Here is a 288358-nt window from a genome sequence, read left to right as displayed (position 1 = left end):
ATTAGACACTTAATTCTGAATATTAATTTAACACTCAGTTGCAGAGTCCAGGTTTCCATATGAGCCAGGCTAACATTAGTATAGTCTATACTGTAAGGACGACATTCCCAGGTTTCCTTCATTTTCTTACTCGTAATATCTGCCTCCTAACGATGAACAATCATCAGACCATGATTTTCTTATTTTCTGTTTTAAGTCTTGTCGTCAAAATTGCTAGTTTCTTCAAGGGTGAAGAGACGTGTGCATAACCTGGTGCTTTGTTTCTCATGTAGTGTTTTGTTTTTTGTGGACACGATGAACTAGCCCAACGTTTGTTAGTACGAGTGTGGAGGAAACCATGTATAACTCACAAGCTCTCCAGTACCAGACCAATCGACGATTTTGATCGCGTATTGTATCAGCCCCTTTTTTAGTGTCATGTTTCTCATGGTATCACGTTGGGCATTAAATTATTATGCGTACTAGCAGGTCACGAAGATGACATTATCTCTTTATTTCAAAACTTTTTCATGGTAAACAGTCAATTCCTCGAACGTCGCTACCATTCGTGCAGTCAGTTTTCTTTGTTTTTCCATTTATGAGTGTGATCACCCACAAACTTTTCCAGAATAATTAAGAGCGGCTGATAAACATAATTAGCCCCAAGCGCCATGTTTTTTCGTCCGCATCTGCTATCTCGCTCCAGTTCCGAGCTTCGGGATAAGAACCTGTAAATTTTGTCTAACGGTCCTCGTTTTACATTAGCTGCCCAGTTTCCTTATCGTGCCATTCTAATGTTGCTCGAACCGCTGCGCCTTGTTAGAGCCGGTAACCACACGGTAAGGACTACGATACGGTGATTACACTTGTCACGCTGCCCAAGAAAAATGAGGAAACGACTGTCAGAAAATATGTAACTCGATAGTACCGGTGGTGTTTTCCACTGTCTGCCCATTGTCTGTAGATTTATAGCGACAGAGAAACCGAACTTCGTGCTCATTGTCTTCAAGTAAACAGCGTTTCGTGGCTTCCAGCAAAAACGCAGTAGCCTATTGAAACTGCCTACCTACAAACTACATCACAGTGCAATTTTTTTTTACGTAAAAGCAATCCACAATTAAAATGCTTTTAGTAAAAAAGATAGAATTTCAGTTTCACTGTAAAAATATAGCTTATTCCGTGTTCCTAGCCAATGCGTGGCTCTTGACTATAGAGTCCCTGATTTGAATCCTAGTGGTGGGAGAAACTATCACCGCCAATATTTAGCGGAAAAAGGAGAATAGGTGGTGATGTTGAGATCTGGACCTCGTCTCTCCACACTCAGTTTAGAATGCATGTCATGCTACCGGTAAGGACCACTCAATCAAGCTAGGCGCACTCTTTCTCTTGTGCCCATCGATCGTCACCTTCTCTGTCTCATTATCATCATTACAAACAAAAAAGGCCTTAGCGTCACACCTACTGATCAGTGACGGATACTCGCCCCGCACAGAAGAAGTGCTTAATCGATGAGGAAGGGAAAGGGCTTTCCGACTCACGCCGCTTTGTTAGGCTCACAATGTAAAAAAGCCAGACAGTTCTTTTTCCTGAACTTTTACCATATCTTCGAGAAGCCGGGGTGTTAATTTTGATTCGGCAGTAATAGGTGCTCTTCCAATCGCCACATCTTCGACCCCTCACCCCCCCCCCCTTTCCCCACTCCTCGCCACCATCCCCTCCTGGGACGGTATTTTGTGCATCACCTCTGTCTAGTGTTTTCCTGTGCGAAAGTGTCAGAACGTTTTTCCAAATGTTTGTGAATCGTGTAAACGGGCTGAAGGGTTGGTGTTCACCTAGTCGGATGTGGGAAACCGCCTGAAGATCACATCTAGGAACGTCAGCGCGCCGATTCTCGTAGTTGATCCGCCTGGTATATTGAATTCGGGGCCGGCGGGCCTCCCCGAATCACAGAAGCGGCATGTTAACGTCCTCGGCTATCCGAACGCGTCAGGAAAAGGACAGGCTGTTAAAAACGACACATTTGTGAATGCAGAACATTCTGAGATTATACATTAAAGCGTTTTGAACATGCCGTATTCAAATAATAGGAATAAGAAGCAGCGAATCCTATTGACACGACCCATTACAGTCCGCGGCCATGGTGTTTGACAGGAAAGTTTTCGGTTTCATTCCTGCCTCTTCTCGCAAATACATCCTAGAATTTGTGGGAGGCTGCAGATAATCACATGCTGTACCTGTGTCCACTATCGCCCAGTACCCACCTACAGCGTTTAATGTACTTTGAAAGTGCCTGTGTGTACAAGAGCAAACGTTAACTACAACACTAACTTTCACTACTCTTACAGTACCAGGCCGGCCTCCAGCAGATGAAGTACCAGTTGAGGCAAAGACACAGTGTCCGTATCGATATTTCTGATGCAGGAAACTCTTTAAACTCTATAAACACGTGCGTCTTTTTTTTGGTAGGTAACACCGACTTTCGGTTGCACGTAACGCAAGAGTCGACTTTGGTATGAATAAGCACTTTCTCAGTGACCTCGAGACAGAGGACCTACTGTGAAACGCGTATGTATTTAGTACAGCGATGGCGAGGCATGACAGAATCTCTGACCAGAGAGTTATTTATCGTTGCTAGTCTGCGCTTGACCGCGCGAGAGTTCAGTTGCTTGTAGGGAGTCGGTAGTTGCAGTTGCTAGTTGCACTCAGTCAGTGCTAGTAGAGCGCGAGAGACAGTCGGAGTTGTGTGTGAGGAGTCGGCGGGCGTCGACATGGCCCTCTGGTCAAGATTCAGGACGAGGTATATTTTTTAAATAAGGTAATGAAGCAGCATTGCGCTCATATGATAATGTAATGTATATTAATATATTAACTGTAAATAATTTGTTCAAGAATCGCCCCAATAATAATTTTGTTCTCAAAGCAATTTTTTAAGAAAACAATCATTTGAATTGAAAGAAAGTTTCCCATGCATTTCCTTAAAGAGAAAAATTTACTTAAGTTCAAAGAATTTTTGCGATGCATTTCCTCCAAGCTATGGCGAAAAATAAGAGCAGATGCAGTTTTACTGAGGTAAGAATTTGAGTTTAATTAGGGCCTAAGATCGACATTTCGGTCTATTTGCGTTTTCATTGTCACTGATACTTCATTTTTATTGAATTCTCTTTCATTTTTTTGTGGGGAGCTTACACTTGGTTCAGATTGCTATTTCTCATTTATTGCCATTGTCCATAAAGTATTCAAAATTCTCTGGGGAGGTTACACATGGTTCTATTCTCATTAACATTTAAATATTGTCATTCGAAATTTTGTGGGGAGGTTACACATGGCGACACCCGGTCCAGGATCGTATTTCGTAGAGAATCTTCTGTAAAGTAGTCAGATATTTGCTCTTATTTACTTAATATAATTAGCATTTGGCGCAACGCTTTTACTAATTTTGTGACTTTCTTTGCTCAGGTCATCGGCAATTCGTTGCTTTGTTGTATCTGTGTGTTGCTTTTGCATTGTGCTTATTTCTTTTGTGAATAATTGTGACTATTGTAAAAATGCCGCGAAAGACTGTGAATAGTGTATCGCGAGGTATAATAAATGGAATTACCGATTTAAACAACTTTACTGATAGTACTTGTGACACGCAGTGTAATGATGACAATCCTGCGTTCACTGACAATCAGTGCGTTCCAACCACTAATGATGATTTTTGTCTTAATGATGAACAAACGAACTCGGTTATGTCCTCTGTTGATTTGACGACAATCGATGACGCGGGGAGCCCTATTGTAATGAGCGCTGCCCAGCTTAACACACCCGGTTTGAAAAATTCAAATAACGTACAGACAAATTTTTCTAACGAAAATGGACAGTGTATTGAAAGTACGAAGGATACATTTAATTCCGAAATAGCGACGCACAGTGGAGATTCGATAAGTAGACCTTTTTGTGAGTCACAGAATATCCAAATGGATACACAAAACGTGACAATTGCAGATACACCATCAAACAGCACAGATAATAGAAATGCTAATTTTGGCTTGGATCCAATTATGGCAATGTTGCTACAATTTAGTGAAAATTTCAAACAGCCTAATGAAAATTTCAAACAACAGAATGAAAAACTAGACAATAATAATGAAGATCTCAGACAACTTAGAGAACAGAACAAACAAGACAACGAAAATCTCAAACAACACTTAAATGAAAAATTAGACAACAATTCCAAACAGTTAAATGAAAAATTAGACAACAATTCCAAACAGTTAAATGAAAAATTAGACAACAATTCCAGGCAGCTTAGTGAACAAATTAGAGCCGTTGCCGCACAGTGTCATGACACCGAGGAACAGTTATGCGAGGAAATAGAGGCTTGTTCAAGAAAAAGTAGCGAAGAAATCAGGTCTGTTGCTCAGAAATTAAGGGAAATGCAAACAGCTGCAACAGAAACACTTAGAGACGAAATTAGCGGAGTCGCTAAACAATGCTCTGAAAAAGCTACACAATTACGCGACGAGTTTAAAGCAATGACGGTAGAACTTTCGCGTACAATGGATGCTAAGATAGACGCGAAATTCGACCAACAGAACACTCAGATTGACGAACGTTTTAATCACCACATATAAAACAGTGATACGCGTTTCCACAAATTTATTCAGGATCAAAATAAAGTAAAACGTCAAGTAATGGAAACAATCACTCCACAGAGACAAGAAAACAAACGTAAAATATTTGCGAAAGCAAAAACATACGTAGACAACAATATTGCTACAGTGTCCGACAAAATTAATACCGTCGAACAGTTGAACGCGGAATTACGTGATGAAATTTATGATCTTAAATCAAAAACAGATACACACACAGCAGATATTCAGACAGTGACCGACAGACTCGAACAATTGGAACTAACACAGGAATCTGATGTCGTCAAAGCTGACGTTAAAAAACTGAACGAAACTACACGTAAGTTGCAAAAACAGATTAATGCCACTGACACTTAAACCGATGATCAGGTAAAAATACTGACTGAAAAATATGATGAATTGGCCAGTCGTATTGATGTTATCGAAAGTACTAATGACAATAAATCAGACGATACTGCACCAGTTTCATTTAATCAAACACCAGAATTCCAAAATTTACAGCAGACAATTAATGAGATAGATTCATCTAATAACACGTTGCGTAGAAAATTGTCAAATTTACAGCAAGAGGTAACACAGATAAAAAATGTTTCAGCGTTTAACACATCACAACAGACGCCACTTTGTGAACATTTGTTAGACTCACGCAGTGCGTATAATTTAGGTAATCAACAGAGAGTACATGACTTAGATTCCGAACAGACACAGACAAATAGATTCTCTTACAACCATGAACCTGTTCCAACATAGAGAGACGATAATTTTGATTACAAACATTTTCTATCAGTGAGAAAATTTAAAGTGTTTAAAAATGACAGAACACAGATTCACCCACTGGACTGGATACAACAGTTTAGCTTTGCTTTTCCACCAACTTGGCCTGTAACGCATAAACTTGAATTTATTTGCAGTTTTTTGGAAGGCGAACCGGCAACTCGTATGAGACCGATCGCGAGACAATGTTATTCAGTAGAAGAATTTCAGAATGCTTTTCTGTCAGCGTATTGGTCGAAGACGACACAGCGCGGAATTAAAGATCAGTTAATTAGCTTACCAAATTATGAGAACTCAAATTTTACCAGTGTGATGCAATTTTTTGAGCACATGGTGCAACAAAACCAGTATTTAAGTGAACCTTATAGCTAATCTGCACTCATACAATTATGCATTTCTAAATTACCAAGGTCATTAAGAGTGTCACTTCTAACGGGTAAGCAGCAGGAAAACATTTCAGCATTCAGAGATCTGTTGCAGCTTTTAGAAGTGCAGCAATCAGATTATTCGTTCGTAAACAAAAAATTTTCGTATAACAACCAAGGCCAACAAACATACAGCAATTACGATCAGCCACGTAATTTCAATAGTAAAAGTAACAGACGGTTTAGGAATGACAACCACCAAAACTTTAATCACAGACAAAATTCCAATTATCAATACCGTCAAAATTATCGGCAGCAGGAACCATATTTTAGTAACAATAGAGGTTTTCACAACAACAGCAAAAAAACCAGCCGGTTAGCATACCTGACCAACAATGTAATGCACAAGGTCAACCTAACTTTAATGTTTCGCCGCGTGGACGTATAGTCCCTGGTACAACAAATAGTAACGCACGGCAGCAAAGAAACAACTACGTACAGAAAACACAGTATTTCAATTCCTATCGCAATGCACCGTATAGGAATGACTATTACGACAGACGTAAAAATAATGAGCAAAATTATCAGCGTACGTATAATAACAGTCGGTCTTACCAGCAACAAAATGATCAACAACAACATATTCTTGTGAATGAACCCGACAGTAGGTATCATCCAGAGCGTAATACGTCTGGAAGAAGTAATAGAACAGTTCAAATAGTAGAAATGCCACAACATCCTCCAGATAATAACAACACGTCAGATAGAATCTGACTAGATACTGTACAGGTTGCATCTTCCAGCAACGTAAGCAATACTTCAGGTACACAGAATGTTATTCACGAAAATGTTATTACTTTCGACGACATCCGAGACACCCTTCTACAGGAAAGACCAGTTGTTCAAAAAACCATTTCACATCCTGTCATCGAAATTAAAATTGGTTCGTAGAAATTTTCAGCAGTAATCGATTCTGGATCACCTATGTCAGTTTTAAATGAGGAGACTTTCAACGAGTGTAACAAAGAGAATACCTATCTTACATTACCATTAGGCAAAACGAAAGTAAAAGGAGCAGTATCGAGTAAAGGAGTAGACGTTAAATTACGGACGCATTTGTCATTTTGCATTGCAGGTCACACATTTCACGCAAATTTTTGGATTATTCCGTTATTGACGACCGACATTATTTTAGGTACGAATTTTCTGGTACAACACGACGCAGTTATTGATTTTCAAAATTCCTATTTAATGTTGAAGGATGAAAATGTGCAATTGGCTTTACAATTTCAGCACTCACTCCAGACGAAGCTGACTACGACGTAATACAGATGATTTCTGATAAAGTTAAACAGAGCAGTGCAAATACAGACGACGAACGCACGCAACTACGCAAAATTCTTTTACAGCAAGCTCCAGTTTTTGACAACATTCCTGGTACTATGTCCGGATTTATGTATGAATTTCAAGTCAAACAGCACGACACATTTAAAGCAAAACATTATCCCATTCCATATATCCACAGAGAACAAGTTAAAAAAGAATTGCAAGATATGCTCGACCAAGGAATTATTGAACCAGCAGCTAGTCCGTACATAAACCCGCTACATATTGTTAAGAAAAAAGATGGCTCACTTCGCCTCGTACTTGATTCACGTCACATTAAGACATAATTATTAATGAAACAGATCGACCACAGACATTAGAGGAACTACTACAGAAATTTCATGGTACGGCTGTTTATTCCACACTAGATTTGAAATCGGGATTTTGGCAAATTCAACTTCATCCGAATTGCAGAAAGTATACAGCTTTTCTCTGTTTTGGCGACTGTTATCAATTTTGCAAACTACCAGTCGGCTCAACTATTTCTTCTGCAGCTTTTATTCTCGGTTTGAATACAATACTTCCGACAGAACTTAAAGACAGAATCACGACGTACGTAGATGATATTCTTATTGCAGAAGCTAACTGGTCTGAACACAATCTGATTTTAGAACGTCTGTTACAAACTTTTCATGCACAGGGACTCACAGTTAATCTCAGTAAATCGCATTTTGGCAAAACTTCTATAAAATTTCTTGGACATGTAATTTCAGCAGAAGGCATTGCGCCTGATCCGGAAAAACTTCAAGCTCTACGTGACATTACTGTTCCTACGACGAAGAAGCAACTACGCAGTTTTTTGGGCTTAATTAACTTTTTCCGTAAATTTATTCATCACTCTGCTTTAGACACACCTAGATTATGCCAATTGACAGGTAAAAATGCTATTTGGTCCCGGGATAAGCAAGCACATTCTGAATTCATGAACCTGAAAGAAGCCTTGTTGAATGCTCCACTTTTATCGCACCCACATCTTACCAGAAATTTTTCCATTCCCACCGACAGTTCTAACACCGCTTTAGGCGTACATATTTTTCAGGAAATTGAAGAAGATGGCTCTACAGTAATTAAAAACATCGCCTTTGCAAGTCGCATTCTCTCACCTGCTGGACGAAATTATTCCGTTACTGAACTTGAAACATTATGTGTTGTATGGGCTTTTACGAGATTTCGGCACTTTCTTTATGGCAGACATACCACCGTCTACACAGACCATAGAGCTATACAATTCTTACTTTCGGCTAAATTCACTCATGACAGATTAAGCAGATGGAAACTTTATTTACAGGAATTTAATTTTACGATTGTTCACATTCCCGGCACACAAAATGTTATAGCAGACGCACTATCGCGTTCTCTCAGCAACAATCAGCAAGACGTAGCAACCAACTTCTGCAAAGCAAATTTCAGCGTCATGTACATTCAGCAAGTTGCATTTTAAAATTTTATTTCATCGTCATTACAGGACATAGCACAAGAGCAAAGTAAAGACAATGTGTGGAAAGAAATTAAACACCTTTGACAAAATAAGAATAATGTTACGATTAGAAACCATTACACTGTACGCAATGACATTCTGTTTCGCCGCTCTCATCCTGACAGCAACAAATGGTTATTATGCATTCCTGACGAACTGGTTAACAAATTAATATGGTATACTCATTCAAGTTATGCACATTACGGAGCCAGAAAACGTTTTCTTATACTGAGACAGAACTGTTATTTTGCCAACATGGAGAAACGTATACGACGAGTTTTAGCGTCATGTAACATTTGCCAGAAAGCTAAGTCAGACACAACTTCACATATTCCTCCATTATATCCCATTATACCTGTTAAATTAAGACATATGGCCGCAATTCCGAGAACTAATAGAGGTTTTTGCTACATCTTTGTCGCTGTTGAACTCACTTCAAAATTTGTTACTTTCACTCCGTTACGCAAAGCTACTGCTAAAACTGTTTCGAAAGCATTTGTAAAACATTTTCTATTTCATGTAGGGCATGTGATGAGAGTAATTTCCGATTATGGATCACAATTTCGTTCTGCTATATGGACACGCATGTTACGAGCTAGAAACATTTCTCCGATCTATATATCCAGGTACCATGCTTCTTCGAACCCTTGTGAACGATTAATGAAAGAAATTGGTAAACTGTGTAGAATATACTGCCACAAAAGACATATTGATTGGGATACACACATATTCTTCTTCCAAGATGTAATTAATTCCATACCAAATGAATCCACTATGCTATCTCCGTCTGTTATACTGAAAAATGCTGAACCACCTAACAAAATTAAAGAATTAGCACACTTTCCTACATCTCGTCGATTACGACGCCATGAAATAATTAACATTGCGCTAAACTACATCAAACGTGCCGCAGAGCGCCGAAGAAGACAGCAAAAACAGATTTGTACACGCCGTGACTTTCACATTGGACAGAAGATATTAGTACGTACACACTATTTATCCAGCAGAATGAAAGGTAAGTGCAGTAAATTTGAACTTCTATACGCAGGTCCATATCGGATTCGCAGCATTCCTCACCCCAATGTTGTACACGTCGAAACTTTGAGAACCAGGAAAAGTAAGGGCAACCACCATGTGTCGAACATTAAACCCTTTATTGAATGAAACCACTTTATGATTAAACGTGCTATGATGCCATTTATGACCACTGATACAATTATATTCACGTGACTAATTATTGATGACTATTGTATTTTTTCTTCGCAAGTACCCGGCAATGTAAGGTTAGCAGGTCGCTCTTCTTGTCGTTACACATCAGACCGTGCATATTTTTCCCGACAAACTTACGTATTTTATGAATAATTATGCAATTCTATGTAGTGACGTATTAATTTTATCAAATTCTCTCTCCATTAAAGTCTTTAATTCTCGCCTCTATTAACTACACTACATACAAGCTGAACACAACGAACGACACATTTTGTCTTTCTTATGTATGTACGATTGTTTTCATGTTTTGTTTGTATGCACTGTGAAATGGTTAACACATAGCAAACACCAGTTGACTTTGACATTTTTTGCCCTATGATATCTCAACATCGTGACTCTTTTACATTTTTTTTTTTTTTTTTTTTTTTTTTTTTTTTTTTTTTTTTGCTGCTGCATTGTGATATTCTCTGTACATTTTTGCCTTTGAACACTGTCTATGCTTTTGACATATTACGTTTTCTGTCATGTTATGCTGTATGCTTAATTATGTCACCATAAACCAGTCATTATTTAGTGAGTATATGGTGCAAATGCAAGACATTAATCTTTGTTCATCATTTTCAGAAAGAAATAACGTGTAAAGGAAATAAATTAAACAGAAATGGGAATTTCAACTGCGGAATGATCGAAAGAAGATGCAAACCTCGTGAGGAAGAGTAAATGGATCAGAATTAACAAGCATTAACAAGAATATACTATACATCGTAGAATAGCAGTCTTAACTAATTTTTTCTTTCAGAATACAGGCGATTGATGCAGGCTGTCAGACAGAACTACACATCTTAGTTTTAGTGATGAAATATGATAGAGATAAGGAATAGTTGTGTAATGAGTAATGAAGTGATTTTTTTGCAGATGATAATGAATGCTGATGAATAATGATGAAGAATATGCTACTATGAATAATGAAGTTTTTCTTTACAGGTGATGATAATAATGAAGTTATGATAATATGGATAATGAAGTGATGGATAATGAAGTTTTTTCTTTACAGATGAGGATGATGTTGAAGTTTATGTATTTATGCTATGTAGTTATTTAAGTATTTGTTGCAGTTTGTTTTGACAGTATGTTTTATATCGTATGGTATGATGACTGAAAGTTTTGGAAAGGACAGCTATGGAACACATTTTTATACACATTTCACTACCTGTTAATTCGAAGTTCACTACTTTTCAGCATAGTATGCGTTTCTTCTTTCAGCTCAATAATCCATTTTGTATTTTTTTTTTTTCAGGAGAAGCTTTTCATGATACTTACTAAACCTGTTACTTATTAAACCTGTACTAGTACTTGCATTTTTTTTACCCAGTTGTGTCTATCATTTATAAATGTGATCACATATACTTCCTTGTTTCATAACCTTGCTACAGCTGACTCATGGCGAATGACGTTACACATTTTTCATTTACAGGAACAACCCAGAAGCAATTTTTTTTCTTTTTCTCTTCTTGCTTTCCCTTATAATTACCCAAAGCAATGCATTGCTAACAAAAAAAAAATGTATCACCAGTTCCAAATAATGCTACCCATTTAAGAGAGTTCTGAATAATCCTGAATGATGAACAATGTGTGCCAATAACTAGTATAACTAAATGAATTACGTTAATACTACACCATTCATTAGCTCCTGTTTTCAATGATGAGTTTTGATGCTTTGTAACAGGCCAATGACTGCCAATAATTAAAAATGTTGTACTATTCAATACTTGCTGGCCAATGAGTGCCAATAATTAGTATTACTCAATGAATTATGTTAATGCTATTAATTTTATGAACATTATTCTGTCATACTAAATATGCTTTGTAACTGGCCAAGGATTGCCACTGTCTATTGTAATACGATTACCCATGATGCCAATAATTGCTATAATCAGTTAATTTTATGAACATTATTCTGTAATACTAAATACATTGTACAGAGATGTTCAATAACTGGGCTATGAATGCCGCAAACTACTACTGTAATTCTCAATGAAGACTACTATGTGACTTAATGTCCTTCACCTTCTGAGCTAACTACCCCGAATTACTGCAATATCCATTTGTCCTGTCCATCCTCATGATCATGGAGCACTATATTTGGTTTTTACACTAATTCTACGTTGGTGTGCCCTGTAAGAGCGTGGTGTTGACACGACATGCTGTCCACCACCGTGAGAGATGAAGACGTTATTATGGTCCCACTGTTTGGTGTACCTGATGTACTGCCAAAATGATAACAGGGAATATTACTACGACATTTCAGTGGCTTGGATACGCTGATAAATACTTCTGGGAAAAGAACTGCAAATTGTCTCACTTGGTGTTGTATTTCTGTGGAAAGATATGGACTTTCAGTGCAGCTGCGTGCAACCTAAGTGCTACAACCATGATGCAATCCTTCCTATTCCTTCCCTAATTCTTGTAAAATGAAAAAGTCATATACAGTGCTTGTGCACTTCCTTTCATTTGTTAATAAGATCAGTTATCCTGAAATTACTAAAGACTTCTATAGTGCATGTGCACTTTATTACACTCCTTCATTTGTTTCTTTGTTGTAGAAAAATACTAGAGAGCACTACAGTGCGTGTGCACTTTTGTCATTTGTCAATATGATTTGTACTCATTAGGTTTATTTGTCGTAAAGAAATATTAGAGAGTTTTTCAGTGCGTGTGCACTTTATGCCATTTGTACTCATTACGTATATATTTTGTGGTTTTCTGATATGTTCTGTACTACAGTGCGTGTGCACGTTTGCTATTTATTAATACATTTTGTGATTTGCTGATATATTCTCAACTGCAGTGCATGTGCACTTATGTCACATGTCAACATGATTTTTTACCATTGCGTTTATTTGTTATGAAAATGCTAAAGAGTTTTTCAGTGCATGTACACTTATGTGTTAATATGTTTTGTGCTGAACGTCAGTAACTGTGCACTTATGTCATATGTTCTGTACTCATTGTCATTGTCTGAAATGTTTTGTACTCGGTGCATGTGCACCACATTTAATTCATGTACTACATCTGAATATTCTGTAAATTGTAATAGTTAATTAATGAAGAAAAAATTTGTTGCTCATGGCAAGTCCAAATGACTCACCATCGCTGCCAAATTTTTGCCCCCCCCCCCCCCCCCCCCCAGTGGAGGGTTATGAAACGCGTATGTATTTAGTACAGCGATGGCGAGGCATGACAGAATCTCTGACCAGAGAGTTATTTATCGTTGCTAGTCTGCGCTTGACCGCGCGAGAGTTCAGTTGCTTGTAGGGAGTCGGTAGTTGCAGTTGCTAGTTGCACTCAGTCAGTGCTAGTAGAGCGCGAGAGACAGTCGGAGTTGTGTGTGAGGAGTCGGCGGGCGTCGACATGGCCCTCTGGTCAAGATGATAATGTAATGTATATTAATATATTAACTGTAAATAATTTGTTCAAGAATCGCCCCAATAATAATTTTGTTCTCAAAGCAATTTTTTAAGAAAACAATCATTTGAATTGAAAGAAAGTTTCCCATGCATTTCCTTAAAGAAAAAAAATTACTTAAGTTCAAAGAATTTTTGCGATGCATTTCCTCCAAGCTATGGCGAAAAATAAGAGCAGATGCAGTTTTACTGAGGTAAGAATTTGAGTTTAATTAGGGCCTAAGATCGACATTTCGGTCTATTTGCGTTTTCATTGTCACTGATACTTCATTTTTATTGAATTCTCTTTCATTTTTTTGTGGGGAGCTTACACTTGGTTCAGATTGCTATTTCTCATTTATTGTCATTGTCCATAGAGTATTCAAAATTCTCTGGGGAGGTTACACATGGTTCTATTCTCATTAACATTTAAATATTGTCATTAGAAATTTTGCGGGGAGGTTACAACTGCTAACGAGCTGCGCTGCACGCTTTGGTTACAAAATTTCCATTATACACTCCTGGAAATGGAAAAAAGAACACACTGACACCGGTGTGTCAGACCCACCATACTTGCTCCGGACACTGCGAGAGGGCTGTACAAGCAATGATCACACGCACGGCACAGCGGACACACCAGGAACCGCGGTGTTGGCCGTCGAATGGCGCTAGCTGCGCAGCCGTCAGTGTCAGCCAGTTTGCCGTGGCATACGGAGCTCCATCGCAGTCTTTAACACTGGTAGCATGCCGCGACAGCGTGGACGTGAACCGTATGTGAAGTTGACGGACTTTGAGCGAGGGCGTATAGTGGGCATGCGGGAGGCCGGGTGGACGTACCGCCGAATTGCTCAACACGTGGGGCGTGAGGTCTCCACAGTACATCGATGTTGTCGCCAGTGGTCGGCGGAAGGTGCACGTGCCCGTCGACCTGGGACCGGACCGCAGCGACGCACGGATGCACGCCAAGACCGTAGGATCCTACGCAGTGCCGTAGGGGACCGCACCGCCACTTCCCAGCAAATTAGGGACACTGTTGCTCCTGGGGTATCGGCGAGGACCATTCGCAACCGTCTCCATGAAGCTGGGCTACGGTCCCGCACACCGTTAGGCCGTCTTCCGCTCACGCCCCAACATCGTGCAGCCCGCCTCCAGTAATGTCGCGACAGGCGTGAATGGAGGGACGAATGGAGACGTGTCGTCTTCAGCGATGAGAGTCGCTTCTGCCTTGGTGCCAATGATGGTCGTATGTGTGATTGGCGCCGTGCAGGTGAGCGCCACAATCAGGACTGCATACGACCGAGGCACACAGGGCCAACACCCGGCATCATGGTGTGGGGAGCGATCTCCTACACTGGCCGTACACCACTGGTGATCGTCGAGGGGACACTGAATAGTGCACGGTACATCCAAACCGTCATCGAGCCCATCGTTCTACCATTCCTAGACCGGCAAGGGAACTTGCTGTTCCAACAGGACAATGCACGTCCGCATGTATCCCGTGCCACCCAACGTGCTCTAGAAGGTGTAAGTCAACTACCATGGCCAGCAAGATCTCCGGATCTGTCCCCCATTGAGCATGTTTGGGACTGGATGAAGCGTCGTCTCACGCGGTCTGCACGTCCAGCACGAACGCTGGTCCAACTGAGGCGCCAGGTGGAAATGGCATGGCAAGCCGTTCCACAGGACTACATCCAGCATCTCTACGATCGTCTCCAAGGGAGAATAGCAGCCTGCATTGCTGCGAAAGGTGGATATACACTGTACTAGTGCCGACATTGTGCATGCTCTGTTGCCTGTGTCTATGTGCCTGTGGTTCTGTCAGTGTGATCATGTGATGTATCTGACCCCAGGAATGTGTCAATAAAGTTTCCCCTTCCTGGGACAATAAATTCACGGTGTTCTTATTTCAATTTCCAGGAGTGTATATACTTACTCCCTTCTATAAGTCCTAGAGGTTTGTAAAGAGAATTTCCGAAAAACATTGTATACTTGTTTTTGTCTACTGTATCATCCACGTTAATTTGGTCACTGATTTTTGAATGCCCTGTAGATGTGTGTGTGTGTCTTTTCCTTTCGTTGCCTATTTATGTAATGGCAAATAGGGTTTAAAAAGTCAAAACGGAAGACTTGAGGTACTGTCCTCAATAACAGGAGAATACGAAGGGTCGTTGCCACGGGAGGGGGAGAGGGGCACAAGAGAAAGTACAGGGTACGCTTGCTACTAGTCAGCATCCATCACATGACGTGTTTCATTCCAATAAAAAGGTATATAAATACACCGAAGTAGATTAATGCCGTGTGCACATCAGTTCACCTAATTTCATGATTTAAATAATAAAAACTGGACCAGTTACTTATTTTTTGATGCTTAGCACAACGCGTTTCGAGAATTTATTCCCTACTTCAAGAGCATTTGTGCATTTGTTTAGATAGATATGTTTGATATGAAACTGACGATTTACGTGTGTATGATAATCTGTGTAATGGATGATGCACAATACCTTCTGACTTCAAAAAGACGCAAGAGAGTCACAATATCACACAGCAAACATCAACAAACATTCGTGTAACCAAACGCACAAATGCAGCAAGTTCTCGAAACGCGTTGTGCTAACCATCAAAGTAACTAACTGATGCCGCTTTCATTACTTAATTCGTGAATGACACAGCTTCAGGCTTCCCTGAAACATCTAATATGATGAACGAAATCACTTAATTTCATTTTAAAATTATATTATTGACTAACTCGGGGAAAACATATAACAAAAATTTAAAGTTTATCGTTGATAAGTATTACACTGGAAATCGTGAGCACTTTGTTTCCAAAAAGATGCACTAGCATTTCAAAAGACGGTTTCCAGGGAACTGGGAAGTCCCATCTTAATTTTTATTTATAGTGATAACGAAATTGTTATATACCGGTCATGAGCCGTAAATGGCGTGCGCAAAGAAGTGGAGAAACTCGAGGTAGTGATTTCGACAAGGATGTGAAATTGAACAAGAACAACCTAATATAGTGAACGAACGAGAAGGCGGTACTGAACTAAGAACGGTTTGAAATGGAACGAGTGACCGTCCTAAAATGAACGAGAGCGACCGAACGAGACAAAGGTGGGAACGTCGGCGACCTGAAGGGAATGCTGAACGACAGTTTCTTAGAAGTTGTTCCTTGACCCTTCGGATCAGCTTAATGAACAGTTCCTATTTGGACACTTTCCTTAATAGATAGCGTATACGGCCAGTTCTCCGCAGAATCGGAGAGAAACAGAATATATGGAAACCACTGACAAGAAGAAGGGGCAGGACGATGGATATCTGAGGTGCTAGAGGGTGCTGTACCGGCTAAAAACTGTAGAGGAATATAGAGATTGCAATGCATCCAGCATATAATTGAGGAGATAGGTCGCAAGTGCTACTCTGTGATGAAGAGGTTCGCATGGGAAAGGAATTCGTGGCGGGCCGCATCAGATGTGTCTGAAGACTGATGACTCATACACACGAACGTGTTACCAGTAAGCACTTAAAAGTTGCAGACATTTGAAATCTGCTGACAGTAATCGTAATACAGCCGAGGACGAAACTGGAATTATTCTTTTATAAATCTGTTGCTATGGCGCCCGATATGAAAAGATTTGTTACACCTATCTTGGGCGCCCCAATGGTGCCATCAACTCAACCGTCCCATATGACGGATGAAATACTGTTAATACGAGGGCTGACTGAAAAGTAATGCCTCCGCTTTCGTAACTCTTCAACAGTTGGCAGCTTTGGTATGCGGCAGGTACTTGTTCAGTAGTCTCTTCTCTACAGCTCCAGTTGGCAGGAAGCCTTAGCATTGAACGGTTGTGTTGTTACAGTGTGAAGTATGGAACCCTGCGCAGACAGTCTGTCAGTGCGATTTAAGCAATGTTCAGTCATTGAATTCTTGACAGCAGAAGGTGTCACCCCAAAGAAGATTCATCAGAGAATGAAAGCAGTTTATGGTGATTGTGTTGAGGCGTGCGTCGTTCGGCGAGTAAGTTTAAAGATATTGAGGCGGGAACATCTGACCTGCATGACAAACAAAGAGCTGGACGTTCTGTGACAGCAACCATTGAGTTTCACAAGCAAAATGTTGACTGATTCAGGACGATCGTCGTATCACTCAGAGAGAAATTGAAAGCACAACCGGCATTTCACATAACGTATGGGACACATTATTACTTTGCTTGGCTATCGGAAGATCTGTGCACGATTGGTACCCCGGATGCTGACTCCTGAAATGAAAGCGCACAGACTGCAAATTTGCCAGGAACTCCTCTCGCGTTACGAGAATGAAGGTGACGCCTGTCTCCATTCAATTCTGACAGGAGAGGAAACATGGGTACTCCATTATGACCCGGAGACGAAACGTCTGTCTATGGAATATCGACACAAAGACTCGACCCAGAAATAGAAATTCAAGACGCAGCCCTCAGCTGGAAAAATCATGGCCAGAGTGTTCTGGGACGCAGATGGTGTAATCCATGTTGATTTCCTTGATCGTGGAACAACAGTAAATTCACAGCGCTACATCACAACGCTGGGAACTCTGAAACGACGGCTAACAAGGGTCCGAAATGAAACGGGAAATGTTTTCCTGCAGCATGACAATGCCAAACCATACACTTCACGTTCCACCACAGCAGAATTTCAGAGGTTGAATCTCACCACCGTACGGCATTCTCCATACAGTCCAGATTTAGCACCGTCTGACCTCCATGTGTTCCCGATAATGAAACACGATCTGCGGGGACGCCATTGTGGTGTCACCGCCAGACACCACACTTGCTAGGTGATAGCTTTTAAATCGGCCGCGGTCCGGTAGTATACGTCGGACCCGCGTGTCGCCACTGTCAGTGTTTGCAGACCGAGCGCCACCACACGGCAGGTCTAGAGAGACGTACTAGCACTCGCCCCAGTTGTACAGCCGACTTTGCTAGCGATGCTACACTGACAAATTACGCTCTCATTTGCCGAGACGATAGTTAGCATAGCCTTCAGCTACGTCATTTGCTACGACCTAGCAAGGCGCCATTACCAGTTTATATTTAACTTGTGATGCCTGTACCGTCAGACCGATGTACACCACTTATGGATTAAAGTTAAGTATTACATCAACTACGTACTTTATTTGCTACTATTAATTCCCTTAACTGTTCCAGACCTCGCGCCAGCCTGCGTGAGCTTAAGCGCGTGCCTTTCGGCTTCCTCTCATACTGACTTGGCTGTCTTGTCAAGTCACAACAGCCATTATGCTTCTGACGAAGACGTTGAGAGAACTGTGAGACTGTGGTTGCGGAAAGAGAGTGTCGACTTCAGAAATATTGCTCATCGTTGGCAGAAATGTATCGAATTGGCTGATGATTATGTGGAAAAGTGAATATTGGTAATTAAAGATCACATTCTAAGCATTATTTCTGCGTTTGATTTATTAAAATATTCCCATCCAAACCCAATTAACTAAGGTGGAGGCATTACCTTGCGTTCAACCCACGTAGGCTGAAACTTCGGTTCTTTTGTTTGCTTAATGAAACTTTCTTATTGTTATTGAAAATCGACACCATCTCTACTATTAAAAAAAACTGTTCTTATAGCCCTGAAATCATGTTCATAAAATGAATGAACAGTTATGTTACGCACCTCACCGACTCATGCTGTGAAAAACTCATCTCTTATGCTGAAAGTAAAACAACTATGTACCCGCTGTACGCAGTCATGCATACCCGTAGTTGAGTCTACTACGAAGAAGCGAAGTCGTGACAGTAGGGGAAGATAGTGTGATGATGACGAAATGGTGAAGTGGGTGTGCGTAAGCAGTAACCACCATTTCAGATTAATCAACACTGTGCGGATCATAAACGCATAGTAAGTTCCAGTTGCAAGTTAATCTTGCAGGTGGCCGAAAATTGAACGTACAGTCTGCGTGACCATGTGTTACTAAAATGGAAATCTCACCAACTGTTACGATGATTATAGTTACAAAAAGGCATTGAAAGAAACTGAGAATGCATATCAGAAAACATAAAGAACGAATAGCGGAAGGAAGAACGCCAATGTGCTGCTGAATGTGTGTCGAAGTAGCGACTGGTATTAAGAACACTACAATTCGCGAAAACCTGCTGATCTGAATTCTGCGACTATAATACGTCCAAAATGTAGCTTCCATCTTAACACAGGTAGTATGAATGATGAAAAGTCTTTCGCGAAACGTGTGTAATTACACTCCTGGAAATTGAAATAAGAACACCGTGAATTCATTGTCCCAGGAAGGGGAAACTTTATTGACACATTCCTGGGGTCAGATACATCACATGATCACACTGACAGAACCACAGGCACATAGACACAGGCAACAGAGCATGCACAATGTCGGCACTAGTACAGTGTATATCCACCTTTTGCAGCAATGCAGGCTGCTATTCTCCCATGGAGACGATCGTAGAGATGCTGCGCAGCTAGCGCCATTCGACGGCCAACACCGCGGTTCCTGGTGTGTCCGCTGTGCCGTGCGTGTGATCAGTGCTTGTACAGCCCTCTCGCAGTGTCCGGAGCAAGTATGGTGGGTCTGACACACCGGTGTCAATGTGTTCTTTTTTCCATTTCCAGGAGTGTATTTTGAAATGGAGTCCGTGTCCGTAAACGTACCGTTTCTGTGGTATAATCATTTGAAAACATGTTGTTAACGCAACAACTTTTACAAGTAGTTGATTAGGCGTGATTCAGTACATCACTTGTTTTACAGCTCCACTCACAAAGAGCCAAAGGAATTTCTCGTGTACTCGCTGACGGGTTCTCTTCAACGTGATGCATTATGGCCTCTTCCAGTTCTGGTGTGCGGTGTCTTCTTGGAGCACCATACTCACGCAGGCTGACAGTGAAGGTACCTTTCTCGAAGCCGTTGCGCAATTGTGGCGAAGGGGATATGTGACGGAGTTGGACGTTGCGGAGAACGATGTTGATAAAAGCGATGAGTAGCTGTTCCATTACCGTTTACTTTGCCATTCAGAAGGATGAAGTCGGTTTATTGTTCAAACGTGTACTCAACCAAGTTGCTCTAAAACTCACAGAGACATGAATGAGGTTTGAACCAGTTAAGAGAGGTAGGATAGACGTCAAATGACATTGTATATATTGCACGTTAACCGGGGACCTAGAAACTACGGAGAGGCTCCGCCCCCGCCGCAGTCTCAGTGGTCCACGACCCCACGACGACTACCGCAGTGCCGGTCAGGGTGGCCGAGCGGTTCTAGGCGCTACACTCTGGAACCGCGCAACCGCTACGGTCGCAGGTTCGAATCCTGCCTCGGGCATGGATGTGTGTGATGTCCTTAGGTTAGTTGGGTTCAAGTAATTCTAAGTTATAGGGGACTGATGACCTTAGAGGTTAAGTCCCATTGTGTTCAGAGCCATTTGAACCAGCCACTACCGAAGTCCACCTCTCCGCCGCCCCACACCGAACCCAGGGTTATTGTGCGGTTCGGTCCCCGGTGGACCTCCCAGGGAACGTCTCACACCAGACGAGTGTGGCCCTATGTTTCCGTGGTAGAGTAATGGTGGTGTACGCGTACAAGGAGAACTTGTATGCGTAGCAACCGCCGACATAGTGTAACTGAGGTGGAATAAGGGGAACCAGCCCGCATTCGTCGAGGCTGATGAAAAACCGCTTAAAAACCATCCACAGATTGGCCGGTTCACCGGACCTCGACACAAATCCGCCGGGCGGATTCGTACCGCACGGCCAACCGGGCAGGCTCAAATGACATTATTCGCACCGACGTTACCACCCCCACCGTGACTTCCCTGTTACCTATCTAGCAAACATGTTTTCAAGGGGCCGTAGTACGGAAAATGTACGTTTCCGGACATGAGATCAAAATATTATGTACTCACTCCCCTCCACAAGTCCTAGAATTTTGTAACGGGGATTTCGGAACACTCTGTATTTCGTAAAGCAACCACGTATCGGAAACCAACGGAAACCCATATTGCGTGATCACTCCGTATGCGTAGATCACACGCGAGTGGAGCAGATAAAAGTCGTTGTGCCAAACGTTGTTACAAAAACGTTCGTTTGTGATACGCAGTATTCTGTGAGGTTATACTCTCCGACACCGAGTCATTGAACAGCGGGTAGCAACAGTGTCTGTATGCCACGTCGTTGCTTTTGTCTCCTGTAACATCCCTGTTAGTTTGGGCTCTGAATTTTTGAACACCCTGTATATCGACACTGCATCCTGATGCGTGTGGCAGACGAAGACGGTACTTCTGGTATCACTACCTGATCTCGCCATCCCCAAAAAATGTTCAAATGTGTGTGAAATCTTATGGGACTTAACTGCTAAGGTCATCAGTCCCTAAGCTTACACACTACTTAACCTAAATTATCCTAAGGACAAACACACACACCCATGCCCGAGGGTGGACTCGAACCTCCGCCGGGACCAGCCGCACAGTCCATGACTGCAGCGCCAAAGACCGTTCGGCTAATCCCACCCAGCTCGCCCCCCCCCCCTCCCAGCCCCACCACCTCTCCCCTTTTTCAGTTTCATTCGTGAATGCCGTGTGGGGAAAATGATTGCCCGTAAATCACCGTATTAGCTCTGGTATCTCGAGTTTTCTCGTTGCGATTAATTCGTGAGACATATGTGCCAGGAAGTAATATGTTGTCTGACTCTTCCCTAAACACACTCTCTCAGAATTTTATTAGTAAACCATCCAGTGATGCGCACCGTCTCTCTTGTAGCGTCTGCCGCTGGAGTTCGGTGAGCACCTCAGGAAAACTCTCGCGCCGACTAAAGGATCCCGTGACGAGCGTACGCTGCTCGTTGCATCTGGTGTGTGTCTTCTACTAATCCGTCATGGTACAGTTAACACCGCCTTGTGCGGAAATGCACTACAGCAGAGCGGCTTGGCGTGGCGCAACGAAATATTGTATTAAGACGGAACGCTCTACGCGGCAGCGGAAATGCGCCGCGCAGGACTGGCAGGCAAAGTTGACCAACCGGGCGACTATGGCGCGTCTTGCGACGTCGCGTAGTTCTGTTGTCACTAGTACGGTGTAGCAAGTGTCACTACACTGTCCACCACTCAGACCTTAGCTCTTTTGGCGGGTGAAACGAAGTTTGTTTACGAAAATAGTGTTAGGCGAGGACAAATTAATTGTATGTTGCTCGGTATCGCGGATTATATGACCTCCAAAATGAACATTATTTGAATAGCGACAGAAAAAGAAGCTTTTGGAAAGAACCTGACAAGGACATAACGTAAGAATACCAACAAATTATATACACAGGGTGTTTCAGATGTGATGCTCAATAATTCCTACATGGAAAGTACAGGCCAAAAGTAGCTAAAAAGCTCCAATAAACGTGCATCCGCAAATAAACCGCTGCCGAGGTATCGCTTTAATTCGAGTTGGGTACCAACTGTAAATGCCTGTGGATACCGTGGCATTTACGTTGTTGTCTCAAGGTTTGGGATCAACTATCCGTTTGATGTAAAATTTAAAATTTTCCCGGCGAATCAACTGTTCAAAGAGATTTCGGGATTGCAGCCGATCGTCGTAAACTTCATTCCACGATATTTCGGCTGGACAAATGCCAGCCCCGGCCGAAGTGGCCGAGCGGTTCTAGGCACTTCAGTCTGGAACCGCTCGACCGCTACGGTCGCAGGTTCGAATCCTGCCTCGGGCATGGATGTGTGTGATGTCCTTAGGTTAGTTAGGTTTAAGTAGTTGTAAGTTCAAGGGGACTGATGACCTCAGATGTTAAGTCCCATAGTGCTTTTGGTTCGAGCTCTCTCTCGGGCATGTGTGTGTGTGTGTTTTTGTCCTTAGGGTAATTTATGTTAAGTAGTGTGTAAGCTTAGGGACTGATGACTTTAGCAGTTGAGTCCCCTAGAATTTCACACACATCCCACAGTGGTCAGAGCCATTTCAACCATTTTTTAACTGCCAGCCATCTTCAAATGGGCCGAACAAGGAGTGACGAAGACGTTCTCCGCTCCGTCTTATATAGCGCGCTGATGGTACTACCGGGCATACGGAGACAGAAGGACCACACCGTCCAGCGGCAGCGCCCTCGCTGGTGGAACCGCAAGACTCAGCTGCGTCAGTATTGTCGCTGGCTGCAGCTATCTAAGTCTTCTGGCGTCTTCGTCTCGATCAAATTTCGAAGATGACGGGATTCCACGCGTTATTCAGTAGGTAACGACTGTCACGGTTCATTAGATTTTCCACAATGCCTATTTCAACGGATTCTTTGATAATGGAATCATATAAGGTTGTTGCTGTGGCCAAAATCGAAGTTTTACCATACTCCATTGAATGTCCGTTAGAAATACAATGTTCCGGAACTGCAGACTTAATTGGGTTGAAGTAGGCGAGTGCAACGTTGATGTTCCGTACAACGCTCTTCCACTGTACGCCGTGTCTGTCCTATATAGGCCATACCACATTGTCGCGGTATTTTGTAAATTCCCGCCTTCCGCAGTAACAAACCATCCTTCATCGATCCCAATCCTGCCAGCTACGTTCTTCGGCGATGCAACAGGTGTTTCATACACAAGGCCCCCACAGGAAATATCTGTTTGGGGATAGATCGGGTGATCGTGGTGGTCATACCATCAATCCAGTGGCCGGAAAAAGTTACCCTCACTTGCGCGGGAGAAGTACGTCCTGCTGAAATCGAATAGGCATGGGAACATTATTCAGGATGTTTAGTAGAACCACCCTCAGTAATGAGATATGGGATATGTGCGACTATCAAGTCGGTTTGGAAGAATATACGGCCCAATTAAACAAGCTACGACGATGTCAGCCCACATGGGACATTAGCGCCCTCTCGTGGCGTTTGCGACCCCTGTTCCTAGGATGTTGCTGATCTGTGTGTAAGATGGCAAGAACTATGTCCCTTACACGAAGTCATTAAAGATCACCTAACTCACGTTGAGCGAACAGTAGGGCTGAACAAAAATGACTGACAAGGCACCATGTATCTTGTAGAGGGTATAGTATGGACGTATTGGAATAATTAATGTCGGGTGATGGTTTTAAAGTAATTCACACGACACGAAAACTTTGTGGAAATACGTCGATTTACTGGAGGCTAGATTACCACAGGGAAGTATTCGTGTTGACCACGGCGCGCGGCTAGTGGGCGGCGAAGGGAAGCGCCAATAGGCAGCTTAGGGCGGCTCAAACTCTTGAGAAAGCGGTAACGGGGCACGGCCTCCAGCTGCCTTAAGATGAGTGACAGTGAGAGGGGGTGGTTGACCCCATGCTGGTGTACCGGGAAGCAGAAGGAGAACTTGTATGCCTGTTGATAAATGTCCGTCGTCCTGTTTTCAGTGAAACATGCGAGAAAGCCGCGCAAAGCTACAGTGGAGCGGTCAACAGAGGTCAAAATATGTGTGTTCGTGACTATAGCAACTCCACACTGAATTCACGGTCCACAGAGTCTGAAGTAAATCAGGTGAAGAGTGACAGAATGAAATACATGGGCCTCCAATGGGAACGTAGGACCAAGGAATTTGAAGTACTCTCCTGGGAGTCAGAATTCCGGAAAAATTGGTGTTTTGTGCAGACGCTAACCTTGATGGGTGGCCTGGGAGGAGCTAAATAGCAGAAGTTGAGAGGAAGAGAAATTTTGTGGGAATTTGTTCACTTCCCAGAGCAGGCATTGGTCGGCGCTGGGAAATGACGTATAATTAATGCGACTTGCGTTGCAATTGGCGTAAGTGATTTTGCTGGAGGGGAAACCAAGGTGAAGAACGGACTGGGAGAAGTCTCCATAGTGGTCCTCCATTCCGAGCTTGCCTAGAGTGTGGACGTGGCGTTCTTTACTCAGCTTGCCTGGGAAAGAGTGAGCATCTCTGCAGTTTAGGACTTAGCAAATGGAACGATTGAGCTTGGAGATAGGAAGTTTTGGTTCAGCTATGTACTGAGCAAGATAGCTAGGAGTGAACAGACGAGTGCAGCCTTGCAGCACCACGATGTCGGCTGACGTCCGCATAATGACACCACTCCGGCACACTGTATTCAGTGATATTGCGCCCGGCCCAGCCACTGATTAATTTGTTGGATCACGTCGGCAAGGTTTCCTCGAGGGTTTCATGGGTCGTGTATTGTAGAATTCTTCTCGCACTTCGCATTACGCCTGGGTCAGTCGATAGGAATTACTTTCGATTTATCGTGCTTTACTCCACGCAAACGCAACTTATTACCACTGACTGATAGGAGAGTCTTGTGATGATTGAAGGTCGGGAGTTAAAATAAATTTGTGCTAATCGACTGCATTTGTTTTCAATTAAGTAGTTGAAATCCCAAGTCACTTTCTTAATTAATTTTATGTTCAACATTTGCATCTGGTGTTCAATAGCTGAATATAACATCAATGTGCACCCCTTTTTAATTAAAGTGATCAATTCTGAATCAATTAATGTCAACACTGCCACCGCAGTTCAATCAGGAGTCACAGGGCCTTATTACTTTTTTTTGCGTTATCCGATATTGTGGCAGTTTTGCACTCTCTGTTGATCTGTTAGTCAATTAGCTGGGGCGAGCACACGACAAAACCAGATAAGTGACAGGTGGGGTGTTACATATATTGTGTGCCCGATGTGCCATGTCAGTTGGTAAGCGTTTTTACTTAAACAACCTGTATATTCCACTGAGACTCGTCTTGTGATATTGGGATGAAACAAGACTTTTCATTGCGTTCCGAATCCTACTCATAATACTATAGCACAAACTGCTACGTAGCGTAGCAGGCGAGCAAGATTACTTTAGCGTGCTTGGGTTGGCCTGGATGGGAATAAAACAACCTGCCCGTTCTGTTGATTACTTGCGGCGGCTTGCCCGCCTGGATAGCAGGCAAGCATGGTGAGGTTAAAAGCGGAATACGTACACCTCTGACAAATAGAAACAACCCAGCGGGCATGCTGTGGATGCCAGCACACACCGGCGTAAGATCGGCCAGGGCACGCGACGGTCGGTGACAGTGGCTGGCGGGCGACCGAGTAATCCGAGCTGGTTGCCCATGGCGGTCTTTACGACAGCATCGAGCGCCGCGCCGCCGGGCATAAAGCGGGTGAAATACCGACGGCCGCGGGCGTCGCCGGCGCCCCGATGCAGCGAGGGCGGCGCGCCGTAAAGGCACCTCACCTCCGCCCCCGCAGCCGCCTCTCACGCACCTCGATCAGAATCGAAGAAAGGGGACAGCCGAGGAGGAAATGGGAACGGACAGGGAAGCAAGAGAAATGCAGCTCGGAGCGTTTCGCCCTCTCCCCGCCTACACTCACTGCTTCCCGCCGGGCATCGTATAGCGACGTAAAATAAAAACGCGCTGTCCTAAATTTTGAATTAGCCCGCTGCGGGAAGCCATCGCGGACGGAAAGGCCTTACTGCCCGCCTGTCGAGAGCAGGCGCCGGTAACAGAGTGATACAAAATTCACCGGCGTGTGTGGGTATCAGCTGCGATGAAGATACGTTCTCTTCAAAATTGTGCTCCTTGCGCTCGGCGTGAATTGGCTGTTCTCTGCGCGTAGCACTGTAGAAGAATTGTAACGACCAATTTCACACACTGTAGTAGGTTTTGGACCAGTAAATGGTTCAAATGGCTCTGAGCACTATGGGACTTAACATCTGAGATCATCAGTCCTCTAGACTTACAACTACCTAAACCTAACTAACCTAAGGACATCACACACATCCATGCCCGAGGCAGGATTCGAACCTGCAACCGTAGCAGCAGCGCGGTTCCGGACTGAAGCGCCTAGAACCGCTCGGCCAACCAGTAAATGGATCGAAACTACACGGAACACTGTTTCGTGGTCATCTGCACCGAAACTCACACATATGCCGTATAACTCAGAAAAGTTGAACGCCTGTGACGAATTTAGTGGTTCCACTTGCCGTTGAAAGATGCGACTCATATCGTCTCTCTCCAGTGGCGCTTATCTTCATGAGTTCCATAAGAGTGTGACTCTGATGTGTTATTGTGTTCGTCAGCTGCTTGAATTTCTGAACTTGAATGCTGTAACTAAAATTGTAAAGAAGGTAATAGTTGGAGTTCCTGACTGGACACTGCATCATATTTTGGTTATGGAGAGACTTGACGTCACTATAAGTTGCATATTTAATCAGTAGGATTAATTCTCTCCAATATTAAGCTACTACGAAATCAAAGACAGATTCGCTGCAAATTTAAGGGTAGCCATGGCGTCAAAACAAAATTAGCGTAAGGAGAGCCACACGCGATGCTTTAAATCAATTCGAATGTGATCATACAGAAAAATGATAAAAAGTTTTAGTCTGATGTTAAATCAGTAAACGGATCGAAACCATTCGTCCGGACGCTCTCTGACCATAACAATATCGAAACAGAAAGAAGACCTAAACAACAAGCGTCGTTTTCCAGAACTGTATTACTGAGGAGGATCGCACTATAGTTCCTTCTATTAATCACCACCCCAGCGTCAGAATGACACATAATAAAATAAGTGACCACGGAACAGAAAAGTGATTGAAACCGCCTTACTGAGGAAAAGCTATTGGATCTGACTGGATACAAATACGATTCTGCATAGAGTATGCGAAAGAACTTGATCCTCTTCTAGCAGCAGTTTACCGTAGGTCGCTGGAGGAACCTAAAGTTCTTAATGACTGGAAAAATGTACAGATCATTCGTGTTCTCGAGAAGAGTCATCGAACAGACACGAGAAACCATATATATCTGATGTCGGTCACTGGTAGAATTGTGAACCATGTTTTATGCTCACGTATTAGGACGTTTTTGGAGATCTAAAATCTCCTCTGTAGGAATCAATATGTGTTCTGAAAACAGTGATCATATGAAACCCAATTCGTTCTCTTCGTCCACGAAATCAAAAGCAGTAGATAACGGCGCACAAATTGATGCAGTGTTCCTGAGTGCCGGAAAGGGTTCGATGCAGTTTCGTACTGCCCCGTAAATAACAGGAAACGAACGTACTGAATATATGAAAGACTGAAGAGTTCCTACCACACATCCAAACATAACACCGCACGTCGTTCTCAACAGAGGGATTTCTTCAGACGTAACTTCGAGCGTACCTCTAGTGATATTTCACAATATACAGGGTGGAGAAAAATTGTGTCACGAAATTTTAACCCTGGATAGCTGATGCTAGTACGAATAAAAATTATTAATGTTGTATAGGTCGAACACGTACCATTTTTAAACTACGGAAACTTGGCGCCACGTGCTCCAATTGGCTGTGACATTGCTCTGTTGCCGTTCGTCGGTTGACGAGCAGCGCTATGGTTGTCGGTTCACACATACAAAAATCCCTCGTCCCGTCACTGCTCCAACGTGATACGCACACGCGTCGAATAAATCTTGCTTTCTGTGTCCACCTCATGTCAGAGACATTCGCATGTAAGCTTCGCTTCGGAGCACACACACACACACACACACACACACACACACACACACACACACACACACACACACACACACACACATCACCTGCGATTTAGTCACACAGTAAGCAAGGCGCCACAATATTTGTTTGAAGAACAACGAGATATGGTTTTTGTTTATGGACTAGCCGACGGTAATGCACATGAAGCTCGACGGTTATATGAGGAACGATACCCAGCAAGGCGCCATCCACAGCCGCAAACGTTTACAGGAATTCACCGGCGACTTCGCGAAACAGGCTCGTTAGCGGGGTATCATGGTAATGCTGGAAGACTCGAACACGACGGGCTGCAGTATTCGAGGAGACCACGAGCGCTTCGAGAAAGCACCTACGAGACAAGTACTCGAGCGACTGGACACGACATGGGGGTCACTCATCGGTTAGTCAGGTAGGTTTTGAGGGATGACTGCCAGCATCCACCCTCTCCAAATCCTAAATCCTGTGGCGGTCTATGAACACAGGCTAGGGTTTTGCCGGTGGTTTCTGCGACATGTTGCACGAGATCCAGACTTCCCCGCTACTGTTTCGTTTACCGATGAGTGCACCTATGGCCTTTACGACACTCGAAGTGTTCATTACTGGGTAAGAGGAAACCCTCACGTCAAGTACGTCCACGGACACCAGGAACGATTTTCGTTCAACATTTGGGCAGGCACTGTGGGTGACCATCTGACTGGGCCGGTCCGTCTACCCCCTCGAATTACTGGGGCAAATTACCTTCACTTTTTGCCAGAGACTCTACCCTGCCTGCTGAAAGATGTTCCCCTGGACATGTGGTTACAGCATGATGGAGCGCCCGCACATAACAGCCGTGCTATGCGCGGATATTTAAATGAACTCTTCGACGGCCGGGTAATTGGCAGAGGTGCTCGTAGGACATGGCCCCCGCCATCACCAGACCTCACGCCACCGGACTTTTTCCTGTGGGAATTCTTCGATATTCTATTTCACCACCCGAACGTGAACCACCTAGATACGAAGAGGAATTAATGCATCGCATTCAACATGCCACCAATCATGTCAGGAACCTTTGATAAAGTTCGGTAAAACTCCGTTCGACGTTACTAAGCTTGTGTCGCGTCAGAGGGTCGCCAGTTCGAGCACCTGCTTTAAGTAAATAATGTCCTAGTTACAAAACAGGCTATTTTCAAGGCCTATACAATTTGTAAAAGACTTTCTGTACGCGAACTAACAGCTGTTTACGGGTTTGTTCCTGGTGTATCTTATCATGAAACTACAGTAGATGCGTCGGAGACCCGGCGGATTCGCCCCCAGGCCGCCAGAGTGAAAGGCTGGCGTTTAAGACGCCTAGGTCAAACCAAATGAAATATATGGGCAGAAGGTACTGGCCGATAAACAGGGAAGAAGGAAGACTTTTGAAAGACGAGTTAAGTGTTCATCACAGCAGGAATAATGTGTTACATCTGACCAATGACACGAGAGTGGATAAAAACTTGAGTCCTAGAGGGTACAGTGGAGGGGAGACTGAACCATTAAAAACGGCTGCACCTGCAAGTAATATTTTCTGCGACGTTCTGCTCGACTGTTGAACGAAGATTTGTAAATTATATTAAAAAACCAGAAACGCGCCTCGATTGCGAAAAATGCACCTAGTGTTAACCTAGGTTTCGGCTTAGATAACTACACCTTCTTCAGAACAATAAAACCCACAAGTGCCTAAGAAGACCTTTGTCAATGATTAAAAGAACACCATGGCTATACATTTATAAACGAAAAAAGGAAAACAGAAACAGTACATATGTATAAAGTCTAAACCGTTACTTAACTTAATGGTGTAACCTCCACCTCACACCGGCCTAACTGCCAGTTATGGCGGGTTATGGCGGGTCATGGCCCATCGAACATAGATCTGTTAGCACTGACAATCTAGGCGAACGCCGCTGCTCTCGGTCATTAAGCGAAGGCCGTCGACCAGTGCAGTGTGTATGGTGAGAGGTAAAGCCTAAAATTTGGTACTGTGGGCACATTCTTGACGTTTTGAACCTCTGAATATTGAATTCCTGAACGATTTCGGAAACAGAATATCCTATGTGTCTAGCTCCGAAACTACCATTCCGTTTTCAAAGGCTGTTAATTCCCATCTTGAGGACATAATCGTGTCGGAAATCTCTCCACACGAATCACCTGAGAACGAATGACAACTTCGCCAACGCACTGTTCCATTACAATTTGTGTATGCGATGCTACCGCTATCTGTACATGTGCATATCGCTGTCCTACGAGTTTTTTCACCTCAGCGCAATACATTCGAAGTGTCTGTTGTTATAAATGGAAACTCACAAAATATGATTTGCAAGTGAAAGATTTTCATTCTTACCGGCCCTGGTGCTGGCGAGCATCTACCACTTGCGAACTCCTAGTGAGCGGCAGCAAATTCAAAGAAAAAGAAGGGGAAGACAGGACAAGACAGATGCCACGTTCGCCGGTTAGAGCGAGGTACGTGTACGGAGGAGTGGCTCCGGAAAGTTACGAGCTCCCCGTCGCCTGTGGAGGCCCCTTTACTGTCCGAAACGCATTATGCGGCGACCGCAGCGTGTAAAGGGCGGGCGCCGTCCATTAGGTGGAGCGGCGGACAAGGCGCTAATGAAATATCGATAGGACGCGGTATAATTAGCGCTGCACGGGAACCCCGCCCAGCGCCCGGCGCGTCTTCCGGAGGCGGCCACGGCCGCGCCAGCAGCTTCCGCCGCTTCTGCAGTGATAAATGCCACGCCGACCGGCGTCTTCCACTTAATGAGTACACATGGCGCGCAGGATGTTCGCCGGTGACCTCTGCCTTCCAAACTGGTAGCGTCTTCCTGGTGCCCCTTGAGCAGTGCTTCCCACCACGCTGGTAATAACCGCATAACGGGCAAACTGCAAGTTTTGGACAAACCGTAATTTCCTTAATGGCAAAAACAAAAGTGGTCAAATGTGTTTCAGTCCGGGTACTAAGTTATTCTGAAAAGATCATTGTTGCTGTTGTTGTTGTGGTCTTCAGTCCTGAGACTGGTTTGATGCAGCTCTCCATGCTACTCTATCCTGTGCAAGCTTCTTCATCTCCCAGTACCTACTGCAACCTACATCCTTCTGAATCTGTTTAGTGTATTCATCTCTTGGTCTCCCTCTACGATTTTTACCCTCCACGCTGCCCTCCAATGCTAAATTTGTGATCCCTTGATGCCTCAGAACATGTCCTACCGATCCCTTCTTCTAGTTAAGTTGTGCCACAAACTTCTCTTCTCCCCAATCCTATACAATACCTCCTCATTAGTTATATGATCTACCCATCTAATCTTCAGCATTCTTCTGTAGCACCCCATTTCGAAAGCTTCTATTCTCTTCTTGTCCAAACTATTTATCGTCCATGTTTCACTTCCATACATGGCTACGCTCCATACAAATACTTTCAGAAACGACTTCCTGACACTTAAATCAATACTCTATGTTAACAAATTTCTCTTCTTCAGAAACGCTTTCCTTGCCATTACCAGTCTACATTTGATATCCTCTCTACTTCGACCATCATCAATTATTTTGCTCCCCAAAAAGCAAAACTCCTTGACTACTTTAAGTGTCTCATTTCCTAATCTAATACCCTCAGCATCACCCAACTTAATTCGACTACATTCCATTATCCTCGTTTTGCTTTTGTTGATGTTCATCTTATACCCTCCTTTCATGACACTGCCCGTTCCGTTCAACTGCTCTTCCAAGTCATTTGCTGTCTCCGACAGAATTACAATGTCATCGGCGAACCTCAAAGTTTTTATTTCTTCTCCATGGATTTTAATACCTACTCCGAATTTTTCTTTCGTTTCCTTCACTGCTTGCTCAATATACAGATTGAATAACATCGGGTATAGGCTACAACCCTGTCTCACTCCCTTCCCAACCACTGATTCCCTTTCGTGCCCCTCGACTCTCATAACTGCCATCTGGTTTCTGTACAAATCGTAAATAGCCCTTCGCTCCCTGTATTTTACCTCTGCCACCTTCAGAATTTGAAAGAGAGTATTCCAGTCAACATGTCAAATGCCAGAAACGGAAAGATCATTAACATTATCAATATTTCGTAAGATTGTAGTACCATTACATAAGTTACCAATAATTATTTTCTTTCAACTACTATTGGGTTGGTGCATAATTTCGTACTGTTTTCTCATAAATTTAATACAACCAACAGAAACACATAACAGAGGCGTTACATATCAACAATACATTCTCCTTCACTGCTAGTATGTATGTATGTATTGAACTGGGGACCTACAAACGATGGAGAGGTTTCGTCCCCGCCGTAGCCCTCAGTGATACACAACCCCACAACAGGTGACAGCAGTTCACTCACCCCACCGCCGCCCCACACCGAACCTGGGTTATTGTGCTGTTCGGCCTCCAGTGGACCCCCCCCCCTCCCCCATCCCCCTCCGGGAGGGAACGTCTCATTCTAGACGAGTGTAGCCCCAATGTTTGCGTGGTAGAGTAATTATGGTCTATGCGTGCGTAGATACAGTGTTTGCTCAGCAGTCGCCGACATAGTGTAACTGAGGAAGAATAAGGGGACCCAGCCAGCATTCGCCGAGGCAGATGCAAAACCTCCTTAAAGACCATCCACAGGCTGGCCGGCACACCGGAGCTCAACACTAATCCGTCTGGCGGATTCGTGCCGGGGACAGGGACGCCTTCCCGCTCGGGAAGCAGTGCGTCAGACCGTACGGCTAGCCGGGCGCGGTCCTTCACTATTTACAATAATCTGGCGACTCTGGGGCGACTTTTCGACTCGGCGACTGTAGACATCACGTGGTTTTGTGACGAAGAATTCGTCCAGCCATGTTCGGAGTTGATTTTCATCCGGAAAGGAAGTTCCTTGAAGGTTGTTCGATAGAGAGCGGAAAAAAGATCACAAGATCAGGGGAGTAATGTGGGTGCAGAATGACTTCCCAATCCAACTCTGGTGTAGCTTTTTATGTCAGTCTCGCACAATGCGGGTGACCATCTGGTCTGCCGAGCTCTGTTGGCAAGAGGGGTGCACTCAGCCCTTGCGAGACAAACTGAAGAGCTACTTGTTTGAGAAGAAGCGGCTCCGGTCTAGGAAACTGACGTACGGCCGGGAGAGCAGTGTGCTGACCACATGCCCCTTCATATCCGCATCCAGTGACGCCTGTGGGCTGAGGATGACACGGCGGCCGATCAGTACCGTTGGGCCTTCATGGCCTGTTCCGGAGAGGTTTAATTTTAGCAGAATGCGGGCGGGCTTTAAGTGGAGTAGCATCGCTTCACGCCGTCTTTCTCGTTGTTGTTCTTACGTTACGGCTGCAAGACGTCTCAGTTGTTGACAATATATGTCAGGAGTGATGGCTGCATCTTGTGGAAGCAATTCTAGCACACCACATGTATTCCCACAGATGTGTAACATTACCTTTTGTGGATGCGCACAGGTCTTTGTACGGGGAGCTGCTACTTGTTTGGGCTCAGCCGTTCCCTTCTTTTCCTTACTTTTCCTTACGTTAGCATAAAGACACCACTCCTCGTCGCCAGTAAAGATACAGGATAGGAATGGTCTGTGTTGCTTAGAGACAACTGATGACAAGTAAGCAGAGATGCACATTGGCCACCTGCTGATTTATGTGATTTTAGCTTAGAGCATGCGGTACGCATACACCAGATTATTGAACCTTCCCCACTGCATGGAAATGTCGCAGGACGGTAGAATGACGACAGTTCATCTCATTTGCCACTTCTCGAGTACAGTGGCGTGGACCACTGCATATTAATGCGTTTAAACGATAATCAAACCCAGAAGGTCTCCCTGAACGTGGAGAGTCACTAATGACAAAACGATCCTCCTTAACATGAGAAAACGATTTTTTTCGGTGCTCAGTCCAATGGTATTATTTCGATACAGGGCGAAACTGTTTCTGGCTGGCTCCGCTGTTGTCATCTCTCGAATGAAATCAAACAGGAGAAGCTGTCGTAATGTTCCGATTTCCCCACTTCGCACTCCGTTTCCTAGCGTCAACAGCTCCAGTCAGTATTTCGAAATGAAAAAATGACAATATATAAACTCAAATAGCAACAGTGAACTACAAATAAGAAAAAAACAATAGATGAATAAGGCCGTAGCAACCGGAATAACAACCACCAAGTAAAACAAAAAAGCTACAAACTTATGTACCAACTTAATAACATTAGCCAGTGACAGAACTTGTGATACGAATGCGGCAACACGTGTTCCTCAGATGGTCCACCCATTAGAAATATATTGTACTATCTACTCGTATATCAGTAAAACTGAGACATATACGACGGCGTGCTCAAAATTAACCCCTTCGAATTTTGTGTGATAACTATTAAGGCTCCTTAAGCAAAAAAACATTATTAATTGTCTACATCTTTACTCTTCGTATCTACATATTTATTTCATAAAATAGTCATGCCGGAAACGAGCACATTTATCCAAACGAGAGACCAGTTTTCAGTTACCGTCACTGTAGAATGTTTGACTTTGTTGTCGGAGGCAGAACCTCACCTCTGCGTGCACCGCTTCTTCACTATCGAAATGAAATCCTCGAAGGCATTCTATAATTTTTGGAGCAATCGGTATGGAGGATCATCGATGAAAGTGAACCAAGGAGTCGGATTGTTGCAGATGTCGCAGCGCTAGTGTGCGGTCTGCCATTGTTTGTCATTTGTTATCATTTGTTTGTCATTTGTTATGAGCAGACGTATCAGTTTGAAATTTTCGTCACATACTGGGTGATCAAAAAGTCAGTATAAATTTGAAAACTAAATAAATCACGGAATAATGTAGATAGAGAGGTACAAATTAACACACATGCTTAGAATGACATGGGGTTTTATTAGAACCAAGAAAATACAAACGTTCAAAAAATGTCCGACAGATGGCGCTTCATCTGATCAGACGAAAGTGGAGGCTGAGCACACGATCATCACCAAACGACGCTCGCAAGAGATCTTTCACGCGTCTAGCAAAACTTTGTTTTTTTTTTTTGTTCTAATAAAACCCCATGTCATTCCAAGCATGTGTGTCAATTTTTACCTCTCTATCTACATTATTCCGTGGTTTATTAAGTTTTCAAATTTATACTGGCGTTTTGATCACCCGGTATCGAGGTCTGCGGGACCTTGTCGATGTAAAAAAGTAAAGCATCTTAGCGAATGCAATTAAATGGTACAAACGTTCGTGTCACATGTTTTGATACCCGCAAACTCACACATTAAATACTTATGGGTACTTGCCCATGACGTAGAATCACGAAATTTTCCAAGAAGAAAATTTTTCATAGTAAAAGCAAATGAAAAAAAAAAACTGAAAATTATCAAACTGTAATTATATCATAAGAAAAAATATTTGTTTGTCATTTGTTTTCCGACTTCAGACTTGAAATTAAAACGTTCTCGAATGTCTTGGAATCCCAGGGATCGATATTTTGTCAGTATCAATGTCGGTAACAGGCAAAAATCGTCGAGATTCTCAATTGCCGTAGTGTATGGATTTGTGCACATACATCATTAAGTTTGTATCCAGCTCTCAGTGCTCTACTCGCACCTGGTTAATTTTGTTTTTCGTCAGTCTTCTGACTAGTACCGTGTCGTTTGCGCGAATTCATCTTTTGCGCTAATCTCTTCATGACAAAGTAGCATTCTATCCTAACGATATTTCCTATTGGGAGAGATTGCAGAAAAAGAATGACACAAACAAAAAAGAGTGATTCCACAGTGCCAAACAGAATGAAGTCATACTAGAATGTAGGACGGGAAGATGATTCACAGACGTGGCACCCATCAACTGAGTAGTATTTTAAACGCTCATAATTCGTGGAAGCCATGTTCAGTTACGGCTTCCGCAGCCCGTACACGAACGACGTTTGTTTTAATGGCACAACTGGAGAGAAGCCATTTCTCATTCTGCTATCTTGTTAATCCTTGCGAATGCTACTTACGACACAAACGAAGTCTAGATTTATTGGCACAAATGCCGCCAGTGCGCGTGTCCGCAGGCTTGCAAGCGAACATTCTCTAATGAAGGAATTCTAGTACGCCGCCGCGGCGCTGTCGATTTTATCGCGACCCGGCGAACGAATATAAATGTATCAGCTAATGTTCTCTACAAGTCATCCAATTACTTTCCAAGAGCTATAAAAAGGCTCTCTCTGTAGCCGCACTCACATAATGGGACATAAAACCGGGCCCAGAAACCCATTTTATAGCGGCGATTAAAATGGCGCGCGCCGGCTCGCATTTCGTAAGAATCCATTCATCGCCGATGCCGCTAATAACCCGGAATGGCCTCTGCTTTACGACCTTTGTCGAACGCATGAGTCAAATGCTGGCCGTAAAGGCCGCCTGAAGGTCGCTCGCTTTCCCCTTCCCGACTCCTTCGCAGGCCTAACCTCCCCACCCCGGCATCCTACACATGGCGTGCCCGGGGCTGTTGACACCGATCGCTGAAGCAGTTGGCTTCTCTCATCCTGGAACCAACATCATATTAACATTGGCTCCGAAGAAAGAAACGACGACGAAATGATTGATCGGTTCTCTAAGTTTGCCTTCCTCCGGCGAATAGATTAATGCGCTGAATTACTTTTTTTTATTATTATTATTCAGTCGCTACATTAAGCACACATTAAGGAAAACCAAGGAGAAATCTGGAAAGTGAATCGAAGTTTACGGAAAAGAAATAAAAACTTCTAAGTATCCCTATAACTTCATAACTCTACGGCAAAAACCTCGGAATACAGTTCAACGAATAGATATCATGTTGAACATAACTTATAGTTTTATGAGAATATCGACAAAAGTAAAATAACAGTTATGGAATGTCGTCGAATTAACTAAGGTAATGCTGTGGTAATTAGAAAATGTGACACTGGAAATAGTAGATGAGTCTTCGTGTTTGGGCAGCAAAGTAACTGACGAGGCGAAAAACAGAAAAAATCCCTGTCATCTGTAACCGTGAATGGCATAGATATGAGCTTCTCTCCCTCAGCAAAGAGTCTAGGAGTAATAATAGATGAAAATCGAACCTGAACTGAGCACGCAACTACAAGAAAGCATCAGCATCTCGCCGTGCACTACAAAAATACAAATAGCTTTTTCCTCTTGATCCGAAAAAGAATGTTGTACAAACAACTATACTTCCAATTATTGATTACAGCCATTTTATAGTGTGAGATCTTTCTCAGGTAGGCTCACCGTTCCTGGATCTGGTTACGAATGCCTACGGTCATCGTATCTGTGATGTTCGACTCTTTCATAATATTTCACCATCATATGCACAGCTATTATGGCTGCGTGCAGACAAGAGGAGAGATTTCCATACCCTCTGTCTTCTCTACGGTCTTATCAATTGTCACTGTCCCTCATATCACCCCTCAACTTTACGCTCCTGTTTGAACAACACTGTAGAAATACTCGCTCCCATCAGAACAAAACCGTATCTGTTCCACTCCATCGTTCAGCCACTTTGTGAAAGTCCTTCTCAGTAGTCGGAACCCGACTCCGGAATTACCTCCCGCATTATATTAAAGAATTGAATAACATCTCCAGGTTCAGAAAACAGTTAATGACATAGCTACTAAAGAAAAAATAGTAATTACCTTTGTTCCTGTACGTTCTCTCTACACCCTGCACATTATTCTTTCCAACTAGATCTTCCTTGTTTCCCAGTATTCTAAGCTGTTACAGTCTCCTTAAATTTCCTTTTCGCAGAACTAACTATATCAGAAAAAATCTGTTTTGTACACCTATAAATCCTTCTTATATCTGCCCCTACCTTTGTTATTATTCCTGTCATTATTATTATTATTATTATTATTATTATTGTTATTATTATTAGTGGCAGGGGCAGTAGTAATAGAAATATTGTCAGTATTAACTTTATGAGTTTGTAACACCATAACTTTAATGCCCTAGTGATTTATTTTGCTTTTGTTTCATTTAATGTTACATCGTGAGCTTCTTTAAGTGTTGTTTGATCGAATCGATAACACAAAATTGTATGCTCCTTTCTTTGTAAAAACTTGGAGTCATGATTTGATTCTATGCAATGTAGTGTATCTGTCATTTAAATTCTTTGTCTCATTTGGAGAGAGACAAAACTTACTGTATATAATTGTAATTTTGTTTAAATAATTTTTTTAGAAATGTTAATATGTGCAAAGTTTCTGTTTTGTTTAAAATGTTTGTTTCTTGTTATGTAAACTGCTGACCTTCACTTAGGATTCTTAATTATGTAAAAGGTGTTGTCGCTCCCCTCGGGAACGGAACTGTATAGCGCTCGCCAATTGTGGTTGGCATAGGTAGAAAAGGTGGAACAAAGAGTCAGACGGGAACGAGCTACCAAACTGTGCACTGCCCATGTAAAAGTTGTATATTGTGCTGGTTCCGAGAGAGGCTTTTCCTGCCGCTTTCCAATGCCTCGGATGGCTGGATAAAGAACTGGAACTATTCTGGAATTGATGTCTATCATCGCCACTGAGAAATGACAAGAGTCCAGCAATTCTACCTGCAAATCCACCTACCAACATGCAGTTGCCAGCACATTGCGCAATCACTGTCATGGAGCACTATAGTAATGTACAGTGAAGGATCAGCTCACTGGATGTTTTAGTGTGCACAAATATAAGTTAACTTATAACTGAATTTATGTATCTACCTTGATTTTTTCCCCATCACAACGCCTCTCAGGTTCCTCTCCATTTGAACTATGATTACCGAGTGTCCTAGTATGTGGAAAAATGAAAGTCTCAAGGCCAAATAGTTAATTAAATAACGTTGTTTGATTTTTGGTAAGAAGGGAGTATTCAGATTTCTTGTGGATTTAGTGAAATTGTGGGAGGTAGTAAATCTAGTTTTGTGAAAGCCTCCCAGTGATGGAAACAGTCCAGTTTAAAGTTTTGTGGAGTTTCAAAGTCACCTATTTAATCATTTACTTGAAAGTAGAAGACTGTGGTAATAAAGACAATTTGCAGTTTCTTTTAAAGATTAAAAGTTCTTAAAACTGAGGCTTATAAAGTTTTGCTTAATTAATGATCATAGTGCTGCCTGTAGTAAATTTTAGAAGGTGAGTCAGTTTCTTGCAAATTTGTCAACATTGTGTCTCACTGTAGTAAAAGTGGAAAACTGCAATAGTGGAAAGTTATATACTCATGCTTGCTAAGTACTTGTTTCTTTTGGGTAATGAAAGTGCATATTAATAGTGTAATAGGATCCACAGGTTCTCCTTTATGCTCATGTTAAATAACAATTAAATAGAAAGACCACTATTTATGAAAACAATAATTTCTTTATTCAAAAGACAGTGAGAAGTAACCTGTTAGTGAATTCCAATCAACTTTCATTCTAAATAAAATAGTATTCAGCTAAGAGAGACTTAACCTGTGATCAATTCATAATTTTGCAGTGAACTACATCTACGATTTTATGTCAGCTAGGAAAATGTGTGAAAAGTAATAGCGTGCATTATTATCTGTTATATTTATGCAAATAATCTGTTCTGCTCTGTCAGCTTCCAATCTTAACCGTGTGGCAAAATATAGGTTGTGTTTGTCCGTTAAAGTTACTCATACCCACTTTCTTAAACAAAAACGTTAATCTTTCTCTTGCCTAACTATTCTGGCGACCGTTTTCCTTATTCTTTAAACAGTGTAACTAGGTAAAACATTATTTGTTGCTGTTTGAATATTTACGTAATCCTGACTTTCACTTCTGATAAGCCACCTCCGTTAGGTACAACGCGGTCAGTGCAACAAAATTCCTCTCAGAGGGTAACACTGCTCTGTTGCGTTATACCATAATTGCTTTAACAAGATAGTTTTATTTCACAACCTGCCTCCAACTTTAAGGTTGTGGTACAGCAGTAGCAGACGGTAGTGTTATAAGTTCCTAATCAATATTACTTACAATGTAACTATAGACACTCAAATAACCTTAATAATGTTTGATTATATTAAAACTATTATTTCTTAGGAAACTATGACGTATGAACGATATTGTATGTATGAAACCCAGGTTCGATGTAACAGAGGACCTGATGACCCTAATCAGACGAAGTTAAATAAATAAATGAAGAAAATAAAATAAATAAATAAATAGAGTGTAGTATTGTACAGAAAGGAAACGTGCACGCTTTTGAAAGGTGGTACTACATGACAAAGCTGAAGATTAGACGGCTAGATAGGATAACTAATGATGAGCTACTGAAATCAATTGGCAAAAATGATTTTCATGTATCTACTTCACAAATTCTGAAGGTGGCAGGGGTAAAATACATGAGCGAAAAGCTATTTACAATTTGTACAGAAACCAGACAGCAGTTATAAGAGTCGGGGGGCATGAAAGGGAAGCAGTGGTTGGGAAGGGAGTGAGACAAGGTTGTAGCCTCTCCCCGACGTTATTCAATCTGTATATTGAGCAAGCAGTGAAGGAAACGAAAGAAAAATTTGGAGTAGGTATTAAAATCCATGGAGAAGAAATAAAAACGTTGAGGTTCGCCGACGACATTGTAATTCTGTCAGAGACAGCAAAGGACTTGGAAGAGCAGTTGAACGGAATGGACAGTGTCTTGAAAGGAGGATATAAGATGAACATCAACAAAAGCAAAACGAGGATAATGGACTGTAGTCGAATTAAGTCGGGTGATGCTGAGGGAATTAGATTAGGAAATGAGACACTTAAAGTAGTAAAGGAGTTTTGCTTTTTGGGGAGCAAAATAACTGATGACGGTCGAAGTAGAGAAGATATAAAATGTAGACTGGCAATGGCAAGGAAAGAGTTTCTGAAGAAGAGACATTGGTTAACATCGAGTATAGATTTAAGTGTTAGGAAGTCGTTTCTGAAAGTATTTGTATGGAGTGTAGCCATGTATTAAAGTGAAACATGGACGATAAATAGTTTGGACAAGAAGAGAATAGAAGTTTTCGAAATTTGGTGCTACAGAAGAATGCTGTAGATTAGATGGGTAGATCATATAACTAATGGGGAGGTACTGAATAGTATTGGGGAGAAGAGGAGTTTGTGGCACAACTTGACAAGAAGAAGTGACCGGTTGGTAGGACATGTTCTGAGGCATCAAGGGATCACAAATATAGCATTGGAGGGCAGCGTGGAGGGTAAAAACCGTAGAGGGAGACCAAGAGATGAATACACTAAACAGATTCAGAAGGATGTAGGTTGCAGTAGGTACTGGGAGATGAAGAAGCTTGCACAGGATAGAGTAGCATGGAGAGCTGCATCAAACCAGTCTCAGGACTGAAGACCACGACAACAACAACAACAACAACAACAACGTCACAAAAAAAGGTATCAGTTGATAGGATATATCGTAAGACACCAAGGAATCGCCAATCTGGAATTGGATGAAAGTGTGGGGGGTAAAAATTGTACAGGGAGACGAAGGTTTAAATAAGTATGCAAGTCCAAGTGGTTTTAGACTGTAGCAGTTATACTGTTGTTGTGGCCTTCAGTCCAAACACTGGTTCGATGCAGTTCACCTCGACAAGGCTCTACATCTCCGAATAACTATTGAAACCTGCTACCTGTAATCATCTCTTGGCCTTTACAATTTCTACGACCGTCCCCTCGCCCCCGCCCCCCCCCCCCCCCCCCCCCCGCTACATACGCTTCTCTCCAATACCAAAGTGACAATTCTTTGATGTCTCAGAATGTGCCCTGTCAACAGAATCCTTTTAGTCACGTTGTGCCATAAATTTCTTTCCTGCCCAATTCGACCCAGAACCTCCTCATTAGTTACACGTTCTACCCACCTAATCTTCTTCTGTGGCATACATTTCAAAAGTTTCTATTCTCTTCTTATCTGAACAACTTGTCGTTCATGTCTCACTTCTGCGCAAGACTACGCTCCAGACAAATACCATCAGATAAGAGTTCCTAACAAATAAATTTATGGTCGACGATAACAAATTCATCTTTTTTCACAAATGATTTCCGTGCGAGAGCCATTTTGGATTTTATAGGCTCTATAATTCGGCATTATCAGTTATTTTGCTGACCAAATAGCAAAATTCATCTTTTTTTAGCAGCTGGTTTCCTAATCTAATTCCTTCAACAACAAGTGATTTAGTTCGACTACATTCCATCACTCTTGCTTTAATTTTTATGATAGTCATCTTATAAGCTATTTTCAAGGTACTATCCATTCCGTTCAACTACTTTTCCAAGTTCCTTTTTTTTTTTGTAATAGACTTAAGATGTCATCGGCAAACCTCAAAGTTTTTATATCTTATCCTCCAAATTTAATTCCTTCTGCAAATTACTCTTTGGGTTCCTTTACCGCTCGCTCAGTGTACAGAATGAATAACATCGAGTATAGGCTACAACCCTGCCTCACTTCCTTTGCAACCAACTTTTCGTTTTCACATCCTTCGACCCTTACAGCTGCAAGCTGTATTTAACCCTTGGATCCCGTATTTTATCCACACTACCATCACAATTTCAACCAATATATTTCAGTTTACATTATCAGAAACTTTCTCTGAGACTATTGGTGCTTATTCTAAGATACGTCATAGGGTACTGTCGCCTCGATTGTTGCTGCATTGCTCTAAAACCCAATCTGAAGCTTCTACCAGTCCTTACCTTCTTCTGTTAATAATTCGTGTCAGTATTTTGGGACCATTGATTAAAGAACTGATTATTCGGTGATATTCACACCTGTCAGCATCTACTTTCTTTGGAACTGAAATTACAATTAGTATTATCGTTATTGAAATACCTTACGGGTTTGCTGCCGGGTGACGTCGTCGAACACCGCCGATATTTCGACAGGAGCACACCCTGCCATTCTCAAGGCCTCTCAATGGCAGGGTGTGCTCCTGTCGAAATATCGGCGGTGTTCGACGACGTCACCCGGCAGCAAACCCGTAAGCTATTTGAACATTCGATTCGCCGGGAAAAGTTAAGGTCTCACAGTATTATTGTTATTGAAATATATTACAATATTTTGAATGTAAAAAAGTATATAGCCAACCAGCCGTTTTCATATTTTCTACTGTTTGACTTTAGCTCCCTAGCTCCTCCTGTATGTTTACAATTGTAATGTCATGTTATTTATGTAAGTACCAGTTTAATTCTGTGTGCTCTCTTTCAGTGCCTGTGAAGTATTAAGTACTTTAGAAGTTTGTATGTCTAAAACATTGTAGGGAACTTTCCTTGTGGAGATCATACCCTTAGTGGTACTGAAACCTGATCTAGGTTCTTACAATAAACTATGCAACCGCTTGGCTGTACACTTTATACACTGAAAATTTATTTATGGTTGCTGCTGCCAATCATGTTTAAAATTATATTATTACAAATTTTCAAAATTTCGTCTGGCAGACAGAGAAACTACTGTGCGTATGTTCAGTAGTCTCAGTAGATACCGCGACACAATTCGGAGCAGTGATAAAGAAACTTGTACAAAGTGGACGGGTGAAACCACAAACGGTTTTATCCTATATGTGGTTACAGTTTCGTGGAAACGTTCTGCATTTCAAATGCGACAGTGAACAGCAATATCGACAGTGTAAATATTGATTTACATACAGAGAAGCGTTTCAAGATAAATTTCGTCGATTTTGCCGCCTTGGCGCTAGCTGATAGGGCACACTCGGCGAAGAGAGGGCGTTTCCAATGCCAGTTAGACGCGCTGGTAGCCGGCCGGGCCTCTGAATATTTATGAGGGCCCGCAGCGATAGAAACGGCGCCTCCTGGTGCGGTTTGTCGTCCAAAAACGCTGTTACGCGGAACTGCGACGTGCGCGGGGTCCCTATTGCCAGCCGGGGGAGCGCCCGTGCATGCCAATGCTGCGAAGAGTGTCACCTGCTTTGGGGCAGCACGGTCTCCGGCACAGCTACTTGCTACGCAAAGCGTTCTCTCTAGTTCGTGAATGGGCATTTGGATGAAGTATTACACATCAGATTGTACAGCTTGGGAATTCGCAAAATTAATATATTACAATACTGGCCATTAAAATTGCTACACCACGAAGATGACGTGCTTGCGACGCCAAATTTAACCGACAGGAAGAAGATGCTGTGATATGCAAATGATTAGCTTTTCAGAGCATTCACACAAGATTGGCGCCGGTGGCGACACATACAACGTGCTGACATGAGGAAAGTTTCCAACCGATTTCTCATACACAAACAGCACTTGACCGGCGTTGCCTGGTGAAAAGTTGTTGTGATGCCTCGTGTAAGGAGGAGAAATGCGTACCATCACGTTTCCGACTTTGTTAAAGGTCGGATTCTAGCCTATCGCGATTGCAGTTTATCGTATCGCGACATTGCTGCTCGCGTTGGTCGAGATCCAATGACTGTTAGCAGAATATGGAATCGGTGGGTTCAGGAGGGTAATACGGAACGCCGTGCTGGATCCCAACGGCCTCGTATCACTAGCAGTCGAGATGACAGACATCTTATCCGCATGGCTGTAACGGTTCGTGCAGCCATGTCTCGATGCCTGAGTCAACAGATGGGGACGTTTGCAAAACAACCACCATCTGCACGAACAGTTCGACGACTTTAGTAGCAGCACGGAGTATCAGCTCAGAGTGCATGGCTTTTGGCCATTAAATACCACTCAGTTTTACCAATCTAGGTATCTGCTCGCTGTTTCTGATAAACTGTGGATGTGTACATTTTATTAAGGCTTCGACCATAGAAACTACGTTACCTTTTCTGGGGAGCACCTTTTTCGCTTTATTGCTTGCAATAATCTCTGACCTTCGATGCGCTGTTCGACGTTATTCATCGTCTTTAATTCCAATACGCAAAAAGTACTAGTTGTTATTTCATTTTATCTTGTGCGCAAACCGTTTCCACAAAGTTTTGCTGTACTGATAATTCAGTAACAATCACTTCTTCCTCGCAACAAAAAGTAATGAACTTCCACCCTTTGCACAACACATGTGGTTTTAACCCAGTATCTATTTCCAGTACAAAGAACACACTGTTACATACTTCTCTAAGCCGATTTTTGATTAAACAATTACATCATTCAATTCCAAGTCTTCTCTTATTACAGACTGTGCTAAATAAACAAAGATATCTCTGTGACTGCTATTTCCTTCTTAACACACGTATCCGTCTCTCTCGTGACGTCTTTGGCATCGGACACACCTCAACTGTCTCTCCCTCGATTCCGCATTCATCTCAGATATTATATACAACAAATTTAATTTCTATACAAGTTAACATGTTGAATACAATACGAAGAACTCGTAAATATGATTTACTTAAGTATTCAGACGCGGGAAAATTACATGAATGTCGTTACGACTTCTGGTATTTAACAACTCATTAATATGTACCCATTAGTGCCGCTAACTTTTTGGTAAAACACAGAACAACATTGGAGAAAAACTTTGGTAGCGAAGTAGGTTCAAATGGCTCTGAGCACTATGGGACTCAACTGCTAAGGTCATTAGTCCCCTAGAACTTAGAACTAGTTAAACCTAACTAACCTAAGGACATCACAAACATCCATGCCCGAGGCAGGATTCGAACCTGCGACCGTAGCGGTCTTGCGGTTCCTGACTGTAGCAAAGTAGGAACACTGAAAAACCCGCTAACAGATTCCAAGTATACGGCCGCTCGGAAGAGGAGGCAACGCGTTATATTCGACTTTCGTGCGGAGTACCCATGTATTCGCTCTTCTAACAAACTTAGACCGTTGGTAAGTGTATAGTCTTCCTCCTAGGAGCGTCAGTTCAGTAAGGTGCGATGGAGACCAGTTTGGAGAAACAGCGGAGACATTCTGCAGACTGGAGTTATTCTATTAGCCGAGTGAAGTGCTCGGATAAGTCTATTAATGGGCCATTTCCCACATAGTTGGGATTCGTAGACCGAACACACTACACAACCATTACGTTTTAGGATGTATTTTGGTGGAGAATGAATCCTACGTTCCAGAAACTTAATGTTCAGTATTATACCATCAAGAGCATTGTCGCCGCATTGGCTTGGTAAAGGATAAATAGACAGTTCAGGTACGATTTATGTCAAGATGACTTCAATAGCGCGGTAATTTCTATATAAACGTCCACAGAGTAAAAGTGCTTTTCTACGATCTTTCTTAATACTAACAACTTTAAGCGCTGCGCCAGAATGTATTGAACGTCTGCTATGCTCGCAATTGCTACCACGATTTGATACAACGGTAAGTAACACTAGCCGTGTGAAGTGCTCGGATAAGTCTATTAATGGAGCATTCCCCACGATGTTCGGATTCGTACTCCGACACGCTACACAATCATTACGTTTTAAGATGTATTTTGGTGGAGAATGAATCCTACATTCCGAAAACTCAATGTTCAGTAATGTAATAACAAGAGCACTGTCGTCGCATTGTCCTGGGAAAGGATGAATCGACAAGTCAGGTACGATTTATGTCAAGATCACTTCAATAGCTCGGTAATTTATACATAAACGTTCAACGAGTAAAAGTGCTTTTCTACGATCTTTCTTAATACCAATAACTTTAAGCGTATCGTCAGATTTTATTGAACGTCTGCCACGCACGCAATTGCTACCACGTTTTGATACAACGGTGAGTATCACTGACTCGATGTACCACTCACTACCTTGATGTTCTTTGATGGTGCTGCAGTGTGATGTTTGTAAGATATAAAAGCTAATAATTATATTTTACCTACGTAGTGATGCAGGTATCACGCTAATGTCCTCTTACAAATTTGGCTATAGGCTAACAGACATTTCAATCAGTAGTTGCGAAGCGTGTCTAAGTGCTTGGAGGAAAGACAGAGCACATAAGCCATCTCCATAATTTTATCACCCAGTGCGTAGATTACATTCCTTAGGTGTCACCTACGCTAGTAACTAGTCCATCCACAATTAGAAATAATAAAGCACCAGGACATACGCACTATGTGATCAAAAGTATCCGGTCACCCCCAAAAACAAACGTTTTTCTTATTAGGAGCATTGTGCTGCCACCTACTGCCAGGTAATCCATATCACCGACTTCAGTAGTCATTAGACATCGTGAGAGAGCAGAATGGAGCGCTCCGCAGAACTCACGGACTTCTAACGTGGTCATGTGATTTGGTGTCACTTGCGTCAGACGTCTGTAAGCGAGATTTCCATACTCCTAAACATCCCTAGGTCCACTGTTTCCGATGTGATAGTGAAGTGGAAACATGAAGGGACACGTACAGCACAAAAGCGTACAGAGCGACCTCTGTTCACTGATAGAGACCGCCGACAGTTGAAGAGGGCCGGCCGCTGTGGCCGAGCGGGTATAGGCACTTCAGTCCAGAACCGAGCTGCTGCTACGGTTGCAGGTTCGAATCCTGCCTCAGGCATGGATGTGTGTGATGTGATGTCCTTAGGTTAGTTAGGCTTAAGTAGTTCTACGTCTAGGGGACTGAGGTTATCAGATGTTAAGTCCCATAGAGCTTAAAAAAAAAAAAAAAAAAAAAAAAAAAAAAAAAGTTGAAGAGGGTTGCAATGTGTAACAGGCAGACATCTATCCAGACCATCACACAGGAGTTCCAGACTGCATCAGGAACCACTGCAAGTGTTATTGTTATGTCAGTTAGGCGGACGATGAGAAAACTTTGATTTCATGGCCGAGCGACTATTCAAAAGCTACACATGACGCCGGTAAATGCCAAACGACGCGTCGCTTGGTGTAAGGAGTGTAAACGTTGGACGACTGGACAGTGTAAAAACGTTGTGTGAAGTGACGAACCACGGTACACAATGTGGCGATCCGATGGCAGGGTGTGGGTATGGCGAATGCCCGATGAACGTCCTCTCGCAGCATGTGTCGTGCCAACAGTAAAATTCGGAGGCGCCGGTCTTATGATGATCCTGCTTTTCATGGAGGGGGCTTGCACTCCTTGTTGTTTTGCGTGGCACTATCACAGCACAAGCCTACATTGATGTTTTAAGCACCTTCTTGCTTCCCGCAGTTGAAGAACAATTCGTGGATGGTCATTGCATCTTTCAACACAATCGAGTACTTGTTCATAAAGCACGGCCTGTGGCGGAGTGGTTACACGGCAATAATATTCCTGTAATGAACTGGCCTGCAGAGAGTCCTGACCTGAATCCTGTAGAACCGCTTTGGGATGTTTTGGAACGCCGACTTCGTGCCAGGCCTCACCGACCGATATCGATACTTCTCAGGGCAGCATTTCGTGAAGAATGGCCTGCCATTCCCCAAGAAACCTTTCAGCATCTGACTGAATGTATGCCTGCAAGAGTGGAAGCTGCCATCAAGGCTAAGAGTGGGCCAATACCATACTGAATTCCAGCATTAGAGATGGAGGGCGCCGCGAGCTTGTAAGTCATTTTCATCCAGGTGTCCGGATACTTTTGATCACATAGTGCACATTCTACTACACGATGTTAATACTTTTAGCCAGAGCATCCAAGTACAGTGCAAGCCGTTTTCTATTTATTCTTGTTAACCGGTAACTGTTGAATAACAATCGTCAGACTAACAAAACTGCTAAAAAAAGGCGTCAATTATGATCTTCAGTGCAAACCCTCAACGCCATGGTGCGTATTGTGGTTGGTGAGGGAGCTCCTGGACTGAACCTGAATCAATGGTCAATGGTATGTGATATTCTTTACTGAGGAATACAGTATAGGGAAATGATTGTCCATTATACTATACAGCTCTATAGTCCGTAATCGGCGAACGGTTCACGAAAATGTGCGAGCACATGATTCAGCAACAATCTATCGACCACATTGTGGACGGTCTATCAAGGAGTATCACATTGTGGAAAGCATGCCAAGAACGATCCAAGACTGTTACTGCGCTTGGGATGGAACAACGTGGTACTGAATGTTATCCACTTGCAGATTTTCATTTCTAAGTTTTGGAAAGTTGTGCATTCATGCTAGTCATTCTTACTATTTCATTTTGAAGTTTTATTTTTAATTTCATGCGCATTATTATAAGGGCTTATTGTTATAGGAGACTGAACTACAAATTCAAGTACTTTCTTTAAGGCTTTAGTGAAAACTATGATTTGTTATAAACATTTTCATGACCCAGTAAACAAACCCGTAAGGAAATCTGAATTTGGAAAGTAATGGGAAATTAAATAAGTAACTCGCACTTACGAAAATCGGGCAGCTGATGAAAACCAGGTATGGCTGAACTTAAATTTGTAAAACAAACATTAACTGCTGTGACAGATGTCATGAGACCGTATTACAAGAATGTAAATGTGACCAATTTCTAGCTGAGACAGTGAGCCATGGAGATCTTAGCTGCGGTTTGTAATCACTGTACTTGATATATATGGTTGCCTAATGTTCTCTCCGCAGTGGAATTCTCAAACGTGCAAATGATTAAGATGACCCTGCCACTGACAACCTGCGACTAGGGATTTCCATAAAGCGAAGTATCATCTTGTGGTTTTGCTTCATTTCAGTTGAGTCCTTTTCTAACATGCTCAAATCATAAAATTTAATATTTTCCAAATTCAACTGTGACAGTTTAATAGCCTCAGTTTTCCTGTTCCCGAAAGTGTATACGCGTACTAATAAAACATGTTATATAACAAAATATTCAGATAAAATACTTTAAGCTTCCAGAAAATTGTTGGCAGTTTTTTGTGGATCCAGATGAGCGCCAAAGCTTCCGCCACATGACATACACAATTTATAACAATTTAAGATGTTTAAGTCCACGGCTGAACAAATTTACTTCACTGACTAACGTGTTCTTTTTCCTACTTTTCCTTTCTACGTGAATTCTTAAGCAGAAAATCTATCTGACTGAATGTAGCTGCACACCTATTAATTGGCATTAATATAGAATGTGTGAATACTTCGCCTTCATATCTGCTTGAACTCTCCTGGGGACACTTTGAGTGACGTGTCTGAATGTCTGTGGAGGAATGGCAACCCATTTTTCCTCAAGAGCCGAAAGCACAGAAGGTTGTGAGGTTGGGCGTTAGGATCTGTAGGGAAGTCGACGTTCTAACCCTATCCAAAGCTGTTCCACTGAGTTCAGGCCGGCCATTCCTTACAGGAATGCTAGTGTTGACAAACCATTTGCCTCACAGATGATGCTTTGTGGCAGGGTGCATTGTCACGCTGATACAATCGTCACCTCCGGACTGTTCGCCTACTGTACATAGTACACAATGCTGCAAACGCGTTTTCTCAAGGGCAATAAGGCGATAACACCACAACCATGAAAAATAGCCCTCTACTTCACTGCTGGCACTACGCTCGATGACAAGTACCATTCTACACTGAAGAGCCAAAGAAACTAGTACACCTGCCTAACATCGTGTAGGGCTCCCGCGAGTACGCTAAAGTGCCGCAACACGACGTGGTATGGACTCGACTAATGTCTGACGTAGCGGTGGAGGGAACTGAAACGATGATACTGCAGGTCTGTCCATAAATCCGTAAGAGTTTGAGGGGGTGGCCATCTCTTCTGAACAACACGTTGCAAGGCACCCCAGATATGCTCAATAAAGTTCATGTTTGGGGAGCTTGCTGGCCAAAGAAAGTGTTTAAACTCAAAAGAGTGTTCGTGGAGCCACTCTGTAGCAATTCTGGATGTGTGGGTTGCCGCATTGTCCTTCTGGAATTGCTCAGGTCCGTCGGAATGTACACTGGACATGAATGGATGCAGGTGATCAGATAGGATGCTTACGTACGTGTCATCTATCAGAGTCGTATCTAGATCTATCACGGGTCTCGTATCACTTCAACTGCAAACGTCCACACCATTACAGAGCCTCCACCAACTTGAACAGTCCCCTGATGACGTACATTGTATATGGGTTCATGAGGTTGTCTCCATATCCGTGCACGTCCATCTGCTCGATACAATTTGAAACGAGGCTCGTCCTACCAGGCAACACGTTTCAATGACGGTGTTGGCGGGCTCAGGCGAGGCGTAAAGCTTTGTGTCGTGAAGTCACCAAGCGTACACGAGAGGGCCTTCGACTCCAAAAGCCCATATCGACGATGTTTCGAGGAATGGTTCGCACGCTGACACTTGTTGATGGCCCAGCGTTGAAATCTGCAGCAATTTGCGGAAGGGTTGCACTTCTGTCGCGTTGAACAATTCTCTTCAGTCGTCGTTGGTACTGTTCTTGCGGGATCTTTTTGCGGACGCAGAAATGTCAGAGATTTGATGTTTTACCGGATTTCTGATAATCACGGTAGACTCGTAAATTGGTGGTATGGGAAAATCCCCACTTCATCGCTACCTCGGAGATGCTGCGTCCCATCGCTTGTATGACGACTGTAACACCACGTTCAAACTCACTTAAATCTTAATAACCTGCCATTGTAGCAGCAGTAACCAATCTAACAACTGCACCCAACACTTGTTGTCTTATATAGGCGTTGCCGACCGCATCTCCGTATTCTTCCTGTTCACAGATCTCTCTATTTGAATATGAATATCTATACCAGTTTCTTTGGCGCTTCAATACGTGTGTAGTCGCCAAACCAAAAACCTTCCTTCGGATTGCCACAGAGTACAGCGTGATTCCTGACTCCAAATCACCTGTTTCCAGTTACCTGCTGTCCAGTGGCATCGGTCTTTACCTCAGCTCAACCGTTCTTAGCACTGATTGCAGTAATTAGCGTGACAGATCACGGTTTACGTTGATTACACTGCATGGACAGGGCTGGCGAGAGGTTGGTCTCGGGTGGGATGGAAAAAATTTCAGAATAGCATATCCAGAGAAAGAGCGTCGAGGGTGGAAGAAGGTGAAAGTGCATCCTTTTAATGTGAAAGAATCCGCGGGGTCACAAACGATGGCCGCAAGCTGACCTCTCAGGAATCTTCTCACGAGAAGCGCCGCTGCACGTTTTCTGCCAAGAAAGCAGGATACGTTTTTGATTGGGGAGTGCTAAGGATGCAGGAGAGGAAATGAAACTTTTCAGAAAATCTTCTGAAAAGATTACGAGCTTCAGGTGATTGGTACATTCATGATCCACGTAGTGGGAGGCAGGTAACTCCCCTGTAACGGCCGCTGAGATACGTCGCCTGAGCGAAGCGTAGACGCTCTGTGTCTAGGAGGGAGCATAGTTTGACGTGAGAAAGGACTTCCCGTGAGCAAGGGATTCCTGTGAGCAAGGGTTTCCCGTGAGCAAGGGATTCCCGTGAGCAAGGTATTCCCGTGAGCAAGGGCTTCCCCTGAGTAATGGATTCCCATGAGCAAGGGCTTCCCGTGAGCAAGGGATTCCCGTGAGCAAGGGATTCCCGTGAGCAAGGGATTCCCGTGAGCAAGGGATTCCCGTGAGCAAGGGATTCCCGTGAGCGAGGGATTCCCATGAGCAAGGGCTTACCTCTGGGGGTCGCTCGAGAACACATTTCTGCTGAGATGGATCACAGACTGTGCACTCCAGAGATCGAAGAGACTTTGTTGGCTAGACTCACAATGGAGAATTTGGCGTCTATGTTTTGAGAAGTGCTTCTTTCGACACAAGGAGCACATGAAGTCGTTTCTCCTTGAGGGAATTGTTACTCTGCTTAGTCGTGTGGCTATTTTTTAGCTCCCTGTGGAATCAGACACACTGAAGTGCTTCATGATGGGAGGATACTTGAGTCGAATTTCTGTTTCTGGCTAGTGAGCAAACAGGATTCTTGAGTCATCTTCTGTCGTACTGAAGAAATTTCAGCCCTAAAAGTTTTCGGACGCCATATTTCGTCCACTTTGTATGCAGAGAATTGGAGGTATGCCACGTCTGTCATCTTCACAGCGCCCATCGCCCCAGCAAGCTGATCATCGGTGCAGTACACTTGTCGTCTGTATTTCAATAGGTCTTATGCGGATAGGGAAACAATCACAGTAAACGTGTTGAGTTCCATTTGCTCCCCACTCAGCGTTTTCCGAAAGAGCCAGTCAGGTTGAAGGTCTTCTGTTTCTCTGTTAATAAGTGGCAGCCAATTTTGTATCCGTTTACAACGGGGTGGCGCGGTGTAAAGAAAGTGAAACATACGTTCTGCCAGTCTCGAAATTACATGTAAGGTAGAATCCGATATTGTGTACTTCATATTTATAACTTCATATTTATAGAATATTTTGCACTTTAGATGGTTTTTTTGAGAATAAGTAATTTACCGTAACCATGATGTGATTCGTTGTAGTAGCATCCGGATAAGAATGACTGGTTCGATGTAAAGATAATATGTTGTTCAGAAAGACGAGATCGGGGGCTTTTGAACAAGGTATGGCAGGCCTAAAATTAAAAAAAAAACTATTAGCGGCTTCGAATTTTAAAGTGCTGATGGTTTTAGTGAGTCACAAATTTAGAATAATTCATTAAAGGAAATAGCTGGGGTATTCCACCTTGCTACGATTCACAGCATTCCCTTACTCTCTCTCTCTCTCTCTTCCTCTATGTTACGTAAGACTCATCTCCCTTCTCTTTGCCATTTTCCTTCTCTTTTGTATAAGACCCAGTTCCCTTCTCAATATCCAGTAATGAAGCAGCAGAAATGCAGACGTTTCCAAGGCAGACGCCGCAATATTTCTCGAGTTGGAGCATTAAATTTTGCCATTTCAGCGGTGTCGCAGTGAATGGTCTCTCTACGCGTTCGTAAAACTGTAGCTGGTGGATGACATACTTGCCCTCGGTTTCCACACAGCAGCAATCGCGAAGGACGCGAATCTCAGCCTTCTGGGATTGAACTTCACATGTCCCTTTTACTTGAAAGGCAACATTTTATGTTTTTCTTTCAGTGTGAGCAGTTCAATGAAATGCGAATAAGTCTGAGGAATGCATGTAGCCAAATTGTAACAGAAGGATTTTGTAGGTTCTGATTTACAAAAACCCGCCATAAATTTTTTGTGAAGTTAAATTTCTAATTTGAATATTTCATTAGTTAAAATGTTACTTTAGTGAGAGTGTACACTTCCCGAGACAGAGAAATTGGGGCTACAAAACTATAAGACTGGACTTTTCGAAGTGTTACATTTTAACATCCCAGAATACTACAGTTTTGAATAAGAGTAACGTCACAAATGCTGTGACAGTCACACCTCTATCTAAAAGTCTTCACTTACGAATTCGTTTTCTCATTCTGAGTAAAGTGCTTTTGTCGATATACAAGGTGAACCAGAACTTCACTGACAAACACATTGTAGAAAACTATAAAACCTGTGATTTGGTCATCTATTTTATTTCACAACCATATCAAGCGAGTCATACTAATTGCCAGTAAATTGTCGTATTACACAAATGTTCTCGCATTTATATTTGTCAAAATTGGTTTATATAACTGAAGACACATGTTTTTCATCAAATCTAATAATTTAAAATACTTGTAACACTTGATAATTCCTAAGGCCGAAATCTAGATTGTGGAATAAAACTTGTTGTACAATCAAATGACGGTTATATCTTTCAGAAATGTTCAGAGATTGTTCCGAGTAGTTTGGTATAAAAGCCCACGGTCTCCGGTGGTTCGTTTCAGAGTTATTGTATTTCGTTTGTTTTCTTACCTCAATTACTTTCGTACGTGTATTGCACTGAATAGTGAACAACAGTGCAAATTCGACCGCATGTGCTGCGTGTCTCGTTTGGAAACAAACTTGTTCCATCCAAATACTTGCAAGACTGTGATCGATACTCACATGGACCTGGTTGCTATGATTATCGAAGTGGTACGCCAAACTCCTGAAATTCTTGAGCGTGTAAGATGGCTGATGGTGCGTCATTGTACACACTGCTGTGATCATGGTGGTCGAAATTTAGGACAATGCCTGTAAGCGAACAGTGCTGTATTTGTTACGTGCTGTACAGTACACAGATTGAATACATAGAGACAAAAATGTACCTGTTTCGAACTGAAGGAACGCATTACTCTTCATTGTGTGTTGTATTTCTGATTAAAGCGTATTAAGTGATTCCTCGCTGTTGTGAAGGCACATTCACAGAAACTAGAGTGACTGTGGCAACCAGCCGGGGAATTGCAATTAAATCATTATTTTCTAACGAGCCACCAGAGATCGTAGGTCTCTTATGACAAAATACTCAGTAGGTACCCTAGACAACCTCTGAAAATTTATCAGTGGAGTCCTGGTTCACTCTGTATAATACCTGAATACCTGGTGCGGCATAATACTCCCTGTTACCACAGAGCCGGAGGAAGAGACGCGGGTCCAACCCAGAAAATGTAAAGCAATTACAAATTTTTTAAATGCCACTCAGTTTTGCCTCTTTGGATGTCTACCATCAGTACCGCGCATGCCCGCTTTGGAGACACAAGCAAATTTCATCTGTGTAACGTTACAGTTGAAAACACTCAAACAAGATTTTTAATTACAAGGTTCTTTCTCATATAAACGTGTTGACATAAGGCAAATTACTTATCCTAGCAGAGCGCTAGCGTTAATTAGAAAGAAATAAAAAGAAAAGCGGATTTCTCACGGTCTACCTCATTACGGATCTAGATAGCAGTTTTTTTAATGAGCTACCATTTCGTTTGTTAAGTTGAAGCTCACCTTATCACTGCTATTACAAAGGAGCATGAAAGCAAGCAAATAATCTTCAGATTTTTAAGAAATAATATATACAACAAGAGTCATTTGTTACTAATATTTTACTTGTACTACGCATTTCGGCAGCATGCTGCCATCATCAGGTGGATTTACAGTTACTTTTACATTGTAATTAATATGAAATGAGGCTAGTTTCCTTTACTGTGTGTGGCTGTGAGGTAATGTGTCGGAAAATCAGCTTCCTCAGGAACATGAATATTTTATAGTGTGTACTCTATGTGATGAACATGATTAGTCATTATATTAGTGCATTTACTTACATTTTTGCTGGCACACAGAACACAGTAATAAATACATCACAACCTAACAAGTATGTGTTACCATCAATCCAAAGAATCTTAAAGGCAAAAGATCAAGTAGTTTCTACTGCTAACGCACGCAGTAATATTCAGTGATGGTGAAACATTTATATCTGTATGTATTCCGCCGTGGCTAATAATACAGATTTTTTTTTAACGAATTAGGCATTCAACGTTGAAGAAGTTTTTAAAGAGCTTAATATTGTTACGTTCAAGTTCATCATTTAGTACATGTCGCCATGTGCTGTACCATGAATGAATATTTCCAATTCTTTATATAAGGGGAAAAAATTCTTTACCAGCTGCTCACCTAATATTTTCCATGACATAAATACGCCTAGATACGAATATTTCATCTTCACTGTATACTATTGTTTTAACAACAGAAACTAGTTTATCTTAGCTTCCAAGACTCTTTGGAATTATCATTATTTACCTTCCTAAACAAGCGTCTTTTCCGACACGTAACCTTATTGGCACACGCAGCAAGGAAAACTTAAGCTGAATCTCTTAAAAACATCTGAAAATATGTAATGTAAAACGACGTTTTTGTTTTTATTGTAACGTTCGATGACTAGAATTGATTTAATATTCCCATAATAAGTAAAACAAAACGTATGTAATACTAGGTACAAATTCAGATCAACTTTTCGATTAGAGGCGAAATATTTTGCCACATAACGTAACCAGGAACGACGCCGTGCAACAAAGAACTGCCTGTCTCAGAGTGTAGTTTGTCGACAACGTATGGGCAGCTGAAAACGGAAGCGTGCTGTCGTAACATATCAATGCAGCTCAGTTTTGAGAAGAAAATGTGTATGCAGCACTGTGTGGCAGTTTGTAAGTAGGAAAACACTGTTGACTTCAGCCCGCCGCGGTGGCTGAGCGGTTCTAGGCGCTTTACTCCGGAACCGCGCGACTGCTACGCTGGCTGGTTCGAATCCTGCCTCGGGCATGGATGTGTGTGATGTCCTTAGGTTAGTTAGGTTTAAGTAGTTCTAAGTTCTAGGGGACTGATGACCTCAGATGTTTAAGTCCCATAGAGCTCAGAGCCATTTGAACCATTTTGAACTGTTGACTTCAGCTCGAAAAATAAAGCGTAAACCAGTACTGAACGCCCCTCGGGCATAGATCTTCGGAAGAAGAAGGCAGTAGAAACATCCAAGCACAGCAAAAAGTGATGACTGGTTGCACGCTCATATTTTGTGTGGAAAGTGGGACAAGACTTTTGCTTCTCTGGCAACAGGCACAGAATTCGACGTCGTCGTAGCAATGGACGACTGACCGCCGCGACAACGCACGAACTCGAAATTTGATTTCGTTTCGGATTTCCCAATTTCCTGTCACAAAAAAAAAAAAAAAATGTCATTAGGGAGAGCGGCGCGGCCCGCGGTGGCTGGTTGACGCGCTATCTACATTCGGCGGCCGTCGCTCAGCCGGCTTTCATTGGCGATGCAGCGGGCGTGCCTGCGCTGCGCCCGCCGCCCCGCAGCTGTTTTAAATATGCGAGCGGGCGCGCCGCAGGGCACATGGCCGCTCTCACGCACGTTATCGACGCAGCGGCGGCGCGCACGCAGCACGCGTGATCGGCGGGCGCAGACAGCCGTGCGGGCGGCGGAAGCTGGTGCGTGCTTGTCTGCCGGCCTCGCGCGAGGTAGCCTACAGCCCGTCTCTTCCTCGCAGGGTCCGGATTATTCCAGCACCTGTTAAGCCGCCCTACTGTTTCACGATGCACAATTCGCGAGATGTGAAACTTAAAAAGTTTGCTATCCCGTCCCCCTCGGCATTTTCGTGGAGAGGATTGACGGACACCGACTCTGCAATTCCAAAAATGTCGAGGAAGGTTGTAAGAGGTCCAAATGTGTGTGAAATATTATGGGACTTTACTGCTAAGGTCGTCAGTCCCTAAGCTTACACACTACTTAACCTAAATTACCCTAAGGACAGACACACACCCATCCCAAGGGAGGACTCGAACCTCCGCCGGGACCAGCCGCACAGTAAGGTTGGTTCAAATGGCTCTGAGCACTATGCGACTTAACTTCTGAGGTCATCAGTCGCCTACAACTTAGAACTAATTAAACCTAACTAACCTAAGGACTTTACACACATCCATGCCCGAGGCAGGATTCGAACCTGCGACCGTAGCGGTCGCTCGGCTCCAGACTGTAGCGCCTAGAACCGCACGGCCACTCCGGCCGGCCGCACAGTAAGATGTCCATGACTAAGGAATTTATTGCTAGCGCACTGGAGCAGATGTAAATTCGATGGGTTGCTCACGCGCTGCCTCCGATATGTAACCTATAAGAGAATCTCAGACCAAAGAGCAGTGTTGGCTGCAGTAGGAACTGTGTGGTAGTAGGAGTAATCAGTAGCTAGGACTCTGGTGTATGGAGTTCGCTGGGCCGGTCGTGGGGAGCGATGGCGGTGTCTGAGCGATGTAGTTTAAGGTAAAAGCAGCCTCGCGCATATGTACTATTGTTATATCAAGTCCCATGTAAATGTGTTTAAAAAAGTCTCTTAATAATAATATTTCTTATAAAAAGTAACTTTTGACAATCATTCATAACAATTTAAAGAATTTACTAATTTCTCCAATCCATGGTCATCCCAATTATTGTAAAGAAAAACACCTGTTTTTTTATTATACATGCCAAATCTATCGGCCAACATTGCACTGGGCTGTGCCAGAAAAATGTCTTATAGGAGCAGATATATATGCGTTATCCGGCGACCTTATTGAGGTAAAAATTTTCAATTTATTCAGAATGCATTGTCAGGTCCATGACGCAGCAGTGCTGACGTCCAAATTTACCAGTTTAGATTCACAGTCAGTTAATTATTGAAAAGTTATAAGTGAGCCGCAATTTTATTGAGAGGTTAGTCACATTGTATTATTGGTAGGTTATGGAATTTATCTGTTGGGAGGTAACAATAAATGTGAATGCTATATAATTATTTTTTATTGGAAGGTTACGGTAAATGTGAACGTTATATATATTTTATCTTTGGGAAGATTACAAGGTCCACTAATCCTCATACCCGAAATCGTAATTTGCCCTTTGGGTAGAAGAGTGCTTACGTATAGCACTTCGGCAGACGAGTCCAATTTCGTGTGAAATTTAACCGAATTAGGAGTCGTATCGTATTGATTGCCTATATCAGTGGTGAGCAAACTCATTACTCAGCAGAGCTAATTATCAACGCTACAACACATTAAATTCGTTTTGAGGGCCAAATATATAAAACTATGTAGGTAGGATCATCGTCATCACCTTAATTAGGATGCTCCTAAGCCGTCCTTTGCTGAAAACGTACTCAGCCTGATTGACGGACGTTCGCCGGTCGGCGTGGCCGAGCGGTTCTAGGCGCTTCAGTCTGCAACCGCACGACCGCTACGGTCGCAGGTTCGAATCCTGCCTCGGGCATGGATGTGTGTGATGTCCTTAGGTTAGTTATGTTTAAGTAGTTCTAAGTTCTAGGGGACTTATGACCACAGCAGTTGAGTCCCATAGTGCTCATGCGGTAGCGTTCTCGCTTCCCACGCCCGGGTTCCCGGGTTCGATTCCCGGCGGGGTCAGGGATTTTCTCTGCCTCGTGATGGCTGGGTGTTGTGTGCTGTCCTTAGGTTAGTTAGGTTTAAGTAGTTCTAAGTTCTAGGGGACTGATGACCATAGATGTTAAGTCCCATAGTGCTCAGAGCCATTTGAACCATTTTGAACCCATAGTGCTCAGAGCCATTTGAACCATTTTTTGACTGATGCTCTCAGACGTTAAGTCCCATAGTGCTCAGAACCATTTGAACCGTATTTTTTGTGACGGACGTTCGGTGGGTTCGACACCTCCCAATCCACTCACACTGGTTTTGTTTACTTGTTTCGTCTGTCTATTTTCGTTCATTGCCGCTACGCAGGGTGTCCCAGTAGGAATAGTCAGTATTCCTGGAGACGATAGGAACGAAGCAAAAACGCGTAGTAAACATAGCCACAAAAATGCATCCATTAAGAGGTAAGTGCGCTTGCTCGACAGGTGTTTCATCGTAGCAAGGTTAAACAAATGCTCATGCGTTGTTCTTAAAGCATAGACTTTAAAGCTCGTACTTACTGGATGTTTTTGCTTCGGGTGATCGTTCCTGTCATATTGCTGAAAACTGACCATTCCTCCCGCGACACGTCGTGATTGGGGAGGAAAGAAAAAAGATAAACGAAGTAAGTAAATAAGACACCTTTTATGTCTAAACCATTTCAACTTACCATTCTCAATACTGAACACTACATCTTGTTTCACCCCAGAACGCTCCCTATAACAACTTAATAAACTGCACTTAAAGTTTTAAGTCTTAGTTAAATGGTTCAAATGGCTCTGAGCACTATGGGACTTAACATCTATGGTCATCAGTCCCCTAGGACTTAGAACTACTTAAACCTAACTAACCTAAGGACGTCACACAACACCCAGTCATCACGAGGCAGAGAAAATCCCTGACCCCGTCGGGAATCGAACCCAGGAACCCGGACGTGGGAAGCGAGAACGCTACCGTACGACCACGAGCTGCGGACTAGTCTTAGTTAAACTTCAGGTATGTTGAATAAAACTTGATATCATACTTAATAATGACATTACTTATTGACAGAATTCGGTTGCATGGCATTGATAAAATTAAATCGTCGCAGTGATTTCACTAACGTGAACAATGGCCTTGGAGTTCCATGAAAAGTATGGGTAAATCAAGTTTCTATGGTTTTTTTTTTCAATTTTAGATACGATCCCTGGTTTCCATAATAAGACGGCTTCTCAATTTACTGTTGATGATGTTCACATTTAAAATTTTTTGTTAGCATGAATATGTTGACCCGAATAAGGAAAGAAAGGCAAGTGCACTTTCTTCGGCGGATTACATGTCTGGAATACTTTTACAGATATTAAAACTCAACGTATCTTTCCTTCTGTACGTCTTCCAACGCAAGCCACTTGTGCTGTGAACTAACATTTGTTTTTTTCGAATGTTTCTAAATCAGTACAAAGAGGTCCAAATTACGAGCTCCATAGGTCATGTTTTTTAAATGGAGCAGTTGCGTAACAAAGCTGTTTATGTCAGTTTTGCAGGAAGAATTAACTCTGTTATAGTAACATTAACAGGCTTTTCTTAATAAAGCCCAACGTCACTTTGCCGCTTCAAAATTCCTGAAACCTTTCGAGAAAAGCATCTGTCATGAAGTGTTGTGTTCAAACCGAAAATGTCAATATCAGAATTATTATTAACATCTTAGCGATGTTTGAGCATGCTACGAAAGTCATCGTTCCTTTCTTCTGGATACTGAAAACACTTACAAGGAGACATGATGTAATTTATGTTAATAAGGCAGCGACGTCCGCCCCTGGTAGCTGAGTGGTCAGCGCGACATAATGTCAATCCTAAGGGCCCGGGTTCGATTCCCTGCTGGGTCGGGGATTTTCTCCGCTCAGGGACTGGTTGTCGCGGTATCCTAATCATCATCATTTCATCCCCATCGACGTGCAAGTCGCCGAAGTGGCGTCAAATCGAAAGGCTTGCACCCGGCGAACGGTCTACCCGACGGAAGGGCCTAGTCACACGACATTTACGATTTAGAAAGCGACACGTTTCAAAACGTTTCCTCCTGACGACAAATGTATCTCATTACGCAGCGGAATATATGCGTACTCACTCTCCATTTGAAGAAAAAATTATTGAAATTGGCGATGATCGAGATCTATGGCTCTGTACGTAGGCGCCCGCACGTAGTATTTTCTGGAAGCGCCTCACAACTGGCACCGAAGAGACGTATGTGGCTCGCGAGCTGTGGCCTGCCGGCCACTGGGCTATACAATTGAGCCAGCGCGCCAAATCCCACGATTCTATTTACTAATGTTTGTTTAAGTATAAATCACAGAAGATATCCTCTCAATAGTACATAAGCCGCCCTGAACTCAGTTCAACTTTCATTTCAATAGCCACTTTTAATAACGTTAGAGTAACGAGATGCAGACGAATCAGTTACTGTGTCTTCTTTCCCGCCGAACGCTCGCCGAACGAAATAATTTTGATGCGCGCTTCAGTTCTAGTAGAGGGGCTGTACTGCACAGTTCTACCAGTTTTCTGTGTGAGTAAGAAATGGTGACGGCCAGCAATGTACAGAAGGATAGTCTATATGAGGTGTATGTGTAGTCTGCAAAATGCCGAATAGGTCGCTGAGGGGAAGAGACGTTGATTGGATGCAAAATGACTTTATTACTCAAATATTACCTACCTCGGCATTTGCCATCATCAGATATCTGTCAGATATCAGATATCAGTGGAAATTTACCATTACAGTATGTAACTATCATTTCCACTTGAAGTTGCAGGATATCTGATGACGGCAAACGCCGAAATGCATAAAACTGGAATAATCAAGTCATTCTGCATTTGGTCGATGACTTTTCCATTTTTCATACTACTAATATTTTTCAACTTGGTCGCATATCACCTTCGTGATTTTATGCCACGGCTATGCTGTATTATGTGTAATTTGATTTGTGGCCTTTTTTTTCTACAACGTATGTGATCTACAATGTATGTTGTACCAGGATTATTACTGAAAAAAATGTTTCATTTAATTCACGTCTGACTTGGTAGGAGAATGTTTGTTACAACTTTTGCGCCGGCCGGGGTGGCCGAGCGGTTCTAGGCGCTACAGTCTGGAACCGCGCGACCGCTACGGTCGCAGGTTCGAATCCTGCCTCGGGCATGGATGTGTGTGATGTCCTCAGGTTAGTTAGGTTTAATTAGTTCTAAGTTCTAGGGGACTGATGACCTCAGAAGTTAAGTCCCATAGTGCTCAGAGCCATTTGAACCATTTGAACAACTTTTGCGATCATTTTATTGCTATATCTTATGAATGTGTTATTTTAAATCCCTGTGAAATTGGGAATTTAATGCAGTAGCGTAGATCAAGTGCGTAGATCACCCTCAGCCACATCCCTAATGACTTTTTTTTTTTTTTAGCCTCACATCAAGAATACCGAATCCACGACCTGAGTGCTTTTCCTGCGCAAGGACGAGGACATCATTTGAAGACTCCAAGTGTCACATTTTGAGAATTTCAGTGTTCTGCTCTGACGCAGAACAGCCCAAATAGGCTTCTCCTGCGTCATGCTACTCTAGTACGAACGGAGACAGTTATATGCGATCTGTGGTAGCACAGAGCCGGTATTCGCAAATTCCGTTTGCACTGATTTGCGTTTTGTAGAGAATTTATCACCATAGATGTAACAGAAAAATGTTGAGAATTAGACGAGTAGATCGAATATTGAGGAGAAAGGAAATTTATGGTACAACCTGATTAGTAGAAGAAATCGACTAAAATGACTGAGCCGTGGGGTGGCTCGTGTTCGTGCCATTTCTTATGTTACATCTTATTTTTACCGTACTGCCACCTCGTTATGTTAATTTTCAATTACTGGTGTCACTGAGTTGCCGCCTTGCCTGCCCGTGAGCGGCAGTAGCAGCGCTTATCGATATAGGCCCTGCCGTATTATCTTGGCTGAACTGCTGTTACTTCCCGGTCGTCGTGTGTTGCGAGTTGGGACCTGGCAGTGTTTGAGTTGGCACGCGGTACCAGTTCAGTCGGGGCGCGGCAGCAGTGAAGTCTGACCGCCATGACTCGCCGAAAGGTTGCCGACACACATGATTGGAGTGGGGAAGACTTTGGCTGGTTGTCGGTCGGTCGTCTTGCAGGACGACGTGTATTTGGTTGGCGATCGCTTATGGGTTGGCTGTGTGTGCCGGCTCGTGATTAGTCCCTGTTATTGTACAGTCACTGCCGTTAGCATGGTCTAGTTCTCCGTGCAAGTGTTCGTGAAACTCTGTGTAGTTTGTGTGATTTTGACTGACAAGTTATTTTAAATGTTGTCGGCGTACTGGCTCTGAGGAGTCGATCGGTTGGCGTGGAGCAGTGAGGAATTCTCGGCGGGGCGTGGTTTGGCCGGGGCCCGCTGCCGATCTACACGGTGTCGGGGAGTGTGGCGCTGTTCCCATTGCTACGAGGTCCGTGGCTCACCGACCCTAGACACGAGTTGAGTTTTGATTTAACCTACCAGCAAGTCAAGACTGTTCACATTGTGTGATTTGGTGTTCGTTGTTGGCTTTTGGGATATTCCCACGAGCAACAACTTGGTTTTCAAGTCGGAAAATTCTAGCCACTCTCCGGTGGAGTTTCACTGTATTTGGTTATTTGAATTGAAGTGCACCAGCGGAATCTTCTGCCTTGTGGCCGTTAACGTTCCGGTTACCTGCTCTGGACGTTGACGTAAATTTCAGGCAGTGTAGTTTCCTCATCGTGTGGCTGCTGTCCAGCACGGTGTGTGGTTTGAAAGCTTCGTTTATGATTGGTTGTGGGAGCCACTATCTTCTACGTTGTTCCGTGGAACTCCCTGTTGTGGCCTGGTCGGGTGAAGTGGAAGTTGTCTTGTCGGTGGGTCCGCCGACTGTCGGTCGGTTGGGTTGTCGTCGGATCGTGAATGGTTGGCCCGACTGCCTGTCTCGCCTAAGAGAGCGTTAGTGTTTGAATTGCAGGCCGACCCTCGAGCATCTTATTTTTTAAGTTTGTTCTTGTTGTTGGTACTTGAATGACTTCTAGCCTGTTTTGTGTTTTAAATTAGAGTTGTTTTAATCTTACGACCTTCAGCCTAGTTAAAGTACTGTTTCACGTAAGCCCTTTGGCATTTAAAAAAATTGAATTTTTAAGTCTTTGGCCTTCAGCCGATTTGAATTTAACATGCTTACCTCCACCTATTTAATTTTTAAGTCTTCGGCATTCAGCCGCTTTGAGTTTCAGTTTCCAGAATGAGATTTTCACTCTGCAGCCGAGTGCGCGCTGATATGAAACTTCCTGGCAGATTAAAACTGTGTGTCGGACCGAGACTCGAACTCGGGACCTTTGCCTTTCGCGGGCAAGTGCTCTACCGTGTTTTTTTTATCTCATTTTGTTCTAGATTGTTCGTTGAATTTGTTCGTGGCGGACGTTCGATGACGCCTGTTCAGGTTGATCGTTGATTCGTTCACTCAGTTGTTTTGTTACAGAGGGTAGCTAAGCCCTCTGACCGAACACGCTGAACTACCGTGCCCGCTTGTTACTTCTGCCAGTATCTCGTCTCCTACCTTCCAAACTTCACAGAAGCTCTTCTGCGAACCTTGCAGAACTAGCATTCCTGGAAGAAAGGCCTTCAGCCTAAATTAAAGAACTATTTCAGGTAAGGACTTTAAAAAAAAATGTTTTGGAGTTTTAAGTGTTCGCCTTCAGCTGATTTGAATTTGACTTATTTACTTCAGCCTAACTAAAGAACTGTTATAAGTTAAGGCTTGCCTTTTAAATTTCTGATTATGCTTCCGTTTTAAGTTATTGGTCTTCAGCCATTTTTAAATTAAAGTGGCTTTCAGCCGGTAATTAAGTCCCAAAGATTAAAATTGTGTGTTTAAATAAATTTGTTTGGGCTCTTGTAATGCTTGATCAAATAATAAAGTTGTACGTTCGAGTGTAACTGACAGCCCCTTATTCTGGCCCCTTTCCACAATTTATTCTATCTGTCCTGTCCTGCGGATTTAGCAGGGCGTATCAATGACACCCTAAGGCTTCAAGGTATCGTCGGTTTGGTAAGGAAGGGTATGTGTGTGTTTGGAAGGGGGGGGGGGGGGAGCGAGGGCAGGGAGATAGGAGGAGGGATAAGAATTATGAAGTAAACCAACGCAAGAATACCGTGTGAAGGCACTATTATAACCAGTGAGAATAGACACACAATAATGACACATATCAGGATATCGCCAATGACCTCCGTGTGAGGAGGCAGCGACGCACTCCTGAGACTACGTGAAACTGGCGCTGGCACTCTGGAAGGCAACTCGTTGTAGCTCTTGACAAACAGTCCACGGTAGCGGCGTGTTCGACGGGCAGTTCTCAGAGTGGACGCTCCGAAAGTGTGTTTTATTGCGGCGTTCGGCGGCATCCGGCGATGACGCAGCAGCAGGCTTTCCCTAGAGAGCCGGCCGGGCACGTATCGCGGCCGGATGCCTGCGCGGAGCGTCGCGACGGAGCGCGTCTCCTGCGAGGCCGGGCGCTCGATAAATAACTCGGCCGCGTGACCGGACTGGGAATTCATCAGCCGGGTTAATAGGCGCGACCCGCCGGACGCCTACTGGGACGCCGGCGCCGCCGCGGAATCTCAAACGCGTCGCAGGCGGGACTTCCACTGCGACGTGTGGCGTCATCCGCCACTAGACGAGCGCTCGCGGCGAGACGGGTGGCTGCATTACGCAGTGCCGGTATGCTAATATGACAGAGAAACTTGTTTCACAGGCAGCTTCTATTATCCTCTGCAGGTCTTAAGATCATAAGCCCCGACGTGTTAAGTAGTCCACCGACTGGTGTCCCGTTGTAAGGGGGACCGGATGCCCTTCCTGCCGCCATCCCATACCCCCTGGACGGAATTAGTGTACCCGGCTGTCTGCGTCTAGTGTAAATCGCGAAATAGTGTGAATGTGTTGCAAATGGCTGCGAGTAGTGTAACTGAGGCGGGACGTGGGGACCAGCCCGGTATTCACCTAGTAGGATGTGGAAAACAGCCTAAAAACTACATCCAGGCTGGGCGGCACACCGGCCGACGTCGTTAATCCGCCGGGCGGATTCGATCCGGGCCGGCGCGTACTGGCGTCCCATCTAAGTACTGGTTAACGCTGTGTCCGTGAGTGCTATTGTACCCGCAGGCTAATGATTTTGCAGTGTCAGCATGTACCGGATGAACAAAAATTATTTGATAATAAGAGCATAGCAGGGATGTAGAAATCAAATTGAGCCAAATTTTCCATATAACCAGATATCGGGAAGGCGCCGTTGTAGAGCTTGTAACTGAACTATTTTGGTTATATATTTCACTTGTCGATATATTAAAAGAAATGGATAATTTGATACAATCCATACACTTTGCTATACGATACAGCCAATTCTGAAACTAATTTCGTATTCCGTATAGTTTTAACGACACAAATGAAATAGTTTTGCATACCTGTGCACTTGTGTATTCAAACATGGACCTAACATAATACTATCAATTTTACTATTTTTCGATAAAGTTAATTATATCTCATATATTGAATTTATTTCGAAATTCGCATAAGCAATTTTATTTCCATTTGAAGTCATCTACATTAAATATAAACGTATGCTTCCGCGGCCATTGTCATAGTTAATAAAACTTTTCTGTGTTTGTGACCGCCTTGTCAATATGCAAAACAAGAACGTTACTTGCAACAGGGACCGAAACGTCGGTAGTTTTACATGTTGACAATGCGGTCACAACCCCATAAAAATTTATTGACTCATCTACAGTAAAATCGTTAACTACAAACTTTTAAAAATAATCAGTAATCGGTTTTATTTCCACTTGAAGTAATCCACATTAAAATAGTTAATTATTAACTTTTAAAAATAACTTCAAAGAAAAATAATTGACAAGACCCTCATGTACACTGCTGGCCACCGTAAATGCAACACCCTGAAGGAAGCATCCGAATCGAGTGAAATTTACACCATGAGTTTGCAGCGATGAGATATGCAACTGATTAGAATTTCAGCGCAGACGCACATCACGCGCGCCTGTGGCGCCACCTCATAGCGCCATTTAAAGCTTGGCGATTTCGACGAGTGTACGTTCGGCACGTGTGTTTACCTTGTGGTTGTTTCACAAGACGATCAGTTATGCCTCGTAGACAACAGCGAACATCTTTTGATCAAGTATCCGAGTTCGACAAAGGAAGGATAGTGGCTTACCGAGAATGTGGATTATCATACAGAGAAATCGCTAGTCGTGTTGGACAAAACCAAACAACTGTAATGCGGATATGTGACCGTTGGATGCAGGAGAGTAAGACGGACCGACGTGGTCGATCGCATTCACCTCGGTGCACCACTGCACGTGCTGATAGGCAAATTGTGCGCATGGCACTGACGGATCGCTCAGTGACATTCCGAACCATAGCACAGCACATTGCGTCTGTAACGCATCATCCAGTGTCTGCGCGTACCATTCGACGCCGTTTAGAGCAGAGTGGTCTGTCCGCAAGACGTCCATTGCTTCGTCTACCATTGACGCAGAACCACAGACGTCTCCGTCGCCAATGGTGTGATGACAGACGGATGTGGACGGCAGAATGGAATGACGTTGTCTTTACTGACGAGGCACGCTTCTGTCTGCAGCACCACGATGGTCGGATTCGAGTGTGGAGACACCGTGGAGAGAGGATGCTGGACAGCCGCATTATGCACCGCCACACTGGTCTTGCACCGAGTATTATGGTATAGGGCGGTATTGGATATTACTCTCGCACGCCTCTAGTACGCATTGCCGGTACTTTAAATAGCCGGCGCTACATATCCCTGGTGCTGGAGCCAGTTGTCCTTCCTTACCTTCAGGGCTCGGCCACAGCCATATTTCAACAGGATAATGCGCGACCACACGTGGCACACATTGTCCAAAGGTTCTTCGTCAATAACCAGATTGAATTGCTTCCCTGGCCGGCTCGCTCTCTGGATCTTTCGCCGATAGAAAACATGTGGTCCATGGTTGCTCAACGAGTGACCCAGATTACATCCCCAGCTGCCACACCAGATGATCTTTGGCAACGTGTGGAAGCTGCTTGGGCTGCTGTACCCCAGGAACACATCCAACGTCTCTTTGACTCAATGCCGAGACGTGTGGCAGCGGTGATCTCCAATAATGGCGGCTACTCTGCCTACTGATTCTGGCAGGAACCACATGTCACAGACGTCTGTAAACGTAATCATTTGATACTTGGTCAACATGTTATTTACAAAATAAATTTTGTTGTGCTACCTCTTGTCTTTCTTGGTGTTGCATTTACGGTGGCCAGCAGTGTATTATGTAAATTAATTTCATATTCTTCTAAGTTAGCTGTGAGAAGTTGCTATTGCACTTTGCGGGAAGTGAAATGTGAAAATTGACTGTTTTACGCTCATTTTGTATTGTGTCTGTAATTGCCTATTTGAAGCTGAATCGTTTGGCAAGTATGGAACAAATACGTTAACAATGAATATGAACACCTACGACTTCTATTCCTGGTATTAAAATTCAACAGTAGATGAAGTCAATATCTTTCTGCGGTCCATCAGGAATCAAGTGCTTCAAGACTCCTATGCCGACAATATGAAGAAAATGCATTCATTATCAAGAAATAAAATAAGTAAAAATAATTATTTTCAGTGTTCACGCTGGGAAGGATAAAGTATTTCTAATCTGAGATCTCTCTACTTCATTTTTTTAAGAGCCCGAAGAGAACTGACCCGAACCAGTTAATTGTGAAGGAACGAGGTTTGGGACGACATTTTCAATTTTTGGTGATATTAGTATATTGTGAGCTGGCGGGCATTAGAAGCTACAGCCGTAAAACGACAGACATTCAAGCAAGACTGCACGGAAGTGTTCGCACTGAAACTAACTTGCTCCAGACAATACTGTACCCGTTCCTTACGATGAAGTCGACAGTTACTAATCACATTAGCTGAAGATAATGATTTTAGCTTTATCTGTGTGCGTTGGTAGGTTAGTTTCTTGAGTTTCTGCGTGTTAATTTAATACTGAATAGACACAGTTCTCAAGCTTTCATTTCACTCGGAGAGTAAACCGATTTTGTGACATATTAAAAATTCCTAATCAGGAGCGAATTATTTACTCTCACCTGACTGTTTTGGTACATCAGTTTTTGAATCTCTGCATCTTAATCTAATATGAGAGACACGGTACTTGCGTTTTCTTCCGTACCTATAGTAGAGTTCCATTACTCGTATCAGTTGTCCTTGTTTGTCTATGTAACGTACGTAGGTTACTTCGGTCATAATAATCGATAGGGACTATGACTGCTGTGTGCGGATGCGAGCCGAGTTAGTGACACTTTGTTCTCAGCTCCAGGATGTGATGGCTTCTGTTACACAGCTTGAAGCTCCAGTGGATTGGCATCATTGTTGTGGGTCGGCTGTGGGGATCCAACAGACGTCCAGCACGTCTGAGACCGCCGGTCGTTCCGCAACAGTGGCCAGCCCAGTTACCGCTCGCAATGAGGTTGACTCCTTAGCCGTGGTCGAGTGGAAGGTCGCACGTGAGCCCTCCCCGGTTGGTTTGACAAACAGGTTCCCAGTGCTGCATCACGCTGATGCAGTCGTTCTGTTGCAGAGGAAACCTCTCAGCCTTCAAGGTCTAGGAAATAACAGAGGGTCAGGTTATTGGTCGCTGGGAGCTCCTATGCTGGGCGCGGTGTGGGGCCACTTAGGGTCATGGCTGCCAAGGACGGGAACAAAGCCAGTGCGCACTACCTGTGCGTACTGGGTGGAGCCATTCCAGACGGGGAAAGGGTCCTTCCGCATAACACGAAGAGCATACGTCGGTAGCAGCGATCGGAAGAGATTCTCTCTGGTTTCGAGCGGCTGACAGAAGTGGTAAAAACTGACAGTCCTGCTTGCGATGTGAAAGAAAAGTTCACCATTTGCAACATAGTCAACAGGACCGATTGCGGATCTTTGATACAAAGCCGAGTGGAGGGTCTAGATCAGAGGCTCAGACCGTGCGGAATGTAGATTCCTCGACTAGCGCCACTGGGTAGTGGATTTTGGGTTCTCCCAAATAGGTCAGCAGTCCAATAAACACAGGAGGCGGCTACAGGGGTAGCAGGGGCTCTGCGGCGTTGATTGGGCGGTTTCTTAGGGGACTCGGGGAAACACAAAAAGGGCTTCAGTCTCAAAGGGCGCATGTCAAACACAGGAAGTACGTAGATCCAGGAACCACCGGTACAACGGTTGTAAATTTTCGTAGCTGTGTTGGCAAAGTACCAGAGCCCCAAGCACTAATAGAAAGCACTGATGCTCAAATCGTTATAGGCACGGAAAGATAAGTTCAGCCGAAATTTTGCGAAGAACCTAACGGTGTTCAGTGCGGATAAGCTAAACACAGTGGGCGGTGGCATGTTTGTTGCTGTCAGAAGTAGTTTATCCTGCTGCGAAATTGAAGTACATCAAATGAACGCGCAATTGCGAATAAGGACTACCATCAGCTGGAGAATGGTATGACGTCAATTAAAATTTGTGCCGGACTGGATCCCGAATTTGCCGCTTTTCACTAGCGGTCACTCTACCATTTGGCTGCCCGTGTTCGACTCACGGTCAGACCTAACCTGCCATATGTCGTCAATCATGCGTCTACGACCTGAAATGGTACATCCATTATGCATGCATGTCCAAAGGAACTTTGCATCGTTATTAGAATAGCACAGGCACTGCAATACCGAAGTTGAAGTGGATAGTTCTTGTGATTTGGTATGGGCAGAGATCATTCTTCGAACCGGAAGAAAATGTTAATTGGTTTCTTTTTCCGACCTCCCAACTCAGATGCTATAAATGCTGAAAGATTCAAAGGAGACATGAGTTAAATTTCAAACATGTACCCGACTCGTACAATTATGGTAGGTGGTGACTTTAATTTACCCTCGACATGTTAGCGAAAACAAATGTTTAAATCGGGGGTACGAATAAAACATCATGCGAAATTATGCTAAACGGATACTCTGAAAATTACTTCGAGCAGTTAGTTCATGTGCCCACGCAAATATTAAACGGTTGTGAAAATACATTTGACCTCTTACTAACGAATAATCCTGAGCTAATAACTAGCATCAAAACGGGTACAGGGATTAGTGAACACAGGATTGTCGTAGATAGACTGAATATTGTAGCCTCCAAACGCTCCAAAAATAAACCAAAAATATAGCTATTCAAAAAAAGCACATAAAATTCACTTACCCCTTTCCTGAGAGACAATGTAATTGTAGACCAGGTGTGGGTTGAATTCAAGGAAATTGTGTCGACAACAACTGAGAGATTTATACCAAAGAAACTGACAAACGACGGAGCGGTTCCTCCATGGTACACAAAACGTATCGGTACACTGTTACAGAAACAACGATATAAGCGTGCCAGTTTAAACGAAAGCAAAATCTCCAACATTGGCATTCTTTTACAGAGGCTCGAAATTTAGTGCGGACGTCAATGCGTGATGCTTATAATAGTTTCCACAACGAAACTTTGTCTCGAAACCTGGCAGAAAATCCAAAGAGATTCTGGTCGTTCATGAAGTATGCTAGCTGCAGATCAATCAGTGTCTTCCCCGCGTGATAGCATTGGAAATACTATCGACGACAGTGCTGCCAAAGCAGACTTACAAAACACAGCCTTCCTAAACTCCTTCACCAAAAAGGACGACATAAATATTCCATAATTCGAATCAAGAACAGCTGCCAACGTGAATAACTTAGAAGTTGATATCCTCGGGCTAGTCAAGGAACTTAAATCATTTAATATAAGCAAGTCTACCGGTCCAGAGCGTAAACCAATTAGGATCCTTTCGGAGTATGCTGATGCAATAGCTTGATACTTAACAGTGATATACAACCGATCGCTCAACGGAAGATCCGCACCCAAAGACTGGAAAGTTGCACAGGTCACACACATATTCAAGAAAGGCACTAGCAGTAAATCAGTAAATTACAGGCGCATATCATTAACACCGAAATACAGCAGGATCTTAGAACATATATTGTGCTCGAATACTATGAATTACCTAGATGAGAACGGTCTATTGACAGTCGGTCAACACGGATTTGGAAAATATCGTTCTTCTGAAATACAACTAGCTCTTTACTCACACGAAGTGTTGAGTGGTATTGACAAGGGATTTCAAACTGATATCGTATCTCTAGATTTCAAGAAGGTTTTCGACACTGTACCACACAAGCGGCTTGTAGTGAAATTGCGTGCTTATGGAATATCGTCTGAGTTATGTGACTGGATTCCTGTCAGAGAGATCACTGTTTGTAGTATATGGCGGAAAGTGATCCAGTAAAACAGAAGCGATTTCTGGCGTTCCCAAGGTAGTGTTATAGACCCTGTGTTGTTCCTTATGTATACGAACGATTTAGGAGGCAATCTGAGTAGTCGTCTTAGGTTGTTTGCAGATGATGCTGTCGTCTATCGTGTAGTAAAGTCATAAGAAGATCAAAACAAATTGCAAAACGATTTAGGAAAGGTACTTGTGTGATGCAAATATTGGTAATTGATCCTAAATAATGAAAAATGTGAGGTTATCCATATGAATGCTAAAAATAATCAGTCAAACTTCGGTTAAACTATAAATCAGACAAATCTAAAAGACGCAAATTCAGCTAAATACCTGGGAATTACAATTACGAACAACTTAAATTGGAAAGAACGCATAGAAAATGTTATGGGGAAGGCAAACTAAACACCGTTTTTTTTGTTTTTTGTTTTTTTCTGAACACTTAGAAAATGAAGCAGATCTACTAAAGAGAATGTGTACACAACGCTTGCCTGTCCTCTTTTGGAGTACTGCTGAGCGGTCTGAGATCGTTGCCAGACAGGATTGACGGAGTACACAGATAAAGTTCGAAGAAGGGCAGCACGTTTTGTATTATCGCGAAATAGGGGACAGTGTCACTGAAATGATACAGAAATTGCCGTGGACATCATTAAAACAAAGGCGTTTTTCGTTGCAGCGAAACCTTCTCACGAAATTATCACCAGTTTTCTCCTCCGAATGCGAAAATACACTCCTGGAAATTGAAATAAGAACACCGTGAATTCATTGTCCCAGGAAGGGGAAACTTTATTGACACATTCCTGGGGTCAGATACATCACATGATCACACTGACAGAACCACAGGCACATAGACACAGGCAACAGAACATGCACAATGTCGGCACTAGTACAGTGTATATCCACCTTTCGCAGCAATGCAGGCTGCTATTCTCCCATGGAGACGATCGTAGAGATGCTGCATGTAGTCCTGTGGAACGGCTTGCCATGCCATTTCCACCTGGCGCCTCAGTTGGACCAGCGTTCGTGCTGGACGTGCAGACCGCTTGAGACGACGCTTCATCCAGTCCCAAACATGCTCAATGGGGGACAGATCCGGAGATCTTGCTGGCCAGGGTAGTTGACTTACACCTTCTAGAGCACGTTGGGTGGCACGGGATACATGCGGACGTGCATTGTCCTGTTGGAACAGCAAGTTCCCTTGCCGGTCTAGGAGTGGTAGAACGATGGGTTCGATGACGGTTTGGATGTACCGTGCACTATTCAGTGTCCCCTCGACGATCACCAGTGGTGTACGGCCAGTGTAGGAGATCGCTCCCCACACCATGATGCCGGGTGTTGGCCCTGTGTGCCTCGGTCGTATGCTGTCCTGATTGTGGCGCTCACCTGCACGGCGCCAAACACGCATACGACCATCATTGGCACCAAGGCAGAAGCGACTCTCATCGCTGAAGACGACACGTCTCCATTCGTCCCTCCATTCACGCCTGTCGCGACACCACTGGAGGCGGGCTGCACGATGTTGGGGCGTGAGCGGAAGACGGCCTAACGGTGTGCGGGATCGTAGCCCAGCTTCATGGAGACGGTTGCGAATGGTCCTCGCCGATACCCCAGGAGCAACAGTGTCCCTAATTTGCTGGGAAGTGGCGGTGCGGACCCCTACGGCACTGCGTAGGATCCTACGGTCTTGGCGTGCATCCGTGCGTCGCTGCGGTCCGGTCCCAGGTCGACGGGCACGTGCACCTTCCGCCGACCACTGGCGACAACATCGATGTACTGTGGAGACCTCACGCCCCACGTGTTGAGCAATTCGGCGGTACGTCCACCCGGCCTCCCGCATGCCCACTATACGCCCTCGCTCAAAGTCCGTCAACTGCACATACGGTTCACGTCCACGCTGTCGCGGCATGCTACCAGTGTTAAAGACTGCGATGGAGCTCCGTATGCCACGGCAAACTGGCTGACACTGACGGCGGCGGTGCACAAATGCTGCGCAGCTAGCGCCATTCGACGGCCAACACCGCGGTTCCTGGTGTGTCCGCTGTGCCGTGCGTGTGATCATTGCTTGTACAGCCCTCTCGCAGTGTCCGGAGCAAGTATGGTGGGTCTGACACACCGGTGTCAATGTGTTCTTTTTTCCATTTCCAGGAGTGTATTTTGTTGACGCCGACCTACATAGGGAGAAACCATCATCATAATAAAATAAGGGAAATCAGAGCACGCACGGAAAGATATCGCTGTTCGTTTATTCCGCCCGCTGTTCGAAATTGGAATAATAGAGAATTATTCTGAAACTGTCCGCCCCGTTAGCTGAGTGGTCAGTGTGACGGATTGCCGCTCTACGAGCCTGGGTTCGATTCCCGGGCGGGTTGGAGATTTCCTCCGGTCAGGGACTGTGTGTTGTGCTGTCTTCATCATCATTTCATCCCCATTCGGCGCGCAGATCGCCCAATGTGGCGTCGAATGTAATAAGACCTGCACCAAGGCTGCCGGACCTCCCCCGTAAGGGGCCTCTTGGCCAATCAGGCCAAACGCTCATTTCATTTCCATTGTGAAGGTGGTTCGATAACCCTCTGCCAGGCGCTTAAGTGAGATTTGCAGAGTATCCATGTATGTATGGATGTAGATGGGTAGTACAAGCTAGATAAACTTAAAATTTCTAGTCTATACTGGTTAGGCGCGAACTTTTTGTGAAATTTACTTGGTAAAGCTTGACTGGCTAATTAACGACTCTAATAGTACCGAAATTTCGTTAATTTCTTAAGATAGTAACCTTTACTGCAGGGACAGCACTTGGGTAATGTACAGTAGTTGACATTTAAAGGTGCAATGCTATTAACAGTGAAATCTAAAGGTAACATGTTTTAATTCCCGTTAATGAGCTTTTATCCTAAGAACTGCAGTGGTCAGAAAGCGTGAACTAAAGCTTATAGTAAAACAGGGTTCCTTTCTTTTCTCAGACACTATTTTTACTGCAAGTGCTCGATAGTCCTGCCTCCAACATCACTACAGAGTTGACACTTTCGAAGAAATGATTAGCGCACCCTCTCGAAAACTCTTGGCATGTTGTGAAACCAAACTTTCTGCGCTCGTCCGTGATTGTCTACTGTGTTTGTTTAGAAAATTTTGCTGGATTCGATTGCTCCTACCTTGCTCTGACATTATCAGGATGTTTCCCTCCACCCTGTGCGCAGGGTGTTAAGAAAAGATGTTACATATTTTTAGAAGTTGTAGTATGGGCCAAAACAAGACAAAAATACCGATTTTGTCACAAATCGCAAAGTAACAACATGTCTATATAAAGTGTTCAAGACACTGTCCAGACGCGCACGACCAACTCATATGTTTCGCGACGTTGGTAAGCCGGCCTTGGTGGCCGAGCGGTTCTAGGCCCTACAGTCTGGAACCGCGCGACCGCTACGGTCGCAGGTTCGAATCCTGCCTCGGGCATGGATGTGTGTGATGTCCTTAGGTTAGTTAGGTTTAAGTAGTTCTAAGTTCCAGGGGACTGATGACGTCAGGAATTAAGTCCCATAGTGTCAGAGCCATTTGAACCATTTTTGACGTTGGTAATTTGCTGTGTTCCGCTTACCTTACTCCAGTGGCGTCGGTTTTCCTCAGTAACGAACCACTCGTAGCCTAAACGTTTCAGGTTAAATAATTGAATCCATAAGCACTAGGTCAATACAACCGATACCCATAACATCGCAATCTGTATGTCCTTAGATGCGTAAGCTGACGTCTTACAGTGGACGTTCTTTTCTTTGTCCAGAAAGTCTATCTTTCCCACAATCATCCCAGCAAGGATAGTAGCGTAAGATAATGGCTGACAGGCCGCTGTCTTTGAGTGAGACGGAGGGAAGGGGGTAAGTGTATGGGTCTGGTATTTGCGGGGGAGGGTGGGAAGTTGGGGGGGGGGGGGGGAGGAACGTAGGACCATTGTCTGTTGGGCCGCCGCATGTGCGGCCTTTGTGGCGCTGCTTCCGGAGTCGGTCTGCGACCGCCACGCGGTAATTCGGCGGCGCAGCCAGTAAACAGGAGGGAGAGGGGTGCGGCGCCTCTGCGGGGTGAACACACCCCGAGGCGTGGGCGGCGGCTCCTGGCTGCACCCATTCACGCACCCAACTGATTGAAACAACAATGGGCGCGCGCGCACAATGACTGCGCCCCGGTATCTGTGACGTCAGCGCGGCGCGCCAGACGCGCCGGTTTATCTGGCGCCGGCAGCCCACGGCGTGGCGTGGCCCGGCGCCCAGCAGGCAGCGTGGGGACTGCTCTGTGGAAATCGCGCCGTCTGCAGCGTCTGTTTCCGGGAGCACCGTACCCCGTGTCCTCCAAGCTCAGCCTCGTCATCCTGGGCACCTAAACTGGACGACAAACGGTGCTGGAAGAAATCGGAAACAAGTGACTTCACTGCCAAGTAGTAGGGAGGGAGGGGGGAGTCCCCTCTGAACGGCCACCGTCCGAAGGAGAGGTGCAAAAATATCTCGTAAGCTACAAGTAGTTAGTTCATATTAGCAGTTTGCGCCTGTATAATAATAACGCAACAAATATAAGCGTTCAGAGTCAATACTTTTTCACTAGAGTACCATAAAATAAATAATTTGCATAAACAAGGAAAGCGTTTCTGAAGGTGAGAAATTTGTTAACATCGAGTATAGATTTAAGTGTCAGGAAGTCGTTTCTGAAAGTATTTATATGGAGTGAAGCCATGTATGGAAGTGAAACATGGACGATAAATAGTTTGGACAAGAAGAGAATAGAAGCTTTCGAGATGTGGTGCCACAGAAGAATGCTGAAGTGTAGATGGGTAGATCACATAACTAATGAGGAGGTATTGAACAGAATTGGGGAGGAGTTTGTGGCACAGCTTGACTAGAAGAAGGGATCGGTTGATAGGACATGTTCTGAGGCAATATGAGATCATCAATTTTATATTGGAGGGCAGCGTGGAGGGTAAAAATCGTAGAGGGAGACCAAGAGATGAATACACTAAGCAGATTCAGAAGGATATAGGTTGCAGTAGGTACTGGGAGATGAAGAAGCTTGCACGGGATAGAGTAGCATGGAGAGCTGCATCAAACCAGTCTCAAGACTGAAGACCACAACAACAACAACAACAAACAGAGCATCAATGTGTGCACCGCAAGTCCGACCTCATGCTGTCACACAGAAAACTCGTGAAACAAATAAGGTATAAAATGTAGTGCAATGGACAAAATCGCTTACTACAATACTGAATAGTAATATAATCTGTCTCGTGGAAATTATGTCACTCCCCTGAAATCCTGTTCGTCAGTATTAATTAAGTATAAAAATTTTCTTCTTTTGCTGTTGTATCTTTCCTCAAGCAGTGAAGCCTTGGGAGGCACTTGTAACGTTGTTTTCCCTCTCCTGCTTTTTCTCTTTTACTTCTGCCACTGGAAAAGCTAGCGATTGCTCCAGACTTCTCAAGCACACTTTTAGTTCTTAGTTCGTCTGTTCTTACATAAATCTAATGGCATTGCATATAATGAGACATGCTTTAACTTTCTCTGCACCTCCGGTGAACTAAGACTGGCGCTGTACTATGTAACAAAGACGTAGCAACAACAAGGCTCTTTAAGTGAAGAGCTCGGAAGGGCAACAACTGAAGCGGCCGTCCCTTCGGATCATACGGGTAAATTCGCCCAGCAATAGTGTCGAGAATGGGTTTCTGCGCTGGGGCGATGTTATTTTCCACGAGTTCTACATCGGTAGGCATATCAGACAGTGAACGCTACTCTTTTATTAGCAACACATGATTTTGTAATTATCTCATCATGCTTTCACGATTAAGGGCTGATCATGTATCAACATACACTCTAAGACAAAAAAAAAGAGGGAAAAACGCACCTCGAAGGAATTATCCGAATGGGACGGGAATCGGTAGAAGTCATGTTCTCGTACAGACAAACAAATGCTGAAAAAATGAGTGATTTATTCCAGTGAACGAGCCATCTCTGGCCCTTATGCAGACAATTATTCGGCTTGGCATTGATTGATGGAGTTGTTGAATGTCCTCCTCAGGGATGTGGTGCCAAATTCTGTCCGATTGGCGCGTTAGATCGGCAAAATCCCGAGCTGGTTGGAAGATCTAGTCCCATAGAGCTCTAAACGTTCTCAATTGGGGAGGGAAACGACAACCTTGCTGGCCAAGACAGGGTAAGCAAGCACAAAGACAAGCAGTATAAACGCTCGCTGTGTGCGCACGGGAGTTATCTTGCTGAAATATAAGCCCTGGATGCATTGCCATGACGGGTATCAAAACTGGATGTTTTAATTGTACCGCGGATAACAAACAAAGGGGTCCTGCTATGCAATTAAATGGCACCACAGACAATACTCTGGTTGTTGGGCCATATGGCGAGCGACAGTCAGTTTACCAAATATAACTTTACATTGAGTTCAGGAGCGTGGGACGGTGGCTGGTCGGTAAAATGTAATAACACTGTGCCAACAGCCTTTATTTTGATATTGTTTTATTAGGACGCCACTGTCGACGTAGCAATCACGTCATTTTCAGGACTGTAGCATGAATAGCATCAAGTACCACTTGTGCATGTATATAACAAGGCACTCATATTCGTATTTGGTCCCGTAGTTACCCGAATTTTATGACCACGTGTGCTCTTCACGTATGTGACAGCAGTTACCATCCGAGCAGGCAAAGATTATATCTTGTGATGTCATCTTCGACTATTCGGATGACAGTTGCTGTTACCTATCTGAAGAGTGTGTGTGTGGTTTGGAGCTTACGGGCGCCCAAAGACGAGGTAAACAGCGCCATTACACTCATCAAAACAAACTAATGAATCTAAAAACTCGAAAATTGTTACACTCCTATGCACTCGAATCAACGATAAACTCACTCGGTCTTAAATGCGCTAAAACAACGGAGGAAAAGTAGAAGTATCCATACATGAGATTAAAGCAAAAGTACATGTGTGAAGAGCACACTTGGTCATGAAGTTAGGATATCTACGGAACCAAATACGAATTTTGGTGCCCTGTCTTACACTTGCACAAGTGGTACTTGGTGTCATTCATGCGACGGGCCTGAAATGATACAATAGCAGCGTCCAAACTGGTTGCCTAATAAAACAATATCAAAATAACAGCTGTTGGTACGATATTATTACATTTACTCAGGTTGATATCCCATCACAGTCCGGCGATTCTCCACACACGTCTTCGCTGTTAATCGAGGCTCAGATCGAAGCGGGACTCATCAATAATTCTACTATAGTCAATAAGATTCCAGACCTAATATGCCCGACACCAATACAAAAGGGGTTTGTTGGTGCCACGAGATTAGCCATCTTTTTGTGAGTCACCTATTAATGTTTCTTGTAATCACTGAAGCACCAGTTGCACGTCCGATAGACGATAATAATGAGTCAAGGGCTCTGAGTGCTTCTCCGATGACTACTTGGTCCTCAAGTTCTATCGTTTGTCTAGGTCGACTGCTTCCTGTGTTCGATCTTTCCTGTCAAAATCGTCGAATAGTGGCACCGCCCCTATTCAATTGTCGAGCGATTCGCAGATTACTCCGACTGGCTTGTTTGAGCCCTACTAAATGTTCTCTCTCAAATGCTGGAATCTGTATTGTGTATTGTCTACGCGCCTGTCTGCAAGACATAGTTACTGTCCAGCTGCGTACAAGGAATGAAATTCGTAAAGACTTTATGACCTTGCATCGATCTGTCCCCTGTGCAATATCCCTGGCAGCTTCTAGGTCAAACTGCGCTGCAGCGTCATCCATTCATCTCATCGGTCGGCGAAGTTTACAGTTTCAAATTTTCCATAGATATCTGTAGCCCCCACAACCGCTTCAGAACTAGGCTTGTAGGAATATGTGTGACCTTATATTTCGAAATGTACACTCAAATCCATGTATTGCCTGGAATGGATTCAAGAAATTTTCAGAGTAATGAGTGAACACTAAAGTCAGACACAGGACAATGTATTTAAAGATAACTGATAGAGAGATATATGACAGAACCATCAAACAAAGATTGAATGTACAAATAAATACCTATGCTATAGAAAAGTGGAACATAATTTTGTAAAACAACATGTGTGCTATTTCACGCCCTCGCACAGGTCACAACATCCATAATATTTCGCTGTCTGTAAACAAATATTCCGTTGTATCAATCCTTTTCACAACACGGAACTTAAACACATAAGCAATGCCACACACTAACCTGAAGTTCGCAACTTCCTTATAAACAGTCACCGCTTAAGAGCAAAGTCCACTATAATTCGCAAGTTCTCCTCGTAGCAGTCCGCCTACCTCTCCTAAAGTTGTACCTTATGTACGTCATGCCCGTGCGACAACAAACAATGATGGTGATTGTTCCAACTTCCGCCTAGATTGCGCCTCCTGATGTATCGCATATTTGTGACACGTGTGGTACTGTTTAGCCATAGTGTATTCCACATTGTCTTGAATCTACTGTAAATCTGATGATGACTATTTGCCGGAAGATTCATAGTTGGAACTAAATAAGTAATTTGCGTATTGTAGACGGAAACCGGGATAAAGAAGGGAAACAATACACACCATTGGTTTCTCAAATAATGTCTATAGGGGGATTTCGTAACCGGGTAGCAGAGAGGAAACGCAGAGACATATTATCTTCACTTGCTGCAATAAACAAAAGTTCTCTTCAAGATTTGGATGAACGGAAGATAATTTCCACAACGAGAAAAATGGATCCAGTAGTACCTAGTCAAGCAATTTCAGGCGAACTAATAGAGAACGTCATATGGTTTAAATATTTAGAGGTAAAACTAACAATATCTATGAAATATAGTGACCGCAAACAATCAGTGATACGTGACTTTATGGAAGGATTCTGGGAACGTCTAGTGTATCTGTAAAGCAAGCTGCGTTCAGGAAGATGATATGAACAATTCCGGAATATTTATTAAATGGGAATCACAGCACTACGAAAAGATTTCAAAACGCTGTGGCAGGATCGTAACAGGTCGGCATGGCATATACTAAATACTCTGGGGACTTCGGTGGAGGTGTTTGGAAGAAAAGCGACACTGTAACCTTTTGGATAACTTTAGAGAGCCGACTGTAAATGCGACGATTCTACTACTACCGCGGTACTTGTGGGGTAGGTTTCGTAAGACTGAGTTAAAAAAGATTTGATCAATGCGTGTAAACTGTCATATTTTCCTTCCTTTAATAAGCGAATTTAATAGAAAAGAAAATCGCTAATAGTGGTGCAGAGTAACCTTCACTATACACTGTATCGTATATTGTACAGTATGTATAGGTAGATATGCATGCACTATATAAACAGAGGTATGCCGGCCGGAGTGGACGAGCGGTTCTAGGCGCTACAATCTGGATCCGCGCGACCGTTACGGTCGCAGGTTCGAATCCTGCCTCGGGCATGGATGTGTGTGGTGTCCTTAGGTTAGTTAGGTTTAAGTAGTTCAAAGTTCTAGGGGACTGATGACCTCAGAAGTTAAGTCCCATAGTGCTCAGAGCCATTTGAACCATAAACAAGGTACCCGCATATGTAATGCGGATTTGTCCACTAAATGTCACTAAACGTGGACGGACTGGTATTAGGGATTCCTGTCCGTAGAGGACCAGTAATATCAGAAAAGGTCGTGCAGGACAGCTCAGTGATTTCGAAAGTGATCATTGGATGTTACATGACTAAGAAATCCATCATGGACGTTTCAGTCTTTCTAAAGCTGCACAAGTCCACTGTTAGCGATGTGACTGTGAAGCGGAAACGCGAAGGTATAACCACAGCCAAATCAAGACTAGACAGTGACCGTCGGTAACTGCCAAGGGTGGATGTAAAATCCCGCTAGAGATCGGCGGAATATCACATTCATTGGTAGGCAGATAAAATGAATGGGGTGCAGTTAAGGGTGACGCCGCTTGACCGGAACGAGTGGCCTGGAGTGATGAATCACGCTATACTCTGTAGCAATCCAACGGAAAGGTTTGGGTTTGGCGAGTCCCTGGAAAACGTTTCCTTCCATCACGTGTAGTGCCAACATTGAAGAGCAGAAATGGTGCTATGGTATGAGGGTGATTTTTGTGGTTACTGTGTGGGCTCCTCATGGCGCTTAAGTAGACACTAAAGTTTGACGGACACGGATATATTTTACAGCACTGCGTACAGTAGAGAATCTGAGACAATCATTGTATGAGCAGGGCAACGTCATCTATGAAAACCAGAATCTGTTTGTAGACAATAATGTTCCTGAAACTGACTGGGATGACCAGAGTCCGGACCTGAACCGATTGCAACACCTTTCCAATGAGTTAAAACGTCAAATTCGCTTCAGGACCCAGCATCCAATATCACTACTTTGGTTTCTGCTCTTGAGGAAGAATGGGCTGCCATTCCCCCACAGACGTTCATACACCTCACTGAAGGCGTCCCCAGAAGAATTCAAGCTATCAGAAAGGCGAACGGTGGACACTAATAGATGTCCGGATAGTTTTGATCAGGTAGTGTAAGTGGAGTACTCCCTTCATTGATTAGACAACAGCAAAAGCATTTGTCAAAGTGCGACTTCGGCGAATGTTGCATTGCTTGCAGTTCGTTTGTGTCTTGTCCCTGTTGAAGCAATCGATTCGCCATTTTCGATTTGTTTGCGACTCCCTAGCGTAGTACATCTCACACGTAGATGGCGTGTTAAGCGACAAATTCCTCCTTCGAAATGCACTCCGCACAGACATCAAACACACCAACCAAATATTCGATGTTCCCGGTAAACTCACATTCACGGACGCCAATTACGCAGCAAGTAACAGTACAAAGACTGTTTCATGAGGAAACTGACCTACGTAAGCTGTGGTGCACGAACCTAAGCGGAAAAACGTTGACTTCCTCGCTGACACAGAGAATACATTACCACAGCGCCACCCTGCTCTCTGACTGAGGCCCCTCTGCATTTCACCTGTTTTCTTCTGTCAGTTAGCATGCACAGTACACTCAATTTCTGTTACTTCAGAACTCCTTCATTGATTTACAAGCTATTCGCTGAACGTAAGTGCTTTCAGCAGTGCAACGCAGTCGACTCATTGGGGGAACGAGGGGGGGGGGGATTTCATTTCAGGACCTCTGCGTTGTTAACCCCACGGTTTTTGTGGGGTTATTTGTAGGAATATGAGAAGTCTGGGAAAACAGTATTGACTAAATGATTGTAGGAAACAGGTTTACAAAAATTCTGTTTACTGACACTTTTATATCGTCAGCTGTTCTGAAATCTCTCGATTTACAACGAAGTTAAATCCAGTAGCCTGGTGACACGATTTCGCGAGTAACTAGCAATTTACTGCAGTCCCACAAATGTAGCAGCATTTCTCCAGAATGGACAGGTGCTTCGGTAGGGATGACAATCAGCGGACCTTTATGGTTGTTTATAGTGGTCTTGCGTCTACCGTTAAAACTGTCCCTGTGGGAGCACCACCGGTAGTGGGTGGTGCGGCGGATGTTTGCGGCTTATCACTTAGGGTTTGTCTACTAGAAACAAAAAATTATTAATACTTTTGAGAAAGAAAACGCCATTGTCAAGCTCCATTAAATTTACATGTGACACAAACTGGGAAAAAAGGAACCTGAAATATATTTTTTCTGTCATGTTGGCGTGTTAGCTCTCAAACGATCTTGCTAGCCGTATCAGATATCTGCTTTCAGAACATCATCTGTTCCAAAACAACGGCGACTGCAAATCAGCTTTTTCAGTTTGCTCAGCACAGTAAAGTTACGTTTCGTAATTTCTAAGAAAAAGAAAGTTGAGTTCGTTATGACTATCTCAGAACTTATACGGAATAAAAGTATGAGTCTGTACAAGAAGTGATGTTTAAAAAAATTATCCAAGAGAATTAATGCGTGCGAAATTATGTTATTACGCCTACCTAGACCACGAACATTGTGTGGTGCAGTTTAAAGTGATGAGCGCTGGAACATTTTGGAGAAGATGAATGTCTATAAACCTTATAACGTGTAATGAACTTCCGAATAAGAAAATACATACACGCATTCCTACACACATAATGACCGAAAATTCATCACTAGCCGCTGACTGTGTATCAGCCTTTGCCAATAAAATAGTATTACCAATTATCTAATACGTAGGATACTATGTTGTTATAAAATAATTAGATTTTCATTTATGTATGTATTTCCAACTACACAGTAAAGTTAAATATGCTTATCTTCGATTAGAGGAAATGAACCACTTCCTACTGAGTCCAATAATTATTATTTTCTGTCACTTTACATAAAATCACTTCAGCCAACTAATCGACATTTCAAAAAGCAATATAAAAGAAACTAAAACTCCCCCCGAACAGGCCATGAAGGTCCAACGGTACCGACCGGCCGCCGTGTCATCCTCACGCGTCACTAGATGCGGATACGGAGAGGCATTGTGATCAGCACACCGAGACCGCAACTGCTACTTCTCAATCATGTAGCCCCTTAGTTTGCCTCACAAGGGCTGAGTGCACCCCGACTGGTGAACAGCGCTCGGCAGTCCTGATGGTCACCATCCAAGTGTTAGCCCGGCCGGATTAATAAGCAAACAGCTTTCTTATAACTTAGTCACGACTGAAATACGGTACTGTGTTTACAAATGGCGAAAAATGATTGTGGGAACTGAGATCCAGCAGATGGAACTTTCTATATTGGAGGGTTAACATGACCAACTAGAGGAGATATTCGGAAATTGGTTTGTGGAATATCGGGTTTGAGTGTTCTTGTAATTAAATTCTGAAGGCAGCAGAGATAAAATTAGGGAACTGAAAGGTTATCTGCAAGTTAGACAGAAACCAGACTGCAGCGTCGAAAGATACGAAAGGAAGTGAGCAAGCTTGTAGCTAGCTCCGCACGCTATTTAAACTGTTAACCGACGTAGTTGTAAAAGAAAGAAAAGAGAAATCCGAAAGAAAGTCAAAATTCAGATTTTCAACGACATTGTAATTCTGTCAGGGGCGGCAAATGACTTGGAAGATCAGTTGAACGGAATGTATAATGCCTCGAAAAGAGGTTACAAGGCGAACTTCACAAAAAGTGAAACAACACCAATGAAATGTCGAAATAAATCAGATAAAGCCGACGGAATCAGACCGAGAAATGAGTCACTAAAATAAGTAGAAGAGTTTCGTTATTTGGGCAGCAAAACAACTGATGACCGAAGTAGCGAGGGTATGAGATGCAGACTGGCGATAGCGTGAAAAATATTTCAGAAAAGGAAGACTCTCTTAACACCTGGTATAAAATTAAGTTATAGGAGTTGCTTTCTGAGGGTAATTGTCTGGAGGGAAACCTTGTACATAAGTAAAACGTGAAGGATGAGCAGTTCAGACAAGAATATAAGCTTTTGAAATGTGGTACTACAGGAGAAAGATGAAGATTAGTTAGACGTAATAACGATCGAAGAGTTATCGAGGGGGGAGGGGGTAGGTACGAAATTTATGGTAAAAATTGACCAAATGAGGGTTCAAAATGGCTCTGAGCACTATGGGACTTAACTTCTTAGGTCATCAGTCCCCTAGATCTTAGAACTACTTAAACCTAAATAACCTAAAGACATCACACGCATCCATGCCCGAGGCAGAATTCGAACCTGCGACCGTAGCAGTCGCGCGGTTCCAGACTGTAGCGCCTAGAACCGCTCGGCCACATCGGCCGGCCCAAATGAGGGGATTACTTGAAGGACAAGTACCGCTGAATCATTTGGTAATGAAGGGAAGTGTTGAGTATAAAAATTGTAGAGGGAGACCAGGGCTCTGCTACAGCAAGTAGATCCAAACGGAAGTAGGTTGCAGTAGCAACACAGAGATCAGGAGAGATTTGCAGGATAGACTAGGGCACAGAGTGCATCAAATCTTCTGTCGCAGAAACAACAACTTGAGCGTAGTGAGTGCGACTGAAATGTACCGTAAAGCTGTCACCATGAACGAAATTTAACATCGTCAAATTCGGGCATGTGATCTGTTTTGAAAAAGTACTTTTTTATTCACAGCTGTCTTGATCGCATTTCGAGTTCGAATATGTTAAACTTTCTTGAGACTAAGAAGCTTATGTCCACGAATCAGTATGGTTTTCGAAAGCATTGCTCGTCCGAAACTCAGCTTGCCCTTTCCTCGCAGGATACACTGCGAACTATGAATGAAGGGCACCAGGCACGATCCATATTTCTGGATTTCCGGAGAGTATTTGACTTGTAAAGTCATAGAAGCCAGTATGTTGTCGTCGACGGTAAGTGTTCATCAGAGACATGGGTATCGTCAGGAGAGACCCCGGTAAGTGTGATAGGAGCGTTGTTCTCTGTATACGTAAATGATTTGGCGGACAGGGTGGGCATCAATCTGCGGTTATTTGCTGATGATGCTGTGGTGTACGGTAAGGTGTCGACGGTGAGTGACTGTAGGAAGATGCAGCATTACATTTGTAGTTGGTGTGATGAATGTCTAAATGTGGAAAAATGTACGTTAATGGGGATAAGTAAGAAGGACAAACCTACAATGTTCGGATAAAGTATTACTAGTGTCCTGCGTGACACAGTCAAGTCGTTTAAATAACGGCGTGTAACATTGCAGAGCGATATGGAATGGAACGAGCATGTGGCAGGGAAGGCGAATTGGTCGACTTCGGTTTATTGGGGAGAATTTTAGGAAAGAGTGTTTCATCTGTAAAGGAGACCGCGTGTAGGTCGCTGATGTGACCTGTTCTTGAGTACTGTTCGAGTGTTTGGGATTTGTACCAGGTCGGATCGAAGGAAAACATCGAAGCAGTTCAGGGGAGGTCTGCTAGATTTGTTACCGGTAGGTTCGAACCCAATGTAAGTGTTAGGGAGATGCTTCGAGAACTCAATTGGGAATCCATCTAGGAAAGGCGACGTTCTTTTTTAGAAACGCTATTGAGAAAATTTTAGAGAACCGATAGCTGAAGCTGATGCCACACGATTCCATTACCGCCAACGTACACTGCGCGTAAGGACCACGAAGATAAGGTAAGAGAAATTAGGACTTATACGGAGGTATATAGACAGTCTTTTCCCCTCGCTCTGTTTGCGAGTGGAACAGGAAAGGAAATAGCTACCAGTGTCAACAGGGTACCCTCCACCACGCGCCATATGAGGGTTTGCGGAGTACCTATGTAGATGTAGATATAGATGTACACTTCTGTGCAACAGTTTCAGCGGTTTTCACTTGTAACACTCCCAATTGATTCTCGTGCACTGTTAATTAAAGTAAAGGAAGCAGCCTAATTATAATTCATGGCTAGTGGTTGATGAAAGTCAATGTGTAGGAAAGGGAGATTTTACAACGGTATTATGGTTCTAAATGCTAATATTAACGTGAATTTAGATTCGATTGTATCAAAGTTACTGTTTAATTTTAACATAGGCAATGGTATTCATTAGATCAAGCTTATCCAAATGGTTCAAATGGCTCTGAGCACTATGGGACTTAACATCTGTGGTCATCAGTCCCCTAGAACTTAGAACTACTTAAACCTAACTAACCTAAGAACAACACACACATCCATGCCCGAGGCAGGATTCGAACCTGCGACCGTAGCGGTCGCTCGGTTCCAGACTGTAGCGCCTAGAACCGCACGGCCACTCAGGTCGGCCAAGCTTATCCATTAGAGATGTTTAAAAACCTATGTTTGTTTATTCAATATAAATACATAAAACGGCAACCTGTCACTTTTTCGAAGTAATTTAATTCCCTGAATCGGTTTCCGAACTTTTTGAGGTTCATCTTCAGGTGGGCGCACCGGAAGTTACACAGCTATTTCAAAGCGTAATGCTGGGTGCTAGCTTGTGACAGTATGAGTGGCTTTGTTGTTAACACCCTTCTTTACTACGGTGTATATACAGACATACGCTGTGACGTGTTACTAACTGTCCATCAAAATGGAAGTAGATAGATGAATATTAACAACAAAGCCACCCATACTGTCGCTAGCCAGCACGCAGCATTACTCTTCGAAATGGGTATGTAACCTGTGCAGCATGAAGAGATCCGGATACCGGTTCACGGAATAAATAATTGCTACAGAAAAGTGACTGGTTGCAGTTTATTGCATTTATTTTATAGTAAATGTATTCTTTTTAAACATAAATACGAGACAGTCATCCCTTCGTACCACAAACTAATTTTAATTTCGACACAGTTCGAAAATTAAATATTGATGGTGACACGACACTCTTGACAATGCACATAAATCCAACACTGCTATGTAACATACCCAGCAATCCAAGGTACACTGCAGTCCAGAAACGACCGTCGCGGTAGTCGCGAGCACTGCCGTGATATGCACTCATATAGTGTTGAGACAGTTCTGCTTCACATCTACTCTTACAAACCACTGTAATTATGGGTACTATTGAAAGTCTCACGCGGCGAGGGCGACACTTTCAACCGTTGTCTTTCGACCACCGCCACTGACAGCACACCACTACTTTGCGGCAGCTATAAGACTAACATCACTGACGCACCTACTCTCGGCACTTCGGCCTCGATAATCGATAGCTACATACATTCCTGACCTGTGTGGATAAAGAAGCTGCATCACTAAAGGATCGCGGATTTCTTACATACTGTTATGAGTCAGTATCAGAACTAAAAATTCAGAAAGGATAAAGAAAACTACTGCTAAATGTCTCACCAGCTGCGACATAGTCGTGTATATGAACAGTGATCCAATACTGTCAAATGTTCTTTTATTCCAGTCTTTGATCACAATATCAATTCTTTTGACGATGACCGGTTTCAGTCAGAAATGACCATCCTCAGATCTACAATATAAAAGCATATACACCTAGTGAACAGTGTGTCTGTCAACACAATACAGCATTACGTATCACAATATACTTCTTCAACTGTTATATAGACATTTTGTCTTTCATAGGTAATTTATAGGTTGCTACAGGCAATGTATTACGTATATTAATTTTTGACCGTAAATTCACCATAAAAATGCCAGGCCTATTATCTTTATAGATTCCTTTTAATAATTTTATATGGGTACCTGTATTCGTTCTTTACTGTATCATAATTGGTTTCTGTAATAGTTATCAATATTTAAAAGTCTGCTAAATGTATTTGACCTAATGTGTTTATATCAGATTATGTTTTTTACGTAAATGATGACTACATCTAAGCCCACAGTAGCGACATATATGTAGGATCTAGGCAAACATATTTCTGGTAGCTACTGTACTTCAGTAGCCAGTTGCAAAAATGACTGTATGGACGATGTGGCCTATTCTACACCTTATTTTAGATCTACGTGACGATGCTGTGCTGAGTATATTTATATGTTTTGACGATGCCATTACGGTCTTATCACTTTAGGACATGGTGTATAAAAGATACGTTTTACCGGATTTTATCTGTACATTTACCTGGTTGTACGATAGTATATTGTGATACAGAATGCAGTATTGTGTTGACAGACACACTGCTCACTAGGTGTATACATTTTTATATTGTAGATCTGAGGATGGTCATGACTGACTGAAACCGGCCATCGTAAAAGAATTGATACTGTGATCAAAGACTGGAATAAAGAAACATTTGACTGCTAAATGTAAAAGTTATAAAAAAACACAAAGTTTAAGATAAGAATAAAAATATGAAAATATATCCAATATTTTGTTGCGAAAGTAACATATGAAGTAGTCATCTAGCGGTGATCACTAAAAATAATTTGCTGCACCTGTTCGACCGTAGTACTTACAAAACGGAACGGTTATATTCCTATATGGCACGAGAGCGCGCTTCGCTTACGTGTACGAGAAGTACAATTCTGAATTATTGTCTTTTCTAGAGTTTTACTTCTGGTGATAGTTCACAAGAGTCGAAACCGGTAACCTGTCATAAGCGATCACTCTTCGTGAATTCGTTCTGGCGTAACGTGAAGCTGGTTCGGCAAAGATCGACAACAGGCTGAAGGCGATCCGAGCAGCGTATTCCGTGCAGAGGATCTCAATCAGACGAAACACCGGCAGCTGCGTTGCTGTTTTGCAAGTGTTATTTCCGGCTTGTGCCGTCTTCCGTGCCTGTAGAGTAGGCGGCAGATGGTGGGTTAAGCAGGGTTGCGGTGGTAGGGGGGCGGGAGGAAGGCGAATTTACAATGCAGCCGCCTGTCTGCCTTAATGCGGATATTGGTGCGAGCTGCGGGCCGTTGGATCGACCCGGGCGGCAGGCAGGATGTGGCGCAACGGAACGGACGGATGCTGACGTGGCTTTGGCGGGGGGTAGGGGGGAGGGCAGCGGTGGAGGTTACTGTAAGGGCGGGGGAGAGGATAACGGAAAACGGCCTTGCCAAGGCCCATCCGTAGGATACAGACACCACGACTCGAACCTCGTCTGTGAAATGCAAAATCAGAGCGAAATGAGAACATTTTTTCACTGGTAGACAATGCCTAAAAGAGTTTAGTGATGGATGGTCGTTAATATGCGACAGAATCCACTCCCTATCATTGCGGAGGATATATTATGACATCTGATTTGGATTTCCAGATACACATATTTCTTACAACCTGTTTTCCTGTTCTTAAAGTGAATTTCAGGATGATTCGATGTGATGATGACGGCATTATTTGGGGGAAGATGTCGAGGTTTTAGCATCCCTACTTAAGTATGATGAGACAGTGAAATAGGAAATAAAATACTTTCGTTAAAGTTCATTTGTGCAGATTTTCAAGCCAAAACACTCACACATACACACATATACAAGCGAGCGCTTGCGCTCGCACAGATAGATCCCATAAAGAAATGACTAAGGGACTGCATGAGAGTAAGTGACTGAGTACGAGAAGAAAAAAATCGGTTTATCCGGGCGTATACAAAGTTCAAATAACTTACGTGAATGCAGCCAGGTGGCGTCATGGACAACCGCCGGTATTCCGACAGGAGAACACCCTTCCATTTTCAAGCCAAAGCTTCAGCAAGTAAGCGCTGTGCAAGGAAGTTTAAAACGTAGGTTTACAGAGAAACTCCGGAAAGATAAAACACACACACAACAAACACAGTTTGAAAATACTACAAACCAACGATGACCGGTTTCAGAAGCTTTCGACAGTGAAATTGATAATCAAGGGATGAAATAGCATAAGCTCTGTCCCCCTGTTTTTTGACAAGATTTTAAAGGCTTTGTGACACTCTTCTCAATTTTAACTCAAAGCGCAGGTCACTAACCGTCTGGAACTGCTTCTACGTTTTCCAAACAGAATTTATGGTCTGCCCTTAAATCGTCGCCATCGTGACAAAAACTACAATCATCCAGATAATGCATGACAAATGATACATATTCATATCAAAAGAAATCACAGATTGCATGTATCCGTTTTATGAGCAATCGCAGCCGTGTAACAGGCAAAATGATATGTATCTACTTCATCCAGGTGTTTGCATAAGTTTGAGAACTGTCTTTATTGAAAGAATAACTATAATTTATGTGCGCAACAGTATTACTGTAAAAGAAAAGCTTCATTTTGAAACTGGTATTACTTTGAATTTACTAATATTTTCCTTCACACTTAGAAATTTAGTACTTCATTTTGAACTGCATGTCACAGATAAGAGTTACGTTCCTTTCTGTCTGAAAGATAATATAATGTCGCATCGATAGGCGACACTGGAATTTCGAATTACATGTTAAACATTCAGTGTGGATATGTTAACTTTTCAGTTAACGTTTCTCACAAATAGCTGTTTATTGTAGCTAGGGAGCAAGGGACACACAGAATCACTGCAGATAATGATTTTCACAGCATCTCTAGCAAAAAATGAACAATTATGCGCATAAATATTGATGCTTCTAATTAACAAATTAAAATTATTTTAATGTAAAGTAACCAACTGATTTACATCTCCATGTGAAAATACAAGCTACTACAGACCATGTGGCAACGTATGTACAGAGGTTTAGCCACTTTTTCGCCTGAGATAATTGCTGATAATGTAGCTCAACCGCGACGAATAGTCATAAAGATATCATAAAACAATGATTAGTGAATTTTCCTTATTTGTTAACTACCGAGGTACACTAATCGACAATATTTTCTCAACAAGAACTGTCCTACTTTTTATTCTAGAATAGTAAATTTAATCAGACAGATTCAGTGATAAATCTATTTCCTACGCTTAGAAAGAACTTCCAGAGTATAAACAAGTTTAAAATTGAGTTTTCGTTTTGTCGTCGCGGTGGACTGAATGGCACTCCAGCAGGATGTGGGCATTTTACTCTTAATGGTGAGAACGTCAAGAAAAATACTTGAACAGAAGTGTATTAGCTTTCGGAGTACGTGTATGAAGTGCGGTGGAGTCACTGACGTCGAGCAGGATAACTAGGAGCGACTGTAAAAGTAGTTAGTAAAGCATCTACAATGTCGACGCACTATTGACACGTAAATTAATTTCAAGTAGACAATGATGTTACTAGGATGATTTTGATCATTTGGTACTAACATATCGAGAAATATCACCAAAGTGAGTGCAACTAACAACTTATTTTTCAGTGCTGTCAAAGAATTTTGCGTGATAGAAAGGTGGTACCAATCAAGCAATGTATGGAGCAATGTCAGGTTTGACAAAGAGGATTTCTTTCGATTTCCTTCTGCTAAAAGGGAAACTTCTCTCAGGGATCCTTGAAATAAATTCCATCTTTGGGTAAGGCTTTCAAAAATTGTTTCATTGGCCCCATCTTCATATGCAGAGGTGCAAATTGTTTTTCAAATTCACAACAATTCTGGACTACATGAAGAAAAGCGACATAGCTTGTTATAGTAATTACAATGTAGCCAAAGCAATTGTTAATGTCTGGTTTAGGACTGAAACGAGAGGAATTGTTTCAGTAAAGTTCGAAGTAAAATTATTTACCTTACATAAAATATGCTGTTGTTCTTGTTGTGGTTTTCAGTTCAAAGACTGTTTTGTTGCATCTCTCCACGCAACTTACATCTTTCTGAATTTGCTTTCTGTATTCATATCTTGGTCTCTCTCTATGAATTATATTCCCTCCCCCTTCCCCGCCCTCCCCCCCCCCCCCCACACACACACACTTCTCCATTCTATTCTGTACCTCGTCGCTAGTTACGTGATCTACCCATCCGACCTTCAGCATTGTTCTGTAGCACCACATTTCAAAAGCTTCTGTTCTCTTCTTGTATAAACTGTTTATCGTCCACGATGTTTCATTTCCATATATGACTATACCTCATACAAATATTTCAGAAAAGACTTCCTAACACTTAAATCTGTATTCGATGTTAACAAAGTTCTCTTCTACATAAATGCTTTTCTTGCCATTGCCAGCGTACATTTTACATCCTTTCTACTCCGCACATTAAATAATGAACTACATGACAAATTACAAGAATTGTTCTGAGGAAAAAAATGTGTCATATTTTAATCTATGTTTTACATCGCATTTGACAGAAATAATTCCCATCGTTTTAGTCCTAAATCAAACAACTATCATCTCTAAAACCTAAAAGAGATACGCTTTAGACACACGTAGGTTAAAATCATTGATCACTCAAAAAATTTTCACAGATACACATATTGATCTTTGTACGAGACTATACCAGCGTCTTTTGTTTCTTTCATTGATAAAGTGTGATGTATTCTACCGAGGACCAACGGAACAGTTACCGTATTTTACGAACTACAAGACACTACGGACTACAATACGCACTTTGATTTGTAAGTAGTTTTTTCTTAAAAAATTACATTTTTATCATTTTATTGTTAGATCGCAAAGCTAGACTAAAAAAAATTCTTAGTTTATAAAACGGGACTGACTTTTAAAATATCTGAAAATCGTCACCTTCTAGCTTTGACTACCTTGCTTTCAGTATTCTATCTGCACATCTCATTTTCTTCATTTTTTTTCGGATCTTCTTTACTAGCCCGCCGATCGCGAATTTGTTTTTTCTGCTCGTTTAGCGCCGAAATGCCGCTCAGCTCCTCTGTTTCCTTGTTCTTCTGCATACGCTATTCCTTTCAACTTGTAGCCCGCATCACATGAATGCCTTTTTTTTTTTTCATTATGAAACTAGCTACTTACAAAAATATTGCACAGTTACAAAGTAAATCACTTTCAATTCAAGTTCACTGGCACCGTAGACTGCAGCGACGCTTCATAGGCTAGACACCGTTCTGGGTTTCTGATGACGGGAGGGAGGCGGTGTTAAGTAAGCTTCTTAATCCGCTCAACTCATGTTCGGTACATCGGCACACTGCTGCTGCCAATTGAATCCTATGTTGCCACACAGATATAGGGTTCCAGCGACATCTAATATATATTTTGACTGGCGGGAATTTGAAATCAGACAGCGGGCATTTTTACATTAATTTCGAGTATAAGACGCATCAGAATTTTGGAGGCAATTACTCGAAGAAAAATTGCTTCCGTAAAATACGGTAATTAATAAAAAAACTGATTTCTTTTACTTTGTTCTTTACCCAGACATGTTTTAACAAGGGGATTTCATTTCTGAAACTAGATTTAGTGGGCTGACTTGCTCTCACGCCTTTTTATGGTTTAACAGGATGCAATAACTTGCGTCGCACTGTACACCTTTGGGGCTTTTTATTCTTGATTGTAATTATTTATGATATTTTTTGCACAGTTTTCATTTCAGTGTCATCTGTTATCGGCCTTTTTCGCACACATAAACAAGATTTAGGAAAACTTTATGCATCCACACTCTCCTCAGCATAAGGATTTTTCTAAATGTTGTTTTTGTATATGAAAATGTGTGATACCAGATGGGAATTAAGATGTGAAAAAGAGTCTACATAATAACAAACAACACAGAAACCACACGAAAGATGTACAATAACTAGGAACAGTAAAAAAATGGTTTAATTTTGTGGATAAACTCAGTTGTATTTTGCAATTTCGGTGCCATTTTTTTCCAATAATGGTTCTACTTTTTGTTAATAGCCGTCCTGTTTTTTGCCAAATTCGGTGCTATTTTTAGATAAACCTGCTGCTTCAGTTAAGAGAAACCAATGTTACTTTTTGCCTGATTCGGTGTTTTCTTGCCAAATTTGATGTTTTTTCGCCAATTTTGGTGTTCCTTTTTATCGTGATTCAACATTTTTTTCCAGAGTACGTGTTTTGCATAGTTCTGTTCATTTTTTTGTGAATTTCACTGTTACTTTTTTGCCAAATTCGGTGTTATATATCAGCAACTTCGATGTTATTTGTTCCCAATTCAGTGTATTTTTTTCAATTTCAGAATTATTTGTTCCAGTTTCAGTGTTTTTTTTTTCTTTCCAGTTTCATTGTTTTTTGTGCTATTTTTTCGCCACTTCAGGTGCTTTTCTTGATGCAATGCAGGAAATGAACTCCATTTAAGGCTGTAAGTGAACCTCAGCCTTTAGAAAATAAGAAGTTTCAGTAGTGAACAAGTGTCATTTACGAATATTTACACAGTGTGCTGCCGTTCTCAGTCGAAGACGCTTCTTTATTTTTTTTGGACGCAAAAATGTAAAATTTCGTGATACTTCGGCATGCTTGCTTTCCGCGATATTTCGTAATAATCGTCGAATTATTTCGCTAAAAGTACTTTCAATTTCGCATTATTTCTCGCATTACGTTTTCGCCAAATTTTCCTGTTCCTAACAATACGAGGTAAAACATGACGTCCTGTGAAGCTGTAGTATCATTGCCACAGACATTACTACAACGCCGCTCCAACACAAGGTTGGCAGCCCGTCGTCTGCCGGGCACAGCGCACTCTAGCGGGCTGTGCAGCTCGACGGAACTGGAGTGTGCCTCGTTCACTTCTTGGCTAGGTTTCAACCTAGGCAGACGCACTTTCATAATCGGCCCTCAGCCAGTTCTGTAATGTTTGCATTGATTCTCTGAGGAGGGACCATCAGGCTTAGTCCCTGAGAATATGTTGTATTATTTATAGCCGTAGCTGCAGTCCTACAAACTACTGAAGATAAATAATGTTCATTGTACTGTGTTTCTTGAATAATAATCGTTTTCTCTAACAGTGTGCCGTGTTGTTGTTGTTGTGGACTTCAGTCCTGAGACTGGTTTGATGCAGCTCTCCATGCTACTCTATCCTGTGCAAGCTTCTTCATCTCCTAGTACCTACTGCAGCCTAAATCCTTCTGAATCTGCTTAGTGTATTCATCTCTTGGTCTCCCTCTACGATTTTTACCCTCCACGCTACTCTCCAATACTAAACTGGTGATCCCTCGATGTCTCAGAACATGTCCTACCAACCGATCCCTTCTTCTAGTCAAGTTGTGCCACAAGCTCCTCTTCTCCCCAATTCTTATCAATACCTCCTCATTAGTTCTACCCATCTAACCTTCAGCATTCTTCTGTAGCACCACATTTCGAAAGCTTCTATTCTCTTCTTCTCTAAACTATTTATCGTCCACGTTTCACTTCTATACATGGCTACACTCCACACAAATACTTTCAGAAACGACTTCCTGACATTTAAATCTATACTCGATGTTAACAAATTTTTCTTATTCAGAAACGGTTTCCTCGCCTACCGTATATTATTGCTACCTGGACTCCCTCAGCTCCTATCAACTCGGCCTCCTACTTATTTGCATTTAGTAACGAGCTGAAAACAACCACGCGTTTTGTGCCTCCAAACAGTGAGACACAATAGGAGCCAAAAAAACCCATAAAAGCAAGCCAACCTAGACCATATCCACAATTAACGCACGTTCTGAAATAAGAGCTCTGAAGACGACGCTTAAGTGTCGAAACGTTAACACAGTTAAAGAAATAGATTGTGTGTTACAAACGGCGGAGGTTTAAAAACCCAAATGTAACGTTTCACTGGTGGGTGTCTGGATGTGTTACGACACGGATCGGCGCCGCCCTTCGCTATTCATATAATCGCTAGCGCGCGCCCGGCAAGACGGATGCGCGTTCGCATTGCATGCACGGAGTGCACATAAAACGGCAGAGGCGGAGGATTCATAGCGGGGCCGGGCGCGCCTGACGACCGCCATGCGTCTGCGTCCGGCCCGCGTTATGCAACGTGCCGCCGGGGGATCGGCGCGCTCTCCACCGCCCCGGCGCGTGTCGCAGCATTAACGCTTTACGGCCGCTGTAAATCTGATAAGCTACGAGGACCGGCCCGAGTAAATTCGGGTCTGATGTGACGCGATAGCGCGCGTCTGCTGGGCGTTCCCCGCTACCCTGACGGCCGGGGCGTGGGGTAGGTGATCCGTCCGGGCACGCCCTGTGCGTGTGCGTAAGCGAGTGCGTCGGCAGATAGAGACGTGGGCGGCATTGATGCATTCCGGGGAGACCCACTACTCCCGTCCGTCCCCCTGGCCCCCCAAGGTCCTCGCCGGCGTCTCGACAGATGGCAGGATCGCTTTTGGCCCGCTGCCAGCACACGTTAATTCCGACGTAGTATTCCGTAATGCGGGCGCGCGTGCGTCACGGTGTTATCTGCTCCCCATCTCCGAACGCGCTACACGGGTCTGACTTTTAAGAGACGACGTACTGGGGTTTAAGGCAATCTGTTGCCGTGTCAGCGGAGTACGTATAAGAATCGGATAATTTACGAGCGCCTTTCCTTCTGGAAGTATTACAGATGATTTTCTCTCAAGCAAGATATACTTGCCTGCAGTCAACAAATAGAGATGCGGTTCGTGCAGTAATGTAAAGACCAACGACTAGCACAGAGTAAGCTAAAAAAAAAAAAGCCCGCTTTGTTACCCGTGCGGTCTAACGCACGGCTTTCCCGGCGGGAAGGAGCGCCTGGCCCCCGGCACGAATCCGCCTGGCGGACTTGGGTCGAGGTCCGGTAAGCCGGCCAGTCTGTGGACGGTTTTTAGGCGGTTTTCCATGTGCATCGGCGAATGCGGGCTGGTTCCCCTTAATCCACGCCGGCCGAGGTCGCCGAGCGGTTCTAGGCGCTACAGTCTGGAACTGCGCGACAGCTACGGTCGCAGGTTCGAATCCTGCCTCGGGCATGGATGTGTGTGATGTCCTTAGTTTAGTTAGGTTTAAGTAGTTCTATGTTCTAGGGGACTGACGACCTCAGCAGTTAAGTCGCATAGTGCTCAGAGCCATTTGAACTATTTGAACCCTTAATCCGCCTCAGCTACACTATGTCGGCGATTGCTGCGCAAACAAGTTCTCCACGTACGCGTACACCACCATTACTCCACCACGCAAACATAGGGGTTACAGAAGTTAAAATCTGGGTTGTCAGGCCGCGTCATGTTTCTTCTAAAATGTTCGACGTTTAGACCCCTCTGCTGGGTTCTTCCTCAGGGTCTTCTGGTGTCCACTACTGCTAGGACACTCGTCTGGTGTGAGACGTTCCCTGGGGGGTTTCACGGGGAGCCGAACCGCACAATAACCCTGAAAGAGTGGTTCAGTGTGGGTCGGCGGAGGCGTGAAGTGGACTGTGGTAGTCGTCGTGGGGTTGTGGACCACTGCGTTGCGGCGGGGACGAAGCGTGTCCTTCGTTTCTAGGCCGCAGGTTAACATATAATACAATACAATACAAGCTAAAAAAAGGATTAGAAAAACGGGACAGCTTCCCGGCAGAGCCACGTACTAAAGAAACCAGCCATACAACATGGGCGATATCCCTGTCTTTACACACTATCTGATAAAAATATGCAGAGCGGAACTGATCAGACAAATCTCGAGAGGCCAATTCGGTGAGATAAAAAATAGGAGTATCGCGTTATACGAGGGTGGTTTGAAAAGCTCTCGGAATCACCACGAGAGGTCAGCGCTGGACTGTTGCCTGTAAACACGTGCCACGTCAGCGGTCTTGGAAGAGAGTTGTGGCGGTGACGTGGCTCTGTTGTTGTTCCCTGGTTGTGATTTGCGAAGATGGAAAAAATCGAGATTCGAGGAGTGATTAAATAATTTGTGAGCAAAGGTATGAAAGCAAAGGACATTTATGCTGATTTCCAGAATAAATGGTTCAAATGGCTCTGAGCACTATGGGACTCAACTTCTGAGGTCATCAGTCCCCTAGAACTTAGAACTACTTAAACCTAACCAACCTAAGGACATCATACACATCCATGCCCGAGGCAGGATTCGAACCTACGACCGTAGCGGTCGCGTGGTTCCAAACGGTAGCGCCTAGAACCGCAAGACCACTCAGGCCTGCCGATTTCCAGAATACACTGGGGGACTCTGCCTCTTCATATTACACCGTTGCCAAGTGGACTAAAGAATTTAAATTTGGTCATGTGAGCTTAGATGATGATCCGCGCAGTGGTCGAACGAGATGTGCCATTACTCCAGAAATTATTGCAAAAGGTCACAAAATGGTCAAGGAAGATCGCCGATTGAGAGTGCGTGAAATTGTTCAAATTTGCCAGATGTCATCTGAAGAATGTGCGCCCCTATTAGCTGAGTGGACAGGGCGACGGACTATCAATCCTAAGGGCCCGGTTCGATTCCCGGCTGGGTCGGAGATTTTCTCCGCTCAGGGACTGGGTGTTGTGTTGTCCTAATCATCATCATTTCATCCCCACCGACGCACAAGTCGCCGAAGTGGCGTCAACTCGAAAGACTTGCAGCCGGTGAATGGTCTACCCGATGGGAGGCCCTAGTCACACGACACATTCATTCATCTGAAGAATTAGAAATGAAAAAATTGTATGCAACATGGTTCCCGCGACTCTTGACGCTGGATCCAAAAAACGCTTGAGAATAGACATATCGGAACAATGTTTGGCGCGTTTTAGGAGAAACGAATAATATTTTTTTGCTGTTTTGTGAGCACACCTGAAACTCGGATGCACTACTATACCGCAGAGACAAAACAACAGTCAAAGCAGTGAAAACACACTGATCGTCCGCCGCCCAAGAAAGCGGGAGAGGTCACATCAGTATTCTAGGATTCGAAGAGGATTCTGTTTGTAGATTATCTGCCTACTGGGCCAACAATTACTGGAGAATACTATGCTAACCTCCTGGACAATTTGCAAAAAAAGATACACGAAAAAAGGCCAGATTTAGCAAGGAAGAAAGTCATCTTCCATCAGGCCAAGGCGCCCCCTCCGCAGATGTGCCGTCGTCATGGCAAAATTACACGAATTAACGTATGAATTGTTGACACACCCGCCTTATTCGCGTGGTACGTCTCCGCCAGACTTCCATCTCTTTCCAAAACCGATAATTTTTCTTGGTGGGAGAAGATCACTTCAAGCGAAGAATTGATAGCCTGAGTTGACAACTATTTTCCAGGCTAGGAGGAAACTCATTTTCGAGATGGGATCAAGACACTGGAACATCGTAGGACCAAGTGCATTAATCTACAAGGAGGCTACATTGAAAAACAAAAAAAGTTTCAGTGATGTTTTTCTATTCTGTTCCGAGAACTTTTCAAACCAGCCTCATAAATAGAGAAGCAGTAGCAGCAGAATGGGTAGGTCAGGAGAGTTCAGTGACCTTGAACTTGGAACAAATCCATCTGCGATATTCAACGCTTGTAAGGCTGTCCTGTGCGACTGCTGGCGTTGTGACTGCTGACTGGAAACGGGAAGGAACGACCACAAGCTAAACCTAGGTCTGGCGGACCTCATGTACTAGCGGACACGGACTGTCGGGCATTGAGGAGGGTCGCTGTAAAAATTCGTACGAAATCAGTGGAAGGAATTATTCCTAAGTTTCAAAGAGCTGAATCGGGCGTGGCCGGCACTTGGATGATTGACCATCCGGGCCGCCATGCGCTGTTGCCATTTTTCGGGGTGCACTCAGCCTCGTGATGCCAATTGAGGAGCTACTCGACCGAACAGTAGCGGCTCCGGTCAAAGTAAACCATCGTATCGACCGGGAGAGCGGTGTTTTGACCACACGCCCCTCCTATCCGTATCCTCATCTGAGGATGACACAGCCGTCGGATGGTCCCGATGGGCAACTTGTAGCCTGAAGACGCAGTGCTTTTCAAAGAGCTGAAAGTAGTCCGGCAGGAACAATGACTGTGCATAAGGAGTTACAGACAGTTGCTTACAGTGAGCTCCTCATAAGCGACATATTTCTGTAGTCGGTGCTAATCGACGCTTGAGGTGTGTAAACAGCGACCGCCACTGGACAGCTGGCGCCTGCAAACGAGTGGTTTGGAGTGATGAACCACTCTGTAAGCCGTGGCAAACCAAATCAACGGTTTGGGCTTGGCGAATGTCTGGAGAACGCTACCTGCCGTCATTTGTTTTGCCAGCAGTGAGGTGCAGAGGAGCTGGCGTTACGGTAAGTAAGTGTTTTTTCTGATTAAGATGTGATCTCCTTATTATGCTCAAGAAAACAATGCGTAAGGACATGAACACATATTACAACATTGTGTAGTACATAGTGCAGAGGAACTGTTCGGAGACGATGATTGCCTGTATCAGCTTGACGATGAACTCTTACAAAACAGCGTCTGTAAGACAGTGGTTTTTGTACCACTGACGAGCGAGAAGAGGTAGAATGGTGACTTGGCTTCCCACCTCAAGAATGTGTTGCCAATCCTCCACAGACATTCACACACGTCACTCAAAGGGCCAGCAATATAAAGGCGGACCGAGCGAGGTGGCGCAGTGGTTAGGAGAGTGGTCTCGCATTCGGGAGGACGACGGTTCAAACTCGTCTCCGGCCATCCTGATTTAGGTTTTCCATGATTTCCCTAAATCGTTTCAGGCAAATACCCGGATGGTTCCTTGGAAATGGCACGGCTGGTTTCCTTCCCCATCCATCCCTAATCCGAGCTTGTGCTCCGTCTCTAATGACCTCGTTGTCGACGGGACGTTAAACACTAATCTCCTCCTCCTCCATAGAGGCGAAGAGTGAACACACCTCATACTAACATCCACCAACAAGTGTTCTGATAATGTCGATCGGATAGTGTACTTTGTGCCATTAGTCTTTCGAAGACTTGGTACCGTCGTCCATCTTATTTCAAAAATTTAGAGCTTATGAACGAGACACCTTAACACTCCTATGAAATATCCTAAAATTTTGCTCAACGATGTGGGATCAGCATCAGAAAGTACTAATGGAGGTGAAAGGGTCCTGTAGCCACCTTTCATTGCCAACTCTCGTAGTGGTCAAGTCGGCAAAGAGATTTCCGCTACTTGTGAGAAATCCACCTGCGTTAGGTTGGTGGCGGAAATGGTACCCTGGGGTTTTCCGGTCCACGCGGAGCGTGGAAGAGGCTGGAGAAGCGGGAGGCAGTCTGCCGCCGGTACGGGAAGCGTACACAGCTGTGCTCCAGTCGAAGAAGGGTGAGTTGGACTGACCGCGTTGCGCGTTGTCATATAGAGAGGGGAGCTTTTAGCTTTTGGTCTCGAATTTCGTCTTATAAAGATTTACTTTCTGGGTTGCAGCAGGGAATGCAAGGCTTTTGTAGACTTTCAGTTTGATTCCCAATGCAGTCTTGACTTTGATCCGTGAGAGGAACGCAGCACAAAGGAGTTGCATATGTTGAAGTGCCCTCGGTTCAGTGTGAATGTTTATGTGCCTACAACTGTGTGTGTATGCTTCTAATCTTTTCCGGATCTTGGTAAATTTTGTGTATTTGTGGATTTTCTTTGTCTCATGTGATTAAAATTCGGCCACGGTCCATAGAAGTTGTCTCCGCGGACCGAGTGGGCACGCGAGTCTGTTATGAAACGTATAGTATTTCACAAGCAATTGTACATAGTTAGCATGCAACAGCAGTCTATAGATGCACTACATAAATGTTTTAAGGAATAAATAATTTTGCCTTCAATCTTATCTTGTGTACCGATGTTACGTCGCCGTTACCTTCGCCATTTACCTTGTAGTTTTCCTTGTTGGCCCACCTATAGCGTTTCCATGTGCACAGGTGTAGTGATTAGTGTCCCTTTTTTTATCTGAAACAAATGCTCTGGAATAGATCGTGTTTTCACGAATCTTGCTGCAGGCTGCACTTACGCATGGTGTTCACGACCTATTTACTTTACTCAATATTTGAAGAATGCCTGGATCATATTAATAACTACATCCCATTCTTTATCAATGACTTTACAATGAATGTTCTTTTGTGAGTTTTTCTTATTAATAAATTAAGTAATTTTCCGACTCAGTGCTACCTCTTCTTTGTCGTGTGGCTAGAGTTGGTGGCGACCCTATCTTTTATATTGATTTCAGTGGCAAATAGCATTTTCTTATTCAGAGTGCGCGTGGGTCTTTTAGCTATCAGGATACATTCAAAGGGCGCTTCATGCTTCTTGCACATAGCGTCCTTTTATTCACGCTACTTACAGAGGATATTAAATATGTACAATTTTTCACAGGTTTGTTTGACTTGTAAGATGGCAAGAACTAAGCCCCTTACATGAAGTCATTAAAGATCACCTAACTCGCGTTGAGCGAACAGTAGGGATGAACAAAATGACTGACAAGGCACAATGCATCTTGTAGAGGGTATAGTATGGACGTAGTGGAATAATTAATGTCAGGTGATGGTTTTAAAGTAAGTCACACTACATGAAAACTTTGTGGAAACGAGTTGCTGTACTGGACGCTAGTTTACCCCAGGGAAGTATTTGCCGTGGCCGGCTGGGAGAGCGGCTAAGGGAAGCGACAATAGGCAGCTTAGGGCAGCTCAAGCTCTGAGAAAGCGGTAACGCGGCACGGCCTCCAGCCGCCTTAAGATGAGTGACAGTGAGTGGGTTGTTGACCCCGACTCCATGCTGGTGTACTGGGAAGCAGACGGAGAACTTGTACGCCTGTTGATAAATGTCCGTCGTCCCATTTTCTGTGAAACATGCGACAAAGCCGCGCAAGCTACGGTGGAGCGGTCAACAGAGGCCAAAATATGCGTGTTTGTGACTATAGCAACTTCACGATAAATTCACGATCCACAGAGCCTGAAGTAAATCAGGTGAAGAGCGACAGCATGAAATACGCTGGCCTCCGATGGGAACGTAGGACCAAAGAATTTGAAGTACTCTCCTGGGAGTCAGAATTCCGGAAAACTTGGTGTTTGTGCAGATGGTAAACTTGATGGGTGGCCAGGGGGGAGCTAAATAGAAGAAGTTGAGAGGAAGGGAAATTTTGTGGGAATTTGTTCACTTCCCAGAGCAGGCATTGGTCAGCGCTGGGAAGCGACGCATAATTAACGTGACTTGCGCTGCAATTGGCGTAAGTGATTTTGCTGGAGGGGAAACCAAGGTGAAGAGCGGACTGGCAGAAGTCTCAGTAGAGGTCTTCCATTCCCAGCTTGCCTAGAGTGCGGACGTGGCGTTCTTTACTCAGCCAACTGGTACAGCATTGCTGGGACAATAAAGCACCCATTACCATGCGGTATGGCCTATTAGACAGTACAGGTGTATGTGCTGTGTGTAAGACTTGCCCATCTGGTATGTATGATAGCTTCTCGCTCCTGTCGTCGGATATCGGTTGTTTACCACAACCACGCCATTCCCAGTGAGAAAGTACTTTACGAAGTGCGATGCCATTGAAGTACAACGCTCCATTTGCTTGAAAATACTGAAACGGGAGTAGCCAAAACAGACTTGCGGCATCATATAAGGACATAACTTAAAACTTACCAATTCTTTGTTAGTTTAAAATAAAAATAGAAAGCAGCTGATCGGCTGTGTCTACATTAAATGCCTTTATCTGGTTTCAACCACTGAAAACGAATAAATCAACACGAAAAATAGATGTTCAAATAACTTACGGGTTTGCTGCCGGGAGACGTTGGGCAGTGTTCGACGACGTCACCCGGCGGCAAACCCGTAAGTTATTTGAACATTCAATTCGCCGGGAAAAGTTAAGGTCCCACGAAAAATAGAGTTTTTCAGCCTCACTTTTTATCTTTTTTAGCTATGACTATTCGCAATGCCCAAATAGTGATATGATCCTGGATTAAAACATGATTTTTCAGCAGAAAAATGGCTCAAATGGCTCTAAGCACTAAGGGACTTAACATGTGAGGTCATCTGTCCCCTAGACTTAAAACTACTTAAACCTAACTAACCTAAGGACATCACACACATCCATGCCTGAGGCAGGATTGGAACCTGTGACCGTAGCAGCAGCGCGGTTCCGGACTGAAGTGCCTAGAACCGATCGGCCACAGCGGCCGGCTTTGAGCAGAGTTTGGAAATGTTAGAATCAGTAGGAGCGTTCTGGCAATTTTTTCAAGCACTTATCACTTATTGAGAAAAGCAGCGAACAGTGGACGGAGTAAGTTTTATTTGCACATTTTGTAAGTAGGCTGTTTAGGTTTTTATGTTGGTAACGCCACGTAGCGCTCTGTATGAAAATCACTGACTGTGCTGTGTGCAGTCTGTGGCTGGTTGGCCTTGTTGCAATATTTGCTGTTGTATTGTTGGGCAGTTGGATGTGAACAGCGCGTAGCGTTGCGCAGTTGGAGGTGAGCCGCCAGCAATGGCGGATGTGGGGAGAGAGATGGCGGAGTTTTGAGAGCGGATGATCTGGACGTGTGTCCATCAGAGACTAAATTTGTAAGACTGGATGTCATGAACTGAGATATATATATATATATCTATATATATATATATATATATATATATATATGTATATATATATGGCTTTTGAACACTATTGAGGTAAATATATTGTTTGTTCTCTATCAAAATCTTTGATTTGCTAAATATGCCTATCAGTAGTTAATGCCTTCAGTAGTAGTTAGAATCTTTTATTTAGATGGCAGTATTGGCGCTCGCTGATTGCAGTAGTTCGAGTAACGAAAACTTTTATGAAGTAAGTGATTCATGAAAGGTATAGGTTATTGTTAGTCAGGGCCATTCTTTTGTAGGAATTATTGAAGGTCAGATTGCGCTGCGCTAAAAATATTGTGTGTCAGTTTAGTGATGATCAGAATAAGTAAAGAGAGAAATGTCTGAGTACGTTCAGTTTTGCTCAGCTGTTTGAAAATCAAATAACGTAAGGGGTTTATCAGCAGAATCATTCATAAATTTTTCTAAGGGGACGTTTCAATTTAATTTGATATTTTTATTCTATGTATCTTGGAAGTGAGGGAGTACCATTTTATCACTCTTTGTTCGCTTTCAAAGCGAAATTATAGGAATGAAAACTTGAAAATCGGTTATTTCGGGATCCGATTATTTTGAGCTGTTTTAACAGTCAGGTGAAAGTGGCGTTGGGAAAAAAAGCGACATAACCGAAAACCGGTTGTTTCAGCTACAATCGCCATCCCTAATTGCGTACCTGCCTCGAGATGACTGGGTGTTTGTGTTGTCCTCATCATTTCATCATCATCCAGGAAAGTGGCGAAATTGGAGTGTGTAAAAAACTGGGACTTTGTACGGGCGCTGATAACCACGCAGTTGAGCGCCCCACAAACCAAACATCATCATCATCATCACCTAATTGCGTCACCCCACTTACAGCGTCACGTGGGCGGGCACTCTGCCTTGACGACGGCCTAGTTTCCAGAAATCAGCTGCCACCAGCAATAGCTATTCGGTCGCTTACGAATATCGCGCCCTCGGTCTGCGCCTCCAGTTTAGCGCGCGTAGCCCCCGGGGCGAGGTAACGAGCTCCTTTTACGGAAGAGAGTGCACCCCGCGGTATAAATAAAGTTCTTTCAGGGCGCGATCAAAGAGGCCTCCCGGAACGGGCGTGAGGCGGTCCACGTGAGCGCCACGACTGCGTAACGCTGCCGGCGGCGCCGTGTAATGCCTTATTGACGGCCTCATCAATAATCGTCGGGCCGCTCGTCCGCCGGTCACGAACGGACTGGGAAATGCGGGGAGCGCATCCTGTTTTAAAGGCCCCACGGAAATGAGCGCCGGGCGCTGCGGCAGCGGCCTGTTACTGCGTTTACGCGCTATTATCCGCTGGAAACGGGCCGTCCGCCACAACGACAGGGGACGACGGGCAGCCGTACGGCGGCATCACGCACGAGGCAGCGCCGCGGCGCGATGAATAACCGGAACCGCCGAGGACGACTGCGAGGAGCCGCCGGGCCGCCATTAAGCATTGACGGGAGTGTCTCACCCGCACACTGCGGCTGGGTTCACCTATTCATACGGGCAGCCTTGTTGCTCCCGCTACCCTCACCGCATCCATGCCTGTGATTACCGAAATGCCTCCTCATTTATACTGTCACCTTCCTACACATACAGAAGTTGACCAAAAGATCATGAAAATTGTCGCGTCCCGGCACAGCCTCACTATACCAGAAGTAAGTGCGCACTGCGTAGCGCAATCCAGACATTAACGACAATTGGTTAGACTGCTGTCAACCTTTATATAGGTGATGAGATGGAGAGAATCTCCTTCGTTTGAAGCTAATAAGTTTCCTGAAAATAGGTTACAGAATTGCTATAGGCAGAAAAGATTGGTTAGTTTCTATCAAGTTTATTCTCACATATACTTATGTGAGGTGTTGGACCATAAACCTCTTAGTAAGATTCAGTCTGTTTATTCGGTCTTGCTACTTCAAAGCTAATTGCCGGTACATATAAGAAACAAGTACAAAGCAATCACTTGTTCTTGGTTAGCACTGAAATCTCTCTAAGTAATTGAGACAAAGCCTGACAGCCTCTGTTCAACACTATTCCAATGAAACTATAAAAGTCCTACTTCACCTGCAGTTCCTGAGTGTCCACCAGAGTCTATCACCGTCTTCTCGTAGTTGAAGTTTTTTTTTATCAGCTGTACCGGCTGCTACGGGCCTACTCGGCCCCGCTGGCGTCTCGCTGCGGAATCTCCAAACTGCCGGCACTGGCTCTGAATCTGCATCTGAATCTCTGCCTCTAGCTATTCCGCTGCCTGACCTTTTATTTCGTTTCTCATGTACTTGGGTGCACACGAGTTAACTTGTTTCACTCGACCCTTTCATTTCTAAGTGATCGGATTCCACAAGAATGCCTATGGTTCCACATGACACTCTCGTTTCTAAATGGTCGGCTTGCGCAAGAATGCCTTCGGTTCCACACGATGCTTTCGTTTCTAGCTGCACACAACTTAATTTGGTTCCACAAGAGTTTCTTCCGCACATGTCTGACACTCTCTCTTGCTGTATTATCACCCTGGTGTTTGCGTCTTCCATTGCGCAAGTTTGATTCATGCTGCTTCCTCTGGCAGGAAGTCGAACACTAAGTTATTTGATCAACAAGCCATACTTGGCAGCTTCCGACGCTTATCTTGTCCCTACGTCCTGATGGACTATTTCTTAATGTCAGCTGGCTGTTTGCCTATGGAGCCTGGACTCTTATTATGGTCACAAAAACAAGATAAAAATTAAAATCTTTTACTGTCAGAACAACATCTGCCCTGTTTACTTTGGCAACCATCTTCTTTTTCTTCTTCCTCTTCTTCACTTCAGGAACTGGATCCTCGCCTGTTGTAAGGAGAGGTCCCCAGCTGTGGGATCGAGTATCTGAAACCATCTGTACGGTGATGTAGGTTAAGGTCCCGGATATAGCTCCCTGCAGCCATTCACCCTGGTGGGCCCTTGTTTGCGAGTAATCGACTGAAAAACATACAGAAATTCAAGTCATGTTCTACAACTTTAAAAAACAAATGTTATAGAGATTGATCGCGTAGCATAATGGTTATACACTGAAGAGCCAAAGAAACAGGTACACCTGCCTAACATCGTGTAGGGCCCCCGCGAGCACGCAGAAGTGCCGCACCACGACATGGCGCGCACTCGACTAATGAAGTAGTGCTGGGAGGAATAGACACCATGAAATCCTGCAGGCCTGTCCATAAATCCGTAAGAGTACCAGGGGGTGGAGATCTCTTCTGAACAGCACCTTGCACGACGTCCCAGATATGCTGTCTATAAGCTGGTTGTAGGTTGTGTTCCAAAACAGAACGGCATAGAGACAGAAGTGCTGACACTTTCTGCAGGACCTGACCATCATTTTGCAGGACAATGCTCAAGCACGTACAGTGCAAGCTGTTACTGATTTGTTTGACTGATGGGGCTGCTAAGTGCTATACCACCTACTGCCTTCCCCTGACTTAATCCCTCGAGAGTTCAACTCGATTTCTAAACTGAAGTAAACACTTCACGGCGTCCGCTTCAGAACTGGCTGGCTCTGAGCACTATGGGACTTAACATCTTAGGTCATCAGTCCCCTAGAACTTAGAACTACTTAAACCTAACTAACCCAAGGACATCACACAAATCCATGCCCGAGGCAGGATTAGAACCTGCGACTTAGCGGTCGCGCGGTTCCAGACTGAAGCGCCTAGAACCGCTCGGCCATTTCGGCCGGCTGCTTCAGAACTGCTACAAACTTGTTGGGCAATAGACCGCGCCGCTCGAACTGTTAACACAACTGGCACTGCTAAGAGTGAGCTAAGACTTCCACATCGCTGGCAGCGGTTTATACACAATGCTGGTGACTACTTTGAAGGTCAGTAGAACTTCGAAACACGTATCTACTCTGTACGAGCTGTAAATAAATAGTTGCCACTATTAAAGTTCCAACCCTCGTAAATAAGCTAGAAGCATTAGTAGGAAAAACCTTTTATTAACCTCCACATGACCTGGAATCTTTCTACTTGTTCCATTAACACAGATATTTTCAAGAAACGAACCCTGTGACAGGAGCCTGTCAAATATGAACAGGAAGCATTCAGTGGAGCTAGGTTGGGACCTGTGTGTCGTGCGCGAAGCCACTCCAGAATAGACCGCTCATCGGGCCTACACCTTACACGTACGTCCATCACTCGCGTGACAGAAGCTACTCTCAACACTGAAGACAACGTAACGCCATTCCACTGCCCCGTCGACTCTTCCACGACACCATAGCAGCGGTACTTGACGATGTCGTGGTGCCTGGCCAGAGGCAGACGTGAACTTCGTTCTGCTGCAAGCAAAAGCTTCCTAGGGGGCTTTGGTGACGCAGCGGGTGAATGATGTTCGGTCGACAACTGCTGCTCCCATAACGTGTCTTTGCTGTCTTGTATCTGTACTAAGCGGACGTTCAGAACCTGATCAACGGCTGTGGAAATGTTTTACAGCCCACTGCTGACAGCATAGCCACGCCACCGATACACTGTGTGCAACATGTGCAGCAGTCTACTCAGTTCCCCGCAGGCCCACAATACGGCCCCATTCATATAGGTGAAGTTGTTCAACAGAAGTACATGCTCGTGGGCGAGGCATGATTGTACCCTAGCATAAAGGTGCCGAATGGCATCTTTCGATAGATGTTGCAAATACTTTCACCTCTAAACTCAGCACAGTTACTGCCTGCAGAGTCAAAACAGAGGGTGCACAGAGTGGACCCCTGTGTGCCATCTGATCTCCGATGACCACGACAAATGAACCACTGCGACTACTCAGTATGCACATGTTATATCCTCCTGCCTGTGAACATACTTATCTGATTAAATTCCCATTTCGGCTCTGAGGTCTTCATTTCTTATCTGATCACTAATACAGCAATCTTTCTTACGTCTCATAAATTTCAGTTCAGTGGCGTGTACACACATTTTGTCTTGTTTTATTATTGTCCACGACTCTCAGTTCTGTGTCAAAAGTAGTGTGGTAACGCTTGGTGCATTTAAAAGTGCTTAACATAGTGTGTGTTTACAAACTGCTTATCAACTGATAAAAGGTACGTTTCTTTGAATAACATGTGACGAGTGTAAATCTTAACCTGGCTACTAGAAAGCGACACACCACACCACACACACACACACACACACACACACACACACACACACACACACAGAGAGAGAGAGAGAGAGAGAGAGAGAGAGAGAGAGAGAGTCGCAAGTGTGAAAGATATGGCACCAGTTCCGATTGTTTTGGTACTTCCATTTCTGGAAATGTGTGCTACAGCAGACTTGCTAACAGACGTACATGTACAGTACAGCACAGTTATTTCCTTCAAGGCTTTTTTTTTTTAATTTAGTAGTTACAGTTAAGCTAATAGAAATGACTCTCTTTACAGTGAGGAGACAGCTTATCCCACGCAGCCTGTTGACACCTGTAACATAGCCTGTTTTATTTTTATTTTTAAGTTTTGATTTTATTTTTTTTCCCCACAACTTATCTCAGTTGAGAAACATTCTACGTTGCTTTAGTGCGGTCCGTGCTGCTGAAGAGCTTACCGAGGCCAATAAGTTCGATATTGCTCGAACAGTCCACGGGTATACAGTGTATCGTTGCCCGTTGGACACTATGAACCGAGAGTATACCCGTGGACTATTCGAGCAACAAATACGCCGGGAGAAACTAAAGAATAACAAGTTCGATATTAGCCGCACTGTTTTCCAGACAAATATATTTTAGTTGCTTTTATTTTTTTAGGTTGACACTTTCTTTTACTGTGTAAACAACCTCCTTCCTTTGATTGCAATTGCCATAAAAATTCTTGTTTCTGGATTTAGAAAAATCAGTTGTTTTACAGTGTTCTTTAAGGCGGATTTTCCGACCTGTGTGTTACAGTGGTCTACACGCCAGACCCTTGTGTTCGGAAAGAACATTTTCACAATCTCAGTAACCAATTCTAAGCGAATGTTTGCAATATTTCCCCAAGTACGTCTATTGTGAATTACCTATCTTACTTGTGCTCAACTACATGTGCTCTCCGTCTCTAACCACCACGCCGTCGATGGAACTACACTCCTGGAAATTGAAATAAGAACACCGTGAATTCATTGTCCCAGGGAGGGGAAACTTTATTGACACATTCCTGGGGTCAGACACATCACATGATCACACTGACAGAACCACAGGCACATAGACACAGGCAACAGAGCATGCACAATGTCGGCACTAGTACAGTGTATATCCACCTTTCGCAGCAATGCAGGCTGCTATTCTCCCATGGAGACGATCGTAGAATGCTGGATGTAGTCCTGTGGAACGGCTTGCCATGCCATTTCCACCTGGCGCCTCAGTTGGACCAGCGTTCGTGCTGGACGTGCAGACCGCGTGAGACGACGCTTCATCCAGTCCCAAACATGCTCAATGGGGGACAGATCCGGAGATCTTGTTGGCCAGGGTAGTTGACTTACACCTTCTAGAGCACGTTGGGTGGCACGGGATACATGCGGACGTGCATTGTCCTGTTGGAACAGCAAGTTCCCTTGCCGGTCTAGGAATGGTAGAACGATGGGTTTCGAAGACGGTTTGGATGTACCGTGCACTATTCAGTGTCCCCTCGACGATCACCAGTGGTGTACGGCCAGTGTAGGAGATCGCTCCCCACACCATGATGCCGGGTGTTGGCCCTGTGTGTCTCGGTCGTATGCAGTCCTGATTGTGGCGCTCACCTGCACGGCGCCAAACACGCATACGACCATCATTGGCACCAAGGCAGAAGCGACTCTCATCGCTGAAGACGACACGTCTCCATTCGTCCCTCCATTCACGCGTGTCGCGACACCACTGGAGGCGGGCTGCACGATGTTGGGGCGTGAGCGGAAGACGGCCTAACGGTGTGCGGGACCGTAGCCCAGCTTCATGGAGACGGTTGCGAATGGTCCTCGCCGATACCCCAGAAGCAACAGTGTCCCTAATTTGCTGGGAAGTGGCGGTGCGGTCCCCTACGGTACTGTGTAGGATCCTACGGTCTTGGCGTGCATCCGTGCGTCGCTGCGGTCCGGTCCCAGGTCGACGGGCACGTGCACCTTCCGCCGACCACTGGCGACAACATCGATGTACTGTGGAGACCTCACGCCCCACGTGTTGAGCAATTCGGCGGTACGTCCACCCGGCCTCCCGCATGCCCACTATACGCCCTCGCTCAAAGTCCGTCAACTGCACATACGGTTCACGTCCACGCTGTCGCGGCATGCTACCAGTGTTAAAGACTGCGATGGAGCTCCGTATGCCACGGCAAACTGGCTGACACTGACGGCGGCGGTGCACAAATGCTGCGCAGCTAGCGCCATTCGCCGGCCAACACCGCGGTTCCTGGTGTGTCCGCTGTGCCGTGCGTGTGATCATTGCTTGTACAGCCCTCTCGCAGTGTCCGGAGCAAGTATGGTGGGTCTGACACACCGGTGTCAATATGTTCTTTTTTCCATTTCCAGGAGTGTATAAGCTAAAGCCTACTGTATTTATTTAGCCTCAGTTTCAGTTTTTATGCTTCCTGCAATTTTTGTACTCCTTTTCTCCAGGCTAATTCTCCGGTAAGTAGACTGCCATCATCACTCATCTTTATTTGGAGCTTAACAGATTTTTTAAAAAATATATAGACAATTTCGTCCACAACCTTATATCTTATATTATTAATTCGATCCTCTTAAGAGGTTACATTTCGTTTTCTTCATTACCCTCAAATGAAACAGTGGGAGATTACTTACTCGGGTTCTACACGAGTTCCTCGACGGTGAATTTTTACTTTTATTACTGCAGAACATTCTGTTTAAGGTCCCGTTTACAACAGCTTTTCTCCGCAAGGGAAACGATCTCCGATTAAGCATTTCTTAATCCACTTCCGCCGAAACTCTGTAGTGGAAGGAGGAGCAGAGGTTAGCGCAGTAACGAGGCTGCAGCAGCGGGCATTGCGAGAGCACTCGCGACCGGAACGCGGAATTCTGCCGGAGTGCCGGACGCGCCCCGGGAGGCAGATAAATGTGAAACGAGAGTGTATCGGACGGCTACTGCCTCTAACAGGCCCTCGTCCGCTTCGAGGAGGCGGTGTAATGGAGCCTGGAAATCCGACCTCCCGCCCTCTCGCCGGTTCAGGAGCAGCAACGGAGAACTGTCCCCTCCGATTCATCTCGCGATAACAATGCCACTAGCGGCGGAGGAGGAGCGCCCGCCAGCTAGCAAACAAGGTTTCTGCGTAGTTCGCCGGCGAAATAGAAGACGGTATCAAAGAGACAGGCAGCACGGCGCAGGGCCGAGCGCTGCGCGGTGTAAGGGCTCGGGGAACGTCGGAAGGGAAGGAAACACCGCAGGGCGCGTGGCGCGGCGGAGCTGCAAGAACAAGGGCCGGCCCGGATGAAAGGCCCGCTGCGTTGCCTCATTACTTAGGTAGCATTACAAAGCAACATGCAGCGGCGGCTGGGAGGCGAGGAACAGATTAGTCCTGAAGGCGGGCCGGTGAAGGCACCCACCCTAATGGTAACGAGCTCGCCCGCTCGCGGCTCATTTGCCCGGTCGCCGTACCTCCGCCGCTGCCCATCAGCTCTTAATGACCCGGCGGGCCGCGCCGATCGTCTCGCAGGCAGGGCCAGATAGGCAGCAGGAAGGACGCGGCACAAAAGGAGGACCACGCGGGCCTCAGCGGCGTCAGCTGTGGTGGCGGGGCGGGGCAACATCACGTTGTTTGCTCGTTATGGTCCCGAGGAACGCGGCGTTTGCTTATCGTTGTGTCTACTCCTACAAACACACTCCCACTCTTCACCCCTTCCGTTCCTCACATAAATCATAACCTACCAACAACAACAGTTTAATAAGTCACGGATGCAAAATACTTACGCGAGTTCTTTACATACGAATGGTAAAACTGGTAGATGCCGACCTCGGGGATGATCAGTTTGGTTTCCGTAGAAACGTGAGGCAAAACTGACCCTACGACTTCTAAGATAAGCTAGATTAAGGAAAGGCAAACCTACATATCTAGCGTTTGTAGACTTAGAGAAAGCTTTTGACGATGTTGACTGGAATAATCTCTTTCAAATTCTGAAGGTGGCAGGGGTAAAACACAGGGAGCGTAAGGCTATTTACAATTTGTACAGAAACCAGATGGCAGTTATAAGAGTCGAGGGACATGAAAGGGAAGCAGTGGCTGGGAAGGGAGTGAGACAGGGTTGTAACCTCTCCCCGATGTTATTCAATCTGTATATTGAGCAAGCAGTGAAGGAAACGAAAGAAAAATTCGGAGTAGGTATTAAAATCCATGGAGAAGAAATAAAAAATTTGAGGTTCGCCGATGACATTGTAATTCTGTCAGAGACAACAAAGGACTTGGAAGAACAGTTGAACGGAGTGGATAGTGTCTTGAAAGGAGGATAGAAGATGAACATCAACAAAAGCAAAACGAGGATAATGGAATGTAGTCGAATTAAGTCGGGTGATGCTGAGGGAATTAGGTTAGGAAATGAGACGCTTAAAGTAGTAAAGGAGTTTTGCTATTTGGGGAGCAAAATAACTGATGATGGTCAGAGTAGAGAGGATATAAAATGTAGACTGGCAGTGGCAAGGAAAGCGTTTCTGAAGAAGAGAAATTTGTTAACATCGAGTATAGATTTAAGTGTCAGGAAGACGTTTCTGAAAGTATTTGTATGGAGTGTAGCCATGTATGAAAGTGAAACATGGACGATAATACAAGAGAATAGAAGATTTCGAAATGTGGTGCTACATAAGAATGCTGAAGATTAGATGGGTAGATCATATAACTAATGAGGAGGTATTGAATAGGATTGGGGAGAAGAAAAGTTTGTGATACATCTTGACTAGAAGAAGGGATCGGTTGGTAGGACTTGTTCTGAGGCATAAAGCGATCACCAATTTAGTATTGGAGGGCAGCGTGGAGGGTAAAAATCGTAGAGGGAGACCAAGAGATGAATGCACTAAGCAGATTCAGAAGAATATAGGTTGCAGTAGGTACTGGGAGATGAAGAAGCTTGCACAGGATAGAGTAGCATGGAGAGCTGCATCAAACCAGTCTCAGGACTGAAGACCACAACAACAACAACCAACATCTGTAACAACTTGCATAAAAAGTTCTCGATTTACTTGCCGCTTCAAAAGGGGATAAAATCCCGAGCTTTCGATGACTACCTCCGTCATCCAGAATGAGATTTTCACTCTGCAGTGGAGTGTGCGCTGATATGAAACTTCCTGGCAGATTAAAACTGTGTGCCGGACCGAGACTCGAACTCGGGACCTCCGTCATTTTTGTCAGGGGTAAAACAGTCAGTTAGCTTCCGAGGAGGACAACGACCAGCGCATATCGCACAGCAGCAGTCAATGCTCCAGGAACTGTCGGCATGCTGAACTAACGTGCATGACGTACCTGGCGATGCGGAGGAGGGCGACAGGGCAATGCTCGGCCACGCCAGCGTAGAGGTAAAACAAGGAAAGCCGGCACGTGTGTCGGCATTGGTCACACTTCTGTCCAACGTGAGAAGCATAGACGAACGACCGGAGAGTCTGTCGCAAGATCGTCAAAATGCTTCGCTGGTCATAACGCTCCGAACAATCCCAATTGCTGGGAGGTACAGTGACCTTGCTGGCCAAGCACAAAGAGACGCAGTAGAAACTCTCACCTTGTGCGGGCGGGCATTATCTTGTTGAAATGTAGTCCCACGAAGGGCAAATATCCTCAGCGTACCGCTGTACTGCTTTGGTGCCACGGATGGCAGCCCAAGGCGACCTCCTATGAAAAGAAGTGGCTCTCCAAAAAAATGGTTCAAATGGCTCTGACCGCTATTGGACTTAACTTCTGAGGTCATCAGTACCCTAGAACTTAGAACTACTTAAACCTTGCTAACCCAAGGACATGACACACATGAATGCCCGAGACAGGATTCGAACCTGCGACCGTAGCGGCCACGTGGTTCCAAACTGTAGCGCCTAGAACCGCTCGGCCACCCCGGCCGGCAGTGGCTCTGCAGACCATAGCTCCTGCTTGTCGGGCAGTACGGTGGGCGACAGTCAGATCGGTAATCCTCCGCTGTTCTGGGCGTCTCCAGAAACGTCTTCAGTTTGGAATCTCATTGACTTAAGTAAATTTGTCTTCAGTGATGAGTCCCTCTTCGAACTTGCCCCGATGACCGGCACGACCGCTTTAGAACTCTTAGTAACACCTCATCCGATGTTCTGAACCAATTATACAGTAACTCACGAACTGAGTAGGCCAAGGTACGCCAATTTGTTAGTATGTCCAATTGAAGATTTACTGTGTAACGGTATCATAACACTGGATGAAGTTTTACTAAGAAGTCGAAATCATTTATGATGCTGTTTGTGGGACGCGAGGCTGAGCAATGCATCAGAAAATTCCATACACTGCGTTTCTGCTGGGCAGCATGCCTTGTCCACATTTAAAATGATCATCCGAAACCAATCATTTTATAAAGTTTACTGTTATAGTGAGATGTGAAATTCATTATTATGTGGTGTAACTTAACAGACGTAATTTGCTACCCCCATGACCAGCGTTCTTAATTTTCTGTTATTCTTGTGTGAATAACTGCGCTTGGTGAAAATTTGCATTCAGAAGCTGCAGCTTTGCGGTATTGCCACTCCGCCTACAATCACCCCTTTGTCAGTGGGAAATTCCAACCACTCTTGCAAAAGCTTTATAGTGACAATGGTACGCATCGATTTAATCACGGGAGATTCCGGCAGTATCGCTACCGCCTCAACACGACCCTTTCTTTTTCGTGTGAACGCGGCTTTGACAGAGAATAAAAACAAAGCACAAGACTGTTGCAGCATATGATGTGCACCACCAAGTAACATTCAACCTCTCTCAGCGACAGAAGACCTAAAAATGTATGAACTCGTAATATTTTTATTGGATGTACAAATAAGGACACAGAAAAAGCGTTTCTTATTATAAAATAGTAAATGAAAAAGTATGCTTTGTCTTTACGAGGCTTCTTCTGTATTATTTTAATTTCAGTTACAATTAATGTAATTGTTATGTGTTGTTATAATGGCACCTGTATCACATGTTCCTTTCAACGATTTCAGACTATCAAAACTTAAATGTTAAAAGTAATTCTGAGGCTATCTGCACGTTAAAATTGTCTACATCTCGACAAGTAACCTCTGCGTCGTTCTGAAGGCAAAAACTACCTGCAGGATGACAGACTGCCCTTTTTTAATTACTTTTTAATTTTTTACTTTCCTGCATTCCACCGAACTACTCGAACTGACATCGACACCGCAGTTTTTCCATAATATTGTACTCTGGATATCATTTTGTTAATATTCACTGGTGTTTAACGTAACTCGTCCAGTAAAGAAACCCGGCCGGTGTGGCTGAGAGGTTCTAGGCGCTTCAGTCCGGAACCGCGCGACTGCTACGGTCGCAGGTTCGAATCCTGCCTCGGGCATGGATGTGTGTGATGTCCTTAGGTTAGTTAGGCTTAAGTAGTTCTAAGTTCTAGGGGACTGATGACCTCATATGTTAAGTCCCATAGTGCTCAGAACCATTTGAACCAGTAAAGAAATACACATTTTTTTACAAACATCTAAGCAATAAGGAGGCTACGCTTAACTTGTGCTGTAATTACCAAAAACAGATAATACTAAAAGCATTATATACATCATAAAACTAGTTATTTTCTTTCATTTTAAAATTCAATTCATGGAATGCAGCAGCCAACACTCGGAGTTATTAAATGTGTGCAGCACTTAATGTAATGAAGCGAACGGGATCCAAGGGTATACGTCTTTAATTCGCGCGATACATTTACAGTAAATAAGTAAATTCCACTTAATATGACATCTTTACTTTAGTGCTGTTGGAAGGTGTGAAATTCCCGATACTGTTTAGTTGTGACGAGTAGTTCAAAATGGTTCAAATGGCTCTGAGCACTATGGGACTTAACTGCTGTGGTCATCAGTCCCCTAGAACTTAGAACTACTTTCACCTAACTAACCTAAGGACATCACACACAGGCATGCCCGAGGCAGGATTCGAACGTGCGACCGCAGCGGTCACGCGGTTCCAGACTGTAGCGCCTAGAACCGCTCGGTCACCAAAGCCGACTGACGAGTGGTAGTCGTAGACTTTATCACGAAAGTCTTTTTACTTGCAGAGCACGACAGCTCGGTGGTTTAAAAGGAAGGAAGAAAAGTTGAAGTCTAATGTCCTGTCCGTGAACTTAGTCATTATCGCCGGAACAGACATCCTGATTGGATAACGAAAGGGAAGTAAAATGTCTTACTCTTCAGAGAAACAACACATGAGTCAAATCTGAATTGCCGGAAGGAAGTATGAATCCCTCCTATCCTATATATGAGACCAGGTCGTTACGGTGGTTTAAGCACTAGATTTGTTTCCAAGTAGAGGCAAACCACCAGGACATTGTCCACGAAAACAACGCAATGTTTCCCAGTTGTATCCTGGACTTACCATCTGACAATGGGATTGCACTGCTTTGAAATATAAGGCGTGTCAAAGTTTGACCAACACGTTTAACCAGAAACGAGAAACATCTGCCATCGATTTAGTCCTTCGCATATTAGTTACGAGCAGCCAGCTACAGCTTGTATATAAAGACTCGAAACCGTTTTCTAGTGGGTAAGAAAACAGTTGTAGCCATTCAGTCGGTGTCAGTACTGCAGTCCCCGCCCAGCAGAAAGCCGGTCTCCAGATAGACCGTTGCTAGAGAGGGTGCTGACGTGAACACAGGACCCCAGGGAAATGGGAGGGTGAGAATGAGATGGATTGCGGGATATTTGTATAGGGAATAATAGTCCTGTTTTCAATCAATTTGCATAGACTTCTCATCCAGCCGTTCCCCTACAGACAACGAGAAAGAATAGGCCGAGGGTTCTCCTAGGGAGACCACAATGGCACGAGTGAGTGGGGAGTGAGTCAACACGAGTGTGGGTGAGGGAAGACAGGAGCTAGAGAAGAGGAAAAAGCCCTTTTTAATTGTGCGGGCATGCGGAATATCTCCTTTTATAAATCCGAAGGAGGACCGGCCTATCTTAATTGCATCACTTTAGATTCCTCGGAGGTCGGACGCCAGGGGAATACGTGCGGCAGTGGAGGGGAGCGGACGGGGCACGGGGCTTTGCCCCTCCATTCTAATCATCCTGTGACCACGACTGCTAGACCCACGTCTACGGATATTGTCGCCATGGACGGGGGAATTTCTGAAACATCGTAAAGCGGTTATTTCGCATTTACTGTATGGCAGCGAAACTAGGTAGGTACTCTAATGCATTACTGCAGAGCCGAAGTGCGCTGGGCAAAACGTGCTTTAGTTTTGGCCACCAGGTACAAATCTTGAGCCGAGAATGTGAGAAAAACGTATAGAAAAGTTTCCATTTGTAATGGATTAGGAACGGGGCATGGGCATGGGCAGAAAAGATCACACAAATGAGAAAGATATAACGTTGATTCTACCATTATCAGACAGTTACTGAGTTTGAACACATGAGCTGTCGAGGAGATGCTGTAAGGCGTTTTTAGTTCAGCGTAAATCGGTTCCGCACTAACCAAGTGTCGCTGCCATCCAATGATTCCAGTCCATACTGGATCCCCCGTGAGTAACTGCACTTTAATTGTAACCACCCGGTATGTTTAGGACTACTATGGTAAACAGTGAAGATAAAAAGGTGTCTCCGGGATCGGGTCCAGAGGACCACCGTGAAGCCGACCGACTGCCGTGTCGTCCTCTGCATATGACGTCATATGGATGCGGCGTGGCGATAGGAGCAGGGCATGGGATCAGCAAACAGCTCTCCCGACCGTTGTCAGCTTCAAGACCTCTTTCTCATTTATGTGGCTCCTCAGTTTGCATTCCGACGCTGGGCGCACCCGATTTCAGTCCGTAAAAATAATGGAAATGTCGTGTGGCTACGGCCTCCCGTCGAGTAGACCGTTCGCCTGGTGCAGGTCTTTCGATTTGACGCCACTTCGGCGACCTGCGCGTCGATCAGTCCGTGATAGTACCGGATCCTCTGCAAGGCAGTAACATAAGGTGTGACCACTCACCTGTGTAGGTCGACAAACTGTAATCATACTAGGTCTACAACTTTGCTTCCACCGGATTTTCTCAAAGTTCGGGGCTTTATTGTGAAAAACTTACTAAAAAATTATGATTCATAGTATTGCCCATCGCTGGCCACTACATTCTCCCATCTTTCGGATAGCATACGAATTCCGTGGCGGAAGAACTGTGCGTCTTTTGTGGGGATCCATAAATCGATTCAATTTTGCACTTGTTCATATGATCGGAAGTGCTGGTCATCCAGACTCTATGCCACTGATCGAAAAAGGTGGTAGTCAGAGAGAACAACGTATGGAGAATACCGCGGGAGGGATAGGACTTCTCATTTCAACGTTTTCATGTATATTTTGACGGGTTATGCGACATGGGATCGAGCACTGAACTGCTACAAAATTACCTTGTCTTGTCTATCTGTATATTGTGGCCGTTTGTGTTTAAGCGCTGGGCTCGAACGCATCAATGGCTTTCGATAATTATGTCCTGCGACTGTCATTAGCTACCACCATGCCGGTCTTCGACAACAAAATCACGGTTCTCTGCACGTTCTTCCACTAATAGTTCCATCACCATTGGTCTTACCCAGCATTTTAAGAGCCACAGCCGCAGATTTGTTCATGTTAAAGCAGAAAATTAAAACTTCCCGCAAATGACGAGAAAAACCTTATGATGCAATCACAAATCGACTAATATTTTTATGGCATTATGTTTCCTGATGCCTAAGCTTGTATTATTACACCTATGACCAACCACCCGAACCCCACTTGCTGCTACTGCGGTCTATTGAAAAGCGGCGGAAGCAAAGATGTAGACCTAATAGCCAGAGGAATTTTGAAAGCTCTAGTGGAAAGAATATTAATATTATGCGAAAAAATACATAACACAAAGACGGGAAGTAAAATAAGGATCTAAAGTCCTACCGATGACGAGGTAATTACGGATGGAGCACAGGTCTACAGTGGCCAAAACCATCGGCCCTTGACTTAACCGATTCAGGGAAACCTCGGAAAACCTACAATGGATTTAGAAAAATCCTTACTAGTCAGGATAGCAAATATAATTTTATTCATTACTAGTTTCGGCTTATCCACAGGCCCCATCTTCAGATCATAATAGAATACACTGATTAGTGTAGAAATGCCAGACGGCGGGACAAGTGGTCACTGGTCGTGTAAACAGGATCGTTTGTTACGCAATGTTATACAACAATGACGTAAACCACCCCAGAATAAAATGTCGACATATGCGATGCACACTGACAGATGAGACAGTTTACATACTATGCTGTTTCCACATTTGTATACTGTCTGATTCTGTCAGTGCAAAACACATATCACGACCTTCTATTCCGGCATAATTTACATGATTGTTCCATTGGACTGTATCCCAAACGATCCTGCTCAAATTATTACGATGATCCGTCTCACTCGTTTAGTTGTTGTACACTAATCAAAGTATTTTGTTATGATCTGGTGATGGATTAAGGAAACAGTAAACAAATATAAAAGGAAGGAAGTAAGAAATCATGAAAATCGTAAATCAGATGATAACTAGTAATTTTGGCGAAAGTGTGTACAAACAATTACTGTAGCAAATGTTGGCAATGAGCGCCAATGTATACTTTTCTTTAAAAGTAACAGAGAAAATATTTCACTCTAAGTTTAAAAGACTGTATGGATGCGTACAATGAATCAATAAGAAGAGGAAATATAGGAAGTGTTGTGAATGAAGCAGTTCTGTGTTCTTTTTCTTCAGTCTGATGCTGACACGGAAGACAACAAGAGGTATCTGAGATCTCGTACGTAATCGTTAGCAGCTCATTTATGCAGAAATACTTTACAATCCTACGGAATTGCTACCGAACAATCTCTCATATGAATAATTTACTTTCATGAACGCATGGTGTTGAACAGCTCACGTACGAATTCGTGTCAGGTTTTACATTTAGTGCACCGAGAGTCTCTCTGCAGCAGACTGTCTCCAATAATTCGGGGACAGCACTTGTCGCTCTCACACATGACAAGATATCTACCGAATTACACAGCATGACCATACCGTCGGTCTGCTGTTACAGCATGAAACTTATTCTAAGATCACACGCACGGATCTTCCTCTTTGAGCAAGACAGCTTGGCGTCTTTATATATAGCAAAGAAGCAATTTCGACTTCCTTAATATCAGATGGTAAATCTAAACAGTACCACACAATTGACAAGTAATTAAGGAACCATAATGTGGTCCATGATCCAAGGTAGGAGACACAAATATTTGATGGATTAATTAGTACTGTGAGTCGTTGTCGAAACTCACCGTTACAGGGTCGAGCGTGACAGGTTTGCTTATGTCCTCAACCCATGTAACTGGTTAAACAAAGACATCGAAAACAAAAGAGTGCAGGAACCGAGTATCTGTTACGGAAATCCAAAAGACTATCTACTTGGTATAGTGGATGAACGTTAACTTAAATATGGTGAAATACACGGCAGTTAGTACCACGTAGCACGCATTTAATTCACTACTGAAATGCGTTTACAGAATACCTTACGAGCTCTGTGTGTCTATTTCTCTTGGAATTTGACACTTATCAGTAATCAGTATTCCCAGAAATGAGATTTTATGAACACAGTCTTTGCAGAAGTTACGCTCTGTACTTCATACCTGTTTGAGGCTGGTAAGAACGAACAGTAATGCACAACATAAAATTTGGTAACGGATCAGGTTTTTCTGTTAAAAGTGTAGCTTACTAAGAAAAACAGTTACCCACTACCTCACACATCAAAACACAGTCATATTTTTCATCAGCTAGTAAAGCCGCAGAAATACCAGAACCTCTAGTGTATGGCGTAGGGTACTTTTTATTGCATCCTATACTCACGAGAAAACAGTTCTTTCGCAGGAAACCCAAACGGTGGTAATTACGTGATCTGCAAGCACGGGAATAAATGAATTAATTTTTCCGTACCTAAAGAAGAGGTTTTGCAAAAATAAATAATTTCCATTTGGCATTAACAGGAAATTAGAAACCGCAGCGTTTGGCGAGGCACAACGGAACAACGATTACTCTGTCACTGTCGAAATTGCACTTTAATTTTTAAGGAAGCCGCTGGCGTTGATTACTACAGAAAGGACGGAAAATAGGCTTCACTGCGACGGAGATAAAAAAAAGGAACGAGTAATAAGAGTGGAAACTTGTAGTTACTTTGGCGAAAGTTGCCAGAGTCACGAACTCCATTATGCAAACGATGTTTTGATAAAAGTGTCCGAAGCGGGTAAAATTTTATGATAATATCGTACGCATGTACTTTTATAACCCATTCTGCGAGAAGTTCGGCGCAGCTTAACAGCGCTTTATAAAACTGTGCCGTATATGTGTGTGTGTAGCGGTGTAACGAGATAATTCCAAAGCAGCAGAATTCACGCTTTGGAGGCGGAACCAAAAGGCTTCTCACGATTGCTCGTGGTGGTCGTAATGCCCGGTACTGTACTATCTTAGATAGCATCGCGCTTAAGCTTTTGGGAGCACCAATGGTACTTGGCTGAATGTTAGATGTTATCTTCGTCTATCTCTCAAGTTTCATAGCACCTTCAAAGCCATCACACAGTACTCAAATTTCGTACGTGGCACAAAAGCTTCCGAAATGCCCACCAAGAGAAGGTAAAAAGACGTACCTAATGTCTTAACTGCCCTACTGATAAACGCATGCTTCAGAGAGTTTTTGCAAAATGATTTGTGGGATTGACTTCTGTTCCGTGGGAGATTAGAGCAAAAGGAGATGCTTATATGCTCGCCACGTTTTCTTTGTGTAGACAAAAGTTTAGCCGAGTGGAAGCGTCTCCCGAGAAAACGGACTTATGAACGAACCGTCTTTGCAACTAAACGGAAGGCAGTTTGTTTTTTGCCATACGCGTATCGCATATATAACTAGTGAAGCACCTTTAGTGACCTGTAGCACATATTTATTTTTATTTCTATATTAAGGTCATTATGCAGCAGTTACAGATATGCTGTTATGTTACGCTTTATCATCTTATTCTCTTGTTTTTCAGGTTAGAAATAAATTTTGTACCACAAGTTTCGTGAGGTTAAATTATAGTTTGGTGTTACTTACGATTTCCAATGTTGCTAGTCCATGTGCGTGGTTTTGAAGCTGCGTTCATTCGCTCCTCATACTCCAGATGGCCGATTTCCGGCGTTTTTTAACCCACATTTATTACGACACTTCACTTGCACTTTTCACTGCATGTTGAACGTGTGCGTGTTTTCAGTGCGTAATTTTGCAAACTGTCTCTGTGTGTTTTTTGTTTGAGGTGTGCTGTTCATTTGTTTTGAGGGTGAGTGTGTGTGCTTCGTTATGTATGAATGTATTGTTTATGTGAATGGACTTTCTTTCCTGCGTGTGTGTGTGTGTGTGTGTGTGTGTGTGTGTGTGTGTGTGTGTGTGCGAGAGAGAGAGAGAGAGAAATGGTTCAAATGGCTTTAAGCACTATGGGACTTAACATCTGAGGGCATCAGTCCCCTACACTTAGAACTACTTGTGAAAGGGTACAGTACCGCCCGACATTGAAAATAGGTACAACATACTTCATTATTCTTGTCAGAACAACATATTTTTTGTAAAAATAACTCAATTTCAGTTAATACAGCGAAGCCGGATACCAGTGTGGGAAAGAATGACAATTTATTTATTTAATTGATCACATGTGCACTCCCACAAAATAAATCCCTACATCCAATTTGGTGAGATCTGTGAAATGAATGAATGTATGGTCGTCTGCTAACCGCAGATAGTGAATGTGAATATATGATCATCTTTGAGATGGTACTTGGGTCACCTTTGATGGGACCAAAGAGATGAAATTTACCTGAGCTTTGAGCACCCGAAATGTGGCTGACCAATACGGTAGCAAGGTGCTCTCCCACTTCGGCAGAGGTGCGAGAGGACCTGAAGAACGGCCATGTTTCAGCACTCTGCCTCTGGATCTAGTGTTGGTAAGACCTGTCTTAGGTGTGCTCCGTAAAGACAAAAGAGTGGAGACATGGTATGCATGTGAAATATTTAAGAGTAGTTTAGAATAATAATTTCTCTATTTCAGGGTCTTTTGGGGGGAGAATTAAATGTCAGGCAGGTAATATTAAGGGGATCGTAGTAATCTTCGGAAGTTACCAACGGTCACAATGAAACCACGTGTAGCAATAAGTTGAAATACTTCCGAGTGCTTACGTTTAGCTGAATTACTAGCATGTGTACTATAAGTTGAAATATTTAAGAAATGGCGTGTGCAGGACTTGAAATTAGAGACGAGTACTTCCACGTGGTCAGTACTGTGTGAGTCTCAATCTGTGTATGAGACAAAGGATAAAGAGAAGTACTCGTCCATGTTATCAGTTGAGGAATCGTGTGTGTGTGATGAATATGTTCTTAATATTACTTTGCGTGATATGTTTCCGTGTGACGCTGGATTCGAACTATAATACTCTGAGAGAGAAGCAAGGTGAGTCAGCCGTCTATCCAGCAATGCCACTTGGCTTGCATTGCACAGGAAGACGTGCATATATCTCCAGAGTTCATAGTAGGAAAGTAGAATTACGAAGTGGGGCAGTGTCGTGTGAAACTGGGATAAATATTAATTGAAGTGGGAAAGCTGAAAGTGATAATGTTGTGACTATTCCCTGTGTTGTATTTCATGTTGTAGTGTGGTGTATGTCATGTAATTTAAATGTGTGTGGTTTGCATAGGAGAGTAGCAAGGTAGTTTCAGAGGTAGAGGGTAATGCGTGTTCCTTTTGTACCGCTCGGTCTGGAGGAAAGTTTCGTGATGATGGTTGTGAGAGTCTAAGTGTGAGATATAGAAAAAGATCCACCATCCTATCCAGAAAGTGCACTGTAACGTTAAATAATTACGAGACCATAAGATAGAGACTCACCAATGTAAAGCCATGCCCTCTGGGCGGAATTTCTCATGTGTTATTGTTGTAGGTTATAGAATTTGTGTGTTTAGGTTATAGAATTTATCGGAATAAATAAGAAAGTGAAAAGAAAAATATTGGTGGCCTTTTCCTTCGAATAGTGTGTTGCCATGATACCCAGAATTTATAATGTGTGCGCCATTCATATGCTGTGCGATGGCCACGTGTTGATCAAAGCCGTTGAATAGGAACGAAAATGTGGTATTGCCAGTGAGTAGTGAACAGTCAGAGTTGTGTAAATTACTAATAGATGTGCATTTCCGTTGCGCAATATCCAAGCAGGAGAATAACTTTTAACTTAATTGTGAGTATTAGAGTTCATGTTACTTGATAACTAAAAAATGAATCCACTCGCTTGGCAGACCACTCATCTTGCAGCCTGACTGCTTGGTGCCACAGTATGAGCAAGGCATGCGGGTGCCTCTCACTTGAACCTAACTAACCTAATTACAATTATGTATCAATACCTTTATATGCTGACGGGCGTTGATATATATCCACGGGGACAGGTGAAAATGTATGCCCCGACCGGGACTCGACACCGGGATCTCCTACTTACATGGCAGATTGTTTCGATTGTTTATTTGATTCCACAAGAGTCGCTTACTTAAAAATACGTACATGGGCTTGAAATGGTCTTCCTAAGCGCCTTCTGATACTTTGCTTCAATTTCGAACGATCTACAGAATGTAGTACACAAATGAATAAACAAAGGAAAACACATTATACTGTTACTTCGAAACAGCAGAACTTCATACGTAATCTGTTTAATATTACGTAGGACCTGCAGGTGTACGCCAACGCTAAAGAAGGCGGTCAGTATGGTATCCATTCATGCCTGCCATTTCCCGTGTGGAGTAATAGGCTTCCATTGTGCTGTTAAGTGCAAAGATAAAATTACAATATAAAGACTTTTCACAAACTTATCGAACCGCAGACTGGTTCCATTAGAACTAAAGTATGCGCTCCACGCACACAGAACTCCGAATTACGGTTTACAGTAACAACACCGATGTTCACCGCTTGCTGTGTGCTTGGGCGATAACAGAAGAATGTGTTCTCATTTGTTTACTACATTCTGTAATGTATTTTGCAGCACATGTTTTCTGGAAACTTTTGTCTTGTTTTCGTCCATACAAGCACCTCTGAAAATATGGAATACTTTTCTTAACATTCTGTATACCGTCCTATTTAACAAAAATATTTGTTTCAATAAATCGGTTGATAAAAGAAAAGAGTTAAGAATATTAACCACATAACAAAACTACTTAGTATCATTTTCCGAAAACCTCGTTTCGCTATCTAACACTGTTCACGAAATGAGACTGATGATCTTTGAAAATTGTGGATAAACTGCCTCTAGGTGTACCACGGCCATACGATACATCGCTGTGTAGCAAGCATTATTGTATCCTCATGTGACGAAGGCACTGTGATCAGTGACCTTGATTATCTTACGCAATGATCTGAAGTTGTAAAAAAGTAAATCTAAGAAAATCGACAACTGTCGACAGTATTTAAAAGATGAAGAAGCGTGAAGATTATTATACAGAAGGTCCAGAATAGCTGCTGTGTAATCATCAGAATTTATTTCACGACATATCTGTTTCGGTTCCCATTGCCATTTTCAGGTAGTCTGCAAATATGAGATTGGTCGGGTATTTTACGTAATAACAAGCCTTGCATATTTGATTGAATACATATTGGTAAATATTTCTAATTGAACTTAACGTCCATATTGCATAGATAACAAACTGCCACGTAACTGTCCGTGCTCAGTTGTTTGTAACATTACGTGACTATAATTTCTGCTGTATACTGAATATATTTTGACAGTAATTTGACAGCTCTTTTACTATGATGTGATATTTTTACAAGTTACAGGCAACCAGACGGTGGTGGTGTTATTTGTCACTAGTAGGATTTCAACGTAGGCTGTCTTTGGTTGTTGTGTCTTATTTGTTTTTAATTTTATCTCTTTTTGTGTTCCAGGATATCGCTAAAGTTTTTCTTAGATAGAATTTGTGTTTCAACTCTGTATCTTCGTTTAATATTTTTCGTGGATTGCTTCTTATGTCTGTACAAATTACTAATACTTCAAAAATGTTCGTAGTGGGACCTTAGCGTATTCTGTGCAGTATATTCAATGCCGTTTCGGTTTAATACACTGTGTGTTCATTTGTCAGATGGAGAAAGGTCAGCTGGCTATTGTCGTTCTTTCTGATGTGCTCTTTCGATATAAAGTTGAAATTTCGTCCTGTCTGGCTGATGTTACAACTCCAATAAGTTTTACATCGACCAACAAAAGGAAGAAATTTCAAGGTCAGATTTCAAGAGCACGTTAGAAATATCGACAATAACCAGTTGAACTTCTTTTTTACCTAAGCAAAATGCACTGTTAAGATTGTATAGAAGACACGAAGATCTCACTTTATCATTCGTGAAGAATCAGAAATTTATATACACATAAGAAACCATCCACAAAACTACTAAACCAACATATAGATTTTAAACTAAATTTCTACCTAAAATCTTCGTTGAAATACGTGAACACAAAAAGCGATAAAATTAAAAACAGCTAACACACAGCAACCAAAGGTCGCCTATGTCGAAATCCAACCAGTTGGGGGTAACATCATCGCCGTCTGTTTGCATATACAATGTGAATATATGAGATCATAGCAAGATAACTGTCCGGTTACTGTCAAACCATATCCAACGTATAGAAAATATTATATTTACCTAATTTTACCAACAACTAAGTACTGATATTTACCTGACAGTTTACTATCGGTGTAATATGGTCGGCAAGATCACCTAGACGTAAGTACCTGTATCTATTCAATGAAATAGACAACCAACAATGTATTCACAGGTGACTTGAACGTGGCAGGGTGTGGTGATGCGTACTGTAAGACCTTCAGTACACACACCATCAGATTATTTGACTTGTCGCTCTAACGAAGTAGGCGAGTGTTAGCAATATGTCTCGTGGTCTTATTGTGGCGTGTTTATCTTCTGCCGTTAGGTCAGACGATAGAAATGCCACTTGCAAGCTCAGAGTAGCAGATTGACGGTGACCAACTTTAAACAGAACCTGATTAATTTTCACACACATTTATTAAAATAATAAAAAGCATAGACATTACGTAACTTGATTCTGGATGCTGTTTACAATTGACAATCTGAAGTTCCTTTGGTCTTGGTACGTTAATCTTATTCTCACATATCTCTGATACTTGACAAAGTGTCTATACATTTCTCTTCATGGCTATGTACAGGAATATGATAATCTGATTAGGCGCAGATTGAAACATGACCATAGACTGGTGCAGACAAATGCAGACTGGTACAGACAAATGCAGAGTGGGTAATCAGAGGTCTGTACACTCGTTATAATACCTCGCGCGTTCAGGTATCACTGCGCGAGTGTGATCCGCGAGGAGAAAAGGTTCTATGTTAGCAGCAATCTTATTGGCTGCGTTACATATTAATACGCGGATCGGCGGAAGCAGAATTTGGTCCGTCTCTAAGGCAGCTCCATCTCGTAGTGCGGAGACGGACGAGCAATAAACAACCTGCGCTGTTGTGCTTAGTGGGGCGCGCTCTAGTGGGAAAGTTGTGTACGCGCTGACTATGCGGAACTATGTACACAACACACAACACAGAGAAAGCCGATACAGAGTTGTCGTGAGATAAAGAGTGATAATTACGCAGGAACTGTTCTGGACCTTCTTGGTAATAATGTCATTGTCTGACTTATACTAAGCTATAGGTCAAAATAAACAAAAAAATACATTATGATACTTCTGAAAGGTATCGGGTGATTGTAATTGAAGTGCAGCTACTAATGCATGCCCGTTGTGGGCTGTGACAGTTGTATGGCAGCGGAACTTGGTGCATACGCTAATGCGTTAATGCGGAACCGATTTACTCTAGAAAAAAACTACGTCCAATTTTGCCCACTAGGTGCAAATCAGGCGCTGTAGAGCATCTCGTTGACGTCTCCAGTGCTCACATTGAAAGAAATTTGTAAGCGGCTGATAATAATAATAAAGTCTACATTACGTCTATCACTTGTTTGATCTTTTTTGCCCACCTCCCGTTCCTAATCCATTACACGTGTAAACACTTCCTTCCGTTCACAGCGCTAGATTTGCACCTTGTGGTCAAAATAATAACTAAATTTTATCCTGCGTAAAGAGGTTCCGCATTAACGCATTAGAATATCCACCAAAGTTTTCTGCCGTACGGTAATTAAAGCCCACAGTGGATCCCTATGGACAGCTAAACTTTAATTATACCCACGCTGTACGTAATTTTAAAATGAACTTCCCAGTGACACGCCTCTTTTTTTACTTCAAGTATGATATTGGCGCACGCATCATAGCAACGCTAACAGTAGGTAATTCGTGTAAGGTAAACAACGTGGCAGTGGGAGGCACGAGGTCCGTGGCAGGTGGCGTGCAGCGGTAGCCGTGCGGCAGGTAGCAGCTGAGAGCACGGCATCAGCTGACGCGGAGCTGGGTGAGTCACAAGTGCTGGCTGGCTGGCTGGCTGGCGTGGCGTCACTCCGTCTGGCCCAGCCCACACCCGCCGCTAGTGAGAGTATCGACCGCCCGCCCGCCTCCGCCGCCGCCGCCGCCGGTATCAGCTGAGCGCGCCGAGTACTCCGGACTGGCACACGGCGCCTCGCCAGCTACACCGCCACACCGTGCTCCGCAAGTTGCTCCACCACGCCCAACCCTACCGCGCTTAAGTCCGTGCCGGTCAGTCATATACGTTTGTCTACCACATATACTGTGTTACAACAAACCGTCTGTTAGTCAACACAATTCGACAAAAATTTTAAATTATGTACCGTACCTCGCGTAGTGTAATATACCGATTCGGTACTGGTTACATAATAACTTTTCCAAGAACCGGACGAATGTTGTTATTCCGCATCGAGTTGCGCTGGATTGTGTATTCACTTTACTAAAATATAGTTTTTACTTAGCTCATTCTGTTGTAGTTGTCCTCTTTGTCTTTTACAGAGCAGGGGTGTTCAATCCACTGGCCGCTTACTGCTCAAAGCCGAGTATCAATGCAGCCCAAGAATGATCAATAAAAAAAAGGCTGTTTATGTAAAGTTATGAGAAAACAATATTTTCAGTTTGAAATTCCCGTCCCCCGATGCTATTCCCCCACTGGATTGATCCATCTCAGTCTTAACATTGCCACCCGTGCTATTCTCTCATTGGCCCATCCCATTCGTAGCATTGCCTCCCCTGCTATACGCGAACCCCTAGAGTCTCGATCTTGTATTTTGCCAATAAGTCAAAAGCGCTGGTCTGTTATTTTAAGGCTATTTCAGGTACACTTGCAAAACTGCAGATTTAGAGACGTACAATGAAATTTATATTAAAAATGAAGTTATTCCTACAGTTTTACTTAAGGTGTCGATTTCATTTTGGCAACTAGTTTCAACGTTGTAACAAAGTCATCTTCAGGCCCATACACTTGTTGACGTCAACTGCATGCAGCTGATATTAGAAGTCAGTGGTGGGATACGGACGTGCTCCGTGTGGAAGGTGCCCACTAACCAGTACGAAGTTACTAACCACCTTCCACACGAAGCACGTCCGTATCTCACCACTGACATCTAGCATCAGCCGTACGCAGTTGACGTCAACAACTGTATGGGCCTGAAGATGACGTTGTTACATTGTTGAAACTAGTTGCCAAAATAAAATCGACATCTTACATACAGCTGGAGGAATTACTTCATTTTTAATATAAATTTATAACAGCTGACGTCCCACTGTCCCCCATTTCAACTACGAATGTACGAAGATACATGAAATTAATTTATAGAAATACAAAGAAATTTAGTGTTATTTCCGTATACTTGCCGAATTGAATCATCGCCATTTCCAGGATTTCCTCAGAAATGTGGATGCTGAGTATGCATATACTGTACATTTTACAGAAGTATGGCTGCTCAGTCCAGGCCAGATGGCAAAAAGATTTTATAAGATAATCAATGAATTCAAATAGTGTAAGATTTCAAAAGCACAATCTGTGCCAGAACGTGACTATACCATCTTAGTGGCAGGTTTGGCATTTCTGGTAAATTTGAGTGCTCATTTAGCTGACTTCAACAGGCGTCTTCAAGGTAGATATCTATTTATCAGTACAATGTATCAACAATAAATGCGTTCCAAATGTGAAATTATCGCTAGTACAAATAAATATTAATATTTTTTTTCATTTCAACGCGTTGGCTGGACATAATCCTAAAAACGGGATGAAATACGCAGACATACGTTTCCGAAAATCGATTTCAGGAATTTCGGAAAAATAATCAAAATTTTTGTATATATGCGACAGCTATTAAAATAATATACAAACATTGCCAGAAGATTTTCGGATGGAATGCATAGAGTTGCGGTCTGACATACAACTTAAAGAAATATTTCATCATATATCTTTGTTGGACTTTTGGACATCACACCTGCCCAGCGACTCCTTGCTGCACAGTCATGCGTTACATTTATCTTCATTTGGAAACACGGTCGTTTGTGAACCGATTTTCTCAAGAGGAGAGCGGACAAAAAGTAACAATAAAACGAAACTCTTAGACGAACACCTTGAGAATACCCCGAGAACTGCAACCACTTCCATCGTGCCTGATACTGATACACTAGTTTCCCAAACTCAAAGTCAAATATTACATTACTTCTACGATATGTAATTACTTATATATAAAAATTAATAAAATCTAATATATATTACGTCGAATTAATTCCATCTGGCTTTTTTAGAGTAAAGGATCATAAATTAATGAATTCTAGGTCGGCCGTTGCGGCCGAGCGGTTCTAGGCGCTTCAGTCCGGAACCGCGCTGCTGCTGCGGTCGCAGGTTCGAATCCGGCCTCGCGCATGGACGTGTGTGATGTCCTTAGGTTAGTTATGTTTAAAGTAGTTTTAAGTCTAGAGGACTCATGAGCTCAGATGTTAAGTCCCACAGTGCTTAGAGCCATTTGAACCAGTTTTTAATGAATTCTAAGTTATTTAAATGTATTAACTATGTACCTTCGACCGCCATTTTTTTTCTCATCTGTTATTGCTGGTGTTTGGCGTATTATGTGCAGCCCAAAAATTCTCACCTTCGTCCAATGTGGCCCAAGTAAGGTAAAAAGTTTGTCATTCCTATTGCAGAAGTATGGTAATTCCACTCGTCTGCTTTGTACAAAGGACGTACACTGATGCCAGGGTTTTCAAAGTCAACTGAATCACTACGAAATAAAAACATTAACTGATAAGTACTTAGAAAAACTAGCTAAATATAAATGTACGCATTTTACATTACTTCTACAAAATTTATTGTAAACTTGTAAGATATAAATAATTATATATGAAGAAGTGAATTTTTGTGGGTATAGTAGACCTATTATACGAGCGCGTAAATTTGTAAAATGAAGTTATCGACAATTGACTGTACCAAAGAATTCTGAATATGACTCAGGTTTGGGTATATTACACAGAAACATCGTTGCGCTTTGCATCGCTTTGAACTGCAGCATTTACTTAAATAAAATTTAAAAAAAACTCTGTTGGTTTCTATTTCTCTCTGCTGTACTTTCGAATATTGACATTGCAGCACGTGACAGCATCAGTTCAAGTAATTTTGAAGGGTACATCTATTTAGGTTCGTGAACAAAATCCTTTTTCACACACTCTTTTTCTTTGCCTATTACTGTAGGCTTCGTTGCGTTCATCTGTAAGTCACGTTTCCGCCACAAGCGATACAGTGAACTAAGAAGCAAATGGGATTTAAATTTCAATTTCAGTCATTCTCGTAACTGCTCTCATAGAAGTTTCTACGCGCACTTTTGCTACAGACGTTTGTTGTAAATACTGCACGTCACGATTTTATCTGCACAACATTTATCGCCATTGCAAAAACGACTATATTTGATTCACGTGTATATTGCCCGTCAGCCTGGGACGCATAGCACGGAGGACTGATAGTGAAAAGAGAGAAATCCAAAGAAGAGCAGCACATTTCTTTGCAGGTTCACTTAACAAGCGCGAAAGCGTCATAGAGATGCTCAGTCAATTCCAATGGCAGACGCTGCAAGAGAGATGTGGTTTACTGTCAGAAGTTCCGATAGCGCGCGTTGGTGTAAGAGTACGAGTATAGTGCTTCGTCCTACGTACACATTGCGAAAGGACCATGAAGATAAAATTAGAGACATTCGGGTCCACATGGAGGCTTACCAGCAATCGTTCTCCCCGTGAACTATTCACGACTGGAACGGGAAAAGACAGCAGTGACAATGGTACGCAAAGTACCCTCCGCCGCACACGGTGAAATGGCCTGCAGACTATAAATGTAAATGTAGACGTCGATTTCTACCGTTTGTCCGTTTGCTGCGTTTGTGCTAAGGTTTTTTGTTTATAGCACTTCAATCTTCCTCTGCTTAGAAACTACTGTTAATCCTTTATACAGCCAGGTGCTCTCACTCTCACCTCAGTCGTTAATTATCATAATGATTGAAAAGTCATATATCTGTCCATGAATCGTGTAAAATTCCTGTGTGTCCTCGTATCTGATGCTTTTGGATTTGACATGTGGAATCATAACAGTATACTCTTTGAAACGTACGGAAGACCACGCCCACACAACACAGAAGTGGTTTTCTTTGCAGTGATCGGAGAGCATCGGGGTGTAGCAATGAACGGGTCTGGAATGACTTTAGTACGGCTGCAGTTTCCCGCTCAAGTAGCTGCTACAAGCAAATTTGGGTTGAAATGTTGTAAAAGTAAATTTTAATTCTCTTGACCGTTACCAGTCATATGAGTTGGTTTGTTTGGTTTGTCATATCCAAACGCTTAACATTTTCAGATCTCGCGAGCTTACCTTCAGGCAGTGCACATTCCTGTACGGCAAAAATTAAAAGTGATGCATGACATAATTCGTACAACATCGTACAAAAAAAAGAATGTTATTTTGTCCATACTGCATTTTGCTGAACTCCGCGGCCGTTAAGATTGTTGGTGAAGAACGCAACCACTTACAAATACTTTTACTTTATTTTAATGCTGTCCCGGTTTTACCTTCAGGTAGTGCATACTCCTGTAGAGCAAAAATTAAAATGATGCATAACATAACTCGTACAACATCGCACATAAAAAATTAATATTATTTTGTCCATCCTGCATTTTGTTGAACTGCGCAGCTGTTAAGATTGTTGGTGGAGAACGCAAGCACTCACAAATACTTTTAATTTATTTGAATGCTGTTCCGGTTTCGGGCTATCATGCCCATCTCCAGATGGTTAACTTCTCCAGTTAAATTACTAACCATGCTAATATTCGTTAAGTTAGGAAGGGAAATAGTTATATACATTTTCGTATGTTCCAGTGGATGGCATTTTGTCATGCTTTGATCCTTAGGCCTTTTCAGGACCATGTTGCAGTGCAAAAGCACACATTTCCTAAACAAACCACTGTGGCTCGCAAACATTTCATAACATACCCTACGTCAGTTGTAGCCTCACACGTGTGCTTTACTTCGATGTTTTTGTTTACAGCGCAAAGACCCCTAAGTGAAGATATCACTCATTTCTCAATAAGCAAGGGACTCCACTTCCTTACGTTAAGTAAATTGGAAATTTGTGATAAGGTCTTATGGGACCAAACTGCTGAGGTCATCGGTCTCTAAGCTTACGCACTACTTAATGTAACTTAAACTAACTTACTCTAAGAACAACACACACACCCATGCCCGAGGGAGGACTCGAATCTCCGACGGGGCGAGCCCCGTGGGCCGTGACAAGACGCCTGAGACCACGCGGCTACCCCACACGGCTTATACTGAGCAAATAATATTTATGAGAGGTGGACAGCTGTAGTAACAGAATAAATGTTAATGTTTAGGGGCTGCGTTTGGATCTGGGTGCTTGAAATTGACCTGCCAACAGCTCTACATTCGTAAGTAAGCCATTTATATGACGGGTAGCTGTGAAGTAAATTAAAATTTAGCTTGACAACGCTTACGGAGACAGTCAAGGTAGATTAAAGGAACAAACAGAGTAATGTTTTTACAGACCGACGCCGTCAATGATTTTCAAGACACATTTTACAACATGACGCTATAAACTGTGTCAGAGAGGGACCTCTCAACACCGCAAAATACGTGCGCTATACCTCACTGCACATACCAGTTCATAAAAAAGGCAAAATATTGTTTCTTGTATGGTCGTTGATTTACTGCGTGTATAACCACTGTCATTCTGTTTTTGAAACCTGGAATGTAAGGAAAATCCGTCTAGTGGACGTCACGAAACACCTTACGCCTATAGTATGTTCGTCATTTGTCGCTCGACTTCGATTTTAAGGCATTCTCAAAAGTTTTGTAATTACCGGACCGATATCTTGCCATGCCAGTATCGATGTCGATAACAGGCAAGAATGGTCGAGGTTCTCCTTTCCATAACGAGACTTTCACTCTGCAGTGGAGTGTGCGCTGATATGAAACTTCCTGGCAGATTAAAACTGTCTGGCGGACCGAGACTCGAACTCGGGACCTTTGCCTTTGGCGGGCAAGTGCTCTACCATCTGAGCTACTCAAGCACGACTCACGCCCCGTCCTCATAGCTCTACTTCTCCCAGTACCTCGCCTCCTACCTTCCAAACTTTACAGAAGCTCTCCTGCGAACCTTGCAGGACTAGCACTCCTAAAAGAAAGGATAATGCGGAGACATGGCTTAGCCACAACCTGGGGGATGTTTCCAGAATGAGATTTTCACTCTGCAGTGGAGTGTGAGCTGGTATGAAACTTCCTGGCAGATTAAAACTGTGTGCCGGACCGAGACTCGAACTCGGCAAGCACTTGCCCGCGAAGGGCATGTTTGGATGAACTGTCTATATATGTACATAAATGAGCTTGTGAGGAAATCTCGCTAATGCTACTCGCGCTTGGCCAACTTTTATTTTTTCTAAAGGTGAAGGAGACATGGTGGTAGGTATTAGACAGTTTTATAACCTTGATCGCGATCCACAGCAGGACGCTTTGGCAATTCGCTTCCCGGAACGAATCCTCCAGGTGCCCAGATGGATTAATGACGAGGGCGGCTGTGCTGGCCAGCCTGTTTGTGGTTGCTAGGAGCTTTCCCACATCCGACATGGTGAATACCGGGTTGGTACCCACGTCACACATCGGTTACACAATTCACAGACATCAGGAGAACTTTCGTAGACATTGATGGCAGACACACTACACGCAGGCAGTAGGGGTACACGATTTCGGGCGTGTGTGCGTGTCTGTGTGTGTAGGGGGGGGGGGGGGGGGGGGCGGGGGTGGAGGGCGACAGGTCTGAGGTCGTCAGGTCACCCTTTTTCACTAACACTGCCAAAGTCAATAATTAATTCCATTAATCATCGCAGTACAAGGGGAAGGGAGAATGTGCATTATGCCTACCTTTTGAAAATACTGTAATTTATTCAGTTACCTTACATTTTAAAGTTCTGAAAAAGTATTTATTGTTCATAATGAAAGTTTCTATCGGATCCCATGAATAGTTCAAACTTTTAGTTGAACTTAGCCCAAAAATTTATGTGTAGGTAGTAATGTCACTTTCCACAGTGAATGTCATATTCAGTATTCTCAGATTCAGGTCCTGTAAAAATTATTTTGCGAGTAAAAGCCAACAACAGTCAACGAAATTTTCATTTTTTAATTGTTTTGTTATGCTAATAAAGTACCAGCAGATTGGCAGTACATGTTACTGAAAACTCACTGATATTGTGTGTATTAAAAGATATTTTCAGGTTCTGAACACCACCCACACATCAATGATTCTTTAAAAAGTATGTTACTAAATTAAGTTAATAATGATCAATGAGTTTTCTAAACCTTTTTTAGGGTGAGAATAATGTGAACTTCCCACCATGGCAATGCGAGGCGAGGAAAATGCTATGGTATTGCTAACAGGAACGTGCTGACCCCGTGAAGATACGGGATAAGGGACAGGAAAAAGAGTAGTCTTGATTGTGATACGATCCAGTGCTAATAGATGCATTGCCTTTCTCGCAACTTCAACAAACGAGCGACCACTGATGTTTTCATGCTCAAGCACAGTCTAACCAAAATTATCTCGGGTTAGAGATGCTCGACAGAACTGCGATTAGAAACAAATGAAAATATGATGTATTCTTAAGATTTAGTTCCAGCAGCGTCTTCACGTAAATTGAATAACTCAGAAGTTTATCGCTCGTCGAAAATTGGGTAACGCTGTCAGCAAATGCAGTTTCTTACACTTTCCGTTCATACTGTTAAAAATCTGTAACCGAAAATAATGAAAATATATTGGTGTAGCTGTTGCACAAGAAATTGTTGACGGTTTCATCTTTTGGCATCAAACAGTTAGCAAGTTTGAGTGATTCATCATGTACTCCCGGAGCACATCATGACGAAATAGTTCACTGTGAAGACCTACACTATTTAACTTTCAATTTCACTGTCTACAAACTGCAAAAACAAGATGGTAGACTGTTAAACAGTTAAATGTATCCTGGTTGGAACATTTGTGAGGTTTATCTGCCTCTTCGCTTGAGTGAGTGAGTTTGTGTGTGTGTAAAGGGGGTACGCAAAGTAATGTGAACACCTGTACTTGGGAATTAATAAGGGGTTCGACCCCTATTTACCCGTAATACAGCTGTGATTCTTCTTGGAATACTGGCATATAATTAAAATATAGTCTCCAGTGGAATGTTATGCCACTCTTCGATCATAACCTCTTGGCCGGCCACTGTGGCCGAGTGGTTCTAGGCGCTTCAGTCCGGAACCGCGCTGCTGCTACGTCGTAGGTTCGAATCCTTCCTCGGGCATGGATGTGTGTGATGTGCTTAGGTTAGTTGGGTTTAAAGTAGTTCTAAGTCTAGGGGATTGATGACCTCAGATGTTAAGTCCCATAGTGCTTAGAGCCAATAAAAAAAAAAAAAAAACTCCTGTAACTCCTGTAGTGACGAGGGAGGCAGAAATCTGCTCCGGAGTCTGTGCTCTAGTACCGTCTAAATGGGACTGTGCTGGCCACGGAAGACGCTGCAGTTCAGTTACATGCTCCTCATACCACGATTGTGTCATGGCTATGTGAATGGGTGCATTGTCGTCCTGAAATACGACTTTATTCTTGGTGAACAACATTTGAATCATTGGGTGCGCCTAATAACCTAAACTGTTCACATAATCGTTGGCTGTAACAGGACCGTTGAGTGTAATGATGGGACCATGATGTGGCTGCCCACACCATCACACTTCCACGTCCATTCTTAACTGCTGGAATCAAGCAATCAGGACTGTCAGCTTCTTTTGGCATCCTCCAGAAGTAAACCCGGCCCGATGTTGGAAGTAACGAAAATGTTGACTCCTCGGACCATATGATATGTTTCCATTGATCTGTAGTCCAGGAGTTATGCTCCTGACACCACGTTTTACACTTCCTTGCATTGGTTGACATAAATGGCCGTATACTGCAATGGCATTGGCTCAGAAGGTGAACGTTATTACAACACCAACGGGCCATAAATTCCAACTTGATCTGTTTGCTCAATACAGACGAAAAGGCGTCTGAACAGTCGAACAGAGAGGACATACACTCAGATCACAAACGAAAGAAGTTTTTTGTGTGATGTAAATACAAATTAGCATTTTTCAGAATTTTGTTTCTCTAGTTGTACTCCGACACCTTCCTTGTTGCGACATTTCATGATTCTAGGTCAACAGGAAGTTCCCTATAGGTTTTGATCAGCGTGTTTACGACTACTGAAGTATGTGACATATATGGCCGTGTCTTTTGATTGCATTGACTTAGAAACTTCAATTTTTTTACATCGTACATTTGTCGTATATCTTATCATTTGGCATACCTTTCAAATAGATACGTCTGTCCGTTCCTGAGAAAAATGGCTTTTCACGGTCGGACGGACAGACAGACAAATGAATAACAAAGTGATACTGTAAGGATTCCGTTTTTACCGACAGAGGTTGTTGTTGTTGTGGTCTTCAGTCCTGAGACTAGTTTGATGCAGCTCTCCATGCTACTCTATCCTGTGCAAGCTTCTTCATCTCCCAATACGTACTGCAGCCTACATCCTTCTGAATCTGTTTAGTGTATTCATCTCTTGGTCTCCCTCTACGATTTTTACCCTCCACGCTGCCCTCCAATACTAAATTGGTGATCCTTTGATGCCTCAGAACATGTCCTACCAACCGATCCCTTCTTCTTGTCACATTGTGCCACAAACTCCTTTTCTCCCCAATCCGATTCAATACTTCCTCATTAGTTACGTTATCTACCCATCTAATATTCAGCATTCTTCTGTAGCACCACATTTCAAAGGGTTTTATTCTCTTCTTGTCCAAACTATTTATCGTCCAAGTTTCACTTCCACACATGGTTACACTCCATACAAATACTTTCAGAAACGACTTCCTGACATTTAAATCTATACTCGATGTTAACAAATTTCTCTTCTTCAGAAACGCTTTCCTTGCCATTGCCAGTCCACATTTTATATCCTCTCTACATCGACCATCATCAGCTACTTTGCTCCCCAAATAGAAAAACTCCTTTCTAATCTAATTCCCTCAGCATCACCCGACTTAATTCGACTACACTCCATTATCCTCGTTTTGCTTTTGTTGATGTTCATCTTATACCCTCCTTCCAAGACACTGTCCATTCCATTCTACTGCTCTTCCAAGTCCTTTGCTGTCTCTGACAGATTTGCAATGTCATCGGCGAACCTCAAAGTTCTTATTTCTTCTCCGTGGATTTTAATACCTACTCCGAACTTTTCTTTTGTTTCCTTTACTGCTTGCTCAATATACAAATTGAATAGCATCGGCGAGAGGCTACAACCCTGTCTCAATCCCTTCCCAACCACTGCTTCCTTTTCATGTCCCTCGACTACTTAGAACCACCATGTGGTTTCTGTACAGATTGTAAATAGCACTTCGCCCCCGGTATTTTACCCCTGTCGCCTTCAGAATTTTAAAGAGAGTATTCCGGTCAACATTCTCAAAATTTTCTCTACGTCTACAATTGCTAGAAACATAGGTTTGCCTTTTCTTCGCCTACCTTCTAAGATGAGTCGTTGGGTCAGTATTGCCTCACGTGTTCCAACATTTCTACGGAATCCGAACTGATCTTCCCCGAGGTCGGCTCCTACCAGTTTTTCCATTCGTCTGTAAATAATTCGCGTTAGTATTTTGCAGCTGTGACTTATTAAACTGATAGTTCGGCAACTTTCACATCTGTCAGCACCTGCTTTCTTTGGGATTGGAATTATTATATTCTTCTTGAAGTCTGAAGTACTTCTTCTTGAAGTATTTCGCCTGTCTCATACATCTTGCTCACCAGATGGTGGAATTTTGTCAGGACTGGCTCTCCCAAGGCCGTCAGTAGTTCTAATGGAAAGTTGTCTACTCCCGGGGCCATGTTTCGACTCAGGTATTTCAGTGCTCTATCAAATTCTTCACGCAGTATCATATCTCCCATTTCATCTTCATCTACATCCTCTTCCATTTCCATAATATAGTCCTCAAAAACATCGCCCTTGTATACTCCTCCCACCTTTCTGCTTTCCCTTCTTTGCTTAGAACTGGGTTTCCATCTGAGCCCTTGATATTCATACAAGTGGTTCTCTTTTCTCCAAAGGTCTCTGTAATTTTCCTGTAGGCAGTATCTATCTCACCCATAGTGAAGCAAGCCTCTATATCTTTACATTTGTCCTCTAGCCATGCCTGCTTAGCAATTTTGCACTTACTGTCGATCTCATTTTTGAGTCGTTTGTATTCCTCTTTGCCTGCTTCATTTACTGAATTTTTATATTTCCTCCTTTCATCAATTAAATTTAATATTTCTTCTGTTACCCAAGGATTTCTACTAGCCCTCGTCTTTTTACCTACTTGATCCTCTGCTGCCTTCACCACTTCATCCCTCAAAGCTATTCATTCTTCTTCTAATGTATTCCTTTCCCCCATTCTTGTCAATTGTTCCTTTATGGTGTTCCTGAAACTCTTTACATCCTCTGGTTCTTTCAGTTTATCCAGGTCCCATCTCCTCAAATTCCCACCTTTTTGCAGTTTCTTCAGTTTTAATCTACAGTTCATAACCAATAGATTGTGGTCAGAGGTAGGGAACCCAAAAAATGGACAGGTACAGTGTTTTCTTCCGAAATTGCAAATCGTCAGCAACTTCGGGTCGCAGTGCCTCTCCATATCAGTTTGGGAACATGGAGGCTGCAGCTGGCACGGTTTCTGGGGCAGCCCGGAGTGGGAAGTGCACAAGTTTACGCGCCGCGGGAGCTGGGGCTGGTTAGTGGCGGCGCACGCGATGCACTCGGCTGCCGGTTCATCAGGGAGATGGCGGCCCCGTTACGCAAGCCCTGCCTGCGTTGCGTGCTCCGTGTAACCCACAGGAGGCGGGCCGTTCCGGGCAAGGACGATGCGCTGCGGCCGTCTCCCTACTCTCACGTAATAACGGTACACCTGCCTTACACTACTGGCCATTAAAATTGCTACACCAAGAACAAATGCAGATGATAAACGGGTATTCATTGGACAAATATATTATACTAGAACTGACATATGATTACATTTTCACGCAATTTGGGTGCATAGATCCTGAGAAATCAGTACCCAGAACAACTACCTCTGGCCGTAATAACGGCCTTCATACGCCTGGGCATTGAGTCAAACAGAGCTTGGATGGCGTGTACAGGTACAGCTGTCCATGCAGCTTAGAACGATACCACAGTTCATCAAGAGTAGTGACTGGCGTATTGTGACGAGCCAGTTGCTCGGCCACCATTGACCAGACGTTTTCAATTGGTGAGAGATCTGGAGAATGTGCTGGCCAGTGCAGCAGTCGAACATGTTCTGTATCCAGAAAGGCCCGCACAGGACCTGCTACATGCGGTCGTGCGTTAACATGCTGAAATGTAGGATTTCGCAGGGATCGAATGAAGGCTAGAGCCACGGGTCGTAACACATCTGAAATGTAACGTCCACTGTTCAAAGCGCCGCCAACGCGAGCAAGAGGTGACCGAGACGTATAAGCGATGGCACCCCATACCATCACGCCGAGTGATACAGCAGTATGGCGACAACGAATACACGCTTCCAATGTGCGTTCACCGCGATGTCGCCAAACACTGATGCGACCATCATGATTCTGTAAACAGAACCGGCATTCATTCGAAAAAATGAGGTTTTGCCATTCGTGCACCCAGGTTCGTCGTTGAGTACACCATCGCAGGCGCTCCTGTCTATGATGCAGCGTCGAGGGTAATCGCAGCCATGGTCTCCGAGCTGATAGTCCATGCTGCTGCAAACGTCGTCGAACTGTTCGTGCAGATGGTTGTTGTCTTGCAAACGTCTCCATCTGTTGACTCAAGGATCGAGACGTGGCTGCACGATCCGTTACAGCCATGCGGATAAGATGCCTGTCATCTCGACTGCTAGTGATACGAGGCTGTTGGGATCCAGCACGGCGTTCCGTATTACCCTCCTGAACCCACCGATTCTATATTCTGGTAACAGTCATTGGAACTCGACCAATGCGAGGAGCGATGTCGCGATACGATAAACCGCAATCGCGATAGGCTACAATCCGACCTTTATCAAAGTCGGAAACGTGATGGCACGCATTTCTCCTCCTTACACGAGGCATCACAACAACGTTTCACCAGGCAACGCCGGTCAACTGCTGTTTGTGTATGAGAAATCGGTTGGAAACTTTCCTCATGTCTGCACGTTGTAGGGTCGCCATCAGCGCCAACCTTTTGTGAATGCTCTGAAAAGCTAATCATTTGCACATCACAGCATTTTCTTCCTGTCGGTCAAATTTCACATCCGTAGCACGTCATCTTTGTGGTGTAGCAATTTTAATGGCCAGTAGTGTACTATAACGCGATACCATTATCCCGCTGACAGCTGCACGTGCTCCACAAAGCCTCGACTCTCATCATATTAGTAGAGGGTACCCGGAATTCCAAAAATTTTAATTGTGCACAGACCCTCAAATTTTTCGAGACTTACATATATGTCCTTCGTCAGGGACACATCGGCTGAAACATACGGAAAATATTCACACTGCCGGCTCCGGAAAACGGTTGCCGTCTTCAGAAATGCTTAAGCCACTAAAGAGCTTCATACAGATGTACACGGTGATTCAAAAGTAACTGTACGCGATTCGTAGATGTAATGTATGCATCAAAATAAGTGCAAAATGTTAAAAAAAGTTTTATCTGAAATTGCTCTATTTCGCAGATACGCATTAGAATCTGGTTCACAAGTGCAACATAAACAGCACAAAATTAATTCTTCTCAGAAAGCGACGACACATGAGCAACTGAAATTCAACAGAATTACGTAATGTTGCAGACTCAGTTCATCTCTTTCTGCACAGTTGCACAGCCACTTTCAGTTAGCTCCTGTAGTTGTGCTACATTCTCAGTCGCAACATCATACACGAGCTCCCTGAGACGGTTCCAAAGGTAAAAGTCCAGGGGTTAACACTTGAAGACCCAGCTGGCCAAGCGACTGGTCGTGCACGACCTACCCACTTATCGGGATGCACTAAGATCTTATCTTGCCTCCCGACTGAAATGTGCAGTGGCACCATCGTGCATCAACCATAAGTTGGTTAGTATAGCGAGAGTTCTGCACATCAGTGTATAATCGGAGTGTTATAAGATGCGATACTCTACTGATTCCAGATTAATCTTCTTCTTCTTCTTGGTTGGCTCTACAGTTTTTGAAGAACCTTGGCCTCCTGTATCACCTGCCTCTATTCCTCTCTGTCCATCGCCTTCCTTCTCCAGTTTCTTATTCCCATCACCTTTAGATCTTCTTCCATATCGTCCAGCCACCTTTTCCTGGGTCTACCTCTTCTCCTTCTCCCGTCAGGTTTTCCCATGAAAACTTTCTTGACACTCCGAGTTTCTGGCATTCTCTGTATGTCCTACTCATCTTATTCTTCCCTACTTAATTTTATCAACAATATTATCTGTCCAAAAAGTGTTTGTAGTTCTACATTTGTCCTTATTCTCCAGCCATCTTCCTCTCTTACTGCTCCAAAATCCCTCTGAGTATCTTTCTTTCCCATCTCAATAACCAGTTCTCCTCCTTTAATGCCAATACACAGCCTTCTGATCCTTATATTACTGTAGGTCTCAATATGGTCGTGTATATTTTGATTTTTGTCTTCCTACTAACATTCCTGGAATTAAATACATTATGTAAGGCAAAATACCAACGATTTCCACTCTCTATCCTTTTTTTAATTTCCACTGCTACTTGATTGTCCTCCGTTATTACAGACCATAAATACACTCCTGGAAATGGAAAAAAGAACACATTGACACCGGTGTGTCAGACCCACCATACTTGCTCCGGACACTGCGAGAGGGCTGTACAAGCAATGATCACACGCACGGCACAGCGGACACACCAGGAACCGCGGTGTTGGCCGTCGAATGGCGCTAGCTGCGCAGCATTTGTGCACCGCCGCCGTCAGTGTCAGCCAGTTTGCCGTGGCATACGGAGTTCCATCGCAGTCTTTAACACTGGTAGCATGCCGCGACAGCGTGGACGTGAACCGTATGTGCAGTTGACGGACTTTGAGCGAGGGCGTATAGTGGGCATGCGGGAGGCCGGGTGGACGTACCGCCGAATTGCTCAACACGTGGGGCGTGAGGTCTCCACAGTACATCGATGTTGTCGCCAGTGGTCGGCGGAAGGTGCACGTGCCCGTCGACCTGGGACCGGACCGCAGCGACGCACGGATGCACGCCAAGACCGTAGGATCCTACGCAGTGCCGTAGGGGACCGCACCGCCACTTCCCAGCAAATTAGGGACACTGTTGCTTCTGGGGTATCGGCGAGGACCATTCGCAACCGTCTCCATGAAGCTGGGCTACGGTCCCGCACACCGTTAGGCCGTCTTCCGCTCACGCCCCAACATCGTGCAGCCCGCCTCCAGTGGTGTCGCGACAGGCGTGAATGGAGGGACGAATGGAGACGTGTCGTCTTCAGCGATGAGAGTCGCTTCTGCCATGGTGACAATGATGGTCGTATGCGTGTTTGGCGCCGTGCAGGTGAGCGCCACAATCAGGACTGCATACGACCGAGGCACACAGGGCCAACACCCGGCATCATGGTGTGGGGAGCGATCTCCTACACTGGCCGTACACCACTGGTGATCGTCGAGGGGACACTGAATAGTGCACGGTACATCCAAACCGTCATCGAACCCATCGTTCTACCATTCCTAGACCGGCAAGGGAACTTGCTGTTCCAACAGGACAATGCACGTCCGCATGTATCCCGTGCCACCCAACGTGCTCTAGAAGGTGTAAGTCAACTACCCTGGCCAGCAAGATCTCCGGATCTGTCCCCCATTGAGCATGTTTGGGACTGGATGAAGCGTCGTCTCACGCGGTCTGCACGTCCAGCACGAACGCTGGTCCAACTGAGGCGCCAGGTGGAAATGGCATGGCAAGCCGTTCCACAGGACTACATCCAGCATCTCTACGATCGTCTCCATGGGAGAATAGCAGCCTGCATTGCTGCGAAAGGTGGATATACACTGTACTAGTGCCGACATTGTGCATGTTCTGTTGCCTGTGTCTATGTGCCTGTGGTTCTGTCAGTGTGATCATGTGATGTATCTGACCCCAGGAATGTGTCAATAAAGTTTCCCCTTCCTGGGACAATGAATTCACGGTGTTCTTATTTCAATTTTCAGGAGTGTATTTAAATGTTTTCACACGCTTGTAATACAATTGCCACAGATATTTACAAGTTAGACGCTACGAGGAACTCTATACGTGCACGGCATCGGATTTGATTCTAGTGAAAGAATGAATCACACGTAATAAACTGTTTTAACAGTCCTGATTCCCTTGCAATATAATGTATGATCATCTTTGTGACCCTCGCAAGATCTCAGCGCTAATGAACGTAGACCAATCGTCATAATCTGAACTACAAGTATATTTGCAGACTGAAGCGACGAATGAAAATTTGTACCGAGGCCAGGATTCGAACTCGAGAATCCTGCTCACTAGGCAGATGTACTAACTACTACGTCAAACTGGCACTGTGACTTTGCACTTTCCCAGAACGTGCAGTTGTGCAAAGCCATTGTGCCAGGGTGCCGTAGTGGTTAGCGCATTGAATTCCAGCTTCATTGCAAATTTTCGTTCGTCGCTTTAGTTTGCATATATACATCATAGACATTTGAGACTTGAAAAGGTCTCAAGAACCATAAAGTAGTTTCATTTCATCCTGCTGAAATTACCTCCCACTAGATGTGCGTACGACAAGTGACGTACTTAAGGGGCTCCGGAACGCCCTACACTTGCAAAGTTAAAATAACGCTTATAAATTACATCTTTCCTCACAAAGTATTTGAGGTAGGAAGTTGAACTTTTTACAGATTATTTATTGGAATATGGGCTACAACTTAACACAGGGATTTTACAAAATTTTAGTTCAGTTATTAAAGATGATTTTTTTTTTCAATTGTAATGAAAATTCACAACATTTTTTTGCAATTTTTTATTTATATATTCAAAAATATACAGTTTTTTGGAAAAAGGCTGTGTTAAATTATGCAGAAGGTACTGTGTAACATTTACTGAAAGTTTGAAACAAATATGTTTGGAAGATCCTTAGAAAACATGTAATTAGTATGAGAAAATAAAAGTTTTGGGAACAGAGCGACAAAGATTGGATTAACTTTTTAGTGCATTCCAGGTCCATAGGATGGATTATCTTCATCCTCTGCAAACTCCTCCTCCAGCTTCCTCTTGTTCCTCCTCCTGTTTACTCTTGCTTGTATTTCTAGATCCTTTACAGCCCTGTCTACAGCCCGAAGGCGTTCCTTGTCTAAAGCAAGCATCGCTCGTTGTTGTGTTCGTAGATTTTGCTACCATTTTCTTCAGTTGCAGTTACTGCAACACTGTTCCAAAAGGTGGTCATGTATGAACACTTGTCACATTTCAGTTGTATTTCACTCGCAAGTCCTACGTGCTTTATTATGGAGAGTTCCAGACCAACTTCACTACAATGAATACATCTTACACAGTTTGAAAAAATTCCTTTGAGAACCGACATATCAAATATTTCGTTCACATCCGATTCGCCCATAAAACATTCATAGTTTTCACTCATTGAACCAAGCTTCTTCTGTGAAGTATTTTCTTTCCCACTTTGACTGCTATGGGCAGGTGTACTTAAGAGGTTAGGTTCACTCACTTGGTTATCGTGTTTATTGTTTACAGTAATAACACATACCTTTGGCTTTCCAACATTTCTCCTTTTCTTAAAAGCCTCCAGAGGATTTCTAATAACTTTACTTTTACTCATTATTATACTTCAACAAAACAGAGACTCAAGAAACAGAATTAATTACGAATATTTTCGAGATAACGACAGAGTAAATAAACATGATACAATCGACAATCACACCAGCGATATATATTGAACCATCACAGGTTAGCCACAACACATACTTTATCTCACATCACTAAAATGTACCTGATGAACACGGACGTTAATAATAACACCATTTGACAGCAGTTTAACAGCGCCACAGTGGGTCACGCCCATGTAGAACACATTTCAAAAAAAATTTAAAAATAGTTGTAGTCTTCGGATTTGAATAAATTATATATCTATTAAAAGGTAATAGTCTGCAGATTCAGAAAACGCAAAAAAGTAAAAATTGAACTTTTCATGATTTTGAGCCTTTCCGGAGCCCCTTAATGAAGTCTATGTAGCGGTCTGAGACAGGTGTAAACACTCGAAACTGCTCAAAGATGTGAAGTAAATTACTATATACCAGTCAGACGTACAGGCTCTGACAGACCATTCAGGGCCAACAGGCCGCCATGTCATCCTCTGCCAATGGCATCATTGCACATCGCTCTCCCGGACATTGTCGCCGTTCCAGACGATGGAGCTCCTCACTTAGCATCACGAGAAATACAGTCCTCCCACGAAGCAAAAGTCCCTGACAGTACCACGAACTGAACCGGTGTCCTCTGCTTGGCGATGAAGACAGCTATGTAAATTATCATGAAAGTTAACTGGATCAGTGAAAGTACGTACAATTTTAATTCGAATTTGGAAAAATCATGAAACAGATGCGAAACACATTGATGCGCCTAGAAGTGAGTTGTGATATCAGAGCCGCGCGGGATTCGCCGAGCGGTCTATTGCGCTGCACTCATGGACTGTGCGGCTGGTCCCGCGGAGGTTCGAGTCCTCCCTCCGGCATGTGTGAGTGTGTTTGTCCTTAGGATAATGTAGGTTAAGTAGTGTGTAAGCTTAGGGACTGATGACCTTAGCAGTTAAGTCCCATAAGATTTCACACACATTTGAACATTTTTTTGTGATATCAGAAACGCCGATTTGAAACAGCAGTGGGGGGTTCTTCACGGCACGCCCTTGCGACGAGCCCGTGATCTGGACAGAGCCGCAAATATTTCGGAAAAAGGCTGGTGGCTGTGTAGCTGGCTGCGCACGCACCCGCTCTCCCAGCGTTATTCTGGCCGGCCGAACACTGCGCCCTGGGGAGCGACGCGGCGCTGTCTGCCCGCGAGCTGCACACACCACTCAGCGCTGCCGATCCCTTGCTCCATTCTGCATTATTCATGCCGCTGAAAACTGCACATCTTTCAGGAGCAGCAACTGGAATGGCTGCTCGTCTCTAAAGGCTGCTGCGGTACTTCGGAAAGGTGGAGCCTTAGTGCTGCTTCATTTCGCGTACTGTCTGTCTCCGAGGATAGTGGAACTGCTACTCATTGGAGGGAATATCCGTTTTATTCGGAGACGTTATTGATGCTGATTCACCTCCATTCGCTCACTAAAACTGTACCTTTCGGCCTATCCTGTGGCACCATCGCTACTGCACCTCTCCTCTCGCTCATCGGGGTGATGCTGTTGCTAGGACACTGGACTCGTACTCTGAGCGAACGACATTTACACTGTGTAATAATCATCCCTATTCTTTCTGAGAATAAACATTAAGCTACTGAATACTGCCAGCAACGGCCTCGCCGCATTTCCCGTCATATCACCGAAGTTAAACGCTGTCGGACGTGCCCGGCACTTGGATGGGTGACCATCCGGGTCTACATGCGCTGTTGCCATTTTTCGGGGTGCACTCATCTTCGTGAGGCCAATTGAGGAGCTACTCGACCGAATAGTAGTGGCTCCGGTCAAAGTAAACCATCATAACGACCGGGAGAGCGGTGTGCTGACCACACGTCCCTCCTATCTGAATCCTCAGCTAAGGATGAGACGGGGGTCGGATGGTCCCGAAGGGCCACGTGTGGCCTGGAGACGGAGTGTGCTACTGAATACTGAGAGATTCTATAGTCTTCATCAATTCTTATTTCCTACAATCATTATCTGGCTGTTATGCCATTTTCGTTCATCATTCCTCGCATTGCGCAGTAATGGTTTTATAAGAAATGTCCATAACACAAAAACTAGTAAAATTAGTACCCATAATATGAAAAATTAGAAAAAATATAATCTGTCAACACTGCATTCTTAGATTCACACTTCGGGGACAGCTGGGCAAAGTAGCCATAGCGGGCGAGGTGCCTGTTGGGGTCGTAGGGGCTATATAAGGCGGTGGCATGGCGCAGGAAATGTATCTCTTATTCTCGCTGAAGGACTCAGTTACCCCATGAAGTCTAATCTGTTTGCAGCGCTGCTCGTCAGAATTATTATAATTTTTGTAGATTTTAATAATCTTTATGAAAGGTTAGTGGTTTGTTTGTGATTTTATTGTGGGAAGGGAATCAAGCTTACGTCTTTTCAATGAAATTGAAAGCGTCGAATATCGACTCCATAATTCTACTTTAGGTATTGAAACTGCGGTCGTGATATTAGAGGGTATGTGGGAGGACGTCAGTGCGGGCAAAGTGGCCATCTCAGCTGCCAAAAGAAGGGCTCCGAGTTGATACTTACAGCAGTCAGAGTGGCCTTGAAACGGCTCATAAAGAAGTAGAAGAAAAATAAAATGAAAAGAGGGAAAAACGGAAAGCATCCGAAGAAAAGAAAGGCAGTAAAAATAAGAGAGCAAAGAGCACGATACTCAAGCCTAGAAGAGCCCCTTTCAACGACAACGATGAAGGCAGAGTGTACATGTACTGCGGCGAAAAATTTTCAGATTCAAGGCCGGAAGAGCAGCGGATTTACTGGGAGTTGTGCTCCCTCTGTGCCCACGAACTCTGTACAAGAGTTAAGGAACACGGTTTGACTTTCATTTGTGAAAGGTGTAAATGATGTAATTCTTACCATGTTTTACTGTAAAATACATTTAGTTCTTATTTTTAGGTTTAAAACTAAGTGGCCACTTTGCCTACTCATGCTGGACCAAGTGGCCAAGTGCCAATTTCGCCAGTTAGCTAAAGCTGAACTGTTTAAAGTGAAAGGTCTCTGTTGGATTCCTTTCATGTTAATTTCTTAAATATGTTGTCATTTACGGCATAAATTCCTCTTCGAAATTTACTGTGGCGTTTCTGAATATCTGGGAGGAGACTGAGTAGTGGAACGTGTTACTTTTACACATAAACAAGAACGATCTGTCACACTATTACACTTCAAAACACAGTTTATATGTATTTCATGACACACAGTCTCATACGGAACCTACATCCGCTTTCTTTTATATACTGTATATGATAAGATACTGTCATCCCCCTTCCCTTCTGTGTGAGAGGATGAATGAGCAAATGTATTTCTAGTTGCATGCTTGAGGGTAGCAGACAAGCCTGTCTGTTAGAGAACAGTAGGACCAACGTCGGAACAGGTAGCTACGCTTTCTAAAAGCGAAGAGGTTTCTATCCTTAGTATGGTCCTGTCTGTCCCTTGTCATGTTGGTATAGGAAGCTGCCTCTCTGGTCACTTCCGTTTTGTATACGGAAGCACCCTTGGTAGGAGCCCAGGTCAGTCTGTCCGCAGCGAGCGTCTGAAGTGGTAAGATCTCCGGCTATGCGCGTGTCTGCTAAGTCCGTAGGACAATGGATTTCTTAAGTTCAGCCTAACTGAAAATTTAATCACCTTTATTTCAGGTTTAGCTCTAAAATATCTAATGTTATCTTAAATTGCAACGCAGTGTAATTCGAGTGTGAAGTTCAGAATATATTCCGGTAGTTGCTTTGTCACTACTTTGTGAGTAAAGTGGAACCACGTGTTGATCAGTAACTCTAACTCAGTTCATCAATCTTAAATGCGAATGTGCGTCAGATTATAACGTCTCGTCTTGCCAATATTTTTCAATATAGCAACTTTTCTTTATGTTCAACCCACGTGGGGTGTACTTTGTGAGACCAGTACCACGCGCTTATACAATTGTTTGACCCATCAGGTTAATAGTAAGACGTTAGTAACCAGTTCGAGGTTTTTCTTTTGCAAATTGCTTTTCGATCTAATTGATTTTAATTATCAAAATTATTGTGGAGTTACACTCTTTGTGTAAACCAAGTTGACCACGTGAAGCATGTGGTGTAATCATCAAAGGAGCCCTCAGCTAATCTTTTCGGGAAGATTTCACAGAGAGTTAGTATGAATTTAGTATACCAGTGTGTGGTAATTACATGACGGACAGGATTGCGCTACGAACGTAACTACTTTGGGTGAAAACTGAATCGGTTGGTTGTGGTTAATTTCCTCTTGCATATGTTTCAACGTTCTTTGTGTGTTATTTTATTGAATGCAGTGTGGTATGCAGTCTCCCAATCTTGGCTCCATATTTGATGTGTTCCGTAAGATTACAAACTCACATTTTTACAATCCTAAATAAGGCACCAGCTTAGTTATGACTCAAGTTTAATATGCTGAAATTTCAATGATCAATGTTAAAATAAATTTCCAAATATAAACTGATTTATTTCTTTTTATTTAAATTCTCTTTTATATATATAAACTGATTTATTTCTTTTATATATATATATATATATATATATATATATAATGGTCATCGAAGAGCAAGTTCTGTTCTTCATAGATATTAAATTGGTACTGCCTTTTTAGGCTTTTCTATACTAAATCTCAAGACTTCTTTATAACAGCCGAGTGGTTTTACTTGTTTTTATTTTTATTTAAATTCTCTTATATATATATATATATATATATATATATATATATATATATATATATATATAAAAACAAAGATGAGGTGACTTACCGAACAAAAGCGCTGGCAGGTCGATAGACACACAAACAAACACAAACATACACACAAAATTCAAGCTTTCGCAACAAACTGTTGCCTCATCAGGAAAGAGGGAAGGAGAGGGGAAGACGAAAGGAAGTGGGTTTTAAGGGAGAGGATAAGGAGTCATTCCAATCCCGGGAGCGGAAAGACTTCCTGTATGTGTGGATGGATATGTGCGTGTGTGCGAGTGTATACCTGTCCTTTTTTCCCCCTAAGGGAAGTCTTTCCACTCCCGGGATTGGAATGACTCCTTACCCTCTCCCTTAAAACCCACTTCCTTTCGTCTTCCCCTCTCCTTCCCTCTTTCCTGATGAGGCAACAGTTTGTTGCGAAAGCTTGAATTTTGTGTGTATGTTTGTGTGTCTATCGACCTGCCAGCGCTTTTGTTCGGTAAGTCACCTCATCTTTGTTTTTATATATCCCACGTGGAATGTTTCCTTCCATTATATATATATATATATATATATATATATATATATATATATATATATATATATAATCACCAGTTGTCGTATGACTGTTGTTGTTGTTGTGGTCTTCAGTCCTGAGACTGGTTTGATGCAGCTCTCCATGCTACTCTATCCTGTGCAAGCTTTTTCATCTCCCAGTACCTACTGCAACCTACATCTTTCTGAATCTGCTTAGTGTATTCATCTCTTGGTCTCCCTCTACGATTTTTACCCTCCACGCTGCCCTCCAATACTAAATTGGTGATCCCTTGATGCCTCAGAACATGTCCTACCAACCGATCCCTTCTTCTGGTCAAGTTGTGCCACAAACTTCTCTTCTCCACAATCCTATTCAATACTTCCTCATTAGTTATGTGATCTACCCATCTAATCTTCAGCATTCTTCTGTAGCACCACATTTCGAAAGCTTCTATTCTCTTCTTGTCCAAACTATTTATCGTCCAAGTTTCACTTCCATACATGGCTACACTCCATACGAATACTTTCAGAAATGACTTCCTGACACTTAAATCAATACTGGATGTTAACAAATTTCTCTTCTTCAGAAACGCTTTCCTTGCCATTGCCAGCCTACGTTTTATATCCTCTCTACTTCGACCATCATCAGTTATTTTGCTCCCCAAATAGCAAAACTCCTTTACTACTTTAAGTGCCTCATTTCCTAATCTAATTCCCTCAGCATCACTCGACTTAATTAGACTACATTCCATTATCCTTGTTTTGCTTTTGTTGATGTTCATCTTATATCCTCCTTTCAAGACACTGTCCATTCCATTCAACTGCTCTTCCAAGTCCTTTGCTGTCTCTGACAGAATTACAATGTCATCGGCGAACCTCAAAGTTTTTATTTCTTCTCCATGAATTTTAATACCTATTCCGAATTTTTCTTTTGTTTCCTTTACTGCTTGCTCAATATACAGATTGAACAACATCGGGGAGAGGCTACAACCCTGTCTTACTCCTTTCCCAACCACAGCTTCCCTTTCATGTCCCTCGACTATTAAACTATGACTATTAAAAGATTATAATTAATGTTAGTCTGGTTGGGAATTTGGTAAGCTAGACTGGATACCTGGTGAAACAGTTGCGCAGTAATCCAAGGTTAAGTTCCCCAGACAGCTCACCGGTTCTAACCCACTTTTATGGTCTTGAATAGCAGCACCGCTTGCAGAATAAATTAAAGCAACAACATTACGAAAGTACTTACGTTGATCGTAAGGAAATTAAATATTTGATATTATACTTCAGTAGCTGCTGATTATAATCACTTATTTCTATACATTTCCGTGTATTGATAGCATATACGATAGCAATACCTTAGCTTGGCCACTTTACCCGGTTCTCCGCGACATCTGTATCTACGTCTACTTCCACACCACACAAAAAGTGTATCACATTGGAAGAAAGGGTTTACCTAGTAAATATATTAGTATATAGTATATATTAGTATTTTACGTACAATTTCGTGTCCTGACTTAGGCTCACATCTCTAATTTTAACACTATGGTCTCTGAGCAGTTTTCACAGAACAGCATACTTTCAAAATTCTCCAGTCTGTTTTTCTAAAGATGAAGTCCTATATGTACACATAATTACTTTAATATGAAGTACTACACTAGACTATTCAGAGGGTCTCTCTAAATCCGTTAAGGATCGTGCGGCTTTTTGAAGTTCTCAATCTCTTTCGTGAATCGGATCTTATATGCACCGCATTACAGACGAGCATGACGTAAGTTATTTGTTGTGTAGAAGAAGAAAGTAAGGGTTGTATCTTGCTGATGACAGGTTATTAGAGACGGAGCTCCAGTTCAGTTTGGACAACAGTGGGGCAGAGAATCAGCAATTCTGCTTTCACACAAATGTTTGCCACAATCTCGCTACTTCGTTTACCGAAACCACCGAAAATCTAAATTGGATAGAGTGGTGGGACATTGCCTTTTTTCATAGAAAATCTCTCGTAATAAATCTCAGTTTACAATTGCCTTCGTAATATCCATTTTGTAGCGATCACAGCACATACATTAGCGAAGTCACCAATCTGAGCGAGTTCAACTGACGACAATATTGGTAAAGACCTTTCCTTAGTGGTAAAGCAGTCGTTGCCAGCCTGTAGCTAAAATGTATAATAGGAAAGGCAGACTATCAACACTTCCAGAAAGAAACATGCTACACGATACTGAATCAATTAGTGCTTGCACACAGAAGTTCACGTAATGACTGTTGTGAATATTATACACTTTCCTGTAGAGTTGGCCAGTAGACGCTAAAGTGAAATGAGGTCGTGTTGCATCGTCCACGCTCACTCTAAACTTCGGAGGAGTGGTACGTAATGCGTAACATTTTTCAGAAAGTTCACTCGAGCATATGTTTCCGGAGGAGGAGTTTCTGATTCGAGAATCATTGTGCGGCACATATGCACGTGTGCCTTTTATCTCGAGCTGTACGGCGTCTGGCGGTTTGATAATGCGAAAATAATGGTCGACTTGGCGTCACGGTACGGTTTCTCGTGCGTGTGAGTGTGCATGCGGATCGCCAGCAGGACCACGCAAGTACTAAGTGCGGTATAATGTCACTGTAATAATGCGCTGTATCAAATGCTCATCACAGAAGACCGACGCACGTATTTTTAATAACGTTAACCTTGTATTTTCTATTCAGATAGAAGTGCTAAATAAATACCTTAGACCATTGAAAAGTACTTTTACTTTTTTCCTCTTTCAATCGCACTTACATGTATCGATCTGATATTACTAGTATCTAAAATGTATCAACAAAAAGAAGGTCTGGTATTTGAATTACCAACAATTATACAACATCTTTTATTGTCAGAGTGTAATAATGTGTCGAACGGGAAATAATTAGAGAACATGCAATAGCTTAGTGAATGGTCATCGAAGAGCAAGTTCTGTTCTTCATAGATATTAAATTGGTACTGCCTTTGTAGGCTTTTCTATACTAAATCTCAAGACTTCTTTATAACAGCCGAGTGGTTTTACTTGTTTTTATTAAAGAGAAGAACATTGCTCAGCTGCCGACGTACTGCTTCCCGCGGAGAGCATCCTTCGCGAGGCCAAACAAATGGAAATCGGAGGATGCGAGATCCCTGCTGTAGGGTGGATGAAGGAGAAAATTCCGATGAAGTTTTGTGAGCTCGTCTCGGGTGCGTAGATGTGTGTGAGGCCTTGCGCTGTCATGGAGATGGAGAAGTTCTTTTGCTATTTTGTGGCGACTAACACACTGAAGTCGTTTCTTCAATTTCCCTTAGAGCAGTACAATATACTACCTAGCTGATGGTAGCATCGTAATGGAGGTCATCAAATACACTCATGCTCATAAATAAAGGATATATGCAGAATGTGGTGCCATCCAACGTGGCACTACACAAAACTGGTGCTAATAGCATAGGCATATAAGAAACACACACGACACAGATCTGTAAGTCCACGGTGTTGGTGATAAGTTGAGAAAACCGTCCTGAAGCACATGTGCTACAAAAAGCCACTGTTTCCTGCGCATGTACCCCGACATCAGTATGGGATATCATCACCATGCGCACGTACACAGGCCGCACAACGGGTTGGTATACTCTGGATCAGGTGGTCGAGCAGCTGCAGGGGTATAGCCTCCGATTCTTGCACCAGTGCCTGTCGGAGCTCCTGAAGTGTCCTAGGGGTTTGAAGACGTGCAGCAATACGTCAACCGAGAGCATCCCAGACGTGCTCGATGTGGTTTATGTCTGGACAACAGGCAGGCTACTCCATTCGCCTGATATCTTCTGTTTCAAGGTACTCCTCGATGGCAGCTCGGTGGGACCGTGCGTTATTATCCATCAGGAGGAAGGTGGTACCCACTGCACCCTTGAAAAGGTGGACATACTGATGCAAAATGACGTCCCGATACACTTGACCTGTTACGGTTCCTCTGTCAAAGAGATGCAGGGGTGTACGTGCACCAATCATAATCCCACCCCACACCATCAATCCGGGACCTCCATACAGGTCCTTTTCAAGGACATTAAGGGGTTGGTATCTGGTTTCTGGTTCACGCCAGATGAAAACCCGGCTAGAAAAACTGTTCAGACTACATCTGGGCGCGTCTGTGAACATAACTTGGGACCACTGTTCCAATGACCATGTTCTGTGTTCTTGATACCAGGCTTTACGGGCTCTCCTATCAGCAGGGGTCAGTGGAATGCAGCTTTCAGGTCTCCGGGCGAATAGACCTGTCTGTTCAGTCGTCTGTATACTGTCTGGAGACAACTGTTCCAGTGGCAGCGGTAAGGTCCCGAGCAACGCTACCTGCAGTCCTCCGTGGCCGTCTGCTGGCACTGATGGTGAGATATCGGCCTTCTTGTGGTGTTGTACACTGTGGTCCCGTACTGTAGCGCCTGGAAACGTTTCCTGTCTGCTGGAATCGTTGCCATTCTCCTGAGATCACACTTTGTGGCGCACGGAGGGCCCGTGCTACGACCTGCTGTGTTTGACCAGCCTCCAGTCGCCCTAGCATTCTACCCCTCATAAAGTCATCAGTATGTGTTCTTTGAGCCATTTTCGACACACAGTCACCATTAGCACGTCTGAAACCGTCTGCACACTTACTCGCTGCACCGTACTCTGCCATGAACCAACACACCTCTGCGTATGTGGACTGCTGCCAGCGCCACCGTGCGACGACCCCGGGTCAAATGCACCGCAAGGTGATTTAAAGCCGCGAACAGCCCACCAGAACGTTGTTTCACCATGTATTAGCATTATCCCTAATTTATGGGCATGAGTGTAGAATACCCCCCCCCCCCCTCCAGAGACCCCAGGAGACCATCACCATGATTACCGACTGATCGTGCGGTCTGAACTTAGTCCCCAGAGAAGAGGTGGAGTGGACCCTCTCCATAGATTGCCGTTTTGTTTCCGGTTAGAAAGTGTGTGAATTCCTAAGGGACCAAACTGCCGAAGTCATCGGTCCCTAGACTTACACACTACTTCAACTAACTTATGCTAAGAACAACGCACACACCCGTGCCCGAGGGACGGCTCGAACCTCCGGGGGAGGGGCCGTGCAGTCCGTGACATGGCGCCTCTAACATCACGGCCACTCCGCGCGGCTCCGGCTCGAAGTGACGGGCCCATGTTTCACCGCCCGTTCAACAAAAAATTGTCACGATCAGCCGTGTAACGCGCAAGCAATTTCACACAGATGGTCCTTCGTTACTCTTCTGCTCGGCGGTGAGGAGCCAGGGGCTACGCGTTTGAATACTCCAGCTGGTAGACGAGTGTGTCAGAATCACCAGCAAAGATTGCCATTTGAGAAACGAGGTGTTTCAGTGTGATCCGTCGATCACCTCGCATGAGAGTGTCCGCACGTTCCAACACTGGAGGCGTCGCAGCTGTCTGCGGCCGGACAGGTTCAGACGACCATGTTGCGATGATGACAGACGCATCACCAATGACTCATCATGCTTTTAATTCACTACCAGATCTCCGTAAACATTCTATAAGTGCATATGAATATCTGCGATGCTTTGGTTTCCGGTTAAGAAGACAATGACAGCTCTGTCCTTGGAACGGATCTCCTTTACAGATGCCATTTTGAAGGCTACCTATAGCACCGCCATCTATTGAAACTTTGTGAAGCTATAGAAGATGAAGCGGGAATATTCCATGATATCCCTCAACAAATTACTCATTTTTCAACCGACTGGCCGAGAAGAAAAGAAAAAAAGTTTCTTGCATTACTTATTGAACACGGCTCGGACGACAACGTCCAATAAAAAGTGGTCGTGCCTGAGTAAGTTAATGGTTAAGTTGCTGTTAAGCCCTCTCCTCGTACAGAAAGATACATACCATTGGCGGGACCGTTGGTTGCTATGTGCCTCTTTGCTACAGAAAATCTAAGCCTAGAGGAATCCCTGAAAAACCGGAACCAGAATCTTGATCCGAAGGTGGTGTTAGATCCCGACAGGTACACAGAATCAAGACAGGCGACAGGGACGTTGGTGTGGTGACGGGGGACACGCACCTTAATGGATGGCAGCATCAGCGGGAACAAGCCAAGCGACGGCAAGAAACGTGATGAGGGCGAATGACGGGCACAGGCGGGGAACGGTAGGCCGCATCCGGCCAGCATCGGCTGTGGCGTGGTTGCCGGGCTGCCATTTGAATAACAAGGGCTGTTATTTTTCAGCCATTAGCCGAAAAACGGTGCGCACCTGCAGCCCCCGGTAGTTACCGGCGATCGCCGCGCCGCTGCGGTCGCCGCACCACTTACGGAAAACCGCCGCCCCCGGCGGAGAAACTCGGTGGCTTACCTGGAATGCAAGAAAGAGAAAATTAGCCCGAGCCAAACGAGCAGACGCAGCAGTGTGGATGCGATATTGGTCGATGGAAAGGTACTGTTGAAGAGCGAGCGTTTTGCTGAAGAAATTACATTCTTTAAAAAAAAAAAAGAGATGTATGAAATGGAATGCAAGCTCAAAAAACATTTTTTAGCAGACAACGCTTTTTGTGAAAACGATTTCGTACATTAACGCAAATGGCATTGTATTTTTCATAGAAATCGTCTAAAAAATTAAAAAAAACTATTAAAATATTCTAAAAACCTCTGGTAGTTGCATTGGCTGTTGATAGTTCCGCTATTACATAATAATACACCATCGGTTTTGCAATAATTTAACCATATCCTCAAGTCTATGTATCTATGAAAAATAAAATGAGAATTAGAGACTATAATAACGCTTAAAAAATAAGCCACTTAAACCAGGAATTAACATTGGGTCAGCTTCGCACTGTTCGGATGGCGTTCGAATTATCAGAACCGCATAAGTTGGATGCAAGTATTTATTCTCCTCTCTCCCTGGTTTAAATGACCTTTCTTAGCCATTACTATACCTTCTGATTCTCATTATAGTTTTCATAGATGTATGCACCTCAGGATCACGACACAGTTCCTTAATGAACCTGTAATTAAGAAACTGTTAACAAGTAGTGCGGATACCAGGAGCGTTTAGAAGACTTTAATAGCTTTTAAAAGAAGACTTTAAAATATTTGTACTACGTATCTAAGCTGTGGATGCCCAAACAGTAAAATCGCTAAATTTTTAATTCAGCTCGTGCACTTTCAGCTAGAGATAATGTTTCATAAACTTAGCTTTCTCAGAGTAAGGTAAGAAAATACCATCTGCAGTAGGAGCGAAGCACTGCGGTGTTCAGACCAACTTTAGAACGGGGTACGGTTGGTAAATCTCGTTAGAGTCCGACATCAATCTAAGTGACTGTATCAAAGGCGCCCATAGAGAGGAATTCTGCCTTATGCAAGACTCTTAGCAAGCACAAAAATAACAACTGCAGCATATACAAGAAGATTAGAAAGGCACTCTGTTACTTATCTTCCGCGTTTTTGAGCATTTTGAAAGATTATTTTAATTATATCCATATTTCGCAGCTTCAAACGTGACTGTATTCAATACACTCGAGTTATGAATTAAAAAACGCCTTCAGTCACAACTTTTCGTGTTTTATGCAGTACACGATGCATTTAGGGCGCTATGGGTCGATCATCAAGTGTAATTCGTCTTAATACATGCTTTATTTTTTCGCCTGAATGAGGTGAAATGCATATTCCTGTCACGAAAAGGTGTGATGTTACGTTACCTAAGACGAATTACACCTGCTGATGGACCCACAGGGTCCGAAATGCATCGTGCACTGCATAAAACACGAAAAGTTGTGATTCAAGGAGTTTTCAATTCATACATCGAGTGAAAGATTATTACTTCACACTTGTACCACATACTTTAGGTAGTCGTAATCAAGGCAATGATTAGGAAACGATACCGATAATTCGGGCTTTCAAGGGGAGGGTGAGATTATTAAATGATTCTTATTGATCTTACAGGAAAAAAAGCAGGTGACTGACTTTCTTGCGAACTTGTAGTCTTTGCCATGTTTTAATCAAAGTGTATGACTTACGTCAGAGGTAATCTGCCATAGAAACTAAGATTTGACTACGAATAGAACTATTGCCTTTCAGCGGGCCTTTTTTTTACGACATTAAATACTCTTAGCTGGAATCGTGTTCGTTTCTCTTACGATTCCAATTACAGTTTTTTCTGCAGTTTCTATCCTCACCAATATCGATTAAATTAAGAGAGACCTTTTACGACAGGACTAAGTTGATTCTACTGGTACGTTCATCAACATTGTGAACAACGATGAAAGTTGAGAAATGCAAATCAGTCTGTTGTCAGAATGATTCGAAATGTGTGTAGCTGTGTGAGCTGTTGATTCCACTGTTTCCTCTAGCTGTGAAGAACACCTATAAGTATCTTCCTTTAAACCGAAGATGCCATGTTCTCACACGGAAGTAACGTAGCAGGGACGCACATAAGAGAGGACAGAGGTCACTTCCGTAATCAGTGCCGTTAATGCACAGGAAACATGGCGTCTGAGCTAACATAGCCAAATTATGAGCGCATGGTGGAAGCACTCATCTGTTGGATTTCAGGAGGACGGCGGTTCAATCCCGCGTCCGGCCATCCTGATTTAGGTTTTCCGTGATTTCCCTAAATCGCTCCAGGCATATGCTTGGATGGTTCCTTTGACAGTGCATGGCCGACTTCCATCCTTCCCTAATTCAATGAGACCGATGACCTCGCTGTTTGGTCTCTTCCCCCAAATCAATCCAATCCATTTGTACTTGGGTAGGCAAAGGGAGGACAGGTGGATGTGAAATCGGACAAAGATCGCACTGCCACACCGATGTTGGCAACGTGAATCAGTGTCACAGGAAATAGCGTGGGCTCGCTGCAATCCACAACAACTTATGGGAGGCACTCCTAATGACCACGCCTCCACTCTTGGCGTAGCAGCGCCCTCACGCCGAGGTTAGCATAGTCGAGCTAGAAAGCGCTCTGCTCCAGTACATGACGTTAATTGAAGGAGTCACCTTCGTAGTATGGGACCAACGTGATAGCGAAAGTTTCTGGTGGATCTGTTCATATCAGTGTGGTACATTGCAGTGCAAGAGAACAGTTTGTAATACGTACGTCAAGTGATGCTACGATAGTCGATAACAGTTTTACCTTATAAAGCAGTTCCGTGGCTATGGTCTGTGTCGAAGTTATTCATATTTATAATAAAGATTTGTGTTCTAGCTTTGAGAGTCTTCTCCCAGAGCAATAAAAGAACCTACGGTCGTGGTCGGACGAAAGAAGTTTCGCCTGGTCCCAACAGTGGTTGTGTACACTTACTGATCACGATATTATGGACCAGTGTCGTGTCTTGCGTGAAACCGCATGTCCCCATGGGGCGAGAGTAGTTGCGACTGTTAATGATTATACATTCGTCGGGAAGCTAAACTAACCTAAGGTTCATTTTGAAGAGACAGCTATGTTTCGGCGCCATGTTTCTGCCTCTGTCTATCTTTCCTTGTGTCTGATCCTCATTAACAATACGAGGTGCATCTCCTGCTGCTACAGGAGACATTTCCGTGAAGGCCTGTCACACAGTCCAATGGAGAAGCATGTGTCGATCGAATTATTGATATGTGTTGTCTTACGGTTTACTGTCAAACTTTGTTACACTGATAAACTATTTCGTCCATATCCTCAATATCTTCAGATTATAGCAGTTGCAGAACAACCACACGTTCGCAGATGCTGCATATAGCACCTTTGAGTCAGTATGACACATGAAATAAAGTGTTGAACTGTTATAAAAACAAGTGACTCAACAAAGCAAAGTGACTTAACGTACAGGACTGTCAAACACCGCGGCGGAAAATTTCTAGTGTGCACGAAGAGCGAAAAAAAGCTGTTAAGGTGCTGAAACTATCTGTTGAGATTTCTGAGGAGGCAAAGTTTACTGTTTTGGAGGAGAATTTTGGCGTTCAAAAAATGACTCTGAACATCTGAGGTCATCAGTCCCCTAGAACTTAGAACTACTTAAACCCAACCAACGTAAGGACATCACACACATCCATGCCCGAGGCAGGATTCGAATCTGCGACCGTAGCAGCAGCGCGGTTCCGGACTGAAGCGTCCAGAACCTCTCGGCCACAACGGCCGGCAATTTTGGCGTTCATCCAGCTCTTGACGACCATGGTATTTTAGCTTAACGACACGTGCAGGCGGCCAGCTTTACGTCGCTCAATATGTGAGTGAGACACGCACTAAGCACTCATCGCCGTTTGCTTAACGGCGACATGTACACGACACAGAGAGATAGCTATTACCTTCCCAAACAGAATGTAGTCGTACCAACATTCGCCTGCAATATGGTTACGCTGTAAAAAAAAGGCTGTGCCTCTGCACCGAGAGCCTTCCTTCGCGGCTAGAAAAAAAAAAATGGGAAAAAAAGAGAAAAAAAAGGAACCGCAGCGAATAAAGATTTTCATGGTTGGAAATGTATTCTGAGGAGCTACACCACGCAGGAGCGTCCCGTCTGTTTTGTATTTATTATTCAGCCGGCAGGAGCGGCGGCTGTTGCTGCTGCTGCGTTTCCGATAACATCAAAGATAGGCGAGTGGGTTTGCATCATTATGCGGCGGGCTAGGCGCTTCATTATATTCAGTATTCCTCGGCGACGGCGTGTCCTTCCTCCCCTGCTTGTCCGCGTTATTACTCCAGAGGGAGGCGGCCCCCGGCCCGGCGTTAATATTTTACGTGCGCTCCCGTGGATGCGGTCGCACCCGCGCCGCGCCGTGCAGGGCCAATTTGCGGCGGGAGGGCTCGGGTATCGCTGGCGCAGCCAATAACGACGCCTATCGGCCAGGGAGGCAGGCTTTCTGCTCCGGCTTCCCGTGACGGATGCCGCACCGCGGTCAGGCGCGGGGACTCACGCCAAATGGAAATACGCAGCAAGGGGAAAGGAAAGGTTCCCGGCCTTATTTAGGGCGGAGCGGGTGTCGTTGACAGGGGGCGATCGCTACTTCGACTCAAATAACACAGCACTTCGCTACAGTTTCAGGACGCGCAAAAAACGCAGACAATATCTGAGGCCTTGACGCTGGAAAGACAGTAAGTCAAAACAGAGAACAATACAGGAAAAGATTAGAGTGTCACCAGTGGAGCCGACAGGAGAAACGGACACTAAGGATCTCGGAAGAAGAGCGGGACAGAAGAAGCGAAAGAATGAAGAGGTTCTGGGAGAAGAAGAGGAAGCCGGCCGGAGTGGCCATGCGGTTGTAGGCGCTACAGTCTGGAGCCGAACGGCCGCTACGGTCGCAGGTTCGAATCCTGCCTCGGGCATGGATGTGTGTGATGTCCTTAGGTTAGTTAGGTTTAATTAGTTCTTAGTTCTAGGCGACTGATGACCTCAGAAGTTAAGTCGCTTAGTGCTCAGAGCCATTTGAACCATTTTTGAAGAAGAGGAAAATGCAGTTCACGAAGTGGCTACCCGCGGCCCTACAGAAGCCGTAACGCAAGAAGAAGAAGAAAACATTTTTCAGTTTCTTTATCGAGAAGATAGTAAGACATGTCGCCAGTAGCATGCAAGCAACGGAATGTCAAAATCGCGAGCGCTTCCGTTCTTACAAACCACGCAAGACGGCGCTTGTAGTAACATCACGTGAACTGACGTGGATATGGGTGGAAGCCACAAGCCATCGAGTTACCAACCCTGCGACCAAACCTTCTTCACTGTGCTACTGATCTGGTGGTAACGTTACTAGGAGGTGTTAATGCAACAAAATGCGTCCAAAAACCGCTGCATACAAAATGGTAAGTCATGTTTTCCGTCTGCAACGAAATTTATTTTATTTCAATCAGTCGCAACGCCTGGTCATTTGTTTTATTACGACCTAACCGACTTGTGTACTTCCTTTGTGCGGGCTACTTGTAAATGTAGAGATAACTGCCATAGTTTGAAGAGAATGGCGTACCAAAAACTGGAAATGTCAAGATAATTTTCTTTTTGGATTAATCAACACGGTGCAGACAACTTCACCGGCCAACATAAAAACCCGGACAGTTTTAAAGGCTTTAATCTACACAGTGGTAAATAGTATGGTTAACAACGTCAGTTTTAAATTTCTAGTGTCGAGGCATTTGTACACGTCTTGTGACCGAGATTTCCCCGTAATAGAGAAAAGAAAGAAGGTTTCACAGCAAGTGACTGCTGACGAAATAGTTGATGCGATTAGAGAAGCAAAGAATGTAAAACCATTCAATATTGTAAAGATGACGGAGGAATATTTCTGTGATTACGGCTCGGTATTCAATACATCACTGCATACAGCACAGGTGAAGGTCAATTCTACTTCTGGCAATAGAATTCTAGGATAAGCTGCCTATCATAGAAATAAAAGATTCGTTTACTGAAATGGAACCATGGAGGAAGCACAACATTTTGAAAAATGGTAAATCTGTCAAAAACATCTTTGCAGTTCGTTCTCTACCGTTAGTTGGGCGAAAGCCCATCAACAGTTAGACGAAAGCCCGTCATCAGTGACGCTAAAAAAATAATTATTATATATTATAATTATTTATTATATATTATAATTATATTTCATGTACAAATGTGACAGCTTACTATAAATATTTTTTAAAGTTAATTTCGAGTTTCTGTAAACATTTTTTAATACAACTTCGTATTTCAAAGTGCCAAAGCCGTTTCTTGCTCCTCGTGTCAAATACGCTTTCCACGATTTATTCTTTCCCCATGTCAACGTCTTATCCCTTCCCCATGCCAACGCATCAAATAAAGTTCCGTAATAAGCACAAACATCGAGCATCGCGTCAGTTACATATTGATTTTTCATTTACGGATTAAGATGTTATTATGAATGACATATTGTCATCCGCACTAAATCATTTTCATGTGATCTGTAATTCTTTGTGGTCACACTTCTGCCTACCGTCATGTATTTATTGTTGTATCTACCTGAATAAAATCTGGAGTACCGTAATAAACATAGACATAGAGCATCGCATCTTTACTTACTATAGGTCTTTGCTGACGTATCAGACATCTAATTTCCGGATGTAATTTGTGCCTGCTTAAATTAAAAACTAGAACATTCAAAACCATGAGCACTACAGCATACATAAGCTTTGAATTCCACAGTACACATCAATTTCTTTTTCGTGAGTAGGTGCATATGCTATCTTGTGAACCTCAGAAACTATATCACGAGCTCCACGTTAACCCATAGTTCTTTAATGAACGCGCTTTACTTAGACCACGAACACTGAATCATTTGCGTATATGACTTAGTGTAGTTCTTTAAAAATGGACACACAGTCTCGGCCGCAAAAACATTTATTTAGATTTACGAACTTCCAGCACGCTAGAGTAGATTTACGAACTTCCAGCACGCTAGAGTAGTTTGGGTCAGCAGCTTTTGTTAATCAGTACCACGAAAAACCAGTCCAAGTTGCAAATTTTTACTTTTAATTCATTCTATGACTAGTTTCGGGCCGAGACCCATTTTCAGATCATCATAACATAGTCGAAAATGGCATTTCCGAAGATGTCAAAAATGTGCAATGAACATTTACAGCACATACAGATAACTGTATGCTATGTAAATGTTCATTACCATTATCGGACAGCACTATGTAAAGAATTGTATACTTACTTATCCGCGAAGATCTTATACTAGCTAAGTCGCCATTGTGGTGTCAGGTGATTAGTGTAAGCTGGGACATCTGCACAACATGTTGTATGCAAACAATCTAAAACAGCTACTCAGATTGTCTCCTATGTCGTTAATATAGATCAGGAACAATAGAGGTGTTGTGTGATGTCCTTAGGTTAGTTAGGTTTAAGTAGTTCTAAGTTCTAGGAGACTGATGACCATAGATGTTAAGTCCCATAGTGCTCAGAGCCATTTGAACCATTTGAACAATAGAGGGCCTATAACACTTCCTTGGGGTACGCCAGATATTACTTCTGTTTTACTCGATGACTTTCCGTCTATTACCGCGAACTGTGACCTTTCTGACAGGAAATCGCGAATTCAGTCGCAAAATCTTTAATTCACGGAACATGTCCTTCCTTGCTTGTAAAGTCTTGGAGATAGTGCACACCAACATAAGAGTAAAATCTCAGTTATAGTTTATTCCCAGAATTTATATGCGGCTTGAGCTTTAACATTCGGAAGACATTCTACGGGCGCAAGATGCAAGGAGCGGAATAATCAACAAAACTTTGAATGTATTAAGGCAGTCGCATATACAAAAATTGTTTCTCGTAAGGTAAAATAATAATGTCCAACCAGAACACAGGACCCTGTACTGTGGGTGTATCTCAGGGAAAGGTCAAACACACTACACTGAGACGACTAAAGTCCGGCTGCGTGACGTTTAAAGTGGACTCCTACAACGCGGTTTATCGCCCTTCATAAACAGCAGATAAAGGGGCGCATCGTAAATGGAGTGATACACGACGTCCCGTAACAATGGGTGATTCACGTGGCTGTAGCTTCACGGTCACAAACTACGTCGTAAGCCCGGTATCGAACTGGAATGTCCCGCGATATGGACTACACGCGAGTGACAATGTCGCCAAAGAAAGAAGTAAATGTGTTCCGGATTCTTTTACTTGCACAAGGATCCATCTCATCGTAGAACCACAGAGTGACAAAATTCACAAATAAGATAATCACAGTAACAAATGTCAGAAAATATACTTAACCCGTGTTGTAAGAACCTCTTCACAGGATATGTTTTTCAATGGCAACAATATTGTCAGATTCATATTCTACTAATACGTAAAACTGCATTTAAACGATACTTTAGTAGGATTCACGATACACACTTAACGAGTAAACCATCACAACCTTCCATATATAAAAGAAAGCAGGAGATGAAGAGGAATATTTGGGTGTCCACGATAAGGTAATTAGAGACGGAGTTTAAGCTCATGACAAAGATGCGGAACTGAATCAGCCGTGGCCTCTTCAAAGGATCTATGCAGACATTTGATTCAAACTCCTTAAGGCAACCATAAAACGCCAGAAAAAGAACTGCAGGATGGGGATCTCATCGCCAATCTTACCGAATGCGAGTCCAGTGTCTTAACTTCTGCATCGCTTCTTTCGGTTTATCAGTATACAGGACGATGTTCGTACTGTTGAAAACTCTTCTAAAAATTATGGAGTAGTTGCGATTAATACGCCCTGCATGAAATTTTGTATTTTTGTACGAAGCAGAACTTTAAAGCCACGCAGTCGATTAACAAGTATGAAACAATAGAATGTTCTTCGGAAACCGGTTAGGAGGAATCAAAGACCGCCACATGAAACGTAGGATATGTGTAAGTAGCAAGTTCTCTGCTAAAAAGACAGAAAAAGATAGGCATAGAGTGACAGGTCTCACAAGTAGCTACTTTTAATGTAAAGGTCTTCTTTTCTACTCTCGGGATGAAGTCCCTTGAGATATCGATCGGTAGCTCCATATGTTTTTGTCACTGCCATAATGTCCAACTAATCCTTTTAACCACACGAAAATTATCTTTAGAAGAAAAATTAATACAAGCAGTCAGAGGAAACCTTTAAAAAGGAAATAAATGCCCTATGGAACTGCTGAGAGAGATGACATAGTGTTTAAGAACGAGGGGAGTTCGTATATCCATCTGGTCACCATCATTAACAGATTGCCTAATTAATATCAGCCTAGTGTCGAGTGGTAACTCTAATGATTGTCCTTATATTTTCGTCAAGATCATCTGTTACTCCGACTCTGTTGCCGTGTTGGGCGATAACTTGCCTGCGAAATAGGAATACAGACTAATTTAACAAGCTCACTATAAATTTGTGAAATACCAACAGCAAACTAATGAATGCTATGTTGATGTTAACATACCTAATATTTGACCACGGTCAAAAGTAGCAGCAGAAGTTGGTGGGAGTCTGTAACACGAACAAATACGGCCGGGATCAGGCTAGCGTTGGGCGTGACAGCCCTGTTGTATGTTCCGGGTGTCCTCTGACATATTCGTGTTTGACAGGTACAGTGAGCGGTGATGTAATACACGTCCGCTGTCGGGACTACGAAAATACTTTTTCTCTTTCTTTCTGCCGACATAGAGGCACTAAGAAGGGTAGAGAGAAAGAATCAATTCTCAATAGAGAGATGGTGTTCAAGTCTGCTGTCGCCAACCACTTTTAATAACTAACGGGTTCAGTTGAACTAATTATGCCAGAACTGGCTGTAGAAGATTACAATTTTCTCGGTAACCTCATTGTTATGCGAGATAATTAAACGGGAAATCAGCGCCATCCCAACCTTTTTGTAAATTATAATCCGTCGCCGACGTTCCACCTGAATAACCTGCCAGAGCGCTGCCCTGTGGCTAGGCGTCATAAGAACGCGCATTAACGCAAGTGATTGGTTATGTGTCGACCAGCGCGTGCGAGTAATTGATTATGAATCCTAAGAAAATATCCGCCGAATGTAAGGCTATTGATTTGCGAATCAGCCATTGTTATATGTATCATTCATTATACGATTTGCATGCCATTTACAGCCTGCTTCAACATTAATAAGATTTGACGTCGTCAGCGACAGTGTCTCCGAACATGGGTACCGCAGCTGCCTTGTCAACAAATATTGTACCGGTATACTAATATATCACCACTGAGGATTTGTCGAGACGAGAAGAAATTTATCCTGAAAGTACTAACAGCTAAATAAGTAAAAGATGTATATTTCTGAAGAATATAAATATACAAGTCTCAAAATTATAATCTTTGATAACAGTTATGCCCTGAAATAGCAATCTGTACCTTAAGACATCCTATAGGTTGAATCTGCCTACAATAATACCGTGATCCAAAATCGAATTCAATTTCTACAAATCGATATTAACACGCCAGTTGACAGCTGATCGCCCTCGTCATATGCACTACTGGCCATTAAAATTGCTACACCACGAAGATGACGTGCTACAGACGCGAAATTTAACCGACAGGTAGAAGATGCTGTGATATGCAACTGATTAGCTTTTCAGAGCATTCACACAAGGTTGGCGCTGGTGACGACACCTCCAACGTGCTGACATGAGGAAAATTCCCAACCGATATCTGATACACGAACAGCAGTTGACGGGCGTTGCCTGGTGAAACGTTGTTGTGATGCCTCGTGTAAGGAGTAGAAATGCGTACCATCACTTTTCCGACTTTGATATAGGTCGCGATTGCGGTTTATTGTATCGCGACATTGCTGCTCGCGTTCGTCGAGATCCAATGACTGTTAGCAGAATATGGAATCGGTGGGTTCAGGAGGGTAATACGGAACGCCGTGCTGGATCCCAACGGCCTCGTATCACTAGCAGTCGAGATGACAGGCATCTTATCCGCATGGCTGAAACGGATCGTGCAGCCACGTCTCGATCCCTGAGTCAACAGATGGGGACGTTTGCAAGACAACAACCATCTGCACGAACAGTTCGACGACGTTTGCAGCAGCATGGACTATTAGGTCGGAGATCATGGCTGCGGTTAGCCTTGACGCGAAATCACAGACAGGAGCGCCTGCGATGATGTACTCAACGACGAACGTGGGTTGGTTCAAATGGCTCTGAGCACTATGGGACTCAACTGCTGTGGTCATCAGTCCCCTAGAACTTAGAACTACTTAAACCTAACTAACCTAAGAACATCACACACATCCATGTCCGAGGCAGGATTCGAACCTGCGACCGTAGCAGTCGCACGGTTCCGGACTGCGCGCCTAGAACCGCGAGACCACCGCGGCCGGCGACGAACGTTGGTGCACGAATGGCAAAACGTCATTTTTTCGGATGAATCCAGGTTCTGTTTACAGCATCATGATGGTCGCAACCGTGTTTGGCGACATCGCGGTGAACGCACATTGGAAGCGTATCACCCGGCGTGATGGTATGGGGTGCCATTGGTTACACGTCTCGGTCACCTCTTGTTCGCATTGACGGCACTTTGAAAGGTGGACGTTACATTTCAGATGTGTTATGACCCGTGGCTCTACCCTTCATTCGATCCCTGTGAAACCCTACATTTCAGCAGGATAATGCACGACCGCATGTTGCAGGTCCTGTACGGACCTTTCTGGATACAGAAAATGTTCGACTGCTGCCCTGGCCAGCACATTCTCCAGATCTCTCACCAACTGAAAAGTCTGGTCAATGGTGGCCGAGCAACTGGCTCGTCACAATAAGCTAGTCACTACTCTTGATGAACTGTGGTATCGTGTTGAAGCTGCATTGGCAGCTGTACCTGTACACGCCATCCAAGCTCTGTTTGAATCAATATCCAGGCGTATGAAGGCCGTTATTACGGCCAGAGGTGGTTGTTCTGGGTACTGATTTCTCAGGAGCTATGCATCCAAATTGCGTGAAAATGTAATCAGATGTCAGTTCTAGTATAATATATTTGTCCAATGGATACCCGTTTATCATCTGAATTTCTTCTTGATATAGCAATTTTAATGGCCAGTAGTGCAGATACAATTTTCGGCTTCAGGCCGGAAAATTCCAGGAAGAGATATTCCCTTTTCTGTTCAGTATTATATGGTTGGATATACTTCCTTTGGTATTTAATACCAGTAGATCCGAAGGAGGGGCGCGGCTTTCTAGAAGTACAACTTCTGTGTAGTATTTGCTGTGTGAGAGGTGCTCGTGACGATCAGGGCATGGGCAATTGCTATGCAAAACTCACAGTGAAAATGTACGCTGAGGATCTGTACTTAGCGGCTGGCACTACTGGCAGGCTTGAAATTCTCATTCCTACAGTATGCTTTGTCAGTATTGGCGGAGATTCAGTCTTCAAACAAGCAAGACTGAAATTATGGCAATCAGCGTCTTGATATCCATCATGGTGGAGGTAGTTTCAAGAATAGCCAACGGTCTTGCCGCAGTGGTAACACCGGTTCCCGTCAGATCACCGACGTTAGGCGCTGTCGGGCTGGGCTAGCACATGGACGGGTGATCAATCCGGTCTGCCGAGCGCTGTTAGCAAGCGGGGTGCTCTCAGACCTTGTGAGGCAAACTGAGAGCTACTTTTTGAAAATTAGCGGCTCCGGTCTCGTAAACTGACATATTGCCGGGCGAGCGGTGTGCTGACCACATGCCCCTCCAGATCCGCGTCTGGTGACGCCTGTGTGCTGAGGATGATATGGCGGCCGGTCGGTACCGCTAGGCCTTCCAAGGCCTATTCGGACGGTAGTTTAGCTTCAAGAAAGTAAATTAGTTTAAATATTTGTGGAGCAGCTTAACACTGAACAACTGTCTCGATGCTAATATCAATCGGATATTCAGTTCTCGAGAAATCTTTACTCAGAATATTTACTTCTTCTGAGACGTGGACGTGAGTAGCGCAGGTACGTACGAACACTAGATCACGTCCACGTAAAATGTCTCCGGAACATCAAGAACATCAGGTGGCCAGACCGCCATCAATATAGAGATGGTTTGAGGAGCTAAAGTAGCCTTTACTGAACTGTACACAGCATGAGGAAACATGATAGATAGTTCGTCAGTTACAAATTTTTTTCAAAAGAGACATACGAAATGAGGCAACACTGAGTCCTCCAAGCACAAAGCATCGGCAAACATTCATCTAAAGTGGAGGTCATTTCTGTAATAGAGAAAATGAATTTGAGGATGGACGGGAAACTCATCTCGACATAAAACTAGATAATTTGAATAATTTAATGGCTAGGATTCATACAGCCTGGAGCCTGGTTGTACCAGGAGTAAATATAATGATTGCCCTATAAATAGAAGTCTGTAAATATATATGTACACTAATTAGCTTATTTTAAATTGACATGTAAATACTTTGGCATGTCCTATATCCTTGTAAAAAGAGATCTACGGATGAATAAACCTACTACGACTACTACTAGCAATAAGAAATTATCGTCGGTGGAAGAGCATGTTTTGACCCGTCTTGTAATTTTATCTGCATCAAAATGTTTTTCCACATTTCGAATAAAATTTTCCTTGTTGCTGTTAGTGTACACATAAATCACCATTGTTCCCTATTTCCTGAGAAAAAGTAAAGCTAGCATGAGCTACTTAAAGCTTTTTAAGGGCATTAGTATCAAGGGCGAGTGACAATACAGACGACACCCTTGACCACAGAGAGCATAGCGCGAGGAATTCAATTAGCTTCAGACATGGCGGACAGCCACTTTATGAACTTTAAACTCGTTGTCCAAACCTCAGAGCTAATGCAGCAAGGAAACTGCCCCTTTCGTTTATTTGTACCATCATTAGTATTTGTCATTAACCCACGATATGTTGGTAATTCTCACACGCCACTGGCATGTCTTCATTCATCAGTAGCTTTGTCACCAGCATTTACGGTCTGCACGTTGAACTGGCAATGCAGCATGTAGTTGGAAACATTTCTTGTGTTGCTCTGTTCTTTTTATTCTGCTCCTCACTCTGCTCTCGCACCTGCTGCCCTAACGGCGTGGTTGGCCCGCATGCTGCTGTCAACACACCATGCGGGCACCAACCTGCGTCGACCGAATGGAAAATGCCTTGCTCCCGCCTTCCCACCCGCTCCCTCACCCCCTCTTTCTCCTCCTCCTCCTCCACCACCCCCACAGGCGACCTGCCGAGATGATGAATTGCGCAAAAAAGCAGGAAGCGCGTCTCCACATGATCCTCGCAGGTCTTCCGGTTTTTACGTGCACCCTCGCCCATTCTCTTTTCCCTCCCCTTCCTTTCTGTTCCTCTACCTACCGCTTCCTGCCGAACAAAGGTATCTAGCGGCGAAGACAATGGGCCGCACGGAAAGAATACAAATAAAGCGAGTGGCTTGCTAAAGGAAATGATTCGTCAGAGCCATTCTTCCCGTGTGATAATCGGGCAATCAATTCGCCATTAACACGCGTTGCACGAAGCAGTTCTATGTCGTCGACATCGGCCGACAGTTGCTTTCACTCTGTGTGAAATCGCACTGAACGAGCACACGTAACGACTAGAAAAACGAAAGGTAAAGACGAGAGAAAAACCGCACTTACAACTTGCTGCAGATAAAAGGCACGTAATTACGACTACATTAACAACGAATCAGACCCGCTTCTGCTGTCAATAATGACACCGCCGATTTCTTTCAACGGGCCATCGAGAGTTGTAATCGAAAGAAAACGGCGTAGGTTGCTGAAAATAACAGGGTTCGACCATCTGTTGCCTCAGGATAGGCTAGGCCAATGAAATAAGCTGACGATTTTATATGCATACCATTGCAACTTTACCAAGCTAAGTTTTTGATTGTCTGACAGGTTTTTCGAAAGATCTCTTGACGTACCACGTATTCTGTTAGTTTTTATGAAATTCAGATAGTAACATTTTCTCCAGAGCGTGATCATATCGCTATGTAAAATACTTCCACTTCTAGCGAAACGTATTCCCATGACCCATCCTTTCAATCCTGACCATTAACCAATTGCTGAGGAACTCAGCAGTTCATACGATTGAAGTCATACTCAGTTCAATTTTTATGAATCGTTCCAAGAGCATGTCCTCATCATCAAACACATAGATACTCCTGTATCACACATTTCCTTGACATCATGTAACTGCCGTACTTAGGCTGAGCGAGTTCATCGATTTATTAGTGACTGGGTATAGGCATAATTTAGCATCGAACGTAAATAGAAAGAAACAGTCGTCAATACTTGATTATCGCTTTAGCAGGAGTAAGAAATCAACTTGTAACAACAGCAAAAGTTTTGAGAGGTACTGTGCTATATACTAGCCAGGTTTTCAGCTATCGCAAAACAATTCCGCTGAAACTTTCAAGCACAGTGGCCCAAAAGAGGAAGAATGGTAACAAATTTCAACATCCGCGTATCTTAACTTTATGGGAAGCCTACCTCAGGGACTTAACACCAAAACAGGAGGGAAATGTGGTCCAATAAGCCCTTGGTTACTTGGTGAACGAGCCGAAACGGATGTTCGGAGACATATCATCACATCGTGTGTGAAAAAATTAGTCACGGCCCAAGACGTACAATAAAATAAAGCCAATGGTAAGTGCTTAGTGACGACTGCTTAATGACTACTGTGTGTGGCAAGTCTAGTAGCACACATCCGTTGGTAGTTCAAACATCTCCGTTTGAACAATAGAGAATGCTGTTACTATCGCTATTTCTGCGCGTGATATGCTACGAGTCCTGGATGAAATTCAGTTCTTGACAGCTAAACAGAACCATGTTTTTCAGTGCAGGGGAGCGTTAAGGGGCTTAAACCCCATCTCAGAGGAGACCGTTAGCGCAGGGCTGCTGCAGCTTATCCGATTTTAACAAGCACACAGGAACAAATGGCCATTATTTTGCAAAATATCATCTCGAAACATGCCCCAACAACATAGCAAGGGAATTTACGGAAAAAAGAAATAGGAAAAACGAACAGGAAACAGACGTTCGGAGTTGGTGAGCTACTTACTACGTCTTGGTTATTTGCCTTGGGGACACAATCCACGGTAGCGTTCGCTGGGCATACTGATTTAAAAGTAAATGAATGATTTGTTGCGTTTGGAAAACTCTTGGATGCGATCAAAGAATAAAATGCTACAAGAAGGAAACAAGCTTTGTCTCCTAGCCGGCCGATGTGGCCGTGAGGTACTAGGCGCTACAGTCTGGAACCGCGTGACCGCTACGGTCGCAGGTTCGAATCCTGCCTCGGGCATGGATGGGTGTGATGTCCTTAGGTTAGTTAGGTTTAATTAGTTCTAAGTTCTAGGCGACTGATGACCGCAGAAGTTAAGTCGCATAGTGCTCAGAGCCATTTTTTTTGTCTCCTAAAAGATACGGTGAAAATTTTTCTCACATGTAAACACGTTCTTATTACTCCAGAGGAGATAAATTGTGTTTCTTTTTTAGCAGTTAGGGATTTTCTTGTGCGATTCTTCAAATTTTCCCGGCGTATATTTGCTGTTTTCCTTGTGAGTATCATTATTATAATTTTTTATTACTTACAGTGATGACGAAGAGCATACGGGGCGAATCCAAACTCCACTTTTGGAGCTAACTCAAGGGTATTTTGTTACAAGGACCCCCTGGTCTACAGTGCTCTTGATGTCGTAGTACAGTAATTATAATTTTTTTGTTTGTTACCTTAGTTACCTTTGTTTCTGTGAAAATAGTCGTTAAAAGTTGCGTATTGTGCAATTACAGAAAGGTAAAACACAAAACACAGAGTAATGCAACAACCCTCAGACGAAACACGTACAATTTTATTACACCGTCTTTAATCTGTTCTTCCAGGACACAGCACATAACAAATGCAGAACTGTTTCCTAACAGGTGTTATTTAAAATTGTCGACCACCATAATCACGGCAAAGAGTACAGCGACGCAACATCGACTTACACGCTCATGAATTCCACGAGTTTATCGTACTTCTTCTGCGGCAGTCACGGATGCTACCAACCACGTTCATGTGAGTATCCACCGGAGTCTTCTAAAATAGTCTCTTCATATGACATCTGACGACGAAGTCCAGTTGTGTAATGTCTGGTGACCAAGCTGGTCATGGAACGAAACAGCTGTAACCAATCTATTGTTGCTCAAACGAAATTCAATTACCAGCCACCCCAGAAAGGGCGTATCTCACACCAAAACAGTCAGAAAATATCCATGAATAATGTCCCAGATATTGTTGGGGGGGGGGGAGAGGGGGGGAGAGGAGGGGAGAGGGTTCAAATCCACCCTGAATACAAGTGATTATGTGATAATGAATTCAAATGAAGAAACAATGCTGATTTGGACGCAGATTTTTTTCTTCTTCTTTGTAAGTCGCTGCATGTGAGGGGACTGGCGACTAGTTTACTGACGCGTTTCGATTGTAGTCATCATGAGAAAATCTGGAAAGGCTACAAGGAAACACGAGAGCAGAGCAGTGACGATGGCTAAGAGACAAACCAACAAATATATTAACATTGTGCATGGAAGACACATACCAACGCAGGGAGAAGAATCCGTACAGACATAATGGGGTCGTGTGAATGTGACACACTCCATAACGTTACTGAATTTTACAATACATGACGTATTTCGAAGGTAATGGTCGCAGATCCGAATCCTGCCTCGGGCATGGATGTGTGTGATGTCCTTAGGTTAGTTATGTGGTGTCACCGCCAGACACCACACTTGCTAGGTGGTAGCTTTAAATCGGCCGCGATCCATTAGTACATGTCGGACCCGCGTGTCGCCACTGTGTGATCGCAGACCGAGCGCCACCACAAGGCAGGTCTCGAGATACGGACTAGCACTCGCCCCAGTTGTACGGACGACTTTGCTAGCGACTACATGGACGAAGCATTGCTCATTTGCAGAGCAGATAGTTAGAATAGCCTTCAGCTAAGTCGATGGCTACGACCTAGCAAGGCACCATTAGTAACATTGCATGTATCTAAAGAGTCGCACTTGTGTCGCCACAATCTCCAGATGTACCAAAAGGATGGATTAAAGTTAAGTATTCCAGAAGCTACGTACTTTTCTTTATAGCATTCATAACGTATCCTGTTTCAGACCTCACGCCATCCAGCTTTAACTTAGCGCGTGCCTTTCGGCTTCCTCTCATTGTGTCTAGGCTGTCTTGTCTAGACACAACAAGTTAGGTTTAAGTAGTTCTAAGTTTTAGTGGACTGATGACCTCAGAAGTTAAGTCCCATAGTGCTCAAAGCCATTTGAACCATTTCTTTGAAGGTAATGAAGTGGTCAATGGGTGGCGCTAGTGGCAACTGTTGTAGCGTTAAACGGAAAGAAAAACGTGAATTGAAACACATGGAAATCATTAAAATGTTTTTGCATATAATGTGTCAATCTTGCAAATAAAATGCACATCTAGTATATAAAACGTTGAAATATACTATCAGAGACATTATTAACATGCTGTTGCTAAAATAGTGCTATATGCAACTAAAAGTGAGAATAGGGAAGGGGGATGGAGAAGATGGGGAGGGGCGAACCATAAGTGAAGAGGGCTGAATTTGTTGGATTACAAAGTAAATATCAACAAAGAAATACATAACATATTTAACAACAAAGTTATGTTCTGAATGGAGTATGCAGTCGTTGTAAGACTATACATGTAACATCATGGAAAAAATTACACAGAGCTAACAATTTGTGTCTGACATGGGAGCCTGTGCAGCCACGTCATATTACCACTAGAGGCACTTCTTGGCCGCTTTGTGAGTTCAGTAATGTTTCGGGATATGTTACATTCATATGATCCCATAATGTCTGTATGAAGCTCTTCTCCCTGCATTGATACGTGTCTTTCATGCACTCCGTAAATGTACTTACTTGTTTGTGTCAAGGATTTTCACTGTGTTACTCTTGCGGTTTTTTTTTATCTTTCTCAGATTTTCTGATGATGACTGTAATCGAAACACGTCAATAAACTAAAGTTATTCACTGTCCATATCAGCACTGTTTCTCCATTTTAATTCATAAAATGGCCGCATACCTCTTGCGCAATTATGTGACACGTCTTGTATATAATATGATAACGGTTGTTGGTATGCTAAGGTAAGGTAAGCATCGGAGGAGGTTTCCAAGTAGTTTCTCTTCCGATTGCCGCCGACACAAGTGAGCGAGTGCAAAGGGTACACGGTAAGACTAGACCGTGTATTGCGGGACTAACGTCTCCAGGAAGCGAGGAGAGGCCGCACGGGACTCAGTGAACCCGGAACCGTGTAATACAACACGCTCACTGGCTCGCTTTTCCACTGGGCCACGCGTCTTAACGCTGTCATACTTTTCATCTCACTTTATGGTGTTTGCGACAGCAATCTTTAGTCGTTGAGCATTTCTGAAAGCAATACAGAAGAAGATAAACGAGGAAATTCTAATGTGGAGTGTTTACTGCTATCATTGTGTTTTGTAGTAATCTGTCCGGAGTTGCTTATTTGTTTGCCTTGCCCTGCATTATTAACATGCCGGCGAAGTGATTAAATATCAAATGCTGTCTTATGTTATGTAAGTTATGTGGGCTATTTACTTGCCGGTGTTGTCTTCATTTTGGGTCGCGTGTAAAAAGTGAGACGAAATTACGAACGACACGCTTATATCAGAAGTTCTCTGAAATTTGGGAAATTTGTGGTAAGTTCCTAAGGGACCAAACTGCTGAGGTCATCAGTCCCTAAGCTTACAAACTACTTAATCTAACTTACAGTAAGGACAATTCAAACGCCCATATGCCCGAGGGATGACTCGAACCATAGACGGGGGGGGGGGGGGGGGGGGCGCTGTAGTTCTCTGATTCGCCTATTTCCAAGAATATAGAGATATGGTGTCTGTTCTTACCGACATGTCCGTCTGGAACGAAATTAGAATAGAATTACAGCCTGCACGGTAACTCATCGTGTTCGGTCAGAGGGTTAGCTGCCCCCTGTAATAAAAAAACTGAGTTACTGGAATAACGACGAACTGAAATGGGTAACAGATACAACGAACAAAATGAGATTTTTTTTTTAAAAAAAAGCATCGATACAGCGTCTGGCATGTAAGCAGGAGATCCCGGGTTCGAGTCCCGGTCGGGGAACACATTTTCCGTCGATATATATCAACGCCCGTCAGCAGCTGAAGGTATTAATATATTTCTAATTTTATTTCCAAAAAAAGTGACGAAACTGACGTGGCTTAGGAGAAGGGATCAGAGTGGAATGAAAGAGGGGAATGGGGGGACGGGGCGGGGGTGCGCATTATCTCGTTAAACATTTTGCCTCCTGTGCCTCCTGTGCATTCTTTGTCACAAGAGTAGTATCCTCTCGTATACCCGCCCGGCTAGCCATGCGTTGTAACGCACTGCTTCGAGAACGGGATGATGTGCCAGTCCACGGCACGAATCCGCCAGGCGTATTAGTCTCGATGTCCAGTGTGCTGGCCAGCCTGTCGATGGTTTTTAAGGCGGTTTTGCATCTGCCTCGGCGAATGCGGGCGGGTTCTCCTTATTTCGCCTCAGTTACACTATGTCGGCGATTTCTGCGCAAACAGAAGACCATAATTACTCTACCAAGCAAACATTTGGGGTTACACTCGTTTGGAATCAGACGTTCCAGGGTTGAGGGAGGGGGGAGAGTCCACAGGGGGCCGAACCGCACAATTAGCCTGGGTGCGATGTGGGGTGCCGGTGGGCCTGTTGTGGGGTTGTGAACCAGTGAGGGCTATAGCGGGACGAAGCCTCTCTGTCGTTTCTAGGCCGCCGGTTTAATAAATAAAACACAAACTATCCTCTCTTGCAAGACAAGGAAGGAAATCAAATGAAACTATATGGTTCCATCTGTGACACACATATTAAGACTAAATCCACGAATGAAAAATTGTATCAACGCCATCTTTCGAGCTCAGGTGTCCTGTTCACTAGGCAGATGCGCTAACCACTACACCTCCCTGGCACAGTAGCTTGGCACAACTGCACTGACAACTTCAGCGCGCCTCTCTCCTTAGTTCGAGTTCCCATTCATACTTCAGCCCGTTTGTTGCTCCCCTCAGCATCGAAAGAAACGGGAGATCTTGCCCGAAACCCAGGCATGTGTGCTTTTAATCAAATGAAACTATATGGTTTCAGAGAGCTTTTCACGTCTCAGACATCTATGATGTTTACACTGTCGAGCGAAAACGTTACAACCGCTGCCCACCGCGAGGTTGTATGCTGGTTGGTGACGCTGAGGGCATGTGGCGCGGTGAGAGAGGTGTAACAGTGGAGCAGAGACGAATGGACAATCACTCTAGCTACGATAAGTGGCCCAAACGCGCAAATCCGCCGACTTAAGCGACTTTTACAAAAGCCAGATAGCTGTGGCCCAGTGCCTGGGAGCGTGCATCTCGGAAGCGGCGAAGCTGGTGGGCTGTTCCGTGCTACTGTCGTGGTTGAAGAATGCTGAAACCACGAGTGGGCTACAAGAAGTTGGACGTCCGTACGTCATCGCAGAACACAGGAAGCGGAGGCTCCCCCGCCTGCTGACAGAGTAACGGTGTTGAACATGGTGTCAGTTTTAATGACAGTTGGTACGGGACTATCGAGACTGGACCGGGGATCAATCTAATCGTGTCACCTGGTCGGATGAATCCCCTTTATTGTTAAACCAAGTCGATGGTCGCATCCAGATATGTCGTCATTCAGGCGAACTGTGCTCGAAATACGCATTGCGCCATGGACGCAGGTCGGTGGGGACAGTATTATACAAGGTGTTCCAAAAAGAATCATCCGATTTAAAAAGTTATAACTCTTATATCATTTGAGATATGTGCGTGAACAACGTACTGTTAGAAAGAGCAAACTCTCGAGTTTCACATGATTTCCGCTAGGTAGCAGCAGTGTGTGCCAACTTCAGTTCTAGTAAAAATAGTGTCGGGACAACAGAAACCGTTTTGTGTTCTACGTTTTGCGCAGATCGGGTCAGTAAAAACTGCTCAGCGTGACTTTTGTGGATCCTCCTACAGCAAAGAGTATTAGACAATGGCATGAACAATCCCGAGAAACAGGTTGTTTCTGTAAAGGCAAATCGCCGGGCCTTCCTCGAGTGTCTGACACAGATGCCGAACGCATCCGCATCCACAGAAATCCGTTCGCCGTGCAGCTCGATAGTTTAGCATGCCGCCGACGTCCGTCTGGTGTGTGTTGCGTCGACGCTTACACATGAAACCATACAGAATTCAGCTACTGACAAACAACAACGTGTACAGTTCTCTAATTTCGTACTTGGCGAGATGGAGGATACAGTTTTCTTCCACGCTTAGTGTTTAGTGAAGAGGCAACATTCCATTTAAATGGAAAAGTGACCCGTCATAATGACAGAATATGGGGTACGGAACAGTCACATGAAGTTGTACAACATGAGAGGGACTCTCCAAAATATAATGTGTTTTGTGCAGTGTGGGAAAAATTTGAATACCGCATTGACGTACGCAGGCTGACGTACGGAGGGCTGAACGGAAAGCCTCTCCAGTTTGTCTGACGAACCGGTTTCAGGCTCTGTCTCAGGCTGATACTGATCTTCGGCCTGACATGGCTGCTTGTCCTGTTCCAGAGGTTGCCCCTCAGTCTGCAAGATCCGGGCAGTCGCAGAGGGTGGGCTTACTGGTAGTTGGGAGCTCCAACGTCAGGCGCGTAATGGGGCCCCTTAGGGAAATGGCAGCAAGAGAGGGGAAGAAAACCAATGTGCACTCCGTGTGCATACCGGGGGGAGTCATTCCAGATGTGGAAAGGGTCCTTCCGGATGCCATGAAGGGTACAGGGTGCACCCATCTGCAGGTGGTCGCTCATGTCGGCACCAATGATGTGTGTCGCTATGGATCGGAGGAAATCCTCTCTGGCTTCCGCCGGCTATCTGATTTGGTGAAGACTGCCAGTCTCGCTAGCGGGATGAAAGCAGAGCTCACCATCTGCAGCATCGTCGAAAGGACTGACTGCGGACCTTTGGTACAGAGCCGAGTGGAGGGTCTGAATCAGAGGCTGAGACGGTTCTGCGACCGTGTGGGCTGCAGATTCCTCGACTTGCGCCATAGGGTGGTGGGGTTTCGGGTTCCGCTGGATAGGTCAGGAGTCCACTACACGCAACAAGCGGCTACACGGGTAGCAGGGGTTGTGTGGCGTGGGCTGGGCGGTTTTTTAGGTTAGATGGCCTTGGGCAAGTACAGAAAGGGCAACAGCCTCAACGGGTGCGGGGCAAAGTCAGGACATGCGGGGACCAAGCAGCAATCGGTATTGTAATTGTCAACTGTCGAAGCTGCGTTGCTAAAGTACCGGAACTTCAAGCGCTGATAGAAAGCACCGAAGCTGAAATCGTTATAGGTACAGAAAGCTGGCTTAAGCCAGAGATAAATTCTGCCGAAATTTTTACAAAGGTACAGACGGTGTTTAGAAAGGATAGATTGCATGCAACCGGTGGTGGAGTGTTCATCGCTGTTAGTAGTAGTTTATCCTGTAGTGAAGTAGAAGTGGATAGTTCCTGTGAATTATTATGGGTGGAGGTTACACTAAACAACCGAACTAGGTTAATAATTGGCTCCTTTTACCGACCTCCCGACTCAGCAGCATTAGTGGCAGAACAACTGAGAGAAAATTTGGAATACATTTCACATAAATTTTCTCAGCATGTTATAGTCTTAGGTGGAGATTTCAATTTACCAGATATAGACTGGGACACTCAGATGTTTAGGACGGGTGGTAGGGACAGAGCATCGAGTGACATTATACTGAGTGCACTATCCGAAAATTACCTCGAGCAATTAAACAGAGAACCGACTCGTGGAGATAACATATTGGACCTACTGATAACAAACAGACCCGAACTTTTCGAATCTGTATGTACAGAACAGGGAATCAGTGATCATAAGGCCGTTGCAGCATCCCTGAATATGGAAGTTAATAGGAATATAAAAAAAGGGAGGAAGGTTTATCTGTTTAGCAAGAGTAATAGAAGGCAGATTTCAGACTACCTAACAGATCAAAACGAAAATTTCTGTTCCGACACTGACAATGTTGAGTGTTTATGGAAAAAGTTCAAGGCAATCGTAAAATGCGTTTTAGACAGGTACGTGCCGAGTAAAACTGTGAGGGACGGGAAAAACCCACCGTGGTACAACAACAAAGTTAGGAAACTACTGCGAAAGCAAAGAGAGCTCCACTCCAAGTTTAAACGCAGCCAAAACCTCTCAGACAAACAGAAGCTAAACGATGTCAAAGTTAGCGTAAGGAGGGCTATGCGTGAAGCGTTTATTGAATTCGAAAGTAAAATTCTATGTACCGACTTGACAGAAAATCCTAGGAAGTTCTGGTCTTACGTTAAATCAGTAAGTGGCTCGAAACAGCATATCCAGACACTACGGGATGATGATGGCATTGAAACAGAGGATGACACGCGTAAAGCTGAAATACTAAACACCTTTTTCCAAAGCTGTTTCACAGAGGAAGACCGCACTGCAGTTCCTTCTCTAAATCCTCGCACAAACGAAAAAATGGCTGACATCGAAATAAGTGTCCAAGGAATAGAAAAGCAACTGGAATCACTCAATAGAGGAAAGTCCACTGGACCTGACGGGATACCAATTCGATTCTACACAGAGTACGCGAAAGAACTTGCCCCCCTTCTAACAGCCGTGTACCGCAAGTCTCTAGAGGAACGGAGGGTTCCAAATGATTGGAAAAGAGCACAGATAGTCCCAGTCTTCAAGAAGGGTCGTCGAGCAGATGCGCAAAACTATAGACCTATATCTCTTACGTCGATCTCTTGTAGAATTTTAGAACATGTTTTTTGCTCGCGTATCATGTCATTTCTGGAAACCCAGAATCTACTATGTAGGAATCAACATGGATTCCGGAAACAGCGATCGTGTGAGACCCAACTCGCCTTATTTGTTCATGAGACCCAGAAAATATTAGATACAGGCTCCCAGGTAGATGCTATTTTTCTTGACTTCCGGAAGGCGTTCGATACAGTTCCGCACTGTCGCCTGATAAACAAAGTAAGAGCCTACGGAATATCAGACCAGCTGTGTGGCTGGATTGAAGAGTTTTTAGCAAACAGAACACAGCATGTTGTTATCAATGGAGAGACGTCTACAGACGTTAAAGTAACCTCTGGCGTGCCACAGGGGAATGTTATGGGACCATTGCTTTTCACAATATATATAAATGACTTAGTAGATAGTGTCGGAAGTTCCATGCGGCTTTTCGCGGATGATGCTGTAGTATACAGAGAAGTTGCTGCATTAGAAAATTGTAGCGAAATACAGGAAGATCTGCAGCGGATAGGCACTTGGTGCAGGGAGTGGCAACTGACCCTTAACATAGACAAATGTAATGTATTGCGAATACATAGAAAGAAGGATCCTTTATTGTATGATTATATGATAGCGGAACAAACACTGGTAGCAGTTACTTCTGTAAAATATCTGGGAGTATGCGTACGGAACGATTTGAAGTGGAATGATCATATAAAAATAATTGTTGGTAAGGCGGGTACCAGGTTGAGATTCATTGGGAGAGTGCTTAGAAAATGTAGTCCATCAACAAAGGAGGTGGCTTACAAAACACTCGTTCGACCTATACTTGAGTATTGCTCATCAGTGTGGGATCCGTACCAGGTCGGGTTGACGGAGGAGATAGAGAAGATCCAAAGAAGAGCGGCGCGTTTCGTCACTGGGTTATTTGGTAACCGTGATAGCGTTACGGAGATGTTTAATAAACTCAAGTGGCAGACTCTGCAAGAGAGGCGCTCTGCATCGCGGTGTAGCTTGCTCGCCAGGTTTCGAGAGGGTGCGTTTCTGGATGAGGTATCGAATATATTGCTTCCCCCTACTTATACTTCCCGAGGAGATCACGAATGTAAAATTAGAGAGATTAGAGCGCGCACGGAGGCTTTCAGACAGTCGTTCTTCCCGCGAACCATACGCGACTGGAACAGGAAAGGGAGGTAATGACAGTGGCACGTAAAGTGCCCTCCGCCACACACCGTTGGGTGGCTTGCGGAGTATCAATGTAGATGTAGATGTAGTGCATCTCAAGGGGGGTACATTGAACACCTATGAAAAAGAATAAAATAAACTTTTTTAGTTTCCTGTTCATCAAAAAACATCGTACATGTTGATTAGTTTCAGAAATACAGACGTACCAAATCGGATGATTCTTCTTGATACATCCTGTACTAGGGGGACATTCAGCCGGCCTTCCATGGGACCTGCGGGAGTAATCGAAAGCGTTATGACAGCTGTGGACTGCGCGAACTTTATTAGGGATCACCTGTAACCTGTTATTCTTGATGTCTTCCTCAACAGCGATGGCATCTTCCAGCAGGAAAACTGTCCGTGTCACAAGCCTAGAAGGATGATAGTGAACTTATGTTGATGTCTTGACTATCAAATTCTGCTTACCTGACTCTGATGAAACCCAACTGGGACGCTATCGGGCGCCAGCTGAACGCCCACAAACCGGCCGCCCGGAAAATTACAGGAACTGTGTGACTAGTGCGTTGGGGGGTGGGGGGTCTGACTCAATGCCCAGGAGTATCAATGCCGTTATTACGGCCAGAGGTGGTTGTTATGGGTACTGATTTCTCAGGATCTATGCACCCAAATTGTGTGAAAATGTAATCACATGTCAGTTCTAGTATAATATGTTTGTCCAATGATACCCGTTTATCACCTGCATTTCTTCTTAGTGTAGCAATTTTAATGGCCAGTAGTGTATGTGCATTGAACAGTGTCAGCCATTCATGATGAGTAGTGTTAAGCAGCTTTGCTCACTCTACGTGTTCGTCAACTCGTCTCACTAACGGCTGCTCTAAGAAATTCAGCAGATGAGGACCAGTCCAGCTGCATCTACCCAGCGTCTAATTAGGTACGCACATCTGGTTCGCTGGAACGTCGCGCGTGTTCCCCGCTCCAGAGGCCATGCGTCAAATTCCAGCACGCACTCGGACACGGCGACGCGGCAGCAAGTACTCTCCAGGGGCCGGTCCTTTTACGGTTTATTACATCGCAGGCACGCCAGAGGAAGAGGCGAGGCGGCGGGACGAGTTGCCGGATGAAATAATCACCGCGCGACGGAGCGTGGTGCGCGCGAGTCGCGGCCCGTGTACCGATGCCTATCTGGCGCGCCTACATCTCCGCCGCCCGCCTCCCCGACCATCTGTCAAGCCGGCACCGGGTTACGCCCTTCTCGAAACAAGCGCCGCGCCTGCATCGCTGAATATCGCCCGCTAATGGCAAGGGATATTCTGATCGTCGCTGACCGAAAGTAAGGAAGATTTGAGGGAGCTGCCGAAGGTGGTTTCTTACTTCTCATGCTGCGTGTACTTTGATACTAGTCGCGTCGAAGCCAAAGACGTTAGGCATCCAAGTTTAATTAGTTGCTGTCGCTTTGGGAAAAGAAAAGGAACCAGCGGAGCAGTTCTGACGTTGGTCTTGACAATGGAAGCTATACTCAAGATAGACAGAGACATGCCATCAAGTGCAGACGCCAAAGAGTGTCGGCGGACGGCACCATTCTACTGTATAAGGGTTGCACGAAAAGTAATGCCTCCACCTTCGTTAACTAGGGTTGGATGGGAATATTTTAATAAACCAAACGCAGAAATAATCCGTAGAATGTGATCTTTAGCCGGCCGGTGTGGCCGAGCGGTTCTAGGCGCTACAGTCTGGAACCGCGAGACCACTACGGTCGCAGGTTCGAATCCTGCCTCGGGCATGGATGTGTGTGATGTCCTTAGGTTAGTTAGGTTTAAGTAGTTCTAAGTTCTAGGGGACTGATGACCTCAGAAGTTAAGTCTCATAGTGCTCAGAGCCATTTGAACCATTTTTTTGTGATCTTTAATTACCAATATTCACTTCTCCACATAAACACCAGCCAACTGGATACGTTTCTGCCAACGATGAGCAAGTTTTCTGAACCCGTCACGGAAGAAGTCGACACTCTGTTTCCGCAACCACAGTCTCACAGTTCCCTCCACGTCTTCATCAGAAGCATAATGATGTCCCCGCAGATCGTCTTTCATTGTGGGTAACAGATGGAAGTCGAACAGTGCTAAATCTGGATTGTATGGAGGATGTCGTGCGGTGGTGAGATTCAGTCTCTGAGGTTCTGCTGTGGTGGCACGTGAAGTGTGTGGTTTGGCATTGTCATGATGAAGGAAAACATTTCCCTTTTCCTTTCGGACTCTTATTAGCGGTCGCTTCAGAGTTCGCAGCGTTGTGATGTAACTCTCTGAATGTATTGTTGTTCCACGAGCAAGGAAATCAACATGATATAACACCGTCTGCGTTCCAAAAGACTGTGGCCATCATTTCTCCAGCTGAGGGCTGTGTGTTGCATTACATTTTCTGGGACGAGTTTTTGTGTCATATTCCATAGATTGACGTTTTGTCTCCGGGTCGTAATGGTGTACCCATGTTTTGTCTCCTGTCACAATTGAATGGAGAAAGGCGTCACCTTCATTCTCGTAACGCGGGAGGAGTTCCTGGCAAATTTCAAGTCTGTGCGCTTTCATTTCAGGAGTCAGCATCCGGGGTACCCATCGTGCGCAGATCTTCCTATAGCCAGGCAAAGCAATAATGTGACCCACGCGTTCATGTGAAATGACGATTGTGCTTGCAATTTCTCTCTGAGTGATACGACAATCGTCCTGAATCAACCTTTCAAAATTTCGCTTGTGAAATTCGGTGGTTGCTGTCACAGGACGTCCAACTCTTTGTTTGCCACACAGGTCAGATGTTCCCACCTCAACTTAGTCGTCGAACGATGCACAGTACTCAAAAAGATGGTTCAAATGGCTCTAAGCACTATGGGACTTCCAACATGAGTCCCCTAGACTTAGAACTACTTAAACCTAACCTAAGGACATCACACACATCCATGCCCGGGGCAGGATACCAAACTGCGACCATAGCAGCAGTGCGGTTCCGGACTGAAGCGCCTAGAACCACGCGGTCACAGCGCACAGTACTCACAGCAATACGTGACACCTTCTGCTGTAAAGAATTCAATGACTGCACATTGCTTAAATCGCACTGACCAACCATCCTCGCAGGGTTCGGTACTTTACACTGTAACGACACAACCGTTCACTGCTAAGGCTTCCCGCCAACTGGAGCTGTAGAGAAGAGGCTATAGAACAAGCCAGTACCTGCCGAATACCAATGCTGCGAACTGTTGAAGAGTTACGAAGGTGGAGGCATTACTTTCCAGTCAACCCTCGTAGGATAACGCCCGCCCACATATTGCCGAGGTTGTTTCCACTACGCAGCAGAAGTTCCACTGGGAAGCCGTTACATGTACTCTGTACAGTTCTGATCTCTCCCCATACGGTTTCCATGTCTTCGGAGCCCTGAAGAAAGACATTCCTGGTCGTCGATTTGCTTCCGACAAAGAGTTTTAGGTCTGGATACCAACGCAAAGTTTTTTCCATGAAGAAACTGACAAAACTGTCACACAGTGGGATATATTTATTAACATTTCAAGCGAACACTTTTGAAATAGTAAACAGTTTCTAATTTTTTTCTGTCTGTCTCTTTTTCATTATAAGTATAAGCTATAGGGAAAGACGGCTAATATACAGGGTGCTCGAAAATTCCACTTACAGTCTTCTGGGACTTACGGACGGAAATGAGTAGATAACATTTTGAACTGGAACCCATGTTCGGAAACGTACCATTTCCGTGCGACAGCCGTTCGGAAACATGTTTGCTAGATAGGTATGCAGCAGGGTACTTGTGGTGCGGTGGGTGCTTACGTCGGATCGGCTAATTTCATTTGACGTCCATCCTCCATCTATGTCCTGGTTCGAGTCTCATTCACGTGTGTGTGAGTGTTAGAGCAACATGGCTGAGTACATCTTTCACGTCATGTTCTGGTACATCTGTGTTCGGGTATATCTGGACAAGCGATTCGGAAGCGGATGGACAGGCAGAGTTGGTCCAATCGCATGGCCTCCAACACCACCGGATTTGGCTCCAGTGGAATTTTTCATCTGGGGCCAAAAGGAGTTTGGTTTATGAGACTCCTGTAGAGATAGAAGATCTGGTGGCACGAGTTACGGTCGCTGCAGGACAGATTCCAGAGACACCAGTAGTGATATAGAGTGTGTACCATAACATCATTCGTAGGTACTAGGTGTGAACCGGACTTGGTGGTCGCCATATCGAACCTTATTTGTAGCGCATCAGAATGTTAACTCTCCTTTGAAAAACGACAAAGACGTTTTAACTGAAAATAACTGTTTCTCAGAACAATGATTAAGTTTTCTTTTTGTGTTTTTTATTAGTAATGAGGGAAACTGCAAAACAGCTGATGTACTGTGCCATGCCTAATGAATTACTTGTAAAACTGGTTGTGTTATCAACATGTTTTCAAATGGTTCGAGCACAGAAATGGTACGTTTTCGGACATGGGCCCGAATGCAGAATACCATCTAGTTAGTGCCCTCTGCAAGTCCTAGAAGCCTGTATGGGAAATCTTAAAGAACCTTGTATAAGGTATGCCCAAATGAAAAGGAGACCTTCACCGTGGCGGCTTTGTATGTAATCTCAGCGCGGGGATGCTTTTACAGAGAGATGTTGTGTCGGTATTCCTAGTTACGCAAGCGGAGCTAGCCGCTCCGCAGCAGTTTCCTCATTCCTGGAGAGTTGTTTCCGCAGTTTGTTGCATGATGAATTCCTCTCGACCGGCACGAAGAGCGGTCGTCCAGTTTCTTCTCGCAAAAGGGGGGCGTGCTTCACAGATTTATCGCGAGATGAAAGAAATGCACGAAGATCAGTATCTCACACGGTGCACAATATGCAGGTATCGTTAACGTTGTGAGGCGGGACATCTGGAGAAAAAGACCCTCGAGCCCCTTCAAAAAGTTTGATGAGGGGTCCTGGTACATCTCACCATGGGAATCGCATATCTTCAGCTCCTTAAAACAATCTCTAGGAGGTCAGAGGTTCACCTGTGACAAGGAAGTGCGAGAAACCTTGGAAGACGGTACCTTCTGCAACCCAGAAGTTCTATACTGAAGTCAACCACACTCCCTTCCTACGCTCCGAGACCGGTGTATCAATATCAGCGGCAATTATGTGTACTTATAGTGTTCCACATCAACTGTAATTATACCCGTAATATTGTTATTAAAACTTCTTTACATATAACTGTAGTCTCCTTTTTATTTGGGCATACTTTATACAATATGTACAGACATTAAGGAGGAGTGATAAGAAACGAAGATCAAGAACACAAATCACAGATTAGAAAGGGAGTAATTCGAAGGTGCAGTCTTTCGTCCTTACTTTTCAGTCTATACATCGAAGAAGCAATGAAAGTTTAGAGGTTAATGAACGGTATTCAAATTCAGGGTTAAAGCACATCAGAGATGAGATTCGATGATGACTTTTCTATAAGGTATAATTGTGAGACCTGTTAAATGGCAACATCAGTCTAATAAGCAAACACTACCGGTTGAGAGCAAATTGAAGAAAGATGAAAGTAATGAGGAGAGAAATGTGGGGCTACGAAGGAGAGGAAAAGAAATTCTGCTGTCTTGGAAGCAGAATAACGCATGACAGATGAAGTAGTGAAGAAGTACGAAGCTGACTATCCCACGAAAAGAGAGCATTCTTCGCTGAAAGAAATTGTCTAGTATCAGACACAGCCCTTAATCTGAGGAATAAATTTCTGAGAATGAACGCTTGGAAGTGAATCATGGACCTTGGGAAAAACGAAAAAAAGAAGAATCGAAGCGTTTAAGATGTGGTGCTACAGAAGCATGATGAAAATTAGGTGAACTTGCGAGGTAAGAAATGAGGAGGTACTCTTCAGAATCGGCGAAGGAAGTAAAGTTGATAAGTAATGAAGAGGATCTCTGCAGAATTGGCGAGTCAAGAAATGTATGGAAAAGACGGAAGAATAACTCACAGGATCGAACGACATGTGTTAATACATCGAGGAAGAGCTTCCATGGTACTAGGGAGAGCTGTAGATGGTAAAAACTGTAGGGTATGACAAGAGTTGCACTGTATCTAACAAATAACAAAGGGACTCACAGACTATTCAAAATCAAAAAAATTAATAATTTACGTCACTTTTATATAAAATACGTAAACTACTTCTTTGCCGCTTAAACGTAAACTAAGAGGTGACAGAATCAGTCTGCTCTCTACAAACGTCATGAAGTGTAAACTGAACGTGGGGAAGGGAGGAGATCACTGCTGTCAGCTGCATGGGAACTTTAAGCGAAATCGAACATGCCCGAAAGAACAGACACCACGCATTCACATAATTTTCATGAAAAGCTTTGGAACTTAAATTTAATTGTAGCGGAAGTGGTGGCGATAGGATGGGCATTCGTTACCTTCACAGACTACATACAATGATGGAAAAAGAAATTTCAATACCAAGAAGAAGTTGTGCGACATGAACGAAAGTTGTTAGGCATATTTCTATATCTGAAAGATGATGTCTATCCAGATTTCCCGCCAGTCGCATAAGAACGGTGCTAGTAGCCCCACTATGGCGATGAAAATCAGGTTTGCTTTAAACACACGCTGCAACGGTCGTGCGCGTTAGTTACGTTAGAGAATGGGCGTGGTGAGTTGATGTTAGTCAAGAATCCTTTTAATGAGACAGAGACGCCATTATCAGCACCTCACTGAACTGGGGTCGTGTAATAGAGCTACAAGAAACTGGATTTTCCTTCTGCTACATTGGAGAAAGACTTGGCAGGAATACAGCCACCGTACATGATTGCCGGCATCGGTGGTCACGAAAATGTACGTCGCAAGAAGAGCGGGCTCCGGCCGGTGACAAGGCACTTCAGACAGGGAAACCTATTGTTCCGGCGTATGGCCCTGGCGCATCGTACTGCATCTGTAGCAGCAATTTGCGCAGCAGCTGGCACCACAGTGACACAACGAACTGTTACAAATCGCTTACTTCAAGGACAGCACCGAACCAGACGCCCAATAACGTGCATCCCACTGGCCCCAAATCACCGCCATTTGCGACTTGATTAGAGATCTTTGGAGAACAGAGTGAAGGTCTGTCGTGTTTTTCGATGAAAGCTGGTTCTGCCTCGCTGCCAGCGATGGCTGTGTGTTGGTTAGAAGGAATCAGTTAAGGACCTGCACCCAGATAGACACACTGGACCTACACCTGAAGTGGCCCAGAGCGCGACTTCTTACGATAGCAGGAGCGCGCTGGTGGTTATTTCACGCACCCTCACTACAAAACTATACGTCAGTCTGGTGAAATTACCTGTTGTTCTGCCATTCTTCAATAGCATTCCAGGGAGTGTTTTCCAGTTTGTACGTGAACTGCGTACATTGGTTTCCATCTCATTCTTTCTCCATGTAAACTACAGACCGCTGTCGAAACTTGTGACCTGGGAACAGTCTTCTACTCGCGTTTGAGAAACACTTCGTTTTGCTCATTGACCCCGCTTTATTCATTTTTATTTACTCAGTACTCAAGTAGACGATTCACATTCGCGCTTCACCATGTTCCATATGTGATATCATTGCCCTTCGATACCACAAAAGAGGCAATAGATTCAGCCACAGAAGAGCTGAGCAGCGGCCGTTAAGGAAGTGTCTGCGTGTCACTTGTGTTTGACGTCCTAGTTCATAAACGTGTATGTTCATACACGACAGCGTTACAGCACGTTGTGCAATATTCTCATATCTACGACATCCAACCATCAGATGTTTTCATCGACTTTGAAATTGCCATTCATGAGGCAGTGACTAGCGTTTGGCCAAATTCATGTATCACGGGCTGTCGGTCTCATGTTGCTAAGTCTTAGTGGTAGCGGATACAGGAGGCTGACCTGTCGATAACGTGCCGGCCGCGATGGCCGAGCGGTACTAGGCGCTTCAGTCCGGAACCGCGCGACTGCTGCGGTGGCAGGTTCGAGTCCCGCCTCGGGCATGGATGTGTGTGATGTCCTTAGGTTAGTTAGGTTTAAGTAGTTCTAAGTTCAACGGGACTGACGACGTCAGATGTCCCATAGTGCTCAGAGCCATTTTGTCGAAAACGTATATGGCGACTCCCAATACGCCAGAGGGTTATTACTTGAAGTATTTCTTTGGGCTGCCTTTCTTGAGTCCAGATGAAGTGATGGAGAGCTTCGCTGATGATTTCATGGTAGTTATCCCTGGTTGGTGTGGGAAGACGGGAGCACGTGTTGAAACAGAACCCTGCAACAGCAAAATTTACCAACTGCGTTTCCATCAGCTATATCTCCCCGAAGCCTTATTTCCCCCAACGTTCTGGGCCGAACACTCACCCATAAGCAAGCGCACCATCAAGAGTTGTGAAGCTTTCTATTTTAAAGTAATCGGCTCGTTTTATTCTGCCCATCCTTCTGTCTACCGTCTTGTGGAGATTCTGCTTGATGTGCAAGCAGACCGTGAAAACCACAAGTCCAAACAGTGTCAGGCGACCATAAAAAAAACGAGAAAGAAGCATTTTTACGAGAACAGATGCAAGACTTGAGGAACGGAATCACTGATCGGTCCGGCTTTGTTGAAAGAGATAATTTGAAGTTTTTGACACAAGAACTGAAGAAGAAAAGAAACTGGAAGACTTACTTTTGACGATTTGATGTTTGTCAGTGATGTGTTTGTTTGACTGATGTTTTAGTTGCAATTTTGGTGGCGAATATGGGAGACACTCAGCCAACCTCCTCGTGGTGTCTCCCTGGAGAACGCTAACAGACTGACGGAGCCTCTGTCCATAGTTCACATGTTCCCAATTTACTGTCGCCCGCAGTTCACATAATTAAGAGTTGCGTATCTGCAGTTCACAAGCTGTGGTTTTCCAAAAGACTAAAGATCGCCTACGTTCCGCTTTTGTAACCCAGCATGCTCTACAGAGCGTCAACATGTCGCCTTGGCCTGCTCGATCACTAGATCTGTCTCAAATCATGGGGCATCATTGGATGACAACTCCAGCGTCATCCACGAACAGCATCAATCGTCCCCGTATTTACCGACCAAGCGCAGCAGGCATGGAACTCTATCGCACAAACTGACATCCGGCACCTGCACAACACAATGAAAAGACATTTGCATGTTTGGACACAACATTCTGGTGGTTACATCGGTTTTTAATGTACCAACATTTCACATTTGCAATGGCGTATCTCACGCTTACCTGTGACGCTGTAGTGTCAGTCACTTAAATATGCTACCTAGACAAGTGTATTCGCAAAATTTCATTACTTTATATGAATTATTTGTGATTATTTTTTTTCGTCAGTGTACTTTTCACTCGGTATTCGCTGTACGGTTAATACTGGCATAGTAGCGTCACACACAGATAGGTTTTGTGTTGACATTACTAGAGCGTACTTCCCAAGAGTGGCGACTTACTTCTTCCTAGCCCTAGGCGTCTTGTGAAATGGCCACGGTGAGAAAATAAGAGACGTTAGACTTTTTTGGGATCATCAAACTTCTGATAGGTTTGATGCAGCCCGATAGGACTTCCTCTCCGGTGTCAACCTCTTCACCACAGCCGGCCGCTGGTGGCCGAGCGGTTCTGGCGCTACAGTCTGGAACCGCGCGACCGCTACGGTCGCAGGTTCGAATCCTGCCTCGGGCATGGATGTGTGTGTTGTCCTTAGGTTAGTTAGGTTTAAGTAGTTCTAAGTTCTAGGGGACTTATGACCTCAGCAGTTGAGTCCCATAGTGCTCAGAGCCATTTGAACCATTTCTTCACCACAGAGTAACACATACAGTCCCTCACTTATTTGTTGTATATTTTCCAATCCGATCTCCACAACATTTTTTTATTCTCTATGATTCGCTCTAGTACCACAGAAGTGATTCCTTATTGCTTTGACAAGTGTCATTCCATTTGGTTGGGAAACACTGCCACATCCTCTGTACAGCCCGGATGTTTCACGAGTGATTTTCACATCTTTGGCCACCTGAAGAAAGACAAGACACACGCGGACGTCTATTTCAGCCGGACGAGGAAGAGCAAGGGTGAGTGTGGTTGTGAATCCATCAGTGGCCGATCACGATCTACGGAACAGAAATTGATCGTCTCAGCTACCTGTGGGACACATCATGCGATGATTACTTTTGAATGGAATCGTTCCATGGTCTCGTTGTGGTGGGTGTTCGAATTTCATTCGACTGACCCTCATATATTCACCAGGAACGTTCTCTTTATGATTTTGTTCATAGCTGTAGTTCAGCAGCACCAAAATATTTCAGCAAACTCAAAATGTCAGTCGTCAGCTTCACTTTACTGGTTTTGACTGAACTGTCACCTTCAGTAGCGAAATAGGCCTAAATCACTGGTAAGCCACCGTTAAAATATAAATGGGACGGTAGCGTCCTTTGCTGCAGAGTCAATAAAACAGAGAGGTCATCTCTGGAACTATATGATACGGGCTAAGAGTGGCAAACAACTAAATGTCAAATTTCACGTCGGACATAGTATGTGCAGCCACCAAACTTATCACATCTAAAGACGACAGCATAAACTGTCGAATCCGGTAAGCGGAGCCAAATAAAGGTTTTCTTGTGTATCTGACGACCGACTTTTTATCTTTGTTTAATGCTCTCTTAGCTTCTGCTGCTCTGCTCTTTTTCCTTATTTTCTCACCTTGCTTCGTCCGTCATGTATTACTTTGCTTCCAAGATAGCAGAAGTCATTCAATTCGTCTACTTTGTGATACCCTACTCTGGTTTGATGCTTTGCGCCAGTCTGGCTTCAGTTATTCCTCATTCCTTTCTTCCCTCAACTGATATTCTGTCCTCACTATACCATCCGATTAAACAGAACGTATAGCTTGTACAGAAACCAGATGGCAGTTATACGAGTAAGAGTCGAGGGACATGAAAGGGAAGCAGTGGTTGGGAAGGAAGTGAAACAGGGTTGTAGCATCTCCCCAACGTTGTTCAATCTGTATGTTGAGCAAGCAGTAAAGGAAACAAAAGAAAATTTCAGCGTAGGAATTAAAATCCATGGAGAAGAAATAAAAACTTTGAGGTTCGCCGATGACATTGTAATTCTGTCAGAGACAGCAAAGGACCTGAAAGAGCAACTGAACGGAATGGACATGGTCTTGAAAGGAGGATATAAGATGAACATCAACAAAAGCAAAACGAGAATAATGGAATGTAGTCGAATTAAATAGGATGATGCTGCGGGAATTAGATTAGGAAATGAGACGCTTAAAGTAGAAAATGAGTAATGCTATTTGGGGAGCAAAATAACTGATGATGATCGAAGTAGAGAGGATATAAAATGTAGACTGGCTATGGCAAGGAAAGTGTTTCTGAAGAAGAGAAATTTGTTAACATCGAGTATAGATTTAAGTGTCAGGAAGACGTTTCTGAAAGTATTTGTATGGAGTGTAGTCATGTATGAAAGTGAAACATTGACGATAAATAGTTTAGACAAGAAGAGAATAGAAGCTTTCAAAATGTGGTGCTACAGAAGAATGCTGGAGATTAGATGAGTAGATCACATAACTAATGAGGATGTATTGAATATAATTGGAGAGAAGAGAAATTTGTGGCACAACTTGACTAGAAGAAGGGATAAGTTGGTAGGGCATATTCTGAGGCATCAAGGGATCACCAATTTAGTATTGGAGGGCAGCGAGGAGGGTAAAAATCTCAGAGGGAGTGAATACACTAAACAGATTCAGAAGGATGTAGGTTGTAGTAGGTACCGGGAGATGAAGAAGCTTGCACAGGATAGAGTAGCATGGAGAGTTGCATCAAATCAGTCTCTGGACTGAAGACCCCAACAACAACATAACTCATACAGGGAAGGCAGGAGAATATATTGGCCCAAGAAGTACGCGCCGTCATATCTCGTAAAGCACTTGCGAAGTTAGGAAGAAAGGAATATTAGACTTTAACATCGAGGTCATTAGAGACGGAGCACAACTTCGGATTAGGGAAGGATGGGGAAGCAACCTGAGAGTGTCGTTTGAAAGGAACCATCCAGGCGTTTGACTTGAGTGACTCATGGAAATTTCGGATAACTTAAATCTGTTTGGCCTGGCGAATGTTTGAACCGTCATCTTGCTGAATACGAGTTCAGTGTGCTAACTGCAGCGCCATCTAGCTTGGAAAATGTGCGTGACAACGCAAGTGTCTGCTTTGTTTACCATATGCCCCTGTAACGTATGGAGTCTGAAGCTGCCCAACATATGGCCAAACCCGACAGAGTTACTAAGGTTTTAATCTGTAGTCGCATCGAAAAGAAACAGAAAACATTCGAAAGACGTTTGAGCAACGCTACTTCGCGTATCTACATCGACGCAACGTCGATAATTGAGAATCCGACGGTACCCAATTCTTTGTTCGCAAGGATCTCCCACTGCGTCCTCAGCAGCTTTTATTAATATCACTGTTCCTCGTCCCGACAAGCGTCGTCTACCGAGCAGCGGCCGAAAGAGATCGCCGAAGAGGGAATGGCTAGGAGAAGGGGGGGGGGGGGGGGAAGAGGAGGAGGAGGCGGGTGGGAGTCTAGGGACGACCGGCGGCGGCCGAAGAGAAAGAAATGAACTCGGCTAAGAGGTCTCCCCCGTTAATAACCGGCGCGTTATTGACGCCGTTTGGCCCTCCTTCCCTCAACGTCGGCGTCGTGGGCGCGGCTGTCCCGCCGGTCAGTGGTCCGGAGGAGCGCCATTGGTCCAGACGACGGCGACGTCCTTCCTCGGATCAATAGGCGCCGGCGACGCCTTGGCCGCCGCCCATTGAGCGTACTCACGGCCGCCCGTCCCGTGTCCACCGCAAGCGCTCGGATTCGCGACCTTCGCAGGTCGGCTGACCACTGTCGCCGGATGTGCGGCGATCTTCCCGGCGCTGTTTGCGGACGCCTGCGCGCCTGCACACTCCTCGCCAATCCTTCAACATTCGCCGCAAGAAACTTGCCCCTAGCTACTTTTGCACCGCACTTGTGCATGTGCGTGTGAGCCATGGAGATCCTCTTAGGAGCCTCTCGCAGGGAGCTGCTGAAACTCCTCTACTCGATGGCTGGAAGGGTGGGGGGGTGGGAGACTCGGCCAACTTCGCTTCCTGTTACAGCCTGCACCGCCGCAGCCCTTTGGTCAATACGTTACACAGCCCAAGCGCTTTCCACTTTGCCTCTCTCTTCGTCCCTCTTTCCCCTCCTGCCCTTCCGCTCTCTCTCTCTCTCTCTCTCTCTCTCTCTCTCTCTCTCTCTCGCCTGCTCTCCGCAGAGAACGCTGAACTTCGTTACAGAATTCCTCCTCCAAGACCCCTTGCGGGATATAAATTAAATTTCGAGCTTTCGTTGGGACACCAGAAGAAACGGCCTTCGTTGAAGGGTGCTCCTGGGAGTGTTGGTGCGTGTGCGTGCGTGTGCGCGTGTGTGTATGCGTGTGTGCGTGTGTATGATGCTTCGACCCCGGCATTTTTTATTATTCGCTACCTTTGTGGTAGATAGTTATCTTCGGGCCTTTTGTGACCCGCTCTAATTATAGGCAAGAGACTGCTGAATTCAGAAAACGATAAGATTTTAACCGAGTGCTTAGGTACGAAACACAGTGAACGTAAGAACCTTCAACATCGCAGCGCGTCAGCAATCGTTGGTTAATATATTAAAAAACTAAAAACCCGCCTCGACTGCGAAAAAAGCACCTAGTGTTACGTGTTAACCCGCCATAAACTGCAGTTTGTGGCGGGTCATGGCCCATCGAACATAGGCCGGAGTGAGGTGGAGCGTACACCATTAAGTTAAGTAGTGGTTTTGACTTTGTACATATGTACTGTTTGTGTTTTCCTTTTCTTTTTCGTTTATAGATGTATAGCTACGGTGTTCTTTTAATCATTGACAAAGGTCTTCTTAGGTACTTGTGGGTTTTGTTTGTTCTGAAGAAAGTGTAGTTATTTACGCCGAAACCTGGGTTAACACTTAACACTAGGTGCTTTCTTCGCAATCGAGGCGGGTTTTTAGTTTTTTAATGTACAGTGAACGTACGTTTCCATCTTATCCAAAACTTTGTTCTGTGTTTGTAGTTTATCCTTACTAACCCCTAGAACGTATTCATGGTGTACAAAGTGAACATTAAAACCGACACACTGGAAAGACGGATTACAGACTGGAAATGGAAGAAAGAATGTCCTATGAATATGTGTCCAGGAATGGATCGTTGCCGCGGTAGATGGCGCCGACGAACGAAAGTTCTTCTGACTGCGTGCCATGTGTACTTCGTGTGCTGCAGGGGGTGTGTGATTGACCCAGCGTACTGTAAGCAGCAGAATGGTCCGGTATTCTCGTCGGGAACAAGCCGAGATGCCGTTTGTGAACATCCTAGCAGATGGAAACGGTCTACAGGCAGCACGGTTATACCAACCAAGTACCCTAACAGACACCAACCAAATCGCTTTCAGACATACGAAAGTGCAGGGAGGCGGCGGATTGCCAACACCAGATATGGCGATCATCATATAAACGCCAGAAAAGGGCTTGAAATATTGTTTGATGTTGTTGGTGTCCCTGAGGATACTTGTTTTGGTACAACCGTACTGCCTCTCGGCCGTTTCCATCTGCTTGGTGGTATACAAACACCATCTCAGCTTGTTCTCGGTATGAATACCGTGCCGTTCTGCTGCTTACAGTATATCGGGTCAATCACTTTCCATGCAGCGCACAAGAAACACACGGCACGTGGTCAGAGAAACTTTCATTCGTCAGCGCCGTCTACCGTGACAACGATGCATTTTCGAGCACATTTTCATAGGACCTGTCTTCCTCCATTTCCAGTCACTGCAGTTTGTTTGTTTTATTAGTATTCAGCCTGTATAATGATTTGAATAGGGACATTAGACGGCAGCTCATGGTCTTGCGTCTAGCGTTACGGACTGTCTGCTGAGGGGCCATGGGTTCGATTCTCCGCCGGGTCAGAATTTTTTCGCTTGGAGCTAGGCACATATGTTGTCTTCGTAATCACTGACGCGGGTGTCGAATGAGAAGACTTTTACTAGGCAGGCCAAATAAGTTATATGCATACATGTATCACATTTCAAAGGAACCTTCACTCATAGATTTACCACTCGTGTCATACAGCAACAAACACAATTTTTCTGTGCCTCTGTTACTTACTACTGGAAACGATACCAGACAATCATCGCAACAGAAAATGCTGAGTGTATAGCATGGTGCGTAACTAGCATGGATTCCGTTAGTGCTTTAACAATAGACGGTGTTACCAAATTACTTTATTACCACATTACTTTATTAGCAGTATGGTAAATGGTGAGTCCTCAATGACATGAGTTTAACTAAATCAATATGTTACGATTTTCGCTCAGCAGATGCGGATGACAGGAGCACAGTGTTTCGGTATGATACTGAAACTTCAAATATATACAGTCGGTGATCTCACAAGTCACGTTTAGAGAGTATGCTCTCATCAAAATTACAATATACAGAAAAACAATAATTCTTGTCTATTTTATTTTAAAATGAGACTCTGCTCTCGAAACGCGTCGTGCGGCTTGCGATCTTATCAAAAATTTTATGTGAGTGACTCAATTTTAGAACCGCTCTCTCACCTCCAGCTAAAATGCTAATTCCGTACGCTATTTTACATCTTTGTGGCATACGAGGCAGAACAAAAATCCCCCTACTGTAACAGCTCGTCTGCGGATATACTATACGGACTTCTTCAATAGTCTTCATTACGAATTCAGTAAAGCTGTACACAAATCCGCGCCCCTACAAACTAAATGTCGTTTCCAGCAGAGGCCAGTAATCACAGGAAACACAAACTTATAACTCATAACCGTTACACAGTCTCCAGAACACAAATTCTTGATGACTGCCGGCCGGGGTGGCCGAGCGGCTCTAGGCGCTACAGTCTGGAACCGCACGACCGCTACGGTCGCAGGTTCGAATCCTGCCTCGGGCAATGATGTGTGTGATGTCCTTAGGTTAGTTAGGTTTAAGTAATTCTAAGTTCTATGGGACTGATGACCTTAGAAGTTAAGTCCCATAGTGCTCATTTGAACCATCTTGATGGCTTTCGACAAACACTTTTACAAAAGAGCATAATAATTGTACATTTGTTAAGGGCATGTCATCTGCGTTCGGAGCTCCTGTAAGAAAATCTTTAATAAGAAATGTGTGTTTAAAGAAAACTATAATGGACAACATTAATTCAACATATCAATTCCTTAAATGTCAAATTCATTATCTCTCTCTCTCTCTCTCTCTCTCTCTCTCTCTCTCTCTCTCTCTCGCTATATATTATATATATATATATATATATATATATATCTGTCTCTACCTCTTTTACACACAGACACACACACACACACACAAACCATTTCATTCGTGAATACTAAAACTATTAATTAAAAGCGAAAAGACACAATGAAAGATGTAAAGAGTGCAGCAGAATTCGTGGCTGGCTGATCACTAAACTCAGAAAGGTTGTACCAGTTGCCTTACAACACACTAAAACCTCCAGTCTTAGATTATAGGCTGCAGCTTGGACAATAAATATAATTTTAGTGTGCTGAAATAGAGACATATCTGCTCTCAGAATGCAAAACACAGTCCATTAAATTGCGACATAATTAACTGCGTCCTAATACGGAGACGGGCGAGGAAAATTTATAACTTCTCCAACCGTGGCGGAAGGAGGAAAGCCACGAACTTATAGTCGGCTTCACAGTTCTTAGCTAATTATTCCTCGCCCTCAACCGCTTTTCCATTCATCCATGGACTTCAGATCCAGCAACGATTTTACTGCTTCTAGGAGGGCGGCATATTATTCAGTCCATTACTGAGCTGTGCGTGGCTCATGATTGTGACATTGTGACCTGTCCTCCCTGCATTTCTGAAACGGCGAGAACGTTTTTTTTTTTTTTAGTTTTGTGTTAATGTCTTCTGGCGCCACTATCCTTGCTCACCTTCGCTGTCCGTGAGTGGCAGCACCGGCGTTCTCGATAGTAGGTTCGTTTTGCTATCTGTGGAGCGACCGCGAGTATTTCCGGGCTCTGCTCTGACAGGAACGAGTCGGTGGAGTGAGTCGGTGAAGGGAGTCGGCAGAGTCACTCGGAAGGCAGACAGTCGCATGTTAGTCAGTCGGCTCGGCCGTGAACCGTCCCTTGGTTGTGCTGCCTTCTCTTATATGACCTTAAGCCTTGGCTGCCTGTCCCACCTCACTACACCCGCCGCGCGGGATTAGCCGAGCGGTCTTAGTCGTTGCAGTCATGGACTGTGCGGCTGGTCCCGGCGGTGGTTCGAGTCCTCCCTCGGGCATGGGTGTGTGTGTTTGTTCTTAGGATAATGTAGGTTAAGTAGTGTGTAAGCTTAGGGACTGACGACCCACAAGATTTCACACACACTACACCGATAAGGGACCTTCTCAGGCCGATCCGGGAGTATTTTCTGAACACCGCTTGTTATTGTTTTAATTTGTGTTTTCCCCTCTTGTAATTTTGTAACTACTGTGCTTAGCCTTCTCTAGTGCATTAATGCTGTTTGAAATTAGGCCTTCAGCCTTGCTTTACTTAAATTTCTTGTTTGTTCTGTGTTTAGGCCTTCCAGAATCTGTGGCTTTAATATGTAAATCCTTGTCTGTAAGGTTTCTCCTTAATTATCTTGAATTCTTGAAACGTCCTTCAGCCGTGCTCTGTAAATGTTTATCTTAAGGTTGTCTTTAATTATTCCTGAGTAATCTTGGCCTTCAGCAGACAAGATACTTCAAGTTTTCTTAAGATGTTTTTCTGTTGTACTGTGTAAAGGCTTATCTTTAAAGCCTCTCGTTTATTATGTAAAGAAAATATTTTAATTAGGCTTTTAGCCATAGAATTAACTTGAATTTTCCTTAATATGGCCTTTATCTGGGATTTGTAAATGCTTGGTTTTTAAAGAATTTCCTTACCTGATCTGAAATTTTATTTCGGCCTTTAACCGAGAAGATATTGCAATTTTGCTTAAGTAAGGCCTTCAGCCGTTACTTTAAATCCTGGTGTTTCAAAAGCAATCATTTAAACTTATTATGGAGAAGTTACTTGGGCCCTCAGCCGCGAATTGATCTTTGTTGTTTTAAAGAGGAAACTGTGCATTGGTTTGAGCAATAAATTTCTTGTATAACTAACAGTAATTGACCTTGGCCCCTTTTCACAACCTGATCCGCTCTGTCCTGCAAACCCAGATTTCAATTACCACTACAGTTACAAAAGGTGATCAAGCCCAAAAGTCTGTAAATGTGTCTTTACTTCTTAGAACAACTGTTCTTATAGTTTACTTGTCTCTTTTATCACCGCAACTTCTTTGTAATAACTGATGTGACAGTGCCTAGTGCAAGGTGGTGTTGGTAAGTTCCTATGAGATCAAACTACCGAGGTCATCGGTCCCTAGGCTTACCCGCTTCTTAATCTAACTTAAACCAACTTACTATAAGGACAACACACACACACACACACACACACACACACACACACACACACACGCATGACCGACGGAGGACTCGAACCTCCGAAGCGGGGACTAGTGTAAGGGTTTTGTTTCATACAGAAAATTGCAATTTTGGTAAAATTTTGGATGTCACGCGGAAAAGTAAAGCTTCAAAGCATCTGAGTAATAGCGGACAACATCTCTGCCAAAGAGTTTGAGCTCCGAGAGTCTGTTAGTAGAACCTTTGCTTATGAGTGGAGTGCAGTCTTGGAGAGAGAGACGAGGAATCGAGTTGTATCTTGTGATCGAGGAAGAAGTGTTTATACTGTGGTGTGTGCCGGTAATAATTTTCTTACATTATTTTTCACTTATGGAGAGATATTTCGTAAATACTTTCAGAAGATTTGAAAAGGTAATGTAATAACACATCTGCCGAGACATTCAAACGATGCAATTAATTTGGTCAGAGATATTGGAGTTTTTTATGATAATGTTACAATGTGTGATCCACTGATTTTTCTTCAAAGATGGATAGCATACATTTTTATAAGAAAGTAAAGAAAATTTGTTCAAGTTTTCACACTATTACTGTAAAGTGAATTTTTAATATTTCAAGTGTTAAAAAATTTTGTCTTATTGGTGTTAAGGTTTTGTTAATACAGTTACCTTATAGTTTCTCCATCAATCAGCATTCGTCTCTTTATTTCAGGTTTCACATCTATAATTTTTGCTTTCCCGAGTTACTCAGTAAAGGAACTTAAATTGACAATGATCATTGCAGTAATGAGATTCATTAGCACAGAAGTTTTGTGGATATGTCTGTAGTTTAAAACACGCATTGGACATCGAGATGCTAGTAGTTTCCATTTTTACTTTTTAACTAGTATAGCAGCAGCTACCGCAGCAGTTTGGGGATAGAAGGAGCGCAACATATATTCATTTCGCAAACAGGAAGGCCAGTTATAATTTACGTGAGACACAATTAATATTTCAACAGTGACATAATTATCGGACGGGGCAGTTTTGGTAGATATTTATATTTAATATTTTTCTCGCAGTCCGATTGTTTGTATTATTGCTAACAGGACAGTTTCCTTAATTTAAAGAAACAGACTGCACTCTCGCCATGAGCGTTGCAATATACAGTTTAATGTTGCATGCTAATTAACGTTTGTATTGCTGATCATTTTTCAAGAATTACGAGCTTACTTACGAACTTTAATGAGAGTTCAATCTTCGCATGACGACACAGACAAAATACTAGTAAATATAAATATTCGTTAGCATACAACAAAAACTAATTAGCCACTTTGACTATTACACCCATGCGAAGCATTCACAATAGTGGCCTTTGACGCAACGTTAGTTCTATTGAAGCTCTGTAGTAGATAGTAGCTACTTTGGACAACAATTTCCTTCCAATGAACACTCAGGAGCATGTCATACACTCGTTTGCAGAGAGACAAATGTGTGCATATACACTAGACCAGCGTGTTTATTGACGACAGCTCCGTTGTATGAATGACAGATGCAGGAATTGGAAATTTTCTCCTAAATATCGTCGGCAGAAACCAGATTGTTCCTCGCCACTCCCCCTCAACCCCCCTCCCCCTCCTGCTCTCCCTAGTGCTCCAGCCCCTGAGGGTCACAGAACGGTCCGCTTGAAAAGGACGTGAAATGTGCGAGTAAATAAATAAAAACATTCTTATTTGACTGCCGTTTATGCACCGTTTCGCGTGTTCAAAAATGGTTTACATCTTTGTGTTGTATCATGGTACCGTACACACCAGACACAAAGAAATCTCAATATGATTGCAGTACTAAAATAACAGTAATATTGAGACAAAATACGCATTTCGATTCATGAACGTAGCTTATTCCACAGTCCTGAAACCAATAGGATCTTAAACTTAATTCCAATTCTGAGCCCTTGATGCTAAGCAAAGAACTGTCGCTTCGAGTTACAAGTGTGTAGTTCTCTTGTTACTATTTGTTTACAGTAAAACATTCTTTGTCGTTGACTCTGCTTAAAAATGAAACTGGGCCTAAATTCAGGACTTATGCCGTCAGCATTCATTGATCTGACAGTTTACTAAATCAGCCGTCGTCCATCAACTCTGCAATTCCTTTCGCTCCGAAATTGTTTTAAATGCGCCGGACAAGCGAGGCAGTATAATCACTACCGAGTTACAGCAGAAGCTGCAATGCAAACTGGAAACAAATATAGCATTCTCTGCTGGCGGAAATGTGTTCAGATCAAAGAACGCTTCGGTATGGTGAGTAGCTCACTATCAAGGCATGAATCAGCCCGCTGCATTCAGTCTCGCTGTTCTCGGAGTGTACTCTCTTAAAATATCTCTCTTAATAGAATATCTGCTGTGTTGATTTCCGTATAGTTGCCGTTTCCTATCGCACAAATGGTAGAGTCATAACCGCTATTAGTCTTATAATGGCACATTTCCCCTCCCATTAACCGTCATTATCGGCAATGCGTTATTACGTCCAAACTACTGATAAGGCTACTATCGCTCCATTAACTGTTTGTATCTGTAAGACATATGCAAAACTGACGTTTCAACGGAGAATAATTACAGAGTTAACGAAACATTTTCGCTAGCCGAGAACGCGTATTTAGAATTTCCAGTTGTTATAAACACAGATTTCTTTGTACGCGGTGTCCTAGATACTGTTCTTGGTACATAAGCGTGTCTGGTGTACGGGAAACCAGTTTACCACAGACGTTTATCAGAGAGCAGGAGGTCCCTTTTCATTTGGCAGACGAAAGTGCATTAAGTCCCGAGAGGCAATAAACGATCTTCCGATCGGGCCGTATATTTCCCCTTGACGATAAAGGAGAAAATATTACAGAAAGTAATTCCGAAGTCTCTTTCATGTGCTTTCGTCTGTGCCGCGACGAGGTAACTCCGTTCCGTTCCGAGCTGGTCTTTGTAATCGGAGAGAGCTCTCTCGAAATCGCCCAGCACTGTGCAAGCGTTATTTGCGTATTTCATCATAAATGACTCAAAATACGAGAAGAGAAACATTCGACCATAGCACGGATAAAGGCAGTGAAACGCTCCATTTGGCAATTGGTGCAAAAGCAATTCATATAGTGAGTAGGAACAATACTCCGTTTGCGCCCTAGGAAAGTAATTTGCTACAATTAAACATGGACTCAAAAGTACGGGCAACTTTGCATTTTCAGTTTAATAAATCGTTACGAGGGGGTTACAGAAAGATGTCTGAAAAATATTTCATTTGTTGTTTCATATTCCATTTTTAATCTTTATGCGTGTGTTCGGTCTTTATGGTGTCTGAAGTGTGTCACTGAATGGAGTTGAAGGATGGAAAAAAAGAGAGAGAGAGAGAGAGAGAGAGAGAGAAGCTGTAGATTGCAGGAGATAGCAGATGGTAGTCCGTAGAGAATACGGTGGCCGGTGTGTGGTAACCAATTCTCATCCGAAGCGCTGGGCAACTTCATTCATTTCTTCGTAAGGGGAGGCCAACATTGTTTGTTCGCTTATGACCGGCTGCGATGTGCAATCAAGGCACACGCCCTACAGTCTTTCGTTTTTTGAATTACTTACCGCTTTATACACATATCAAAAAAAGTTTTATATCACCCCGGTTCCCAGAACTCCTGAAGACAGACGTTGACTGTGGGTATTGTATCACAGACACTGACTGTTCAGAGATGTCACTAAACCAGCCCAAAGATGTAAATAACCATCCACGAGCAGCGCCTATTAGACGGAGGGGGTCCGACAGCCGATCAGTTCCAGTCATTCCACCAAGAAGGAGGTAAACGGCTCGTGTTGTCTGTAGTTAACCATACCTAGACGGTCAAAACCGCGGCTCGATCGCGTCCGCATTGTTACTTTGTGCCATGAAGGGCTCTCAACAAGGGAAGTGCCTAGGTCTCTCGGAGTGAACCAAAGCAATGTTGTTCGGACATGGAGGAGATAGAGAGAGACAGGGACTGTCGATGACATGCCTAGCTCAGGCCGCCCAAGGGCTACTACTGCAGTGGATGACCGTTACCTGCGGATTATAGCTCGGAGGAGCCCTGACAGTTGAATAATGCTTTTAGTGCAACCATAGGACGTCGTATTACGTCTCAAACTGTGCACAATACGCTGCATGATTCTCAACTTCACTCCCGACTTCCATGGCGAAATCCAACTTTGCAACCACGACACTGTATAGCGCGATACAGATGGACGCAACAACATAGTGAATGGACCGCTCAGGATTGGCATCACGTTCTCTTCACCGATGAGTGTCGCATATGCCTTCAGAAAATCGTCGGAGACGTGTTTGGAAGCAACCCTGCCAGGCTGAACGTCTTAGACACACTGTCCAGCGAGTGCAGCAAGAAGGAGGTGCCCTGCTGTTTTGGGGTGGCATTATGTGGGGCCGACTTAGCCACTGGTGGTCGTGGAAGGCGCCGTAAAGACTGTACGATACGTGAATGCCATCCTCCGAATGATAGTGCAACCATATCGGCAGCATATTGGCGAGGAATGGACGACCATTCGCGCCCCGACAGAGCACATCTTGTGAATGAATTCCTTCAGGATTAACTCATCGCTCTACTAGAGTGGCCAGCATGTTTTCCAGACATGAACCCAACAGAACATGCCTGGGACAGAGTTAAAGGGCTGTTTATGGACGATGTGACCCACCAACGACTCTGGGGGATCTACACCGCCATTGAGGCGTGGGACAATTTGGACCAACAGTGCCTTGATGAACTTGTGGATAGTATGTCATGACGAATACAGGCATGCATCAGTGCAGGAGGACGTACTACCGGGTATTAGAGGTATCAATGTGTACAGTAACCTAGACCACCAGCTCTGATGGTCTCGCTGTATTGTGGTACAACATGAAATGTATGGTTTTCATGAGCAATAAAAAGGGTGGAAATGATGTTTATGTTGATCTCTATTCCAATTATCTGTACAGGTTCCGGAATTCTCGGAACCGGGGTGATGCAAAACTTTTTTTGATGATATATATATCAGCTTCATGATGAAGTGCCTATCATTTTATTGATAGACATAGTTATTGTGGTGTTTGCACTTACGTAAGACACTGCACTAAGTTCGAAAATCACTACGATTTTGTGTTTGTTTCATAATATATACGTTGCAGCGTACAAAATTTAGCTAACATACTGAATTTTTATTTAGATTTGGGTGGAGGTCTCTGTCTGTAACCAATCTCGAGGAAACTGATGTATCTCACTCATTTGCGATCGAGATGAAGCCAGAATGAAAAGTCAGTGACATTCCCTATGTTTCAAAAACTATTGAGATATCGAGACCAGATTTTGGCAAATTATAGTGCAAATAGAAGAGAGTAATTTTGCCACACACTTATTACGCTAAACTTTATTATGCGCCGTATTATTCCATTAACTATAGACTTTTCCATCAGATAACGAAATTATTAAGGGTCGTCAATAGCCAGGCAAACGAGTGTTAGTGTGGGTTTTGGAATAACGTAAGTGAAGATATTGCATGTTTATTTTGAACCAAGGATGCGCTATTTCATAAGCTTTTGACCTTATTTGTCCTAATCTTAATAAACCACTGTTTCGGAATTCTTTCACAACATCGACTGCTCAAAAAGTTATTGAGGTGCCATTGTGTAAACACCACTGTTTTTTGGCAAATGAAGAAATTTTAGCTTGGCAACAAGAGAAATGTCGGTTTTGATGAAAATTCGCCACTCATCACGCTTCTCTGACGGTAATAAATGGCTTCTGTTTCATTTTGAGCGTCATTCTTTTAAGATACTAATTGAAGCAGACGTTACGATAAATAGATAATTTTAGGTAGTCACCACGCAGTTGTGGGTGTGGAGGGGTTGCACTCAATATTTACCAAAAAAATTGAGTGTAGGCTTCAGTTCAGAACGACACTTCTCCTCAAGCGCTCGGCATTTCCCCGACAGTGCGCTGACGGCCGGCCTGCAACCCGCACCACCACCGCTCTCCCCAAGCTCGCCCTCCCGACTGTTCAACTACCGGCTACTTTTTTTTTATCTACCTCCTGCAGTCAAGCTGGCGCTTTTTTCTTTTGCCTCCTGTTAAGCCATACAAACAACGTGAAATAGAACTATGATATGTCCTCTGGTTAACATCATTTAGTAGAGAACAGGAATGTGATAATACCACATTACATAGACCATTTAACTAAACATTTAAAAGGAAGTAATTCTGCAAAGATAGTAGCAGGTAAGTCTATGAGGAAAGCCTTCTCAAGAACAGAGATATGTGGGATAACTGGAGAGCAGGTGCTGACAGGTATGAAAATTACTGAACTATCAGTTTAATAAGTCACAGCTGCAAAGTACTAGCATGCGTCCCTTACAGAACAATCGAAAAACTCATAGGAACAGACCTTGCGGAAGATCAGTTCAGATTCCGGAGAAATGTAGAAACACGTAAGGCAATACTGACTCTACCACTTCTCGTAGAAGATAGGTTAAGGAAAGGCAAACCAACGTTTCTAGCATTTGTAGACTTACAGACAACTTACGACAGTGTTATCTGGAATACTCTCTTTCACATTCAAAAGGTGGCAAGGGTAAAATACAGGCAGCAAAAGGCTATTTACAATTTGTACAGAAACCAGATGGCAGTTATAAAAGTCGAGGGGCACGAAAGGGAAGAATTGGTTGAGAAGTAAGTGAAACAGGGTTGAAGCCTATCCCCGATGTTATTCAGTCTATATATTGAGCAAGCAGTAAAGGAAACAAAAGAAAAATTGGGAGTAGGAGTTAAATTTCAGGGAGCAGAAGTAAAAACTTCAGGGTTGTTGATGACACTGTAATTCTGCCACAAACAGCTAAGGGCTTGGAAGAACAGCTGAACGGAATGGACAGTACCTTGTAAGGAGGATATACGATGAACATCAACAAAAGCAAAACGAGGGTAATAGAATGTAGTCGTATTATTAGATCTACAACTTTGCTTCCGCCGTTTTGCAATAGACGACAGTAGCGGCAAGTGGGGTTCAAGTGGTTGGTCATAGGCGTAGTACAATAAGCTTAGGCATCTCTAAACACAATACCATAAAAACATTAGTCGGTTTGTGATTGCATCATAAGGTTATTCTCAACAACAAAAATTTGTGAAATCTTATGGGGCTTATCTGCTAAGGTCATCAGTCCCTAAGCTTACACACTAGTTAACCTAAATTATCCTAAGGACGAACACACACACCCATGCCCGAGGGAGGACTCTAACCTCCGCCGGGACCAGCCGCACAGTCCATGACTGCAGCGCCTAGACCGCTCGGCTAAAGCCGCGCGGCAGGTTATTCTCGATTAAGTACGTCAACTTACGTACCCATTCCTCGCCATTAGCGGAAAGTTTTAGTGTTCTGTTTTAACATGAAGAAATCTGCGGCTGTGGCTCTTAAAATGCTGGATAAGATCAATGGTGAGGGAACTATTAGTGGAAGAACGTGCAGAGAATGTTTTCAACGTCTTAAGAACGGTGATTCTGAACTCGAAGACCGGCATGGCGGGGGAAGACAGAACTTTTTCGTAGCTACTGAAACAGACGAAGACAGTCACAGGATATCATCATCGAAAGTAATTGATACGTTCGAGCCCAGAACTGAAACACAAACACCCACAATACAGCGATACACACGCAAAGGTAATTTTTGCAGCAGGTCACTCCTCGACCCCATGTCGCAATGCCCGTCAAAATATACATGGAAACGTTGAAATGAGAAATCCTATCCCTCCCGCCGTATTCTCCATACGTCGCTCTCTCTGACTACCACCTATTTCGATCAGTGGCATACAGTCTGGCTGACCAGCACTTCCGATCATATGAATAAGTGCAAAATTGAATCGATTCATGGATCCCCACAAAAGACGCCCAGTTCTTCGGCCACGGGATTCGTATGCCATCCGAAAGATGGGAGAATGTAGTGGCCAGCGATGAGCAGTACTATCAATCTTATTTTGTAAGTTTCCTGCAATGAAGCCCCGAACTTCGAGAACAAACGGTGGAAGCAAGGTTGTAGACCTAGTAAATCAGATGATGCTGAGGGAATTAGATTAGGAAATGAGACACTTAAAATAGTAAATGACTTAGCTGTTTGGGAAGCAAAATAACGGACGATGGTCGAAGTAGGGAGGATATAAAATGTAGACTGGCAATGGCAAGAAAAGCGTTTCTGAAGATGAGAAATTTGCTAACAACGAGCATAGATTTATGTGCTGGGAAGTCCTTTCTAAAATTATTTGTATGGAATGTAGCAATGTATCGAAGTGAAACAAGAAAGATAAACATTTCAGACAATAAGAGAATAAGAGCTTTTGAAACGTGTTGCTACAGAAGAATACCAAAGATTAGATGTGTATACCACATAAGTAATGTGGAGGTACTGAATAGAAATGATGAGAAGAGTGTAGCTGGACTAAAAGAAGGAATCTGTTGGTAGGACGCATTCTGAGGTATCAAGCGATCACCGATTTAATTGGAGGCAAGCGTCGGGGAGGGGGGGGGGGGGGATCGGGGATCGTAAAGGGAGATCAAGAGGTGAATACAGTAAGCGGATTCAGAAGGATGTAGGTTGAAGTAGTTACTCGGAGATAAAGAGGCTTGCACAGGACGTAGTAGCATGAAGAGCTTCATCATAACAGTCTTTGGACTGAAGATCACAACAACTGAGCGAATGGATGGTAGAAGAATGAAAGGAAACTTCACAGAATGTTGGTGACTCATATGTGCGCAGTTGCCCTCGTTCAGCAGCGTGGCAAATGTTACGCCGGGTACCCACTGACGGCGGCAGCCGCACATGCAAAGCAGCACAGGTTTGTCGCGCACGAACTGTTACACACGGCAGCCACACTCATGGATCTGCGGCTTTGAACGCGAACGCGTCGTCGTCCTCCTACCACTGCGTCAGTCATATTTCACTTTTCCTTCTTCTCTGGCTTTAAAAAAAAAAACACTGACTAGTTACTTCCTGTCACTGGCTGACGCAGTCCTGACAGAAGACAAAGAGCAGACCCACACACTGCTGTACGTTTCGTAACTGCCGTTCGCACTTACGAAGGCAGTTGGAAGAGTTTTTCAGCTGTCACTGAGTGACTGCGGTTTTAAGGTAAAAAAATCCACTTATATTTCGAAGTATTGCGATTTTTATCAATGCAATTTATTCAAGGTTTTCCCAATGAGAAAGCTGAAGCGCGATTCAGGAAGGTCGGCAAACTATCGTTCATTGCAGGGGAAGAGAGAAAGATTGTCGTATATAGTGGAAATGTAAATACGAAAAGATAAGCAAAGTAGGGGAAGAATTAGAGGAGGACATAAAGTCAATGTATTCGTAACCTCGCCCTCTTGGTCTTCATTGGATCGAATGGATAAGAAGAACCATGGGAAAACATAACTCGAACAGGATATGCAAATCAGTTAATTAAAGTACTAAAATGTATGCATAAAGATATAATAGTCAGTGTACATGTCGGAAACGGAAGGTGTTAGGCGGGGTTGCACCTTGTCTCCTATTTTGTTTACAGTTTACAGACGACGTGATTAGAGAATGGATGTAAAACATTAACGGAGGCATTTGTATTGCACCAAATTTTGCGCTTAGGACGATGCTTTTTGCTGATAATCAGATTATTAAAAGTAAACTGCAGACGAGTTCCTAAGAGCAGTACGCGTGTAACAGAAGCTATGCGAAAATTATAATTTTAACATTTCCATAAGTAAGACCAAAACAATGAACTTCAAAGGTAAAATACTGTTAGAAGCAAAATTGTAGTAAATAATACTATATTAGAAGAACTCACACGTTTTAATTATTTAGCAACATATGTTAGTTATAAATATGAAAAGGATATTTAAAACAAATCATCCATGTTCCAACAAACATGTAATATATTAAATAGAAGCCTAAAAATTAAAACCTGAATGAAGTTCTACAAAGGAATATCTGTACTCACTTTTCTCTTTGAATCTGAAACATGGAAGTTGACCAAACGAGACAGCCGAAATGAGATTCTCAAGAACAATAACGGGATGTAAGCCTTCAGACAAAACAACAAATGAAAAGATAAAGGAAGAACTAGGAATAAATTCTTTGGAAGATAAAAATGTGGACTATAGAAATGACTGGAGACAGCGAGCCGATGGAATGCCGTGGAGAGGATCGCAAGCCTCAGGAAAGGCAAGAGCATATACGAGCAGACCAAGGAAACGATGGTCAGATACTTTTTGCAGAGAGAACAGGAGATATTGCCTAATCCATGGACAGCAGAAGAAGAAGAAGAAGAAGAAGAAGAAGAAGAAGACATCTCACACGTGAGTCTAACAGAGACCAATGATGGTGACAGATTCCAACTGGACAGCTAGGCTATATGAGCGAACTCTTCAGAAAGTGGCTGTGATCCTTAAACTAGCTTCAAATAAAATGAAAACTGATTGAGAGCTGTGTTTTCAAAACGAATATTTTATCAGCTACTAACCCGCAAGTAGAAATCGCCTTTCAGAATAACGGAAGACACACCTCCAGGTACAATGCGCTTTCTTTATGTATGTGTATCGCCATCGTACCCCATCTGTTCATCTTCGGATGCTGCTCAAAGTGACAAAACCCGGTACATTTTCAACACCATTTGACTATTTCATTGCCTGTTTCCGAAATGTTCTTAATTGCTGCATGTGTTACTTCAAATTGCAGAATAACTGAAACTCCAACTTGAACTCAGTTGCCTTTCGCCGGTAATTATCCACGCTGGCTATCCAAGCACGACTCACGACCCGCCCTCTCACATTCTTGCCATTGCCTGCCTCTTTATTTTCCAAATTTTACAGAAGCACTCCTCCATGTAACACTGGACTAGCGCTCCCGGAGACTGTGAAGAATGGTTCGGCGAAATCCCGGCCGTAAAATACCTTCATACTAATAATATCAGTGGATTGGCTGACATAGGAATAACCTTGCAAATATTCAGTGCAAATACTCGATATTGGTTCAGTGCTGTGCAATACTGTCCGCATTGAAGCTGTTACAAACATTAATTTTCCGACTCTGGCACATTAACATATTTGTTTTATTCTGAGTGAAAAATGATTTCTTTAAAAAAAAAAAATATTCATTGGGTTCAAAGAAACACGACATGTAAGTGGATAAGGTACTGGTGCGGGGATATCCAAATACCAAATGCTTCAGTTTGAAAATTGTATTCAATGTCAAGTTTCTGCTTCACAAAATCTGATATGAAACAATTTTACTCTAACTTCAAAATCAGTGAACTTCTCACCTGTTGTACAATTCTCACTTACTGTCGTAATTAAAAACACTTGAATCGTTACATGACAAAAAGTCTGACATCGTTTGACACAATAGATTCCAAAATTTAGCTTCTCTATATCAGGATTATAAAACTCACAAAATATTACGAATCGGGTATACCTAATTAACCTATGCATTAAATCTGATGGCAAATACTCGGTTCCTACATTCAGGGGTCAGCACTGTAAAAATTAGCGAAATCCACACTGCGTTGCTGCGTACTTACAACTAAATACACAAAATGTCATTGCCTTACAAATTTGTCTCAGTTGCTTTACCTTTGAGTTACAATATCATTCATCACTTAATTTTATAAAAACTGTATTATGCTGCGTCCGCAGAGCAACAACTAAATTCTCACAGCTAGCCACTAGCTTTAAGTCTTACATCCTACTTATAACAGAGTGGAACGCCAACTGGTTGGTTCAAATGGCTCTGAGCACTATGGGACTTAACTTCTGTGGTCATCAGTCCCCTAGAACTTAGAACTACCTAAACCTAACTAACCTAAGGACATCATACACATCCATGCCCGAGGCAGGATTCGAACCTGCGACCGTAGCAGTCCCGCGGTTCCGGACTGCGCGCCTAGAACCACTAGACCACCGCGGCCGGCGCAACGCCAACTGCTACTGCTCTCCGCGCGCCCCTACTTGCAATCGATTCTGCCTCTCAGGCAACATCTTTGGTTCAGTGGTGTCCAAAATACAATCTCTGCTGCATATGACAATCTTTTCAGGTCATTTTTCATGAAAGATATTACAAAATCGGGATCCACTTACAAGTGGACCCCTCACAAAAGTTGTACGAAATACATAATTGACCTTGTGGATAACTTCGGAAGTTCCATGAGACTTTTCGCGAATGATGTTGTTACACAGAAAAAAATCGCAATGCTAAAAAAACTGTAGTGAAATGCAGGAAAACTTGCCGAGGATCAACGCTTTCCGGATGTGTAACGTGTTGCGCTTAAATAGGCGGAAAGATCCATTACTGTAAGTTTTCATGACCTTCGAAGAAGCACCCGAAGGATTAGCAACATTAAATAAATGGGAGTGGGCGTACGGGGCGACTTGGAGTGAAACGTACACGGTAGACTATGGCAAGTAAGGCAGACGCCAAGCTGAGATTTATTGGAAGATTCCTCTGCAATTTTAGTCCACCCACAATGGAGTCAGCATGCAAATCAGTTGTTTGAGCAATACCTGAATAATGCTTCTCAACATGGGATCCACGCAAAACAAGACTGATGGACGAAATAGAAGAGATCCAAAGAAGAGCTACGCATTTCGTGACAGATTCAGTTAGTACACAAGAAAGTGTTACGGAGATGATTGTCCACGCCTCAAGGGAGGCGTTCCGCATTACGGTGCGTTATGGTGTTAAAATTTAGAGGGCATACCTTCCTACTACAATCAAAACGATATATTACTTCCACCTACAAGCATTGCGCTAAAAGACCGTGAAGGCAAAATTCGACAGATTCCGCCCACACAGAGGCTTACCACCAATCGTTCTTCCATACGAACTGTTCGCTGCTGGAGCAGGGCAGAAGTTGAAGTGGTTAACAAAGTTCCTCCGCCACATACCACAGGAGGCCTTGCGTGTTGTATATGTAGACAGACATAGATGTTGATGATGTTCGCGCCTCCCCGGAATTCACTAAGAGTATGCATTTGCTGCCTCAAAATACAGGCATCCTGCCGCTAGCTTTCGTCCGAACTTTCTCAGTTTTGTTGCGTTTCAATGACGTCATAACTTGCTACGCCGCCTACTCCCCACATAGCGGCAAAAAGGCGGTTGATCACCAGGCGCAAAACGCCCATTAACACTGAAATATCCCGTTCCTGACCATAATTTACGCGCGGTGGGATTGATAATTTTTGGCCTTTCTAATCCCCTGTCAATTGAGGAAAACGCAAGAAGACTGTGAGAAAAAATGGCCATTTGAGTGTGCGGTCCTGAACCGGGGACCGTTACGTGCGTGATACATGGGCCACAAGATCTGATGATTGTTTCTAAAGGGAACCGAAATAAAATAAAGACCCTTTGCGAGCCAAGCGGTGAAATAAATACTTTTCACGTTAGAGATGGGCAATGTGTTGTTGTATCTCAGCCGGCTGGGGTGGCCGAGCGGTTCTAGGCGCTACAGTCTGAAACCGCGCGACCGCTACGGTCGCAGGTTCGAATCCTGCCTCTGGCATGGATGTGTGTGATATCCTTAGGTTAGTTAGGTTTAAGTAGTTCTAAGTTCTAGGGGACTGACGACCTCAGTAGCTAAGTCCCACAGTGCTCAGAGCCATTTGAACCACTTTTTGTTGTATCTCACTATTTTTTGTTGTATCTCACTATAGTATCATGTTAGTAACTAAGTATTAGTCGTGGCGTTTAGTGTGAGACTGCTTGAACTGTGTCCTTAGGCTGCGACACATTTCACAAAAACCGATCGGTTGAGTAGCAACGGACGGGCGTGTCACTAGAGGCAGAAACGGCCAAATTCTTATGCAACCACACAGAAAACGACTTGCAGATATGATTTCAGGACATGAGGAAAAGAAGGCAGACGTGTTTGGATAATATCGTTATCTGAAAGTGACTATGGTTCAAATGGCTCTGAGCACTATGTGACTTAACTTCTGAGGTCATCAGTCGCCTAGAACTTAGAACTAATTAAACCTAACTAACCTAAGGACATCACACACATCCATGCCCAAGGCAGGATTCGAACCTGCGACCGTAGCGGTCGCTCGGCTCCAGACTGTAGCGCCTAGAACCGCACGGCCACTCCGGCCGGCGAAAGTGACCATGACCAGTTAAAAATCTTCAGTAGGTAACAAAAATCTGCAGTGCGACTCCTTTGTTTTGTATCACACCTGGAGCTCCGCATTTTCCGTTGTAGTGCAGATTTTTTCCTGTAATAAACTGCTTGCCCACTGTCAGTGGGATGATAGATTTTGATTAAAGTAGTGGCAAGGTAAGGCCTTCTTTTTGTTACAGTCTTACGACTGGTTTGATATGGTGCGCTACGAGTCCCTCCCTGTGGCAACCTCTTCATCTCAGAGTAGCATCTGCACCCTCTGTACTTAGCTATCTATTGAAGTGTATCACGGTCTCTGTGTTCCCCTACTATAGCTACATGGAAATTATTCTGTATGTCTTAACGCATGCCCTGTATTTACGACTCTCCTTCATCTTAGTTTGTTTTCTAGACATTCCTTTCCTCGCTAATTCTATGGAGAATCTAATTTCTTTATCATTGCGCGGTAATTTTGACATCCTCCTATGGTCAGATTCTCTCCTTTTCCGGTTTTCCCCACAGACTGCGATTCACTTCGGTACTATGCGGGTGCCCTAGGCGCACTTTCTCAGAAATTCCTTCCCCAAATCTACATCTACGTGATTACTCTGCTATTCATAATAAAGTGCCTGGCAGAGTGTTCAATGAGCCACCTTCATGGTCTCTCTCTACCGTTCCACTCTCGAACGGCATGCGGGAAAAACGAGCACTTAAATTTTTCCGTGCGGGCCCTGATTTCTCTTATTTTATCGTGATGATCATTTCTCCCTATGTAGGTGAGAGCCAACAGAATGTTTTTGCAATCGGAGGAGAAAACTGGTGACTGGAATTTCATGAGAAGATCCCGTCGCAACGAAAAACGCCTTTGTTTTAATGATTGCCACTCCAATTCACGTATAATTTCTGTCACACTATCACCCCTATTTCGCGATAACACAAAACGGGCAAATTGCGACGTACATTTGGTATTAGCAGACTTCTTTTGGTCTGGAATGGCTTTTTGTCCATGATAGTAGTCTGCTTTTAATGTCCGTTCTTCGTCCGTTACGTGTTGCCTTGCTTCCAAAGTAGCAAAATTACTTCAAAGGTTTGTGTTTGTGTGTTAGGGTGCGCTCAACGACGAGGTTAGCAGCTCCCATAGAAACAATAGTAGCAACGAATGCAAATAATACATATAAAATGGAATGAAAGAAATAAAAAGCTAAGTGAGATAAAATCGCACTTTCTCTCATCCTCGCCCTTTATGGTAATCACCCTCACCTTCACTTGGACTGTCTCTCTTAATTTTTTTAGATAAGTTTATCAAAACATGGCTCTGAGCACTATGGGACTTAAGTTCTGAGGTCATCAGTCCCCCGGAACTTAGAACTTCTTCAACCTAACTAACCTATGGACATCACACACATCCACGCCCGAGCCAGGATTCGAACCTGCGGCCGTAGCAGTCCCGCGGTTCCAGACAGTAGCGCCTAGAACCGCTCGGCCACTCCGGCCGGCTAAGTTTATCAGTAGTTTATACTGCATCCACTTGTATCCTCGTCAACCCACTGTCCTGTTCCACCGGCATATTGAGTGAGTCGAGAAAGGCTATGTAGGTCTGCACGGTTCCTAATATCTCTTACAGTATTCTCACAATCACTTTGCACAGTATACAACGAGGCCAGCAGATCATTGCACAGTACTATACCAGATTGTCAACATCTTCCTAACAGTCTCGCGAGTACAAGATTTCTGTACCATTTTAGCATGTGCTACACCATACCTGTTACGATCCAAAGGTCGAAAAATTTTCTGGCACTAATATCCCTGGCACATAGTTCCTCCGTAATGCGAGCAGTCTCGTTTCTCTTGCGCTTCTATCCCACGTAACTGTGCACGAGAGTGTGTTTAATTCCATATTTCATTAACGCAATAGCGGCTCTTGGCAGTTTCCGCCTCTCTGGCCAGCAATGTGGCAGTCAAGGTTGTTTCGCAGTTTGTCGGTACTTTCGTGCACACCAAAGGCAAAAAAAGCGGGATTGTGGAAGGGTGGGGGAGGGGGGGATGGAGGAGGGAGAGGGGAGGAAAAGAAAAATGCTACCAACTATGCTAGCCGGCACAGGGAGCTGCAATGCAAAACGGAGTGAAAAATTTAAGAAATGCGGAGCGTTTAATCTAACGCAGGCAGCGGGCAGAAGCCGAGGCGCGTCGGGCCAGCGTGTTTGCGCTGCCAGCAAGCCGAGGGCCCCGCCTCAGAGGAGCGGCCCAAGTTTTATAACTGGCCTCGCCGCAGCCTGTTAAAAGCCGAGAGCGGACCGCTGTGTAATTGTGTTTCCGGCTCCCCCGCCGTTTCGCCTGTTCTGTTCCTACCGCACCCGCCCTTTTCTTCTCCTTTCCCTTTTGTTTTTTTTTCCTTATCCTTTTTTTTAATCCCTCGCGGGTGTTATTGCATTAACGTGAGCATTCTCGGGAGTTAACGGCAAGGAACGAATTGCGCGCCGCGTGCATTCGGGGCTCGGCCCGGCCCGTCCCACCTACATCCACACCTACGCCACAACACCCCTGCGACCGCCGCCGCCGCCTCCGGCGCAAAGCCGTTGTCGGCGCTCCGCGTCTAATTGCGTGGCGCACACCTTCTGCGCATGCGTAGCCACGACTGGTCAGTCCAACAAAAGACACCGTACGCGCATGGCGCTCACTGGGGGTGAAATTACGAGCGGTGTGAAGCGCTCGTGGTTACCGCGAGGCCAGGACGACAGAACAGGCAGCAGATTGGACGAAAGTCAACTTCAGAGCGGCTCAGCTGGTTCAATAATGGTATGAAGCAGGGACGGCGGTTATCGCTGAAACAACCAGTTTTCTCTAAGTCGATTTTTATACATATGGTTCCGAGACCTGGGCTGTTTAGTATAAAATGTTGAATCCAAACGCCTTCAGCCGTCTTAAGTTCCAGTTGTAATTTTATTTAAGCAACCAGTTCAGCGCTACACTACGCCCTCCTCAGGCCTCCTAACCAACGTGTAGGAAGAATCCCACTTCTGGTCGAGTCAAAATAGGGGCCAGCATTCAGTGACTGGTATCGTCAGATTTTTGACACAGCGGTGCTCTCAATCATGACTTGTCGATCGAAGGGATCGCTGTTTCATATATATATAAAAGAAAACGGTCTTCAGTGACAGCTTTTCGCCGTGAACGAGAGAGGCCAACAAAGCCGGGAGCGGTGCTGGAGATTTTGTCTCTCCGCATTACTGCCTAATTTATGAAAGAGAGGTCGCCCACAGGCGTCCTTTCCTCTTGTTCTTCTTTTTCTGATAATCAGCTCTGAGCCGTGGCGAGCTGGCGCCAGTGTTATTTTGATCAAGTATCGTTGAGATCGATTGTGGTTGAGCTAAACTATCTTTGCTTTTCGCGTGTCTTATCTTCCGGTTTGGCAGGCGAAGCGAGTTGGTTGTTAGCCTTCGACGGGTAACCCTCGAGATTTCATGACAATCGGTGGGAGACGAGCGTCAACGCTGCCGAACGAGCGTGATGACCATTATATGTTGTGGTGTGAAACTGGTTGGGCGTTTTGGCGACATGGGCAGCTTGGATATAGAAGTTCTGTGATTTCGCCGAGAACTAAATGTGAAGTGAAGCGGTGAAGCTGTGGAACCCGCTCCCTCGTATTATGTACGTGATATGAAGTAAGTGGTCGTAATTGTATTTTGGTGACCGACGCACTCAGAGCCATTTAAACTTTATTATTGTGGTGAGACTTTCATAGTCGAACTTTAAGACGGTGCGGAAGAGTTCAGTTGGCCTAGTTAAATGGTGACCGTCATTTGAAAGTTTTCCCAGAAGTTTTATTAGCGCTTTGTGTCTCTCGTAATCAAATGATTTTATGTTGGCGTGTTCAAAGTATGCACTCTATTAATACAGTTGTCCGTTTGTAAAATAGTTAAGGTCAAAGTTGCCATTTTGTCAGTAGTGTAACATGTTCCTTTACACGCTTACCCATATATCGAGTCAAAGGTTCTGCCGAGTGTTTCTATGTCTCAGAGTTATTGGAATGTCTTTGTGATTCGAGCAAAAACTTTTGATTGTGCCAGAGCCTTGGCGGGGAGTGAAATGTCGCCCGAGGTTGTAGGCCTGGCAGTGTTTAAGAACCTGGCCACTACCGGGAGTTGTTCACATATCGCCTTCCAAAGTTTAGTATTTATCTTCCTTCCGCCAAGGCGGGTTAAGCTGGTAGATATATAAATATATACTGTATGTAACCTCTTCGTATATGAACTTGTTTCCTTAAATATTAAGCCGGCCGGTGTGGCCGTGCGGTTCTAGGCGCTTCAGTCTGGAACCGCGTGACCGCTACGGTCGCAGGTTCGAATCCTGCCTCGGGCATGGATGTGTGTGATGTCCTTAGGTTAGTTAGGTTTAAGTAGTTCTAAGTCTAGGGGACTGATGACCCCAGATGTTAAGTCCCATAGTGCTCAGAGCCATTGAACCATTGATTGTTAAGTCCCATAGTGCTCAGAGCCATTTGAACCATTTGAACCTTAAATATTATGGATTGGTAACTGCCTGAACCTTAAGCTGCATAGAATCCGCTGAGTTTCTTGTGCAGCTCTTTCTAGTATTTTTTTTTATTAACACGTCTGAGCACGTGAACATTTATTTTTAAAGATCAGTGTTTCTCCTGTAATTTTTTATTTAAGAGATTCTATCATGTTATGTAATTGGATCTTAGCTTGGCAGACATTAGTGTTCAAGTGTCATTAAGTCACTCTTCACTGGCAATTCCTTTTATTATTTGTATTTTGAGCGAAATCCTATATGGAAATTTGAATTTCTGAAGTTTGTCAGTAGTTCTGTTTCCTTAAAGGACTGTTTATTTGAATACCAAGTGCGTTACGTTTCTAACTGTATTTACAAAGCTTTATCTAGTGGCTCGGCACAATTTGTAATTGTCAAATTCCTTAAAAGGCGTAATGTCAGTAAACTGTCTTAATTATAAATTTTTACTACCGCCTCCTCTTTTATGGTATTTAAGATATGGTGTGTAAGTGTGGTACGATTAAGGAAATCACGTACCAATCTCCTTACATTAAAACCAATGCTGCACATGCGGCGACTGCTAAGTCCTCTTCTCCCGTCACAATACCGGCCGATAGATTTGTGATTAAAAGGCTACTTCACAACAACGGCAAAATTGGAGCACACTCGACAAGCTATCAGAGCCAACTGCAACTTGGAACGGTCGGATCCTTAGGCCCCAGCCTCTTGTTCTGGTGAATGAGGGGCCGAACGCCAATGCCTTGGCGACACACGTTCAACCGAATCCAGTGGTTGTCGTTCGTTCGCCTTCATGGGCTTAGTGTGTAATCGTCTTTAGACACGAGGGACTGTCAGGTCGTCTGCTAATATCGAAATTTAACCTGTTTTCTTCAATGTCACTCCTACTATGGTGACGGATTTTGTGTGCTCTTAAACTTTAATTTGTTTGTTTGCTTCGTTTTCGTGATATTGCAAAGGTTGCATGAGGTCCTGGTATTTCCCATGCTCGTGTACATCCACAACAGAGACGAAATATCTGAAAGCAAGAAGATATTTACGTTCTAAAAAACTCGACCAAGAAAAATTATACACTCCTGGAAATGGAAAAAAGAACACATTGACACCGGTGTGTCAGACCCACCATACTTGCTCCGGACACTGCGAGAGGGCTGTATAAGCAATGATCACACGCACGGCACAGCGGACACACCAGGAACCGCGGTGTTGGCCGTCGAATGGCGCTAGCTGCGCAGCATTTGTGCACCGCCGCCGTCAGTGTCAGCCAGTTTGCCGTGGCATACGGAGCTCCATCGCAGTCTTTAACACTGGTAGCATGCCGCGACAGCATCCACGTGAAACGTATGTGCAGTTGACGGACTTTGAGCGAGGGCGTATAGTGGGCATGCGGGAGGCCGGGTGGACGTACCGCCGAATTGCTCAACACGTGGGGCGTGAGGTCTCCACAGTACATGGATGTTGTCGCCAGTGGTCGGCGGAAGGTGCACGTGCCCGTCGACCTGGGACCGGACCTCAGCGACGCACGGATGCAAGCCAAGACCGTAGGATCCTACGCAGTGCCGTAGGGGACCGCACCGCCACTTCCCAGCAAATTAGGGACACTGTTGCTCCTGGGGTATCGGCGAGGACCATTCGCAACCGTCTCCATGAAGCTGGGCTACGGTCCCGCTCACCGTTAGGCCGTCTTCCGCTCACGCCCCAACAACGTGCAGCCCGCCTCCAGTGGTGTCGCGACAGGCGTGAATGGAGGGACGAATGGAGACGTGTCGTCTTCAGCGATGAGAGTCGCTTCTGCCTTGGTGCCAATGATGGTCGTATGCGTGTTTGGCGCCGTGCAGGTGAGCGCCACAATCAGGACTGCATGCGAGCGAGGCACACAGGGCCAACACCCGGCATCATGGTGTGGGGAGCGATCTCCTACACTGGCCGTACACCACTGGTGATCGTCGAGGGGACACTGAATAGTGCACGGTACATCCAAACCGTCATCGAACCCATCGTTCTACCATTCCTAGACCGGCAAGGGAACTTGCTGTTCCAACAGGACAATGCACGTCCGCATGTATCCCGTGCCACCCAACGTGCTCTAGAAGGTGTAAGTCAAGTACCCTGGCCAGCAAGATCTCCGGATCTGTCCCCCATTGAGCATGTTTGGGACTGGATGAAGCATCGTCTCACGCGGTCTGCACGTCCAGCACGAACGCTGGTCCAACTGAGGCGCCAGGTGGAAATGGCATGGCAAGCCGTTCCACAGGACTACATCCAGCATCTCTACGATCGTCTCCATGGGAGAATAGCAGCCTGCATTGCTGCGAAAGGTGGATATACACTGTACTAGTGCCGACATTGTGCATGCTCTGTTGCCTGTGTCTATGTGCCTGTGGTTCTGTCAGTGTGATCATGTGATGTATCTGACCCCAGGAATGTGTCAATAAAGCTTCCCCTTCCTGGGACAATGAATTCACGGTGTTCTTATTTCAATTTCCAGGAGTGTACATCATGCATAAATAAGAACGTAATAGATTAAAATTTCTAAATGAAAATGGTTACAACATATTCCTTTAACAAGAAAAATGGTTTTCTATGAGTTGAATTAGGAATAAATTATCTCCAGTTTCTTTTTTTATTGTGTCATGGTTGGTTCCAAAATGGATCAAATGGCTCTAAGGACTATGGGACTTGACATCTGAGCTCATCAGTCCCCTAGACTTGGAACTGCGTAAACCTAACTAACCTAAGGACATCACACACATCCACGCCCGAGGCAGGAGTCGAACCTGCGACCGTAGCAGCCGCGTGATTCCTGACTGAAGCGCCTAGAACAGCTCGGTCACCACGGCCGGCGCGGCTGCTGCTGGGGCTATCAGCTTTACCCACAGGTGCAAACCCAATCGATATGCCGTGTAATCTGCTGCCGACCACAGAGTGAGTTGTTTCCTGAATGGTGCTGTGGACACAGCTTTTACAGTAAACGCCGGTGGTAACAGCAGGCTGTCACTCTACGAAAAACATACCACATATCGATGAGACGTGCATCTGCTGATGGAGCTGGTAGTCTCAGAATCGAACACTTAACAAAAAAGAGTAAACTGAACTTAATTTTTGCAGTTCCAAATTTATTTCCAATCTCATGGATCAAATGTTCAATTGTGTGTGAATTAACAAATGAAAAGCACGAGTCTGCTTATGTTCTACAATATTACTTTTATTATTAACAGGTTTTCGGCTTACAAGGCCATCTTCGGACATGTTTGAAGATGGCCTTGTAAGCCGAAAACCGGTTAACAATAAAAGTAATATTGGTAGAACAAAAGCAAACTGGTGCTTTTCATTTATTATAATGTTGTTCTACCAAGACCCGACGGAAGATTCTGTTAACATGTGTGTGAATTTCTAAGGGACCAAACTGCTGAGGTCATCAGTCCCTAGACTTACACACTAAGCCGGCCGCGGTGGCCGTGCGGTTCTAGGCACTTCAGTCCGGAACCGCGTGACTGCTACGGTCGCAGGTTCGAATCCTGCCTCGGGCATGGATGTGTGAGATGTCCTTAGGTTAGGTAGGTTTAAGTATTTCTAAGTTCTAGGGGACTGATGACCTCAGATGTTGAGTCCCATAGTGCTCAGAGTTATTTGAACTTACACACTACTTAAACTAACTTTTGCTAAGGACAACACACATGTCCATGCCCGAGGGAGGACTCGAACCTCCGGAGGAAGGAGCCGCACAATCTGTGACATGGCGCTTCAAACAGCGCGGCCACTCCGCGCGGCCTAATCTCATGGTACGAATGCTTTCCCGCTCGTATAAAAATATGTTCACAGACCGTGTCAACAGTCGTCTTTTGTTGTCCATGGCATTGCGATGATCTCAGAAATGGTTCATATGGCTCTGAGGACTTAACTTCTGAGGTCATCAGTCCCATAGAACTCAGAACTACTTAAACCTAACTAACCTAAGGACATCACACACATCCATGCCCGAGGCAGGATTCGAACCTGCGACCGAAGCGGTCAGACTGTAGAATCTAGAACCGCTCGGCCACCCCGGCTGGCGCGATGATCTCGAAAATATCGATCTTGTGAGACCCAACACCCTCTTCGATAGCATGTCATGCAAGCCTCGGGTGAAAGAAGTCAAGTAGATGAAGTATTTCTTGCTTATCGCAAATCATTTGAATTATTGCTACATCAATGCTTATTAATGGAAATATTTTTATGTAGGGTATCAGATGAAAATCATGACTGGATAGCAGATTTCTTGGTTGTCATACGAAGCAAAAACATCTAGAAAACATGCGTTCTAAAATGCATACCTAAAGAACTATGAGCACCCCTGTATCGTCGATACTGTAAAACAAAACTCTTCTACCGTAAGCTCTTTACATCCATCTTTTGGGAGGAGGTAGTATGGATCAAAAGAAGAAAAACTTGTCTATTAAACACGAGCTATAAAACCCTTAGCTTACGAGCTAAGGATGCGTGTTCAGTAGATGTGTTTCACAGTAGCGAAAATGAACATGTGGTCATAGCTCTTAAGTTACGCACGTTGCAGCTCAAGTTTACTGGACATTTTTTTCTTGTTTTGATCAGTTCTACGAAGTCCCAAAATGACGAGTTTGCACTAGAAGAAATCGGTTTCAAAGTATCGAAAGTGAAGAAGTGTTCATAGCTCCTAAGGTATGAGTTTTGGAGAAAACGTCTGCTTGACATTTTTCTTCGAATGATTGTTACTCTCAGCTCTCTGAATACTGAACATTCCTCCTGGAACATCCTGTATATCCCATAACTGAGTGTTTGCTGAATCCCACCCTTTGTGACAAGACTGTCTTTTTTATTTATATGTTTTTACCAAGAATTTTTTTTTTCATTGTCACATCTTCTACGTCTGTGGCATAACTTTGGCTTCGTTTATCTCTCTCATTACTCATTAGGCGCTCACGTGATCAAAATGTATCTTTGCTCCTGAATCACCTTTAGTTGTGATGAACGAACGAGGAAGATTAGTGACAAAATGGGTCAAATGGCTCTGAGCACTATGGGACTTAACTTCTCTGGTCATCAGTCCCCTAGAACTTAGAACTACTTAAACCTAACTAACCTAAGGACATCACACACATCCATGCCCGAGGCAGGATTCGAACCCGCGACCGTAGCGGTTGTGTGGTTCCAGACTGTAGCACCTAGAACCGCTCGGCCACTTCGGCCGGCGATTAGTGACAGCTGCGGGTTCGAATCGAAACAAATTCAGGGGCGCAATCCCAATTTTTAACTGTTAGAGGAACGATTATAAACTAATTGTAAGAATTAACTGCATTTCCTACGTTATATTAATAATCACTCATCAAATGCGATATACGTTAGAAACTATTAACAGGAGCTGATCAGCAGCCTACAAAGAAAAAAAGACTGAGGGGAGGAGAGATTAACAAATAATGTCAGATCTTGAAAAAATTTCAAAGTTCTACAAAATTTGGCAACATACAATCTCATTTGCAATCAGGCAACTCATAAAACACGCAGATGTAACTATTCTTGGAATATGAAAGGGAAAGAGTACATAGGCTCTGTCGTAGGTACAGACTTCGCTCCATTGATAGAATAGTGAAAAAATGTAATGAGTCTACTAAGCAGTCTAGTTTACGTGTTGTGTAAAACGTTTCAAGTGAAGTTCATCATGGATGTTAGTGTTTGCAAGGCGACGAAATGCAGTAACTGGTAAAAGGCTGTTTTTCTATGTAAAAACATGGCTCGGATTTTTGTTATTACGATTGACGGTAACATATAAATATTCCGATTGATTGTAACATATAAAGAGTATTTTCAGTCAATATTCTCACAAAATATCAGTTATTTTTGTGTAATTAAAGCTCAAAAATCATTAAATATCCAGATCTGGTCACGTGATCGAAAACACACTGTTATTGGCTTATACTCTGGTGACGTCACAGGCTAGGAGTAAGACTAAGCTACACGTGTGTTAAGGAGCGTTAGCCGAAGTAACGAGGATTTTACGCAATTTTTCTGGAAACAGTTCAGCTGCTACCTGCAGCACAAACTCACTCAAAACTAAGGAATTTTTTCGAAGGGGTTCGTGTATGACAACTAGATTGTCGACTATCACTCATGAGCTACGGCCCAAAGCAGAGTAAAACTATTCTTCGCGAAACTTAGTGTCGATTTCCTCTATAGGCGACCCTCAACAGTCAATCTTCACGCAAAGAATAGCACTCCCGATTGCAAAGTAAAAGATGACATTTTCGAATTATGTATGTGTCGTATATTTCTAAAAGTTTTTCACGAAAAACGAAAATGGCGTAAGCAAGAACTGATGTAGCAGTTGTTTCGAATGTGGGCTGTATTATAGGATGTATTATATATAGCTTCACATTAGTCTTCGTCTGAGAAATGGATAACAAAGAACAAATGCATTTACTTTGCGAACAAACAATTCACTTTTTGGAAAGCATTGCTAGTAGTGAAGATATCACCTTTCGCCCACAGTACAACGAGGTGTAGGACGATGACATACGGAGAGATACAAAGCGTGTATAGCATATAGGTGACACAAACGTAAGAGCTGTCATGTTTGAGAGTGTAAATTAACTTAAGCATCTGAAGCAAACTTACTTCATCTTTAAGTAAAATGATGAAATTGCAAAAGTTTAAATAATAAGGATCTTAGCTGGGCATTACATTGGTAGAAACATTGTTTCTAATAAAGTAAAATGCATGTGGTCACATTAACTAGAAAATATCCATTTGAACGTGACGTATGTGAACAGCGAATGCAAACGTAGGAGCAAGTGAACAGTAATGAAAACATAATAATATTCTGTTTCTGATCGGTGAGCTGCAGTTTTGTAATTGTGATTTGGTTTTCATGTGACAGGACTGTCGCGTCGATATACAAATAAATGTGCTTTCGGGCTAGATTCGAAGCAGCGATCTATGGAGATCGTCTTATAAAATTCAACGGTCTACTCGCTCCAACAACCGAACTACTGAATAATTGAGGTGTAGTTTGGTAAACCGAAAATTTTCGCTAGGTGTTCATAATTTCGTTGAATGATGCAATCCTTCGTTGTAACGGGGGGAAGCATACCTCGGAGGCACGCTAATATTAACTTCACAGTCCAACACTTTTTAGTGAAGTTAGTGAATTTGTACGTCGACATGGTGGCTGTATGCTGGTACAATGCAACCACATTTAACGCATCTTATTCTCTGGAATACTCAAAAAAAGCTTTTCAGGAGTTTTTTTAATGAATATATTAGTACAATATGGTACTACACATCATTTGTAACCCACTTTCCGAAACATAAATTCCAAAACAAGACCACTTTGAATTACCTTTAGGAGATTAGGAGCAGCAAGCTAGGTAGTGACGTCACAGACATCACATGACTCGAATGGAGCGTTCTAGCCGGCTTTCCAAATATTTGCATTTCGTTTCTGTTTTTATTGAAGATTACTGAAACTCAAGAGGGGGAAAAATCATGTTAGGCGCGTAAAATGAAATAATTAACCAGTTAAGACAATTTCTAGAAAACAGTCAAATACTATATTAAGAGCGGAGGGTGGTCAGTTTCTTAAGTGTATTTGTGATCAAATATGTGGTAGTATAGAAAACTTACCTGGATGATGCTGAAATTTTGTGAAGAAAAGAACTAATGTGAATACTGCAGAAAGTGTTATCTTATGGCTGAGCGGTTCTAAGCGCTTCAGTCCAGAACCAAGCGACTGCTACGGTCGCAGGTTCGAATCCTGCCTCGGGCATGGATGTGTGTGATGTCCTTAGGTTAGTTAGGTTTAAGTAGTTCTAAGTTTTAGGGGACTGATGACCTCAGATGTTAAGTTCCATAGTGCTCAGAGCCATTTGAACCATTTGTTATCTTATGAGCAATTATGTTTGAAGGATTTTGCACAGAGAAAAAACACAGGTTCTCGTTAGTCTATTTATCCAAAAGTATTTCCATCATTTTACAGCACCTTCGAAAATATACCACCCTTTTCTTCAAGACTCCGTAGATACGGTAAAGATATCGGAGCTATTTTAATTTACGATGCAGTTTGTGAAACGTCATGTGACGCAGACGAGAGTAAACATGTCCGGTAACGGGCCATTGTTTGATTATTTTCTGTAGCCAGGCGTGCATTATATATGAGCAGTTGATCTGATTTGGCAGCTCTAATGCATGTCGAATGGCGGGTATTAAAAACGCACGACGCAGCTGCGGCACATTCGTTCGTCGCGTAGGCTGCCGCGGTGGCGGCGCTGCTGTCGCAACAGTCGACGATCGCCACGCTCCTGCGTTGAGTGCCTCATTAATCAGTCATGGCCGTCAGCAAACGCTCGTCGTAAAACGCCGAAAACGCTAAAAAAGAACGGTGCTAATTGCAGCGGTCGGGTCGTCAGCAACTTTTCAAGTGGACAAAAACGGGAGAGGGAACTAAAAAAAAACCGCTTCAGGTGCTGTCCCACGGCGCTTCTTTGACAGAATGCGACTGGCATTGAATATAGCACCTCATTCAGAGGCTGTGTAGAGCAATGAATGCAAAATGTGCGACAAGCTTATATAATTTTCGTGAATGGAATGACTACCTAATTTGCAGAGCAGGCTTCTACACTGCATTTTACTTTCATTTTTACTGCAATCGTCATCCAAACTCTTTGACGCAAATGGGGCCTCTGGTATGAAGCGCCGTACATTTTGGACGTTTTAATTGAGCTGGTTCCCCTCGCCAACAAGTTATTACCGTTCTGTGGTGAGCTGCATAATGTAAGGCAAAGTGAATGTTGTTCTATTCACAAACTACTGATTAAATTTGGAAATACTGCATTGTAGAAACTTACTGGTGAAATTCTACAAACTTTATTTGATACATTGTAAGGAAGACAGTGAGTCCATTTGGAGCATATTTTTAGTTGTATCATTTATTACGGCCTTCATAGCACTGGCAAGCCAGGGTTGCGATAAAACTGCCGATACTGGATATAGGTTGCAGTAGTTATTCCCAGACGAATAGAAATCCACAGCGTGGAGAGCTTTATCAAAACAGTCCTCGGACTGACGATCATGCTAAAAATCTGACAACAAGCTTTTCCGTTTTCCTTTTACACGAGGGGGCGTCCAATGAGTAACACAACACTTTTTTTCCCTCCCAATTTCGGGGGAAAAAGTGCGAAATTTGTTGTGGGATACCGTGGAATATTCCCGCTTCAGCTCTTATTGTTTCATGGAATTCTGATGGGTGGTGGCGCTATATCTAGCCTTCAAAATGGCGTGTGTAACGGAGGTACTATCCAAGCAGAGAGGTGTCATTGCGCTTGTTTTGCCGTGAAACCAATCACAGATATTCATAGTGTAAGACGTGTATATTTCTATTGTTTATTGTCAAATCACAATTTATGAAAGATGTTTATAGTTTATTAATAGGATTAAGTAGGAATAATTAATATTTGTCATGTTGGAAATAATTGTGGTAGCAGGGAATGTCTGCACCAAAGTATTGTTGACAAGAGAGACCGCAAATTGATATAATTTTTAAAATTGGGATTTGACAAAGAATTCACCAACCGACCACGGCATAACAGCCCAGATAATTATAATGGACATGACATTTCCGGCCGTGAAAGTTTACATTCTAGTATACTTTACTTTATTTATTGAACAGCCCCTCACAGTCGACCACATTTGATAGGTTTCAGGATGGCCTCGAGGTCTGGCGCAATGACGGTGACTTCGTTACTGAATTTGCTGACGGGTACCTGTCTGGCGGCCAGAAGCCGACCAAAGCGCGGAGGTAGCGACTCGGCTGCACCGCTCCCACACGCAAACAGCGGCTGCGGCTGCCGCTGCCGCGCCACGCCCCGCGGTATCCAGTTACGAGAAGAATGCCACATAAAATTTTATACGAGCCGGCGAGCCGCGGCTGCGCGCTGTTTCGCGAGATGCTGGATAAGGCAGCCGCGGGCGGCAGCAGCAGCGGCAGCAACCGTGGCGTCGCGGCGCGCAGCTGCGCGGCTTCTTCGCCGCCGCTGCTGTTGTCTGTTCGCCGGCACGTCGTTCGATGCGGCGGGGTACGTCCTGACCTTCGAGGGCTTCAGGTCCAGTAGCTGCTCAGACACGATGGTACATCATAGCAGCTACAAACTGAGACGACAGAAGTCATGGGATAGCAGTATGCACGTACAAAAACAGCGGCGTCGCGTACGTAAGATATAAAAGGGCAGTGCGTTCCCGAAGCTGTCATTTGTACTCAGCTGAAAAGCTTTTCGTCGTAATTTGACCGCACAACAGGAATTAACAGACCTCGAACGCGGAATGGTAGTTCGAACTAGAAGCATCCGACATTCCATTTCGGAAACCGTTAGAGAATTCAGTATTTCGAGATCCACTATCTCCAGACTGTGCCGGAAATACCACATTTCAGGCATTACATCACGGTCTTCATTAAAAGACCGAGAGCAGAGGCGTTTGCGCAGAATTGTCAGTGCTAACAGACAAGCAACACTGCATCATATACGAGGCGTGTTTTTGAAGCAAGTACCGTTTTGAAATTAAAGAAAAAAGTGCTAAAATGTCTCAATAATTTTATTTTTACATGAAAGCCTGTACCTTAATCTACGCACTGAAGCCATTACAGTCTGATTCTTCCTTGTTTACGTTGTGTGCTGAGTGTTTAAGACGCCTCCGATAATCGTGAGTCCCGCCGACTGTGAAGTTCGGGCTGTTATAAGACTTCTTAGTGCTAAAGGCCTAAAATCGATCGATATTCATCGTGAGATCTGTGCAGTTTATTGCACATTATGAGTGATGGAATGGTGAGAAAGTGCGTGAGAGCATTTAAAGATGGCCGCACAAATGTGCATGATGAACAACGGAGTGGGCGTCCTTCGGTCGTTAATGAAAGTTTGGTGCAGGAAGTGGACAATAAGGTGAGAGAAAACAGACGCTTTACGATTTCCTCCTTGCGGGATGACTTTCCTAATGTTTCTCGTAGTGTTTCGTATGGCACTGTGACCGAGCACTTGAATTACCAAAAATTGTGCGCACGTTAGGTACCGAAAATGTTGACTGATGTGCACCAAACCATACGTTTAGATAGTGCACTGACTTTCCTTGAGGGGCCGGCCAGTGTGACCGAGCGGTTCTACGCGCTTCAGTCTGGAACCGCTCGCCCGCTACGGTCGCAGGTTCGAATCCTGCCTCGGGCATGGATGTGTGTGATGTCCTTAGGTTGGCTAGGTTTAAGTAGTTCTAAGTTGTAGGGGACTGATGACCTCAAATGTTAAGTTCCACAGCGCTCAGAGGCATCTGAACCATCTTTTTTGAACTTTCCTTGAGCGGTACCACAACGACAGTGATGATTTTTTAAGCCAAGTTGTTACGGGCGATGAAACATGGGTGGCCTACGTCACACCAGAATCAAAGCAACAGTCCATGGATGTTGAGCAAGGGCATCGTTTTGCTGCACGACAATGCCCGTCCGCATGTGGCGAATCAGACCAAAGATCTCATCACATCTTTTCGATGGGAAACTCTAGGTCATCCTCCGTACAGCCCCTATCTTGCACCCAGTGACTACCATCTGTTCCTGCACCTGAAGAAACACCTGGGCGGTCAGCGTCTTCAAGACGATAACAAAGTCAAAACAGTGGTGATGAAGTGGTTAGCAAATGGCATACTTCTATGAGGAGGGTATTTAAAAACTGGCACAACGTTATGACAAGTGCCTCAATATTGACGGAAATTATGTAGAAAAGTAGATTAAGGTACAGGCTTTTATGTAAAAATAAAATTATTGATATATCTTAGCACGTCATTTTTTAATTTCAAAACGGTACTTACTTAAAAAACACGCTTCACAACAACAGAAATCAAAATGGGACGTACGACGAACGTGTCTGTTAGGACAGTGCTGCGAAATTTGGCGTTAATGGGCTGTGGTAGCAGATGATCGACGCCGGTGCCTTTGCTTATAGGACGACACCGCCTGCAGCGCCTCTGCTGCGGTCGTGACCGTATCGGTTGGACTCTAGACGATTGGAAAACAGTGGCCTGACCGGATGAGTCCCGATTTCAGTTGGTAAGAGCTGACGGAACCACATTGTCAAAAGAGCACCGTGCGAACTGATGGTGACTCGATGGTGGTGTGGGCTTGTTTACATGGAAGGACAGGGTCTTTTGGTCCAAATGAACTGAGCATTGACTAGAAATGGTTGTGTTCGGCTACTTGAGACTGTGGACTTCATGTTCCAAAAGAACAACGTCTTGTTGCAGGGCCACAGTTGTTCATGTTTAGTTTGAAGTTCGAGGCGAATTATTTGGCTGCCCAGATCACTCGACATGCATCCCATCGAACATTTATGGTACATCACGCACCGGCAATACTTTCACAGTTGTGGGCAGCCATAGAGGCAGCGTGGCCAGCATTTCTGAAGGGGACTTCCAGCGCCTTGTTGAGTCGATGCCACGTCGATTTGCTGCACTACGCCGGCAAAAGGATGCCCGACACGATATTAAGACGTATTCCTTGACTTCTATCACCTCAGCGTACCTGAAAAATTAAGTACTTGCAGATATTGAGGTGGCAAGGGGGATGCACACTGTGCTGTCCGCACAGGTGTCGAGTACCGGATACCAGCTCCTTCCGGCTGACAAAACCCTCTGCGGCACGAGTTTGTAACCCGTTTGCTCTGTGCGTAGTCCAGTGAGACTGCTGCTGCCTGTCACATTTCCCTATCGAACAGAAAGTTAGACTCACCTGCTAATCTGCTGTCGCTGCACCGTGAAGGCGTCAGACTTCTCTCGGTAGGTGTTTCGTAGACTAATTGAGAACTTCACTTAATACCAATGGGAAACTGGGAGAGTTACAAAACATGACATGCTATAATGAGTTGAATTAGGCCCATATTTTGCAGTAAGTAACACGGATGGGAGTTAGCCATATTACAAGTTTTCTGACACGTACTCTCTAATCGGGGAGATTTGGCACGAAACCACCTTGCTGTAGAACAAAAAATAAAGCACCTTACGGTAAACCATAATAATTCGAGTACGTAGAGAGCGAGAGGAATGCTTTAACGAGAGAATGCTTAGATGCTAGCCATAAGATCTTAATTACGAGCCGGCCGTTGTGGCCGATCGGTTCTAGGCGCTTCAGTCTGGTCCCGCGCGACCGCTACGGTCGCAGGTTCGAATCCTGCCTCGGGCATGGTTGTGTGTGATGTCCTTAGGTTAGTTAGGTGTAAGTAGTTCTAAGTTCTAGGGACTGATGACCTCAGGTGTTAATTCCCATAGTGCTCCGAGCTATTTGGACCATTTTTTTTAATTACGAAAACAAGCGCAGGGGCGAACGAAAGATGTTACCCTACGATATAGGTCGATTCTTGCAGAGAAAACAGCAACCAGCTGCTTTCTATAACGCTACTTATTTACATAAATAGCACCGTTACCGGTTTAGAGACAAATGATTCATCAGGCAGCTTCTTTTTTTAAATTTTTATTTATTTATTTACTTGCAGTTTATATTACTTTTCACCTTTTAATATCTCATACAATGAAAAATTCAATGCGGTGTAGGTGCTTTACAAACGAAATATCATGTGACAAACTGTCTGATTAATTGTACTTGTGGCTCATAATGATTTCAGACGCTGAAAAAATTATTAAAAATTTCAGTTACTTTTGTGAGATCGCGATTCAGGGAGCTCACCGTACCAACGGTGTAATGGAGCGACAGCAACTAACGCGACTGTTGCAAATTTCCGAACGCCATAGTCATGCTAAATCACGCGGACGGCTCCAAGGCGCTAACACGGTAACTTCCACAGTACTACTGTCCGCATTCGGGAGGACGACGGTTCGATCCCGTGTTCTGATTTAGGTTTTCCGCGATTTCCCTAAATCGCTCCAGGCAAATGCCGGGATGGTTCCTTCAAAAGGGCACGTCCGACTTTTTCTCATAATCCGATGTGACCGATGACCTCTCTGCCTGGTCTGTTCCCCCAGAACAACCCAACCCAACTACGGTCCGTGACATGAAGGGGTCTCGGATCAGCAACCGACCTACCCCGGAGCTTGGCTGTCGCCGAACCGTAGTGTGCGTTCGAAGATAGTCCGTAGCAGGTCCCCGCAGCCCACGTGACAGGAGAAAAGAGACGAATCTTAGGAGCAGCTTCGCGTCGGGGAACTGCCGGGTCTCCCAGGTTGGGAACATGCTTGAGAACGAATTCTCCGAACTAGGGAGAACTGGTAATCCTATGCCACCGCATGGCTTCAGATTTGAAATGTGACGGCCAAGATTTGTAAAGGAAATTTGCCGTTTTTGAGCATTGTCTACATTATGTGAATGGAGAATTGAAACTCATTCTGCCCCCTCCATTTGATATTCCTCGGTGTAGGCAATCCCTCGGTGGTACTAACTGATACGTGGTACTTATTGTTGGAATTAAGCCAAACATGGAAGGGAGGACCCACCAATATAACTTTATTTTCACACAACCTGTTTATTTAATAGTATATAACCTTAAAATTTTCTTTAATAAAATGAACAAATTTGCACAATTCTTTTGACCTTAAACCTTAAGTTGAATAAGCTTTTGCAAAACAAATCAAAACAGCAAAAAATATGACAATGATTACGAGACGTACGGACTTGCAACTCGCCCGTTATCGGGTGAAACAGCGGTGCTTACTACCGCGCTGGACACAGTCTGCCTTATTAAATGCCCTTCGGCAACACATGAAAGTTATATAAGCACCATTGATGAGAAGAGTGATTCAATTACTTAAAACAGATTACGTAACTTTTAATTTGAACGTTGTATGTCGAAAGATTCGGTGTTAAGATGGGCACCTGTGCTTAAAGGTTAAACAGATTAGCAAACAATATGACAGTGATAAGGCTTACTTCAAAGCAACAAACCTCTTAATTTCAATCAACAACCAATGTGCGACTGGATCCCAACCCGTCCCATGTAACAGTCTTGACTAAAGCCCTGGTGACAGTTGGCTTTTAATATTTTCAAAGTTAACTCATTGTCAGTTATTAAGACCGCTCTGAAGGAACACCTTAAAACCTTACTTTTGAACATTTATTACAAGTGAACTCACTTAGCGGAATCGCAAGATCCAGCTAAAATACACCAATAATGACACGGTCTTTCAAACACAGCAACGAACAGCTTATTGTAACTAATGACTGAGAAATGGAATTACAATCAAAGAACTGAACCCTTTAACATATAAATCTAGCCACAAGCTCCCAATTTGTTTAACGGCAAGTGTTCCATCTGTATTTCCGACCGGGAGCTCATTTATTAGAACTTTAATGATCAGGTACAAACCAGAAACGAAAGGCCATATAACAAAAACGATAACTAGTGTCTTAGTACAATACTACGGCCTATATTTACGAACAAAGAACCGAGCGAGTAAAACTCTGAGGGTCGGGTACAAACCAGAAAGTAATAAGGAGGGCAGGTAGTCAATGACACCAGTCACCGCGAGGATTACAGAGTATTACTCCCCTTTATCAGCAAGCGTTTCCATGGATCCACGGTGCGTAGCAGCGGTTACTGAGTGGTGCCGATGAAAGCCAGGTAGAAGAGGGCAGCCAGGCCACGAGCGGTCGTCCGACACGAATGTTGCCAACCAACCGACGGGATGTGGGGCTGCTGTTTGGAGTCGACGCTGACCCCTGTGAAGTACTCCGGTATCTTCGCTCTGCGCAGGCCCTCCTTGTGCAGCTCGTGGCTTCTGCCGCTCGGACCTCGTGACCACCTCTTGTCGCGACGCTACCGCCAATCCCCAAACTTCGTGCCTCCCTCTCGGGCGAGCGAACCCCGTACATATATTGTCAAGCACGGACCTTCTAAGTCAGTGCCCCTATCACAAGATCTCATTGTTACACTCCGCACGAAACGCAACACCGCTCCTGGTCACGATCGTGTCACCTACCGTCACCTTCGTGAAGCTCCTGTCTCTTTCCTCTCCACCCTGGCCGGGCTCTACAATGTAGTCCTGTCCACCGGTTACTACCCCGACCTGTGGAAAACCTCCCGTATCCTGATGTTCCTTAAACCTGGTAAACCGCCGTCCGCCGTCTCCTCCTACCGTCCCATCAGCCTTACCTCGGTCTTCAGCAAGGTCCTGGAATCTATCCTCACCCGCCGCATCCACCAGCATCTCCACTAACACCGCCTCCTTCCCGTTACCCAGTGTGGCTTTCGGCTGTTCTTCTCTTCCGACGACCTTCTCCTCCACCTCACTCATCTCCTTTCTGAACAGGTCAATTCCCGTCGCTCCGCAATCTTCCTCTCCCTGGACCTCGAACGTGCCTATGACCGCGTGTGGCATTCCGGTCTCCTCTTCAAGCTCCAAACCTTCGCCCCTCCCATTAACTACGTCCGTCTAATCGGCTCCTTTCTCTCCCACCGTCCTTCCTACGTCACCATCCGTAACACGGACTCTTACACCTTTTTTCCCTCCGCCGGTGTGCCCCAAGGCTCCGTCCTCTCCCCCCTTCTGTACCTTTTATATACGGCGGACATGCCGCCGCCGTCACCCCCCATCCACCTTCTCCAGTTTGCCGATGACACCGCCTTCCTTGCCCTTGCCCACACCCTGCAGCGCTCCCAACACCTTCTCCAATCCCATCTTGACCAGTTCACCGCTTGGTGCCACCAGTGGTTGCTCAAGGTCAATCCCTCCGAAACCCAGGCGATCATTGTAGGCAAAACCACCCCTTCCTTCCGCCTCCTTGATTTCTATCTCACCATCTATGGCCGTCCTATCGCCCTCACTCCCACCCTTAAGTACCTTGGCGTCACCCTCGACCGTCGCCTCTCCTGGACCCCCCATCTCCGGACAATCCAAGCCAAGGCATGCTCCCGACTCCGTCTCCTCAAGCTCCTCTCCGGCTGTACGTGGGGTCTGGATCCCTCCACCATACTCCACACCTATAAATCCCTCATCTGCCCTATCCTTTGTTACGCCCATCCAGCCTGGATCTCCGCCCCCCCTACCTTTTATAAATCCCTTCAGATCCTTGAACGCCATGCCCTCCGCCTCCCCTATCGCATCCGTCTCCCCTCCCCCACGTGGATCCTGTACGACCTCATACCGTTCCCCCATCTCCTTCTTTCCCTTGAAAGGATTCGGCTCCTGTACACCTCCCGTAAACTCGATCCTCCCAACCCGCTTGTCTCACCCATCCTCTCCCACCCTCGCCCGCTGCCGCGCCTGTATTCCCACGTCCCACCCGGTCTCCATCTCTCCACCCTCCATACCCTCTCCCAAGGTGGCTTCCGCCAGCTCCCCCTCCCTGATGATGTCGTCCTCCCCTCCATCTACCCCTCCTACCAACTTTGATCCTCCCTCCCTCTTCCTGTGTTTGGGCACCTTCCCTCCCTTCTCTCCCCCCTTCCCACCCTCCTCCATTTCTCCCCACTTCTCCCCCAGGCTTCCCCTCCAGCCCTTCCTCCGTTATTTCCTCCGTCTCCTCCGCCATTGGCATTCTTGCTCACCCCTCTCCCTCCCACTGCTCTTTCCTCCCCCTTGGCAGGTCCCCGGACTCGTACACGATCTGTGAACTTTCGCGCGCCGGAGATCATAGCCATCAGTTTCACGTGTGTGTGACGTCGTTTTGTGTTTTTAGTGTCCGCCGTGACGCTTCTACGTTCACTTGTGCCGTCGGATTCATCAGTGTTCTGTGCGCCGTGTCAACGTGTTTTCAGTGTCGTTATCGTCGAGTGTGAACGGCTCCGTGTTTTTTGTGTATCTGTGACCACTATTTTTTGCCCGTCGCTATGTTCATTCTGATTCTCCATTTCTGTGTTATGTTATTGTCAACACTATGGCTGAAGAGCGGCGTAGCATGCCGCTGACAGCCTACCTAATTTGTTTAGGTATGAAAATAACAATAAAGGAAAAGAAAAGACCTTCTAAGGGCACAACCCTCAGATACCAACTATTCCTCTTAGATATTGGCAATGGGGCCGCAAGAGAGACAGTCGATACTACACCTGAGCCAGTGGTGCCAGACCGAACAGTCTACTAACTCAGTGGCGTCACGACTAACTAATTGGCTGAGGAAAGTTAATCTAACAGCATACAATGATTGACCGAGTTCGATGAACCTTTTATTAACAATCCGACCGGTCTCAGATTAGTTCGGAAATATGTGTCGGTAGCTCGAATGTGTGGTTGAAAATATCAAATTAATTTTATTTTCCTATCTTTCTCCGTGACGTGGACTGCTCATATAACCTCTGCGTTACAAGTTGTAGAATTTTTAATTTTTTCGTTTCGGTTCTGATACGTACTGGTGCGGGAACGCTACTAGAGACCATACGAACTGGGCCTGACACTTTTGCATTCATAGGTGCATTTTTCCCACAAAATAGCTTGTAAACAAAAAATAAATCTCACTTAGCACTCGAGACAGCGAAATCATTTATCTTAGAGACCGTGGCTTTGCACCAGGAGCTGAGCAACGTCGTCGTTCGAGTGCTTGGACAGTTTTCTACAAGAATTCATTACGCATTGCAAAACCCTGGAATGTATACCATGCTGCGTGGAGTTTTAGGAATTCACACACATTTGAACATTTGTGTTCTCTGTTTTCGACTGCTGCCACCCTCAGAGTCCCCAAAGCTGTGCCAATGTAGTTGCCTGACCAAGTGTTGTTGTGTCGTTTGTGTGAGAGGTGATTAATCGATTAATAACAGTAACTATCCTCATTTTTAAATGTACTATATAATAGGAGATATGACCATAAACTTTGCTAAATATTTTGAAAGTCATTTTTCTTCTACTAATTGTGTTATGAAACGGAAGATGATAATAATAATTTGTTTACATCACTTAAAATTGTCGTGAGGCACAATTACAATTAAAAAGACTTTGTCTCACATCTAGGTTTGGTTGTAGGGCATCACCACCCCACGGAAGTTTCGTCAGGTGGAGAAACAAAACACAAAATGTAATGTAAAGCGTGAACTAGCCGTCTGAAGATGAACCTATCGGTTCGAAACCTGTAACGGCGCTGTTTAAATAAATAAATAGCACTGGAAAAAGTGGCTGGTTGCTCTAATCTTCTGTGTAAGAGTCAACCTATATTTGGTATTCTTGATTGTTTTTTTGCCTTCCATCTCAATACCAAATGAGGTCTCGATGAGAAAGGGTGGTCGTTATGCCCGTCTAACTCGAAGTATGTGTTTAGCATTTTCCCTCAGCTCAGGCTGCCAGATTACGTTTGTATGGTGTCTTATGGCCTTATTATTCCTTCTGCTCCGCCTAAAATAAGCTCCTTCACGATACTGTACTGCAGCATTTGGCGCCAACATACTGCTCCACTGGCTGTTAATGTTGGCGTTTGAAAGCAGAGTCGTTATATTTCGTTCAAGCAGTTTACTAGTAGTCATTGCAAGTCCGAGTGGTATCCCTGTAAGCCTATGTTAGGTCAAGATGGTTGAGGGACTTCTGCTGTTCAATATCAAATGTAAAATTAAAAACATCTTCAGTCGTCTACATTTAGAACGTGTTTAACAAATAGGTGGCGCCTTGTGAATTTGTCACTGATACATTCTTTTGAAGTAACATTAAATTCTAGTTTTTATTAGTGTAAGGCACTTGATGATCAGATAGTTAACGAAGGGTTGGCCACCTATAAATAGTTTCACGTTTTACCATTATATGACAATACGTAAATTTCTTGATATGGTTCAAATGGCTCTGAGCACTATGAGACTTAACTTCTGAGGTCATCAGTCCCCTTGAACTTAGAACTACTTAAACCTAACTAACCTAAGGACGTCACACACACACATGCCCGAGGCAGGATTCGAACCTGCGACGGTAGCGGTCGCGCGGTTTCAGACTGTAGCGCCTAGAACCGCTCGGCCCCACAGGCCGGCGTAAATATCTTACTTGCCGAATGAACTCATCAATATACATCTGTGATTGTTTTGTTTCACTTCAGGGGCATTGACATTAGCGTTAAATACTATCCGTTTGTCAAATGTGACACCGTAGTTATCTATGAAAGACATGTAAGTTCAACCTCCAACTACTAGGTTCACTTTACTATTATATGTCATATACATATATTTTGTTCCCTAGTTTATATTCATACAGCGTGCAACTGTTCTCTCGTTTTATTCCTTAATTTATCATTGAATTTAGTGTCACACTCTGCACAGTTTGGTTTTTGTTAAATTCCTAGTCCACATTATCACCGTATACAATTAATATGTTAAATGTTCCACCGACTCTCTTATTATGTAGTTTACAAAGTCATTATTGTTGAAGTTTTTGCGCAGGGGCCTGAAGACTGCGTAGCGAAACGCCGAAACTGGTCGGATAGATAAATTACGTTAAAAACATTGACAGCTGAAGGTATTTTTAATTTTACGTTTTATTTTGAGTGGGACCATATACCAACTAGTAATGTTGTTGTACTCTCGAAGATTATACAAAGCTAGTTTTCATTGAAAGAATCGTTATCACTGTACTTCTGGTGCCACTAACTGACCCCCGTTCCTGTTCCATTCGCGAATGAGGCTTGGGAAGAATGATTTTCGGTAAACCTAATTTCTCGAATTTTCCCATTATAGGCATTTCGTGGGATCCTCTCGCAACTTACTGTCTCAGAATTTCTGCAGTAAACTTGTTCGTGATATGTAAAACACTCGCTAGGAGACACAGCCACCTGAATGGAAAGGGTTCTCTTCCTCTCTGCCCACGGCAACCTATTTCCTCGCGATGCTTGAGTTATGTTTTCAGTGCATTTGTAGGTGACTAGTGAATATTTGTATAGCGTAGTGTCATTTTTGTATTCCGTGATGATCACAGAATGCATAGGGTGAACCTGCAGACTGGCACATCACCTTCTCCTCTTGAACAACTGCAAAGTTAGCACCGACCTTAATACCGAAATTCGACGGATGTATCACCACCAACAGTGCCGCAAGTCTTCACTCTACGATCCAGATAGTTGGCGCAATGCCTGGTGCTCATTAAACTACACGCCCCGCCAACACTCCTCCCCTTTGCTGCTCTGAACCTGAAGGTGAGCGTTTCTGCCTCCACCAACAATCTAACCGACTACCTGCGAATGGCGCACCACAACAGCAGTGCTTAGCATCCTCGGCTAATTATTCAGATTTAAGAATACACGTTGTTTAGTTTAGGCCCTTAGGAAACAAAGAACAGCAAACCGTTTCGTAACTGCCTCGTTGGTTAGCGCGACGGCTCCACGGAGTGGCAGGCGTTGCAACAGAAACGATGCGCATAACGGAGATGTTCACCGTTAAAATTCCGAGAGTGTACGTTCTCATGTGGGTCAAACAACACTTCCTCCCACCCTAAATTCCATGAAATGACAATGAAAAAAATGGAATTTTGAGTTCATATGTTGGTTTTGCGTACAGCCGATATTTCCGTGTACCACTCACGACGGATAAGGAAACATTGTCATAACACGCAAAGTACCCTCCAGCTTACACCGTAACGCTGCCCACGCGGTATATATGTAGACGTAGAAGGCGATACAGCATCTACAAACACTGTCTCTGCCAGTGCTGTGGGAAGCTATGTGAAACTAACTCCCATCTCGTTCTTTACGTCGGTGTCGATTCCGGTTCAAGCCTGCGGTCTTTGAATAAACAATCAGTAACTGCTAGAAATAGATCCTACGATAAAAAACGTGTGCCAGCTCGAGGTCATTGACACCACAAACTGATGAGCGGTTATATCAGAGCTGTCAACGTACGTCTGACGAGCCAGACAGTCAACAGGGCAATAAATCGATATGATCGGAGACAGGAGGAAAGCAATTCCTAAACCGTGCTGATAACATTGCTGTTTCCTTATAGACCATCGCGACAGTAAAGTTAATACTAAAATTATGTTCAACTGTAGCTTACAAGAAGTTCTGAAGTTATCAGTTACGAAAGAAAGGAAGCGAAAGGCTATGAACAACAGAAATCAGAATGAAATTACTTGAGATGCACGTGAAAGGCAGTAAATGAGAAGTGTCTAGGACAAGTTTGCGGCCTTCCTTCACGTTATCCAACTTCCACTCAGAGCAAGCAATAAGAAAACCAAGAAGAAAGATGGAAAGTTCAGACAGAGAAATTAAAAGAGACGTTTCGCTGACCTTATAATTCTGGCAGTGATGGCAAAGGATTTGAAGGCTCATTTCAAGGGAATGGAAAGCGTCATCGGAAGAGGTTACAAGATCAACATAAACAAAACTAAAACAGAAGTAATGAAGTGAAATCAGGTGAAATCAGGCAGTGGTGAGGGAATTAGATTAGGTAATCAGGCACCAAGTATAGTAGATAAGATATGCTACATAGACATAAAAATAATTCACGGCCACGTGCAGATCGGCACTAGCAAGGAAATGATCACTACAAAAGAGAAATTTGTTTCCATTCAACATAAATTTGTTACGAAACCTTTTATTAAAGAATTTGTTTGAAATGTAGCCTTGTACGAAAGCGAAACACGGACGACAATCAGTGCAAAAATGAAGAGAACTGAAGCTTCTGAAATACGATCTAAAGAAGAAATGCTGGAAATCAGATGGCTAGATCGAGTAATTAATGACCTATACGGAATGGAGAGAAAATAATTTTGTGGCACAACTTAAAAGAGTGGTCATTCGGTAGGATAAATCGTGCGGCATCCATGAATAGCAAATTTACTAATGGGGAGACTTCCCGTCAACAGCAATGTCATTAGAGACGAAGCACATGAAATCGGGCGTGACCATTTCAAGGGAACCCTCCTAGCGTTTACTTGGAACGATTTAGGGAAATCACGGAAACTGAAATCCCGATGGCCGGACGTAGAATTGAACCGTCGTCCTCCCAAAGGCGATTCCAGTGTGCTAATAACTTCACTACCTCGTTCGGCTGGAGAGAAGTGGGGGAGGGGCAGAAGAGTACAGTAAGCAAGTTCTAGGTTGCAGTGATACTGAAGATAGGTGCACAGGTTAGCCTAGCGTAGAGAGCTACATCAAACTAGCCTTTGTGGTGAAGTCACAACAACAGCTTAAAGACAATTGTGATTAGAGTAAAAGCGTAATGATTTACTTTGGGTCATGTGACGGTCTGCAATAAATTTTTTACTAATGCACTTTGATTTATCAAAGAAGAGGTCTAGTCAGGAAGGAATGTGCAGATGCATGTTATGAATGACTGAGGGAGGCAGGAAAACAAACAAGTACAACAGAGGACAGAGTGTATGATGAATTTATGACCGCAATGAGGACTGAAACGGAGATCAAAGGGACACGCAGTACGTAAAATATTGCTTCTAAAATATATTTACATAAAATTTGTGAAACACACACACAGATATTGATTTTCTTGCAGTCAACAAGTTCCTTAAAATGTATACGAATTTTCTTTTAATGATTTTCAGTCGTTTTTTATTCAGTCCTTAGTATGTTGCAGTCAGCAGATGCAGATGAACAGGTAGCTTCCGTCTTTCTTGATTTTAATAGATGTTCAACACTGAACTACTTTTTCCACTACTAAACAACGTACGGGGTATATCGCAGACATGTATGCATCCCGGTGAATACTTGATTCATAGAACACAGTACTTTATGCTCGACGGCGTAAACGTTCTATTAGTTCAAATGTTCCCACGGAGGCGTAATAAGGCCTCTAATGATTAAGACATACTTACTTGCTGTATCAGGTAATATTAGTAGAACTATTGCCTTGTACCCCTATCTTTCGTAGACAGAGCGTGCATGCGGGACATTAAAATTTCCTCTTCCGATGTTTCGAGTATTAAGATTACAGCCATCTTCAACGTCAGTGAATGACTCACACTATAGCACTCTCACATTGTTCTAACGATGGTGTCGTCTAAAAGGAAGTATCACTCTCGGGCGGTCATCAGGAAATGCAGGAAAACTTGGACAAGTTTCCACAAAGGTAGATAAATAAATGTGAATAAATGCAAATTTAATGACTGTAATACAGCCAAAGAACGTAATAGCATCCGATTGCGACATTTGCGATGAACATCTCACGTGCGTCACATCGTGTAAGCTCTTAGGAATAACAGAACAGATACGAAACAGAAGCATCACTTAAAAACAGTATTGTGGAAGGCGGACAGAAAAGAGAAGTGTTGGAAAGGTTCTGGAAAAAAGTAAGCATTGAAGATACTAGCGCAGCTAGCTGCAGAATTTTACTCCAACTTTTTCAATGGGCATGAAAATACACGTCGAACAGATTCATTGACGTCTTATTAGGATCGGAGTAGCCTATATGAAAGTGTAACAGAGATCCTCGAAGACCCGTAAATGGGGTCTTTGCAAAGGAATCGACGTAGCTCTACATCAACGTCTGTACTCCGTAAGCCACTATACGGTGCAGGACGGAAGGTACCTTGTACCACTGCTAATAACGTCCTTTCCTGTGCGACTTTCGGACTGTATGGTAAAAGATAAATAAATAAACAAAAATAAATAAATAAAAATAAAAAGTGAACTAGCGGGTGTCAGTCAGAGTACTGGCCACCCTTCGCAATAAAAATAAACTTTAAAAAAAACTGAGTAAAGATTTCAGCGACAGACTTTGAGAGACGTCATGCGACGTCCGCACAGAACCGCTCTCACAGTAGAAGAAATGGACAAATAATCAGATCGAAGAAGAAAAAAGAAGAGAAAAGCGCTAAGCCGCGTATAGGGAAACCTAAAGGTCACGCGATCGAATCCCAGTCTGACTTTCAACCAAGAATTCGCTTTTCAATGACGAGCAGATTCACCAGAAAAGACACATACGAGAGACACACACACACACACAAACAACGCACAATGAAAGTGAAAGGGTTCAAGTGAAACGTGTTATAAAATGCCGAAAATCGGCTATTCTGGTGTGTGGAAGGCAACATAGTACAAATCAAAGACATCATATATGGAATGATATCATAAAATCATAATTAGCTCTAAACAGTAAATTACCTACAACCTTATGCAAACCAATTATTACATAGATGAAACAAACATTAGCTGCTATTGCAAATTTACACGGGAGGCTTCTTATCACTTCTTATTAATTTCACTAATTCTGGCTAGTGGCACTAAATCAGTGATAATGCCATCAATGACTGTCTAACTTCTGTCAATCACTCTCATAGGTACATTTATTGTTCTTTTCATATTGTGTATTACAGGCCGATGGAGATGCTTTGCAAATAAAAACTAGTATAGCACGAAAGGAACAGCCGTTCATATAGTTGCATAGACGGACCACATCTCTAAGAATGAAGAAGCAACTAAGAAACGACGAAAACATAAAACATTATTCTTCATTAGAGTTTCGCGAAAAGCTTGCCTTCTTCCCTCAGGGGATTCTCATTTGAGTTCATGGGGCATTTCTGTAAAACGCTCGCGTGTTCATCAGACCTACTGGTAACAAATCTAGCAGCATGCCTTTGCATTGCATTGAGGTTTTCCTTTAATACGACCTAATTGAGATCCCAAACAGGTACTCAAGAATGGATCGCACTTGTGTTCCACATGCGGTCTCCTTTACAGACGAGCTACAACTTTCCTAAAATTCTCCCAATAAACCGACGTCGACAATTCGCCTTCGCTACAAACTAACCTTACGTGCTCCTTCCATTTCACGTCGGTTTGCAACGTTACGCCTACATATTTAATCGATGTGATTGTTTCAAGCAGCACACCACTGATACTGTATTCGAACACTATAGGACTGTTTTTCCAATTTATCTGTATTAACTTACGTCTTTCCACATTTAGAACAAGCTGCCGTATACCACGCCAAACAGAAATTATATCCAAGTTATTTCGTATCCTCCATTTGCTCGACGGCGTCCTTTTCCCGTTCTCACGAAACTTCGCTGCATAGGTTTAAACAACATGTATTCGAAGATGACTGTGCTATCACCGTAGTATATCTAGCGCAGATATAATGGAAATATCTCGTGATTCAAAAAGAAACAACTGATTTCAGTTGTGTATTACAAAGAAACTATAAAATATAAAAGCGCAGTGCATATGTCACTGGGGCCGGCCGGTGTGGCCGAGCGGTTCTAGGCGCTTCAGTCTGGAACCGCGTGACCGCTACGGTCGCAGGTTCGAATCCTGCCTCGGGCATGGATGTGTGTGATGTCCTTAGGTTAGTCAGGTTTAAGTATTTCTAAGTTCTATGGGACAGATGACTTCAGATGTTAAGTCCCATAGTGCTCAGAGCCATTTGAACCATGTCACTGGACAGGCGACGGTTCAAAGCTCTGACGCAGTTGCGCTCTCATATGTACACCACAAGAGAACTCATTTTGTATGTCGGAATTTGCACGAAGTCAGTCCATTCTTCGAGCGTAACGTTCATTCCTGGTATGAAGAGAGAAGAACACTGGTCCCCATGTACGTCTGATGAAAATGCCGAGCTGTGTTCACATGGAGTCCTTTGAAGTCCACAAGGCGGTCAGGCCAGGAAGCTTCCTTCCGCAAACAATGGTGTGCCGTGTTCTGAAACGGCGCCTACGTATAAAGCCACACAAATTACAGTTACTGCAGCAACTCCGTCTCAGCAACCATAACAGATGGTACAAATGTTGTATTCCAGTTCTCCAGGATATGACAGAAGACTTTTTTCCGAACGACTCATATTTTCCGACGAACTGAGGTTTCATATATCGGGTATAGTAAATTACCATAATGTAAGAATTTGAGGGCGACAAAATCCTGGCGTCGTGGTCGAACATGAACGAGATTCACCGAAACTGAATTTGTTTTGTACCGTTTCAGTTCACCAAGTTTAGGGATCTTTCTTTTTTGCGGAGGAAACACTGACAGAAATGTCATACCTGGACATGCTACAAAATTGATTGTTTCCTCAGTTCCACGAAGATTCCAATGATTTCATTTTTTACGCATGACGGCGCCCCGCCGCATTTCCGTCTTGAGATGCGGCCCTATCCTAGCAATGTCATCCCACAACGTTGGATTGCAAGAGATGGAATCAAGATCATAATTTTTGTCTCCCAAGTCACCAGACCTCACACTTTGTGACTCTTTTTTCTGTGAGGGTACATGAAAGAGTGAGTCTGTCCCATCTACGGCAGCTACTCTTCCAGAAGAGAAATCGAGTTGTTGAAGCTGTCCATTCAATAAACAGAGAGGGACTTATGATTCGTGTGCGGAATGAAATGGACTACAGTTTCGATGTTTCTGGAACAATGCATGGTGCTCATGTTGAATATATGGTGCACTGTCTGTGCGAACATAAAACTTTGATCCTTCCTCTGTCCAGTGACATGCACAGTGTGTTCCTTTCTTTCATAATTCGTATTAAACAGCTGCAATCTGTTTGAATCACCCTGTAAGATGAGGGAGATTAGAGCTCGTACGGAGAGATTATATTCTTTTTTTTCCTTTCACTCCGTACGCAAATGGAATCGGATAGAAAACTGCTAATATTAGTACCAAACAGTCCCGATCCCCCCTTCACCCTCCACCTCCTCCTCTCCCTCCCTCCTCCCATGAAACACAGTGGGTAGGCTAATTATGGGAAAGTTGGACCACTTTTTTCCTTCAGCACAAAATTTTTGTTTTTTTCAACTTTTTTGACTTGTGGCCACATGTTCGTATAGAGTGTTAAGTACAATGTATTACTGAGGCACTGCCACTTAAAATGCAAGAGACAGAATGCAAATATACATGAGTGTTCTATCTCACCCACACGTGTATGGGTGAGGTGGACCATTGTACACAGAGGGATGGGCCATATAAAAATGGGTATACCTTAAAGAAAGAGTCAATCAAAATTTCATATTTTTGTTTGGAAATATGTTGTAAAGAATATAGAATTATTTTATCAATTTTGGTAGATCACCGCAGCTGTTATCGTAAATCGACCGCCACTTGAGGCTGGTTGCAGTATTTGCTACAATGCAGTTAAAGAATGCGGAATTACGCTATTAAATATTTTAGTTCAGTGCCGTTTTGTCACTTTACTATATATCTTGATTGAACATTGTCTTTCCTCATGAGTTGTTGGTTTTCTTTAAGTATTAGGCTGTCTGTGTCTCACCACAGCAATTACACTTATTAAGAAATGCTGACCATTGTGAACGGGCAACACACTGAATCCATTCGTTATTTTTATTAGTTTCGTAATAGAGCTAACCACAACCAACAGTCATATTCACCTCATTCATAAAGTTATCTTCGTAATCTTCTACGATGTCTGCATCTGATGAACACGGTGGGCTATTCGCATTACTTTTCTTACTGAGCTTCTTCAGTCTTTCTCTTCACTAGTACATCCCTTTGGTGATATTTTTCTGCCTGTTTCCTTTTTACCCCTCTTTTTCTTTACAGTTTCAATATTTTCAGCAGAATTTAGCCAGTCGGATATAGTTTCTGGCTTCCTCTTCAAATTCGTAGTTGTATGAATAGAAGGAACAGGTTAATTAGTAGTTACGTGATCCATAAATTATTTGAATGAATCTCTTATCGAATTGCTGTAGAGCTTGTCAGTTTACAGGCCATGAGTACTGTTGACATTAATGAAAACATTATCATTTTAGTCCTGCTCATACAACTACACTTAAAAACAATTGTTCTTACTGGCAACGAGGTTTTAAGTAGAAATTTGTGAATGGATTAGAGGGAGTTGTCCAGGAGAAACTATTTTAAATTTGATTTAAAACTTCATTCGATATCTGTCAAACATTTTATGTTACTTAACAACTGATCAAAAATTTTTATTGTTACGTATTGAACACCTCTCTGAGCCAATGACAGCTTTAACAATGGGTAATAAGGGCCATTTTCCCTCTATGTACATCACGGTTCTTCTCAGATTATCGTGGATTATTTACGTAGAATTTCATTAGAGATAATATGTATTGTGACAGCATAGTTAAAATGCCTGCCTCCTTAAGAAGTGCTTACGTCACATCCGTTGGTGAACATCACGTACCATTCTTAGTGCTCGTTTCTACGCAATCAGTAGTTTGTTTATACAGTGAAGGGCCAAAGAAATTGGTATAGGCATGTGCATTCAAGTACGGAGATACGTAAACAGACAAAATACGCCCTGTGGTCGGCAACGCCTATGTAAGACAACGTCTTAGGTTGTTAGATTGGTCACTGCTGCTACAGTGGCTGGTTATCAAGACATAAGTGAGTTTGAACGTCGGAGCACGAGCGACGGGATACAGCGTCGCCCAGGTAGCGATGAAGTAAGGATTTTACCGTACCACCATTTTACGAGTATACCGTGAACAACAGGAATCCGCTAAAACATCGAATCTACGACATCGCTGTGGACGAAAAAAGATCCTGCAAGAACGGGACCAACGACGACTGAAGAGAATCGTTCAACGTGAGACAAGTGCAACGCTTCCGCAAATTGCTGCAGATTTCAATGCTGGGCCATCAGCAAGTGTCAGCGTGCAAATTATTCAACGAAACATCATGGATATGGGCTTTCGGAGCCGAAGGCCCACTCTTATACCCTTGATGACTGCGCGACACAAAGATTTACGCCTTGCTTGGGCCCATCAACAACGGCATTGGACTGTTGGTGGCTGGAAACATGTTACCTGGTCGGACGACTGTCGCTTCATATTGTATCGAGCGCATGGGCGTGTACAGTTATGGAGACAAACGCATGAATCCATGGATCCTGCAGGGACTGTTGACGCTGGTGGAAGCTCTGTAATGGCATGGAGCGTGTGCAACTGGAGTGATGCGGGACCCCTGATACGTATAGAGACGAGTCTGACAGGTGACACGTATGGCAGCATCCTGTCTGATCACCTGCATCCATTCAAATGGTTCAAATGGCTCTGAGCACTATGGGACTCAACTGCTGAGGTCATTAGTCCCCTAGAACTTAGAACTAGTTAAACCTAACTAACCTAAGGACATCACAAACAGCCATGCCCGAGGCAGGATTCGAACCTGCGACCGTAGCGGTCTTGCGGTTCCAGACTGCAGCGCCTTTAACCGCACGGCCACTTCGGCCGGCCATCCATTCAAGTCCATTATGAATTCCGACGGATTTGGGCAATTCCAGCAGGACAATGCGACACCTCACACGTCCAGAATTGATAGAGAGTGGCGCCAGGAACACTGTTCTGAGTTAAACACTTCAGCTGGTCACCAAACTCCCCAGACATGAACATTATTGAGCATACCTGGGATGTCTTGGACGTGCTGTTCAGAAGAGATCTCCACTTCCTCGTACTGTTATGAATTTACGGACAGCACTGCAGGATTCATTATGTCAGTTCCCTCCAGCACTACTTTAGATTTGGGTTTGGGTCCTCCCTGGGGCATGGGTGGATGTGTTGTCCTTAGCGTTAGTTAGTTTAAGTTTGAGTAAGTACTGTGTAAGCCTAGAGACGACCTCAGCAGTTTGGTCCCATAGGAACTTACCATAAATTTCCGTTACTTCAGACATGAGTCGAGTGCACGCCACTTTGTGTTGCAGCATTTCTGCGTGCTCGCGGGGACCCTACACGATGTTACACAGGTGTGCCAGTTTCTTTGCCTCTTTGGTGTAAGTGATGAGTTAGCCCAGAAGATTATTCCGTACGACATTATTGCGTGGAAATGTGCAAAATATGCCAGGAGCTCTGACATCACTCTGTTAACCTGTTGGTAGAGCAGAGGGAAACCGAGTTCAGTTAAAGCCGACCTCTTTCGGGGACGACAGAGGGACGGAGGAATTCGGGCGCTGGGTGCGGCAGCCGGGCCGGCGCGGCGGCGCTGGGCCAACAGGTTGCGCCGGATGACGTCACGCGGAGGCAGCGCTCCCCGTAATTGCGCCAGGCCGGCCGGCCGACCGGCGAGTTATATTATCGGCTAATTGGCCGGGCGGGTAGCGGTAGGCGTGATGCACGCGAGACGGATGGCCGGCCACGCAACCGGCCCGCCCGTCACCGCGTCTGCGAAACGCCAGCGCACGAGCACCTAGCTGCGCTCTGCTGCTAGCTGGCGTAAACGAGAGCCAGTCTGAATGAAGAGACTGTTTGATTATACAATGCGTCCATCTACATCTGTTCGAAAAGAATTAGATCTTATTTTTTATTCCTGAAATAGGCAACGGTATCGGGGCGTGCGCGCTCGCCCATGTTTGTGGGTGCACATAGTGCAGTGCACATGCCTGATTTTCTTCATGACTGCGGAGTCCGCCTCGGTAGCGCAGCGTCAGCGCTACCGCCCATCACGCAAAGGGGCCCGGGTTCGATTTCCGGCAAGGGGGCGGGTGTTGTGTGTCCTTCATAATCATTGATACGCAAGTCACCGATGTGACGTCAACTAAAAATACTTGCAATACGGCGGCCGAACCCCGAAGGGGATATCCCGGCCATAAATGCCATACGATCATTTCATTTCATTTCACGACTGCGGAAGCAACCTGCCGCGGGCAGGTCGTTGACAAGAGTTTAGAGGTACTCGTTGGATTTTGTGTTGCGGCCAGAATGATAGAGAATGTGGAGCAACGTTATAGCATCGAATATTCTTTTAAGATTGGCCATTCTCAAGTTGAAACAATCCGCAAGATTCGGCAAGTGTTTCGGGACGAAGCAGTAGGTACCACACAAAGGAGTGCTACAACCGCTTCAAAGATGACGACTGACCATTTGAAGAGTGAAGATTGTTCAGGGGGGACTTTCAACGTCAGCAAATGAGGTAGTTATTCATCACAAAACGGCCCATATGATGCAGGATAGGCGAATCACGATCGGCGAACTTGCAGACGAGGTTAAAGTTGGCACTGGATCCGTTCATTTAATTTTAACGGTACATTTGCACCTCAGGAGGATATCAGCAAAATTTGTGCCAAATTGCTAACGAATGAGCAGAAGCAACTTTGTTCAGCGGTCGCACAGGACATGCTGGATTCTGTGGACAGTAATCCCAACTTGCTTGACATCTGGATTTATGGATACGACCCAGAAACAAAGTTCCAGCAATGGAAGCATCCATCATCCCCGAGACCCAAAATGGTTGAAATGGCTCTAAGCACTATGGGACTTAACATCTGAGGTCATCAGTCTCCTAGACTGAGAACTACTTAAACCCAACTAATCAAAGGACACCACACACATCCATGCCCGAGGTAGGATTCGAACCTGCGACCGTAGCAGCAGCGCGGTTCCGGACTGAAGCACCTAGAACTGCTCGGTCACAGCAGCCGGCCCCGAGACCCAGAAAAGTGAGACAGATCCGCAGCAATGTGAAAGTCATGTTGGCCGTTTTTCTTGACTCCAATGTCGTGGTCCATCACGAGTACGCCCCAGAACATACTAATGTCGACAAAGAGTACTACTAAGAGGTTCTGCGTCGCGTTCATGAAACAGTGAAACGCAAACGGCCGGACTTGCGGACAGTTGGCAGCAGCTGGTACCTTCATTGCGATTACTCACCCACTCATCGTTCTGAATTAGTTCATTTTTTTTTTTTTGCCCAAACACAACAATGCTGTGCTTTGTCAGCCTCCCTGTTCCCCCTGATCTAGCACTGAGTGACCTCTGGCCTTACTCTCAACTGAAAAGAACCAGATTTCAGAACAGGGAAGACATTAGGCAGAAGTCGACGGAGCAGCTGCGCACAATACAGAAGACGTTTTCCAGTGATAATTCCAGCTGTGACAGTAGCGCTGGGAGGTGCCTGTACAAGCTGAAAGGTACCAATCTGAAGGAGACTAGTGTCAAACAATTGTGTCCGAATAAAGATGGATTTTACAAATAAAAGTCGAATACTTTTTGAACATTGCTCCTATATCTACATCTATAATTCTCAAGCTATCTTATGTGACCTTAGGTACTTTCTATACCACGATCAATGTCCCAGATTCCTGTTACCGTATCCAATGGCTCGCACATAAAACGATTTTTGTTGGTAACCTACTCTCTAACCTTGCCTTCACCGTCATATCGCGTAGTATTTGTAGGAGTAAATAAAGTGTTGGTTGACTACTGTAGAAAATTTTTTCACCAAAACAAAAATTAGTTGTCAGCTGTACAGAGATTTTTAATTTCCCTTTTAAGACTCCATCAGATTAATCTAACATTTGCAGATGTTTGATACAGTAGGTAAACCTACGTCAAATAAGCAGCGGACTATAAAGACTATCTTCTTCTTCTTCTTCTCCTCATCATAATCTAGGCTGTAGGCATTTTCCGTCTAAGTATCCAGACAACTTTTTCTTGGTCTTCCTATAGGTACTGCACCTAAAGTCTTAAATTTATGGCTTGTTTTGGTATTATTTAACTGGCGGTATTTGTAGATGTCCTAGACAACTTTGTCAAATAGACTTGATCTACTCATTTACAGCACATATTCCAAGCTCTGCTCTTCGTTTCTTCAAAAAATGTTCAAATGTGTGTGAATTCCTAAGCGACCAAACTTTTTTGCATTTTTATTCCAATGGATTATGAGATTCTGAGCTTTGAGAGGCATTAAGTTTCTTTTTTTATTTTTACTAATGAAATCTTACGTTTGGAAACTGAGCTGCATCGTCTGGGCCACAAGGCCGTTTTCGTCCTTCATAACCTTCTCGGCGTTGCACAGACAGACACAGGAGTATCGTGACAGCAAGTAATTCAAAGAGATTCAAGGGATTATAATGTCTCCAAATGATTTGTGAAATCTCAGTATGTGAATAATTTCGACGTAAAGCTCAGGAAATGCGCGAATCTTTCCGGCGTAGTCGCAAGAGAACAGGGTACCACCACAGTAAAGGAGGCAGTAGATATTGATTTTTGTGACGGGTAATTCTGTTGTCCGATTATGTATTCCTAATGCAAACACATTCTGTCTGCACTGATCAGCCACAACATTATGACCACCGACCTACTGTCGATATCAACCAGTCCAGGCGACAGTAGCGTACATGTAGTATCAGTGAGCGTGGTGCCCATGGGTGGAACGGCGGCAGACTGCGACGGCCCGGAGGTTCGGTATGTGCGTTTCGGAAACTGCAGGACTTCGAGCAATGCTGTGGTGAGTGTCTTGAGCACGTGGCGAAACCAAGGTGAAACTACGGCCAGGCGTCGCGTTGTTGGGCGCGACGTCAAATTACAAATGTCGGACGTCGTAGGCTGGGCAGACTGGTAAAACAGGTGTGTGTGTGTGTGTGTGGTTTGAGGTTTTCGGGCGCTAAACAGCGTGGCTGGTAAAACAGGACAGGTGGCGAAATGTGGCACAGCTAACATCCGAATTTAATGCTGGGCAGAGTACAAGTGTGTCTAAACACAGAGTGCCCCGAACACGCCTAACGATGTGCCTCCAAAGCCGACGATCCATGCATGTGCCAATGTTAACATCACGGCATCGGCAATTACGACTGAAATGGGCATCGGCACTGGACGTTGGCACAGTGGCAGAGCGTTGGACGGCTTAATGAATCCCGGTACCTTCTTCATCATGTACTGCGGGACGAACACAAGCTGGCGGCAGCACCATTATGCTCTGGGGAACATGGGTCCAGAGGAGCTAGCGCAAGGTACCATGACGGCCAAGGAATATGGTGCACTAGATGTGGACCACGTACACCCCTTCATGATGATCATGTTTCCCGACTACAGTGGCACTTTCCAACAAGATAATTCGCCATGTCACAAGACCAGAAATATGATAGAGTTGTTCTAGAAACACAGTGGCGAGTTCCAGTTGATGAGCTGGACCCTCATATCGCCAGATCTGAACCAGATCGAACGCATCTGGGATGAATGAACGTGGTGTCAGAGATCACCCCCCCCCCCACCCCCCACCCCTTCCCCAGAATTTGATGACTTGTTTGCGCAGATGAGGTGACAGCTCCCTCTAGCGAACTACCAAGGCCTCATTGCTTCCATGCCACAACACGTCGCCACTGTTATCCGCGCCAAAGGTGGACATACCGGTTATTACGTAGGTGGTCATAATCTTCTGGCTGACCAGTGTATCTCGTTGAGATCAGACGTTTTCCCCGTGGTCCGCGTCTGGCCAACATATTTCGACACTGTAGCTCGAGGTCTCATCAGGTCTTCCCTGAGGTTAAAAAATGGTTCAAATGGCTCTGACCACTATGGGACTTAACTGCTGAGGTCATCAGTCCCCTAGAACTTAGAACTGTTTAAACCTAACTAACCGAAGGACATCACACATCCATGCCCGAGGCACGATTCGAACCTGCGACCGTAGCGGTCGCGCGGTTCCAGACTGTAGCGCCTAGAACCGCTCGGCCACTCCGGCCGGCCCCTGAAGTTACATTTTATGTAAATCCACATAAATAAATACTCCTTCGGCCCTAGTGTGGAACATTTTTAACTCGTTGCTGGCGCACGAAACAAATGATTGTTCATAAACCTCCTTTCCCACTCTTACATCTCTCATTTTGTTGTTAGAGTATTATTAGACAAAGGGGAGCAGGAGAATCAATAACATTCATGAATACTGTTTCCGTAAGTTGTTGAACAGCTTTCTCTCGAAAGTAGTCTTTCTCAGGCAGGTCCTCATGACACTTTTTCTGGATTCCTCCAACCTACTATCTTCATCTAACTTGGTGAGGATTCGAAGTACTCGAGAAGTACAAAATCAGAAATCGCATCAAAGACTAGTGTGAATCACCATTGCAGCCGCGTGACACTTACGGAAATTACCTCAGTAAATGTAAGTTGTTCACTCACCTGCCTTACAATTTAATTTATGCGTTCGTTCTACTTGCACCAAATTACGACAGAACTCTCAAATATTGAATCCAATAGTGCAAGTGGAAAACGGCGATCAAAAGCAACGACAATGTCCGCTCGTGCTCATTACCTTGCATTTAATTAAGATATTTTTGTGTTACTATCTGATATATAAAAAACTATCTTATACAGTTTGTTTGTTCAATATGGGTACAAACGAAAATGGTGAGCAGACGACAGTGAAAGAAGTATTATTTCCACTGAAACTGAATCTGAACTATTAACGTTTACCCGCTATACAGTATTTTGCACAACACTGAGCACTGACGTTGATTTAATTGTTTTTGCGAACAAAAGTCTGGTTCTCATCTCTGATCCAGAAACACACGTGCTGCCATACGTATAATGGCCTCCGAAACGTTTCATAAGCAGTCTAGCCCCCAAACATTTCGTGTTATAAAATCGTCAGTATCTGAAACTGTTCATACTTAGTGGCTCCTTCAGTCATGTTTATGACGTAGATCAGAACAAAGCTGTCTTTTGCCACTGAACGTTTATTTTGTTTTTAACTGAAAATTTTTCGCCTTTTCATATCAGATGACTGTAATATCAAGATACGACACATATTTTGTTAGAGTTCTGTAATGTTTCCACGAAGAACGTATCAGTCTTCCAACTATTTAGAATTGTATGGTTGTGATATATGAATGTAAGTGACATATGGAAAACATATAATTATAAATAAATAATATAGAAGTGCCGCCAGGTAGCGACACAGAAATCCTAACAAAATAAATATAATTAAATAATTTTATAGGCCACTGATGGTGCGTAGTATAAATGTGTGAAACATGCAGTTGCAAAAGACGGATTTGTTCTTATCTACATGATAAATATAGTTTAATAAACAGTTTATGGCGCTTTAATAATCTTTACAGTGAAAAGTATGAAAATGCTGAGTAATCATCTCCTTGTATCTGTGCCACGGTACTGAAGCAAGTAGAATACTGTGATGCTCTTCGACAGAGTTTGCACAAAGATATTTTTTAACTGGTGGGGCAACCCAGCTTTGCCCGGGTATTTATTTGCAGCTTTACATCCACACCGTTACCACGAAGCGACTGGCCTTGTCCTTAATACTTACGGTGTCGTATCTGCTGTACTGTGTGTTATACAATGACATAATTTTGTAGCAACATTCAGCGGCGTATGCCTGAAAACGTGCTGAGAATGGAGTTGGTAGCAACAAAGTAATAAATTTAAACGTCGTGCACAATACTACAGTTTTTCACACATCTCAGTTTCTATGACGTTACAGCTCCTGAACTGTGTCTCGTACAGTGGTATACTGTTGTAGTTGGTACATACATCAGCATATGTGGACAATGTCTGCAAACTTTATTGCGAAAGAAGTTAGTAACAAAGAAGAAATAAATTTAAGCGTCGTACATGATGCGGCATTTTTTTCACTGATCTCTTTGTTTATGACATCACACCTCCTGAACTACGTGTGTGATAATGATATAATTTTGCACTTACAGTCAGTGGTATCCGTGCATACTGTCTGAAAAATTTGTCGTGCATACAGTTAGTAGTAAACAATTAATAAATTATCACGCGATGCCTCAGCCGATACTTTCACTGCATGAACAGCGCGAAAGTAGTAACCAAGGAACATATTTCCATCATTTTATAGAGGGCGTCAGCGAGAAAATTTTTTGTAAAGTTTTGAAATTATGCAATTCGCTAAGCGCTCTCATTCTCAGTTACTGGATGAATAAATTCTGAGAATTCACGTGTCACGGGCTATGCTTCCTTTTTCCCCATTCCCCTCTTCCTGCCCTTTTATAGGTAGGTAGTTCTTACCCCCACAGCGATAGTCATCCGACATATTATATGTTTGCCAAGTTTGGTTAAAATCGATCCAGAGGTTTGGGAGATGTGGAAAACACACATACACACACATTATATGTACGGATTACTACGACACCTCTAATAGTTTTGGGCAATGTCTAAAATATAAATCAAATTAAGTTTTTATTAACAAATACACTAAGTAAGCTTTACATACTTTTGGTTCAAATGGTTCAAATGGCTCTGAGCACTATGGGACTAAACATCTATGGTCATCAGTCCCCTAGAACATAGAACTACTTAAACCTAACTAACCTAAGAACATCGCACAACACCCAGTCATCACGAGGCAGAGAAAATCCCTGACCCCGCCGGGAATCGAACCCGGGAACCCGGGCACGGAAAGCGAGAACGCTACCGCACGACCACGAGCTGCGGACTAAATACTTTTCACACTTTATTTTCGATTTACATTCACTCACTGTATCACTCAGACAGCTCACACTTCGCTGTTTGTTTTTATTCACTCTCTGCTCTACATTTTCGATCCCTCCCTCCATCACTGGTGACAAACTGACATTCGAACCCACGTTGGGTATTGCCAACCTGTGGCAAATTCCAGAACATACCAAAAAGGCTTCAGATGATCCACAATGTTCGAGAACATTCCACAACATTCGAGAGTTTCACAATGATATTAGATGTTCCTGGATGTTGCCGAACACACTGGAATATTCCCGAATATTCTACACTATTCTCGAACATTCCATAACATCCTGGAGCATTGTGGAATATTCCAGAACATTCTGGAACGTGGTGGAATGCTCTCGAATACTCTCAAATGATCTGGAAAGTTCTCGAATTCTCTCTAATGCTCTGGAATGTTCTAGAGGGCGAAACTTCCCAGCCGTTATATCTTCAAAAGCACACCCTTCAGGTAAAAATAGGAAACTTTTTGTAGGATGGGGTATAGAGGGCTAACACACCATGTAAGTCCCTTGATCGTGCCGGGACTCGTTTCTGAGTTTTAGCGGCACGCACATTGTACACTTACACTATGTGCTCAAAAATATCCGGACACCTGGCTGAAAATAACTTGCAAGTTTGTGACGCCCTCCATCGGTAAAGCCGGAATTCAGTATGGTGCTCGCCCACCTTTAGCCTTGATGACAGCTTCCATTCTCGCAGGAATGCGTTCAGTCAAGGGCTGGAAGGTTTCTTGGGGAATGGCAGCCCATTCTTCACAGAATGCTGCACTCAGGAGAGGTATTGATGTCGGTCGGTGAGGCCTGGCACGAAGTCGGCGTTCCAAAACATCCCAAGGTGTTCAATAGGATTCAGGTGAGAACTGAACTATGAACAAGGCCAGTCCACTACAGGGATGTTTTTGCCGTATAACCGCTCAGCCACAGGCCGTGCATTATGAACAGGTGCCCGCTTGTGTTGAAAGATGCAATCACCATCCCCAAATTATTCTTCAACAGTGTGAAGCAAGATGGTACTTAAAACATTGCTGTGCCACGCAAAACGAAAAAACACGACCACATCGTAACACCACCGTCTCCGAACTTTACTGTTGGTACTACACACGCTAGCAGATGACGTTCACCGTGCATTCGCCATACCCACACCCTGCCATCGAATCGCCACATTGTGTACCGTGATTCGTCATTCAATACCACGTTTTTCCACGGTTCAATCGTCCAATGTTTACGCTCCTTACACCAAGCGATGCGTAGTTTGGCGTTTACCGGCTTGATGTGTGGATTATGAGCAGCCGCTCGGCCATGAAATCGAAGTTTTCTCACCTCCCGCCTAACTGTCATAGTACTTGCAGTGGATTCTGATGCAGTTTGGAATTCCTGTGTGATGCTCTGGATAGATTTCTGCCTATTACACATTACGACCCTCTGGAATTGTCCGCGGTCTCTTTGAGTCAACAGCACACTTTTGTGTTGTACGTGTCCCTTCACTTCACTGCCACATCGGAAACCGTGGACCGAGAGATGTTGAGGAGTGTGGAAATCTCGCCTACAGACGTATGACACAAGTGACACTCAATCACCCGACCATGTTCGAAGCCCGTGAGTTCCGCGGAGCGCCCCATTCTGCTCTCTCACGATGTGTAATGACTACTGAGGTAGCTGATATGAAGTATCTGGCAGTAGGTGGCAGCACAATGTACATAATATGAAAAACGTATGTTTCTGGGGCTGTTCGGATACTTTTGAACACATGGTTTACTTTTATAACATATATTGTTTACGATTTCTTACAATTATCACATTTGTTTCAGAAGCTCAGTGTATATAAGAGTTAAGAGTTTTAACTACCGGAAAACACTCTACAGTTTCATTATATCTCTTACTGAAAAACGTTTGTCGATATATATTTTGGATAAATGGCGACATCGGTCGTAAAGATTGAAATCGTTTATTTCAGATCACACAGTGACCATCTTCAGTGCAGAATATTCGAACCTTGTAGGCCCATATCATATCAACACAACATTTTCTTCACTTCTTTGTCGTTATTTCAAACCGTTTATCAGATTTTTTGGTTGGGTTAAGATTAAACAAAGCTAGGGTAAGGTAATCAGAAAAACAGGAAGGGGAACAGTGATGTGTTCATCATCCTAACTGAGAAAGACCTTGTTGGAGAAAAAGGCAAAAAAGTCTAGAAAGACAGATAACAAAAGCTGATAAAATTATACAGGTGCAGTCGAAGAAATTTCCTACACTTAAAAAGAATTAAGATGTTGAGACAGAATTGAGGATTAGGGCGTTCAGTTGTCTGTCTGGCGTTGTATGGAACTGAAACAAATACGGTGAGAAAACAGGTGAAGGAAAAACTGCAAGCGTTTGAAATGGGGTGTTACAGAAGACTGTTACGCGTTACGTGCATAGGTGAAGAACGAAGCAACTGTTACAGGAAACGGTCGCAGGTTTGAATCCTGCCTCGGGCATGGATGTTTGTGATGTCCTTAGGTTAGTTAGGTTTAACTAGTTCTAAGTTCTAGGGGACTAATGACCTCAGCAGTTGAGTCCCATACTGCTCAGAGCCTTTTTTTTTGTTTTTTTTTTTTTTTGTTACAGGAAAGGAAAGAGCATGGAATGAAGTTTATGAAGAACACATATAAAAAAAGAGACAGCTTACTGGATTATCAAATACGGCATGTACGAATAGTTAACTGGGCGCTACAAGAAGTAGTAAAGAGCATAAATAGTAGATGCAGCCAAATCTTAGATGGGAATTATACACTCCTGGAAATTGAAATAAGAACACCGTGAATTCATTGTCCCAGGAAGGGGAAACTTTGTTGACACATTCCTGGGGTCAGATACATCACATGATCACACTGACAGAACCACAGGCACATAGACACAGGCAACAGAGCATGCACAATGTCGGCACTAGTACAATGTATATCCACCTTTCGCAGCAATGCAGGCTGCTATTCTCCCATGGAGACGATCGTAGAGATGCTGGGTGTAGTCCTGTGGAACGGCTTGCCATGCCATTTCCACCTGGCGCCTCAGTTGGACCAGCGTTCGTGCTGGACGTGCAGACCGCGTGAGACGACGCTTCATCCAGTCCCAAACATGCTCAATGGGGGACAGATCCGGAGATCTTGCTGGCCAGGGTAGTTGACTTACACCTTCTAGAGCACGTTGGGTGGCACGGGATACATGCGGACGTGCATTGTCCTGTTGGAACAGCAAGTTCCCTTGCCGGTCTGGGAATGGTAGAACGATGGGTTCGATGACGGTTTGGATGTACCGTGCACTATTCAGTGTCCCCTCGACGATCACCAGTGGTGTACGGCCAGTGTAGGAGACACCATGATGCCGGGTGTTGGCCCTGTGTGCCTCGGTCGTATGCAGTCCTGATTGTGGCGCTCACCTGCACGGCGCCAAACACGCATACGACCATCATTGGCACCAAGGCAGAAGCGACTCTCATCGCTGAAGACGACACGTCTCCATTCGTCCCTCCATTCACGCGTGTCGCGACACCACTGGAGGCGGGCTGCACGATGTTGGGGCGTGAGCGGAAGACGGCCTAACGGTGTGCGGGACCGTAGCCCAGCTTCATGGAGACAGTTGCGAATGGTCTTCGCCGATACCCCAGGAGCAACAGTGTCCCTAATTTGCTGGGAAGTGGCGGTGCGGTCCCCTACGGCACTGCGTAGGATCCTACGGTCTTGGCGTGCATCCGTGCGTCGCTGCGGTCCGGTCCCAGGTCGACGGGCACGTGCACCTTCCGCCGACCACTGGCGACAACATCGATGTACTGTGGAGACCTCACGCCCCACGTGTTGAGCAATTCGGCGGTACGTCCACCCGGCCTCCCGCATGCCCACTATACGCCCTCGCTCAAAGCCCGTCAACTGCACATACGGTTCACGTCCACGCTGTCGCGGCATGCTACCAGTGTTAAAGACTGCGATGGAGCTCCGTATGCCACGGCAAACTGGCTGACACTGACGGCAGCGGTGCACAAATGCTGCGCAGCTAGCGCCATTCGACGGCCAACACCGCGGTTCCTGGTGTGTCCGCTGTGCCGTGCGTGTGATCATTGCTTGTACAGCCCTCTCGCAGTGTCCGGAGCAAGTATGGTGGGTCTGACACACCGGTGTCAATGTGTTCTTTTTTCCATTTCCAGGAGTGTACTACGAAGAATGTTAGGTGTGGTAGATACGCATGCAAAGAAAAAGGCAAGATCTTATGGCGTTGCTGTCAAGGAGACTCTTTCTGGGACTGCCTAGTTCAAGTCTTCCTTTTTGAGGCCATCTCGGCGAACTGCGCGTCGATGGAAACTCTGAAATGATTCGGACAACACGAAGTCACCCAGCAAAGAAAACGTTCGACCCGGCAGAGACTCGCGATCAAGTCACTTTTTTAAATTAAATCTTTTACTGTCAATAAAATCCTTCTAGGCTGTTGATCGCATTGTCATACATAAATTTGCCCCACGTTTCGATCACTGCTGCAAATGGCCTTCCTCAGGACTGAGTCGAGTCCTTCGACCATAAATATAATAGACTGGCCCTGACGTCATTTTCGTGGCTCCAACATCTCTGGGCTAATGTCACGTGAATGTTGGCAAAACATGGTTGTTTCGTGTTGCGCTTATGGCTGTACTCGGCGTTTTGTCGGGGGAAATGGCATTACATTTCACGTGTGTTTCTATGATAGTGCAGATGCGTTTATTGAAATCTGCTGAAGTGACTTTTATATGTTTTTTACACTTTAAAATAGAGTATCACGTGAATTAAAGTGTTGAAAGTGATGCCTGTAAAGTGAGACTCATATTACATTTTGGAGAGTATCTGTGATAATTCGGTTACAGAAGTAAGTATAACTGTTTCTCGTTCCTACTCATAGGTCCCCTAAGAATGAAAACCGAAGGCAGCTTTGGATACCGGCCCTGAAACGGAAAAGCTTTAAGCCATCTGCACATACGCGCCTTTTTGTATATACAAGTGAGATTATAATAAGGTAAGAGCACCTATAGTCGACACATGAAGAGAATTTTTTTCTTCATATAAAATATCTTTTTTTTTTTGAACTGATAGTTTAAACTTCTGTAAAAATAGTAGGAACTGAACCTTTGAAGATCACCTAAAATTGATACTCTAAAATGGACCTGCTCCTAAAGTCGACAATTTTGGCACCTATAGTTGACATAATTCCCATATCCCATTTTCTTTTATAAGTGACTAGAGCTCAAAACGCGGCGAGTCCAATATTTAAAGTTTTGACACGAGCCCACTCTTACTGTTTAAAAGAATTTTAACAACATTTTACTTTAATTTGATAGTTTATAGTAATTTCGTCCCGCTGCCCACCAGAGGGGCGTTTGATGTATTTATTAGATTTTATAAATGGTACTGTGAACGAATCAAGGTCAAATGTAGTTCTGACATAATTTTTCGCTAATAAAAAAAAAATTTTGTTGGAAGCGTTTGGCAGTCAATTGAGAAATGTGGGTAAAATGCGATACAAACATAGGATGGCAGACCGCTGATTTGAAATCCCGCCACGTTTTGCCAACAGTCACGTGGTTTATGTTGGAGCCACACCAGCCCTATAGCTTCTGCACAGCAAGGCCAGTCTACTAGTATCTATGGTCGAAGGTCGAGTCAGTCGAAACGTACAATTTTATATACTGGCAATGTGGACAACAGCCCAGAAGAATTTTGACGGTGATAACGGTCGCGGAAGTTTACGCTTACATAAATATTTTACTGTACGAAAATACATCGAATTACAACGCTGTACAGCAGATGATACAAAACGTAACCACTTCCGACACATCCTTCAAATTATTACGTCAATCAAGGGAAAGAAGGTATTAGCAGAAGGAGACGTAGGACAGGTCACAACAGTCCATGCACTGACTGTTTAAAAAAATAGAATTGTTCGCGTCCCGGGAGAGACACTATGTTTAGAACTGACATTAATCGTTGCTGTATGCCACACTCATGGAAACCTCTGTACTCAGTGCGAGTATAATATTCGCTCGTCTAGTAGGTACATAGTTCTACTTTTTCCGTTACGTCATGAAGTCAGTGAACTAACCTGAATGCACATCTAAAATTGTTTGTCTGCTCTCGAAAAGTACTTTATGAACGTAGAGTCGTCAACAAATTGAATTTCGAAAGAAAAACCCATTTGCTTTAAAGTTCCATCAAAATAATTTCGAAATGTGTCTGCTTACCGGCACACGCGCGGTAATCGCTCTTCAACTAATTCACACGACAACGTCCGCCCATTTCGCATCACTCACTGCTCGTCCCGGACGCAGCAAAAACGTTTCAAAATCTCGCTTCGTCTCTTTTTTATTGTGCAAATGCGTAAATTAATACGAAACAGCGATTCAGCCAAATGACTGCAATACCCACATTCCACTTTGATTTTTAAAAATCTCTCTCTCCCTCTCTCTCTCTCTCCCCCTCCCACCACACCACCACACACACACACACACACACACACACACACACACAAAACCAACCATTTTTTTAAAATAATTCAGTTACTCGCATTTATTAAATGCGAACATGCTTCTGATTTTAGCGTATGATTTTGTTTCGCCAAATCAATGAAGCATCCGGCAGTATTGATAGTTAATGAAGCCACTCGATATTCGTTCGATCCGTCAACCTGATTTTCGATATACACACACGCAAGTAATAACTCCACCAAAATATTTTCGCTGCTTCGCATTTCATTTCGTCGGTTTGCAACTTCAAATTCGTAAGTCTCTAGTAAAACTACAATCGGATTCCGATTATTTCCTTAAACACTAACGCAAGTTTCAGCTTCGCCGTATTCCGTTTGCGGCGCGAAACTCTAAAAGAAATAAATTTCAGAGTTATCAGATTTGTCCCTCTGTCTTGTCAAGAAACACCGAGGAGTTTCTCCTAAGTCTGGTGAGTGTCGCACTGGCTATATAACGGTTGCTACAAAATTTAATTGGAAAAAGTAGAAACAAATTATTTGAGCTCACATTTTTTTCATACATCACGATATGAAAAAGAAGGGGTGTCGACACATTTAATCTTCCATACAGGAGACAGTAACCTTTCCTAGTGGCTTAACGTACATAAGCTCATTTTTCTTAGTTTTTCTCCTGTGAAGATGTACAACGAACTAAGGTAAGCCGATCTGTGGATTAACTTCACAACTTGCGCTTTAGAAAGTACCGTTATGCAGTAGTTTTTACAAGTTACCGAAATTTCAGAAAGATAAGATTATTGTACTGCAACTCTTCTACACTGACGTGATACAAATTACGAGGTACCTCCTAATATCATGTCGGACCTGCTTTTGCCCGAGGTATTACAGCAACTCGACGTGGCATGGCTCTGAGCACTATGGGACTTAACATCTGAGGTCATCAGTCCCCTAGAACTTAGAACTACTTAAACCTAACTAACCTAAGGACATCACACACATCCATGCCCGAGGCAGAATTCGAACCTGCGATCGTAGCAATCGGGCGGTTCCGGACTGAAGCGCCTAGAACAGCTCGGTCACCGCGGCCGGCTGGACTTAAGTCGATGGAAGTCCCCTGCAGAAATACTGAACCATGCTGCCTCTCTAGCATACCATAATCACGGAACTGTTACCGGTGCAGGATTTTATGCGCGAACTAACCTCTCGATTATGTGCCATAAATGATCGATGGGATTCATGTCGAGCGGTCTGGGTGCCCAAATAAATCGCTCGAATTGTCCAGAATGTTCTTCAAACCAATTGCGAACAATTGGGGCGTGATGACATGACGCATTGTCACCCATAACAATTCCATCGTTGTTTCGGGACATAAAGTTTATGAATGGCTGCAAATAGTCTCAAAGTAGATGAAACTTACAATTTACAGTCAATAATAGGTTCAGTTGGACCATAGACCCCAGTTAAAGCCAAGTAACTACGGCCTACACCACTAAGAGATCACCACCAGCTTGTCCGCCTGCATAGCTGGGTGGTAACGTGATTGCCTTCCATGCACTGGGCCCGGGTTCGATTCCCGGCCGGGTTAGAGATTTTCTGCGCCTGGGCACTGAGTGTTGTGTTGTCCTCATCATCATTTCATCCTCATTATCGGCCGTATGTCGCCCAATGTGGCGCCGACTGAAATAAGATGTGCACCTAGCGGCCGAATCCGACTGGGACAGGCGGCCGGAGTGGCCGAGCGGTTCTAGGCTCTACAGTTTGGAACCGCACGACCGCTACGGTCGCAGGTTCGAATCCTGCCTCGGGCATGGATGTGTGTGATGTTCTTAGGTTAGTTAGGTTTAAGTAGTTGAACGTTCTAGGCGACTAATGACCTCAGAAGTTAAGTCGCATAGCGCTCAGAGCCGACTGGTACAACCAAGCCAACAATGCCATATGGTCATTTCATACTACCAGCCTGCACAGAGCTTTGCTGACAACTTGGGTCCATGGCTTCGTGGGTTTCATGCCACACACGAACCCTACCATCAGCTCTTACTAAATGAAACTGTAACTCTCCTAACGAGGCAACGGTTTTCCAGTCGTATAGACTCGAGCCGATACGGTCTCGAAGCCAGGAGAGGCGCTGCACGCGATGATGTGCTGTTAGCAAAGGCACTCGCATCGGTCGTCTACTGCCATAATCCATTAACGCCAGATTTCGACGCACTGTCCTAACGGATACGTTTTCGTCCCATGCTAATAAAAAATTCTTCGATGGCTTTTTCTATAGGGTGGTGTTCATTCGGCTTCTGTCTAATATATTTCACACCGCCGAGACCTCCTCTCTGATCCTTCTTTTTAGTCTTTTGAGTGCGTCTTTTTTGTAAAGAGGTAAACGTAACGTAAACACCACGCACATACTAGGACCTTTTCCGACTGGCCGAAAAAGCCTACAAGACAGTACAAAATTTCAGGTACTGCCTCTCACCACAGACAACGTAGAGGCCGACGGCTTTCTTTTAACTACAGAGAACAGCTGCGTTGGCGTAGATTTGTCAGTGGTAGGAGACAAGCAACACTGTGTGAACTGATCGCAGAAGTAAATGTGCTACCACTGACAATTCTATGACAACGCCGCTGCTCTATGTCGTTAAAAGAAGGCCGTCGGCCTCTACGTTGTCCGTGGTGAGAGGTAATGCCTGAAATTTCTTATTCTCGACACACTTTTAACACTGTGGATCTCGGAATATTGAGTTCCCTAACGATTTCCGAAATGGAGTGCCTCGTTAGTCTAGCTCCAACTACAATTCCATGTTCAAAGTCTGTTTAATCGCGTCGTGCGGTCATAATCACGTCGGAAAGCTTTTCACAGTACAAATGGTAGCTCCGCCAATGCACTGCACTTTTATACCTTGAGTATGCGATACTACCGCTATCTGAATATCGTTTTCCCATAACTTGTCTCAAGTCAGGGTAAGGGACGTATTATAGCGACACTTCGAGGCAAAAGTCCGTCGCAAATCTTCCAATGTCGTGAATTACACAAGTAAAGTAATATGCCACAGGCCTAGGATGTCAAAATTCCGGAGTAAAAATTTAAAAACATTAACCTCAATGAAACGTTTATGTGTATGTGTCAATAGGCAGTACTGCATTAACGTTTGACTCTAAGTCTGTAACCTCATAATTCAGAAGCATACAGGTGACAGACGAGTCAAATGGAGAATTTTAGGATAGAATTGCAGGCCAAATAGTTAGCGTCTCTGCTTTCGCAGCGGAAGGACAAGGGCTCGATTCCCGGTACCTCGTCGGGATACTCTGAGGTAGTGACATGGGGTGCTCTCAGCCTGGAGAGGCCAAATGAAGAGCTGCTTCAATAAAGACGCAGCGGCATCTTCCAGATTCATCTACTGGCAATAACGGCTGGAAGGAATGGCGACAAGCTCTTCACATGTCCTACGATCACAGATCGCTTCTTTGTACTGTCTTGTAGACAATATTCGGCCAGTCGGAACAGGTCCTAGTATGTGAGTGAAGTTTACATTACGTTTACCTATTTTACAAAAAAAAAAAAAAAATCAGACTCAAAAGACTAAAAAGAAGAACCGGAGAGGAAGTCGTGGCAGTCTGAAGCATATTAGACAGAAGCTGGATGGACACCACCCTACAGAAAAAGCCATCTAGGAGTATCGTATTAGGATGGAACCAAAACACCTCGGGATTGCCGCCTGCCTCGTTTAGGTAGTGTTTTGCGGAAAACCTGGTGAGTCTACCGGACATTGGTGGATCGCACTAGGCGGCGTCCCGCAGGCAGGGCGAGGACCCGCGGCAGGTGCAAATGCCGGCATTGTTCGCAGCTGCGGCCGCGCCCATTGTATTACAATCAACCTTCACAAGGTCCCCGCCGCGGCCACGCCCTGCCGCCCGCCGCCCGAATTACCCTCCCACTCACACCGCGCCGTGGCCGACACCATTGTCTGCTGCCGGTGGTGGGCACCTTCCCACGCTCCTCTTGGACGGCGGTGCAGCGTAGGTCGTGCGCTTGACTTTGCGGTGGCGACAATACTCTCATTCAGTTATCTCTAATTTTCTAACGCTGCTTCTGTCGCTACTTTAAGGTGACCTCGTTTTAACCTCAATAATTCTCGATTCTTATAACATAAATCCTCGTATGTATCTGATGCAGTAATAGCCATTACCTTCATTGAGGTATGTTGCCACTGCAGCAAGCAGTATCTCCGTAAATGCTGTGGTAACGATAATGGCATCCTAGTTGACCACTAACAAAACCTTACACCTTTACTAGTGAACAGATTTCCTTTATTCCTCGTACTACATGTTTCAGAAACTATCTTCCTCCTTCTGCATCTATCTGCATCTACATGGATACTCTGCAAATCACATTTAAGTGCAGGGCAGAGGGTTCATTGAACCACCTTCATAATTCTCTATTATTCCAATCTCGTATAGTGCGCAGGAAGAAAGAACACCTGCATCTTTCCGTACGAGCTCTGATTTCCCTTATTTTATCGTGGTGATCGTTTCTCCCTATGTAGGTCTCTCTCAAAAAAATATTTTCGCATTCGGACTAGAAAATTGGTCATTGGAATTTTGTGAGAAGATTCCGTCGCAACGAAAAACCCCATTCTTTTAATGATGTCCAGTCCAAATCCTGTATCATTTCAGTGACACTCTCTCCCATATTTCGTGATAATACAAAACGTGCTGCCCTTCTTTGAACTTTTTCGATATACTCCGTCAGTCCTATCTGGTAAAGGATCCCACACCGCGCAGCAGTATTCTAAAGGAGGACCGACAAGCGTGGTGTAGGCAGTCTCCTTAGCAGATCTGTTACATTTTCTAAGTATCCTGCCAATAAAACGCAGTCTTTGGTTAGCCTTCCCCATAACATTTTCTTTGCGTTCCTTCCAATTTAAGTTGTTAGTAGTTGTAATTCTTAGGTAGTTACTTCAATTTACGCCCTTTACATTTAACTGATTTATCGTGTAACAGAAGTTTAACGAATTTCTTATAGCACTCATGTGGATGAAGTCACCATTGATATCTTTTCTAAATCGTTTTGCAATTGGTTTTGATCTTCTGATAACTTTATTAGTCGATAAACGACAGCGTCATCTGCAACAATCTAAGACGGCTGCTCAGATTGTCTCTTAAATCCTTTATACAGATCAGGAACAGCAAAGGGCCTTTAACACTGCCTTGGGGACCGGCAGAAATCACTTCTGTTTTAATCGATAACTTTCCGTCAGTTACTATGAACTGTGACCTCTCTGACAGGAAATCACAAATCCAGTCACATTACTGAGACTATATTCCATAATCACGCAATTTCACTACAAGCCGCTTGTGTGGTACAGTGTCAAAAGCCGTTTTCTAAACCCATGTTGGCTGTGTGTGGATAGACCGTTTTCTTCGAGGTAATTCATAATGTTCGGACACAATATATGTTCCAGAATCCTGCTGCATATCGACGTTAATGATTTGGGCCTGTAATTAAGTGGATTACCTGCCTTGCTTGAATATTGGTGTGATCTGTGCAACTTTCCAGTCTTTGGGTACGGTTCTTTCGTCGAGCGAACGCTTGTATATGATAGTTAAGAATGGAGCTAATGCATCAGCGTACTCCGAAAGGAACCTAACTGGTATACAGTCTGGACCAGAAGAATTGCTTTTATTAAGTGATTTAAGTTGCTTCACTACTCCGAGGATATTTACTTCTACGATACTCATGTTGGCAGCTGTTCTCGATTCTAATTGAGGAATATTTACTTTGTCTTCCTTTGTGTAGGCATTTCGGAAGGCTGTGCTTATTAACTCTGCTTTGGTACCACTGTCTTCGATAGTATCTCCATTGCTATCGCGCAGAGAAGGCATTGACTGTTTCTTTCCGCTAGCGTACTTTATATACGACGAAAATCTCTTTGGATTTTCTGCCAGATTTCGAGACAAAGTTACGTTGTGGCATCTCGCATTGAAGTCCGAGCTAAATTTCGAACTTCTGTAAAAGATCGCCAATCTTGGGGATTTTGCGTCTGTGGAGGATCAGCTCCGTCGTTTGTTAATTTATTTTGCAAAAATCTCTCAATTGCTGCCAATACTGTTTCTCTGAATTCAAGCCACATCTGGTCTACACTTATATTATTAATTTGGACGCTACGGTCGCAGGTTCGAATCCTGCCTTGGGCATGGATGTGTCTGATGTCCTTAGGTTAGTTAGGTTTAAGTAGTTCTAAGTTCTAGGAGACTGATGACCTCAGATGTTAAGTCCCATAGTGCTCAGAGCCATTAATTTGGAAGGAGTGGAGATTGTCTCTCAGGAAGGCGTCAAGTGAATTTTTATCTGCTTTTTTGAATAAGTATATTTTTGTTTATCTTTGGAGGATTTGGGGGTTACAACATTCAGTCTCGCTACGGCAACCCTGTGTTCACTAATCCCTGTATCCGTTTTGATGCTCGTTATTAACTCAGGATTATTTGTTACTAAGATGTCTAGCTGAAATACATTCTAAGATGGTAAAAGCGACGCACCACGCCCGAATTATCCGAATAGGACGGGAATCGGTATATGTGATGCACATGTACAGACAAACAAATGATCAAAATTTCAGAAAAAATTGAATGATTCATTAAAGAAAGTTTGACCAATTGAGAAAGTCAATAAAGCGTTGGTTATTCAATCAGTTATTTGGCTTGGCACTGATTCATACAGTTGATATATGTCCTCGTGGGCGACATCGTGTCATATTCTCTGCAACTGTCGCGTTAGATCGTCAAAATCCCGAGGTAGATGGAGGGCCCTGGCCATAATGCTGGAAACGTTCTCAATTGGGGAGAGTTCTGGGGACCTTTCTGGCAAAGGGCAGGGTTTGGTAAGCACGAAGACAAGCAATAGACACTCTCGCCATGTGTGTGCGGACATTATCTTGCTGAAATGTAAGCTCAGAGTGGTTTGTCATGTAGGGCAACAAAAGGGGGCGTAGACGTCGTCGATGATCCACGGTGCTGTAGGGGTGATGCGGATGACAACCATGGGGTCCAGCTACGATGCGGATGACAACCATGGGGTCCAGCTACGAAAATAAAAGTGGTACTCACTCCTGGTTGACGAGCCTTATGGTGGACGACAGTCCCGTTCGTATCCCTTCATTACTCAGGGCATCTCCAGACATGCCTTCGGTCTGTAATCTCACTGCCAGGGGTAGAACTGTCTTCAGTGATGAGTCCCGCTTCGAACTGAGCCCCGATGTGTAGCACAGATATGTCTGAAGGCTCCCCGGACAGAGATGTGACCATTCTGACTATCGCCCGCCATTCGACCTAACAACTAGGAGCGATGGTCTGGTGTGCCGTTTCTTATCGTAGGAAGACCCCTTACAGTACAGTAGCACGTCAACGATATTGTGCGCCCCGTTTTGTTGCCCTTCGTCGTAAACCACTTCAGTAAGATAATGCCAGCCTGCACAAGACAAGGCTTTCTGCTGCATGTCTTTGTGCTCGAGAAACTCTACCTTGGCCAGCAACGTCCCGGGATCTCTCCCCCGATTTGAGGGCAGCGAACACCAATCAGCTCGCGATTTTGATGACCTAATGTGCCAGTTGGATAGAATTTGGTACGATATCCGACAGGAGGACTTCCAACTACTCTCTCAATCAACGCCAAGCCGACTAACCGCTTGCATTTGGGTCAGAGGCGGACCTACGCTTTACTGACCTGCACACTTGTTGAAGGTCTTTCTCTTTAATAAATTATCCAACTTTTCTGAAATTGTAATCAACTATTTGTCTGTACATGTACATCACATCTACCGACTTCCGCCCCATTCGGGTAATTCCTTCGCTGGTGCGCCGTTTCTTTCTTTCCTTTTTTTTTTCTTAGAGTGTGTTTAGGCTATTGCCAAGATACACCGATGAACTGAAACATTATGATTACCGCTCAGTGACAGACTGAATGCCAGCTGATGGCATTGTGGACAGAAACCTTACTGGTGAGGATAATTCACTGACATAAGCGACTTTGACAGAGTGTAGAGATAAGATAATTCTGACTTATTGTACCGTCTCAGTTGCGCGTTTTTAAAATTAGATTACATGTTTCAACCACTTTGGATTATCTTCAAATCAAAAATAGACGATCAGAAAGCTTCTTCTCTACTCAAACCACATATCAGAGTACTGAGTGAATATTATAGTGCCGCCTCTGCGAACGAGCATCTCGGAAAAGCTGAAGTTGGTCAGCGGTTCTAGTAATAATGCCGCTAGCATCGATGGAAAATGGAAAATGAGTAAGCAAGAGGTAGACAATGTGGAACACAAAGTGATCCGTGGCAGATATGTCAACACAGTACAGTGTTGGCGCAAGTACATGTGTTATGCAGTTCACCGCACATCAAGGGTGGATATGTGGTTCCGCAACAGACAACCTCTACGTGTTCCCATATTGACACAACAACATAGTCGATTACGACCGCACTGGGATCGGGATCATCGAGTGCATCTTGGCGTAATGGAAATGTGTCACCTACTCAGATGAATCAGGTTTGATGTTACACCAATTTTCTGCTCCTGTCCGGGGACGCTGTCATCCGACTGAACAACTGGATGCAATCCAGCGGAAGCAATAATATGCTGCGGGGACATTTGTCCGGGCTTTTGTGGGATCTATAGTAGCAATCGAAATCACATAAAAATGTTCGAATATGTGTGAATTCATAAGGGACCAAACTGCTCAGGTCATCGGTCGCTTACACACTACTTAAACTAATTTACGCTAAGAACAATATACACACCCATGCCCGAGGGAGGACTCGAACCTCCGGCGGGAGGGGCCACGCAGCCCGTGACATGGCGCCTTAAACCAGACGCCCACTCCACGCGGCCCGAAATCACAATGACAGCTGTGGATAATTTGTAGACCACCTGCATCCCTCCACAATTGATGTTTTCCCCAAGGCGATGGTATATTCCACCAGAATAATTGTTCAAGCAACAAGGCCACACTTGAGTAGCATGCCAGCAAACTCTCGTAGATGCGTTGGATACCAATCTGAATTCCTTGGATACCAATCTGAATTCCCCCTTGTATTTGCGGGGACCCCTAGCTTTGCTCTACTGGCTCCCCTTTTCGGCTCTTCACACTAAATACGCCCTCCCACTCTCTTTGTAGCAGGTGTCAGCGGAGGAGCCTCACACGGTTACGACCGTACTGTTTTCTTCGCGAAAGTGATTTGTCCTCCCAGATTTAAGAACCGGAATTTCTTTCCGGAATCAGAGTCCTTCGGCTAGCGTTGGTATTGGTTCGGTAAACCTTCAGCCTCGCCTCCACACCGGTCTGATTTAATCCCCCTTTCCGCTACGTTTTGTCTGGTCTTTTGTGCTACTTTGTTCCCCCTTTTCTTGTGTCTTCTTCCCCTGGTTTCGTTCCCTCTAGATCCATGGTATAGTGTGAGGAGTGAAATGGCTCGGCAGCGATGCCAGCGTCTCGTCACGCGTAAGTTTCTGAACGGCTGTGGAGAAATGGTAACCCGTTCTTCTCCTGCTCGGGGAGGCATATCAGTTATATGAATGACGTGTCAGAAAGAACAGACACCACGCATTCATATAATTGTAAAATGACTTTTCCCAACATGAATGGCGCTCCATCTGTAGCCACATAAACTAATAAATTAAACTACAAACCTACATTTTCTAAACTTAATGCTGCTAAGAATGTCGCATGCAACTGTGTGTCTGTGATGTCTACACTGTCATAGAGCGCTAAAGAATACGTAACAACACTTCCTTTACTTTACAAGCTTGCTCTGAACGTTGTCTGCGACAACCAGTTGGGTTAAATGATTGTCATGTTTGATAAAGGTGCCATGTGAAACTGTTCTACCTTAAGCGGACATAAACGTTCAGCTGTAACTACCATGTACTTTTTTTTTTCTTCTAAATCACCGTCCTTCAAAGGGCGCAAGGTCTTTGATAAAAGTAGTGCAGCTTTGTAGTTCATCCGAATGGCACACACTTGAATTTTCTTCTCCTTCTCCTTCTTCTTTTTCGAGCTTATCCTGTCTTGTGATCTAACGTAGCGAACCTAAGATAATTTTTTTTTGTTCTTGAGTTTACGAACATTTATTGTACTTAAGTTGATGAAAGTTTAAATTCCAACCGTAATTCACTGCTCTTGATAGATTCGCCTTTGTTGCACACTTCTTGTGACTCATTGGAAGATTGCCACACTTAAAGTTGTAAATTTGTCCTTTTTCTCGGAAGATTGAGTCTTGTTCTTGGTTGTTGTGTAATTTAAATTAGGAACCTTCACTTGATTCCATTCTTGTGTGAAAATTCCATTTAAGAGCCTTACGACCGTTTAAAATTTTTGGTTACTTTAATTTGTTAGCTACTGAGATTTAAAAGGATCCTCTGTGCAGGTACGGGTGGCTTCGTAGTATTTATTGTGATAAACTGTAGTTATTTCGGTTATTCTTTCTCCGTTTTATGTTTACTTGGGTAACTGAAGCTTGTTGTTTAAATTGATATTCTTTTGTCTTGAAGACTGTTCACGTAAGAGAAACTTGCAATTCATGTGCAAGAAAATATTGTGGTTTTAATTGTCATTCTGATGATTTTGAAACAAATTTGTAATTTTTTGAGGAAAACTGAAGTGCTCAGCCAGGTTTCGCCCTTCCACGTCCGCTGTCCTTTGCCCATGTTCGGATAGTTCAAACGTGATTCGCCACCCAATATCGCTCTTTTCCAGTCATAATCTTCCAGTGGCATCGTTCTTTGCGCCACCTCAGCGTCGCTTAGCTTTACAGATTTCTGTGATTTGAGTAATGTGGAGCCACTGTATCCCATTCCTTTTAACTCTCTACGCACAGTCATTGAGTTAATTGGACAGCTGGTAGGGCTTTATAGCTCACGAATGATTTCATTCGCCGATTTCGTGCGACTTTTTTTGTCATCAGTCTTCTGGATTAATGCGTCCCGCCACGAATTCCTCTCCAGTACCAACCTCCTCGTCTCAGAGTAGCTCTTGAAACCTACGTCCTCAATTATTTGCTGGATACATTCCAATCATTGTCTTGCCCTCCAGTTTTTACTGTCTACAGCTCCCTCTAGTACCATGGAAGTCATTCCCTGATGTCCTATCATCCTGTCCCATCTCCTTGTCAGTCTTTTCCACATATTCCTTTCCTCTCAGATTGTGCACAGAACCTCCTCATTCCTTACCTTATCAATCCACTTAATTTTAAACATTTCAAATGCATCGATTCTCTTCTGTTCTGGTTTTCCCACAGCCCATGTTTCACAACCTTGCAGTGCTGTGCTCCAAACGTATATTCTCAGAAATATCTTCCTCAAATTAAGGCCTATATTTTGCTTCTCTTGGCCTGGAACGCCCTCCAGGCCAGTACTGTTCTCCTTTTGATGCCCTCCTTGCTCCGTCCGTCATCGGTTATTTTGTAGCCTACGTGGTGGAGTCCCTTAAGTTCATGTAGTTTGTGACCATCAATCCTGGTGTTAAGTTTCTCGCTGTTCTCGTTTCTGCTACTTCTCATTACTTTCTTCTTTCTCCGCTTTACTCTGAGTCCATATTCTGTACTCTTTAGACTGTACATTCCATTCAGAAGACCAAGCAATTCTTCTTCGCTTTCACTGTCATCAGTGAATCGTGTCATTGGCCGGCCGGTGTGGCCGAGCGGTTCTAGGCGCTTCAGTCTGGAACCGCGCGACCGCTACGGTCGCAGGTTCGAATCCTGCCTCGGGCATGGATGTGTGTGATGTCCTTAGGTTAGTTAGATTTACGTACTTCTAAGTTCTGAGGGACTGATGACCTCAGATGTTAAGTCCCATGGAGCTCAGAGCCATTTGAACCATTTTTTCGTATCATTGATGTACTTTCACCTTGAATTTTAATTCCACTATCGAACGTTTCTTTTATTTTGCGTAATTGCTTCTCTGAAGTACGGATTGAACAGCAGGGGTGAAAGACTACATCCTTGTACTTCACCTTTTTTCATCCGAGGACTTGGTTCTTGGCATCTTTAGAAGGGTTGAAATATGGCTGAAGGATTTATGATTCGGATAACAATCAATGACTATTATACATTCGGCAAAACTAAGCTGTTCTGACCTCTGCGCTTCCTTTTATTCTTGTTTGGGGGATGGGGGGGCAATGCCTCTCGTGATCCCTAATGGGTCATCAGTCCCCTAGACTTAGAACTACTTAAACCTAACTAACCTAAGGACATCATGCACATCCATGCCCGGGGCAGGATTCGAAGCTGCGACCGTAGCAGTCACGCAGTTCCAGACTGTAGCGCCTAGAACCGCTCGGCCACTCCTCGTGATCTCTGCTGGATAACTCCACATTACGTAGCGGTGTCCGGATGGTTGTGATTAGTTTGTGCATTTGGAAGAGGAAGAAATAACCAGCTCGTGAAACCTGTTACTCGAGCTGAATATAAGTCATCATGGACTTGACAATCCACCGTCGTACAAGAAATGACGACTGTGGCGGGACAATCCCCGCAAGCTACTAAAGTGACAAAACCCGTTGTCGCTCCAGAGCTTAACCCGAATATTTTTTTAAAGTGACGCTGCAGAAAGTTGAAGAGGCCAGATTTAGTAGAAGCTCCTGTCTAGCTGTCGGCGGCTGTGCCAGGACGCACGTATTTCTGGAGAGGCGACCGACGCCGCAGCTCGCGTCACGCGCCTCGCGAATGCGCTTTGAGCAGTCACGGTGGACAGGCCGAGGCACTTCGCTTCCAGAACAAACAGCGCATTAGGAGTTCTCGCACATCACGCAGCAAAGCCCCTCTCACACAATGGAGTGCGGCCAGGTGTTCCGCGGTCGCTCACAATGCCCTAGCCGCTCGTCGCATCTGGACGGCCGGTAATGGCTGCTGTCACCTTTACGGACGCAGCAATGGCGATATTTTTCTCCCCGCCTCCTGCTGCTTTGCCTTCGTAAGGATCTCAGATATCGACATAGATCTTTTTTTTTTATTTCGGGGACCGGGAAGTAGTCAGGAGCAAACCTGTTCACAGTGCCCAGAGCCGAAATCCAGCGGGTTGTTCATTCGACGGCAACCGAGGTGCTCGCATTTCCATTTAGAATGTGCTTTAACAAAAGATACCCAACTTCCGCCCGTTGCGTGTTCGGAAGAATTACGGGACCGGAGCAACGGGGAGTAGGAAAGAGGGTTTTGGGGTGGAGAGCGAGGGGGAGGGGGGGGGAAGCTTATGTGTAATTCATCGCGTACTCCTCCCCGAGGCCTGGAGGTACCTGCGCGAAGAGCACCGTATAATCATCACGTCCGCCGCTGATTGCCTCGAAAAAATTCTCGCCGGAGTGGCTGGCCGCTCCAGGGGCAGAGAGAGCGGGAGGGGAATTCCCTTATTAGGGTGACCGGACCGCGAAACAGCGCAGCTTGAGACACGGGGATAGCGCGGGCCAGTTAACGTTTTTCATTAGCCCTCACGCCACGGCAAACGGCCCAGCGCCCTGCGTACAGCGGCGGGGGAAATGTGTACACGTGTTGCACCATCCCACTCGTGCAACAAACGCTTACGTGTTAGGTTCACATCGCAGTGCTAAATACAGTCGGCATCACACGACATGCTTATCGTACACAAGCCTGCAACATCGCCCCAAACGTAAGTGTCCGGAACTACCAAATTTTCCGTTAGCTCTACACGATACATCTAGCGTCTAAGTCTCCAAGAACGCCCCAAGAGTACATGTCCGGAAGTGCAAGTTTGTTTACGTCATAGGGTGTGGAAGTTGATATTTTTGTAAAGCTGATGTTTACTCATACTGAAACTTTTGACTTCTGAGGCAGAGAGGTTCTAGGCGCTTCAGTCCGGCACCACGCTGCTGCTACGGTCGCAGGTTCGAATCCTGCCTCGGGCATGGATGTGTGTGATGTCCTTAGGTTAGTTACGTTTAAGTACACTACTGGCCATTAAAATTGCTACACCAAGATGAAATGCAGATGATAAACAGGTATTCATTGGACAAATATATTGTACTAGAACTGACATATGATTATATTTTCACGCAATTTGGGTGCATAGATCCTGAGAAATCAGTACCCAGAACAACCACCTCTGGCCGTAATAACGGCCTTGATACGCCTGGGCATTGAGTCAAACAGAGCTTGGATGGCGTGTACAAAACAGCTGCCCAGTTCATCAAGAAGAGTGACTGTTGTATTGTAACGAGCCAGTTGCTCGGCCACCATTGACCAGACGTATTCAATAGGTGAGAGATCTGGAGAATGTGCTCACCAGGGCAGCAGTCGAATATTTTCTATATCCAGAAAGGCCCGTACGGGACCTGAAACGTGCCGTCGTGCATTATACTGTTGAAATGTAGGGTTTCGCAGGGATCGAATGAAGGGTACAGCCCCGGGTCGTAACACATCTGAAACGTAACGTCCACTGTTCAAAGTGCCGTCAATGTGAACAAGAGGTGACCGAGACGTGTAACCACCCCATACCATCACGCCGAGTGATACACCAGTATAGCGACAACGAATACACGCTTCCAATGTGCGTTCACCGCGCTGTTGCCAAACATGGATGCAACCATTATGATTCTGTAAACAGAACCTGAATTCATCCGAAAAAATGACATTTTGCCATTCGTGCAACCAGGTTCGTCGCTGAGTACACCATCGCAGGCGCTCCTGTCTGTGATGCAGCGTCAAGGGTAAGCCCAGCCATGGTCTCCGAGCTGATAGTCCATGCTGCTGCAAACGACGTCGAACTGTTCGTGCAGATGGTTGTTGTCTTACAAACGTCCCCATCTATTGACTCAGGGATCGAGACGTGGCTGCACGATCCGTTACAGCCATGCGGATAAGATGCCTGTCATCTCGACTGCTAGTGATAAGAGACTGTTGAGATACAACACGGGGTTCCGTATTACCATGCTGAACCCACCGATTCCATATTCTGCTAACAGTCATTGGATCTCGACCAACGCTAGCAGCAATGTCGCGAAACGATTAACCGCAATCGCGATAGGCTACAATCCGACCTTTATCAAAATCGGAAACGTGATGGCACGCATTTCTCCTCCTTACACGAGGCAGCACAACAACGTTTCACCAGGCAGCGCCGGTCAACTGCTGTTTGTGTATGAGAAATCGGTTGGAAACTTTCCTCATGTCAGCACGTTGTTGGTGTCGCCACCGGCGCCAACCTTGTGTGAATGCTCTGTAAAGCTAATCATTTGCATATCACAGCATCTTCTTCCTGTCGGTTAAATGTCGTGTCTGTAGCACGTCATCTTCGTGGTGTAGCAATTTTAATGGCCAGTAGCGTATTTCTAAGTCTAGGGGACTGATGACCTCAGATGTTAATCCCACAGTGTTCAGTGCCTTTTTTTAACTTCCGAGATGTTTATTTTCATTTATTAAGCACCTAATGTTACCCTGTACCGCTAAAATCAAACTATGTTATGATTATACAGAATCGTGGACTAAAATGTTGGTTTATGTCATGGCGCTACAAGCAAATGATTAAATATAAGTTTCGCAGCATTTCGGACATGGATTCTGCTTATCTGTGTAAATCTGCCGTGACAGTCTCCGTCTTAGAAGCTAGGAGAAGGCCACCATGACTACGTAACGCCAGGAGAAGTAATTGCGTTCGACCCTGGCTGGGACGGAGGGGTGCAGGCATGGTCATACGAGGTGTGGCTAGAAAAAAACCGGACTAGTACTGGTGAAACAATAAAACGAATGCAATAAGGCTGAAAGTCGCGTGACCTGTCACGTGACTCTCGCTCCGCCTACTGCTCGAGTTTCATCTGCCTCCTGCACTCAGTCTGCCCGTGGCGTCTGTTTTAAGTAGTTGACGTTTTGTCTGTGCGTCGGAAAATGTTGAGTGTACAGAAAGAACAGCGTGTTAACATCAAATTTTGTTTCAAACTAGGAAAATCTGCAAGTGAAACGTTTGTAATGTTACAACAAGTGTACGACGATGATTGTTTATCGCGAATACAAGTGTTTGAATGGTTTAAACGATTTAAAGATGGCCGCGAAGACACCAGTGATGACACTCGCACTGGCAGACCATTGTCAGCAAAAACTGATGCAAACATTGAAAAAATCGGTAAACTTGTTCGACAAGATCGCCGTTTAACAATCAGAGCAGTGTCTGAGTTAACAGGAGTTGACAAGGAAAGTGTCAGGCAGATTCTTCATGAAAGTTTCAACATGAACAAAGTGTGTTCAAAAATGGTTCCAAAGTGTCTCACAATTGAACAGAAGGAACGCCGAAGAATGATTTGTTCTGACATCCTGGAAAACATTGAAAGTGATCCCACCTTCTTACAATATGTTAATACTTTCGATGAATCGTGGTTTTTTACTTACGATCCCGAAACTAAACGCCAATCGATGCATTGGAAAACTCCTGGTTCTCCACGACAAAAAAAAGCACGAATGTCAAAATCGAAATTCAAGGCAATGATGATTGTTTTTTTTGACATCAAAGGGATTGTGCACATTGATTGGGTACCAGAGGGACAAACAGTGAATCAGCATTACTACATTAGCGTCCTGGCTACCCTACGTGGGCGAGCACGGAGAATACGGAACGATTTGTGGAGAAAAAAGTCATGGATCCTTCACCAAGACAATGCCCCCGCTCACAGTGCGTTGTCAGTGAAGACGTTTTTGGCAAAACACAACATTCCCATCTTAGATCATCCACCCTACTCACCTGATTTGGCCCCCTGTGACTTTTTTCTTTTCCCTAAAGTCAAGTCAGCTTTGAAAGGAACTAGATTTGAGACTGTTGAAGCAGTAAAAGAAAAAGCGACGGAAGTAATGTATGGACTTACCGAAAATGATCTGCAGCATTGCTATGAACAGTGGAAAATTCGTATGGAGCGGTGTAGAGACCGAGGAGGAGAGTACATTGAAGGAGATAACATGAAATTGTAAATAATTGTAAATAAATGTTTTTTCCAGCATCAGTCCGGTTTTTTTCTAGCCGCACCTCGTATACTCCCAATGAAGGAGCTGAGGCACGAAGATATGCAGGAATTTAGGAACTTCGACAGAATGGATTTGTCGGGCTTTGACAGCTGCTGTCGATAATACGTGGAGGGATTCGCGCAACTGACACAGTAATATAGGAAACTATTTCACCAGAGTGCTACCCAAAAATGCGAAACAGCTTTTACAGTCTTCACCAGTTGAGGCAGGCACAACTGCTCTGACTCTTGCAGTTATTTCCTCAACTCTATCCTTCCCGATATGCTGTAGTAACACAAAAGATACTGTCAAATCAAACACGTGCGGTACTTTCACCAATTAAGGTTATACGTACACATACCGAAAGTAAAATTAAATTCACATTTGCGTAAAACAAATAAACTCAAAATTAAACATTTGCAGATGTACCTTGTTATGGTACAGCGTATCTAGGAGACAGTTCGCTGTATGCCTCAAAAAGCACTCATATTTGCTGTGTTTCCTTCCTTCTACAATAAGAAGCTATCATTAGATTTCTCAACGGAAATACAAAAAGAAGAATCTTTATTTGTTTCATTACTGTAATTATAAATAATTACTCACTGAAAATGTGTAGAATACCGGGTGCAAATACAAAAAGAGATCCCAAGATCTTACGTAGTTCCCGTTTGCTGACCACAAGTGAAAACAATAATAAGCAGGAAGCTCGCTAAAAATGTGGAGATCTGCGCATGCGCGCATAAACCTCTTCTAGTGCGAATGCATGGCATAACGGGTCCTACTTATCCCCGGCGGATAAACCGTCAGCTAAAATCGCAGATTCGCCGGTTCTGCTGCTAGATGGCAGGCCGTCTGCACCTGGCTTGTACATGTTAGGTGTGTCGTGTAACACCGGCTTAAGGCCTCGCTTGCTTCGAAATTGTTGTAGGCCAATAGTGGATTTCGGTTTATAAGGAGAAATTTAGGAAAGCGCACCTCATCAGTAATGGAGACGGTGAACATTGCACCAGTGTGACCAATCTTGAGTACTACTATAGTGTTTGGAATCACCACCAGGGCGGATTAAGGGGAGACATCCCAGCAACTGAGACACATGCCGTTGTATTTGTTAACGACAGGTTCGATCAGCACGTGAGTATTGCAGAAGTGCTGCGTGAACTGAAATGATGTCCTTTTCGCGAAACACGGTTGAGAAATCCTACAGATCCGGTGTTCGAGACAGACTGAAAAACGGTCCTGTTGCTACCAACGTACACATCGCGCAAGGACCGCAAAGGCAAGATAAATCAGTGTTCTCCCGGAAGTATACATACAGCGGTTTTCCTTTCTCTCTATTTGTGAGTGTAACAGGAAAGGGAATGACTAGCACTGGTACAAGGTACCCTCCGTCATGCACCGTATCGTGGCTTGCGGAGTGTGTATGTAGATGTAGATGTAGGGTCAGCGAGTCGGTCTAAATTGCCTTTCGG

This window comes from Schistocerca piceifrons, chromosome 1 (genome assembly GCF_021461385.2).
Source record: "Schistocerca piceifrons isolate TAMUIC-IGC-003096 chromosome 1, iqSchPice1.1, whole genome shotgun sequence".
NCBI lineage: Eukaryota > Metazoa > Arthropoda > Insecta > Orthoptera > Acrididae > Schistocerca > Schistocerca piceifrons.
This window is presented reverse-complemented; position numbering follows the sequence as displayed.